At 36.8% G+C, this 276,174-nt stretch overlaps 2 protein-coding genes across 4 annotated transcripts; one reads left to right on the forward strand and one right to left on the reverse strand.

Moving 5' to 3' along the window:
- Window positions 1–15,561: 15,561 nt before the first annotated feature.
- Psf2 (DNA replication complex GINS protein PSF2-like protein) lies at window positions 15,562–27,912 on the forward strand. Its single transcript, XM_090410456.1, has 3 exons — window positions 15,562–15,692; window positions 22,291–22,828; window positions 27,603–27,912. Coding segments are annotated over exons 1-3 (576 nt in total). The 5' UTR covers window positions 15,562–15,690; the 3' UTR covers window positions 27,639–27,912.
- A 12,134-nt stretch (window positions 27,913–40,046) lies between these two features.
- On the reverse strand, window positions 40,047–243,082 carry Traf4 (TNF receptor associated factor 4). 3 transcript variants are annotated; one of them, XM_090409826.1, is made up of 7 exons: window positions 242,928–243,082; window positions 104,773–104,824; window positions 83,852–83,956; window positions 78,771–78,932; window positions 58,049–58,210; window positions 49,699–49,854; window positions 40,047–48,153 (listed from the first exon to the last, which is right to left on the reverse strand). In XM_090409826.1, the coding sequence occupies exons 1-7, from the start codon at window positions 243,068–243,070 to the stop codon at window positions 47,539–47,541; spliced, it is 1,395 nt and encodes a 464-aa protein (XP_090265952.1). In that variant the 5' UTR covers window positions 243,071–243,082; the 3' UTR covers window positions 40,047–47,538. The 3 variants fall into 3 exon arrangements, with proteins under 3 accessions (XP_090265952.1, XP_090265954.1, XP_090265953.1); XM_090409828.1 differs by lacking the exon at window positions 58,049–58,210; XM_090409827.1 differs by lacking the exons at window positions 104,773–104,824; window positions 242,928–243,082 and adding an exon at window positions 90,341–90,460.
- Window positions 243,083–276,174: the final 33,092 nt, after the last annotated feature.

A 276,174-nucleotide genomic window follows, 5' to 3' on the forward strand; every position in this document is an offset into this window, starting at 1 on the left:
AAAAAATTGATCTAGGAGTTCTACATCAGCAGATATAGGAAGTGACCATAAGTTCTTTGAAAAATAAAACTAACAAAAAACATATCTGAGAAGAACAAAATACAGAATAGAATTAATCCAGAATGAAATAAGATATCTATACAAAAAAAGTTATTAGAATTAAAAAAACAAGAAAAATGGACAGCATTTAAAGATATTGTGCATGAAGTAGCAAAAAAGAAACATTAAGAGAAAAAACTTTTCTCTCTTAAAAACTGGCATTAACCGAACTAACGTGAAATTTCATGCTGTACCATGTTTCTGGCTAATAACACAAGATATATATAATTTGGTCAGCTAAGTCTCAAGTTTGCAGCATATCTTGTACATTCAGTATCCTGTAGATACCTACTAGCAAGGCTGGCAGAAGCAGGCGCCGCCACCGGGGCACCGTTCATGAGTTCATTTTTAAGAGAAAAAAAATTTTATCATAAAAATAAACAATTCTTAGAATGATCGATATTAAAATAAATAAGGCCGGATACACCGAATAAAAAAGAAAAATTGTATATTGCTGCCTCTTTGATCAGCCAGCTGTTTACAATTTTGCAGTGAGAGCAGGCTAAATGCTTGCCTAGAGAATGTTGTCTACTGCAGTCTATCTAAAGTGAAATGGTGAACGGTTTTTATGTGCAGAAACGAATTTTCGTACAAAACATTTGTTGGTAGTTAACCAGTCATATGGTACGCATCTCCGTAGGCTACTGACCATAGCGTGCGGACTATTATTTCGTCTCTGTGCCGTGTTTAATAATTTCTTGTGGGTATAAAATAGAAATGGAATCAAAAATTAAAAAAAGTTATCCGGTGCACAAAGGCATAAGCGACATGCTGCGAAAGAAGCAGATGTTAAGAAACAAACTGGGGCTCTTAATAAATTTGTTAAAATATCAAATATTCTGATGCAGATTGTATCCAACTCGATACATTAGAAATCAGAATTGAAGAACCGTGCACATCATCCAGTTTGCATGAAAGTACTATTGCAACTATGAACAAGATAAGACGCATGATTTAAGTGAAAAACGGTTATGAGAAGATTTAGTTGTAGTTAACCACGAAATAAACACATTGTTAGTCTCTGTAAATTTAGAAGATCCAGGTGAATGGTGAAATATTGATGAAAAATTGCGAGTTGTTTTAATTGAAATGGGGCCTGTTCAAAAGAAAAATATAATATATCCCAGAGATACACATGGTCGTAAATTTGGCGATACGTATTATAAATGGAAAACGGGGAGCTCGTGCCAAGAACGTGGCTTATTTATTCCGAAACTTTAAATTCTGTTTTTTTGCTTTTCTTACAAACTTTTCGAACCTACTGAATCAAGTATTGTAGAAGGTTGTAACGATTGGAGAAATGTAAGTACAACTTTGCATAGACATGAGACTAGTTTAACTCACATGAAAAATTTATTAAAATGGAAGGAACTTGATAAAAATTTAAAAAACAAAACTACTATTGATTGCCAGACTCAAAGCATGTATGAAATGGAAAAGAAACGTTGGACGAGTGTTTTAGAACGCTTGATTGAAATTATAAAATTCGTTGGTACCCAATTTAGCTTTTCACGAATTATCTGATAAATAACATGAAAGTAATAACGGCAATTTTTTAAAAAAATTAGATTAGTCGAACTGTTTGCGAAGTTTGATCTAGTTATGGAAAAATCATGTTGAAAGGCCCTACATCGAAAGAATAGAGTACACTATTTGAGTAAAGACAGACAAAATGAAATATTGGAAACTTTAAGAAACGCAATCAGGGATACAATTTTATTATCAATTCGAAAATCTAAATATTCCATAATTTTTGAAGTGCACACCTGATGCAAGTAAAACAGAACAAATGAACATTATTCGCTTTGTTTCCTGTGACAATGGTATTGTCAAGATCAGCAAAAACTTTTTAGGTTTTGCAGATATATCAGATTCCACAGGACGTTTATGTGCAACAATAATGGAACAACTGGAAAAATGGAACATCCCCATTGAAGACATGCGAGGTCAAGGGTATGAAAATAGGGCAAATACGAAAGGGAAAAAACATGGTCTCCAAAATTTGTTTTTGAACAAAAATCCTCGAGCTTTTTACGTGCCATGTGCTGCTCATACTCTAAATTTAATCATTAATGATGCAGATGCAATTAGTTTCTTTGCAATTATTCAAGAAATATACAATTTCTTTTCATTCTCTTACAAACGTTGGGCAATTTTTTAAAAGTTCGTAGAAATTTTAACATTGAAACAGCCATCAAAAACGCGATTGGAAAGTAAAATTAATGCAGTCCGCCATCTACGATATCAGTTAGGAAAAATTTACGATGCACTTTTTGAAATTTTAAATAATGAAAATTTTAATAAAGAAACTCAGCATGAAGCACAAACATTATGTGCTAAAATAAAGGACTACAAATTTATTTTGCTCTCTTATAACTTGGCATGATTTACCTAACAGAATAAACCCAATGAGTAAAATGCTTCAAGATAAAAATATGAACATTACACTTGCTTTAGAATCTATCGAAAACTTAAAAATATTCTTACAAGAGTATCGATCAGATACAAATTTTAAAGAAGTTCTAAAACGGCAAAAGAACTGAATGAAGAGGTGGGTGCAGAACAAGAATTTAAAACTGGTACGGAAGTTCGACGACGAAAGAAGACACGACAATTTGACTACTATCATCATGATGAAACGCCACAATTTCCAGATCAATTTAGAGTGAATGCGTTTTATACACTTCTAGACGTTGCAATTTGTTCGTTAATAGAACGTTTTGAACAACTAAAAATATATGATGATTTCAATTTATTGTACAGATTACTACAAATTAATAACGAAGATTTACGAAAAAATTGTGACGATTTAGAGATTCTCTTGAAGGACGGCGACAATAAAGACGTAAATGCAATAGAACTACATGACGAGTTATGTGCTTTGCTGGATATTTTTCGGAAGGATAATTTCAAAAAAAATCAGCTAATGCCTTTTATTCCCTTATACTTGAACTTGAACTTAATTGGTTGATGGACTGAGTCCTTGACTCTTTATCCCTTCATCTGGATTTTAGATTGTGGGTGATGAGATTATTGTGGGTAATTTACCCGCTCATTGTGAGCATTGAGGCTGTCAGCTTTCTCTTGCGATGGAGGATTTCGGTTTTTTATGTTTGAAACGATCTGAGGGCTTGTAGTCCGCTGCCTGTCGAACTAACTGATTTGGGTGATTATCCGTGATTGTGAAGAATTTCTCTGCAATGCTTGTCATGTAGGTCTTAATATCTGGAAGATTGGCTTCTTGATGTAATTGTTATTCCCTTATAGGGAGTAGGCGAGGCCTTTATACCCTATCTAGCTTTTGGAGACTGAGTGGGCAGTTCATTCTCCATCGGTAGCCAATCAGAAATAGCTGGCCCATGTCTATCACTAATTATAGCAGCCACCGATGAAAAGGCTGACAAACAAGTGCTGCCATCTCTTGGTACCTAACCCTAACAAGATATGTTTACTGTCTGAAATAATGTGGCTACTCCGGTCGATTTTCTTGAGTTTTCGGGAGGAAAAAGCCGCTTACCCATGCCAGAGATCGACTAACTAGGGAATCGGTCGAAGAAAGGCTTAGAAAAAGTTCCTTCAGTCAGCGACTAGATTTGAACTTAAGTCTGACTTCAAGCGCAGAGGACGCAAGCGCCACTTCCACTGAGCTACACAGGCCTTGAAGGATAATTTAAATATTCAAAACCCTTTCGATATTAATTTTATTGTGTCGAATAATTTATCTTTCCCTAACTTTTCAATTGCTTTAAGAACACTATTAACCTTACCTGCTAGTGTAGCGAGTGGTGAACGTTGCTTTTCCAAGTTGAAATTGATTAAAACCTACTTAAGAACAAGTATGTCACAAAAAAGGCTTGTTAGTTTGGCGTTAATTGCCATCGAAAATTATATATGTGCGGAAGTAGATGTTAAGACCATTATTTCTAATTTTATGAATATGAAATCAAAAACACAAAAATTTTAATTAAAAACAAATTTCAAGTATATATTAATAATTTAATTTATTTTCTGTTATTCTGTAAAGATGTTATTTTTTGAATATTATATTAAATGATCTAATTATTTCTGAATTCTTTTCTTATTTTCTCATCTATCTTGAGTTTCTTTTATTTTCCTAAAAGATAATCCGCTAAAAAAAAAAAAAAAAAATCCGCTAACGCCTTTTTATTCCCGTATATACGGGAGTAGGCGAGGCCATTTAGCTCTATCTAACTTTTGGAGACTGAGTGGGCAGTTCAATCTCCACTGGTACCCAATCAGAGACAGATGGCCCAAGGCTATCACTAATTAAGCAGTACGCAGTGAAGAGAGACGGCTCAAATGTGCCGCCATAATAATTCCACTTATAAAAATTATTAAAAAATTTTTACAAGTTGCTAAGAATTTAGTAACTTGTAAAATGCAAGAATTTTTTAAACTTTAATTCAAATAAATTTTAACTTTAATTAAAATTCATTTTAATTTTGTTAGCGATTCGGGTCGGTGAGAAGGCTATAATCCCTGTATCATTATATTCAACCATTAAAGTGAAGTGGCTTTGTCAAAATTTGCTTTAACTGTTGAGAATTTTTTGAATATACGGGTTTTTAACGATTATCCGGCCTAGTCAACACCCCCGGTTCGTTACATTTAGCGAACCAACGTGTGGCTATTCTGTCAAAATTTATTTAAGAAATTTCAAATAATTAAAACTTTTATTATCGTAAAAGAACCACACACGCCCGGATCGTTACAGGTGCGCTTAGATAGACATTGGATGCGGTGCGGGCGACAAAGACCGTAGCGCCGGCTCTGTCTACTAGGGGGGGGGCACCATTTGAAAGTGAAGATTGGACATTAAATCAAAAGTTATACTTGGTTATCTGCATTCCTTAGACTTTGATCTCCTCTCAATTTCTTTGCTTTGATAGTTCATTAGTTCAAAGTAATTATCATGGGCACCAGAATATCGTATTTTTGGTTTTAACATCACTTTATCATTTCTGATTCCTTTTACAGTACTCTTTCCTCTATTTCTAATCTTTTTCACACCCAGAACGCCACCTTCCTGATAATTCTTCTCATGACTTTTGTTTAGCTATTCTTATATTCTCTGCATTTTCTCAGAACACATGACTTACTTGCTAGGATCTTTCAATATGCTTCTTTTCCATGAGTTGCTCTTGGAGTCCACCAGTGAATTCTGATTTTTCTATCCTTGCAGACAACTTCACCATGTGCCTCCTTAACTGAATTGATATTTTCTTCAGTATGTCAGTGAGACTTCATTTGGTTCTTGTTTCTAAACTTTCATATTTAGCAAAGAATATCTATTTTACTCTACACCCATGGGATTTCAGCCCAAGTGTTAAAAGAAAGTGTAAGAGAAATAGCATGTCCTTAATCACTGTTTATTTTAGCACCCATGCACAGCGTCCCAAGATGAAATTTATATAAAAATAAACAGCAACTATAGGAAGATGAATTAATTAATTTCAATGTATTCTCCCATTAATTCTATACATTTACATCATGCAAATTTTAAAAACACCTGGTAGGCTTTTAAAAAGTAGAGGATTCATTTGACAAGCATCTAACTGATCACTACTGAGTTAAATCAACATCATTTGAATTTCAGTTTTGAAAACTCAAGTCCAGCAAAAAATATGGTCAGTATATTTGAGTACAGTGGTGTATTTGGAAGCAAGAATCTTTCACATTTAATGTGCAGGTACATTGTCAAACAGCAGCAGCTTGCTGTTTGTTCTCTTTTCTCATATGCTGATTCAGATGTTGCATGACACTGAGATGGTATTGACTGTCAACTGTTGGTCCTATCTAGCTTTTGGGGTCTGAGTGGTCAGTTCATTCTCTGCTAGTAACCAATCAGGGATAGCTGTCCCAAGACTAATGCATTATATGTGGTGTCCAGTGAAGAGGTGATTGACATTCGACATCTTAAGTCCCTAATCCTAACACTCATTGTCTGAAATAGAGTGAGTTCTGTTGTCAATTTTTTTCAGTTTTACAGGACGAAAAACCTGCTTGCCGATGCTAGAGAATGACTAACTCGGGAAACAGTCGAAGAAAAGCTTAGAAAAAGTTCCTCTAGTCAGTTACCGGACTACAACTTAGTCCATCTTTGGGTGAGATAGTGCAGAGGATGTAAACACTTCCAGTGAGCTACATAATCTAAATTCTCCAAGTAATGAATAGTAATTTTTCTTTGCATGTCATTTAATTATTAATATTTAGTACGAAGAACATCATTAATGCTGCTATGCTATGGATGCACTGAAGTGGCGTGTGTGTATCTGGAAGGTGGTTTGAGAAAAGCCAGCTTATAAAGCCTGAAAGGAGATGAGCGACATTATTGATAGATCCCAATTAAATTTGTAGAGATTAGTGAAGAATGCATTTTTTCACAGAACAGAAAGAGGCTCGGAAAAAGGTTGCCCATAGAAGTATCAAAAAAGGGGATCATCAAACTTGAATTTAGGCTGATGTTTATCTCGTACCTAAATGGTTCCATGGCACCAAAACTGTCAAGTTTAGTATATTCTGGCACAAACAGCTTTAGATTTGGATTCCACAAGTGCTCACTTGAAAGAATCCCTATTGCACAACCCTTTTCTTTCAGTTAGTGGTTTCACCATCCAGTTTTCAGTTTTAATCTGGTTAGTCAGATCTTGGAGTCTAGTGGTTAATAATATTTGATATTTCAAAGCCTTAATTTTAATACAGGGTATATCCCATTTCCAGTGCATTTTCCCACAGTCCCGTTGTTGGCGGGATAGCAGTGCTAATTTTAACTAGCATTGTAGGGAATCATAGAACAAGGCGATTTCCAGTTGCCTTGTCCAATAATATGCCACTTGAACACTGGTAGATGTGTGTTCAAGGGGAACGTATGCTTATTTTGATGGAAGAAAAACTTAACTATGGGACCAGCTAGCTCATCTTTTGATTGAAACTCCCAGATAAAGGTTCCACGCTTCATAGACGGGATTCAAACCTAAGTATTTTCAACCAAAGAGCTCCGTCGAAGCCAGTTGAGCTATGAAGGCTTCCTATGTTGGTATTTACAAATAAATTCCCTTAATTGTTAGAGGTATTTTTTTTTATTTTAGAAAAGATGTATCGAAGAAAGAGCCTGTGTAGCTCAGTGGATGTGGCGTTTGCACACCACCGCGCTTGGCCGCACGAAGGATGGGTTGGTTTCGAGTCTAGTCGGCGACTAGAGGAAATTTTTCTAAGCCTTTTTTCGACCGGTTCCCGAGTTAGTCGATCTCTGGCACGGGCAAGCAGGTTTTTCCTCCCGGAAACTCGGGTTTTTCGTCCTGTAAACTCAAGAAAATCGACCGTATAACCCACATTATTTCAGACATTAAATATATTGTGTTGGGGTCAGGGACCACGAGATGGCGGCACATTTGAGCCGTCTCTCTTCACTGCGTACCGCTTAATTAGTGATAGCCTTGGGCTATCTGTCTCTGATTGGGTACCAGTGGAGATTGAACTGCCCACTCAGTCTCCAAAAGTTAGATAGGGCTAAATGGCCTCGCCTACTCCCGTTTACGGGAATAAAAAGGCGTTAGCTGATTTTTTTTTTTTTGTATCGAAGAAGAACGTAAGAAATTTTTAAATTGGATAAAAGTTGAACAGCTGTTAGATGTGACGTATACACTAAAATACACAAACATTGAAGAAAAAATGAAAGTTTAAGAAGATGAACCAAACCTTGGAAACTTGGGAGCAAATCCTGAATAAAAGATTGATTCAGAAAGAAAGGCATGTGGTGAGGTTGTCTGCAAGGATAGAAAAAATCAGAACTTCATGGTGGGCACAGGAAGTCAAAGAGGCAGTGAAGGAAAGAAGAAAGCATATCAAACGATCCTGGCAAATAAGTCGGTTTATGCTCTTAGAAAATACAGAGACAAATGTAAGAAAACTAAGCACTGTGTAAAACTAGCTAAACGAAAGGGAAGACTTTGGTAAGAGAAAATAAATATCGAGAAGGTGGCAAGGTATTCTGGAGGTTGTTGAAAAAGCTCAGAAATTAAGGAAAGAGCGCTGTAAAAGTAGTTAGAGATGATAAAGATGACATGAAAACTGGAGAAAATATGTCCTTGATGTATGGAGTAATTACTTCGAAAAATTGCTAAATAAAACGATTAGTGATAGCACAGTGGTAAAAAAACACTCAAAAGGCATGCAGTCAGGAAGACATATCCATACCTGAAGTAGAAAGCGATTGAAATGTGAAAAGGCACCTGGAGTAGATGATATTCCACGAGAAATGCTCAAATATGGAAGTATAACTCTTACAGTGCCTGCACTGTACAAGTCAGAAGGCCTGGAAAGAGGGACAAATTCCAGATGATTGGAGTAGAGCTCTCATAGTACCCATGTATAAAAAGGGATATAAAATAATGTGAGAATTACAGAGGTATTTCTCTACGGACTGTTTCTGGTGAGATTTATGCAAGTATGTTGAGAAGTGTAGAAGGGAAGCATGGTGAAGAACAAGCTGAATTCAGGCCAAATAGAGGCTGATAGGATCAGGTTGTCACTTTACGACAAATTGATGAGAAATCATGGGAATATAAAGATCTGTATTTCAGTTTGGTAGATCTGGAAAAGCCATGACAAGGTGTCAAGAGAAAATATATTCAAAACGCATGGTGTCAATAGGCAATACTTAGTCTATTTGAGTTGTAAGTTGGCATTTAGAATTGAAGGAAGTAGAGTGAAGATGGTTAAAGTCAGACAAAGATGTACATTATCCCCTCTGGTATGCATTATCTACACCCTCTGTCCAAAAAGAAACCGAACTTTTTGAAAATAGCAGAATCTAGTGGCTCCACTTGTATCTTTTTGTTGTCAAAAGCGGCAGCCTTCATTGGTGTTGTGTCAACTTCTTGTGACATTTGTTTCATTAGAAGCCGAGTTATTATGCCAAGAGTGACAGTGTGTTTTGACGAACGGTCGGTCGTCACGATATTTATGCCGTTGGTGACGAATTCTCGCTATCAATCGCTTCAAAACTTCGAGATAAAACTCGCCATTGACTGTTTGGCCAGGCGGAATGAATTCTTTGTGGATAATGCCCTTGGAATCGTAGAAATAAATCAGCATTGTCTTTCCTTTTGACTTCTCCAAGCGACTTTTTTTCGAATGCCCCTCTTCTGGTAGTCTCCACTCTGTTTCGGGCTCATACTCAAAACACCACGTTTCGTCACCAGTAACGATCGTTTCAGGAAGTTGAAACGGTTTTAAAGGTTTAATGTTTTAATTCAAGGACCTCATTAAAGGTTTTAATGAGATCCTTGCAGTATTCAATTCAATATATTTTTTGGTCGTCGGTCATCTTGTGGGGAACAAATCGCGAATTCAATTTGATTCTCGGTCAAAATGTTGTGCACAGTTGATTTTGGAATTCCCAATTCATCTTCAATCAATCTCACCGACGATTTCGGATTTTCTTTGATGAAATCACGCACTTTTTGGATGTTAACTTCGCTCAATCCAGTTTTTGGACGACCCGGCTTTTCGTCGTCCTCAAGCATCTCACGACCACTCGTAAACTTGAGTACGCGGTAAGTATTGATCACCGTATGGTTTTTGAAGCATTTGATGGGTTTCTGTTAAGCTTTTACCATGTTTAACCCAAATGTCAATCGCATCTCTCTGTTTGAAACTCATTTTCCGACCGTTCGTCAAAACACGCTGTCACTCTTGGCACTATAACTCGGCTTCTAATGAAACAAAAGTCATAAACTTCTAATGAAACAAATGTCATAAACTACCAGTAAGCATTCATTCTCCACATTTAATTGTTACTGGTAGTTGAGTTCAATTTTACCAACAATTTTTAGGTTCATTTTGTTTTCTCCTCTAAAGATCAACAACGCAGAATTCAGATGAAAAGGATCTTAGAAAATGCTACTCTTGTTGGTAACCAGACTAAATCCTATAATGGCCTTCTGCTAATCTAGCTTGATGGCAGTTACCTAGACTGAACAAGCACCTAGTATTGATACTAGGTTTAATGGACCACTTTATTTAAAAAAATAAAATCAAAATCAGCTAACGCCTTTTTAATCCTGTATAGAGAGTAGGCGAGGCCGTTTAACCCTATCTAACTTTTGATGACTGAATAGGCAGTTCAATCTCCACTAGTAGCCAATCAGAGACAGCTGGCCCAAGGCTATCACTAATCAAGCGGCACGCAGTGAAGAGAGAGGACTCAACAAGTGCCGCCATCTCGTGGACCCTAACACAATATATTTAACGACTGAAATAATGTGGTTTATACTGTCGATTTTCTTTGGTTTATGGGACGAAAAACCTGAATTTCCGGGAGAAAAAACCCGCTTGCCCATACCAGAGATCGGCTAACTCGGGAACCGGTCGAAAAAAAAAGCTTAGAAAAATTTCCTCTAGTTGACGACTAGATTCGAAACAAAGGCTTCCTTCATGCAGTCAAGCGCCGTGGTGTACAAACTCCACAACCACTGAGCTAAACAGGCTTTTACTTGGTTTTTTAAAGCGGTTTCAGTTCTGGGTATATTTATGACAGTTGAACAATCTCACATTTTCATACATCTGAGTCTTGCTCTTGTTACTCATAGGAATCTAAGGAATATTTTATTATTATGGATAGTTTGCTGTAGTGAATTTCATTTAGTGTGATATTGTTGCTTGGGTTTTGATTGGAACTTTTTTGGTACTTGGTTATAGCAGGTGGATTCACTATAAGAGTATTTGTTTGTTGCAGCAAGAGTTGACTGTAATGACCCATTCTAGCATTTATTAATGCTTCATTAAATGCTAGAATGATAGTTTAGAAAGGAGAAATTTTTGCTTGTTTGAAGACACACAGTAATTACATTCTAGAACATCTCACTCATGCATGCAAACATTTGCTATTCTATCCCAATGGCTTTAACAGGCCTTTAAGGCCCACAACCTTCCAAGCATGCTTGGATTTCGTAACCGAAATACGAGGATAGAACGGTCACTCCTATGCCTCAAGGTATTCTTGGCTGTATCCCTGTGTGTTCAAGGGGCCGGTTTGCCTGCTTGCAGGATGAAAAACACCAGATAAACTGGCGGAAAAAACCCTACTGCCCGCGCCCAAGACCGGCTAACTTGGCTATGGCTGAGGAAGATCCTTCAGCTCCTCACGTCTCCGACGGGAATCGAACCTAGGACACTCCTTCCCCAGGCATATGGTTGCGAAGCGCAAAGCCACTAGGCTAACCGCGCGGACTAATCTCATTTGCTATTTCCTTATGATAAATTTAAGTGCTACTTCCCGAGTTAGTCGATCTTGGGCACGGGCAAGGGGGGGTTTTTCCTCCTGGAAACTCAAGAAAATCGACCATAGTACCCACATTATTTCAGACAGTAACATATCTTGTTAGGGTTAGGTACCAAGAGATGGCAGCACTTGTTTGCCAGCCTCTTCATCGGTGGCTGCTATAATTAGTGATAGACATGGGCCAGCTATCTTTGATTGACTAGCCACTCAGTCTTCAAAAGCTAGATAGGATATAAAGGCCTCGCCTACTCCCTATATGGGAATAAAAGGCGTTAGCTGATTTATTTTTTAAATTATTTTATTTTATATTTCAGTTTACATTTCATAAAACGTCTTAATTGCGAAGGAGAAGAACAGAAATTTGAATACAGAGGGATATTCAGTTGTTTGCTGATGATGCAAAATTGGCAAGAGCAATAGTTGATAAAGGTGATGTAGATATCCTGCAGGATGATTTAAATAAATTGGTATTGTGGGCAAAGGAAATGATTGTCAACTTAATGTTGCAAAATATAAGGTTATGCACTTCGGGTTGAAAACGTTGCATATGGTATATCATTCTGGACTCCATGGAGATGTGGTAAATAATAATAAGAATAATATCACTTGCTTTAATGTAATTTTTCTAGGTATTTATCAAAACTTTCCAGACACTCTCGTATACAGATGGCCTTGGCTTCATATCGAAATGCCTGACGTTCATGTAAAATATCCCAGAATGATGCACTGATTTAGCCCTCGATGTCTTTACGGGTTTATATCCTGCTGAGACCTTTTGAAGGTTTAGCTTTTGAAGGTTTGAAGGTTAGGCTGTCATTAAAATTACACTTCTGCAAGGAAGCATGTTATAACTTATGACATAGTGAGGCAAAATGATGTGCTATAAACAGCTTCGATATAAAAGTAGCCTACACATGTAGATAGTTCACACACGCTCTTATGTTTGTTCTCGCTTGGGTAATGGATTAAAACCAGAATATAATTCATTGCCAAGTATAAATTTCAATATCCTCATTATTTTAAAGCCGGATACGAAACTAGGAGATCGAAATCGTATCCGGCTATAAAATAATGAGGGATTTATTATCCCCTTTAACTTAATGTACGCCGCCGGGGAAAAGAAATAGCCTCTTGGCTCTTTATCGTAAGTACAAATTTCTTTCAAGACAACAAAGAAAACTTCTTGCAGTAATAGGTTGTCTGTTGTATATTCAGTCCAAGGACCTTATTACATCCCTACTGGAACAATGATCCAAAATTCCCATTGATCGCTATTGTACGCTTTTGGAAAGTATACCCCATAGGTTTGCTGTTATCATAGCGAAAGGAGGTCCTATATCTTATTAAGATGCGCGCCTTTGCTATTTGTTCCTCAGCACATTATGGTGTGTTCTAACTTCTTTCCAAGCAGTGCATGTGATCCCATAAAACGGATTTCTTGGCAGATAACATTAATTTAAGGATAATTGTCGATATGAAATTATTTTTGTAGGCTACACCATAAGGTCATTATACTTATCGAATGAGGCCCTAAGTCCTATCCAGCATTCGCACAGTATATATCATACTTTGCTTTAACTCATTTATAGTCATGGTACTCACAACAGACTCTAGCAACCTATTACACTCATTTGCCACTCTCCAAGCAAAAAATGTAGTCCTGAGATCCCTGTTAACTACGCACTTGCTTAGTTTCCAAGGATGACCCTAGTTTTCTCACCACCAGACCTGTTTAAAAAATTTCTTCTGTATTAATCTTACAGAAAAATCAGCAATTTGTATCTCAATCATATCAACCATTTTTTGTCTGTCAAGCAATTTCTTTAAGCCACAAATCTTCAACCCGTCTTCATATATTTCATTCCATAGACCTGATACCATCTTTGTAATTCATCTTTGGATCCTCTCCTCCTCCCCAAGAAAACCCAGGTGACTAGATCTGCACACACCAGTGCAGATAGGGTCTTACCAAGGCTCTACAAAGAGGCATAACAACCTGCTTTCTTTGTTCGTCAAGGTATTTTTCAATGACCAAGTAATCCAATGAGCTGCATTAGACACTTTTGCAATATGTCCTCTAAACTTTAATTCCCTATCCACTAATACCCCCAAATCCCTAGTTTCATCAATTTACTGGAGTATAGTTTCATCAATGTGGTACATTGGTGGTAATTTTTTTCATCCAAAATCAGAATCTTGAACTTTGTTGCATTAAACTGACATTCTTGCTCCTTTGCCCAAACTGCCAGTCTATCCAAATCATACTGCAAAATTTTAATGCTATTTGTGTTAACAATTGCTCTACCTAATTTTGCATCATTGACAACCAAATGAATAGTTTTCTCAGATCCTTTCCTATATCGTTTAATGAATAAATTAAATAGCAGGGGCCCAAAAAACAGACTCCTGTGGCATGTAGAATGTAGAAGTCCTGTTAAACTAGTCTCTGATATCGCTCCATGAACTATTCTCTTTACCACTTCATCAATTTATATCCGTGCCTGTATGCTGCTATTTACTGATTAGAATTCCATGTGGTATCCTGTCAAACTCAAATGAATATCCTGTCCATATAAATAAAGTTAGTAATGATGTTGCTTCTTGGAATACTATCATAATCAGGGCCGACGGAAGCAGGCCCGCATCGCAGGCAGGGTGCCGTTTTGAAGTGTTAGTATGAAGTTTCATTCTTTCTTTAAATTTTTGTAAACGAATTAAGCAATAATTAGGTAAATCAATATAATTGCTGCAGATTTACATATTCTGCATAAAAATAGATCCGATTTTCTCCTACTAAGATTGTCATGAACGCGCCTTCTTAGGCAGCAAGTGCAATGCTTCGCTCAGCTCAGAGCAGCCCTGTGCGACGACCCTATCCCGTAATGTATTTTCTACGGAACCTTAGAGTCTCATTCCGCTGAAGCGCTAGTAGTCGTTTGGCCCGGTTCAACCGGTGCAGAGCGTACAGTACTCTGTGAAATCGTCATGTCGCCAATGTAAGTAATACTAACGATTCTAACCAGGTATAATGTGATATAGGATTTTAAGATTGACAACTATAACGGCCCGTTTCACGAGGATGGTTTCTATTTTAAAATGAAAACAATAAAATTCAGTTACATTTGATATGATTACTGTTGATAAATAGTAGTAGATATCATTTACTACAGCGCTGATTTCTCGGCTGGAAGTCCTATTCGGCCCTTGACAGGAAATACGATTTTAAGATTGACAACTATAAAACGGTCCGTTTCATCCCCCGTGGCTCAGAGTATGATTCACTTACTCTCGTTAATCGAACAGTATTCATAAGAAAGTGGTAAAATAAAGACGAATTATTCGGAGTGTTTGTTCTTACATTTGGCGTTTAAAATCTACATATTTGAACTTGTAAACAGTTCCTCTTGGTAAGTAAAAAAAAAAAAAAAAAAAAGCTAACGCCTTTTTATTCCCGTATACGGGAAGTAGGCGAGGCCATTTAGCCCTATCTAACTTTTGGAGGCTGAGTGGGAAGTTCAATCTCCACTGGTACCAATCAGAGATAGATGGCCCAAGGCTATCACTAATTAAGCGGTACTCAGTGAAGAGAGACGGCTCAAATGTGCCGCCATCTCGTGGTCCCTAACACAATATATTTAATGTCTGAAATAATGTGGGTTCTACGGTCGATTTTCTTGAGTTTACAGGACGAAAAACCCGAGTTTCCGGGAGGAAAAACCTGCTTTCATCGATTACCTGTTGCAATTATAAAGTTTTTATAAAGGTTTTATTTTTATTTTTCTTCTAATAACTTCAAATATAGAGCTGACCGTTATTATTATTATTATTTTTGTTTGTTTGGGGCGCCCATTTCAGCTTTGCAGGTGGATGCTGTCTAGCCTAGCGCCAGCTCTGATCACAATATTTTATATACCCCTTGAAGGTACATATTATGAATCCGTAGTCAAGAGACATAAGGAATAATTCTTCCAGTCATTTACAATTTCATATAAGTTTTTCACATTTTAAAATTATTTTCGTAATATAGGTATTATTTCTGGGAAAATCCCATGTTACATTTTCGTAATGTTTTGCTATCTTTCGCTTCTTGTCCTTGAAACCAGTAGTTTTCACAACTGTTAATCTCGTACACAAAATAAACTCAGAGAAAGTGATGACAGCTATTAGCGAGAATTGAGTTGGCTGTTCTGTAAATTAATATATAATGATGTTGCAGTAATTATTAATTAAATTTGTTAAGGGGTTATACGTTAGGTATATTTCTCTGTCTCAAAGGATTTTCCTAAATGTAAGCCTCATTTATTTTTACTAATATTTTACGTATTAGTTTGTTCTGGATTCCTGCGTAACTACTTAGCGAAACCAAGCAATGTTGCCATAATGGAAGTTTTAGCGGTATTTATGAAAATCTTTTTTAGACTCTACCAAATTCCTCATGAGAATGCTTGATAGTTTCTTGCGGAGTATTGTCGAATAATCGTGGTTATATCACTTGAATTCCATTCGAAACATTAATTACAAATAATTTGCGATCATTTATAAATAAATAACTGCGAAATAAGAATGAATTAACAAGCTTGGATGTAAATTTTTCATGTAGTACTATCATATCCTGTACACCCCTTCAGGGTACATGGCAGGAATTTGATGATGATGCATTATAAATCCAACTTCGGTTTGTTATCATCTTCATATTCCTACGAAGTTATTTGTAGGAAAGAAGATGATGATGCAAGTGTAAGGTTATACAATTTGGGTTAAAAAATTACCAGCTATGTACCAAATTGATGAAATTACTCTAGAAAATTGATGAAGCCAGGGATTTGGTGGGTAAAAAGTTATTAAAGTTTAGAGGGCATATTGCTAAAGCAGGTCATCAGATTACTTGGTTATTGATGAAATAGTACTCGATGACTTACTAGAAATGTAAAATTGCATATTGTGAAACAAAATTATAATCGTAAAAGTCATTGAGATATGTAATCTTGCACCTCGAACATGGGACGCTTTGCCTTAAAATTTTATTAGAATTTGAAGAGATTTATAAACTTTCACTAGATATGGCTGAAAAATTAGCAATAAAAATAGAAATACCTAGACGATATTCCATATAGAAATATAGAAGCAGTTATCCTGGATATTTATCCCATACTTAGATTCTTTAATTTCATTCTTAAAATCAAGATTTTCCTCGGATAACGAAATGGCATTTTCAGTATTTCAGTTTCATCCCAAGAATATTCTAAAAATAGATAAAATAAAGTTCCAAAACAACATCAAAAGATAAGCGAAAAATACAATTTACAATATTTAAAAATAGAAGCAACAATTCGGTATGAAAAATGGACAAATTTTCCTTCGACTGATATTCCCCAAACTTTTTCAGAAGTTTTGGAGCATTGCGACTATTTCCCTTCTATTAATAAATATGACATTGCCTGTTACGACCTGTACCATTGAAACGCGTTTATCCGGTTTATGTATGATTAGTGTGCACAGGAAAAAACGAGAAGAGGAAACAGTAAAGAAGAAATTTATTGAAAATGACATCAATAGATTTCCAAGTGATAGACGGAGAATTCAATTCTTATACAATACATGACTATTGAAATTATTATTATCTGTCTATATATATATATATATATATATATATGTATGTATTAATTCTTGTTTTCTTTATATTGTAAATTTATATACATTATATGTGTATTTTTGTATTGATGCAATACTGTATTCTATAATCTACTTGTAAAAAAAAAAAAATAAATAAATAATTAAATAAAAATTTATTGATGTAATTATTTGTCCAAGCTTTGCCCCCTCCTGGAAAATTTTCTGTGAATGGCCATGCTTGCACACCTGGTTAGCTTTCGTCAGTGATTTTTTGAGACAGTATGCAACGTCACAGCATACATCACCTTTATTAACTAACGTATGACACACGAATGCGGTACTGTAGAAATTTTTGATATTCAGTAATTTTTTACACATTTACCTTGTATTAAGCGTATTTATTTAATGAAATTTGCATTTTTCACTTCGTCTGTTATTAAAGTATTTGTTATATTAAACAGTTTTATAATTGCTATAAAAATCAGTTTTATATTATTATTATATGGGTGTCTCCATGGATTCAGAAGACAACTGCAGGAGACCCTGTGTTGACACTAACTATTATTCATGTAATATCTATCATGCCTGTACTTAAATTCATTCACAGACGAAGTGCTCACAGCTGCCCTTGTATCATACTGTGTCAGTCCTATAAAACCACTTTAATAACTTTCATGCTTCTATCATGTTTGCTCTTTTTCACCTATCAGTTATTTTTGAAGGTTAGACTGTCAATCTATTCTCATAGGAAACATTCCATAGACCTGCCACAATCTTTGTCACTCGCCTCTGGATCCTCTCCACCCACCACACATTCCCCCATAAAATTCAGGTGACTAGATTTGTGTAGTAGTCCAGATGTGGCTTGTTAGTGTCTTATAAAGAGGAACAATAACTTCTCTGTCTCTGCTTGTCAGTGTGTTCAGCAGTCATGTCTGCTATATAAAATTTTTATTAAAACTGTTATATAAATTTTACTTATTTTTTATATACTTTTATTGTGCATTTTTATTCCAAAATCATTCTTACACTATGAAGTAAAAATATCAGTAAATAATTTTTAACTTTCAGTTTTCCCTGCTGGCAAAGAATGAGTACTAGCATCTATCGTTTTACAAAAAAAAAAAAAAGTGCTGGCTTTCATGTGCCATAAGATAGTAAATTATGTTCATTTGAAAAAATAAATGTTAAAATTGCTAATTAATAAGTTGCGACCCTAAATATGCTAGCCTGGTTGGCCAAGTGGTTAGCATATCTGCTCTCCAGCCAAAAGGCTGTGATGGCATTGGTGTAGATATGAAGACAGTTGCGGTTGGTGGAGACGGAAACTTCTGGAGTAGATGCTCTTCTTCCTCGATGAGTCTTTGGACTTCCTGGAGGTGTTACATAATAATAATAATAATTTAAATGAAGGGCTTATGCTGAAACTTTTGGGCTCCCAAAATTAGCTTGACATTAATTACAAAAATATTATTTAAGGAATTATTAGTAAAACTGCTGGTCATTTTAATTAATGGTAACTGGTGAAATTGGTGTGGTCAGAGTTTAAACCTTGGCTGATAGCTTAAATTATCTTCATCCAGAAACTCATAAATTTATCTTTGATTATTATTTTTGATTAAGGGTTTCACTAGCATAGCTGTTTTGGAACTATTAACCATGTAAAAACTTTAGTAATACTATCAAAGCTCATGTTTTTTTTTTTTTCCATCAGTCAACCCAATCATTGATTCGATCAAACCATTTAAAAAGTTTTTTTTTTTTTCATTTCATGGAGTTATCATCTGCACTGAAATAGTACAAAGCAGGATACTTGAAAGCAAGTAACCACTAAAAAACATTTTTAGAATGTTTTTTTTTTTCCTTCCAACTCTGCCGAGGGCATACTCATTCACGGGCATCTTCAAATCTTATACTGTATAGCTTTTTATGTTTCTTGTCATTTACCATAATCCAAACTGAGGGTTAGTGTATTCTCTACTTTTTTTTGGCTTCCAGTGATCTGTGTGTTTCAGACACAACAGATTAGATGATTCTGAAACTATGACTTAAAGGATATGGAAAGGAGTAAACAGTTCATGAACACCTGTTTTGCTGACATCATAAGAGCTATGAAGGGAAAACTTCATAAATGCATTCCTGTTGATAGTCGTCTTGTTCAACATGCACCTCATTTTAACTTATTGTGCATTACTTGTAAAGTTATTTTACCTTAATAAATGTTATGCTTAATATAACATAAATGTTATACCTTAATAAATGTTAGAACTCGCCAAAATAACTTGCATAAAGGTCCTCTGTCAGTTAATGCAGTTAGATCGATGATTTGAAGTTTGAAGAAACAGGATCTTTGGAAGTTCAACCTGGCAGCAGACGGAAACTGGTGTCACCACGGGAGTTGAAGTTGCCACCATGATTGTCAACAGATCACACAAAAATGTTGTTGGTAGTAGCAGTGCCTGTGAAGTAGTGTGACAATTGGATATGTATTATTCCATGGTATGGAAAGTTGTGCAAAATGATATTTTATCTATACAAGATCAGCTGCTACATGATGATTATAATAAATGATAGACGTTTGCTCTAGAGTTTCTGGTCAGATTTAAAGTCGGTCTTGGAGAATTCTGTTTGGGAAATGAAGTGCATTTTTATCTGAATTGGACCATAAACACCCAAAATTGTCAAATTTAGGCTTCCAAACTCCATGTGCTCAAGGATGTTTTATTACATTCACCAAAAATTACCATTTGGTGTGGCTTCACGGCAGATTTTATAATAGGACTATTCTTTTTTGAAAACATCACTCCAACAGGACTCCTAACTTGTTTCATTACCACATAGAAATATCACAATATGTTGAGCAGTTTCATCATTCTGCACCTTCAGCAATAAGTTGTCTGGAGGAGACCATTTTTATGCAAGATGGAGCACTTCTCCACATTGCACAACCAGTACAGCATTACTTACTGAAAAATGAATAATCAGTTGTTTCTTTCTAGTTACATAGCCACTTTGCTCTCCTGATATCACTCCATGCAATTTTTGGAGTTATTAGGGTTATCTGAAGCCAAATGTCTGTCATGGTGGTGTCTTGAACTTGGCAGTCTTAAAGGACAGCATATCATGGACTATGACAAAAATTCCTTCAGACATGTTACATTCTGCTGTTTAGAATGCTGTGTATACGGGATGCAATTTCTGGTCCACAAGAACAGTAGCCACATTGAAGAAGGTGCTCTTTTGGATGGGTGAACTCAGTGTGCTCAAGTTGCACGACAGGTTTGTGACAACACTTATGCTCCAGTAACTGTAATATCGTAATTACTGTGCGAAATGAAATTAAATTGATATTAAATGTTTTATTGCTCTGTTATTATAAGTGCAACACATAAAAGTAATCTTTCATTTCAGTTTAGTCTTTGTTATTGACTTGTCTGTCCATTTTTTTGCAATTGCAAAGGTGGTGGAGGTAACACAGAGGATTGCTGCAATAATGAGAAGGACACTGACCTGCAGAGATAAAACAGTTATCATTCCGTTGTATAAGACACTGATCAGACCACACTTGGACTGTTGTTCTCAGATTTGGTCCCAAGGATTTGAAGGGGACAAATTAACTGTGGAAAGGGTACAAAGGCGGATAACAAAGATGGTTTCAGGACTGTACAATGATAGTTATGAGGATCGGCTGAAAGAATGTGGACTGCAGAGTTTGGTGGATAGAAGGAGAGGTGATATGATTGAGACTTTTAAACTGTTGGGAGGTGGTTACAAGGTTGATACTGGGGAGTTCTTTCGCTTGGTTGAACAGCAGGAAGGAGTGATGACAAGAGGCCATCCCTGGAAGTTACGAATGGAAACTGTGAGCAAGAGGGTGAGGAGTGGTTTCTTTGCATGGAGGGTGGTTGAACCATGGAATGCATTGCTTGATAGAGTGGTGAGAGCGAGAACGGTCAAGGAGTGGTATGATAGACTTTGTGTTTCTTAGGAAGGACCTCCCACGATGAGTCTTTTGACTCCATGGAGGCCTGAATAATAATAATAATAATTTTATCGTGTTTTTTTTTTTTTTACATTGTGCAGCACCATATTCTCCCTATTTGAAAAGAGTAAAGTGGGAGGAAAGGAATCTTGGGGTGATGATCGATAGAAATTTGTAGTTTAGGAGATATATTATGGAGGTGGTGAAGGTAACCAATAGGGTTGCTACAATACCGACCAGATATAAGTGGTGATTCCATTGTAATAAAGCTCTAATGAGACCATACCTGTATATTGTGCTCATATCTAATCAGAATTTGAAGGGAATGAAATAACCTCAGAGATAGAGTACAGGATAATAAAGATATCAGGACTGTACTGTTTCAGTTATGAATTTAGGCTAAGGACATGCAAATTCTAGTTTGGTGGATAGAAGACAAAGAGATGATATGATTGAGACATTTAAAGTGTTGAAAGGTATTTAGAGGATTGACAGTGGAAAGATTTTTTATGTGGTAGAACATTGCCAAAAGGCCATCCCTGGAAGTTGCAAAAGGAAGTGGTTGCTTTTTTTCTTTTCTTTTTTTTTTTTTTTTTTTTTTTTTTTTGTATGACAGGATGATTGATCCATAGTGCACTACTTGATAGGGTAGTGAGAGTACAAACAGTGAATGAGTTTAAGGAATGATATGATACTTTGTGACATTGTAAGAGGACATCTTAGTGTCTACCTACAGGGTTTGCAATTGTTCAGAAAATGAAATATTTTTGTTCCGCATAATATTAATGAAGTGGTTATAGATGATGTACAGATGTAAGTAAAATTGAAAATTCTAACATGTTTTTTTTTTTTTTTCATTTGTCAGTTAGATAAAATATTCTTATAATTTGTGTATTTGTTTGTTGTGTTGTTTCATGATTTAAATGGTAGAAATGGCTTAGGGGTGTGTGTGGCTTCTTGTAATGATTGACATTGCCTGAGGTATTTATCCCACCAACTTCCAGAAATTCACTTTAAAAAAAATCCCATAAACCTGTTTGTTTAGTCTGTATTATCATAATTAAAATCTCTTGTAATGATACTCTTTTTCATACTTGTCAAACAAATTTTTTTAAATAAGCTTCTTTTGCCTATCTCTACCTTTTTTCATCCTTATCTCTGCCTTTTGCCTATCTATACTTATTTCAAAGATATTGCCATTGATGAATTTCCATATTGAATGAAATCTGTAGAAGCTGTGATATTCAGTATCGTTTAAAAATTAATGTGTTACTTTGGCTTTGATATTTAGGAATGGAAGAACTGTAGATGTGATGGAACCATCAGAAATCGAATTCTTAGCAGAGCAAGAAATAGTAACTATTATTCCAAATTTTTCACATGGAAAACTCTATCTCATTTCTGGAGACTTTGGTCCTTTTACACCTAGCATTCCTACAGAAGTGCCACTGTGGTTAGCAATTAATCTTAGACAAAGGCAAAAATGCCGCATTTTGCCTCCCGAGTGGATGGATATACAAAAGTTAGAGGAGAAGAAGCAAGAAGAAATTGAGTCCCCACTGTTTACAGAAATGCCAAGCAGACACTATCGAGAAATTGCACAGATATTGTTGGACATTGCATTACCTGATATTCCTCATGCCGATGAAATAAAAACACTGATTAAAGACATCTGGGATACCAGAATGTCTAAATTGCGAAGTTCATCAGATGCAATTTTTAAATCTGAGGCTTTTTATGCAAAGTTAAATAATCTAACTTCATTGGAATTAAACAGTTCAAAGTGCCTTCTTACTGAATCTCTCAATGAAATGTTCAGGTTACATCAGGTATGTGTTTTAATTCAAAAATCAAAAACTAATAAGAATTAATATAATTATATATATGCAAGATAAAATTAATACTTGATTAATCAACATGTGATAACACAAATATGATGTTGCACATATTGTAAGGATTATTCAAAGTCATTTATTTTTAGGCCTCCATGTAGTCACCTGAGTCATTGTAGGAGGTTCTCTATGCTACAATACCTATATCTTTTTGCTGTTACCCACTGCTCTGTGCAGTATCTTCTCTACTTCTAACTGATAATTTTATCTTGTCAACATAATGCCTTTTCTCAGACTGTGTACCAAGTTCTCTGCACTACACAAATCACACTTCCTCAATTGATCTTAATACTTAAGATCATAATCTTAATAACTTACCTTCTCAGTATTTTTTAGTATTCAGGAAACTAGATCTTCATTTTTTAAAGAATTCTGAAATACCTGGAAAATGCACCTTAAGTGTCTTTTTAATATGCCTGTATAGCTAAATTCAATAAACCGTTGAGGAATAAACCAAATGCAGAGTCGTAATGCATTTGGAGAAAATAGAAAGATCCATATGTGGTGGTCTGATCAGTGTGCAGTTATATTCTTATTCCCAACTTATTAGTGCCTCTGTAGTGTTCACAAGGCCCAGCTTGCCCTTCATTTGTAATATTTCAAATGAGGAGGAACTTGTCCTTTTTATGAGATATATAGATTAAAATTGGAAACTGAAAGAAGCATTTGTTTCTGTAATTCCTCCCCAAAACTGAAGCTGCAACATATCTTGATTCATTAGAGAGTGAAAAGAACTAGTTATTATTTCCATGGAAGACTGGTAAGTGGAGTAAATGGTTGGTAGGCATTGGAATAGATGGAGCAGGTAACATGCTAGGAAAAACAATGGGCAAGTGGAAAGATATATGCCAAATCTATTGTTAGATTATTGCTAAAATTGAAGTGGTTAAAATAAAAAATTACACCTTGTACCACAATTCACCAAAACTTGAAAGAAGTGGAAAAAAGTAGCAGCCATCTTACAAAAAAAAATCCTCATTGTCTGCGTTCAGTAAAGTGGGCATCTAATAGATTGGGAGCACTGACTACATTTTTTAAGGAATTCTGAAATACCTGGAAAATGCACCTTAAGTGTCTTTTTAATATGCCTGTATAGCTAAATTCAATAAACCAAATGCAGAGTTGTAATGCATTTGGAGGAAATAAGCAATAGAAAAGGGGATGCTGCTTCAACATCTCCTTTTCTCCAAAGGAAGTGAAGGAATACTCTACTTGTTTGAATAAGAATCAATTTTCTCTTAGATTTTTTGAACTTATTCAAGCAATTGGCATGATTTTTCAAAAGGAGAATCTACTAAGTCACAAAATACACTTGGACAGTACCTTCAAAGCCTTAAAGAAATGAGAGAAGCTCCACAGCATTTAAGGAATAATCTATTTAATAAAAACAGTTTGGTGAAAATGTATCAGTGTTAAAGCTCTGCCTGAAGATCTGGAAGAATTTGTGGTAAACATTTCAGCAAGTATTTTCATATTCACCATTATGCAATTTCAATGAATTTGAAAGTGTGGTATAAGTTCAGAGTTGTCGGGGAACTATTTAATCTTTGGAAAGAACAGGTTTCCATTTCTCTCATAACTGCTTCAAATTGTAGCCATTATACCAGCAATTATCTGAATGAGGTTTCAATCAAATGAATAATAAAAGGGAAGTTGCATTCATCATGAATCCTTCACTGAATGATTTATGGATGGGCCATTCATATACACCCTCTGTCCAAAAAGAAACTGAACTTTTTGAAAATAGAAGAAACTAGTGGCGCCACCTGTTGTATCTTTTTGTTGTCAAAAGCGGCACCCTTCATTAATGTTGTGTCAACTGTTTATGACATTTGTTTTATTAGAAGCTAGGTTATAGTGACAGTGTGTTTTGACAAACATCGGAAAATGAGTTTCAAACAGAGAGCTGTGATTGACTTTTGTGTTAAACTTGGTAAATGTTTTACCGAAACGATCAAATGCTTCAAAAAGCATATGGTGCTGAATGCTTATCCCGCACTCATGTTTATGATTGGGTTAAGTGATTTCAAAATGGTCGGAGATGCTTGAGGATGACGAAAAGCCGGGCCGTCCAAAAACTGACTGAGCAAAGTTAACATCCAAAAAGTGCATGATTTCATCGAAGAAAACCCGAAATCGTCCATGAGATTGATTGAAGATGAATTGGTCAAAATGTTGTGCACAATTGATTTTGGGGATCCCAAAATCAATTGTGCACAACATTTTGACCAAGAGTTTGGGCCTTCGTAAATTGAATTCGCAATTTGTTCCCCACAAGTTGACCAAAAAAATGTATCGAATTGAACACTGCAAGGGCCTCATTAAAACTGCTCGTAAGGACTCAAAACTTCCTTGAAATGATCGTTACTGGTGATGAAATGTGGTGTTTTGAGTATGAGCCCGAAACAAAGCACCAGAGTGGAAACCACCAAAAGAGGGACATCTGAAAAAAAAAAGTCACTTGGAGCAATCAAAAGTAAAGAGAGTGCTAATTTGTTTCTACGATTCCAAGGGCATTATTTACAAAGAATTCGTTCTGGATGGTCAATGGTGGGTTTTATCTCAAAATTTTGAAGCGATTGATAGTGTGAATTCATCGCGTACAGCATGAATATCGTGATGCAAGCAGCTGGTCTCTTTTGCACCATCTCATTGTGAGACAGTTTTTGAGCAAAAACCAAGTTTGTGTGTTGGATAACTTACCGTATTCACCTGATTTAGCACCCTGTGACTTCTTTCCTTCCCCCTACTTTATTTGCTGATGAAAGGAAAGCGATGACACCATTGAAAATGCTCAAGTGGCAGTAACCACGACCCTCAACAGTATCCCAAAAACCGATATAAAAAACTCATTTAACGAATTAATTGACCATGCCAAACGCTGTATCGAAGCTGAGGGAGAGTATATTGATTGAAATAAATGATATGAATAATTATAATTGGCCTGTGTCTTATTTTTTATCAAAAGTTCGGTTTCTTTTTGGACAGAGGGTGTATATCACATGAATGACTCTTCTCTGCAAGTCTTTATTCCAGATAAATCATTTGATAAGTGGTATTTTGCAACCAAGAGACACTGGAGGACATAAGAAGTCCTTATAAATTACTGCCACTGTATGCGAGTCATTTTTTTTGTGGCTAGCATATTTAAGTTGTATTTCTGGAGCTCTGCTTATAAATATTAATATTCCCTCCTCTCTCTCTCGACAATGTTGTCTGATTCTTTGCAAGAACTCTCCAGTAAGTTGGATTTCACTACCTCCCGTTATATGCAGTTAATCTTAAACTGCTAATTTAAACCAGAATCAGAATTGTTGTTCTAAGTTAATTTGTTAACTACACGCTTGTGTGTTTCCACGTTTCCTCTAAAATTAGCAATGGTTAATAGTTATAGAATGGTAAGTCTTAATAATTTACAATTAGAAGTGATGATTAATGCTCCACTTGCCTTATATGCACATACTAATCTTAATCATTTTGAGATCAAAATTGTAAATAATACAAGAGTAATTTTCTTAAACAAAACAATTAACAATTCTTGCCATGAAGTGATGAGATGTATTAGCATTTGTTGCCACCAATACTTAATCATGAAGCGGTTATTACTGCACTCTGGCATACAAATTGCCATATACTACAACACAAGTCAAGTTTCAGTTAACTTTGATTTTGGAATTAAAGTAAATTATTATTATTGCACAGGCATCTCTATGGAGTCCTAAGACTCATCATGGGAGACCATTAACTATCATACCTCTCCTTGAAACCATTAACAGACAAAGCACTCAGAATTGACTCAGGCAACCCATTCCATTCATTCATTTACTACTCTCCAAGCAAAAAATCTAGTCCTCATGCTCTTGCTAACCACACTCTTACCCAACTTCCTGGGATGAATTCTTGTTCTGCTCCCTTTAGCCAAGTGCTGAAACATTTCCTCTGCATCAGTCCTATAAAATCCTTTTTAAGTAACGTAAATGTTTCTATCATATCCTCCCCCCCCTTTTTTTTTTCTCCTATCAACCAACTTTTACAATCCATTAACCCTCAACCATCCTCATAGGGAGCATTTCACAGACCACTCACCTCTGGATCCTCTCCACCACTTCCTCATCTCCAAGAAATCCAGGTGACCAGACATGAGCACACTAATCCAGATATGGTCATATCAAGGCTTTATAAAGTGGAATGATAACTTCCTTATATCTGCTTGTTAGTGTATTTTTCATTAACCAAGTAATCCTGTGAGCCACCTTGGCTTCTTCAACACTATGCCCTTTAAACTTCAGCTTTCTATCTACTACCCTCAAATCTCTGGCTTCATCAATTTCCTGGAGTACAGTTCCCTCAATGTGATACATGGCTTGTAATCTTTGTATTCCAAAATGCATAACTTGACACTTTTCCACATTAAATTGACATCCATTTTGTTTTGCCCATACTATCAGCCTATTCAAATCATCTTGCAAGCTCTTGATTAACTGTTATCCTACCCAACTTTGCATCATCATCAGCAAACAACTGAATATCTTCCTTCAAACCATGTCTTCTAAAACCTGGAAAAAATTCAGAAACATAAATGATGTGAGGTCACTGACAATTGAGGTCAACAATTATGTTGTAATATTTCTGATCCATGCATAATTCTTATTTAAGTATTTATAAATTTGATTAAACTATTTATTATTTCTTCTTTTTTTTTTTTTCATAGGCCCTTTCAAATGAATATACTGAAAGCCAAAACTGAAAGAAGTTTGTCCACAAAGGTGCAAAATCTTTGTATTGTGAATATTGCAGATTCTTTTACCAAGAAAGTGTGTGTTTTTTTATGTGGTGGTTGGAAATGTGCAACTTTCCATAATATTTAGTGTATTTTTCATATGAAGATTTGTATTTTTTACAGACTATTGCCTGTATTATTTGCAAACACATTGATCCTAAGTGCCAAAAGAAAATTTTGAAGAAAAAAATTTAGATAAACATTATTAAAAAATTTAACCGAATAAACAAATGTACATTTTTGTAATAGACATTTCTTTTTTCAGAATTTTATTTTCAAGAAAATGATATGTCTTTCCATTTTCTATATATGTTCAAGTGTTTTACCAGATTATATGTTTTTGCACACACAGTAAAACCGATAATTCATATCAGAAGAGACATCAGTAATACTTTGAATAATTATATCAAGGTGAATATCTAATGCAGTGCACTTTTTTTTTTTTTAACTAAATGGGAGTGTGTAAGTGAATTAAATAACTGCAGTAATTCTAAAACACAGTTGATGATATATCATAACAATAAATTATTATGTATTTCTAAATCACTTAGGGAATTGAAACAACGTAGATCTGAATATAAATTAAATTATACTTTAATAAATATTTCCGATATTTCGGCAATGTCACATTGCCATTTTCAAAAGGAACTTACAAAAAGGCAGTTGCACACAGGCACTAACAATACAGTAACTGAGAATGAAGATATGAAGCTATCGTTCTCCTAGAAGTCCTGATGGTGCCCTCTGGCGGGCTAAGTTGGCGTTCTTGGCCGTTGGGCTGAAGGTCTGCTGATGTATGCCTCCCAAATTTGGGGCAGTCGCATACAGCCAAATTTGTTGAGGTTTGGAGAGTTTCTTAGGGCAGAGGCTGATTCCATAAATAATCTTTCAAATTTATATTTGCTCCGGTGTATTACTGTAGCTTTCTTCCGGAGCAAATATAAATTCGAAAGATTATTTATGGAATCAGCCTCTGCCCTAAGAAACTCTCCAAACCTCAACAAATTTGGTTGTATGCGACTGCCCCAAATTTGGGAGGCATACATCAGCAGACCTTCAGCCCAACGGCCAAGAACGCCTACTTAGCCTGCCAGAGGGCACCATCAGGACTTCTAGGAGAACGATAGCTTCATATCTTCATTCTCAGTTACTGTATTGTTAGTGCCTGTGTGCAACTGCCTTTTTGTAAGTTCCTTTTGAAAATGGCAATGTGACATTGCCGAAATATCGGAAATATTTATTAAAGTATAATTTAATTTATATTCGGATCTACGTTGTTTCAATTCCCTAAGTGATTTAGAAATGCATAACCAACGTATAAGCCTGTCTATGAGAAATTATTATGTAGATAGTTCAGCAAAGTTCTTTTAAAACAAAGTGAGCCATTATTTGTTATATAAATATATACATGTTGCGGGCAATAATGCATTCTCAACTGTTAACAAAGCAGTAGACAAGTAAGCTAGGAAAAAGTTACACAGGACTGCATAAAGGGATAAGATTAACATTGCCAATTTTGATATAAGATTTAATACCACTTTCTTCATAATGTGATCCATATAGATAATGAATAACAGTAAAGATAATGTCCACCCTTGTTGTACACTTGATTTAACATCAAACCATCTTCCTGTACCTCTTTAAATTCTAACTGCTGACTTATAGCTAGCATTTTGAAGAGCTTTCCTCTTGACATACGCTTTTATATTCCCACGATTTCTGAACTATAAGAAGATAAATAATGCTATTTGGCCTGAATCCAGTTTCTTCACCAAGTGTCCCTTTCACAATTTTTCTTAGCCAGTTCTAAAATATACTTGCATAAATCTTATCAGGAACGCTCAGTAGGAAAATATCTCTGTAATTCTCATATTCAGTTTTATTCCCCTTTTTATAGATGGGTTTTACAAGAGCTCTACTCCAATCATCAGGAATTCAACCCTCTGTGTCTTCTGAATGATGCATTGCAGCCACTATATTTGAACATTTCTGGTCGAATTTCATCTACTCCCACTACCTTACCACATTTCAGATTTTTGATGCCCGTGTGGGGACACCTGTAACCCCCATCGGGCGCATCCCCTGGTGGTGGATCAGGGAATGCTCATCATAGTTTACTATGAAGGGAAGGAGGGAAATAAAATACCTCCCACGGACCAACAGGATAGCACTTCTCTCATAGGCCAGTCTGGGAGCCTTAAAGGTGACAGCCCCACCACCAGACTCGGGTGCTGTAGGCTAATCCCCTACACACCTTAAAATTTCTCCATTAAAAGAAATAACAAAGAGATAGCCGAACTGCCTAAATGGTTAATGACAAAGCGAGGGAAAAGGTACATGATATACGGGACATGGAATGTTAAAAGTCTACATGGAAAAGAAAACGAATTAATAGATGAATTTAAAAAATCAAGATTGGATCTGCTAGCAGTCACAAAAGCAAAAAAACAAAAAGGTCAAAGTTGCCAGAAAATGAAAGATGGACATATACTTTTCTATTCAGGGGTAAAACCAAGAGAATGGGGAAAACAAGGGGTAGCTTGCATAATTAAACTAGATCTCAAAGAATATATTACTAAATGGCAACTAATAAATGAAAGATTGTTGACAATCACTATAGATTTTAAATCAGATAACCAAGTATTCAATGTGATTGTTGCATATGGCCCAAATGATAATGCTAATAAAGAAATTAAAGATGAATTCTTCGAAGTCTTACAAAAAACAATTGAAGAAGTTCAAGGGCATATTATACTACTAGGAGACCTTAATGTCTGGGTAGGGAATCAAGTAGATGAAGAAACGAAACAAGTGTTGAGATCACAAGGAGAAATAACCCAGAATAATAACGGAGAAAGAATAATAAATCTTTGCCTTACAAATAATTTAGTAATAGCGAATACTATGTTCAAGCATAAAGAAATCCATAAGTTTACCAGGGAAGAGCCCAGTAGAAATGAAAAATCTATAATTGACTATGCCATCATAAGCAGATCGTACTGGAAGTATACAAAAAATGCGTCTATAGAGGTCCCGAAATAGGCAGTGACCACTACTTATTAGTATTGGAAACAATCCATAAAATAAAAGTTGATAAATGTAGAAAAAGTAGCAAGGAAATAAATGTTAAGATAAAGAACTACAAACTAAAGAAAGAAGAAACAGCCATTGAGTATAAAAGTAAAATAGAAGAGAAGATGAAAGAAATAGAAAAGGAGATGTATGAAGACCAAGATGTAGAAAGCCTATGGTACAGGTTCAAAACACTTATTCTAGAAACAAGCAAACAAATTTGTGGTGTATCCTTAAATAATAAACAGAAGAAACATAAAACACCTTGGTGGACTGAAGAACTAAAAGAAGAAATTAAAAAGAAAAAGCAATTGCGGAAGAGTTATATAACAATAAAGCTACGGGTTGATAGAGAAGCATACAACAACCAATGAAATAAAGTTAAAACCTTAGTGAAAAAAGAGAAAAGAAAATGCTGGGAAGACTTCAGACACACTTTAGAACAAAATTTTAAAGGAAACCAAAAACTCTTTTGTAATGTTTCAAGAAGAATGAGGTCAGAGAAAGAATGCCCCATAAAGTTTATCAAAAATAAGGATGGAAACAGTACTTCCAAGAATTATTGGAAGATGCAGGACATGGAAAAAATAGAACCCTAAGAGCAAGGCATGCAAGCAAAACAGAAGATCAAAGTGAGGAAATTCATGCAAATGAACTGTTAGCAGCAATAAATAAAATAAAACTGAACAAATCAGCAGGTCATGACCAAATAACACCAGAAATGGTAAAGAATTTAGGAATGAAAGCCATAAAATTTCTTTTACACCTATTCAATATCGCATGGAAAAAGAAAATTATTCCCAAAGACTGGAAATAGCAATAATAATCCCTATATTTAAGAAAGGAGACAACTGTAAATGTGAAAAACCATAGAGGAATTTCACTTTTAAGCGTTCCAGCAAAATTGTAAGCCCGTATTTTAGAACAGAGGCTCAGGAATCAAATAACACTGGACGAAATGCAATATGGCTTTCAAAAAAATTGAAGCACATAGGATCATATCTTCAGTCTTAGACAAATATCAGAGAAAACATTGGAATATGGAAAAGAACTGCATGCATGTTTTATAGATTTTGAAAAGGCCTTTGACTGAGTTCCCAGACACTTAATATGGCAAACATTAAAAAAAAAAACAAGATAACTTAATAGCAGCCATACAAAGCCTCTACAAAAGTAACAGAAATTATGTGAGAACCTGTAATAATAGATCAAAAGAATTTGAAATAAATGTAGGAGTGAGACAAGGCTCTATCCTCAGCCCTCTTCTCTTCATCACAGTAATGGGTGAAATTTTAAAGGCATGCCAAATAAAAACAAAAATTTCCATCTAGGATATAGGAAACTGAAAGAAACCAGGATTTCACACATGGCTTTTGCAGATGATGTAGTGATTCTAGCAAATACAGCTGAAAATCTGCAGTACAACATCAACATTTGGTATGAAGAAACAAAGAAAAGGAATATGACCATAAATATAAATAAAACTAAAACAATGATCATATCTAGAAACCAACCAAAACACATAATAAAAATAGAGAACAATCAACTGGAACAAGTCCACTCCTTTAAATACTTGGGATCATATATAGATGATCCCAAGAAGATGGTAGACTAGACACAGAAATTAACAGCAGGATAACCAGGGGGAAAAGCTATTCTATGCAATGAAAGGCCTACTCCTAGATAAGAAAGAAGTCACCCAGAATACCAAAATGGCAGTATACCATTCAGTGTTTCTACTAATATTAACATACAGTTGCGAGTCTTGGTGTTAATAACAGGAAACACAAATGAACTACAAACAATTGAAATGAAATATCTTAGGAAAGTGGCACAAAAACAAGACTAGACCGAATAAGAAATCAAACTATAAGAGACAGCCTTCAAGTTGCACCTCTGAACCAATTCATAGCACAAGCCCAAATGAGGTGGTTTGGGCATCTTAACCGAATGGAAGAAGAAAGAATAGCAAAAACTGTATACGAAAGCCAGAAAATAGGAAAAAGAAACATAGGCAGACCCAGGAAAGGTTGGCAAAAGGAAATTAAAGAAAAATTGGAAAAGAAGGGAATTAACTAGAAAGAAGCAAAACAACAAGCCTTGGACAGAATGGCATGGAAATCTCTTTGGCAAAATCTCAACGCTTAAAAGCACAAGAGATCATAGATGAAGAAGAGGTTTTTGATGGCTTTTTCTATTTGAAGTATAGATATATATTCTTGACTGCATTCCTATTGGGAGTTTTCTACCCCATTCTGACAACTGCTTGTTTCATTTAGCAATCTTTCAAAGTAATTACTCCAGCCATCTAGAATATCTTTATCTTCAATTTTCATGTCACCTTTATCATCTCTGATTCCTTTTACAATACTCTTTCCTCTATTTCTAACCTTTTTTCAATATCATCCAGAATTGCCATCTTCCTGATACTTATTTTCTATTTTTTTTTTTACCAAAGTCTTCCCATGTTTTTTGTTTAGCTGGTTTTACACAGTGCTTTCTTACATTGTTCTCTGTATTCTCTAAGAACACAAGCTGACTTACTTGCCAGGAACTTTCAATATGCTTTTTTCTTTTCCTTGACTGTCTCTTTAACTTCCTGAGTCCACCATGGAGTTCTCTCCTTATAGACAACTTCACCACATGCCTCTCTGGCTGAATCAATCAATGTTTTCTTCAGGGTTTGCCACTGGATCTCCAAGATTTGGTTCTTGTTTTCAAACTCTCATTTTTTTCTTGAATGATGTTTGTGTATTTGAATCTATAGTTCACCATGCTCTTCTTTTCATTATGAAATTCAATTTATCCTGCTCCAAACTAAATAGTGATCACTTCCTATTTCAGATCCACTGTATACTCTTGTCCCTAAATAAAGGGAAAACATTGCTATCAACTATAACATAGTCAGTATGACGTTGCATCTTATCTCCAAGTGAATTTGTGCACATTTTTATGTTGGAAAAAAGGTGTTAGTAATAACTAGTTTGGTTTAATCCTTTATCCAAGTGTAAGCAAACAAAGTTTGCACCTGAAGTATCCTCAGAACAGGGCAACTTGTATATAGAGGTTAATGACTTCACATCACTTGCCTTAGTATCCAATAATGCAAAGCACATATACTTTCAGACATGTATAATATAATGCTATGCATTATGGGAAGGTCACTACCCAGACCGGTTTCGAATTTTATTGAGTTCACATCAGCAAGAGCTCCTTGTATATGGAAATATAACTGCTGCATTACTTCAACCTTGGTATTACTTCTGGGTCTGACTCCCACTGATGTGATATCAATAAAGGTCAAAACTGGTCTGGATGGTGACCCTTCCCATAATGCATAGCATTATACATGTCTGAAAGGATATATGCTTTGCATTATGGGATACTAAGGAAGTGATGTGAAGTCATTAGCCTTCTATATACGAGTTGCGCCATCCTGACGATACTTCAGGCGCAAACTTTGTTTACTTACACTTGGATAAAGGATTAAACCAAGAATATAATTTCTTGGCACCTTTAATTTCTAGTATAGCCAAGTGAAAAAAACTTTCAACAGACATATAGAAATGCTTTGGAAACATTTGGAGAAAACAGCTAATAATAAGTACCTACTGGATTTCTGTTTAGGACAAACTAGTTATTACTAACACCATGTTCCAACATAAAAATGTGTACAAATTCACATGGAGAGAAGATGCAAAGTCATACCGACTATGTTATAGTTGATAGCAATGTTTTCCCTGTGTTTAAGGACACAAGAGTATACAGTGGATTTGAAATAGGAAGTGATCATTATTTAGTTTTGACTACTAATAAGGAATGAAAGTTATATATTTATCACTCCCAGAGATGTTGATCTTAAAAAACTAATTTTTACAGCTGGAAAAAAGCTTGCGTTATTATTATTATACGGACACCTCCGTGGAGTCCGAAGACTCATTGCGGGAGACCCAATCTATCATACCTCTCCTTGAACCCATTAAAGGCCTCATAACTGACTCTAGCAACCCATTCCACTCATTTACAACTCTCCAAGCAAAAAATCTAATCCTCATACCCCTACCAACCACACCTTTATTAAACTTCCAGGGATGACCCCTTGCTCTGATCCCTCTAGCCAAGTGCTGAAACATTTCCTCTGCATCTATCCTATAAAAACCCTTTAAGTAACTTAAATGTTTCACCATATCCTCTCTTTTTCTCCTATCAATCAACTTGTGCAATCCACACACACCTCCAATTCTTATAGGGAACATTCCACAGGCCACTCACCATTTTGGTCATTTGCCTCTGAATCCTCTCCACTGCTTCCTCATCCCCAAGAAACCCAAGGGACAAGACTTGAGCACAATAATCCAGATGTGGGTGTATCAAGGCCTTATAAAGAGGAATACCAACTTCCTTATCTCTACTTATTAATGTGTGTTCTTCAATAGCCAAGTAATCTTATGGGCTACGTGAGCAACCTTAGCAATATGTCCTCTAAACTTTAACTGTCTGTCTACCACCACACCTAAATCTCTAACTTCATCTATTTCTCAGAGTACAGTGCCAAAAATGTGATACACAGGCTTGTAATCTATTTATCCCAAATTGCTTAACTTTACATTTCTCGACATTAAACTGACACCCATTAACTTTTGCCAATACTGACAACCTATTTAAATCATCCTGCAAGTTCTCCATTACTTTGGTTAACTATTATTCTACCTAATTTCGCATCATCAGCAAATTGAATATTTCCTTGCAGGTTATTTCCTATATATCATTTATGTACAATTAAACAGCAATGATCCCAGCACTGAACCTTGTGGCACACCACTTAATTTCAGGAAGTATACTTTTTGGGTCTTTTCATTTACCGTACATTTGTAGAGAACAGTTCTCTTTTAACCTGTTTTCACCTCAATTCTGCCCTCCATATACCAATTTTTGATATTCTATTATAAAACATTAGTAGATTACTAAGGCATGACCAACCCTTCACAAAACCATGTTGACCCTGTACAGTATCATATTTTTATCTACCCATTCTTGAATTCTCTTTTTTACCAATTTTTCTAGTACTTTTACCACTACACCTGAGATACTGATTGGTCTATAATTTGCTACTATAGTCTTAGCACCTCCCTTATAAAAAAAAAAAATAAATTTGCTCTCCTTCCACTCCCTGGGAACTCTACCAGAGTTGAGACTTAAACAGTTTAGTCAAAGGCATTGCCAGTTCCCTTGCATATTTTTACAAAACCCTAGCTGATATCCCATCTAATCCTACAGCTGTATTTGTATTGAGATCGTTCAATATCCTAAGAACCTACAATTCATCCACCTCTGTTCCCACATTAGTGTCTGTCACGTAGGCTAAAGAAGTAACCTCATTAGGAGTATATATATGCTTGCAAAGTGGTCACTCAGTAACTCAACTATTTTTTTTATCTGCTTCTATCTCCTCATGACCATTATCACTGATTTTGCCTTTCTTGCCTGAGCCTTATACTGTTCATGAGTTTGGTCACCTTTCTCTTTATATACCCTCCACAGCATTTTCTTCTTCTACAGCTTTTGCTTAATTACTCATTCATCTAACTCCTACCCGATTAACCTTCCTTACCGTATTTATACAATTTAATACCTGCTTCCTCTAGATCAGCGCTTCCCAAACTGTGGGCCACAGCCCCCTTGGGGGCCGTAGGTTTTGTTGAGGGGGGGCCGTGAAATAATGAAAACAAATTTAAAATGTTTTAAGACTAAGTAGATTTTTTTTTATTTTAAAAGAAACGTATTTAACTTTTATTATTTATTATTTCTTTTTTGTTATTTTTTATATTTTAATGGAAAAATTCACACATTGGCGTTGGTTCACAAACTTTGCTTCCTGCGTATTTCGGGCTTAATGAATATTAGTAAATATTGCTTACTCATATGTTTCATTTCAAAGCAGTAGTTAATTGTATTTACTTTGAATGCTCTCCAGGGAAGCTCCAAATCTTCCTGTCCCTTTCATCACGTGTTCATAATCAGGGACTGTTGATATTGACAAATTCGTTTATATTATCACTGTCATCCGAGCTAGTTTTCTGTTACCAATAAAAGTTTCGCATATACTTCACACATGAAAAAAAGCTTAAACAAGTTCGTGTGTGGCGATAGTAACTCGCTTGCAGTGGTAAACAACCCCTCCCTAACAGCCACTATACTGCAGAGGCAATAAAAACAAGTACTTTTATTATGCCAGTGAATAAGGTATGAGGAGTCTGTGTAATATATTTCTCAACAAATAGTGCCATTAGAGACAACTGGGATAAAAACACTAATTAATGAATCACATGTCCCCTCATACTGAAACAAAACCATATGTTGCATCGGCAAACACAGTATCTAACTAAAAACTATTGTTATTAATGAGATGTGTGTGAGTTCGATTTCCCAAGGCAGCAATAAAATTCAACCGAATGTGTTAAAATTCGTAAAAGTGTTAAAACTAAGTAATATATATATAATGAATGTTATGGCAGTTTCACATATGGAATTCGGTTGAAGAGAGTTAGCATTTCAACTCAATTGTCAGCTATGCTTTTGTCTTTCGGTTGCGTGATCTTTTGTTAATACCGCACCAATCATATGCACGTTTTAATAACATGCCTTTGCTGTCTGTTTCGTGTTAGGCTTAATTACCGTAAAGGGAGAAAAGTCACAAAAGAGAAAAATGTTCCTGTCCGGGGATTCCCTTATTCAGGTAATATTCACTAATTTCATGTTATCAGTCTGTGGTGTGCCAGTATTGGTAAGTGGTGATATTATTTGATCTATCCTAGGTTAAAAAATTTAACCCTGACATGGATAAGTGGCTGATAAAAAATAAAAAAAAAAATTCCTGCGAACAATCAGAAACAGACTCAAAAAAAGAACAGTATTTCATATTTTACCAGAACAGCCCTCGTCTTCAATAACCAAATGCTAAGAGGCAAACAATGTAAATATGCATTTGATTTTTGCAATATTCACTGTGTATGTTTTGTATTGAATATAAATACAATAAATATATCTCTCTATTACGATTTTTTTTTTGAGGAGGGCCGTGAAATATTTTAATTTTTGCAAAGGGGGCCCTGACATCCAGAAGTTTGGGAAACACTGCTCTAGATGACCCTTGACTATATCCCATGCACTACTACCACCCTTGCCCTGCAGTGTTTTATGCCATGGTACATAAAACACTGCAGGGCAAGTTTTAAGCTTCTTCCTATGTCATAATAACCTGGCTTGTAGTTCCACAAATACCCCATAGAATATTCCTCATGTTTTACAATCTCCCAAGTCAAGACTGCATAGTCACTTTCACCAGGGTCACCTTGGTTATGGATAGCTCTTCTGATCCTATGACTAGGTCCAATACTCTCACATCTATAGTTGCCTTCATCACTTGCTGCCTTAAGTAATTATCTCTTAACAGGTGTATAAATTCTATTTCCTTCCTGCCATGTGATCTTTCTTCCTTTCAGTCTATATCTCCATAGTTGAAGTTGCCCATAATAATAATTACTCGACCTGTACTCATTCTACTAATTTGGTGATACATGTTTTCCAGATCATCTGTGGAATTCCATAGACTATAGCAACAACTAACTATATTTTGTCTTACTGGTCTTAATCTCACACGAGATTGCTTCAAATGAACAGCCATCCTCTGTCTCCTATTCTTTTTGGTTGCAATTCATCTGCTGTCATCCACAGAATTACTCCTTCCCCCATCTTATCTTCTCTGTCTTCCCTGAAAATACTAAACCCTCTACATTCAATCCCTATAACTACATCATCTACTGTTAGCCAAGTCTGACTAATGCCTATAACTCTTGGCGATCCATGGCATGGTAGCATACTGCACGTTGTTCAGTCTTAAAAGATTATTTGCATTTGCTCTGATTTTCTGTTCAAGTTGAGAGTTTCCAAGGCAATAAAGAATATGAATTATTTTGATGAAAAATCTGTTGAGTATACAATCTTCCTTCTTTAATTCTCTGAGTTGGAAATCCATTTACTTCAGACTGATGACATTAGATGCATCATGTTTTCGTACATGTTATTTACATATATATGAATCCATATGATGAGAACTATATTTAAAACTTAGCTACATGGGCCTAAACTGTATAAAAGCACTCATTACAATTTATATATAATGAATATTTTCACTTTTAGAAGTTCAAAGCCTGTAGTCATGAGACTGAAGTGTTAGTAGATAGCAAGTTGAAGTTCAGCTGTCATGTAGCAAAGATTGCAAACACAACTCAAAAGATAATTGCAATGCTGAAACTAACTTTCACATGTAAAGATAACTATGTCATTTTGCCTCTTTACAAGGCCTTGATAAGACCTCACTTGGACTATTGTGCACAGGTCTGGTTTCTATTGTGATTCTGTTACAGTGGAGAGTTGCAGTGCAAAGGAGTGTGTTGAAAATGATATCAGGATTGTGGAATACTGATTATGAAGACAGATTGAGAATTTGTAGACTGCAGTCTACAACAGGAGAAAGAGGGGTGATATGATTGTGAAGTACAAACTTCTGAAAAGGTCATACAGGATTTCAGTAGATGAAAATTTTCATTTTATGGAGGGTGGAGAAAGGACTAAAAAGGGGATGAAAGCTAGATTTTTCTCTCAGAGTGGTGCATGATTGGAATGGATTGCCATTGAATGTTGTGAGTGCAAGCAGTATGAATAAATTAAAGAATAAGTATAATAGCTCGTGCACGTAGCCTCCCTCAATCAGTCCCCGACTCTTAATAAAAATACAGTTTGCAATATTACCAGGGGACTTGAGGTCGTCTAGGGTGACAGTAATGTGAACTCAGCAAATTATCCAAATCTCATTTTATACCTTTATTGTACATGTATCTACTATCAAATTATGCTCATGTGATCAGCAGAGAAACCTTTTACTCATGTTTGAACCTCAGTTGTTTATGAATATAGAACAAGGACCATACTCCCATATTGTGTTGGTATTCTGCTCCTAACCACATGGCTCTTAGAAACCTCTCCCCAAAGTTGCTACTTTCACCTATGAACCAATTTCTTATTTGATGCACGTTATTAAAATGCTTTTGTACTAAAGTAGTTTCAGGAAGTGTATTTTGTGAGTCTTTTCATTTGCCATGCATTTGTTACTTCATTTGCAGAGAACAGTTTGTTGTAGCATTGTTTTGGCTGGTGTGAGATGGTTCTGTTTCAAACAACAGCCATGTATGTACATGCATATGATAGTGTTGAAAAAAGAAAAAAAAAAAATTGACATTCAAATCATAACAGATATGGAAGACATTTTATTTCACACTTCTACAATCTTGCGTGTTAATGACTAGCATGTAATATAAACATCCGGTTTAATAAGAAATTCGTTCTATGCAACATCCAAGGAACAGACACGTTTGTGTACAGAAATACAAATATCAGTAGAAGTAAAAACAAAATTCATACTTGCACAAAATTATGTTTCTTTTGGTAATACCACATTTATTACACTTTTTACAAGCCTTTTGATACTCTGGAGTGTCAGACTGAGGTATGTAATATACCCTCTAAACAGTGTTCATTTTAATAGTTCAGCATCATATAGGATGGCATGAAAAACAACATAAAATTGGCCCCAGATATTATGCGACAGACATACATGAGTTAGATGTAGAAGGAATTTCAAATGAAGTGAAGGGCTGCGAGAAGTAGGTCGTGTATGAGTAACCTCTAATACTCACAGAATTTTTAACCCCCTCCCAGATTCTGCATTAGTGCTTATGCTAAGAAACATGCTATCAGAATGAAAGCATTCACTCTTCACTAACAGATAACTTGATCTTTATTTTAAAGAAGTTAACTTTCTCATTACACAAAAGAATAACTCATGCCACTAATGTTGGCCTAACTAATACAAGCGACTATTCTCTGATATCTATGGATACTGCACAGTTTTGCAATAATTTCCAAGTTATGTGCAGCAAATGCAAACTAAATGTATGAATTACAAATAGAAAAGAAAAAAAAAAAAGTAATCCAACACACTGGTGAAAGCCCTGTAACTCCCAGTTATTTGCATGTTGCATCACAGATGTGTAATAAAGTCACTCATTCTGTAAATCATAATGGGAATTTTGGTTTGAAAAAAAAAAAAAAGCAATGTTTTGGGTAGTTGAGCTTGATATATTATTCCTTTGTGTATCAAGCTGTTTCTTCTAAATATGCATATCAAATTTGCTAATATGATTACCATGATAGATAATTTAGAGGTTTACAGTATGTTTTACACAAGATACAGTTTTTGCAATTAGATTTTTTAGGTTTATATGGACTCTTTGGTAGTAAGAGATACAGCAACGAAAGAGGGTCCATATAAATCTAATTACAAAAACCCTAAACCATTGTGTAATGAAAGACTATGAATGGCCTATAGCAGTGGTTCCCAACCTTTTTCCACTTGTGTACCCCTTTTAAATCCATTTCTATAAATTGTACCTCTTGTTTTTAAATACTGACACTTTTGTTCAGTGCCTATCTTAATGTAAAATAGTGGAAAGGAGGTTTTTCTATCATTACCGATTATTTTCCGTGTACCCCTTGGGTACGTATACCATCGGTTGGGAACTGATGGCCTGTAGTTTATGAAAAGTAAAAATTTTATTAGGTACTATTGGGTTAACCGGAACATGAAATTGTGCAGAGATTTGTCTGTGAGAGAGTGACTGCTAGATAAAATCCTTTTTTTTAAATGACGATGCCTTATCAAAACAAACCAAAGAAGTAATTTGCAGAAAAAGAAAATCAAATTTTTTTTTTTTTATAAAGATATGATCAACAAAGCCTAGTTACAAGCAAGGTAAAACATATTTCACAATCTGATAAGAACTATGAAGACAGCAGGGAAATGATTATGTGCAGTAGAAATAAATACACTAATGTGATTAAAGAAACTGAATTACATTTGAACATATATGAAACAATAACAAGTAACATCACTTTCAGAACAATTTCACTTATATGAACATTAAATGTGAGCATAAATACTAGTTTAGTATTTTTTTTTTTTTTAACTTAAAAGTGGCATTTAATAGAACAAATATCTATACTTGCTGTGTTGAGCATTAGACATACAAATTAGGCAAACATTTCAAACAACTACATACCCTAGCTACACAAAGGAATCATCTGTAGCTCGCTTTAAATTTTTAATAAGAATGAATATAATATACGGTATCAATGCATTTCTTTTCACTAAAAAATGACAATTCATAACATTTTACTTGACAACACATTTAGCCAACATTATTTTATGGACTGCTTCAATAATGCTTTAAAACAATTGTTTCACACTTTTAACAAACATTATACCACATATGTTTGAAACGTGCCCTTATTCTTTTAAGGACTGGTGAAAAATGTAGAGCATCAAAAATTGATAATCATGGTGATTTTTACATTTCGTCTACCTTTATTTAATAGGCCTAATGGCTTGTTATTTAGCTCCTTATAAACCTATTCTTGATATAATGCAGCAATTCCTGTTTCTGTCATTGAATGCGTTTGGCTCTCAGGTTTATCTGTTTTGCTGAAACAGGGGACCAGATAACGTGTGTTCACAATATGCTCTGAACCCAGGTCTTCCCAGTCGGTATTGCTACCACCTACTTTACGGAGTATTTGATTTTTACATTAATTTCTTTCAAGTTCGGATTATTTTCAAGGTAAAGAAAAATAGTGGAAAAACAGGCGAATTGTTTATTTATGAGGAAAATATGAATTTAGATGTTAAAATTCACTTTATCTTGTATAAGGCTTTATATATGTGAAAATTAAAATTGGCAACAGTCACTCTTGCCCTAGGAGCAAATTATCCAGTTACTTCTAATTAAATAATACAGTAATACTGGGGCCAGACAAAAAATGCTGCATTTAAAAATTTTTGTCTAACCTTTTACTGTGTGCTACTGCAATGAAGATGAAGTATCTCTGCATGTACATTCAGTTTATAACTAAGCACAAAAATTCCAACAAAAGCACTAAACTAAATCACCTGCATTTAAGTTCTGTGGTGTGGTAAAGTGGTATGGTTATACAAGTGCCTCATGCCTTCATAGAACACCTTGATTTTTTTAGAAATAAGTTTAATAAAGCAGACTAGTTTCAGAATTTTTAATAATATTAATAAGAACATTCACGTAACATGAGCGAATACGTTACGTGTTAAAACATATCCAGTTATCGAAATATTGTTAAAAATATCACTGCAGTGATGACCTCTAATGAGAAGCCTCAAAGTAAAAGCATCACTTTGGTTCTAATATAGTCAGTGTGCTCTAAAATATTTATTTTTTGCATGTATAGTGCAATCAGTTCTAAACTTAGACCTATTATTAAAAAAAAAAAGTTATAAAGTTCAGGGTTTTTTTTCCCTCTTACTATTAACCCTGCAGAGGTCGCAGCTGATCTGACAGATACAAATTGTTTAATATAAATATTCTTACACACATCCAGTGTATAGCTTGGAGGTCATGACTAGCTGCGCATGCAGCTATTACGAATGATGTTCCATACTGTTTATGCGGTCAGTTTTGGTTTAACATGTTATATAAAGGTTTGCGATATTTGATAGTAAATTGTATCTGAGAGATATCACGAACTCTGTCAGTATAGTATTGGTTTAGTTTTTTTTTATTATTATTTATTTATCGTTGAAAATGGCTGGAAAAATATATCGATTGGATAATCTGTCAGATGTTTAAGAGATTTAGCGAATATTACTAGTCCGATGATGAAAATGATAGAGTTGAATGTGAAAGTGATATTTGATAGTAAATTGTATCTGAGAGATATCACGAACTCTGTCAGTATAGTATTGGTTTAGTTTTTTTTTATTATTATTTATTTATCGTTGAAAATGGCTGGAAAAATATATCGATTGGATAATCTGTCAGATGTTTAAGAGATTTAGCGAATATTACTAGTCTGATGATGAAAATGATAGAGTTGAATGTGAAAGTGATATTTGATAGTAAATTGTATTTGAGAGATACTGCAAACTTCTATGGCAGTATAGTATTGGTTTAGTTTTTTTTTTTGCTTTGTCCAACATTTTCTAGATTGTAACTGAAAATAAATAAACCATCGTGTATTATATTTGCAGTATTTTTTTAAAAATACTATTGCATTTCAGCACATACTCGTAATGAATGTATCTCTCAGATACATGCGATCAAAGCTGTAATTTTTACGACCGCAACCTCCGCATGGTTAAAGAATCAATTGTTCGAGTGTCCAATGTATGCAGTTTTACTGAATATTTGACTTCTTCCCCATTCATCAGAACCAAAGGGGGCTTAGAGTTATATGCAAATAGGTCTGTGTTTATATCTTAAAGAAAAAAAAAAAAGGGGGGAACATTTCATTTTCTAATTTAGGGAAAAAAAAACAAAGTACACTGCTTAACAAACTTAACAGAGCAAAATGTTTTCATGAATATTTTTTAATAGTGTCTCTGAAGTGAATAGTGATATAATAAGCATTCTGGCATGCAAATTACACATGCCTATAAAAGCACCAGGCTGCAATCACATCACTTCATCCACTTTTTTGGTTTGATTTTTTCAGTGGGTTAGTCACATCTCCAGTACCTTCAAAATTGTAAGTCATCATCATTTAAACCAATCTGGCAGGTCATCGGATGGAGCTGGGCAGTTGCCGTAACATGTCATGAAGTGTTGGCTGTCTCAGCACACTGGACGCAGTTTCAAGAGACGTGAACCATTCATTATAAGAAGATATGGCCAAGGACTGCAGACTGTTAAAGAAGACTCATTTCAGGTGGACTATGCAAGGAACCCATTGTTTGTATTCCATTAACCACAAATCATCACTCATCAAAATTGGTGCCATGAACATGTGACCCTAACAAATCAAGTACAGTTCTGTTTCCTGATTCCCATTTTAGTCTACAAATGGATTCCAGATATGTGAGATCTGGGGAAAACAACAAATGCAGCAGCACCTTCTTTCTAGTATCACAGAATTCTGGTGTGGGGAAGAATAATGATTTAGTTGCCACACTCCCCTTTGTGTTTTTGACAGGGATACCATAACTGCACAAAAGTACGAAGAACAGATCTTCAAACCTTATGTGCAAGTTAGTAGGGGTGCAGTTGACCTAGACTTTTTTTTTTCATGCATAACAATGCCACTGCCCAGATAGCTCAAGTGATAGAGGAGTATTTTGAAATTGAAGATATCCAATGACTACCATGACCAGCACAATCATCAGACATATCTGATGGGATGTTGATATCCTTGGGTGTCATGTTGCATGCCAACAACAATGGAATTTGTTTCCACAGAATCTTATAGGCATCCTTATATCGAGCGTGATCCATTGCTGTCAGACCTGTTTAGCCATTGGAAGGAGATTATATTCTTACTGATGTTATATGGCCATATTTTCAAAACATACTGTGTTGACTCTGTTTTTTGGCAATTTTTATACCTGTACATCACCTCTCACTGTCTTCCTTTTTGTTGTTCTACTGTACCCCATCATGCCAAATTTTGTTATGCTTCATTGCAACCACACAAGATAAACCATATTTTCAAAGTATTTCATTAATTTTGTCAAGCAGTATATAATGTTTTGTTACAATGTGTACTCCAAACTTGGAAATTTGAAGTAAAAACACATGATGAAACAGCAATATATTTGTTTAATGCACTATATCTATTAAACTAATCAATATACTCCTTGATATTAATAAAAAAAATAACATGAAACTAATTCAAGATAATTTTTATCTAAATTTTTCCTCTTCTACCATGATCTGTCATTAAATTTGTGAAGACTGCATGTTTTAAACAGTTGTGTTTAAAGTTTTACATCAACTTACATGTTACATAAAACTGAGTTCTAGAATAGCAGATTACAAAACCAATAATAACATTCTCTCCTCTGAGTTATTCCATAAAGAAGATTTGTGAATTTTAATATTTTCTTTGACATCTAGCCAACCTCTTTATGAAAAAGCTACTAAAGAGAATTGCTAAAATGTTCCAATGAAAAATAAATGTTAGACTGTTTACACAGCCAAAACATGTCTTGGCATTATTGTTCCCCTGGTTTTATACTGGTGTCCAAAACCTAAGGAAGAACACTATTTCTGAAGGTTACAGCCACAAATTCAAACGAATCAGCTTGCGATGATTTCAAGTAGAAAACAGGTACACATTCACATTTTCGAATCTCGCAAAGATTTCACGTGATTACTGTGCTAAATGAATTTTGTTTGAAGGAAGCTTTTTTTCCATGAAAGAATAAAGTTGCAAACTTGGATTGCTCTGTAATGTCTCAAAGAAATCATCTAGACAATTTCACATGGGGAAGAATTATTGAAAGTTTGAAGAAGGGTGCAGAATTACTGATGTTGCCAGGGAGTTTGGAATCTCACATAGTGTTATATCCAGGCTCTGGGCAGCATCTCAAACAAATGGAATGGGTTCCAGATGTTTGCTAAGGGTTGCCCTTGCTCTACCATGCAGCACGAAGACAGATTTTTTGGTTATAACACCAAAACGTAATTGACGCACCAAGCAGTGGTATGCTAATATCTCGACAAACCGTGGAAAGTGCGACACATAGGCCTGTAGTCTGCATCCCTATATCAACAGCTCATTGTAGAGCATGTTTTCAGTGGTGGTGTATCCATAAAAATTGGACAAGACACCAGTGGGCTAATATACTCTTTACAGAGAGTTATTTTAGTCTTTCAGATTTTATGCCACACAACATTGGAAACTGCGGATATTAAGTGAACAGCACACTCCCAGATCTCAACCCCATAGAACACATTTGGGATGCAATAGGGAGACTTATTGCTGCTCGAAATTCCCCCCTCCACAAAACAAATAAGGCCTTATCCTTGCTTGAGGAGTGGGCCAGTTTGCCTGAAGAACAGCTGAGGTGCTAAGCATGGTACAACATTGTGAGGGCTGGATGCATTCCATACTGAAATGTCTCTCTGCATAGTTTTCTTAAACTGTACATTAATTCTTTAACTACGTCCTTAGGAAATTTGTAACTTTTGCCAAAAATATATTTCAATTTAATTTGTATAAAATTTATAATCCATTTTTCATGTAATATAATTTATTAGTATGCTGGCAATAAATTTATGTCCACATTTGGCTGTAGTCATGAAATTTTTATATACACACACACACACACACACACACACACACACACACAGATAAAAATGTAGTTCATCCTTAGCTTTTGGACACCACTGTATAATCACAGTGCTTATTGTGATTGTTTCTGGCATTACATACATTTATAATGCCAGTACATAAACAAAAATGCAGCCTTACCTAAAGCATGCATGCTGATATTTTAATTGACCGTTTATCCATACCTGGCCGTTCTAAGAATTGAAAATGTATTTGATATATTAAAATATATCAAACGCAAACAAGAATTGAGGGCAATCCAAAAAAGTAACAACATTATACAAAACAGTCAACTTTTCTCTGGTGATAATAAGACATGTAAGAAAAGTTATTCCTATTCTAACAAGCAACAGTCACTGCACTCAGATGTGATGTCCAAAATTTCTCTTTCACTTCCCGAAACTTTCAGTATGAGAAAACTATAAGTATCTAAATCATGGTGCACACCAATTAACATTCACTAGGTAATGACTAATTAACCGAGCCTTTAGCTCAAGGCCCTCCGAATGACTTATAAAACTAGAATCTACAAAATTCAACTTCAGACTGCAATAATCTTACTGGCATCTACCTTGACTTTGACGAACAGTATATCATCTTTAACATAGTTCCTCTTCTTGAGGGTTTCATGTGACACAAAACGTGGAAATCCAAATCCAAGAGCATCTGGTTCCTTGCTTGGTCTCTGAAAATTCTTCCACGTGGGATCAGGGACAAAGCTTTCTACTATGTTGCAAGCTTTATCGGATGTTAGGGCTTGGTCATACAGAATGAAAGACACAGTGTGGGAGAAGGGCCATGGCAAAAGAGAGTCGTATTCACCTGGTAAAATTTTAATGTACACTGAAATATGGGTGCCCTCCCCTGCACCATTACCATTGAGAAAAAGAGTAGCCATTAGTTTGTAGCCATGTTGGCTGGTATAAAATGGTATACTGCATAGTTCATAGCTTTCTTTTGCTTTAGCTTCTGCCATCTTTTGAGCATAGTCAGTGATCTTCCAGAGTAAGACACCTGAAGTATTGAGGGTAAGACTTGCTAAAGTGGAACGAAGTGTAGAAATCTGATGCTGCTGACGTGACACCAAGCCACACATAAGCATGAGATGGGACTTGGCATTATCCTCCATATGCTGGTCTAGAGCAAATCTGCTTCCCTGTAATGACAGAAAGAAGGTATTCAATTTAAAAAAAGGCATTGAATGAATTCAGTAGCCACTAAGTAAATAATTGATCATACAAGAAGGTAGTCGTGTTTTTTTTTTTTTTTTTATTCTAGTAGTTTTAAACAATTAACTTAAATGATCTAATATTCTCTAAATTGTAAGAAGCACATTTTTACTTACTAATCACAACATTAATCTACTAACAAAAACAAAGTGGCTGGCATTACAAACTTGTCTTCCACACTAACCAGTAGTTAGTTGTCTTTTACTAAAATAAAAGAGTTAAAAGTCCTCATTTTGGCAATGCAAAATGATATAAATCATGATTTATATCATTTTGCATTGCCAAAATGAGGCCTTTTGACTCTTTATTTTAGTAAATACTTTACACACCAACCGAGAGTTCGCTTATGAAAAATACACCTCTCCGACACTTTGAGTTCCTTAGTACTGAACGAGAGTTTTTGCTCTCTTAAGGTTTCTGCTTGGTCTCCGAGGAGAACCGAAGTTCGAAACAGCTGTCAGGCCAGTGAAACCTTATCAAAATGGACCCATAGGAGGCAAATATATCGATGCTTAGGCAAAGCAATCATGTCTCCTATAAGGTCCAGCTAGGGCAACTTGTAAATGCTGGCGAGCGTATTCCCGTAAGCTCTCTGGTCAAATTTTATACGAAACTTTTAGTTTCTGTATTCGGCTTTGAAATAATGCTGGATTTAATATCCACTTGATTTATATAGTTAATTGCCTGTCCACACAACCTCCAAATCTGCTTGGAGGACTACAACATCATTTTTCTCAATTCTAACTTTGCACAGTTTGCAAACAACTTCGTATCTCAGCTTGAATCATTCATGGTAGCCTTATTAGAACAAAATTGTCACTGCCTATTTTGAAATACAGCTTATCAAGCACAAATTGTTGAATCCAATCAATACCATAGTGAGGTGAACAGCAAACTGGCTAATCTGTTTCCCAAACCTATCTCTCTTAGTTTAAATACACCTAACATGCAACAATCTGTCAAAGACCTCACAAAGTCTAGCTATAATCACTGAATATATAACCTCTTGTTTTGGGATGCATGTTGCAGTCGCTCTCATTAAACAAGCCCGAGATATAAAACATGCATGGCGTGTTATCTAGTTCTATCACTTAACATCAAGTATAATTTATACATATTCACTCATTTAAGTCCTCCCTCTATCCCATCACTACTCAAGATTGAAAGCAGTTATGTTCACCAACACAATACACACCAATGAAATACTCACTGAATAACTATTGTCTGCAGCAGTTACTGTTTACATCAACCGAAGTATTAAAATCGTTCTTCCTCCTACTGTGAACAACTGGCTGTCACAAATGGGAATTAATGCGCTACATTGTGTACTTATAAAGTTACACTTAAAATTCACAAAGTAATATTAATGCAACGGTTCTTTTATCTTTGTGTTTTAACTACATACATACCAATAAATTGCAATTTTTGTATGCATTTCCATAATCAAAACTAAGGAATTATTTTTGGCATACCTTAAATTTGCAGCCCATGTCTTTGAATGCACAATGAAGGGTGAGTGCAGAGCATTGATCTGTCATGTGGCTTTCCATTTCCTCACGAGGAATTTTAACTAATTCACAACGGTTGGGGCATGGCAATGGATATCGAGGACACTTTCCAGTGTGGTTCTGAAATAAACAACATATTTAGATATTCAAGCTCTGCTGATTATTTAAAGACTGTATTTCACTTACTTATTCACCCATCAACAATCACATGTACTGTGAACAGATTGCAACCATCAAAATTCAGTAGTATTACTGACTGCAGTTTAAGGATTTCAAGAGATTCGATAAGTCAATTACCATTTAAAAAGAACTAGATATCAGTATCGATGGTTGAAGAAAATTAAAAGTATTCTAGACTGTTTAATAATGTTTTGAACCGTTAAAGTGCAAATTATGATGTATGCTCTAGAAAACATTAAAGTTGGGATCATGGGGAACAACATGTAATAACCTGAAGTTCATGGAACGCTTTTCAATTATGACTAATGCTTATTTATATGCCATATTTGCTCATACAGTGGTTTTAGCAATAAGATGCTGCTGTGAATCAACTTATCCCCCGCCCAGTCTTTGTGTAAATCAGTTTATGATGGCATTGCTCACTACATCTGTGTTTTGGTGTTTAATGTGAATTATAAACAGTTTGACTTATTTTATTATTGTTAATAATGGCACATAAAATTTAGAATAAAATGCTGTTACTTGAGCGAAAAGAAGAAAATGTGTAAACCTATTACATTACATGCAGAGTAACATTATTAAATTTAGTGCCGATGGCATGCTGAACACAGAGAAGCTGCAGGCTAAACCTACCTTGCATTAATGTTGATGCATTGTTAATACTACAGTTATCAGTACAATTGACTATCTTATTGCTGAAATGGAAACAACTTTAACGGTGTAGAATTATAACGAAACACACCGGCTGGCATGTTTCCTTAAACCAAAGCTGTTCAGAATAACTTTTTCATTTGTACATCTGACAAATTCTTTGTTTACAACATCATTTTCATGTTTAGATTTCAGACTACAATCATAGTTTCCACATGCACGCTTAAATGAATGTAATGGTTTATTAATGTTTTAAACAGTCATAAGTGGGGGGTGAGAAATATATGATGGTAGTCAAACCTAGCATGTCATGTAACTGGGGTCAGTTTGTACATGTTCCTATAACACCACATAAATCAAAAGCTAATTTTTTAAGAAATGAAGGAAAGATGCATATAAAGATCAGGCCAACATAAAAACTATGAATATTTATGTAAAAATGTTTTGCTTAGTTTTTGTAATTTTATTTCAGGTTTTATAGTTTGGTTAACTAAGGAAAAAGAGTTATGTATTTAGTTAAACTAACATTTTTCTGCATTATCCAAAATCACTTAAGATGAAGCATCTTGCTAGCCTTAATGATATCATATGTTACCGATTGAGTGGGAACTCCTGCAATGAGTCAGCAGACTCATTGCAGGATTAATTACACCAAGATCTCAATTATTTAACCACATTGGAAAATCAGTTTTGTGTAGGTAGATGGTGCCATTGCAGGAGTCATCTAATATTGCACATTTTAGAACTATGGGCAAGATAACACTTAGCTCATTCAGAAACCAAACATGGTACTCTTTTTTTTTTTTTTCCATGCCACTTAAGCTTTCACCAAGCCAGATAGTCCTGTCACTTGGGACATTTAAAATTGTCCAAGAAACTTTTCTGATATATTGTATACCTACTTACAACTCAAAAACCTCAAAGTAAATCATTTACAGCTTTCAGCACATACAAACTGCATGTATAATATACATATAGCAACACTCAAAGTTCAAAATGTCCCCCTTTTGCCTTCACGTATGTCCGAAGTCTGCAAGTCCACATACTGATGGCAGTATGCATCCAACAGAAACATTTAGAAACGTAACTGCTGCTCACTCTAAATCCACCTTCTGGCTGGCAATGCTGGGGTGTCTGTTTTTGCAGTCTGCTCTTTCAAGCTTCAACCACGATTTGAATTCCAATGGATTCAGATCAGGACTTCCAGATGACGAAGTGTGGTCAGGCACATTTGCCTCCTACCACTGTTGTATGGTCGTTGCTTTGTGTGCAGGGGTTGGAAGATCCACTGCTTACCGTGAAATAAACGTGTTCAGGAGCTGTACCACAGGTTCCAGCATGGTGTCTTGATACACTATGACATAGGTTTTGACCCCTTTCTTGCAGAAATGCAACTTGGATACTCCCGATATGTCACCCCCCACAGGATGATGACCTCTCTGAATCCTGGGTGCTGTGCAACTATCCAGTGCATATATCCAATCATTTTGGCAGTTATATGATTCTTCAATGGTTAAAATCTTCTCATCTGTGAAGAGGATATCTGTCTGTTGTTTGCATACCATCAGAGAAGTGCCTTTGATTTTATCACCCTCTGCCACATAAGTTATGTTCCTTGCTAGTGTTTCTGTTGAGAATTTTACAGGGTATTTCACTGTTGCTTCCCCCCCCCACACACACACACATCATTTTATCTGGGCTTGGGACTGGCCTATAGCTGGGTCATAAGTATTCATGGCTCTAAATCCATGTGTTCACAGGGGCCGGCTTCCTGTTCTGAGGGACGAAAAACCCTCTACCTCCGTATGAGACAGGCTAACTCCCCTTTAGTCAAAAGAGACCGAATAAAGGTTCCTCGCATTATGGACAGGAATCAAGCCCAGGTCTTTCCAACCAAAGGGCTTTGTCTATACCAACTGAGCTACAGAGGCTCTGAGATAGTTCAAAAATCCAGATGTTAATGTTTTACATTCAAATATACTGAAACACCAATTATAATATTCCATAAAAATTTGTTTAAAAATATATGTTTTGAGGAACTCTCTAAAAGAGATCCTCTTTTAGATTTTTCTATTGCTGAGATTTAGATGCTACAGATATTGAATTTAAGAACAGTTATTAACAAAACTGCAATATTTGATCTTGGAATTAAATAAATTAAGGAGGATAAACCAAATGCTACATAATTAGATGCATAAGGCATTACAAACTAGGCTGTGAAAGTGCTCTCATCCTTTAAAGAAAAAGAATTGCTGCAATCAAAGCATTGGTAACCAGAGTTTTTCTGTGGGAAAGAGAAATTCATCTAAACTGAAAAAGCTTTTGTATGCAGGTGAGAAGCAGCAGTTTAGAAATATGAAACTTTAGTTGCAATTAAAGAATACATTCAAATTAAAATAATTTTAACACTTCAATGAAATCATACAGGTGTTTTCATAGCTTGGATGTTTTCAAAATTCATATTTCATTTATTCCATTTTGCTAACTATGAGTTACAATTTTTATGCACAAGATGGCGCCACAAATACTAACCACCAAGCTATATAAGAATATAAATGGATGGGATACTGAGAAAACAAACAGGATATAGAGAAGATAATAGTAGTAGGCAGTAATCAGACTTGGGTTGCAACTCAGTTTTATATGGAAGTTAGGTTATTGCCTCCCAGAAAAAACTCAGACTTTTGTCTCCTAAAAACAAGCCATGTGGAGAATACACAACCATAGCAAATAAGATTATGAAGAGATTAAGAAATTCACTTAGCTTTAAAATGATGCATTAACAGATGAGATGGATTAGATCTCAGGAAAGCATGTTGTACCAACTTACTGAAGTCTAGAAAATGCAATTGTAAAGATAATATTTGGAAAATTCAGAATTGTTATTTTCTATTTCAGCCACTTTTAACTAAAAACTATTAAAATAATTATGAAACTGCTATTTCAACCCCCCCTTCTTAAAATAAGAAGCTTGACCTGATGTTTGATATTAAATAAATACAGCCACCATTCAGTTTCAAATTTTCAGTTGGATTATGAACAAACCTAAAGCCTAGTGCCAGAACTACATTAACAATTAAGAGACCCAAAAATTAGAAATTTATCATTCTGACTATTACTATTAGACTATTGATTTCCAAATGTTATTACTTCAATGTAACTCGCCCACATTATAAAACCTCCACACTAAGTAATTGTTTTACAAATAAGGTGCTAAACATTTCTCTTTTGCTCAAGACGTTACTTCACCCCTGAACAGCTGTTAACATTATACAAGTCACAAATCCGCCCAACTATTGAATACTGCTCTCACATATGGGGAGAGGCCCCTAAAAGCTCTCGAAATGTTCAACTCAATACAGAGGAGAGCAATTAGACTTATCAATGATCCATCCCTTACCAACTGTCCCCCCCACTTTCACACAGATGTTTGGTCTCTGCAGTATGTTTATTCTACAAATATTTCCATGGGAAATGCTCATCGGAAATATCATCAATAATTCCCCCGCTCAGTACTAAGCTCATTGGAACACGTGCAGCTGCTGCACAACATCCCTTCACAGTACACCTAGAAACAAACAAAACAAGTTTCTTTTCCTCTTCCTTCATCCCTGCACTGTGGAACAGTCTCCCACCTGCTGTGTTTCCTAACGAATGCAATTTAAAGTCATTCAAATCGAATGTAAACAAATTCCTCCTTTCCCAACCCAGCACCCATACATGGTACTAATGTACTATAGGTTGACCAACTAACCTCCTGTGTATGGGCTCAACAAAAATAAATAAAAATAAAAAGTTTTAGGAATGTTATACAGGATGGCTCATAAATAACGTAGGGTGCAACTAACTCTTAACTAATAATCTCCAGGTTTTTTGTCCTGATTAATTAGTTACGAGTCAGGAAATCATGACAAAAAATTAATAAAAAAAGATATTAAATGTTTAAACCCCATTATGACATATAGGGCCACCCTATATATGCCCACAAACATCAAATGCAAGTTCAACTTCCAAGCCTGAAGCTAACTGCAGAACAAACTAGTAAATTTATTCAGAATTAATTTTTCTCATGTTTTTTTTATCATTTTTTTTTTGTTCATTATCTAGTTATGATAAAACTAAACAGGCATTTTAAAAATGAATTTCATGAAACTAAGATTTCCTTATACATAAGATTCCCTCCTTCATGAAGCCAAGAAACTAATCCTCTCGATGTTGAGAAAATGTTTACTGATATTTGCAAAACCAAAATCTTTGAAAATATTTGTGTCAATCCTAAATGCGAAGATATTCATAATAGAGAAAAGTCTAAAAGACACTGGAAACAGTAACATGAAACATCTTAGGCCTTACAGAAATAAGGAAAAACTCAGATAACCGATTTGAAGAGGGGAGACTTGTTCTTTCCTATTAAGAAAACCAGGAACCAATATGCAATGGGATTCTTTCTTGTACAGAAACCAAACATAATAGATCCGAAGTGACACTTAATGCTTATGTCTATCCCCAAACAAGCTTTTGTGTGATATTTGAGGACTTCTATAACATAGATGTTGCATTAAATTAATACAGTCATAGCCAGTAATTATGGGGAACTTGGATGCACCAAGGGACAGCAATATGGTGTCAGATTTCAAAACCCCAGAGAAGAAAAGTTCAGTTTGTGCCAAGTGAATCCTGGGAGTGACAAATTCCTTTTGCACAAAAAAGAATGCTGACGTGATGTTACCAAAATAATCTGACACCTGAAATAGATCACATATTAGTTTTTGAACTAGTAATCTACTTCAGGTGTCAAATTATTATCGAGAAGGCAGATGAGTCATTTTAACTATAATACAGATCATAGATTAGTTTGAAGGACCATTCAGACCAACCCTAAGAAAAAGAAATAAATGGCTTAAAATAAAGATGCCAAAGTAATTCAGAAGAATAGATACAAAACGAAATCTCAGACACCTAGCTACTCGACTAAATGGAGACAGCAATTAAAGCCATGGTTAATATTCAAGGGAAAAAAAATGTTCTCACCAAAAAAAAAAAAACCAAGGACTTATGAAAAAAAAATTAAAAAAATAAAAATAAATAATCAATCAAAAATTCCATTTGCAGATTTCCAGGCAGTTCGTTGCATTTACTTTGCTAAGTAAGAAAAAAAAAAGATAAAAACATCCATGGTAAATAATAAGAGAAGATTATGATCACAGTTTGATCCTATTATGTAATGGATTAAATTATGTAACTTAAATAATTGATGTCCTCTTGTTGTTTCTAGATACATATGCTCCCATGCAAAGGTTCAAAGTCAAAATTATAAGAATAAATTGTAAAATAATTATGTACATGCACATTGAAACCATTCGGCCATGTACGTTTAACACTAATGGTTTCACTGTGCCTGGGAAAGCAATCTTGGTTCAAATACTGACTTAAAAACTATATTAGTTTTATCTTGGCTTTTTTTTTTTTTTTTTTTTTTACCTCTCCAGAATAAGCTAAATGAGTTCATCTTAGATGGAAATGGTAGGATTTTTTCTCCACACACGCACTTGGACAAAAGACACTTCAAAATGCTATTTTTGCACAGCTTAGAGAACTCCTTTGTCTGAGAATGTAATTTTGCAATATGTATTCTTAAAGAGAATAAAAATGGCTGATCTTATCCCAGTAAGATGATGTTAAATGATAAAAAATTTCTCAACCTGAACAAAAAGGACAGAGAAGATTGTGCAAATCCACATAAGTGTGTAGATTATTACACCCATTTTTTTTTTTTTTTAAACAAAAGGCAGATCCATAGAAAAAAAAAAATACAAATTTTATGAGGACAGATTGAGAGAATGTAGCCTTCAAAGTTTAAAGAATAGACAGAGGAGAGGAGATATGACAGAAGTTGTATCCACATGGTCTGAGTGAATTATTGGTTAACATATTATTCAGAAAGAAATGTGAAAGTTTGAGTGGCTGAAAACTGTCGTCCCTTAAGTCCCTGGTCTCACATCCTGTGTGCATGTTATCTGAATCAAGCTTAAAAAGTGAGAGTTATTGCTTTGGACATAAACTGATTGCTAGAATCCTCAATCCCACTAGATAAACTTACTAGTGGTGAGACAGAAGAAGGAAATGCAAGCGGGTGACATTTTTTCATGCCTGTTCAATGAGCATTGACATTCCACTGATTTGGGCCTTTAATAAAGAAACGTGCATGTAATATTTCTAAGCATGATCTTCTCTTGACAGTTTCAAAGTGCTATTTTTGCACAGCTTAGAGAACTTCTTTGTCTCAGAATGTAATTTTGTGATATGTATTCCTGAAGAGAGAAAAAAAAAAAAAAATTAAACACACAGATACAGAATTAATCCAGCCCATAGTAATGGAAACAAGGCGGCTCATGCATAGGTACTGAGGAACTGTAGCACCCCCAGTTTTTCTCCTCGATATATAAATATATTTATTAATTTATTTATATTTGCTTATAATATTTAATTTTATCATCAACAATCTTATACAATTCTCTTATTTTGTATAAAAAATAATAAAAATCCATCTTGTAGCACTTAGGAGGGCGCTAGCAGCACTGTGTTTACCACAGTGTCATATTGCTACACGCGCAAGCATATGCACGTCATAGTGAAATGCGAGCTATTAGCGTAATGCGGCACTGTCCGTCATGCAGTTCCACTGTTGTTTATATGCAGTTTGTGCCAGTAGTAGTAGTGTCCATAGTGCTCATCGTGTTTACTCCGTCTGTTTAAATATTTGGACATTACAATTAAAGACATAACATTTGTTATAGTTTTTATTTTACAACATTATTGGGGTTATGATAATGATTTTATTTTTAAGTAATTTTGAATTATACTAAACTGTATAATTTTATTGATAATAAACAATATTTTTTCATGTTTGTTTTTTTTTTAATTTTTACCATAATTTTGATATTTTATCCAAACTCGTATACACTGTACTTACAGTGTGTATGTTATATTTCGAAAGTTGCAGCACTTCCCCACTATTTCAAGCTACGAGCTGCCATTGAATGAAAACCACCCTTTAAAAGTATCAAAGGGTGGGAAGAGCATATCCAACAGAAATATTTGAATAATAACAAGTCTCACTTAATTTATCTCCTCCACCAACAAGCTCTCTATGAATGATTCATTATTACCAGCCAGACAATCAGAAAATCTCAAATGACTGCAATTAACCTTGTTTCACATTTAAGGACAGACAAGAAGAAAGAATTTAAAATTTTAAGTTAAAGCAATGAACGGTATTATATTTCGGAGCTCCTGCAATATTACTGATACAAGTTCAACAACTGCTTTTCTTCATGTGGATTGGATAATTTGGAAACCATAAGGGGAATTGATATGATTAGTAAAGCTTGCATACAAAGATGAAAATCATAAAACTGAAAAATGTGAATAAATGGAATTAAGCACATATTTTACTTGTTTGAAAGGTGAAGGCAAAGCTCACCTGTAGCGTGTCAAAGACAAATTCTTTTTGACAGTAGCGACATGGAATGAGACGTTTAGAGCATTCGTTCATCCTGTGATTATTCATAAACCTCCTCTGGATCTTGACACCACACTTATTTTCACAGTAGATTGGCTCAAACTGGCAACTACCCGTGTGACCCTATGAAGAAGGAGGAAACAGTTCAGGATGTTAGAATTAAAAATTAGGATTAAAAGTTTTTTTTTTTTTGTTGTTTTTTTTTGCGAATTGTTTCGAACCAAGGAATTTTATCATCTTCAGACCTAAATATGTTAACTGATCTTTACTTTCCCAGTTCTACACAATGAGCTTTTACATTTATTATCTGTTCAGAGTAAATAAAAACAGAAATCTCTGGCTCTTTCTAATAAGTACCTTGGAAAAGATGCAATCTTAAAAATGTGCATTTTTGAATAGCTATGAAATGTTAAGAAAAAATTTAACACAAACAGTAAATGAGTATTTACTTTGTCTTCAAGGAAATCATATATCAAAGGGGGGAAAAACTATTTTACATAATGAATTTGTTCTTTGGCTAAATTTTAACAAATCAAGAGTCACTTGCATTTCTTATATTTATATTCTGTGAAATTATTCAGTGATACTTTTGAGAGTAGAAACTGGGTGTGAAAATGTAAGTTTTTAATATGATTTATAAGAGAAATTCGTGGTTCAGGGTAGGATAGAATCTGTTGTAATACGTGCACTACATCAGTACTGCACGTATTACAACATACATTCAAGACTACCAATTATATACGTGGTTTAATTAATCCTTTATCCAAGTGTAAGCAAACAAAGTTTGCCCCTGAAATATTTTCAGGACTGGGGCAACTCATGGTGAAGGTGGTATAACTTCTCATCACTTACCACGCCCCAGTGCTGAAAATATTTCAGGTGCAAGCTTTGTTTGCTTACACTTGGATAAAGGATTAAACCAAATATGTAATTGGTAGCATAGCCAAGTGAAAAAACTTCCATCACACATTCAGACATCAAAATGACAGATACAAGATTTTAATTGCTAAATTTAATTACTGATTTGGTGCATTTTGGGGTCAGCGAGAAAGGCAACCACATTTATAATCTTGAATATGTTAAACGACATGTTTAACATAACCTTACAATATTGTGTTATTCCAAAGCACAAAAAATGCTTCCATTAACTTAATAAGCAAAGTAAAAAAAAACTGCAAATAAAGACTTCAAATTCTGTGTAGACAAAAAAAAAAAAAAAAAAAAAATCAAAATTGAGTGAAGAGTGGTTTTAAATAATTTCCATCTTACATCATTTAAATGTATGCCAGAATCTGTATGTTTTCTAAAAGTACTCTTTCTTATTACCAAAACGTGTAATATAAACTACTTAGCCCATGAATTATTATTATTATCCAGGCCATCATGGGGTCAAGAGACTATCGTGGGAGGACAATCCTAGGAAACATAAAATCTATCATACCACTCCTTGAAACTCATTGACTGTTCTTGCTCTCACCACATTATAAGGCAATGCATTCCATGGTTCAACTACCCTCTATGCAAAGAAACCACTCCTCGCCCTCTTGCTCACAGCTGCCTTTTGTTCTTTCCAGGGATGGTCCCTTGTCATTGCTCCTTCCTGCTGTTCTGCCAAGCAAAAGAACTCCCCAACCTTGTAACTACCTCTCAACAGTTTAAACATCTTGGTCATATCATTTAACAAACTCTTCAGTCCACATTCCCTCAGCCGATCGTCATAACTAACATTGTAAAGTCCTGAAACCATCTTTGTTATCTGCCTCTGTACCCTTTCCATTATTATTTATAGATACTTTGATGATCTTGAAAAGCCCAACAGCAGATACAAAACAAAATTAATCAAGGACAAATAGCTTGGAGATTGATATTCAAAAGATTAAGGAAAGGAATCCTAGGATCTACACCCTCTGTCCAAAAAGAACCTATTTTTCGAAAATAGAAACTGGTGGCGCCACCTGTTTATTTTTTTGTTGTCGAAAGCGGCAACCTTCATTAGTGTTGTGTCGACTGTTTATGACATTTGTTTCATCAGAAGCCGAGTTATAGTGCCAAGAGTGACAGTGTGTTTTGACGAACGGCCGGAAAATGAGTTTCAAACAGAGAGCTGCGATTGACTTGTGTTAAACTTGGTAAGTGTGGTTTATACACCAAAATATTTTACTGAAACGCAAATGCTTCAAAGAGCATACGGTGATGAATGCTTATCCCCATACTCAAGTTTATGAGTGGTTTAAGCGACTTCAAAGTGATCGTGAGACGCTTGAGGACGACGAAAAGCCGGGCTGTCCAAAGACTGGACTGAGCGAAGTCAACATCCAAAAAGGTGCGCGATTTCATCAAAGAAAACCCGAAATCGTTGCTGAGATTGATTGAAGATGAATTGGGGATTCCAAATTCAATTGTGCACAACATTTTGACCGAGAGTTCGGGCCTTCGTAAATTCAATTCGCAATTTGTTCCCCAGCAGTTGACCGACGACCAAAAAAATGTATCGAATTGAACACTGCAAGGACCTCATTAAAACCTTTAATGAGGTCCTTGAATTAAAACATTAAACCTTTAAAACCGTTTCAATTTCCTTGAAACGATCGTTACTGGTGACGAAACGTGGTTGAGTATGAGCCCGAAACAGAGCGCTGAGTGGAGACCACCAGAAGAGGGGCATCCGAAAAAAAGTCGCTTGGAGAAGTCAAAAGTAATGAAAATGCCGATTTGTTTCTACGATTCCAAGAGCATTATCCACAAAAAATTCGTTCCGCCTGGCCAAACGATCAATGGCGAGTTTTATCTCGAAGTTTTGAAGCGATTAATAGCGAGAATTAGTCGCGTAAGGCATGAATATCGTGACGACCGACCGTTCGTCAAAACACAGTCACTCTTGGCACTATAAGTCGGCTTCTAATGAAACAAATGTCATAAACAGTTGACACAACACTAATGAAGGTTGCCGCTTTCGACAACAAAAAGATACAACAGGTGGCGCCACTAGTTTCTTCTATTTTCGAAAAGTTCGGTTTCGTTTTGGACAGGGGGTGTATACTATCAATTATGGAGGACTCATGAAGTATATATTTCTAGGAATGTGACTGTACGTGCCTTAATTGATGGCACAGTGAACTTGCCAAAAAATGTAACACAGGACTACCATATTTGTAAAGCACCCTCCCACACACAGAGATCTTCTGGGAAAAGAATCCATAATTACGTAGGTCCGCGTGTACACTAAATTACATGTGGTGATCATCTCAATATACAGAGTTCTGATGATTGTTTTTCGTTGTCGAGTTTTCTAGCGGCTATATTAGCATTACCACACCCACACTTTATTATTTATAAACCCTTCCATAGTTTCTTATCCATCTCGCTCTTTGGAAGTCAAGTTAGAGGATCGAGTTAGAGGGAGGAAGGAATTGGATTTTATGCAGTTATTAAGGGACAACTATCTACGGCAACATGTATTGGAAAATACCAGGGGGCAGAGAGTGCTGGACCTAGTAATTGCAACTGAGAATGTGGCTGTAACGAACATGACCTTGTTGCCACCAATTGGTGAGAGTGACCATAAGGTCATGACTTGGGAGGTGGCTAAAGGAGTCGAATTTACAATTAAGACAGGGTATATGTGGAATTATCGGGCTGGTAAGTATGACAAGCTTAGGTGTGTGCTTGGCTCAATGCCATGGCATGTAAAACTGCAAGGGCTGGATGTTGATGGTGCATGGGAGGTGGTCAAGAACTGTTTGCAGGAGGCAATGGTTGACTGTATACCAAGAGTCCGAATAATAAATCAGGTAGGGGTTAAATGGATAAATAACACTATTAAGCTTGAGCTGCAAAAAAAGAAACAATTGTGGAGGGAATTTAAGGAGAAGGGTGACCATCAGGTGCATGAACAGTATAAAGCTCAGGCCAGGATGGTAACAAGGGTGGTAAGAAAAGCAAAAGCAGATTACGAAAGGAAATTGGCCATGCAGGCTAAAGAGAATCCCAAACAGTTTTTTCAATATGTTGCAAGTAAAAGGAAAAATGCTCATGGTAGAATGATCTTAAAAAATGCTGAGGGTAGGGAGGTAACTGAATCAGTCGATGTTGTGGAATTACTGAGCGAGCACTTTGCAAGAGTATATCATCCAGGTGGTGGCCTTGCGGAAATGGAGGAACAATCAGCTTATACTGGAATTGTGATGAATGAGGTAGAGGTAACTAGTCTGTTACAGAACCTCAATGTCAATACATCTGTAGGATTGGATGGTATACCAGCTCGTGTCGTACGTGAAGCGGCAAAAGAATTGTCAGTGCCCTTGACCATTATGTTTAATTTGAGCCTCAGGACTGGGTCAGTCCCAAGGGGGTGGAAAGAGGGGAAAATAGTTCCACTGCACAAAGGTGGTTCCAAGGCTGCTGTTGAAAATTACCGGCCAATCAGCATAACAGGAATCATTATCAAGGTCTTAGAGAAAATAGTCAAGAGGAAAATACAAGATTGGATAGAAGAAAATGGGATACTGTATCGGGGACAGCATGGTTTTGTGAAGGGTAGGTCATGCCTCAGTAACTTGCTCACGTATTATAACACAGTGATGGCTGAACTGGATAAGGGTAATGGGTTTACAGTGATTCTGCTGGACCTTGCTAAGGCCTTTGACAGGATACCACATGGAATTCTAATCAGTAAATTGCAGCATATGGGAATGGACATAGGGTTGGTGAGATGGATAGGAGGGTGGTTGATGGAGAGATATCAGAGAGTGGTTTACTCAGGAGTAGAGTCCACAAGACGGCCTGTGACTAGTGGTGTACCACAAGGATCTGTTCTTGGACCACTGCTGTTTAATTTGTTCATAAATGATATAGGAAAGGATCTGAGAGGAACAGTTCATTTGTTTGCGGATGATGCAAAGTTGGGTAGGGCAATAGTGAATGCAGATGACGTCAAAATTTTGCAGGATGATTTGGATAGATTGGAGGTCTGGGCTAGGGAGAATGGATGTCAATTTAATGTGGCAAAATGTAAGGTTATGCATTTTGGGGTGAAAAGATGGGAGGCAGTTTACTGCATTGGTGGAACCGTGCTCCAGGAAATTGATGAGGCACGAGATTTAGGAGTGTTGGTGGATAAGGAATTGAAATTTAGGGGACACATTGCAAAAGTGGCCAAATCAGCTCATCAAATCACTTGGTTGCTGAAGAATACGTTGACAAGCAGAGACAAGCAGGTTATTGTTCCTCTGTATCGAGCCTTGATAAGACCTCATCTCGACTACTGTGCTCAGATTTGGTCACCTAGGTTTCTTCTTGATGGGGAGGAGGTGGAGAGGATCCAGAGGCGAGTGACCAAGATGATAGCAGGTCTGTGGAATGAACCGTATGAGAAGAGGTTGAGGATTTGTGGGTTGCAAAAATTGGTTGATAGGCGGAGGAGGGGAGATATGATTGAGACATTCAAATTACTGAAGGGTTTCTATAAAATTAATTCAGAAGATATTTTTGAGAACAGGGCTGGTTGTGGGAGGACTAGGGGACATCCATGGAAACTGGGCAAAAGTGTGGTTAGTAAAGGTGTTAGAGCTGGGTTCTTTACTTTTAGAGTAGTGAATGAGTGGAATGCGCTCCCTGAGTCTGTGGTGGATGCTGTGACAGTGAATGAGTTTAAGGCGAGGTATGATAGATACTGTATGAATGTCGAATAGTTGTGATGAAAATGATTTGGGGGCTCCCTCGATGAGTCTAATGACTCCCTGGAGTTGCCCGTAATAATAATAATAATAATAATAATAAACACAATCAAATGATACCAACCTGTCGAAATCTGTCCATATGTCCTGTAATAAAATATTGTTGCTGTTTGAGAATTATGGCCAAAGCAAATAAGAAGGCTACGCGAGCCAGTGTATGACGTGTTTCCCATACATGAAAGGCTTCTATAAACCTATAGCATGTTCGTAGCGTGGGTGGCTTAAGGATTTTTTCTTTCTATTTTTATTGATTATATACGATAAAATGTTAAAAAAAAAAAAAAAAAAAAAAAAAAAAAAAAAAAAAAAAAAAAAAAAACTTTTTAAATAGCGCGGTGCGGCTACTGAGCGCACCTAGCGGCAGGTTTTGACAACAAACTGTCATTTGCCCCGTTCTACTGAGCATTAGAAGTCGAGTTACATTCGCTGATGCGAGTACGTGCACAAGCTGTTCATCGGATTAATGGCAATGAAAGAGCTTGAACAGCCTGTGCATAATTTTGCTGCAAACTTGGTAAAAATTTTACAGAGAATTTCAATTGCTTAACGAAGCATGCGGGGAGGACTGTATGAGCCGAAACCAGTGCTACTGAGTGGTTTAAGCGTTTTAAAGAGGGCAGAACATCGGCCAGTGAAGATCTCAGGACTGGACGACCTTCCACATAAACAGACGACGAAGAGCAGTGGCGCACTCAGGATTTAATCTTGGGAGGGCGAGTTGAGTAGACGATTTGAGAATACACACCACGCATTGCATACGGCCTAAGACTGAGCATCTGCGGTGATCGCTAATTCATAAGCTGCATAGAAATAAAAGACAACAAATTAAAAAAAAAAAAAAAAAAAAAACAATTTTAATTAGGAAAAGATTTTTGGAAAATTTTCTAGTGTTCATCCCCCCTTTTTTCTTTGGGGGTGCAGGCCCCTTAACCCCCCCCTGGTGTGCCACTGCTTAGGAACATTTCTTAGTATAAACCAGTGGTTCTTAACCTTTTCGAAGTCACGGAACACTTTTGATTATAATAAAAATTTGGGGAACACCAAACGCAATTAGAGTCATAAAACTAACAATAAAAATATGCACGGATTTGACTCTTATAAAAATGGAACTTATTTTAATGCGATTCTTGAGCTTGTAGGCTTTTGCAGATTTCAGCAATATCAGGTCTAATGTGTGATATCGCTCCCCTCATCTTTTTTGTCTATATTAGTAAGTCTTTCACTCTTTTTAGTTTTTATGTTGGTTAATATTGACAAACCGAGTTCACGCAAATATGATGTTGAAAACTAACACAATTTCAGTGCCCTTGTGGAGAGAGCGGGTATCCGGCTTGGACAAAACTCCAAAATTCCTCAAGAGTTATTTCAGAGAATTTCTTTTTTCGAGTACGATCCGTTCACAAGGTAAATTCACAATATCGAAAATTCCCAACTCGATGTATGAACTGTGCCAAATGGATTTCGTATCCACTCATAATTGTGTGTATTTAAGGAAGGAAAGTAACTTGAAATCTTTCCTTCCAATATTGTTAAATGTTCTGTTATAACGGAAATAATTCCTTCGACATTTTTATTATGGAGCGAAGGAAACACATCTACTGTATTTTTTCGGATATGCGATACTTTTTTCTGAAAAGCTAACAATTTGTCAGTGGATGGCAAAACATTTTCATTTTTCTCTTGGATACTTGTATTAACGCTTTTAAAGTAATTAAAAATATCGGCTAAACATGCCATTTTAGCAACACCGAATATCATTTGGAAGACATTTTACAAAAGCATCTTCCTTTTGAAAAAAGGCCAATAATTCATTCTAAAGTCCTAAAATTCGGAATAGCACTTTGCCCCTGGATAACCATCTTATTTCAGTGTGCAAAAGCAAAGATTCGTACTTGGCTTCCATAGATATGCAAAGTTTTTTAAAAAGGCGTGCTTTTAAAGGTCTTGACTTGATGATATTTACCATATTTATAACTTGGTCTAGTACAGGCTTTAATATTGCCATAACGTTTTTGAAACTATGGATTCTCTGTGCAAAAAACAGTGCGTAGATATATTTGGGTTCATTTTCTTTGCAAGGGTAACAAATCCTTTAATAGAGTCTACGATTGACCTATAAACGATATTCCATTGGTTTAGAAGTCAATGCGCATAGCAGTCTTCAGTTGTTAGAATCAGAGTAGCCAATTACACTCAACTGTGTCATGTGACATCTTTCACCGGCAGCACACTTGTTAAGAACCATCGGAAACCATTGATTTTTCTGCATCTTTCTGAAGAATGGTTCAAGCAGGTAGCATGATAGTGTTGGCATTATTTAGGGAATAATGCCAACAATATATTATAGTAAAAAATAGAAACACTAACAGATCAGCTACGCCTCAAGGTTAAATACAACCTTCTTCCTCACATGAGCTAGAGGTAATATAAGGCCAAATGAAAGTCAAAATACAGATGTTGCTTTATTCTGGCATTACAAAAAAAAAAAAAAAAAATTGCGAATTTAACTAAAATCATTTGTAAAAACTTGGGTTTCATTTATAGGCTTAAAACCAGTAAGGATTTTTGAAAGCATGCCAAGTTTCAAACCCAGCTTTGACGTCATTCATAATGACTTTATTGCATTATTAGGCGTGGGGGCATAAGAATAAATACTGAAATTATGTGGGAGCGAGAAAGGTTTGTATCAAATCATTATGATACACTCCAATTAGTAAAGGGGTAAAAAACAAACAGTGGAACTTCTTACTGAAATGTTTTTTTTTTCTTTATAGAAAGACGCTAATTTATACACCCTCTGTCCAAAAAGAAATCGAACTTTTCGAAAATAGAAGAAACTAGTGGCGCCACCTGTTGTATCTTTTTGTTGTCGAAAACGGCAACTTTCCTTAGTGTTGTGTCAACTGTTTATGACATTTGTTTCATTAGAAGCCGAGTTATAATGCCAAGAGTGACGGTGTGTTTGACGAGCGGTCGGAAAATGAGTTTCAAACAGAGAGCTGCGATTGACTTTTGTGTTAAACTTGGTAAAGGTTTTGCCGAAACGCATCAAATGCTTCAAAAAGCACACAGCGATGAATGCTTATCCCGCACTCAAGTTTATGAGTGGTTTAAGCGATTTCAAAGTGGCCATGAGACGCTTGAGGACGATGAAAAAAAGCCGGGCCGTCCAAAAACTGGACTGAGCGAAGTTAACATCAAAAAAGTGCGTAATTTCATCAAAGAAAACCCGAACTCGCTCGTGAGATTGATTGAAGATGAATTTTAGGATTCCAAAATCAACTGTGCACAACATTTTGGCCCTTCGTAAATTGAATTCGCGATTTGTTCCCCACAAGTTGACCGACGACCAAAAAATGTATCGAATTGAACACTGCAAGGACCTCATTAAAACCGCTCGTAAGGACTCAAACTTCCTTGAAACGATCGTTACTGGTGACGAAACGTGGTGTTTTGAGTATGAGCCAGAAGAGGGGCATCCGAAAAAAAAAAGTCGCTTGGAAGAGTCAAAAGTAAAGACAATGCTGATTTGTTTCTACGATTCCAAGGACATTATCCACAAAGAATTCATTCCACCTGGCCAAACGGTCAATGGTGAGTTTTATCTCGAAGTTTTGAAGCGATTGATAGCGAGAATTCGTCGCGTACGGCATGAATATCGTGACGACCGACCGTTCGTCAAAACACACCGTCACTCTTGGCACTATAAGTCGGCTTCTAATGAAACAAATGTCATAAACAGTTGACACAACACTAATGAAGGTTGCCGCTTTCGACAACAAAAAGATACAACAGGTGGCGCCACTAGTTTCTTCTATTTTCGAAAAGTTCGGTTTCTTTTTGGACAGAGGGTGTATAGCAAAATAAAGTTAACTGTACATGAATTTCTGTTTATACACGAAGTATACTTCATCCCCCGTATCTTCCTTAGGGGAAAACCGAAAATTTGGAAGAACCGTTGGGTTTTACTTATTTCTCAAATAAAAATTAATTTGTTGTGTGAATTAAATTCAAATGCACATTTATCCGTTAACTGTTACTCCTTAAATATTTAACATTAAAGATGCGACAATGGTGTGCCTTATCTTCCTTAAAAATATTTATTTTTAGCTACCCTTGCTTGAGTTAACGGATTTCGAGTGGGGGGGGGGGGGATGCATCGATAAAAGAAATATTAATGTGTTTACTTATGGCGACTTGGGGCTAACTCATAGCTCACGTCATTAAAATAATGAAAGACCAGTACTGTATAAAACCAACATTAACAAGCCACGCACAATCGTTTGAAATTTATCATTTGTTCGGCAGCTTCCATAGCGCCATCTGCTCGATACAGCCCTGAAAAGTGGCCTGTCATCTCCAGCGAGGGCGCAATGGGCAATTTGGTGCAGGATACATAATCGCACAAAGATTCAAACAGCACATAAATTCAACTTTTGTTTTTAGTTGCTTGCCACTTTTAGGGGGAACCTACCGAGCATTAAAACTTATAATGCTCGGTATTTTCCCACCTCTAGAATTAAATTCAAATCTACAAGCAAAGATTTGCATAAAATATGCCAGCAGGAAACGACAGGGGGGGAAACAGCCAATTAAATGGAAGTGCTGCTGGCATTTTCACTCCATGCATCATGCGCCTATCTGCATAAGGTAATCTCCATATATTTAGAAGTAAAGATATATTTATTAGCTCTTCGCTGCTTCAAAGAAAACCGAACACTAAGTGGGTAATACTGATATCGATGCGGTTATGATCATTTAGATCACCAAGTTTTGAAGTACTGATGAGCTTTTGTTGGGGAAGTGATTTGGTAATAAGTAAATGGGTCGTAAACTTAAAAATGACTTCCTTTTAAAGACGCGATTAGTTCTTTGATTTTTATTATTATAACTACCATTTGGTGCGACCTTGAATTTTTGAATAAACTAAAGTTTTGAAGACCGACGGGCAGCCCAATCTCCCGTCTTAGTTGGTTCAATGATTTTATAGGAATCAGGGGAGCGAGTATAGCAGACAGCTGCCATCTCATTCTTTGTAATATGGGGTAAAATAGATTGAGAGGAGATTGATGACTTCAAAGTATCGCTTTCTCTGTTTGAACTGAGGAAATTAAAGTCAACGAAGGCTATACATTTAAAATCTAGTTGCGTTGACATTACTTTGCTTAAATTAAAAAAAAAATATATGGTATTGCATTACCATATCGGTTATGAAAGTTGACGTCTTCAAAACTTGAAAACTTAAATTATCCGTAAAGATAACATTGCACAAGAGTACTAGATAAATATTGCCAAACTACTGAGTAGAAGTGGACACTCGCTATGAGCCAGTATAAAACGCTACGCAGTACACATCCAAACTATTCTGATGATAAATAAATCCACTAACGCCTTTTATTCCCCGAAAAGGAGTAAGCGAGGCGTTTAGCCTATCTTTCGAAAGCTAGAAGTAATTTCCACACTCAGCTAATCACAGATAGCGAGCCCAAGATTATCGATGATTTTAACGGGCTTCTGGGAAAGACAATAGCAGACAACTGCCACCATCTTGCGATTTCTAATCCTAACACTAATAGTTGTTGCCTGAAATAGTGCGAGTTCGAAGGTTGATTTTCTTGAGTTAAAACTCCACTTGTCTATACCAAAAATCAACTAACTCGGGAACCGGTCGAAGAAAGACTTAGAACGGTGTTTCTTCGGGCGGTCTAGCGCTATGGATGGATGTGTATGCCATTGTCATAGGACTGCATTTTGTCCCCTGTAATACCCACTTTCATTGTTATTTAATAAAAGATCGTTTGTAAGTTATTTTGAGCAACACGTGCGGATAACGCGATTGATACACTGTTCGGGTTTAGTCGAAAACTTGCAGATCTAAATGCTGCGATGAGGCTTTTCATAGTAATATAAAACATAACGTGTTACTTAACATAATTTAATGTCATTGATATTTGCATATTTTCTCATGATTCGGCCCATTTGGAAAAAAAAGTACAGAAGCCGAAATCTTTCTCTAAACTTATAAATTAAGCAGGGAACGAGTACAATGAACGATGGCAAACATAATTTATGCAAATTCAAATCGCTCCTAGAAATTCCCTTTCGATGCTATTCTTCAAGAGGAAAAACATCTTAGGATCATACCCATTTTCTATGATTGAATAAAATCGCGAGTCGACGGCGTGCTTGCTTATAGGGACGACGCTACAGCATTTATTGTGTCTCGGTTGTATTCTTCCAACCGAGTCAAGTCAGCAAACTCGGCTACGGTGCTGGGTTAATAAAAGACGGCATCGGTTCACTGGAAGGAGGAGGAGGCCCATCTGTCGTCAGTGAAGTACAATCTTTAAAACGAAAAGGAGCAAGTGAAAAACAAATCATTTAAATCATCCACACTTTAATAAAGCGCGTTTGAGTTGCAGGGAAAAATAGTAAACGCCCGCTAGAAGAGGGGAAAAGAAAAAAGAGTCTAGAAACTTAAGTGGAATGAAGAAAACAAGAATGAGTTTATGAAGATAGAAACAGGGATAAGTCCGGATTGGTTTACGCGCATCATGAGATCCCATGCAGCTACAAATAAAAAATAAAAGGAGTGGGGAAAGACCACATGTGTATGACGCACGACGTAGATGTCGTGGGAGTGTGGGAACGCTATAATGAGCGCCACTCAGGATAGCTTCCGTCCACCCATGAAGTTAATGCAGGGGTGGAATAGCCGGTGATAAGATACAATCTAAGACCATCTGTGCAAGCACCGACAGAATGTTTTTATAAGTAGAGCTTGCATTACAATTCCACGTATAATCTTTTCCCTCTAAACTGGCCATAAAAATTATTGATTTTTGGATATCGATGGCGAGATTTTTGATCAACTCATCACTAACAGTTCTGTCAATTAGATATCTCGTGATGGGTTATAAATGCTACCGAAATAAACAGAGGAAAGGATGTAACACGTCAAGGTTTAGTTGATCTTTAAAAGTATCGGAGATGTGAAGAAAAAAAAAAAAACATTCGTTTGTTTGAGAGAAAAAAAAAAAAAAACTGCAAGAAACTTGATTCATCATAGAGTCTGGTAATACGAAACGAGAAGAATAAGTCCATTATTTTAAAAGATCTGATAGAAAGAGCAAGGAAGGCTGTAACTCGATATCGTACTGGAAGACGACTAAACAGAAATAAAAAAAAAAAAAAATTAAACCGGACGTTGAATGAGAGAATCCCTTGACAAGCAATGACACAGCGGAGTCATCTTACTTCTTCGCTTTTTCTGCGCGTTTTCTGAGGGAGGCCATTTTCAAGCAGCTATGAGAATTCGGCTATTGAGCTGTAAGATCAACAACCACGAACACAAGAAATTAAGGATAAAACGAGTGCAAATCACTGAAATGGTTGATCCTGAACACTGCAGTGATTAGCCGACACGGATTACACTTCTCTGAAATTATGAGATCCCAAACAGGGGGACCCATGCTGCCATATAGTCCATCCTGAAGAGTTTAAGCCAATTATAAATCAATTCTCTGCATAGAAATTTCGCAAAGGTTTGTGTTGTTTAAACACTGATTTTGTTAGAAGGACCAATAAATCTGTAGGGTTAATTTTATTGACCGTTTGCATTTTTATTCCCGTAGGTGGGAGAGTAAGGACCCCGGTGCATTACTTTGCCCACGAGCCTACAATACTGTTACTGTCTGGTCAACTATCCAAATTACAGAACTTTGCTACAATCTCGGAGCAGACGAATTTAGTTAAAAGTTTCAGAGCGTGTTTAAAAATGTGTCAACAACAAATATCTATTTGTCAAATGACGATAAGAGTGTACAATTCATTTGACTACATGATGTCTCATTTCAGTTGTTCTTTGGTGACATTTACGAGAAACAGAAGTAAGTGATCAAGCAAAACAGTTTTCCCCTGCAATTTGCCTCCGAGATTATAAACATTTCGATTTTGGTATTCTACGACAAATCAGGTGAAGGGAAATTTCTTCAATGATGACTCGGGTACCAGAGGCCATTTAGGAGGGAAGGGTCTTGTGATCCTTTCCGCATTTCTCTCCCCCTTTATTATACCAAACAGGTTGATCTCCGTATGCACTCAACAATAAAATTAACGTCCGAATCATTTATGACGACTGCACCGTCTCAGTTATTCTCATCATCCCATTTCACGAGCCTCTGGACTCCGTCGGTATAGACGAAGCCCTTTGGTCGGAAACACCTGGATTCGATTCCCGTGAGGAACCTTTATCTGGTCTCCTTCGACTAAAGGTGAGTTAGTCGGTCTCATACGGAGGTAGGGGAGGTTGCTCCCCCCAGAACAGGCAAACCGGCCACGTGAACACACATGGATTGCAGTCGTGAATACATCCCAGCCATATGGGGCCGGAATTGAGGGTAGATTAATGTACTTTCATCCCCCCCCCACCCATCAGCGAAAGTAATCAATGACACCTACAATATTCTTTCAATGACACGCGTTTTTTTTTTTTTTTTTTTAATCGATGACTGTAATCTGCATTTCTCTTCGTCTAATGAACAGTCGAATATCGAGCCGGATTAGACCATGCACGTCTCGCTTCAGACACTTCGGATTCTATGCTCACTTAACCCCTTAATGACTTCAGATAATATTAGCATTCCTAAAAATAATAATAAAATAAAAAAACCTTTAAAGTGTATGCAAACACTTTGGCAGAGTCGTGTCGCAACTACAACCCCCCCCCAAAAAAGTAGGCCCCTTCCTTTATAAAAATATTTCTCATCTGAACAATTATTCATTACAAATGTCAGATCTCCAAGACGTTCTTGAGCATTCTTAACTGAGTTGAACATCGTTAATCAAACTGATGAATGATTTCAGCCACTCAGCTTCCGTCGTCTTCCACACACACACACACACACACACAGTTCAGATGAACTCTCCTCATAAAACACAATCCTATCGGTTCATATGTAGTCCAGTTTCGAATCCTCATACCGTTTTGCTTTCATGGTTCCACAATCCAGTTTAAAGGTCGTTTATTTAATTCTTGGTTCGTCGACAACATTAATTCACTTTTACAATGGAAAATAAAAATAATCAACGCCCAGGAACCTTTCTAACTTCCATATTTTATTCAGCGCTCGTGATGGCAGCTGCTTGTTCTCCAGTAGGATCGCATCATGGCGGAAGTAGCAATGGTTATTACAGATTTTGTTCCCAACTTTCGAGAAATATATTGGGGGATAGAAGTCGAACTTCCATTAGTGATAATCGTTTACAACTTCGCCTTGATGAAGTTTTCGTTTTGGGGGGGGGGGGGGGTCATATAAAAAATGACAGCAAAGGGGATCACTAATGACTCCATCGGCTTTTCAATGTTTTTAGCTTTTTAGTATCGTCATGAGCAAACAACGTGGTAGACAAGACTCATCAATTTTAATAAAAAAATCAGCACACGATTCGTGTAAAATGATTGCATTCGACTGGCGTTGAATAAAGTCGTCTGCTATCGGGATGGCAGACGACTTTAGCGGATGGATTTGAAGCATTTCGTTTGTTTTGGAGCAACTGTTTTCGCTCCTATTTTAAATCAAAAGAAGAAAAAAAAAAAGGGAAATTAGAATGAAGTACAAAATGAAACTAGTAAGATTCGATGGTCTCGTGCTGGATAAAAACGTAATTTCGCTGCCTGGGCGTCAATCAATATATCGATCGGACTTGGGAGTCCCAGCAGTAGAATCGGATAAAAAGGAAAAATTCACTTTAAGTAAAAGAAATTATTCAGCAGTTGAACCTTTGGGAATAAATATAAATCAGAGAAATGTGTTAGCAACACGCGCTTCTGGGAATATAAAAAAGAAAAAAAAAAAAAAAAAAGCTTTGAGACTGAATGTTAAAGCTGAAGGCTTTTACTACGTTGTTTTAGGGGTAAAAAATGGACACGCGAGAATACGATTTTTTTAAACTAATTTTTAAACGAATATGCTCGAGATAAAAAAGTGTTGTTGGAAAGGGTAAACAAACATGTGCGCTTATAATAGAGTGATGAATAGTGTAAGGAAAAACGCATGTTTGTTATTACATTGAAACTAATAATTCCAAATCAAAACATCACCTCTTTATTGTTTTCATAGTTGCAAAAAAAAAAAAAAATTAGACTCTTTGGGTGTACTACGCACCCTTCATAGTTGGCGGGATGGGGACCTCCGCAGTTTGTGCACTTAGCCAGTGTCGATCTTGGCTTGGTGCATGTGATGGTCTGGGGGGCCTTCGCCGCATTTTAAACACCTGAAGTTGGCTCGGCATAGTTTTGGGGCATGCCCGAACCGCTGACATCTGTGGCACTGTCCTGCTGACGCACTCTTAGAAGTTCCATTTAGTTGGTTCGGTGGGACCTGCCACAACAGCATAGCTTGATCCTATGTAGTTGGAAAGGATGCAGTCATTCTTGTTGGTGGTTCTACCATTCCAGGCAGGGTGCTTGAAGTTTAAATCCTCAGCAATAATGATGAGTACTCTAACTCCAAAAATGGCATTTAGATCAGAGTGCAGTAGAATTTTTAAGGGTGGATTGTAAGCTGAGTAGATTTTCAATCTGCCGGCAGAGCTGGTGAAAACTTCCACGCCTGTAATTTCAAGGTTAGTGGTTGGTTCACAGAATGGTGCTTAATATAATTTTTAATGAAGATGGCAGTGCCACCACCCAGGGGCGCGCCGACCATATGTGCAACGCACACAGGCGCCAGGATAGTAAACGCACCAAAGAGGAGGAAATAAAAAAAACAACGTTTTCTTTTAAAGTAAGTGATTTTTTATTTGGGGGGGGGGGGAGGTAGGAGCGCCAACTAAAGTTTTGGCACACAGGCGCCGGACACTACTGGCGCGCCCCTCCACCTCTGTAATTTGATCTATCGTTTCTGTACATGAATAACTCCGTATTTTGGGGCTGTCTGAAGGTCTAAGATGTGTTTCACTGATCAGTACAATATCTGGTTGGTATCTGTAGGTGAAATCTTGTAGCTCCAGAATTTTGTTCCTTAGGCCGTTTGCATTCCATGCAATGATCTGAAGGGAGGCTGGAATGAGTTTGTTTTTATTCATTAATGATTGCTGTGTTTCACGTAGGAATCTTTTAGTGGAAGTTGGTGAAGGGTTAGACAGGCTGAAATCTTGTAGCATGTTAGCTAGAGAGGTCGTAATAACAACTATCAGGTTAGTAGGTGCTGTTGTCTGATTATATTCTGATGATGGTTTGTTTGTGCAGGCCACATCAGCATAACTTCTTGTTTGCCTTTGGCTTCCACGGTCTTTGAAGGTCACCGACTTGCTGCCGAGTCTCAGGTTGTGGAGCGGGGCCCTCAGGTGTTTATTACTAGAGGAAGAGGGTGGTTTAGCTGCCTCCATTCCTCTGGTTTCTTTTGGGGGTGCTGAGTACATCCCATGTAGTTTTCTGGATGAGGGCCACCACAGTTGGCACATTTAGCCGAGGTGGGTTTTGGCTTGGTGCAGGTGTTAGTGGGGTGGTTCTTAGCACATTTTAGGCATTTGCACTCTTCCTTGCAGAGTCAGAGCATGGCCAAATTTCTGGCATCTATGGCATTGACCAGTAAATGCCCTTTTACGGAGTCCACAGACTGATGTTAAATCATACATGTTCTTGTGGGCATGAGCGTATTCTAACTTCTATGGCTGGATGGACATCAACCCCTTGGATTTTTATCCCGTAATCGGTGTTTTTTTAATTGTTTAAAGAAAGAAAGGTTCTTTAAACAATGAGCGTATAGTTCTTATAAGGACTGGCTTAAAGGGGCGAAGCAAGAATGCTTTTCATCTTCCCCATTATCTGTAGAGGACAGTGTAGGGATAAAGTGTTATTGAGCTATTAAATTAAAGCTCTGATCATGGCAAGAGGGAAACAGCAACAGCCGAGCCTCAGTTAGAACTTCATTGGCTACAGCATTGCCATCCATTACCCTCCAAGGGTATTAATCACCGCATCTCACGGTCGACTTGATGTTCTACCACAATGAGCGTATATATGAGCATTTTAGGAGTAGTGGTCAAAGTATTGGAGAAGTTAAAGACAAAATTCAGGAATGCGATATTGTATAGGGGGCACAGCATGGTTTTGTGAAGGGTAGGTCATGCTTCGGTAACTTACCGTCTATAATAAAAGGTGACAGCTGAGTTGGATAAAGGCTACACGGTCATAGACTAGACCACTGACCCCTTCATCGACCCCTATCATGTTAATTAAATAAATATTATCAATAATAAATTTCTCAATTTTAAAATAATAATTCCTTCACCCTTTTATTTCATTGCTGCTTCTTGATAAGAAATATTTAAAGAACATTAAAAGCACATTTTAATAATTTAATTACATTTTATTGATTTACTTGGAATGGTTAACAAGAAGGGTGTGTTTTGATGAATAGTTGCATGTTTACTAGGCATTACTCAAATTCGTTTTAGGTGTTTATTGACACCCTTTTGACCCCCTAGACATTTATCGACCCCCACCCCTTGGATAGCCACATCGAACACCCGGGGGGGGGTCAATATCGACCACTTTGCGGACTCCTGATTTAAATAAACTGGAGGTATGGGCAAATGAGAACGGATTCCAGTTTAATATGTGGCAAAGTGTAAAAGGTATGCATTTTTGAGTGAAAAGATTACCAGCAGTGTACCATATGGATGGGACTGTATCCCAACAATTTCATGAAGCCAGGGATTTGGGGATGTTAGTTAGATTGGAAGTTGAAGTTCTGGGGTCATACTTTATATCTTTACATCATGTAAAGATAAGGATGTCGTTTTGCCTCTTTACAAGGCCTTGATGAGACCTCACTTGGACTATTGTGCGCAGGTCTGTTCTCCTGGTTTCCGTTGTGATTCTGATATTTTGGAGAGAGTAGAAAGGAGAGTGTTTAAAATGATATCAGGACTGTGGAATACTGATTATGAAGACAGGTTGAGAATTCGTAGACTGCAGACGCTAGCGAACAGGAGAAAGAGGGGTGTTATGATTGCGACTTACAAACTTCTGAAAGGAAAGTACGAGAGGGCATCCTTGGAAGCTGAGAATGAAGGCCCCTAAGAAGGGGGTGAGGGCTAGATTTTTCTCCCACAGGGTAGTGCGTGATTGGAATGGATTACCATTGGATGTAGTGAGTGCAAGCAGTGTGAATGAATTCAAGAATAAGTGTGATAGCTGGTGCCATCCTCGATGAGTCTGACTCTCTGGAGGTCTCTCTTAGTAAGAATTAGAGGTCATCCATGGAAATGACATGGATGACCTCTAATAAACAGACATACCAGCCTGTGAACATAGTTTGCAAACTACGTTCACAGGCTTTTAATATTTAAATATTTCTCATTAAGAACTAAAATCCTTAAAGAGCACCATATGACACGATCATTGTATTCTTTTTTCTTCAAGAATAGCAGTTTTTGACGCCACAAACTCTTTCTCCTTAAAATGGATAAACTGGCATTAGTCGGTGATCGTACCGAGTTACGATGACCTCATCGGGAAATGAGGCATTATTTTTACTCGCCGAAAGTAAAACTGCATTTAATTATACGGAACGAGAAGGGCACGTCTGATTCTACACCCCTCCGGGTAGATCAGCATCAAGAACGAGTACAGCCTTACAACGAATTAGGCCACGCTCGTTTTCGATGTATTTCTCAGAGATCGTTCCTTAATTTTTCTTGTTGTGTCCTGGATGGCGAGTCACATAACAGGTTGGCTAGAATAATCTCAAGCCGTCAAAGCGAGCATTGTCTGCTAGGTGTCGGCTTAGATGCAAACAAACACGCCCTGACTTTGTAAATTCCCATTGTGAATAGTGCTTCTATTATTTTGTTACCAAGGCTTCAGAATACGTAAAAAATGAATTTTAAAAAAAAAAAAAATTTATCATATTGCACTGATGGCTGAAATACGCTCACTGGCATGTCAGAACCTACTGCCCAAGATACGGCGACAAACGAACAAAAAAACATTATTTCTCAAACAAATCGACAGTGCTTCGGAGTTTAAGCTTAGTGATAGCATCCGGGTACTGAAAACAAAACAGCATAAATCAAAAGAATGAAAATTTATGGGCCGCTTCTGTTCTGTCTCAAACAGTCTACTGTCGGAAGAAAAGTTAGAATCAAGACGTAAAAATCAAATAAAGATATTCAATTTCTAGTAAACAGTTTTCAGGGATTTAATGGCTTTTGTTGTGACCATAAAAAAGATATGTTATTATGGCGGCGTGTGTTCACTTGCGATATTTTTCAGTCTTTACGTGGCGTATTTAGGAAAGATAAGCATGAAAGCTTCAACGCAGTATTGGGGGGGGCAATCAAATTACTTTTTCGAGAGATCGATACCCACAACCTATGATGTTTTAAACTGTCATCGAAAGCCCCAACGAGCAACGATCTAATTAAAGCCACTTCAGCTGTGGCAGTTAGTTTAAAGCAACCATTCATAGCCGGATAACGCAAGCATTATGTTTGTAAGGAACCGAAGATCCACACGGACCACTCCGGATATAAGTACCACTGAAGTCAATTTATCCTCCCGTCAGTCACGCTTCCAGGGATGTTTTCATAAGGTAACCTTTGACCTTACAGAAAGGGAGACGAAGGAAATTTATAATCACTATCTGGGAAGTGCCATTCAGAATTCTGCTTAATATCCTCCCCCACACCCCCCTTTCGGAGACCCACACTTTCTAAATCATCCTTCCGCATTTTTTTTCTCTCTCCACGAAAAGACATTAAACGGGTGTTTTTATGTGGCTCGCCTGCCCCTGGCTTTAAACAGATAATGGTATCAAATATTCCTGGAACCGTTTTTTTTTTTTTTTTTACTGTTTTCATGATGCTATACTTAACATTAGCAAAAAAAAAAAAAAAAAAAATCAGTTAATGTAATTTTATATTTTATTTTCACTCACCTCTAACATCTCCCCAGAGAAATCTCGGCCACAATACTCACACCGCGTTCTTCTCTTAGGACACGTGTATAGCAAGTGGTCCTCCATGAGCAGGCGAGGTATCATGGCAGCGCAGTGGTTGGTACACGGAATGGCATCGTATTTGCACGTATTCAGGTGACCCTACAATTCAAAAACATGTATAAAGATAAACCGAAACACAGCCAAGGAGAAATTACGAATGTATTAGTTCACATCACTGCTTAAAGCATGAAGCGCTATTTTGTTTCAGCGATCATGAAACATTAAAAATTAAAGGAACCGGAATATCGCAGTCACATGACCACAGTATATGTGATTAAGGTATTTGAACCCCGAGGTTCAACTACTTGAACCTCGGGGTTCAAATATCCCACTATTTTTCGCCCCTTTAGTAAACAAACATAACTGAATCAAATAAGATTTCAAAAAAGATCCATCTGGAGTTGTCTTTAGCTGGTTTTCTAAGGAAATGTAGTAAACTCTTCTCCCAACACGCCCCAATGATTCTTATTCCCCCCCCCCCACATATATGATCGATGTTTTCTCTCTCTGAAGTTCTTCCGGAAAACAGGCGGAGATAAACGTCATGGCTCCGAGAATTTGTTGCTAAGCTACGAAGTCAATGCTTTTGCAACGTTCTTGAACTTTGACCAAAAGCGATGTTTATTGGAAGATTTATTTATAACTACGAGAGATATACATTTTGAAATATTTCTTCGTCTGCGTTTTCATAAACTGGAGTTGAACAACTTTGGTAAATCTTACAAGTCCCCCCCCCCACACACACACACTTCATCATTACTTGTGACGTCAAACCAGCCTCATCTCTGGATAGTCGTCATATCTGAAATTCGTATATTACACACACATAATTATATAAACAATAGCAAATGTCGTCTACTAAACGCCACTGCGTGCATTTTATGGCGAGAACGTAGGCCAAGTTGTATGCTAGGTGACGATAGCAAAGCAGAAGCTTCAGGATGTATGACAACCTAGAGCATCCCCTAGTTTAAAGCACTTCCATAGCCGAGTCGCTAGGACAACGTGACATATGCCCATTCAAGTTATAATTTGGAAAAAAAAAAAAAAAAAAAAAAAAAAAAAAATTTGTTGAGCTATCAAAACCGGGATTCTCGTAGTTTTTTTTTTTTTTTTTTTTTGAAACCTCGGATTATTCGAGTCATCCAGTGTGTGTGTGTGCGCGCACGTATGTCTTCTTTTCAACGATTCCTGCCAAAGAACAGTTGGAAAATGTGACCACCCTTATTGTAGACATTGACCAATCATGCCGTACAAATCAAATCACTTTTGAATATTTCAGTTAGCAAAGAATGAAAGTAAAAGTGGTGGATATCCTTGTTACAAAAGCGAGGTGCCTCACCCATCAAGCAAGACTCGCTTTCAAGTTATTTTTAATCTCTGACAAGAATATTAACGCAGTGATTTGAATAATAAGCCATAGAAAAAAGGAAAACAATCGCCCATTCTTTTTTACTGCAAATGCATGCACGAAAACCCTCAAATCAAGTCGCCAGTTTCATGACAAGAATAAAGATGGCTCTCAACAATGGCGCTATAAATATTTATAACTGGCCCCGAGCCTTTTTTATGCTATTATTCATGAATACATCCTCGCATTTGCGCCGATCGCAAGTAGAAACTCAGCTTATAAATCTGCTTAATAAAGATGGTTACGTTTAATACACAATGATCTGTTTAATGATGACTACAAAAGCACTGAAAAACATCACCGAAAAGGAGCATTTGAATTTGCTTACAGTTGTTCATTCACCTTGTTTAAATTCGCAATGATTTGTAAACAAAAGCTTTTTCCATATGGAAATAACTTCAATTCGTTCGCTTTTCCAATCTGCTGCAATCTATTAACACGTATTTTTTTTTATAAATAAAAATGCGTTAGTTTATTAATACACTTCATTTAATAATATTAATAACCGTTTTTGTTAATATTCAAGTAATGTGTTTTAAATGGTCAATGACGTAATCACCTTCTGAAATCAAGTACGCCTGCTCCATTTTCTGATTGTTGATTGGAAGCATATGAGACGTCAGCTAAATTTGGGCTTAAAATATAATCCCACATTTAAAATCCTTTCAAATTTATTCTATATTTCAATAAATAATACATTAATCAATCATAATTTAAGTGGAAACCTTGTTAGCTTATTAATATTTTATTAATAACATTAATTGTAAATATTCAAGTACTGCTTTTTTTTTTTTTTCACGGACAATGACGTAATCACTTTCTGAGATCAAGTACCTCTGCTCCATTTTCTGATTGTTAATTGGATGCATATAACAACGTCGGCTAAACTTGGGCTTAAAATATAATTCCACATTTAAAACACTTTCAAATTTATTCCATATTACAGTAAATAATAAAATAATCATAATTTAAGCGGAAAGCTTATTAGCAACAGGATACATCCTTAAAATAAGATTATTTCATTTTAAAAATGAAAGATTACAGGTCACGTGGAATTTTAGCGAGAGTAATTTACAGAAAATAATTCTGTTCTCAGTTAGCAGCCTAAATTAATTAAATGAGGAAGTTCTCAGAGTAATTCTTGACAATTAAGGAACTCGCAATACGAGACCAAAGCCTTCTTTAATTACAAATTTTTTTTTTTGGTTCGATATTCTATGACGCATGCGCAACACACGAAATAACCTTTCTCACTGCTTTCTCCTTTACTTATTAATTCGAAGGAGCATGTCAACAGCAATCTCGTGTAATAATCGATCCGTGTTCAATCACAATGAACTATTCAAGCCCATCTGATGCGAATACGGAAGGAATGAATAAGTCAAGGGATTTGTGCGAAGGCTTAGCCAAGCCGGATGATCAATACAATAACTTCTATAAAACTCCATCTCGTTCATCAGAATAGATTACGGCGGAAACAATGTGGGATGACAAGTCGACTTCCGGTTCCTTCTGGACTTCGTGCGGATCACAACTGCTCGGACAAGAAGAGCCACATTTTAGAGAATAAAGATGGCGAGATAATCAGAGCACCATCAATAGGATGGTGCAGTAATTAACATTAATTTAATGCAATTAATATCGATTGGTTTATATTTTAGGCTTAATGTTTCAAGGAGAAGAGTCTCAGGCTTTCTTTAGGCTGTAATTGCTCAAAAAAACATTTGGCGATCCAGGACGGAGCAGGTTGAAGAAGAAGAAGAAGAGATATATCCTCCTCCATCCGACGAAATAGCCCTCACTGCTATTAGATCCACTCCGCTCGCATTTTGACAGTAAGAGGCAGACGACCGCTATCAAAGAAGAATTAAGTCTCGCTGTCTCCCGTCGGCATTTTAATATAATCTCCTCAAGAGCCCTCGTCCTGATTCAATTCAGGTTCCTCGCTCCGGTGAATTTCTATTATCCGCTATGCACGCTGATGGCGAGGGTAGGCAATCTATTAAATACAAAAGGAATGCCCACTAAGGACAGACATTCTTCGTGTGACAAGCACTTGCGAAAGCCAGATTAGATGCATTTAATTGAAAGAAGGCCTTTGTTTGGCTAAAATGGCTAATTAATAAATCACCGAGGGCAAGTTGGAAACAGTAGCTTGTCTGTTTTTAATGCGCCGTTTGATTAACATACTGGTTTTTATTAGCGTTGTTTTAAAAAAATGTTGCACTCTTTCTTTTATGTTATCGTTTGCGCAATAATACGACTGAAGCCAATTCAGCAGCTTCCACAACAATTAGTTTTCTAAATGCCATAATTTTTCACCAAACACGCACACAAAAAAACATGCAACCAGCACGTTTTGCTACACACAAAAGAAATGCAAGTTTATAAGCAGAAATAAAAATTTGTTTTTCGCCGCTAGAGGGACACGACAACAATGATTTTCGGTAATGATATTAGGTAGACGCGGGAGAAAAGCAGGTATAATGTTGCGTGCGTGTGATGACATCGCTTACAGTGAGCGTTAAAAAAAAAAAAAAAAAACTTAATTAAAACGTTGAAATATTTTCTTGTCTTTCTTTTTGTTATGCGAGAAGTCCAGATAAAAAAAAGCAAAACTTAATTATTAAAAAACGTCCACAAAACTCATTAGCAATGAAGAGAAAGTTACAAACGATAAATTCTTTTGTCAAATCCTTCAAAACACGTGAAATTTTATTCTCTAGTATAATAAAATGGTTTCTGTGTCATCCGGGTGAATATGACGTACGTTTCCATGACAACAGGTTATACGTTTAGCACCTGAGGAGAAAAATGCGCAATAATAAAATTTTTCAGATTTTTCCCCGAGTTTGATTTCGAATTCAATGCGTTCCCGACTATCTCTTATAGTTCTTGTCAAGAATGAGAACAACTTTAATAATAAATATTATCATTAAAATAACTCCATCATGTAAATATGAATTACAAAATTACAATTACAAAAAAAAAAAAATGCAAAATTATAACCGTAGTTTAATTACCATAATTAATACTATATCTAACTTGTTTCTTTTTCGTTCTCTCTCTCGTAATAAAAAGCAGTATTGCCCAGAGAAACAAAGTTTGGCGCTCCACACTGATCGATTGATTTCCCCCCCCCCCTTCAATGCTGTTAAATGAGCGCTTGTGTCTTACTGATAAAGGGAATTACAGGTGGGATATAAAAAAAGAGATTCTTACTATTCAGTAGTATTAATTACATTTCCAATCCTCAGCTAAGTCAAAATAATTATATTCTAAATCCTCCATCGGTGACGAACTCCTCGGTATGACTTTTTTTTTTTTTTTTTTTAATTAGTTAAATTAACTTTGATTTTCTCCGAAAGCACCAGCGATCAGTTCGGTCTACCCTCAATGACTGGCTGGTGCTTTACAGAAAGGAATATAAAAGTCTCCTTTATGTCAAGATAAGGAAGAGTCCAAGACATTCATTATGTAGCCAATCTTATAGCGAACGAATACTTTTAATGATTTCGGCAGATTGTGAAGGACTGGATTTATACTTGGGCAAGTTTTTGACGATTCTATAAGTGATATTTTTAACTGCGTAGAAAGACAAGCATACCTGCAGTTTTTTGAGTTCGTCCATCCACTTGCATCCTTCTTTGTAATGAATACAGTAGACCATGGCACTCATGATGGCAGTATCCGTTTCGGAATGAGGGTAAATCTAGAAGAAAATAAACAGAAAAGAAAAAAAAAACATCAGTATATTTGAACCGTTCTTCGAACATGACATACTAAATAAATCTATCATCGTAAGCTGTTAATCTACAAAACACGAATTAAAGAATTTATGTTTGTACGCTGTGTTGACAAACGTATTCCAGCAACTCGAAAAACAGGCAAAAATCAAAATACGAATGCTTTATATTGTTTATTTATACTTTGCATCACGTGATACATTACAGTGGGACAATTCAGTTATTAATTGCACTATTGACTGTGTTGTTTGTATCAGTTTGTTTTCGGGGATGAAAAATCTCCTCGCCTCCGCATGAGACTGGCCAACTCATACCGAAAATTATTTACAAAAGGTAGGATTCTAACCCTGGTCTTTTAATCCAAATTTATTCGTGGTGTTCGCCAGAGCCAAGTTTTCACATCAGATGAACACTTGTCTACATACATCGTACCAAGTATCTCTCTTCCACAGTCCACTTATTGTGATGGAATCAACCACATGTTAGAAATAATTAAATTGTCGTAGTTAATTGAACGCCAACGACATCAGTCTCTATTTGCAAGTTCTTTATATGATGTATGGTTTCGCTGAATCGGAATTTGATGTTCCGATACCTTTGGCAGCTTAGTGTATCGCAGAACAAGTCTGAAATGAAATGCTACACTTTCAACGAATATAAAATTGATGAGTGCAATAATAGGAAAACAGTTTGATTTCGGAGTGTCGGCGAAGTTTCCAAAAACAACTAAATGCAACGAAAGATAAAGTTTCTAAGTAACGACAAAAACATCTCCAATAAATAAAATACGGAGTCTCTTGGCAGCCTCAGGGACATGTCCCTCGTCCTGTCTCAATTTTTTTTCCTAACCTTTCTTCCACTTATTCTACTGGGAACTGGAAGCAACTTATGAGCCCTCAAATCTTGTAAAAAAAAAAAAACACGAACAAAGTACGAAATTGCGCGTGCCATCTTTGACGTTTGCCATTCTGTTAAAAAAAAAAAAAAATAGCAAAAGTACTTTTTTCCATTATTAAAAACTTTAAAGTAGCTACTACTCTGACGGCATTCACAATAGATCGCTGCGAATTCGCGACAAATAGCATCACGTGCTTCTATTACCTCTTAATCTTCGCGGCGCGTGATAAAAGATAATGGCAACCCGATCGCCCATGCATTTTTGAACATCGGACAGAAAAGTTAATGGAACGAGCCACCAATGCAAGTCTGCTCATGCATATAAATGAACAATCCATTTTACAAGCACTTCTTGTGTCTCCGCAAAGAGAATGATGAACCAATCTGTGTGAACAGACATCCAAATTTACTAGATCAAGACGGATTTGTAATCTAAAACTTCATTGGTTGAATGTCTGAAGTCATAACGATCTGTATTACTATTGGGAGAAAACGTATATCAACAATATGAAATGACCAATGTTTAAATACGTTTTTCAACTGCGTTCCCATGACAACAATACTTAGCAAGCGATCTACTGTTGTATAGCGCCATCTATTAATACGCATTCTCAGATAAAAATGCTAAAATGGCTACTTGACTGTTTACTGTTTAACCCAGGAGTTAATTCTTTGCCGTTTAATTGAAATTCAATTGCTCTTTTGATCAAGCAGATCATCGCGCTGAATCCACGGCACTTTTCGAAGAAAAACGATAACATTACCGCATTCGGAAAACTTCCAGAAAATTACTGCCGTCAGGGCACCAAATAACTACTTCCTGTTATTTGAGCAGGTTTTTGTCAGCAACATGAAAAGTCACAGCGCGTAAGATTAAACGGCTAAATCAATACAGATTTGTTTGTTCAGTCACTTCGGTACGGGGGATATTTATCTTAGTTCCGTGTCTCTGTTGCCTTTTGGTCGGTGCAGACGAAAAGAGTAGATCGTAAAAGATGAATTGTGCATAGAGATAGCGGTTGCTATAGAAAGGAGAGGTGCCAATATAGTAGAAAGCAACAAAATATAAGCTTTAGCTTTTCGGCTGCAAAATCGATGAGTTTTGAATACATTTTGCCCATTTCATTTAAATTATTTTGCGGATTTATTCTTAAAGAATGATTTCAGTATTTAAAATATTTACAGCAATTTAAATTTTGGTTTAAAGTGGACCACCTTAGTACATAAGCCTCTAAAAACGTACTCGGTTATATTGAGAAAAACCATATTACAATCTTTATGAACAGGAAGAGAAATTTCCTTTAGTTCCGATGTTCTGAACCTTTTTAGTTTTTGTAACCATGGATACAGGTTTCCACGGCAACACCAACGGTTACCAAGGAAACTGTACAAGAATGATACCCATGCATATTATTAACTTTCGAAAGGTAGCATTGCTGTGGATTTCGTAATTAAATTTAATACTTCCTGCCATTTTTATTTTATTTTTTTAACGATAAAAATGTTAACTTAGAAATTATACATATTACAAAACAATGTTGGCAAAAAATTTTATTTTTTCGTTTTTATTCCCGATACTTTTTTTTTATTATTAATTATAACTTGAGTATTTTCTTCCTGGCTTTAGGTGATATTTCAGAGCAAATATTAAATCAGTTTATATTAATAAATTTTAAGAATTAACACTAACAAACTTCACGTTCGTATTATTTTTCTGAAAGGAGACGGGGATTCTCGTATTTAAATACCAGTTTTGAACTGACACCTACAAATCACTTGTTGCGATAGTGCAAACATCACTGGTTACTTTATATTTGGACAATTTCTATTTTTTTTTTTTTAATTGAAGAAAAAATTTTTAAATTTTATACCAAGGTAAATATGAGCAGATTATCGCAAGCGAGAATAACCCAATGTTGTCATGGAAACTTAACGTCACAGTCTTAGATGAACGACAAACTAAAGTACGAGGGTGGTCTGAAACGTTCTAGGCCTCGACCGTAGATGGCACACTATCGGCAAGATTTTTTTCCCCCCTAAGTTGGTACATCTGTCGTAAGCATCCATGTGAAATTGCAAGTCATTCTATCCAGTAGTTTATTTTATACAGCTGTCTGAAGCAAAAGTGTCGTCTGTATCCCTTGAAATGGATAAAATTGAGTATTAAGATTATAAAATTCTTTGTAAAAGAAGGATTAACGCCAAAAGAAATTCATTCGAAGTTCATAAAAGTTTATGGACACTCTTCTCCTTCTTTTTCGATGTTTAAGAAATAGGCTGCCGAGTTTAAAAACGTGGCCGTACCACCCTTGAAGATGATCCGCGTGAAGGACGTCCAAAAAAGTGTAACAACACCAGAAATCATTGATCAAGTGCACGACATAGTATTGGATGACCGGTGAGTCAAAGTGCGTGAAATTGCTGAGACTATACGCATTTCAAAAGAATGTGTAGGATATATTTTGCATGAAGAATTGCAAATGAAAAAGCTTTGCGCAAGATGGGTGCGTGCTAGCATACAGCAGAGATTATGTTAAAAAATAAAGATAATTTTGAAATTATAAATTCGTTTTTATCATTGTTAGGCCGAGAACTTTCCAGAACACCCTCGTAGTTTATAATATAAATAATAATAAAAACTAAATACAAAATCTTAGTCGACTGTACAGTCCTGAGAATACCTTTCACAAAATGAGAGTCATCAATCACTTTAATTAAAGCAAATGTTTCACCTGTGACATTATTAAGAGAATCAGTAACAAGATTTTTAACTCTGAAAACATTACGGTCAACTCCAATTATTTTCGGGGGGGGGGGGGGGGTAACTCGAAAGATATGTACAGTCGTCTACGTAGGGTCACTTAACTTTTCGCCGCTGTACCAGTTAGTGAAGATAAAATTAGGCTTAATACCACCACCACACGGAGAAGGCGTGGAGGTGTTGGGGGGGGGGGGGGGGGGCAGACATTTAATGACCTACGTTCCACACATCGCCAGGAACGATTACTCGCACATATTTGAATAACATTAGCGTGACGCAGCATTGCTAACAGAAACCGTGAAAAATACCGAGTCGATGTCATCGCGAATATTTAAATGAACTTTTACTAATGGTATTTAGCAAGATAAATCGCGCCTAATTATAACTAGGTAGTCGTTAATCGAGAAACTGGAGGAAAGAGCATTTTCTTAAAGATCCGAGTTTAATGAGAAATGTCTTAAAATTATCTTTCGTGTTAATATAAGCTGCACTTGCTGTTCGATGGTATGTGGGTGATGGGAGGGAGGCGGAGATGCGAAAATTCCAAAACAGGAAAACAAAAAAACTATTTCTTTCAAAGATGCAAATATTGTAAGGAAATTATAGAAAGATTGTTAGCGAAATAGGCGACTAAATATTGATATTGGGGCTGAACTGAGCTCGGTCCAGAAATGCAGTGGTGGAAATACCCAACCTATTAGGCAGAATATTTAAAGAATTCGCGATGTTGCAGCTGGCTGTTAGCGCACAAACAGACACGCGAAGTTCGTGTCTGAAAAAAGGCAAGCTGCGTGTAATAAATAGGCAGTGAATAAACCTTTACAACAGAAGGTACTTTTTTTGTTGCGTGTCACTTCTTTTAGAGGAAATTCCCGCTTCCAATTTGCAGCTTATTTTGGATTGGTTTACGTGCATGTTGAAAAGCGTTGAATCAGTGACCAGCTGTTTCGACCTCCAGTTCCCAACAACTGCTCATTTAAATTTATTCATTCTGTTTGCTTACAAGCAGAAGCCATGTCAGTTGATCCAAAAACTGTTTAGATACACGACATTTTGATAAACGTGTGAATACTGTCATAATTTGTATTCATAAGCAGGTAAAGGACATAAATGAAGTGGTCCTTCATACAAATTAATTTTTTTTTTTAGATTAAAAGCATGTCAACATAAAATACGGATTAGAACAGCTTCTAACGAATACATTTAAAAAAAAAAAAAAAATAGTACCAAACCAAAGAACAAATTAACAGTACGTATGAGAATCCCCATGTTGTGTTTTTAACGGTGCATATATTCCAACAAGCGACGATGACCCTAAGGTTATTATGTGGATTTTTTTTTTTTTTTTTTTTTTTTTTTTTTTTGCCCTAATCGATTTGCAGGATGAAATCCAAGCTAGGGAAATATGGAATTTGCTACTAACTCATTGGGTAAATAAAACCCCGTAAAAAAAAAATAAATAAAATAAAGGTGCAAAAGTTTTCGATGCAATGTGAATCGGATCTTTCCAGTTATATAAAGGGTCCTACCGATTAAAACAAAAGATCGACTAAAAACGCGCAAAATACCTTATAACCCCCCCCCCCAAAAAAAAAAATCCTCCACACAACTATTAACGCGGGGGTTTAATATGCTGATTTCAGCCAAATCCATTCACCGCGTGGAAATGCTAAAATTAGTCTCCGCATGTGGGTCTGAAGAACTAGGCTGGTTGGAGTGAATTATACGGACAGGATGTTCCAGTAAATAAGTCTTATAGCCGCCTCCCCTCCCCCTTAACGCAGCATTTTAAGTCTGCAACTAATCATCAGTTTTCTCATTTTTCGAGGAAGAAAGGAAGTCGGATAAAACGAAAAATCTTTGTTGTTGTTGTTCATAAAAAAAAAAAAAAACGCACAGAAGATATATGAAGCGAGTCGCCCTAGCAGAAACAATGAAGTCTTAGACCAATCCCTGGGAAAGCTCTTCGCAATACTTTCAGTGTCAGCCACTTCTTTGGAAGAGTTTAAAGGAGGCAAAAAGGGAACCCTCCGATCAATTAAGAGAAAACAAAAGAACTTCGTCCAGCCATGAAGTTGTCACATGACAGTGGGTTCAAGTGAGATAATGTTCGTATAGCGTGTTGGCACGCATACTAGAAGGACCCCGCTTCCGCTATAACAATTCATTTTGGGAATTTTGTTTTTCTGTGTCGCAAAGAAATCTGTGAGAGTCGCAAATGGCGTTTTCGCGGACTATGGGATTTTTTTTTTTTTTTCTTCTCGAAGCCGCTATTAAGTCGGAATTGAAGGATAATCATAGTCTTTAAGACTAATTTAAGATGGGAAGCCAATCCTGGACTACTCATAATAAAAATTGGACAGTAAATTATCAGTTTTACTAAACTTATTTCAAGTAATTTAATATCTTTTTAAATATTATTTAAAACACGAAAACTTCGACTTGGTAACCTTGAGGTATTTAGAGAATAAAAAAAGGTTTCGTATTTGCCTTTACGGAGACATCTTCAACCCCCTACATGCATTGCCATTTGAGAAGATCCGAATTTGATTCCAAAGCGCTATTTAATTTTAATTCATTAATTTCACGCCTACATCAAACCATAGCTGTTAAGTAACTGATAGCAAAGTACGCATTCAACTCTAAAACCCGACTCATTACAAGCAGATACAAAATCGAGAGAGGTCATTACCTTGTCCAATCTTCTACTAGATCCGCAGTCTTCCCGACAACCAGAATGTCGTCTCCAATGAAATTCTGCACCCGCTTCCATTTCGAACACACACTTTTCTGGTGCCTTCGAGAAGAGCACAACCAAAGGTCACTTTATCGCTAAAGTTTGTTCCTTTATCTTTCGCAGTCCAAAGGCCAATTCAGAACGTCAAAAGAACTAATTACAACGTTCACTCACTATTGGCAGATATTGCTAGCGTTATGTGCTCATCATTATTACTCGACTAGAAGCTTATTCGGCTTCTACGAGGACTCGAGGGAGTGAAAAAACCACATCGGAAGGGGTCAACCAAAGAGATGTTTTAGGAAGTAAACGGGACGTTTAAGGACTGCATCATTGATATCGGAACCGCTCCCAAGAGCGCTCTGAACTTTTCCAGTAAACGGTGATGCTCCCCCATATGCTGCTGCAAACATCCCACGCGTGTGGCGACCCTCCTCGTCACGTGCAAGCAGTTCTGTGTTGAAACGAAAGCGAAGCGTCTCTACTTGGTTATCCTTCCCCCGCGCGCACATTTTTTTTTTTTTGCTCCGTCTCACTTGGTGTGTGGGGAGGGGATGACAGTGAGTTCGAAGGGGGGGTGGGGGAATTTATAAGAATAAAGTCGGTAACAGTCCCAAAATGACCCCGTAATCCCAGTGGCAAGGTCAGAGGGCTTGGGAACTAACCGAAAACCCGCGAGTTGGCTGTTTCCGGTTTGTCAGCCCCCTTAAAACAAGGGTCACTATTAAACAGCCATGGTCAACACCAGGGGGTCGTCGTTACCCTTGTTACGAAGATAGGTGCACGTGCTGCGGGCAATTTTTCACGTCTTGCTCGGATAAGAGCAAAAAAAAAGCGAGCGAGGGCCCGCGATCAGAAAACTCAGATGACGACGGAGGAGCTTAATCAACAAGAAGAGGTTATCGTACGGAACAGAAGGTCATGTCAAAATAGCGATGGACCACAGTTTATAAGAGAAATGGAGCCACAGTCTCGGAAGGAAGGTCGTAACTTAATATTGTGGCTTCCTTTAGTGTAACTGGATAATCTGCATCACATCTTGAAGGGGGGGACTGAAATCTCGACCCACCCATCCTCGATCCTGAGTGGTACAGCCGCCTTTTACACACACACACACTGCTTGGTGGATATTTAATAACTGCATCGTTTTTTCACACAGAACTAATTATAGCTTTTATACGAAACTAATTATAGCATTTAAAAACGCACTTTGCGGTCACTGACTAATTTTCTCTTTCTCGTGGGAGAATTAAAAAAAAAAATAAAATAAAACATGAGTTCAAGCTCAGAAACTAAACGGGCTTTATCGACTTGGCTGGCCAATTGGACGGTGTTCCCATCCTCCACGCACTAAGTTGTGGACTCGAATCTCGTTTTGGACATGGATGTTTGTGAATGTCTCTGATGGTAGATGAATTCCATTGCCCAGCAATTGGAGACTACTGTATATAATCCACTGGATTAACGTAAGACTGATCTACAAAGAGTTTTGGTTCATTCGCATTAATACTTGTATAAGAACAGTTAAATCATGGAGGGAAGCCCTCCTCAGACTAGGATTTTGTGTTAGCTGGTGCAGTCACTCGCCTATAGAAAAAGCGCAACAAATTACACATTGCAGTGATTGTAGGATTAGTCGAGATCGCTTAAAGGACCAAACACGTTTCTATTAGTTGCACAATGTTTATGCGAGTACCAGCTTTCCCATTAAACCACACGATCTCAGCGTGGGTTGACATATGGGCTATCTTCGGGCCAAGATATATATTAAGTGTTCTGTCGTCTTAAGTAGCCTTGTATCTGAAAGTAAGGAAGTGCACTTACTATACGAGTGCTGCTGCCCCCTACCCCCCAAAAAACAGTTTTTTTTTCCGTCCTCCTGGTTAAGGCAGTCAGCATTAATATGGCAATGAGAGTAACCGGCATTGCACAATGATATAAATATTGGCTTTCATTATTTCCATTAAAAAAAAAAAAAAGAAGAAAAGAAAGGGTGTCCTGTTAGCAATCCGTCTCCAATGTCTTCCTTCCGTTGATTTTAGATTTTATTAAAGTGCTATTTTATCCGCTTTTAATGTGGCGAGACTCGATTTTTATTCCGAGCAGGCCTTTCCTTAAAAAAAAAAAAAAAAAAAAAATTAGAATTAAAGCCAAACAACTTGTGTGTGTGTGAACTGCTATTATAGATGGAGTAATTAGCACGTAATCTGAGCCAATTTGCATTAAAAAAAAGTGCCTTTTAAAGGCCGTCGCATGCCCTTCATATGCACAGAATGTTTATTCATAATATAGGGATGAAACTCAATATTACGAAATTTATGCTCGACGCAAAGCCATCGGCGACAACGTCGATACAAAAAAAAACTCCAAGTTTATTCATAATTGTTTCATTGATGTTAGTTGCGGTAACCACGCGAATTATGCTTCGAGAATAGCGTTTACAATATGCCACTAGATAATAGTAAAAAATATCGCGAAACTGCTAACACTTAAACTGGCGAATACCTCAATGTCTCTACTATTGTCGCTTCAAATTAATCACTTAGTATGGCTGAATACTGCAATTATTAAATTGGCTGTAATGGGGGCTAAAGTCCAAGGTTGATTATCACGGAGTTCATGTAATAGCCATGACAACAGCATGCAACATTCCAAGACAACAATATCATAATTAGCATTCATTATTCCTGTTGAGAATTAATTAAAGGTTTCTTCCAACAAAATCAAGTTGGAAACTTAAGTTATTTGGAAGTTAAAATTAATTAAAATTAATGTCTACCGCGACACCTGGTATTGACAAACGTGATCAACAGTTGCTATGGAAACTCAGAAGCACGAGGTCAATCACCAATGTACCAAACGAAAGTTGGTTATTATATAAAGAGATTTTGTGTTTTCATATGGGAAGGGCTTCATTTAAATTTTTCAGATAAATTTATTTTTTTTTATTTGTGTAGTTATAATAAAGATAAATGGATCTACTGGTGATTTTGTGTGTGTGCTTGGAAATTTATTTTTCTAAAGTGAATCAAATCACAGAGTTTTTACAGTCGTAAGGAAATTTAATCAGACATTAATGAATGAACAAAAAAAAAAAAAAATTAAATTAACTCATTAAGAACCTTACCAATTTAAACATATTGCGTCTGTCTTGAATGTAATTTTTATATACCGTATTTTAACCCTAATGTTCCTTAGGGAGCCATTTACGTTGGTTCCTGCATTAAAAAAAAAAAAAAAAAAGAAAGAAAGCTAGTATCTCCAAAGAAGATTCCACATTGCGCCTCTGAAGAAACATATAAGAAAGAAAGAAAGACGGGGGGGGGAGTCAGAAATACCTCTTTGGAATGATGCTAAGAAAGACCATAAGGAATGTGTGTGCCAAATCCATTGGAGTTGCACACCTTCATATTTCCCTCGCGTGCACTTTGAACTGTTTTTCAAACGGAGATCACACGCTGTAAAGGCCCTAAGACTCTCTTCTTTCATGACAAGTCCCTTCATTCATGCTACCCCTACTAAACTTCCTGTGTTACTCCGGGTTTTTTTTTTTTTTTTTTTTTGGAGTTTTTTTTTTTTTTGGAGTTTTTTTTAAACTCGACCATTTTTTTATTCGTAGTGAGTAAAGTAGTCTCCGCAGGGGATATGCTACGTGCGGGCTCGCTCAATACATAATCTTCAATGAACCGATTAACTCAGCAAGAGATTTTTTCGCGTCACACAAAACCGCTCACGTGCGTGTTTATGTAGGTGACAGTAATGTGCGAGGTGTAAAAGCTTTCATTACAGGGGCTTCAATTACTAATCAGGAAAAAAAAAAAAAAAAAATGTAAATCTTTACTTAGAGATATCTAGTTTTTTTTTTCTTTTTTTAAATTGAGACTTTGAATTGGATAAACTGAGTTTTTAACACTCGTTATCTCCAAAGATAAATATTTGTCAGAAACCAAATAAATTACAGCGGAGGTCGATTTTTAAAATCGTTCGTTTTTTATTAAAAGAATATACCGGCTGTCTGATAGCGAGTCAGATAACAGACTGAAACACGCTATTAAGATAACAAAAATATAGGTTTAATTAAACACAGGAATGGCACAGTTCAGTGGAAGATGCAACGTCTCAAATACAGCTGTGATCTTTCGTCATTTTGTAAGTTGTGGCAGCTGCATCTTCCATTTCCCAGTCCGCTCACTTAACTCGCCACATCCGTCACATTGCAGCTGTGCTCCACCCCTCATTTCTAGAAAACTAATCCCTATTTGTATTTTCGCAGGCAAATTACTAAGAACGCTTTATATACACTGCTCAAAACAATTAAGAGAATATTTTAGTTTCTGTCGGATAATTATACATTTCTGCAAATAATTCTAACTATTGGGTACTTTATACACGAATAAATATTTCTTACTTGTGGATAGGGTGTAATTGATGAGATATTGCTTAAATAATCGATATTTATTACAAATTTAACAAATTATACATTTTAGAGTGAAATAATTTTAACGAGAATAACCAAAAACGCTTTTATTAATTTTTAAGAGGGCGTATGGTTCGTCTCCATTAATAGCCAGAACAGCCGTACATCTTGATTGCATGGACTGGATAAGATGATCAAACAGTTCTTGTGGGATATTTCCCCACTCTTCTGTGAGAGCAATTTCGAGCTCTTTGAAGCGATCGTGGTGGCACCAGTCGAGCAGAAATGCTCCTACCTAAAGCATCCCAGGCATGTTCGATTGGATTACAATCCAGTGAACAGGCAAGCCAGTCCATTCGTTCAATACCTTCTTTCTCAAACCACTCTTGTACCAAATTTGCACGGTGTAAACGAGCATTGTCATGAAAATGAATTCTTGGCCAATTGCAGCAACATGTGGACGAACTACAGGTTCCAAAATCTCACCTTTGGGCTGTTAAGAACCGTTTCTGATAAAATACAGATCAGCATCGCCACCTATACTTATTCCAGCCCATACCATCTCCCGAAACTCCCACCTTGATGTTGGAGTCTTTCATGTACAAACTGTGGATTATTTCTTGTTCCACTTTCACGCCATATCAAGATAGGTCGGCTATCTGGTTGCAGACTGAACCTGGGCTCGTCACTAAAAAGTACACGAGCCCAATCCTCATTTGTCCAATCGCGATGTTTCCTGTGCCCAAATTCTTCGGACTCTTTTGTGATTTGAAGTAAGTGGAATGCAAACCATTCGTCTTCGAGCATATACACCTATGGCATGAAGACGATTTCGTACGGTCTGTGTCGATACCAGCCTCCCCGATGCTGCGGCAAGTTCGCTTCGAAGTTGTGTTGCGTTAAGTGTTTGTTCGATTTCATCTGGCTAGTAATGACAAATACTGACCGTCTCTTGGAGTTGTTGATGATGATGGGCGACCTTGACCTTGTCTTCGGCAAACATTTCTCGTCTCCAGAAAGCGATTCCAAAGTCGGGAAATTACGCTTTGAGATACACGACCCGCTTGAGCGATAACTTGCTGAGTTTGTCCAGCTTCTAATCTACCAATGGCTCTCCAAGCCATGGATATTCCGGGATATCATGTTGCTCTACCATTTTTAACAAAATAATGGGTGGTAGGTGACAAAAGTTTACAATTGAAGTGATAATTATGCACTGTGGAAGTGAGCGCAACAAACCACGCTTTTATACCCCCCCCCCACATGCTAATACGGCTAAGACACGTTTCGACAAGTCTTAATATGATTTTGTACGCAGTCGCGTGTTCTACACTATTGTACATTAAAAACATTTTAAAATAAATGTGTTGCATTTGTCAATTATTTTTAAAACTTTATAATTTACAAAAAAAAACAAAATATCCGCTAATTATTTTGATATATTATTATATTATAATTATTTTGATATATGAAACATTTTGGACAGTGGGTGGCCTACAATCTAATGTTGTACGTCTGTAAATTCGAGGGGAATCGATTAGTTAGCTATCTTGCGTTTATAGAGGTTCACATGAAATGGGGATAACACTCATATATTGGTAATTGACTAAGTGATCGTTGCGCCCCCACACAACAGTATAAGAACCCATCAACACCAGTATCTGTGCAAAGCGTAGTCATTCTACAAATGAGGTATCATGTCGTAAACTCCAGAATGGGAGTCGTCGCGTCTCTAAGGGTAAACCGGTATTGCACTCGTAAATAAATAAAGGTCTTATACATTATTTCCAACTTGTTCATTTTTCATTTGAACAACCATAAAGTCCGCGGAGTAGAATGTGGATCAATAATTCGTTTTAGATAGCAGTGCAGCTGTTTACAGAATACTGGGGACACACGAGAAAGTAAAGAAACAAGGCCGTAAAAATAAATGGTTTTTTGTCGAATAACAAGCACATAGGTACAAAACCCCAAACAATTCCCTCGCTACTCAGGGGGATTTCTTTGTTTGTATGACTTGAGGGTTTAAAAAAAGTAATTTAAAAATACAACCAAACCTGTGGACTCTTCAAAGACAGAAAAATGGAAATTGGTATCAAAAAGTATTAGTTTCAAGTACAGGTAACCCTCGTATAACGCGGTTTCGATATAAGACGGTCTACAAACTGTAGTAACCCTTTATATTTTCATATATTTTTTTCAACGTGCGACTTAAAAATCAAATTTTATCTTCGTTAATTTTGTCTCTGCCCGTATCTCGGATGTGGTTATAAATAGAGAATTTATTTTAGGGGAAATACCCTTTATAGTTGAAAACGAAATTAGTAAATTAATTGATGGGGAAATGGATTTAAATGAGGAGGAACTGGTACAATTAATAGATGGCGTGGAAAGGTCTGCCGAAGATTCTGATGAATCCGTTAAAGAATTCAGTTTAAAGAAATTAGCAGAAGGGTTGGCAAGAAATATGTTTTATGGATAATGATCTCTCAATGGAGCGCTCCGGAAAATTAACGAGGCAATTGGATATTTGTTTAGCTCCGTATTATGAACTTAACAAAAAATTGCAGCATAGTGGTAATCAAGGTCTTATTATTGACTTCTTGATAACTAAACCAGCCGAAGTATGCAATGAGAATTATAGAAATGATGTGCAAGAGATTTCAAGTGATGACGAACGACGTCCGGCCACTCGTAAATAAAGAACATCTACGAAATGTTAGTTTTTAAGAGAGTGATGACGATTAAAAATACACTTTGTTTTATTCTGCCTAAAACATTTATGCATTATATGCAATGAAGGTTTACGTACAATTTATAATTTTTTTGATAATTTTAATACTATGTATTTGTGTTATAGTTTATGTTTTCTTAACTTACATGAATTACCAAAATTAAATAAAAATATTTTTTTGTTGGATATGTCATTGTTGTTTATATAATTTTTTTTTTAAAAAAAAAAAACCGATTTCGGAACATAACCCTACTTTTTCTATGTGATGTGAGTCTCGCATAACGCGATTTATATAACGCGGCATTTCTATGGAACCTAATTTTGAATATACAGGTAACCCTCGTATAACGCATCCGCGTTATACGAGGGTTATCTGTATATTCAACTTTAGATAGAAAACCTGGAAACAAAACTTGTTCGAATGTAAAATAAATAACTTTTCCTTCGATGTATATTTAAAATATTACAACTGTGTACTGATCTACGAGGAAAAGATACCTTCGTCCATCGCGTCTCATAACTTGAATAAATTCAGTCGAACTGCTGTGATATTTCAAGAACAATTAGGTACGTTTGGTGCTATTATTGGCACGTGTGTGCCAAAACAGTATTCGCTATATATATTAACAAAAGCAAAAATTAATTCAACTTTGTACAAATCATTTTTGATATCCCGCTCGTGTAACAAGATTAATGCATTTTTTTTTGGCCATTCTTATTTTCACTATCTGCTTTTGCCATTTATTTAATATAATTGAATGCCAACTACCTTGTTATATGCAGATTATCCAAAATCAGGAGGGCCCCCTACAGCAATCAGACTCGAGAGAACTCTTCCGAGTTTCCTTGCTTGTCAAAGAGAATCCCCCCATTCCCCCTCCACTAATAATCAGTGCGGATATTTGTTCCGTGAGAATTATCTCAAGCAAAAGGTGGTTCGTTATTAGCGAGCCAGATCTTTTAACTCAAGGCCAGTAAGGACAGAGCGAATTCTTCCCATTGCAAAGAGTATTTCGTTTAAATAGTCCATCTAACACCATCCAGGAAAGAGAATACTTGACGTGCAAATATTTGTGCTAGCATAAAACTAATACGCAACCGAGATCGATTTGATGCAGGTAGAAATCGGAAATGTCGTGCTTTCAAAACTTCTCTTTCTTTTTTTCACCAGCCTGCTTACAGTCATTTATTCTCCGCCCCACGCTCTCCTCAAAAAAAATTAGTAACAGAAAGAAGGCAAGTCCTTCAGTGATGGTCATATGATAATCATTTTGACACCAAACCTAACCTAATTAACAATCATCAATACGAAATTTCCTACCTATCGATTCAAAATAAATCGTCCAACTTACGTTAGACACGTTTCCAAAATCTCCATAGTTGTTTTTGACATCCTAAAGGGGTCTGATCTAGTTAGATCTTTGATATCGTAATCAACTTTCCTCCCTCTTCTCAAACAGGAGGAGGACTGTGATCACAAAACAGATGAATCTTTAAACATCGAAATAGATGGACTGTCTCAGTGTCCTGCTCTTTCATCCATTCGCTTCCGTACGCATACATTCCCTGCTCGGCTGTAAACTTCAAAGATGCATTCAGACACTGGACCGCACTCTCTCTCTGTTGACAAACTTTGCGCAACCCAAATAAACAAACTTTCATGGCTATCTACCCCTATCCCCATAAATAACGGTTTCCAGGCGAGTGAACACTACAGTATTTACTCCGCAACCAGTCTTTTACCACTCCATTGTCTAGCGAGGACAATGGCTTGATAAAAGACGTACCCCACCAGGGTAAAGGCGTGGAAGAGAAGAAATGTCTTGATAAAGTCAATGTTTTCATATAAAACGAGAAGTAATATAATGCAATAGTATAAATCAAGCAATCGTTATGTCATTTGAGTCAGTTTATTGAGGCAGATAACAGCTAGTATAACTCATATATGTGATAAAGATAGCCTAAAATAACAGGGTAGAAGTTCTTATGTAGTCAGTTAAGCTCTGTTGTAACTGTCTTATTAGCCCAATTATGTACTTATTTATACTGATTACGTATTGTTTTAATTTATGCCTAATTTTCTATATTATATACGATACAAAATTGTTCTAAACACAATCAGTATCATTCCTCACCGAATAGATCAACAGGACCGAAAGAGAATTAGACATTATTAACAGTTATCACTATCAACAGTGCTGGCCATTGTACAACGTAAACTTTGATCTATCAGGTTCCCAATATCGGCTCAATGTGAGCAATAGCACTGTGAGAGGCTTCTCTGATCCCTGGATAAATCTTTTGGGAACATTTATAGTTTTCCGTAAATCCACACCACCACTTCAACTTTCATTTACAGCAAAAACAAAGAAAAGCGACCCCTAGTGGAACTCTGGGAATAAATCGGTTAACTTTTCGAAAATTGGCTCCGTTGGGGAAAAAATACATTATGGATTTTGGGAGTTTTCTATGACTTGCGATAAAGTTATCAAAACACATTAAGTGTGTGGATTTCTGCAAGAGGGCGCCATGAGCAACACTGGTTGCTAGGTGATAAAGTGGTCTGTGAAGCTCAATTATAATTTCTAGTTCATAATGCATTACGTTGTTTTGATGTTACATGTTTTTTAATAACAAAAAAAATTAATCTACATCGAAAGTAATAAGGATTTTCGGTACTCTGTAAAATAGGGTTTTTATGAGAAAGAAAATCGACCCCTAGTGGAACTCTGGGAATAAATCGGTTAACTTTTCGAAAATTGACTCCGAGAGGGAAAAAATACATTATATGGATTTTGTGAGTTTTCTATAACTTGCGATAAAGTTATCAAAACACATTAAATGTGTGGATTTCTGCAAGAGGGCGCCATGAGCAACACTAGTTGCTAGGTGATAGTGGTTCTGTACAAGCTCAACTATAATTTCTAGTTCACAATGTGATATTTCTTAATAACTTAAAAAAAAATTAATCTACATCAAAAGTAATAAGGATTTTTTATATTCGGTAAAATAGGGTTTTTATGAAGGCTTATACATTAATAAAAAGAAAGTAATAAATAATAGTTTTAAAATAGTCATACACTATTACGCAAAATCCCAACTTCGTTGTTAATCTGTAAAAATTAATTGAGCACATTCTGGGAGTGTTTTTTTTTTTTTTTTTTTTTCTTACTAGGTAATTTTACACCGTAAATTAGTTTGCGGTAATATAATCGATCAAATTTAGATTTAAAAGAGCTTATTTTACTTCAAGCGATGAAATTCTCATATAAAAGCAAAAGAAGCTTCTTCCCAACTCACATTACCAGCTTCGGTTGTTATCGCAAGACAAAGGTGAGTTGGATATTTGCCTCGCTCGCGTTCTAGCTAGCTGTGAGCAAAGAACGGAACCTGATACAGAAGCAGAAGAGAATGGAGAGTGCCAAATGACAGACATTATCGTGCTAGTAGAGGGAACTGATGTTACACGTGCTGCCATAAATCACAGATAGTCTCGTGGGGGCCACATCAGTGACATCTCTGGACACTCAATAAGAACATTTGCTATCTAAGATTTCTGGGTATTCCAGAATGCGAAGCAGAGGGCGCCGTGCTAAGCAATCATATCTCAGCTGACCATTATATGAAAACAAAGAGAGTGCGGAGAAGATTTTTTTTTTCTGTTTTTATTTAAAGAAAATTTACTTATGGTGCAATAAAGGAAAGATAATTAATTTAGTGGTCCAAATCGCTTCAGTTAGCTTGCTCGACCGACTTTTAATGTGCTCTCTAGTTTGTAGCGTGGTCGATGCGTCTTTCGCGATCCCAAAGCGACCAATTTGCTTCGCATTAATGTCACGAAGCCCATAAAGGATTTTTTTTTTTTTTTACTTGAGTCGTTTCGCGAATGTCTTGTATGCCATTACGTAACGCAATGATCATTTGGGACAACGAGGCTTTCAGACTCCACCACTCCACAGTCTTTCAGGAGAATTTGCTGACACTCTTCACCATTGACATAAATTTCTATCCATGCCCGTGCAGGGGGGGCTTTCGTTTCATGTAAAATCAGCTTTAAAAAAACCAGTTAACAATCCAGTTGGAATTAATTCTCTTCAGCATGGTACACAATCTCACCATCGGCTATATTCGGGTCCATAATTTTAACCCCCCACCCCCACCCCACCCGGCGGCATAAACTTGCAACCATCTCCTGTAGTGATTGCTTCTCAGACCGTCATCTCTGTTGAATTTAAAGTGGATCATCCTTTTAGAAGAGTCTCGTCTATGATGATCATGAGGTGCAAGCTATTTACACTCAAATTATGAACTCTGCGGTTACAACTCACTTTGGTGAACCTCCCAGCTTACACTATTTTAACTCCTAACAGAATAAGTGATATTCAAGCCACATGGACATCGCTTATTGTGTATGGCTTATATGCCTTATATGGTTTTTAATAATGGCTTCTATTTTTACATATTGTTATGAAACCATTTTATTAATATCGTGTTTTGAGTACCGCAATTCAAAAAAAAAAAAAAAAATGATCGTATAACTCATACGATTGCAGACAATAATATTAGGGACCACGAGATAACGGCCGTTGTCCACCGTATTTATTCCCTTCCCCAAACGCCAATTAAAATCACTGATGTCTTGGACCAGCTATCTGTGATTAACTAAAGGTGGAGTCTGGCTGCTCCCAATTTCCAAAAGTTAGATATGGCTAAAACGCCTTGGAGAATAAAAGGAGTGAGCTAATTCATTTTATTTATTAAAAAAACTAAATTAAAACTCATAAAAAATGAATTAACTTGGCATTTCAGGACTAAAAAAAATTAGCAATTGAAAAAGTTTCTGTTCAACAGTAGAAATATAAAAATAGCGTCTTGAATTGGAGCGCTTCTAAGGCTCTCTTGGACCATAATGTAATAAAAAGGTATTGCTCCATTGAATATAAATTTGCTGTCATCCTAATTTCCTTCGTTTCCCTAAATGTAACATTTAGGGGAACGAACGGGTTAAAAAGTGAGTTTAAATTTTGTCCTAGCAAGTCACAAATAATTTCTAAACTATCTTTGCAAAAAAAAAAAAAAAAAAACTAGCTGTAACTAATGGCTTGCGTACGATGAAGTTAAGCCTGGTCCTCTTAAATGGCCCATTAAGCAATTCGACATTACACAAACCGGATTATGAAGGGAGTGAGTTGAGGGCCTTCCCACGAGGGAAACAATGCTCGTGGGGAACCACATTTAATTGCAAGCGCGAATAACAAATTGTTATCTGTGAGGTGGAAGGTTTTCTCGTATCAGATATGCCAAACCTGATCCTTCCATCCACTGATAAAAATCATCACTTTTTGTTTCCGAAGCGAGCAAATATCAGAATAGGAACTTTCCCACGATTTGCTTCTAGGAGGTTAAGTACTTGAAAAATCCTTAAAAAAAAAAAAAAAAGTCTAGTTTATCAGAGGCCGATCCGAAGTAATTATTGTTGCCTGGATTCCCACGTGCTTCCTTGCAAGGATGCGATTAATTACGGAGCCAATGAAACCTACAGGCTCGAGTCGCTGAATTGCCACTAACAAACAGGAAGTCATCATTTTGTTCTAAATATAATGCTGATTACGAGCGTTCGTCGTGCACCCCCTTGTCTGCCATCTCATTAACTGATATCCAGAATAAAAACACTGGAATGTTACGGCCTTTATTTGACGGAAACAGTGGTGAAAGAACCACCCAAGGTTAGGCTCAGGGGGAGCAGTCAGGACAAAAGCGGAACCTGCAATTAGATATCATTTGCATAACAAGTGGAAAATCCAAACCACCCCCACACTATCCATCAGCACATATTGAGTCACAAGACGGAGAATATAGACTGAAAGAAATAATAATAATAATAAGACAAGATACATTGGCGGACCTGGTCTGCTTTCGCTATGCATGCTGGGATTCACTGATAGTTTTCAAGCCATCCATTGCATGAGTTCGAACAAGATCTGAAAAATGATAAAGGTGCGTGCCTCATTTGCATTCTTGTGTGACGTCACAATAAATTGGTGGGATAAGTGGCCATTTATAATTATCCCACCAATTTATTAGTTTCCTTTTAATTAGTTCGAGATTTTCTGAAATTTATTTACTTATTTATTACTTTTTGCATCAAATACGATCATTGCCTTTATGTGCTACGATTTTTCTTTTCTTTTCTTTTAATATCTTAAGATTATGAAATTATGAAAATATTTTATTAATAAATAAGAACTCTAAACTTCTTTAATATTTTGCAGACAGATTTCATTAATAAATCTATCTGAAGAATCTCGCTTTTCTTTATTATAATGTTGACAATATTCAACTTCTGTTTTTGAAGATTTTTTTTTTTCGATGTCTTTCTTTTATATATTTTTTTTTTTTTTTTTTTGCATCTTCATTCCAACTTATTCGTTTTCAAAATTCAGAAGCTGCACTATACTTGAGTTAATTTATATCTATTGTTTGTTAATCACAACAGATATAACATTTTAACACTTTCAACCCTTGATCTGTTCCATTATTTTTGTTATTAATTTTGTTTTCCTCATTTTTAGTAGTCCTATTTTCCAGACTACAAATTCCTAGATCTAATTTTCAGACTGTAACCGATTTTAGATACCAAAATTAAAAAAAAAACAGCCTTACAAATTTTAATACAGACTGTAAACGCTAAATTTCTAGCAAAATTAGTCCATCCATAGAACAGCTGTAATGAGCACGTGCAGCAGAGAAGTCGAATCGAATCTTGGAGGTGCATTTCGCGAAACGCATCTAAAAGGAACTCAACTCAACAGGCCTGCAATCAGCAGTGCAAGCTGATCACGCACGGATCGTCATTCCGCCCGCCAGTAGCCAACCCAAATACGATAACATCTGTCTAACCCTTAACTCGGCCACGATACTAATCTTTCGTGGGTGGAATTTGCATTAAAAGAAGAAGAAAAAAAAAAAAAAAAAAAGGGAAAATATGGCGACAAAGGTCATTTCATCTCATAGCATTTAGAAAAGAATAAAAAAAAAAAAAAGTTCATTAAAGCGAAGTCAGGAAATCCAATCCCAGAAAATATACCACGAAAAGCAACATCAATAAATGAACCAATAATCTCTCTGGTGATGTCACTCATTGAAGCAGATCATTGATTCCAGGGTGTACATCCTTTACAAGACTGATTAATAAATAAAAATAAATTTTGGGAGGATAAAAAAAAATATACTCACTTTGGCGTAGTCGAGAGGCATGTTATCCTCAGGACACGTAAACACCCCTTCACTGAAAGAAAAAAAAAATAAAATAAATTGCAGGAGATATAAAAACGGAAAATTGCAAATAAACATTAAAGAATTCGAGCTTTAATAATTATTGTAACAAAGGGGGGGGGGGGCTTTCGATATTCCAAAGCTGTTTTGCAATACTTGTTATTGAAATATTTAAATGAGTTACTTCTACAGTAAAATAATGAAAAAAAAAAATCAATTCCTTTATTGTATGACTTAGTGATTAAAAGTGCCAAAATTACTGGCGTAGACATTAAACAAAAAAACCCGGTCTTAATACATTTTTTATTCATCTTGAGTAATTGCATCTTAATGAATTCTGTGCTTTACTTATCCAGAGTCAGAGCCGCCATAAAAATAAAATAAACAGTGACTTGTTCCAATTTTGTGGCACTTCAAAAACACCTTTAAAAACCATTAAAAAATATAACAAAAATTGATCTGAGGCATGGCTGGATCAGAGTAACTTCTTCCCCCCCCCGGCAATATGACAGTTTTCTTACGTGAAAATTTTATATGAAATTCGTTTCAATAAATTGCGTAATATTTTTTTAAATGTCTTTTGTTGTTTTAATGACTAAATCCCGTGTTATTAAAATAGCAATAATCTATTGGTTGAAATTTAAACAATGAAAAACGTGCTTCTGCGCGCGCGCACACATACACACGCACAAGCGATACTTTGAATCTTCATTTTCAATTAAAAGTAGATATTATATAACGACTATTTACTTATTTTATCAAATGATTAAACAAGTGCATTACGTTTATTTATTTAGCTGTATTAGATCATAACAGTAAGTGTGGTTAAATAATAATAACAAACGGAATATATTATTAAACATAAAGTACGTTACTACTTGGAATTTATATAATTACGGTTATTAATCATAATAATCAAATGGGTTTTGCACACTGTTCAAGACTGCTTCTATCTACCCTTGTGAAGATGCCCGTTTGTTCGGTCAAAGCCACCATTTAATTACCAAATAATTGTTTAGTACGCGAGTGAGCGGTTAAGTGGCCATCCCCTACTAACCTTTTTCTACTGGTGATTATCCCATTGTGAGAAGGAACTTCTTACTACAAACAGCCATCAGTTACGTCATCAAATCACACGTGTATTTCACGATCAACAAATAAAAAAACAAAGCTATTAAGATCGCTGACACCCTAATGGAGTCCATAATTAAGTTTCGTAATTAAAACGCTATCAGCTTTTGCCCATTTAATGTGTTAAACCAAAGAAAACCTTTCGATTGTTTAATTATTTATATTTATTTGAAACATTGAGACTACTAGCGACAATAACGTCTAGTGGTAAGCGATAGAAATATTGTTTACTATTTCAATTGTTTCATTTATTTATATTTATTTAAAACACTGAGACTACTGGCGACAATAACGTCTAGTGGTAAGCGATAGAAATATTGCTCACTATTTCAATTGTTTCATTTATTTATATTTATTTGAAACACTGAGACTACTGGCGACAATAACGTCTAGTGGTAAGCGGTAGAAATATTGTTCACTATATTAGCGGCTTTAACTAGCCAACAAGCGTGTAAGGACACGTTACCTTGGAAATGAGCAGCACATTACTTTCCGCCTTTCCAGTTGCGAATTCTGTGGATGAAGATAATCCATAAAACACCCCTTCAACAATTCTTCTTCTTGTAGTCGTCCAACCGCACTCACATTATCTACAATTGCAGTCGCAGAATAAACACAAGACAAAAATAAAACCCAGACGATCAAACCACAAGACAAAACTCGCAAATGGTCGATGCCGACCTTCCTCGTCTCCTTTCGACGGTGTTCTGGAAGCACTCGCTTGCCGTAAAGGCTACCGCACGGTAAAAATCGCGTTTGGACAGGTTGTTGCAGACGACAATGGAGCAGCGGCGTCTACCTGACGTCACAGCAAAAGCGCGCAAGTGCTACAAAGAGAAAGTTTCTCTTCTACTAACCTCGCTATTTAGTTCCGGTAACGAACTATCACTAGATGGCGTAGTAATTCTGTGTTGTTTGTAAACAGCTTGGAATCAAATAAAGGAAATGCTTGTATGGAATAGTAAATGTCCACGAAAAGGTGAATAAACATTGTCACAGATGTCTAAGTGGTATTATTATGTATTTTTTTTAGCAATTAATCAGCTGTGCGATATCAATTAAGAGATAGAAAACTCCGAAAATAATATTGTATGTATTTGTCATTTTAACTGTAATATTAATTCATTTTTATTTATTAAATGTATGTAACAGAAAATGAACATTATGAGAAAAGGTATACATACTGTTTCTTTATTACCTCGCGTGTATTTATTTATATATTACTAAATAAAACGTTGCATTATTAGCTAAAAATCCGGTTGGATGTTAGAAGGACGTAATTATTGTCTTGGTCTAACAACTATCATAGAAGTAACGTTACGTTAGGCTTAGCAAACATCGGATGATTAAAAAGGAAAAACGAAGGTTAAAAAAATAAACTTTGTGTTCATATTAACAATAATTTAATGAATAAGAGAACAAACCTTTCATCGGAGTTCTGAGAGTAATACATTGTCAGCTTAAAGATGAATGATTTGAGGGAACTCCACAACTAACCACAGTCTCTCACTTTGAAAAATTAAGCCTTGTTTAGCGGGCATGATTCGACATGTTTTCAAGGTAACTTTTGTCGGAGTACAGTACCATGCACCTGGTTTCCTACCGTGGGTGACTCACACATGACCTCCGGCACGAAGGAACTTGCAGAAGCAGGGTTGCGACACATCTTCAATGGAATGTGTTTACGGCAAGTGGGATTCCCACTCATGAAAAGGAGAGTAAATAAAAACGGGGTCTTATTTACCCCTCACATAAGACATAAAGCAAAAAGCAAACAAGATAAAGAATAAAAACAAATGAAATGAGATTTGTGAGAAAAACTGCAAAATACACATTATTAGACCAAAAAAGAAACAAAAGATATTTTAAAAGAACTAAAAACAAAATCAATAGAAGAAAAACTAAACAATTATAAACAAAAATGGATAGAACATGTAAATCGAATGGCCAACATCCGACATCCAAAACAAATACTAAAATATAAGCCAACTGGAAAGAGAAGGCAGGGTACACCTCAAAACAAGGATATTGGGTGGATAATGAGACCGGAAAAGACCAATATGGTCTAAACCCGTATTTAGTGTTATGATGATGATGATAATACGCAGAACGTCACTGATTTGATGGGTGAAACACTAATGCTTTTGATAATCCCCTTTGTCTGTGAGGGAGGTTCTTTGAGTGGAGAGTTATTGAGCTTTAAGCACGCTCTGGAAAGGCAGTGAGATTAGCCGTGTTCAGCTGAGCATAGGATTGACTTGGGTCTTTTGCATTTGTAGAATTCTGCTTCGTTGTAATCTGAAGCTTGCTTGATCTAGCAGAAAAGTGGGGAACTTTTCTGCTAGATCATGAAAGAGGGATGTGATGTAGGGAGTGTTGACTTCTCGGTGAATCTGGGAGTTTCTAATGAACCATGGGGGCGTCCAGAATCATTCTCAGACACTTATTCTGTATCCTCTGCAGCTTTTGAATATTTATATGCAAGGTATGGCTCCAAGCAGGTGATGCGTGATGACCGAGCGTATTACCATCCTGTATATGAGTAGTTTGTTCCGAGTATCCAGCTTGCTTCTGTTAATTATGGGGTCGAGTTGCGTGATTACTTTGGATGTGTTTTATGTGAGTGGTGAATCGCAGTTTTTTGTCAAGCATCACGCCTTAGTCCTTATATAAGGACTGGCTTAAAGGGGCGAAGCAAGAATGCTTTTCATCTTCCCCGTTATCTGTAGAGGGCAGTGTAGAGATATAAGGTGTTATTGAGCTATTAAAGCTCTGATCATGGCAGGAGGGTAACAGCAATAGCCGAGCCTCAGTTAGAACTTCATTGGCTACAGCATTGCCATCCATTACCCTCCAAGGGTATTGGATTCGCTATCCGGAACCTAAGCATCACGTCTTAAGTTCTTAAAAGAACTGGGCGATGGACTGAGTCCTTGACTCTTTATCCCGTCATCTGAATGAAGTAAATCTGTGCGGATGGAGTGTTATTGAGCTAAAAAGCTCTAGTCATGGCTGGGTAACGGCAATAGCCGAGCCTCAGTTTAAAACTTCATTGGCTACAGCATTGCCATCTGTTACCTTGGAAGTCCTAAAAAGGACTTAATCTACTACACCCTGTCTCAAGCATCACGTCGAGATATTTGACCTCAGTATATATATCTCATATTCAAGTAGACAAAAAGTGCTTAACCTTCTTAATAAAAATGTCTGGATGAGAGAACGACGTAGAAAGTTTTTTACCTTGGGTGTAATATACGTTAAAGATACCAAAACATTTTATACTTGGTTTTAATCCTTTTCCCAAGCAAGCAAAACAAAGTTTTGCGCGTGATATATATATATTCACGTCTGAGCTTCTTGTATATAGAGGCTAATGACTTCATATCATTTGCCTTGGTATGTATCCAAGGCAAGTGATATGACGTCATTAAAAGACAAACCGGTCTGGGCCACTACCCAGACCGGTTTCGACCTTTATTGAGGTCTCTTCAGTAGGAGCCAGACCCGGGAGAGATACCAAGGTTGAAGCAATGCAGAAGTTATATATATCTCATATACAAGTGGACAAAAGGTGCTTGACCTTCTTAATAAAAATCTCTTGATCAGAGAAAGATGTAGAAAGGTTTTTACCTTGGGTGTAATATACGTTAAAGATACTGACTTCTGCATTACTTCAACCTTGGTATCTCACCCGGGTCCGGCTCCTACTGAAGAGACCTGAATAAAGGTCGAAACCGGTTTGGGTACTGGCCAGTACCCAGACCGGTTTCGTAGTTTTCAGGTCACGAATATTACCAACTCTGACAATCCTACAATCCCATTTTTAGGAAAAATGAACTTTAAAAATGAAAATTAAAGGTGGACAGAGACAATCATATTTTTTTTTAATCTTTAATACGATAATTAACACAACGCAAATCAGTTTATCGGAATAAAGTTTTGAAGAAAATGATCAACAGACTAACAATAATCTTCTGAAATTAATCTTCTCAAACAGCGGGGTGGTGTCGACAGACAACCCGAAATTGCGTCACTTTTATGCATTCCGATAACGGCGCTACGTGGCAAAAAGGAGAAACGCCTGAAGGGTAGCAGCCTACACAGGACATTGCGACTGTCTCCTAATGGCTGACCTCGAGACGATATTCGCCGTTATGACGTGCTGGGCTGTGTTTATCGCGTATTACTTTGTCAACTTCTTGCATATATTAGCAATGCTGGGAGAACCCTTATTTCTAACAGTGACATTTGTTCCAGCTAATGCCTAGTTGATCAACGGATAAAGAACATTAAAAAGCAAGTCATCAAAAAAAAAAAAAAAAAAAAAAAAAAAAAAAAAAACGAAAACTGTACAAGAAAAATGTCAGTGGGTTTCTTTTTTCCAAATCTTTACCCCCCCCCCACACACACACACATACACGTATAAATCACATGATTTAATACAGGCGGGCTGTGAAGTCACTTGTTAAGTTGGATTAATGATGCAAACGTGTACACTGTACATATTTACTAATACGTGTTAATGTACATGTTTGCGAGGGTCGGCATCCCGCTGTTTTTGAGTAAGACTAAAAGGCAACCTGCAAGGTTGTACAGTCATAAAATTCTTCGCTGTAACTGGTTTTAATACCGTAAATGAAAAGGACATTCCACTTTTCTTTGCTTTCCTCCTCCGACACAAACAAGTTATCCTTCATCCCTCCCCTCAGGGACAAAGTTGTTTATAACAAGATTTCTAGATTCCTTGCAATAAGATTGTTTCCAGTTTTTTTAGAAGGATTAGCACCGTTAGAATACGGAGAATTACTATTATTGGTCATTCTTTATCTGGGATTTATATTTATGATATCATTAATTCAAGGTTTAAATTATGATAAAGTATGAGAATGAACAATATTAAATCTCAGTTTTTAAAAAAAATCAATCTCTTTTCACCATATCTAAAATCCGAGGTAGAGTTATTCCCAAATGCTACTTATATCCCTAAACACAACGCTTCAAATGCTATACAGCCCCTAAATCTTAATACAGTGTTGACAGGAGGAGCCTTGGGGAATGCAAACAATCAACACGGCTTCTCACATTACAGAATATTTGAATGGCTATCTCTGTCCACTCGTTCAGTCATCGAAGCTCCTAAGCGCGATGTATTTGTTCAGTAGGTCAGCCATCTGCAGTACTAGTAACCAATTTTCCTCGTTCTGGTCAATGAACAGAAATACGTCTCCAAGGTCATAATTATGTTGACAGCATTGAGTCTTCCCTGGTAGCGTCTTAGTTGGAACGGACCTCTCTGATTACATCGATATGAACATATAAAATTACTCTGAGCGCCCTCTGTCATCACTCAACTAATTTTTACGTAAAAAAAAAACAACAAAAAGTCATCAATAGCTTACATTGCGTGCCTGATTTATGATCCAGTGAAGTTCCGAGATCCCTGCAAATAGAACTGTTACTCCACTGTGTTTTTATCCGTATTAACAAAGCGAATTTGTATCTTTAGACGAAGGAAATATCGAATTTCTTTCTTAGATCATGGAGACAAACTATACGTTTTTTTTTTGTCAAGAAATCCGATCACTATTTCATTAATAACATTGTAATAGTAAACATTGAACCATGAACGATTAAGTCATTTAAAATAATTAAGATAGTGTTGATAGTCTTCAATCTCTTTGCAGTAGAATACATTATTTCAGACCAAATATCCAAATAAATTAATTATAATAGTGGATTCTGTTTTTTTTTTTTTTTTCTTAGCAGTACGAAAAAAAAAAAAAAAACAGCATTACAGTAAAATAATTTTCGACTTTGCCTGTTCCCTTTGGGGAATAAAAAGAAGTTAGCGGGCATTATATTGATTATTTTTATGATTTGTGACAAATACACAAACTTTCACATTCAGAGAATGATTGTGAAATAGCCTATTATAGGTACAAAAGAAAGCTAACGATAATTAATTCTCTTTAAAATAATTAAAATAATCGCTCAGATTCTTTCATTACAATTCCATACGCAAAACATTATTTTTAAAATACAGTTTTCAATAAAACAAGCATTTCTGTTCTTAACACAATTCAACTTTTCATAATTAATATCAGTCAACAGTGACAAAGAGAAAACCGCCTGCCAAAAGCAGACGACATATCACGAGCATGTGACGCTGAAAGAGAAAGTTTATCTCTGTGCTTGAGTGCGCATGCTTGGCCAAAAAGTTACGACATAGAAACGAAGAATGAAAGTAAAACTAATTAGCAAATTAAAAAATAACAAAAAAAAAAATGTTTACCTGCGCCTGGAGTAACGAAATAAATTACCTCGAACATACCAACGACTACACAAAATGAGAGATCTCGAGGATTATTAGTTTAAAAAAAAAAATCTGTTAAAAAAGTATGTAGCAAAACGCTTATTTAATGGTGGTTCCTTTGTCAGTCATGCGTTTAATTTTAGTCGTCAGGGAAGCTTGAAAAACTTCAAAGTAACGTATCAAGTGCGGGACATTTTAATTAAAAAACTGAGAATAAGAACTAAATCCTGTTTTGTAATAATGCGCGATAGAAGTCGCTGTGCTAGAATTAGCAGCGGCGCATAAAAATGGCGGTCTTGTTCATATAAACTGTCCGCTTTCGTTCAAAAGAACTGTTTAAAAATAATAATAAAAATAAAATAAAGATGGCTTCATATAACCAGTGACAATCTCGCATCTCAGTTTCTTTAATGCGAACTTCTCCCCCCCCTCCCTCTTTTTTTTTTTTTTTTTAAGTCATAAAAGATGCGCTAACATAGAAGTGGCCGGTTTGTGCGTGACACTCCCTGGTACCGTTTCGTCAAGGAGAAAAAGAAAAAAGATACGTGTATTAAGATGGTTAACTTTAAATGATGGGGATATCATTGTCTGGATATTAAAAGATGAATCAGTGACCTTGTACGAATAGAATGGCGGCGCTCGTTAGCGCTATGAAGGGATCTGAACTTTAAAGTCGTATATAACTAGACCATTTATATTTCGTTGAATATATTTTTATATTTCCAGTTAACAAAAATGTGGGCATATAATTAAAACAAAAATATTGATAAATATATTCTCATTGCATTTTTAATATGACGAATAAAAACACATGAAGAGGAAGATTAGCATTGTCTTCGTGTTCACAAGATTTAGGCTTATAAATTAATTAATTCTGATTGAACGATTCGTAAATAAATATTTAGTCACATTTTTTAAACTTTAATTTAACGCTTTTAACTTCTAGTACATAAAACAATTCATGATGTTGTCTGTGTATTACAACTTATTAAAAAAAGTTTTTTAAATAATTAAAAACATGTTTATTAATATTAATTAATATTAATTAACAGGACATTAGACTTCCATGTTCCCATAACAACAGTTGATTCTGATGTATACCAAGTAGCAGACGACCAAGTAGATGTGACGTTGTGTTTCCATGGTAACAGTAGGTTGTACTTACGCCAGGTGGCAGTGCATTACGTATATTTAATTAAATAATTTTTATGAAGTTGAAGAAGCTGTAGTTAGCTTATGCGATAACAGAAAGGTTACAATAAATGGCCTTCATTGCACGATTAGGGTGGAAAATCAATAAATAAATGTCAAAACTTTTATTAAAACAAAATGTGTCAAGTTAATATTGACAAATAATTCATAATATAAAGTTAAAGTAAAAAAACTACAGCAGTATTATATATTATTGAAAACTGCATCACTTACATATGGATAAACAGAATGATTAAAATAGTCTGCGAAATAACTGAAAATGAACTGCAACCAGCTTATCGAGGGGGAAAGGGAGGGAGATATCCAGTTTGCGGAGGTCACTCACCGAAATTTCATCCAATTGCATTGTGCAAATAATTTTGTAATAATAGGTGAGGCCGACCAAACAAACAAATTTGTGTGTGTGTGTGTGTGTGTGTGTGTGTGTGTGTGTGTGAGAGAGAGAGAGAGAGAGAGAGAGAGCACAAAAATAGAATTTCTTTCTTAAAAAAAGTAAGAGAAAAGAAAGAAAAAAATATGCAAGGGAATGAAAGATTTTATTTTTCTTTCTGTTTGTCTCTTTGGCTATTCTTATTTTCTTTCTAGTAGAGGGACTAACAATTGGAACGTAAGAGGTCGCGTCTGGCGATGCTTGAACACACACACCGACGCACAGCGAGAATTTTCTTTGGTGTAGCGACGAAGGAGTTCTCCTTCAGCCCTAGACAATTACCGGGTTCACTTGCGCAGCCCCAGAGCTTGAGTTGCTGAAATAAATGGCCTAATGAAGACAAGACGCTGAAGGCGATGTTGGAACTGATGTTGGCTACATTGTTCTCGCGGTGATTGTCGGGAAGAATGCTCGATGGGTTGAAACGCTGGCGTCGCGTTGCATAACTACGGAAGAAGACAAACGAAGTGAGAGAGAAAGAGTATTATGTATAGACTTATTAGAATTCATCTTAATCGAAGCAGTCTATAGACAGGCTTCTAGTTAATTTATTAAATTAACAATTTAATTATATTAACAATGGACAAACAAACTAACACACGGTCCGAGCGATTACAGGAAGTGGAATTTCTTTAAACTGCTTTTCTCACACTTCACTGTACTGGACAAGAACACTGGACGAGTCCAGACTGTTGGTGTGTCTTGAAGTAAATGTCCACGTGAAGTTACCGGAGAGTGAAGATAATTACGTCGTTGTCCGAGGCAAACAGGTTTCGTACGGAGAGCAGAAAAAAAAAAAAATAAATAAAAGAAAGAAAAACTTGGAAAGTGGGTTAAGGCTCTGATGAGTACGGGCAGGATGTTGACGGCAGCATTTCCGTTTGTCATTTGTGCACGCGGTGTGAAAGGGAAAAAAGAGTGGAGGAATGTTTGGGACAACAAAAGTTATTAAGGGACAATTAGACAACTCGGGTTCGCACTGTCACAAAACAGAGAAGTGGATCTTCATTACTTGAACGTTTCTACCCCCCCTCTCTCTCTCTCTCTCTCTCACACACACACACACACACACACACACACACACACACACACACACACACAGAGAGTTTTATCCGACGCATAATTAAAAGAAGAAAGTGGATACCGATACTCCAAATGAAATAAAACCCGGAGGACCCGGAGAAGAATGGAGACGCTTGCACACGAAGTACTAGTTTGCAAATAGGATATTTTAAAAGTGACTCTCGCCACAAAAGGTTCTAAACCTATAGCATATTAATACCAAGGGATAGATAAGGTTTCTTAGTTTCATTTCTTATAATTATAAATTAAAAAAATCAATGAACGCCTTTATTTCCCAAAGGCCATGTCGTTTTAGCATAACTTTTTGAAGACTGAGTAGAAGTTAATCTCCACTTGTAGCCAATCAGAGCTTGCTGACCGAAGGCTCTCACCAATTTTAAACGGCATCAACTACCGCTACCCCATAGTCCTTAAACGTAAATATACGCTATATAGTTTTTTAATATTCTTATTTAATTTTGTTTAAATAATTATTATGTTTTATTTTCTTCTCTCTCCTCTACTTATTAGGCCTACTGGCCTGTTACAGAGCTATCTTAAGCCCTTCTAAGCAGTACCCGTCCCTTGGATAAGGTGGCGGAACAGGAGGCTAGCCCTGTGCCTCCTGGTGTGTCCTATGTCTGTAGTTCAGTGTGTTCACGGGCCAGTTTGCCTGCTTGCGGCAGGAAAACCCCCAGGATAAACTAGAGAGAAAAATCCTGCTGTCTACGCCCAAGACCGGCTAACTTGGCTATGACTGAGAAAGATCCTCACATTGGCGACGGGAATCGAACCCAGGATACTCCTTTCCTAGGCGTATGGTTGCGAAGCACATAACCACTAGGCTAACCGCGCGGACTATATGTTTTATTTGTTTTTTTACTTTTTATTTTTACACGATCCACAAACTCCGCTCTAGAAAACCAAACGTGGAACTTTTAGAAGCCACTTCGGTCTCCAATAATCAGGATGTTGGTCTCCCAGCTAAAGATGATGACAAACACCAAGCCCACGGCGGGATTCGAACCTGGAGTCTGCTTAGGCCATCGGTTGAGCTAGAGTGTCAGTCAACCATGTGAGTCACTGCTTTTATTTATTTTTTTTTTTTTTCGTGGAGACTCTTCTGATGCTTGAAAAAGTTTGTAGTAACGTGTTGGTATTAAATTTGTTTTTTTAATTATAAAACGTTTCATGCAGTATTTGATTTCCATCATGATCATAGTTTTTGCACGATTTAAGGGGTCTGTTATTCTTTCTACCATCCGAATACCTTTTCAACAGACTTCGTCTAATACTCGTCTATTTCACGAAAGCTGACATGAAAACCAATCGGTGTACGACGTCGTCGTGCTACGGAGGAGTCCACACAGACGCCGTCATTCCCTTAACAAACGTTCTTTTGTTCGTCCGCCTCTCTCCGTATACGGACAAGTGCGGAACAGCTCTCGTACAAGTCCTGCGAGTGATGGCAGAGTAATGAGAGCAATCTTTCTTCTCGATGGAGGAGCGGTGCTATTTGGTAAACCCCCCCCCCACACCGAGGAAGAGGGGGGAGGAAGCAAATGTCGGAGTGGACAGCGAACAACCGTTGCCATGGAAACCATTCTTCTCAGATCTCTCAGCATCCGACGGGTCACGGACAACACATAACGATGCGGTACGCGATAGGACATGTGGGAGGTAATCCTGGGTTCATCCTCGTAACATCTGTTTCTCATTATAATGACCTATGACCTTCCCCGCGTTCGAAAACAGTCTCATCGTTGTCGGCCGAACTGCGAGTTTATGTTGGTTGTTTAATACCGTCTGTAGGTGATGTACACACACATACCTGCTGGAGTATCTTTCCAAATATCAGCTGCACTGGCAATAAATCTTCGCGCAGAAGAACTGTGATGACACGCAGGACAGTAAGAGGATAACATACAACTACGCAGATGGCAAATGCCATATGGACGTGGTAGTATATCACACAGAGATGTTCACTTTCATTCCTCCCCCACCTCCATCCTATCTGCTAAGCAGAGAGAGGGGATAAATGGGATGGAGAGAAGGAAGGATAAAGAAATGGAGAGAAGAAGCAGGATGAGAGAGAAAGAGTGATAAAAAAAACTGCGTACAATTCGTTCTGAATCCAATGAAGTTGCGCAATCAGGGGGGGACAAGGGGCCTTGCTCCCCTCCAAAAAGAAAAAAGGAAAAAACACTAGAAAAATTTTCCAAAAATCTTTTCCTAATTAAAATTCATTTTTTTAATTTATGTTTTGTCGTGTCTTTTATTTCTATACTACTTATGAATTAGCCTAGTCACATAAGGTAGGAATACCCTATAGCTTTTGGGAATCACAGCAGCTGTGAACGAGGTAGTGCTCGGGCGGACCGAGCGCTACTTCGTTTGTCCCAGCCGGGCCAGAGGAGATCACGGGTATCATGTATTGACGATCACTGCAGATGCTCAGTCATAGGTCGTATGTAATGCGCAGTGTGTATTCTCAAATCGTCTACTCAACTCGGCCCTCCCCAAGATTAAATCCTGAGTGCGCCACTGATCCCATGTATAATAGAATGATAGCAGCTTCTAAAACAAGATAAGTGTGATCATCGCGTAGAAAAAATAAAAGAACTACAAAAGAATAAAAAGCATGATTTCAAGATGGCATCAAGAAGCATTCCGACACGAATACTTGGCTGTTGAATATGAGTACCCAAAGCACGTCAGTCAATCGATAGAACTCATCTTTAGGAATCTCTTCACCATTCCTTTGTGCCTCTTATTCTTTCTTTCTTTCTTTCCACATACCCCACTCTCTTCTCATTACTGCTTCAAGTCTATTTATTGTGACCTTGAAGTTCAGAATGCGATCCGCCCTAATTTCACCCCCCTTCCTAATCTCCCAATCTCCAAGTGACCATAATTACCCCGCGAATGGTTTCTTTTTTGTTTGAGGATAACAAACACAAAAGAGCCCAAAAAATAAGAGCCCTGCTGGGAATAAAAGCAAACAAAACTCACAGTTATGTGGTTGTCATAGGAATGACAGCTAGAAGGGGGGGGGGGGAAGAAGCCTCGGATACTCAAAGATGAAAGTTTGCACAATAATGACCACAGGGAGGGGAAGCATTCTTTCTTGTACGGCCTATTACTTTTTAGTGGTTCTAACAAGGTGGCAATGGACGAATCTTAACGAGAGACCTTGGTGTAATGGTTGCTATGCATGACTGAACCCAGGTCGTGCGTAACTACTACTATCAAACATTCAAAAGTTTAAATCTATAGCCCTCCCCCAGGTAACAAAACATACATGCGTTTCAGAATATTATTAATTAAAAAAAAAAAAAAAAAAACTTTTCCATGAAGAACAATAACAAAGATTTCAAGAATTGCAATATCACCAGAGGGCGCTTCTTCATTGTTCCAAAACTTCGTAAAGGAACGTGCCATTTTAGTGAAAATTTTCTGAAAATATCATCCACCAATTCGTCTTTTTCGCAAACTACTTTGATCTTTGGTTTACGCAAACACAAAATCCATGTTCGCCCATCAGAATACGCGAATTTCTTTAAGGATTCAGTAACTACATTTCACCACAAGAGGCAGATGAAGTTAAGGCGTTGTAAGGGATGAGTCTGTCAAATCATTTGCTGTTTACTTATTCTAAAAATAGAAGTAAGCTGTCATTCGCCTGCATTGGTTACTATGCACGTGGCTAGCAATATCCCTTACTCAAAGCACTTCGTTATGATGGGACGTGCTTGCACTTTTAGCAATCGATCGAAAGACATAATATTTACACAAGATATTTACACTTGCCAATTAAGGTGAAAGCTCTTAAAACGCAGCAAAATGTCAGCTCGAATCTCACGTCAACTTTGACAATAATTAACTTGTACAAGAAGGAAGGGAAAATGGGACAAATGATTGATCCGCAGATCTGTCTTGCTGGCTTCGCTATTCCATCCACAGTATAGTCCACTTTATTGATAAAGGAGGCAAAGAAAGCCTGTAAGAATATCACTGGCTGTCACCAACATCCGAGGTCAGCAGGCGGTCTCCGAAATTGGTATCCAGAACGTAGCACTGCTGTCTACCACAATGACAAGTGAGCAGACACCCACACGACAACGTCCACTATCGGTTATCCCTTAGGGTGAAGCGTTAATGGTTACAGACAATGACAATCTCGAATAGACGAAGCAACTGGAGTGCCCTGATAGCAAAGGAAAACGAGAAAGAAATAGACGTCATCATTGGCGTGGTCGTGATCTAAAATTAAATGGACGCAGCAGGGAATTCGATCATTACAGATTTTTATTTATTTATTTTATTATTATTATTTTTTTAATATCGTGTGATCTTAAGGTAAGGATATGTGCTAGAGGTACACTTGGGTATCATAGGGAATCCGTCTACATCATCCCCCACCTTTAAGACGGATTTATAAACTACCCGTATGGCAGAATGCACTGATTTATATTTTCTACAAGTTGCCTACACTTATTTAACTCTAACGTCACATAAACCTGTTTAAAAGCAATTCGATAGGAATTGCAATATTATTTTTATTTTTATTATTATTTCAGTTTTATTAGCAGTTGATAATATATATCTGTCATATTAGATTATTTTAATCAACAAATATGGTTTTATTGAATAAAGTTTAAAAAAAAAACATGTAAAAGTGAATATTAAATCATTGACATAAAAGACAGAACCGAAATAGATTTAAAGAATATATTTAATTTTGCGTGCATTTCTAGATTTGAAATAGAGGGCGCTTCTTCATTCTTAAATTTTAATTGTCAAAATATAAACATTTAATATATCGGATATATTTATGTTTATGAAAATATTATTTTTATAATAAAAACTTAAAGCTACTTAAGTTGTTTTTCTATTGAGTAGTTCATTGCGCATGCGCATTTCTCTTCATTAAGCATTCGGCTCCAGAAATATGCATGAAAATATAAATTTGCAAACAAATAGATTTCATCTCGTGCCACGTGAGTAGTGAAAGCAAACTGATACGTCGCATCAGTCACGTGATGTGCTGGTTTGTATTATAATAAAATTATTCTACCAGAGATGAATTATATTAGACTAAAATGAGCTGATTAAAATACTTTCAAAAATAGGATATTTAATCTATCACCGGTTTTCACTCAAGAGGAATACGGCTAGCTTAAGATGAACATTTGTGGACAAAAACTCTATTCGCTTTTGCTATAGACAGAAGCTTATCTTGTATTATTGACAACAAACGTGCAGCGCCATCTAGTGTTTATGTCTCGTAAAATATTTTATGGTCTCTTTCTAAAACATTTTGGGCCACACATCACTTTCTAGCTTTAACTGTCTTCTCGGTAAACGGCCTCTGGGAGGTTGTTGTCTTTTCTGAAACTACTCCATCAGTAGCCGTTGCTGATATCAGAGTCATCGTGTGTCGGAAAGAGTAAACAGATATGATGTAAGAGGAAATACTAAGGGGTGGTCGTATTAAAGCTTTATTTTGTTACAAGAACGGAGGAATGGGGGGGGGAAGAAGGTTGATCACGTGATGGGAGTTATGGTAAAGATGTTTACCAATATGCAGCTCAACAGACTGTCTTAATGTTTATAACTTTCGTTACCATGGGATCCGTTGTTGCTGTTGTCATGGTTACCATGGCATCCTTTCTCCTCTACTGGCTACAAAAAATCATTTGTATCAGTTTTCTCTTACGTTTAGGATTAATGTTGTTCATCTTTTGTTTTCAGTAAGCAAATATCTTATTTGGATCCAAATAATAATTTACAAATAATAAATCCGTCTTACTTTAAAATATTGTTCTCGTATATGGGATGGTGCATCAAAAAAGCTCTCTCTAGGGATGCCATGTATTCTGCTGAACTTGCTGATACCATTCCATCTTTCATACTAACAGTTTTAGAAGGAATAATTCTGGTAAAAGGATCAAGTGACAAAAAAAAATAAAACGAAGGACATGGCTTGAAGATATAAGATCATGGATAGGATCTCACGGCTATATAGAAACAAAAGAGATAGCCAACAACAGAGAAAACTGGAAGGACATGGTGCTACACCCTCTCACTGAGGAAGCTACATGAAGAAGAACTTATAAGACGTTCAATGGAGTCAAGAAGGGAGGGCAACAGTAAGAAGAACCTCTCCTGCGTGTGGGGGTTGGTATTATTATTATTATTATTATTATTATTATTATTATTATTATTATTATTATTATTATCTGAGACCTCCAGGGAGTCAAGGACTCATCGAGGAAGGTTGTAAATTACCCAACCCAGCTATCATACCTTCGTTTAAATTCATTTACACTAGATGCACTCACTACCCCTAAGGGCAAATTATTCCACTCACTCACTGCTCTCTGAGAGAAAAACCTAGCTGTTACCCCTTTCTTGGCTGAGAACAACCTTAACTTCCATGGATGTCCACGTGCTCTCTCTCTCCGCCTTCCATATAACGAAACATTTCATCATTTGAAATGCTATAACACCCATTCAAAAGCTTATAGACCTCTATCATATCACCCCTCTTTCTCCTGTTAACCTCTGTAATCCACATACTCGCAATGTGTCCTCATAATCTAAATCCCATAATCCGGATATTATCTTTGTAACTCTTCTTTGCACTTTTTCCACAGCTTCTTTATCCCCTTGGAACTCTGGAGACCAAATCTGCGCACAGTAATCCAAATGTGGTCTTATCAAAGCCTTATAAAATATATATACAAATATATAAAATTTTAAAAAAAAACTCTGCTAGCTCATATGAGTGACTAACTCACTTTGATTTCAAATAAGGGTTTTGATTTAAAACCCTTATAAAGGTTCCGTTTGGGGTAGACAGCATTCAAATCCACATCTTCCCACAGAATGAGGGGTTATTAAGTGTGACCCCGAAGTTCATTGTTCCCCTTTTTTGATAGAATTATATCTAAGTGAATAACTGTATGAAAAATGCGTCACACACACACACACACAAACGAACAAATTATTTCAAATGCTACAAATCACACCCAAATTGTTTCCCCTTGTTCGCTGACCTACCACAGCACACCCTTATTGTGAACTTAGACATTTTTAGGACATCTCCGCCTACGTTTAATTCCCAGATACTTACCAGGCCACTGTGACCTGTTCTTCCGACCAGGTCGGCATCATCCGTCCACTTATCGCAGTTCACAGTTGCGGGGCAGTTATGCAAACACCTTCGCCAATCGAGGCGATCCTCTACGACATCCGCTACGGCAAGCGTGGAGCACTCACCCTTCGCGAAGCATTCTTCGGTCACCTGTTTCGGAAACGCACTCGACCTCCTGATTCGCCGACAAGTCCGCGTCAAGTGGTGGCACAGCGTTCAGTTCACGGGTCGACTACTGTGGCAGGAAGTCAGGTAGGGAGGGAGAGAAACAGGCGGGGGGAGAAGGGAGGAAGCCAAGATAGCTGCAGGAAACAATAGCAGGTTCAAGGCTGCATCATAAGACGCTCAATGGAGTCCAGAAGGGAAGGCGACCGTAATAGCGGATTATTAAAGACCCACGTGGTCCTTAACGTGTGTGTGTGTTTGCACCTGAAGGAGTATTTTCCTTAGCCGGGATCGTCAGGGAGAGTGAAATCAAATTGCAGACTAGGTGAGAGTGTTTGGTGTATTACTACGCACTTGCTCTTCGGGTTAAGATCGGTTTCAAGTCAAAAGAGATGATTTTTGCTTTTTAAATTACTCCAACTTCAGTTAACTACAATTTGGTTGACATGGTGCACAAATGGAGACGTTTTTGGAGCATGTGGTTCATCAGTTATTGTTGTTCGTTGAAACAGCGAACGCTATGAGATTTGTGTATGGTGTTTGTTGTGTGTGTGTGTGTGTGTGTGCTTATGGCTGGTTTTCTTGCTTTTATGATACGAAAAACTCAGTTTTCAGGGAGTAAACTATTGTATAAGAGACTGGATAACTCACCTTCAACTGGAAGATCTCGATAATGGTTCGTGTTTGACGGAGTTGAACCCGGGTCTTTTCCAACCAGAGGGCATTTGTCCATATCGACTATCTGTTATTATCCATATCATCCATATCGACGTTTCCGACCCTAGGTGATGATTTGTAGGCATTGCTCACAAAGTATTCCTGGTGAGATGTTTACAGGGTAGTTCACCAATGCTTTCCACAACCCTCCAATTTTATCCGGCTCGGGACCGACATATGGCTGGGACGTATTCATGACTGTAACCCTGTGTTGACAGGGCCGGTTTGCTTGTTCTGGGGAACGAAAAACCCAAGTTTCCGGGTAAAAACACCTCCCTACCTCCATATGAGACCTTCTACCTCATCTTTAGGCGAAAGAGACCAGATAAAGGTTCCTCACCTCATGGACGGGAATCGAACCCAGGCCTTTCCGACCAAAAGGCTTCGTCTATACCGACTGAGCTACGGAGGCTCGTATCGACTAAACTACGTCAAATATATCCAAGATAGACTATTTTGGTCCTATTAGAGGACTATTAATGGTCCTATAAAAAATGGTAAACATGTGACACTAGACTACATTTCCTACCGGAAAAGATGATAGCTTGACTTGGTTGTAAACGAATTGATCGCATTGTGAAATGTGTTGAAGGAAATTGCAAGAGAGCTACAGAAACTTAAGAAATTTTACAGCAAACAATGTTGAGTCAGTTTAAGATATTTAAATAGTGATCCCGTTAACAAAATGCCAAGGCAAAGTTGTCTGTTTACTCTGACCTAGAGAAGGGTACATCAGGGATCACTTCTCGCTAGGTCAGACTCTCAAGAAAACCCACCTTGAAGGAGAAACAAATCCAAACAGCAACAACTTGAGGGCCATTTGCCTCCTAAAGAATGCATCGATCACCTTTGAAGAAGATAATTCAAAGTTACTGCATCATTATTATCCTATTGAAAGGTTCTTTATTGGTTCAATCAAAAAGCAGAAAAGTTAATTTTAGAATCAAACTAATGACATTTCCTTTACAAGAGAAAAAAGAATGTGTTTAAGAAAATAGGCAAGTTGTTGGACATGATTAAAATCTTCTCCGACTTTAGTGAGGAACCACTTGCAAAGTATCACATTTCTGACATGTGATTTTAAAGTTTTTTTTTTTGGTTATATTTTTTTACAACCTAAAGGAGTATTTTAATGCGGGTCATGTCGCAGATCATGCCGTGCAAAAGAGCGATGCAACCAGATGGCCGATGGTAACTAAATCCCAGAGTGAGGTCAATGTACGGCTAAGAAGATAATCAGTTATACGAGAGGCAAATAGATTATGTTTCTCCCAGCATGTGTAATAAATGCGTGAAAAGACCAACACACGAATGTCGTTTTTTTTTTTGTTTTTTTTTATTGTAAAGAGTTTATCTGGTTAATAGCAATGCGGGGAAATGATCTATTGACACAAATATATCATATTTTCAGTTATAACATAATCGTGAATTTATAAGAGAGAAAAACTGAAATGTTTCTAATGAAGGGGTTAGAAGGGGAAAAAAGTAAAAAATTAGTTTTTACTTTTTCCCACTTTTTTTTTTTTTTTGTATTATCGGGCATATTCTGTATCTTCGTTTTCTCCACACATGGGTTCAATTTATTGCGACGCTATTACGTAATGTCTTGTGCAAGTGGCTTCCTTCTAGGCTCTTTGCATTCGCCTCTGTTGCATGTGCTATCATCCGAGCGTGAAGGGTGCGGGGGTGGCTTCCCTTTGCTGACCCTTCGAAAATTCGGCCATGCATGGATTTCAAGACTCATTTCCTCTCGGAGAGAAAGTACGCATTTCGAGTCGGTAGATGCGAAGATAGATAGAAAATAGCGGAGGAGATCCACTACAGCAAACGCAGATGGAGAGGTCAAGGAAAGAGATTACACATTTGCCTAATAGCAAGAGAAAATTAAGGACAAATGAGTCTTGTACGAAAATCCTGTTTTTAAATATTAAAATTGGCATTAAAACGTCTTCACCACATTCACCATTAATTTTAAAACTCGGGTTACATTGAAATAAAAGAGCTTTTTCGATCGAAGGCGAGTTAACCCCTCTCACACGGAGGTGACAGAGTTTTCCATCCAGACAAACTGGCCTAAGAACACACGCAAACTTCGAAGGCAGTTGTGGAACGCAAAACTGGGTCTTCAACAATTTGCACTGAGTGCAGTGGACTAGGGGGGTTCCCTAGTCCACTAGTCCCTAGACCCCAGATGGGATCTGGATTTAAATAGAACGTAATAGATATTTTAAACAACCCGTTTGTATACGGAAAAAGCTGTAGAATTTTTAGCTTCGTCAGTAGAAAGTCTGAAGACACACACGAATTCTGGTAGTGTTTTGAGATCCCTTTCATTACTGAAATTTTAGTCTCTGAATGAATGGCAACGTCAATTCAGTTTCGTTGGTTTAAAGTACTGTTTATTAAGGCTAGAATCATCTTTTTCTTATTATCTTTCTAAATTTCATTTAGAAAAATAATAAGAGCTGATTGGTTTCTCAAGAGGTGAGATATCTCGGGTGTTTATTCAGTGGAAAAATAACTCACTTTTCTTGTCTAAGAGGCGTAACTGTAGTCCTAAGAGACAGTTTGTCAACGCGAGATCGCCCTCATCTAAGAGGTCTTCTACGGACAAAAAGAGCTTCCTGCGTGTAGCAATTGATGAAGGCTGTTCCCGCTCCATATCTACCGAACTATGCGCAGGGAATTGAACTGGATAGGTATTGGCAGTCGGATGCCTATACGGAAACCACTGGTTTCTGCGAAGAACGGAAAGTTCATCTACAGTGGTGTCAGGAACATCGTAACTGGATACTGGAAAAAAGTCATTTGATCCGACGAGTCATTGTACACCTTGTTCTGCACCAACGGTCCAGATCAAGGTCCTGGAGGTGGTGTGATGGTGTGGGGCACATTCTGTTGGTATGGAACGGGTCCCCTGATATTGCTGGAAGGTCGGGTGTTCTCCAAGAAATATCTGAACATTGTTACCGATCAAGTCCATCACCCTGCAAGGTTCACTTTATATCCAGCAGGTGGCGGTTGTTTCACGGACAACAATGCTACTGTCCATCGTGCAAGAATTGTTCAGCAGTTATTCGAAATTATTACTTGGAATTATTTTTTTAATGTAGAGTGGCAGTTAGAACGATCCTTTGGATGTATAAAAATTATAATTTGCAATTTTATCACAGAAAAAAAGCTATGAGATTGAATAATAAAGAAAGGATTGAATTAAGATTCAGAAAATGACTAAAATGGGTAGGTCTGTCACTTCTGAAAATAATGCGTTTGGAGCCATCGGTAGACTAAAAATGAACTGCTCCGTTTGGTTGCTGTGTTGGTTGTCGTACGTGGGCCGTTTCCTCATCAACTCCTTTCTACAAACACCCACAAATAACGTTAGCAGTCAACCCACATGAAAATGAAGCGAACTCAATTCAAACAAGACTTTGAACGAAAAAAAATTACGAGTAAAATGATTTCGATATTTTCACTTAATGTTTGGTATCAACAGATTCATGCGACCACAGTTACAAATACAAATATTGACGGTAAAACATGCGGTGAAAGTTGAAGAACTTTTTATTTGATCTTTTGAAATTCTTAAAATGAAAAAGAAAAGCCAAATACTTTGAAATTTAAGATATGCATAAGCTGTTAACACACTACGCAAGACGTTGCTGACTATAAGGGTGAAGCAAAATGCTTTTTTATTCCCTGCTATCTGATAAGGATTACTGTGTAGGGAAAAGTTTATGAGCTAAGTGCTCTGCCTGAGTGAGTGCGATTTAAAGATCTTCATTTGGAAGTAGGATGGCCTTGGGTCTCCTATATTTGGAGAAGTCTCTTTCATCATAATTTGCTGCTTGTTGCGCTAATTCATTTGGATGTGAAGAGGATGCTGAGAAGAACTTTACTGCTGAAGACTGCAGGAAAGAGTAGATGTAGGGGATATTTGTATCCCGGTGGAGTTGGACATTTTTGATATAATGATGCGTTTAAGATCATGCGGAAACATTTGTTTTGCACTCTCTGTAGTTTGAGGATATTTGTATTTGAGGTGTGGCTCCAGGCTGGGGATGCATAAGTAATAATGGGTCGCATCATCAACTGATAAAGGAGCAGTTTTATTTTGGTATCCAGCTTGCTATTCCTATTGACAAGAGGGTAAAGCTGTGCAATGATTTTTGATGCTTTTGTACATGAGGCTTTTATATGTGAACTGAAGGTTAGTTTTCTGTCCAGCAGTACACCCAGATATTTGGCTTCTGCTTTCCAGGGAATCTTGATATTAAATAGGAAGATGATGTCATCTTTGGGGAGTATTGAGTTTTTAGTGAAGAGCATGGCGATACTCTTCTGAGGGTTTACTTGCAATCTCCATTCCGAGAACCAGTGCTCTAATCTCAGCAGATTTTTTGGCAGTTTCTTGATGACAAGGTGCGGTTTAATAGATCTGGTTAGTATAGCTGTGTCGTCTGCGAATAGGGCAATGATAGATTCTGAATAAATTTTTTAAATTTTCAGATTTTATAAAGCTATTTAAAAATATATTTATTTATCTCATCAACGAATTATGTTAATATTAAACACACCATGTTTAACAAATTGCAACCACATAGCAAATGCAAGTTCTTAAAAGAACTGGGCGATGGACTGAGTCCTTGACTCTTTATCCCGTCATCTGAATGAAGAGAATCTGCATCTGCATGGATGAATTGTTATCGAGCTAAAACCTCTAGTCATGGCTAGAATAATAAAACTTATTGGCTATAGCATTTAGCATTGCCATTCGTTAACCTGGAAGTCCTAAAAAGAACTTACATAGCAAAACGCATCGCTCAGAAGGATAATCATAACTATTATAGAAATTATTAGGTGTATAAAGAAAACTCAATTCTAATAAAAGGATTTCAAATTTTAAGAGTATTAGACTAAAAAGTTTATTATATTTTAAAAGAACCATAAATTAATATATAGTATTTTAAAATAGTTTTAATGCAATATATAATAGTCAAATGATTTCAAATAAATAATAAATAAACTTAAAATACAAAATATTTTGTTGGTAAAGAAATTTATATTTCACGTTTTCCCACATTTTATTAAATGCTAATAATATAATCGCAAACACCTTTATTGAAAGTTTGAATTTAATATTTATAACACATGCCATCCGATAGGCTTACAACAGTGCCTATTCCAATTTACACACTGGAATCTTCCAGAGGAACATTCACGCACGCGTAAACCAAGAATAGTTCTCATTTTTTAAGTGAGAATTCAGATGCTACTAATAATAGGCTATTGTAGAAATATTAGGTGTATTAAAGAAAATTTATTAATTAATTGAATTATTTATTAAATGCTAATAATTTAATCGCAGAAATCACGCATGCGTAAACCAAGAATAGTTCTCATTTTTTGTGAGAATTCTGATATTACTACTACTACTAATAATAATAATAATAGACGATTGTAGAAATAGGTGTAATCAAGAAAATTTATTAATTAAATTAATTAATTAAATTATTTATTAAATGCTAATAATTTAATCGCAAAAACCTTTATTCAATGCTAGAATGTTAAATTCATGACACATGCTATCCGCTAGGCTTACAACAGTGCCTGTTCCAATTTACAGATTGCAATCTTTCAGGGGAACATTCACGCATGCGCAAACCAAGAATAGTTCTATTTTTTTTTTATGAGAATTCAAATACTAATAACAAACGATTGTAGAAAATATTAGGTGTATTAAAGAAAAAATAACTTTTCAAACAAATTTTATTTTGAAAGTTCTGAGCTAAGAAAAAAAGGGAAATATTTTAAAATAATATTGGAAGAAATAAAAGGGAATAAAAATAAAAGCAAATTGAACTTAAAATTCAAAATACCGTATTTCGTTTGGTAGATGAATGTTTATATTTCTTGTTCTGGCTTACAAACATACTTTTCATCCACAGTCAACAGGACATGCAAATAGATGCGCGATGGACAGAATAGAGGGATTCAGTTTTGAATATTTAAACAATTTTTTCGTAATAATTATCAAAAGCTCAAAATCTTTAATTCCACTAAAAATGGTATTTAATGGTGTATTATGTTTGATAATATGATATTTCCGTGATATTCTATAACCTTTTTGCATAACTGCTGGGATCCAACATAAAGTATAATAGTCACTTAACATTTTTTTAAATTTTAAGAATTTTGACAGTGATCCTTAGCTTGTTGATTATTTTATTTTATGTATTTATACTGTAAATAACTAATTCGAAGTTCAACTGAGATGACTAGTTCCTTGTAGGCATAGAATACCAAGGAGTTTCCTCAGATCATCAACCTCCTTGTGATGTCGCTGTTCTTCCCGATGTTGCCCACAGTTCAATTCAACCTTTGGCGTGACGTAACCAGACTTACCTTCAAAGGCTATCTCCCTTTACTGAAGGCCGATCCTTGTTGAATACCGCCCTCTAAAACGAAACGCGTTTAGCCCTTTTCAAGAAGTGGGGCAGCATGAATGAATTGAGTTCTACGACAGCATCCCCGTGTGGGTGACGAACTACCTTATGAAGAGGTGCTTCGCGTTAAGAGATTGTTGACTTGGATAGCGGAGACTACAACGGTGGCACACCCGTACACAAGAGGGATTGGCAACCCTTCATTTGGGGCTTCTCAACATGTATTCAAGAAAGCCGCAGTAGCTAATTGTTTTTAAACTTCTGAAAAAAGAAACTTTTATGGCTTATACACCCTCTGTCCAAAAAGAAACCGAACTTTTCGAAAATACAAGAAACTAGTGGCGCCACCTGTTGTATCTTTTTGTTGTCGAAAGCGGCAACCTTCATTAGTGTTGTATCAACTGTTTATGACATTCGTTTCATTAAAAGTTGAGTTATAGTGTCAAGAGTGACAGTATGTTTTGACGAACGGTCTGTCGTCACGATATTCATGCCGTATGCGACGAATTCTCGCTATCAATCGCTTCAAAACTTCGAGATAAAACTCACCAAGAGTTTGGCCAGGCAAAACGAATTCTTTGTGGAAAATGCCCTTGGAATCGTAGAAACAAATCGGCATTATCTTTACTTTTGACTTCTCCAACTGATTTTTTTTTCTGATGCCCCTCTTCTGGTGGTCTCCACTCAGCAATCTGGCGCGTTGTTTCGGCTAATATTCAAAACACATTTCGTAACCAGTAACGATCGCTTCAAGTCTTTACGAGCGGTTTTAATGAGGTCCTTGCAGTGTTCAATTCGATACATTTTTGTTTGTCGGTCAACTTGTGGGGAACAAATCGCGAATTCAATTTACGAAGACCCAAACTCCGCTAAAATGTTGTGCACAGTTGATTTTGGAATCCCCAATTCATCTTCAAGCAATCTCACGGATGATTTCGGGTTTTCTTTGATGAAATCACGCACTTTTTGATATTAACTTCCCTTCGTTCACTTTTTGGATGGCCCGGCTTTTCGTCGTCCTCAAGCGTCTCACGACCACTTTGAAATCACTTAAACCACTCGTCAGCTTGAGTACGGGATAAGCATTCATCACCGTATGTCTTTTGAAGCATTTGATGCGTTTTCGGTAAAACGTTTACCAAGTTGAACACAAAAGTCAATCGCAGCTCTCATTTTGAAACTCATTTTCCGACTCTTGGCACTATAACTCGGCTTCTAATGAAGCAAATGTCATAAAAGTTGACACAACACTAATGAAGGTCGCCGCTTTCGACAACAAAAAAAAAAGATACAACAGGTGGCGCCACTAGTTTCTTCTATTTTCGAAAAGTTCGGTTTCTCTTTTGGACAGAGGGCGTAGAACGATAAAAGACGGTTGCAGTGATCTTTATCCACTGTAGATATGGAAGCCATAATAGGCCCAAATCATTTCAGACATATCGGTCCAGGCCATTTCTGAATAAAGACATTCCAAATACCTTGTAAGCCATACAAAACATCTCCCATTTCCCGTCTCCCCAGCGAACCTCAAAAAAATCCGGCGATGCAGACATTAATGACGTCACACCCCCCTCTAATATTCCATCTAACAGGAAAATGGACAATCACTCAGATATCACGCATCGTAGGTTGATAGCGCACCCTGTTCGAGGCACTGCTGCATCTTTGCCGATGTCATTTACACCGTCTCGCTTCCTTCTATGCCATTAGACCATTTTGTCTGGAAGAATGCATTAGGCACGCACGTGCTAAATTGAGTGCCCTTTGTCAAGCTTTTTTTTTTTTTTTTTTGATAGCGAGGATATCTGACGTGCAAGGGACTGCTCTCGGCTTTTGTACAAATTGGCATTCGGTTTGTAAAGTGCTTTCAGTGGAGAGTAAACCTGATATTTCTTGACGAAGTCTTAAGGTGTAAGATGATTATGTTTGGCGGGCGTGCTAGGAATGGTGTTGTGTGTGTTAATGTGCTGCAGTTCAGAGTTTTATGCCCTTCTACTAGACGAGTTTATTGCCATAATTTTCTGATTTCAACGTCTCAGAAAATAGAATCGACACCCTCGCTATTATAAGGATATAAAACGTGCATGAAATGGAGGGAAGACTGCCTTCTTAACACACAGAGATAAAAATGTGTCAAAAATAATTATATAGCAAATTATAAAGATGTTATATAATATATTCAAAAGGTGACAAAAAAGAAAAGAAATTACTGATGATCCTACACAAATTGTTCACATATTAAAATATCAGATAACCCTAACCACTCTCCAATGTCAATCACTAGAACATTTCGCAATCACGGCCTTTGTTTCCTGCACTGACATTGTCTCCTCACATGCGTCCATTCGTACTGCTATAATTCAGAGCCCTCTAGTGGCAGAATTGTGAACACACGCGAAACTCGCAAATCCCGGAATGCGTGAGGATAACTGACATCAGTCTGTTTTGAGAAAGAAAAGAAAAAAAAAAAAGACTGGTCTTTTTCAAATTATAGGATAATGTATAAAAACGATTTTATACATTACTAAATACTACTGGCTGTTTTTGCGTTTACCGGAGGTGGGGGGAAGTACAGGCAACCCTCGTATAACGCGGTACTTATACAACACGGTCTACAAATTGTAGTAACCCTTTATCTTTTTCATATGTTTTTCACCGCGCGACTTAAAAATCAAAATTTATCTTCGTTAAATTTGTGTCTGCCCGTATCCCGCATGTAATTATAAGTAGCGAATTTATATTAGGGAAAATACCCTTTAGCACGCATGTACCTCAATTGTTTACAGTATAAAACGTTTATTGTTGAAAATTGTCCTCGTTTTTGCCAGGAAAGTGCATTAAAAATAGTACTGTAAGTGTTCATCTCAAGCTGAGCACTTTATTTTCTGGTGAGTTACATACAATATGTAATTTTTTTTTATATATAAAAAATTTATTTTTCTAGAAATGGCCACAAACTGCAACGAAAGGGAAAAACCAACATTGAAAACAAAATTAATCTCTCTCGAAGAAAAATATTCAAAATCTTGGATCGGTTGAAAAATGGAGAAAAAAACCAGGTGTTTTTGCAGGGACTTTGAATTTAAATGAATCAACGATTCGAACAATCAAACAAAATGAACGTAAAATCCCAGAAAGGTATACGAGTGTATAACTATATAATTTCGTATAACTATATAATTTGCACTGTTTAAACTGACATGTGGTCGCTACTTTAAACTAGAAAGTAGACGGCATTTTATATTCAAATTAAAACATTTATTTTATAAAACTATTTTATTTTTATTTTATTTATTTATTATTTATTTATTTATTTGCTATTTATTTATATTTATTTATTTTTTATTTACACACTTATTTACATATTTATTATATTTTTTAATTCGTGTATTATTAATCTGCACGGTATTTTTAAATATACAATTTTTATACAATATTTTAATTATCGTGGACTTTTTTAAATCGGTATACGAAGGTGGCGCTGCAATCTAAAAAGCTACTAGTTGCAGTTTTTACATGTTTCGTTTGCGTAGACATCTAACGTTATCCTAAAAAAAGATGGATTATAATAATTAACACATTTATTATCCGGCATGCTTTTTTATATGATGCATTTTTATATTTATAAGAACGATCAAGCCAGTGCAACAACAATAAACTTTGATTCACTTGATATTATACATTGGAATGTAATACATAATCTTTTAACAAAATATCTTCTGGTATAAAGACATCACTCAACATTAAAAGAATTCTAATTGCGCCGCTATTGACCGTCTACACTTTATGTGCTTAGAACCGGAGTGTCAGGTTTTTAACAAACAGTACACATCTTGTTCCTTCTGATGTACCTTCGCATTGAAACAAACACTTACACAGTAATGTAAATTCAAGTATATTAGCTGAACTCGATCGCCATGTCTCATTAATTACAGCAGGTGTCACAAAAGGGGAACTGATGGAATACCGCAGGTCGCTGTCCAACCGTATTTCTGGATCCAGACAACAGGAAGTGGGAGGGCCATTTATAGATGGCTGGTCTTTGTCGTCGTATAATTCCGAATTCTCCTTTGATGTTCTTCCAACGAATAATTATGGAAACCCCTGAAGCCATGTTCTAATGAAACACCCTTATTTGAATCAGAAGGTTACGTTGAGTTGAACTTTATGGGGTATTGTAATTCCGTCTTATTGTGTATCTACAATGAAAGCTTTGTTTATTTATCACCATTTTATTCGGAGAAAACGACAGAGAAAAGAGGGAAGGAATAAACCAGTAAAGGCCACAAATGCGGTGATCAGTGTGTGCATCCCAACAAACAATCTAATGAGCTCCTATAATGTTTCGTTCAACATCAATCGGGGAAAAAAAGGTGGGAAGACACTTCCACCTATGGGTTCATTATTGTTCCCCAACCATCATTAATTATCTTCGGTCTGTCATTAATGAAAAGGACTTTTATGTTCTTCTTATCTGCCAATTATCAGCCTGACATTCTCGGTAGACTACAGGATAGATTAACGAGTCTCGAACAGCCTTCCGATGGTCTGTTTATGCCAAGTGCTTCTAATACTTCTTTCTCTTTCTTGGTTGTAACTGTTTTCAATGCTCTTGTCCGATTTGTCTTATTATCATTGATTCAAAGAATTTTCGGGCCCAGCAGCATTAACAACGTCTTGTGAGTTTTGGAATTCAGATTTATTATATGGCGACTTAAATACTTGATATCCAAATCTGAATATGAAATATCGGTTTAGTTTTGTGGTTACAAGACTAATTCTGAAACCCACTCGGTAGAATCTATCGCGCGTGTACAGCAGATGATATTTTTCTCTGGGACATTTTCCTAAAGAAACTTATTATATTTGTCCTACTATAAACAACAAATTTTCTTATTAATGGCATCTCTATTAAGAAATGGGGTCATGCCCTACAGAGGAAATATGATAAGAAATTATTTATTATTATTATTATTATTCATGACACCTCCAAGGAGTCCGAAGACTCATCGCGGGAGGACACCTACAACTGTCTCAACCACTACACCGAACCTCTACTACGAATCATCTCCATCAACGCCATCTACCGCCCACATCCACTACAACTAGTATTTTTTGTCTGTAAATTGCGTGTGTTCTGAAGGGCCGATTTGTCTGTATGCGGGCTGAAAAACCCTAGTTTCCGGGAGAAAAACCCTGCTTCCGTATGAGATCGGCTAACTCACCTTCGACATCTACAACAATGGCATCCAATCTTTTTGGAAAATGACAGAGACGATCTCATCCATGTTTAAAACAGTGATCACAAACCGAAAAACCTACAGAACTTTTAACACGTCATAATAGAAGAGATATGAATCAATCGAAGTGAATCAAACTGGACAAATCCACACCGCTGTTCCTAAGAGAACAAATTGCACCCCATCAACAGAAGAGATGATCTATATTTCATCTGAAACACTGTAAAATACTGATAGATGCATTTATATTTAAATATCCTCCATACACTGTCCCGCTTTCAACTAAAAACCTTTTGAGTGCGCCTTCGCTTTTCAATGTGTCAATAAAAGCAAAGCTTGATTGATTTTCCCTAAGTTTTTGCACCATTAAAACTCTGTCGCGTTTTTTTATTAGTTCGCGCACTTTTTCAGTCCACTTAAATACCGTTTCAATCCTTTTATCCTGTCACCTGATCGCTACTAACAATGCCAGTGCTTTTCGCATTGTATATTTATGTCAGCTCCCCACTTATGGGATGAAAACCCAATGGGGGGGGGCATGGGTACAACTATAGATATGTATCCGCATATAATGGATAATAAGTGGATATCCCGCACTAGCCCAAAGTTAAACAAGCTAAGAACCTTTCTCCAGAGGCCAAACATGTTTTATATCATTACAGCCTTAAGTTCTCCCCTTCAACGTGTTTTTAGGAAAGGTGGAAGTGTCATCCCTTCTGCTATAGAGAGATATACACACACTCACATTTCCAATAGCAGAAATACAGCACACCTCTTCTGGATAGGTTAAAATACATTCCGTTTATGAGCGACTTCCGAACAAGAATCAAATCACTCATTTTTTACGACAGTTTTGTGAAATATGTTGAGAGCCAACATTGATAGGAAAGTGCAATGCTCTGCGAAGATATGTGGATTGTACGAAGGAACAAGTCGACATCCGTAAGGACTACAACTCAAGGTGTCTAGTTTCACAACAGGCTAACTGAAATCACGAACCACGTGTATGATACGTTTGTTAACTGCATGTGTTGTCCGCTGGTTTGGTGAATTTGCAATTTGAACCAGTCTTTCTAAACAAAGGGTATGTCTGATTATGCTTGCAGAGGAACACGCTGTGAGATGGAGCGGAAAAGGACTGTGAGATGGATTTCCTAGTCATGATTTTCGATTAGTCACCTTAGATGGGTTGAGAAGGCTTGTGAAGGAAAAAAAAAATACGTTCGTACCCACAGAAGTTTTTTTTTTTTTACACATAAACAAAAACTCGTGTTGTTTCGATAACAGCTTAAATTTCGATAATATAATAAATTGAGGCCTGACGTGGCTTCAAAAAAGGCCTCTGCCTGGTCCGAACTGACTAACAAGCAGTGGTGGCTCGTGGCTTCAAATCGTGGGGGGTGCTGCAACTTTCGAACTATACATACACACTGTAAGTACAAGTGTATACGTGTTTGGATAAAATATCAAAATTATGATAAAAATTAAACATGAAAAAATATTGTTTATTATCGATAAAAGTATACAGTTTGGTATAATTAAAAATTACTTAAAAATAAAATCCATTATCATAACTCTAATAATGTTTTTAAATAAAAAACTATAACAAATGTTATGTCTTTAACTGTAATGTCCAAATATTTAAAGAGACGGAGTAAACACGATAAACACTGCGAACACTCTACTACTGGCGCAAACTGCATATAAACAACAGTGGAACTGCGCGACGGACAGTGTCGCATTACCCTAATATCTAATAGCTGGCATCAAACTATGACGTGCATATGCTTGCGCGCATAGCAAAATGACACTGTGGTAAACGCATTGCTGCTAGCGCCCTCGTAAGTGCTACAAGATGGATTTTTATTATTTTTTATACAAAATAAGAGAATTGTATAGGATTGTCGATGATAAAATTAAATATTACAAGCAAATATAAATAAATTAATAAATATATTTATATATCGAGAAAAATTGGGGGTGCTGCAGTTCCACAGTGCCTATGCACGAGCTGCCCCCTGTTAAGGAATCAAAATAATCTTTGCATAACACACACACACACACACACACACACACACACATTCGAGTTGGGGGTGGCGACCGGACCGTTCATCTGTAGGAGGTAAAACCAGAGTTTGAGGGAAAAAAAAAAAAAAAAAAAAAAACTATCTAAAATGATCAGCCTTGTCCGGAGAAGGCCTGAAAAGTTCATCTGTGCACCTGAACACACAAAGAAAAAGAAAGAAAGTTGTTTGTAGACGAGTTAGCTTGCACTTAGGGAATACGTAGCAAGCCGAACTAAATAATAAAAATCCTTCTGATTAACAGAGTCCGTCATCAGCGGAACTGGGTAATGGGTGCATGCATGATCAAATATCATTCCCAGAGCCCAGCACATAATTAAGAGAGTGCGCACATCCTGGCTGCCCGCTAATAACACGCCATGCGTTCCTTGTTTCTTCACCACACACGGTCTCGTTGTGCGCACATTACAATAGCCTTTGTGCTAAACCGGCCACACCCATCACCTTTATTAGGTGTGGGCAGCATCATCGAAAGCGCATCGAAGTGGTAGCTAACGTGAAAGTTGGTCATTAACTGCCGTAAGATAAATGATGCACGAGACAATTTACCTTGACATCCACGTCATCATAACTTGAAATATTCATTTCAAAGCCGTCCGTGCAGCTGGACTTGTAGTCGCCCAATGTTTTTAATGAGTGTTAACGAGATATCATCATCATCAGCTAACCTCCCTCAAATACTTCATGTTTACCCTTCTGCTTTGGTCAGTGTCACTCAAATTTCGTGTCGTATTACGGAAGTAGAATCCCTACCAGCCCACCCAAGTTATCCTTTCATGGGCAGAACTACAAAAAAGTGCACGCGAATGTGGGGGGGGGGGGGGAGTAGCAACATGAAATCGTATCCATTCAGGGCCAACGCATCGACTGGTACACTAACAAAACCAGCAGAGGGCGTGGATGTAGTTTTAATTATTAATTGCGCTCTTGTAACCTAATCTACTACATTAGCCAACAGTGTAAATATGCATGCAAACACAGAGCTATGGAAGTAGATAGGCGATATTTTAATTTTAATGAAAGCCTAAGCAGTGGCTTTGCGATCTTAATTAGGCGACAGACTGCACTGCTGACGTTATATGTGTGTGTGTGTGTGTGTGTGTGTGTCTTTTGTGTGTAATATTTTTTATTCTGCTATTTCTCCGTACGTCATAACTTGTTGTCCATTGCTCGTAAACAGGCAAAAGACAAACGGAAATATATCTGTAAAAATTCTTCAATAGGTGCAATTACGAATGTGTATTTATCGATTATAAGCACAATTTTGAGAAATAAACAAACTTTAACTGCTAAAAGCTTAAAAATATTAAAATTACGCACTTATCAGAATTTTTTTTTTAAAACGAAATCGTATTGAGCGCTAGATGGCAGCACGGCAGCTACAGAAGACACATTAAACACAACAGAAAACGAAATCAACAATTAAGTTTAAGATAAACAAATTCCACAGACTTTTGTCGTTCATGATTTTCGCTATTTATGTTATGTACAAAAACTGTGTTGTTCGCGCTGAGAGCATTAATAATCGCAATGCATGTTGTCTGCTGTGGTACGGTTTTCATGTCATCAATCACATACCTTCTACAAGGAGGGGGGGGGGGGACGAGTTCGAACTAGAGCTCACATACTACCGCATAATTGCGCGTGGCTGAAGCACACAACTGTCAGCAATTCCAGGAATGTGCCGGCACCCCCATACTCTGTCCTATTAATGGGCACATAGCCTGACTCGGTTTCTGCAGTCACCTGAAACTCAGACATATCGCAGCAGTTCTAGCAATCCAATACGGGAAGAGGCAGCTGATGACATGGGTTGAACGATCTGTAAGGTATGCGATGGGCAGGTGATGGAGGTCTCCCCCCAAATACTAGGGGAATTATTAGATGATCGGGCGACTGGTTTGCGACACAATCCACAATAGTTCTCAACTTCACAAAATACCCTTCCATCTTCCGCTAGAGGTTTAAAACTTATAACGAATCATCCTGATGGACAGATAATAATAATAATAATAATAATAATAATAATAATAATAATTTTGTTATATATTAGCGTCCTGAAAAATTAAACACATATAAAGCAAGAAATCAAAGGAGAACCTTCTGAAAACAGTAAATACAGACACGCAAAATTAAAGAAACAAATGGAAAATAGAAAAATGCTATAAAATTTTTAACATTTTGAAAGAGACAGATATTTATAACGTTCCTGGTGTATATATATATATATATATATCTGTTAAGGTTTAGGACTACGAGATGGCAGCACTTATCTGCCATAATCTCTTCCCGAAAGCCTTCATTCATCAAGAGTTTGAGCACACTATCAGCGATGGCTGAAGAAGGGAGCCTGGCTGTCAACCCATCTTCAAAAGTTACTAAAACCAACTCAATCCTTTCAGTAATCCTATGTTAAAGTTTACTTTCTTTTAATTAATAAATGTTATAAATGCTTGTTAAGGCTGTTCTTTTTTTTTTCCTTCCCCCCCCCACTTCCTGCTAATTTCATGAATCGGATCGACATTTTTCAAGCGGGAGCTCACAAGTCTGATGGATGGCTCAGCCTTAAAATGCACAGTTTTCAGAGTATATTCGATACGTTCGTACGACGCGAACTAAATAAGTCTCATAGCATTTAATACACATCATTTGTCATCTATGATGGAATAGTTAAAGATTGTAAATTCTTGCTTTCTCTGCTCTTGAAAATCAAATATAGAATAAATCAAATGGTGACGAAATATCACTAGTAGCCAAAATGCCATACTAGCGTCTGTTTGTTAACCGACGAACTATATTTAGTCATTTTTTTTCTTTTAATGCATTTTAGCTACTCTATTCTAATATCAAATATATTAGTAAATCTTATTAATTAAAAAAAAAATCTTTAGCTCAAATATTGTACGGCCACAGTTCATAGAACCGGGGATGGCAATGTGCCAAGAAGTCAATTCATGCTGAAGGGGAGAAATAAATAAATGATGTACGAATTGGTCACCAACACACGAAATCACGCGCTTTATACGTAACTGTTATACAAGCAAAATAGTTACCACTTTAAAAACTACAATGGTCATAAAAGAAAAAGTTAATTTTCCGACGCGTAATAATAAACACTCATCCCACGATACGCATTGATTACCCTAATATCGGAATGGATTCTCCTTCTTTTGACATGCGCAGAAGTGTCGAAGGGTCTTGAAGTTGTGGGCGTAGAGTATCTCAAAAATCTCAAATATTTTACGATATTTTTCAGTATATTATTTCAATGCGAAAACACAATCGAGAATGGCCTTGATTGAAAAGAGAAATAAATGTAAATTAAATTATATATAAATTCGACATAAATTATAATTTTAAATGAATAATAAAAAAGTGGATGGATTGGATCAGGTTAAGATTGGATTGCTTGAAATGCAGCTATGAAGGCGGTCTATGTGTATCTGTTAATTGTGTGTGTGTGTGTGTGTGTGTGTGTGTGTGTGTGTGTGTGTGTGTGTGTGTGTGTGTGTGTGTGTGTGTGTGTGTGTGTGTGTGTGTGTGTGTGTGTGTGTGTGTGTGTGTCAGCTCACTTCATCTTTTTTTTTTTTTTTTTTTTGCTGGCATGCCTCATAAACTGAAACATTATCCCTCCAGGAAACTGAGGTTTTTCTTTCCCTCATACAGGCAAAGTGGTCAGGAGAACACACGCAATTTACAAATAACGCATGCTTATAGGCACAGGACTAACTACTTTATCCTGGAATCACGGGTATGAAATTACACGATATCTCGGATGATTATGGGCGCTTATAGGCCCGTTAAAAACCAAAGAAGAAACTAGTCTGTAGCCCAATGATAGTCTTCAGGAAGCTCTACAAAACGAACCCCGTAGAAGCTGAGGGTGATCTGATCATAAAAGATGTTAATCAAAGCTAAGCAAAAGAGAAAGCGCCCAACAGAAAGGATAGTCTAAGAAGCAGAAGCAAAATACAATGATCATAATGCTACTTATCATTATTTCTCACAAAAAAAAAAAATCTTCTTGGGATTACTCAACTCCCAGCCTTTCTTGACATAAACCTATTACAAACATCGCTGCCTCAGCATCCAAGAAATTAATTCAAGCCATAGTTTACCTCTGAACATCTGTCAACTCCATAGAAATCACAAATGCGTCCAATAAATGAATACTGTTCTTACCATTTGTACCGGTCATCCTAAGAACTCCCTAAAAATACTTTAATCCCATCCTTATTAACAAGATTTTTCTTTTTTCGTAAGTGTTCTGTCTATTTGCAGTACTGTAAGTTGCGATAATACAATTTGTTCGTTTGTAGCAATTTCTGGATAACTTTGAATTGTCGAAACTGGCGGCATTGGGTCATCTTGCATTCCTGTCGCATACAAGAGAAATAATGTAGATGTGAAAACCATAAAAATAAAGTCGAACAAACAGAACCAATAAAAAAATTCCCCAAAATATTTGTCAACTTTTCCTTATTTAAATCTTTCAAGTCCTTGACGCGTTTTTCCTATTTTGCTTTACATAAATTCAATCACTATTTGAAAATGAATAAAATGCCAATAAAAAGTCAAAATAACCTCGTTCGCAGTCTTCTTCACTACGTTTGCACGTCTGAGTGATTATAATTTGAAGACCTAATTTAGGAGCTAATGCGTAGCACCTTAAATCGAGTTTAGGTGATTAAAAAAACTACTAAAAACAATGTCTACAAGGTATACAAAATCATGTTAAAAACTACTAAAAACAATGTCTACAAAATTATGTTCTTTTAAACTAGATAGTAAATTTCCTTTCCGTAACTTACTATGCTTTGTAATGGAAGTCGCCTGAGCATGCGCGGAAGCTCTAAAATCGTATTTTGTATTAGCTTTGATATGGTTGGCTAGTTTGTGAATACGACTGTAATAGGCCATCAGCAGTCACGTGGGTGGACGACAGTTACAATGATTTGCGTCTATTACACCTTGCAAGAACGAAAACGCTAATTTAACGATTCACGCATGAAATCTGTAATCGGATTGCAGTCATTTTCGTCTACTTTTAGCACGTGTAAGCATCTGAATTCGATGTCATTTTGCATTTCCACCGGAAAAGCGTTAAAGACGTTCTAACTTCCGGAATTATCGAACTGTGAGGATAACGTCTGTCTCTAACGATGGCATTTAGATTAAGTATTTTAATCATTAGGATGTGATGAGTCTCTTTGCTATCACCTTTAATGGTCTGAACACAAATCAATCGGTGTGATTACTGGTGCATATCGAACCCAGAAAATTACCATTACTGGAATGGCCAATTCTCTCAAGAATACTCACACACACACACACACACACACAGAGAGAGAGTATTCTTGAACACTGGCGTGTACAATAGGCCTTTAAACGGCAGGGTAGGGATTAAAGATAGTCTAAAGAATCGAAGCCCTAGATCTTCGAGTTAATATTGAGAACCTAGATCGAGGGACAAGCATATTGGAATCCTGAAATAGGAAAGTATCTCTGGCGAATAATCATGGAATTGGATCTGACGGCTGTGTTCATAAGGACCACTATCTTCCAGTATAATAAATAACCAACTTTACCCTACTGATCTGGGGTGTGTGGACTTTTTATTATTCCAAGCGAGTCGCCAACTGGAGGAACTTCATTGTCTTTTTTTTTTTTTTTCCAGAAAGATTCTAGAGGTAGTCAATCTTCAGAAGTCGCAAATAGGGTTTTTCTTGACTCTTAGGTTTTTAATCCTGCATCTGAAACAAATCGACCGTCGAATTCACACTAACACTATATACCATACCCTCGTTAGGGTTTAGGATCACAAGATGGCGAGCTTGTCTGTTGTATACTTTCTGTTTTGATTCATTGGGAGATTCGAGCTCACTATCAGAGATGGCTGTTATATCATATACTCTTACACTATATACCATACCCTCGTTAGGGTTTAGGATCACAAGATGGCGAGCTTGTCTGTTGTATACTTTCTGTTTTGATTCATTGGTAGATTCGAGCTCACTATCAGAGATGGCTGTTATGCCATATACTCTTACACTATATACCATATCCTCGTTAGGGTTTAGGATCACAAGATGGCGAGCTTGTTTGTTGTATACTTTCTGTTTTGATTCATTGGTAGATTCGAGCTCACTATCAGAGATGGCTGTTATACCATATACTCTTACACTATTTACCATATCCTCGTTAGGGTTTAGGATCACAAGATGGCGAGCTTGTCTGTTGTATACTTTCTGTTTTGATTCATTGGTAGATTCGAGCTCACTATCAGAGATGCTGTTATACCATATACTCTTACGCTATATACCATACCCTCGTTAGGGTTTAGGATCGCAAGATGGCGGCGGTTGTCTGTTGTATACTTTCTGTTTTGATTCATTGGTAGATTCGAGCTCACTATCAGAGATAGCTGTTATACCATATACTCTTACACTATATACTATACCCTCGTTAGGGTTGAAAGGATTTATTTATTTTAAACGAGGAGATCCAAAGGTCGTTTCACTAACGATATAAAATTAAATGGAACTTAAGTCTTGTATTATTTTTACCACCACTTCTTAGGAGAAGAATTGGTTTAAAAATATTCCCATTCAACTAGTAATATGGACGTAATTTATACCCTTATAGAGGGTATAAATACTGCAGTGAAAAGCGGACACCCACTGCAGTATTTATATTAAAACTGCAATACTTATATTCAAACATAAGTGATCTAGACACTCAAACACAGTGTCTAGATCACTGTGAAAACGCAGGGATCTAGACACTTGTGCGAACACATTGGTCCAGCAGTAGTGGAACATGTGCAAGCACTGGACATTCCGAAGGTGAAATGATATTGCATAATCATGTTCCAAAACACGTTATTACCAACAATAGTCTTCTTTGAATGGCTTGCCAATTATCCGGAGAGCTGCAGTTGTTTTAAAAGACAGAATTCTGAAATCGAAAGAAGGAAGTGCTAGTCTTCAACCTGTCACGTTCGTACAATTCTTTCCATTCTAGTTCACTCTGACAATAGTTTTTATCTTGTCTCATCGTCTTCCGGAAAAAGTGGGTTGAGGACGCTTTATGACTAGTGCTACTGTCCCAAGGACAGGTTTAGCGTGGGAAAAATTACATCAAGAAATTCCTTTGTAGGAAATCCTTGTCATAAATACACATCGCTTTTCGTGATGGTTCCAAATGCGAGATCCGTTTTGTCTTCAATGTATGACGTCACAGCCTCCAGTAATGAGATGTCATCGGAGATGCTGTTTCATTATATAAATGCAATATTGGTGTCCTAAATATGAACTAGGACAACATCGTCTATCTGTTGTAACATGACTCTCGCCAGGGTCACAAAGGAATTAGAAAACAAGGTTGCTTCACCGATGACCTGACAACTTTCTTCTACACTTGTGACACAAAAATATCATGACAACATCGAAGATGTTGTCATGTTTTGTTCGAACCTCCTTTACTGACGTGATTTGTAATTTACTGAAAATAGAAGTTTTTTCCTCTGTCAATAACTTTCTCTTTTTTAGTGGGTGGTATCCCTTAAAGAAAAAAAAAAAAAAAGATATTTAAGTCTGCAGGATATCATTCACTTTGTTCCTCTTTGAGTGTGCTCTCCACGAATGACCTCCTGATTCAAACACCTTCCATCGAAGGACATCTGGGGGTACACGTGATAGGTAGCAGCAGCTGTAGGGATCATCGCCCAACTGGCGGTGTGTTTGTCAACACGAGGCACGCGCCAAATGCTGAAGCGTTTGGCTTGGTCAACAAGGCAAAACGACAGAAACACAGGTTCCATCGAAAACTTCGTTTCCTGGACAAAGATGGCTGCTAATGAAAATCGGCTTGTAAAGTTGGCTGCAGAGTACCCCCTAATGTATGCTAAATATAAATAATTATTAATAGCAAGCTTCTGGATTATTTCAGGTTTGTATTAAGTAATCAAATGTATTCATTTCGTTACATCAACATTCCTTTGCACAAATCACCCGAATTACTACGGAAGAAAGACACACTTGAGACAATAGATAGACCGTCTTAAAAGGGTGAATAAGAGTCAAAAGCCTGGTAGTTTACCGCTCCTTAAACAAGCCTACTAACGACTTTACTACTTAATTGAAAAGAGTTGTGTTAAACACTTAATTATCCACAACACGGTAAATGGCTACCTTTACAATGGAAACCATAGCAACTGCTATGGCGTCGTTCATAATAGGTAAATACCGGGCGTCGTTAACATTAGCTATTTGCAATGTCCTTCATAATTCTGAATTACTGTATCGATGTTAGCACTGGAAATAGCTGAAGGGTGAATGTAGTAGCTACATTTGCAGATGAGTCTCTTAGGATTTGAATTGCTGTAATTTAGACAATAAACGGCTCATTTATTTAAGGAAGCTGTTTTGATAGAATGGAATACTGACTGAAAATGACGTAAAAGAATTCTTTTGTTGCACGTCGTCTGCACTTATATGCAGGCTTCGACTAACAAAAGAGAATTCTTTTTTGCTGTCATGCACGAATGCCTTGTTCAAGTTACTTCTGACTTGTAAATATTCCCATATGGTTTTGCCAAGAGAAGAATTCTTTCTTATTCATCACAAGCCCTTTCCAATATTTTTTATACATCCCCCCCCCCGTAGTATGAAAACTTATTTCTTGAAAACGCCCACGGAGAGGCAATCACATACAATGGCGACTGAATCTGAATATATTTAAGAATTTCCGCGAAGTACATCGAGGTCTCAGGCTACGTAGTGACACAGCATCGAAAAACATCAGCAACTGTTTAGAATAAGAATCGATTCTGAATAACTTTTCAGATTTTATTTTATATTTCATAAAGCTAATTAAAAATCTGTTCGTATTTATATTTTATATTTCAAAAAGCTAATTAAAAATCTGTTCATATTTATATTTTATATTTCAGAAAGCTAATTAAAAATCTGTTCATATTTATATATCTATCTCTATCAACGAATTATGTTAAACATAATTTGCTAGTAACTAGTAACATTACTGGCTTAACGGGTGAAGCAAAAGCTTTTCATATTCCCGGCTATCTTAACAGAGACTGTGAGTAGAAAGAGTTTATGAGCTATATTGCTCGCCCTGATTGGGCTAGGAGATTAATCCTCAGTGAGGGGGTTTAGGATGGCTTTAGGTCTTTTGTGCTTAGAATAGTCCGTTGCATCATAGTCAGCGGCCAGTTGGATCAGTCTGTTAGGATGCACAGTTGCCTTTGAAAAGAATTTGGTTGCTATAGTCCTCATGAAGGTGTAAATATAGGGGACCTCCGTGTCGCGGTGCAGTTGGACAGTTCGGATGAACCATGGAGCGCCCAGGATCATTCTAAGACACTTGTTCTGAATGCGTTGTAATTTAATGATATTTGAGTTTGAAGTATGGCTCCAGGCCGGTGAGGCATAAGTGAGTATTGGACGAATCATCAGTTTGTATATGAGAAGTTTGATTCTGGTGCTCAGTTTACTGTTTCTGTTTATTAGCAGATAGAGCTGGGCTATGGTTTTGGATGTGTTTGCACAGAGAGTCTTGATATGGGAGTTGAAAGTCAGTTTACTGTCCATTACTACACCAAGGTACTTGATCTCTGTTTTCCACTGAATTTTTGTGTTAAAGAGGAGAATATCTTCTTTGGGAATCTTCTTTGGGAAGCACTGATCTTCTAGAGAATAAGACGGCTCGCTCTTCTGAGAAGAATCTTCTAAAGATTAAGACGGCTACGCTCTTCTGAGGAGAACATAATTTGCGTTCTTCCTTACCAGTAATACAAAACTTATATTAATAATTAAAAGGCTTAGCTATAAATTTGTTATTTAAATCAAAATTTAAAAAATATTTATTTTTTAGAAATTGATTATTCTTTAATATATGAATTACATTATTATTTTATACAAAATATATAATTTTATGGCACGTAATTTTCTGAAATATTCTTTATCTCAATTAATCATTTTACGTTTGGATCTTAATGAAGCCAGCTATGTTATATAATAATACTTCATCATCATCGTCATCACCATGCATATCAAGAATTTAGGCCTAGCGTGGCCCCTGTTCCAGCCTCAGAAGTCATCGTTGAATCGTTTAAGAGGACGTCCTGGTTTTCTTTTTCCTAATGGTTTATAATTTAAAACTTGTTTTGGTAATCTTTCTGTTTTCATTCTTTGAACGTGTTCCATCCATTTATGTTTATATTTTTTAATTTTTTCAATTACTGGTTCTTGGTTTAGTTCTTTCATAATATCTTCGTTTCTTTTGTGATCAAATAGGGTATACTTTTCAGTTTTTCTCATAAACTTCATTTCTGCTGTTGTTAATCTTTGTCTTTTTGTTTTATTGTCCAGATTTCGCTTCCATACATTAAGACTGGTGGGGCTAATGTATTGTATACTTTTAGCCTGGTTTGTTTTTGAACTAGGTTAGGTTTAAATATAGTTAATTACACCTGTTATTTATTAAATATTTTGCAATTTTTACGTTTATATTTTTTTCATTTTCATATGTGATTGTACATCCTAGGTAGTTAAATGAATTCACCTGTTCTAAGTTATCTTGTTACTATTTTAGTTCTTGCTGGATCTTGTCCTTTAAAGGCCATAGCTTTTGATTTTTCTGTTGAGATTATCATACCATAATCTTTGGCTATCATATTTAGATCTAAAATAGCTTTCTGTAAGTTATCTTCAGAATTTGTAATTATTATTTGGTCGTCGGCAAAGAGGAGAGTGTTTAAGTTCACAGTAGGAGAAAGTTTAATACCTTGATGGGAATTTTTATTCCAATCTATTATTATTTCATTTAGGTAAATATTAAAAAGAGTTGCTGAGAGGGGACATCCCTGTCGGACCCCTTGGTTTATCTCTCTTTCGTATATGATAGCTCATGATTTAATCTTATTTGTATTTGATTATTTTCATATATACTTGTGATAGCTTTTAGGATATTATTTGGTATTTGTCTTTCTTTTAATATGTTAAATAAAATGCTTCTTTTAACTTTGTCAAATGCTTTTTCAAAGTCAATAAATGCAATATGTGTTTCTAAATTATATTCTCTTCTTTTCTCTATTATTAATTTTAGGCAAAAGGCTGAGTCTATACATGATCGTCCTTTTCTAAATCCATTCTGTACCTCTAGAATAAAGTTTTCGGAATATTTCATTAGTTTGTTATTTAAGATTGTGCTATATATTTTGTAACAGGAATTTAGTATACTGATACTTCTATAGTTTTTAGGGTCATCTCTATTACCTTTTTTTTAAATATAGGAATCACAATTTTTTTTTTCATTCTATTGGGGGGGGGTTACCAGTTGTATAAATTTTATTTAAACATAATAAGAGTCTTTCTTTTAATCTTGTTCCTGCATATTTATATAGTTCTGAACGTAGTTTATCTTCTCCAGGTGATTTTCCGTTTCTTGTTTCTTTCAGGCTGATTTCTAATTTTCTTTAGTTATTTCCTTTTCATTTTCGTTAATTGTTTGCCAGTTGTCTTTTTTAAAATATTTGTCTGTCCACAGTTCTGTGTAGTAATTTAGAAATTCTTCTAATTTCAATTCGGTGTTTAATTTTATGTTTTCTTTAGTATCTGCATTTAAGTGTTTCAAAATTTTATATACATCGGATTTTATTTTATATAAATCATGTTCTAAATTAGAAACAAATTTGTTCCATGATTCTCTGTCTTTTTCTGACCTCTCTTCAGCTATGGTTCTTATTCTTTTATATTCTATTTCATCTTCTAATCTTTTACTGCTTAGCCATTTGTGATAGGCTTCTTTTTGATTATTTCTTTGATTCCCAGATCTTCAGTTTTTTCCTTTTATTGAATTTTTTGGTCTTTCCTAAGCTTTCATTTGCTGCTGCATTTACTATCGTTTTTATATTAAGCCATTCTATTTCTATTTCTTCGTTTTGTTTTATTTTATCTAGATATTGGTTAATTCTTTGTTCATATAGCCATTGTACATTTGTGTCATATAATAATCTAGTTTTATATAATAATACTTGATAATTATTATTTTGGTATTTATAAACGGATCTCGTTAGCATCAATCACCTCTAAACCCAAACTCTCTCAATGTAATTAAGATAAAAAAAATACACTTGTAATAATTATAGGAAGAAAACTGCACTCCATAAACGTAATCTGTAAATACAGATATTTCTAGCGATCATGCGCAGTAGTGAGCCCAACTGTTTGTGTTGAGCTACTCCAAACGTACCAATTGTAGGTTCAGACCGCCCCTACTTCCATACTATCCGTAATTTCCCTTATGCCTTTGAAGGGGGGGGGGGTTAGTCTTTCACGCGAAGTGGATATTAAACTCTTAATAAAGACAATATTTTAACCTTGAATATACGTTTATTATTATTATATGAAAATACAGCCAGCAAATAACATGTACAAGTAGAAAGTGGAAATTAATTTGGATAAGTGTTTAGGCAACTAAGGACTTTATCCAGGAGTGATTTTCAATCCATGTGACTAAAGTGTTGCTCTTTTTTTAAGTAAAGCGACTCTAAAAATTAGGACGATCTCCGGACCACTCCATAGTGGTCGAAAGACCGTCCAACTCAGCGTTGGCTCCACTCGGTGATGCCCCCCCCCCCCCACCACCGAGCAGAACCGCTCATATTCCAGGGAAAAGCATCCACCGACAAAGCCCCTCAGCGGGCCGTGCCGGAGACTCAAAATATGCACTTCCACGCAAAACCTCTCGAAATCTAAGCTCTCCCCCTTCACCGGGAGCGGAATTCCGGAAGAAACCTGAGAGAGCAAAACTCTCGAAACTCTGCGTCCATTTAGTCGCCTCTTACGACACGCATGGATTTACGTCGGCGTTATTCTTATCCCGGCAACCACACGGGTAGATCAATGTGACTAAAGTGTTGCTTATGGCTGCAGTAAACAGTAATACGTCAATAAATTAACGTGTATTTATTGATGGAACGATGCTGAAAATATTGAGATTAGAATAAATAATTATTGAATAAATAATTATTATGATATTAAAAAGGAGGATATTATAGATCCATCTATATTTTATAGTCAAATATATATATAAAGAAGAATTTATTTAAGCACTAATAAAAGGCAAATATACGGGTAACTCAGATGGCGAAGGTCACAAGCTCCCTGATAAATGTCGAGACTTATTTTTATAGTTGGTTATAAAATATGGATGGATCCATAATATACTCTGTTTTAATATAAATTTTTGCCAAACCGAAGCATTTTGGTTCTATATTTTAGTAACTATTAAAAATCATTATAGACATTTCATTTTCTATCCTGACGCCCCCCCCCCTCTGGAATAGTTTTTTGAGGAAAAACAAAGAAATGTAAATCACGTGCACGACATACGCAACAAGGGAACTCAAAATATCGCTTACCTTGCTGAAAAGCTGACGCTATCACTTCTACCGTAAAACTTTGCTATCACGGATTGTACGGCCCAGCGACTGTGCGGACGCTTCGTATGTTGTGTGTGTGTATGCATGTCGCCTAAGCACACTAGATTCTCCCGCCACGTTCAAGCCAGCTGCAAAATGTCACGTGACTCGCTAAATGCTTGATTTCCTTTAGATGACTGGCGCGTGGCACGCGTCTTTGGAAAAGTACAATACTGTGAACAGCATAGCGTCTGCCATCTGCGAGGCTTCAAAGACTTTCTTTTTTTTTTTTATCTCTCTCTCTCGCTCTGCACCCTCCTGGCGCGTGCGACACATGGTTCGTTTTGCATGCAGGTGGTCTACCAAACGAGGTGGTTGCCGCTTCAAAAGAAGGATGGAGAGCAGCGGGCAAGGAAGTGGATTTATTGTGACTAAAATGATAACTCAAAGCTGCCAAGTACTTCGCCAACTGGACCTCATCTTATAAACCACTTTATTTTATTTTTATTTATTTTTTTGATTTGGGTTTTAAGATTCTTCTTATTTTCGGAGAACAGCATGCACTGCTTGTTATGATTGAAGCCCGGCTGGATATTTCCGACAATAGCAGACGATAGACACGTGGCGCCACCTGTAAACTACAATAGGATATCTTCTACAACTGGTGCAATTTTAAACTAAAAATGTGTAGTAACATTCTTACGAATAGGATTCGAAACAGAATAACGTCGAATTTATTATAATTTTTAATTTTAGTATCATAAGTATAGTGTCATACAGATTATAGACGGTTAAAATTTTATTAAGAATTAAAAATAATTATGATTACAATGAATACGAGGTTATTTATTATTTTATGCATCTATTTGTCGTCGTCTGAACAAATTTAGGTATAGGCTTTTTTCTATGATCTGCTGATCGTGAAAGAGTCATCTGTTCATCCTCTCCCTCTTCTAAAACCACACTGTTCTTCTTCTAAATAATTTCCTATGTATTTAATTAGTCTATTCTTCAAGATGTTTGCATATAATTTAGATGCAGTTATTAAAAGAGTAATGCCTCTGTAATTTCCACATTTGTCTTTGGGACCTTTTTTCTTGTGAATATTTATTACTGCTCTAGTTTTACATTCTTTTGGTATTTCCAAATATTGTTGAAGAGTTCAAGTAGGTTTCCTTTTAAGCTATTGTTTGCATATTTAAGGAGCTCAACACATATTCCTTCCACGCCAGGATTTTATCTATTTCTTGATTTTTTAAATTATTTTTCTAATTCATCCATTATTATTTCTTCTGTACTTTCCTGTATTATCGTATAATATTTAATAAGAAATACATCTGTTTGTATTTCTTTTAAATATAATACAATAATAATCATATAAATATGACTATGAATCAAGTGCAAAAAAAAAAAAAAAGCCATAAAAAGGGGTTTCATGCTGTTGCTGAAGTTATTCTTCATTTTTATCTGAATTTTTAAATTTAGATCACATTTGATAACTTGATGAGATAAAAATATTTATAATTTTAATTTTTATTAATTTTATAATTTTAATATTTTTAAAATTGGCCACCGAAGATGGAATTTCAATTTTAACAACTGTCAATAGTTCATCGAAATTACCCCTTTGACTTGAAATCCTGCCGATAGTTTGGCTGACGATATTGCAATTTATTCTTCCTCATTGGCCAACCATGCATTGCATAATAAACAACCAATTCATAATCTCTCTTTTCACGACCATCGAAATGTATAAAAACATCAGCAGCAATGCGCCAATATCCATATAGCTAATTGCAATAACACTAGTCCTTGGCGCACGCGTATTGCGTTAAAATATCGCATCTCACATATACAAACATATATTTGTTAAAACAGAACATTTTGAAATTGTAGAGGGCGCACGGCACTAAAAGCGAAATCTACTGTTGCTATGGAAACATTATATTGGATTACATTGCATTATATTTAATGATCTAAACGAGACAGTATTCTTTCATTTATTGGAGAACTTAATAAAAGTTTACACAAAACTATCGAAGAATCAATACAGGAAAAATAATAAGTGACTCAAATGAATGCTCAAAACGATTACTTTTGCCATAGTTTAAATGTTAGAGCAGAAGTATCGTATTTTATTTTCTGAAACAATTCAGACATCTAGAAATGATAGTTTATTTGATCTAATTGAATTAATGGCAAAACGAGATGTCGCACTACCTGAACATCAAAATTTAAAAGAAAAATAATAAAAGAACTGATCACTATCGTTTCGTATAAAAAAGTAGCGATAAATTAAAATTGAAAGTGGACCATTTAAACGAGCGAGATGCGTCAAGTATGACAGGTGAGTTTAAAAAATATAATTGTACACAAGTAATCGATTTTTTTTTCTAAAAAAATAAAGAATAATTGAATAAATTTATTATTCTCTAAACGTATGTGCAGGTTCCAATTCTATTTATCTCCTGAGCAATAAATACTTTTTATTTTCTTTTATTTGCACTTTTCTTCTTTAATTTTCTTTGTTATTCTACCAGAGTAACCTCCTTCAGCTTTTGCCGATGTCATCGTTTCTTTATTTCGAAGAACGTTGTTTTGATCACAGTCCGATGTCAGACGCCCGTAATGCGATTGTGTTTTTCCTCCACGATTCCGACATGTTTTCTTTTCGGCCGCTGCTTTCTTTCTTACACTGCAAGACTGTCTAAGCACGTGACCAATTCTTTTCCAAATACGAACACTCATAATTGGCCGTTCGTTGCAGAGCGAATTTCTCTCTTCGTGGCCTTTTTTTTTTTTATTCTTTGTATTAAAATACTGTTGACCATATAAAGGTGTTTGCAACACAACATTCAACTAAATGCGCAAAGATTTTTTACTTCTTTGCCTGATTCTATTGCACTTTCATTGAACAATTGATTACATTATATTCCCTTTTATTATATTTTAGTTTATAACATAACGTAACACAGCAATTTATAATTATTTATCATTTTTAAAATTCTATTATAACACACAACTTTATAAAATTGCTGTGTTGCATTTTGTAATGACATAACAAAGAAATAATAAAGGTTATATAATAAAAATTAAAATAATATAATTAAGTGCCATATTGCAGTATTATGTTATTTTATATTTTATTATTTTATTTATAACATTTACTTTTATTATATTTTATAATTATTATAATAATAACGGAACCTTGCAATTTCTGTTATTATTGAAAATACATTTGGGCTACCAATTAAAACCGGAGTGCCACAGGCCGGCCAACAGTTAAGGCACGGGCTCGAACCTGTCAGTGAGGAGGCTACCCGGTGCATAATCCCGCTGCCACATACTCTGCCAGGTTGTGCCTCGAGAGGTAGTCCAATTAGTGGTATGGCGGCGGGGGGGAAGTGCTTTCTCTCTGTATGAAAGTCATGTCCAAGAGTCTTTCTTCCCTCGCTGTACGTCCCCACTATCTTCTTCCATTTAATCAAACCTATGAAGACTCTCGCAAACAATAACAGTGACAAAGCGACAAAAGCGAATCTCCCTCATAAACTAATCCTCAAAAAAGTCATTCACAACCAGCCACAACATACAAACCATTCCAGAACTAAAACTCACTTTCACATCCACTTTATCAACATCCGTGGCATTAACACAAACATTAATGACGTCCACCATCACTTGTAGTCTTCCAAACCAGACATCTTATTTCTGACAGAAACCCAGACTGCAGCTACATCTACTACCGTCCACTTCCAGTGCCCAAACTACGCACTTCATGATTCTTTTCACCACAAGGGTGGCACCTGTACTTTTGTGAAATCTGACATAGCCTTCCAAAGAATGGCTAATTTAGAATCCCCTACTTTTGACCTTCTCTGCCTCAAGATTTCCTTGCCCCCATTGAGTAACGTTTATTTGTTTTATTTACTGGTCTCCAAACACTAATAACAACTCAAATCTTTTACATTCCTTTCCATGAAACTTGACCACCTGAAATTCATCTATCCAAATAGTTAGGTCATCTGCCTGGGCGATGTCAACATCCACAATTCCAACTGGCTCTCTACTTCAACACCCCTAAGTAGTGACCTACCACAAATGGAACACCTACCACGCAAATCCCTGATAACCACCCTCTTCACTCTGCAAATATTCTGGATCTCTTTGTAACCAGTTCTCCTTCCAGAAATACCATAGAGGTCACCACTCCTCTTGGCAACTCTATCCATAATCTCATGTAAGTCTTCTCTCTCACAGAACACCCCAACTCCAACCATTCCCAGCCTCATATCCTCTGGCACTACAATGGAGCCTATTGGGATAATCTCCAGAATTTCTACTTCTCCTTCACTTGGTCTCATTATTGCTAACACCCAACTGACCCTAACACCTGCTGTTACTCTGAACATGTCACAGAAGTTATTCTCACTGGTATGAAGGCTTTCATCCCTCATTAAACCCATAATCCACACCCACTTTCCAAGCCTTGGCTCAACCAAAAATGTGTCAAAGCAGTCAAAGAAAAAATTCAGTTTACCCGTATGTGACTCACATCAAGAAATCCATCTTCATGCTCTGCCTATACCAAAACATGCAACATAAGAGTATGCAAATCAGTCATCAGTAGATCCAAATCCGATGTCAATTCCAAGGCCACCAGCAGAAAATTCGCCTCCTATCCAAATGGAACTCGTGACTTCTGGTCGCTTGCTAAGGCCACTGGACACAACTTCGATAAAGCTGATCTCTTGTCATCACTCTTTTCTTCAAATTCCCGCATAGATGACTAAAGGAAATCACCTCCTACCATACTGGAATCCAAGTACGTATGGCTCCTTTACTTTTTTCAACAAAAAAGTCATCAGAAAACTATAACATGATACTAAAAAGTGTTCTGGTCCTGATGACACCTCGGATGTTGTGCTCCAGAGCTAACGCCCGTCCTGCATTGTCTCTATAATTTATCCCATTGTCTCGTACTCATCCCAATGCATGGAAACAATTTCAAATCCATCCTATTCCAAAAAAAAGGGTACTAGAAATCTATCGTGAAACTACCCACCAACTGCCATCACCTCTATCCTCTCCAAAATAATGAAGAAAAGTCATCAATAGCCAACTCCTCCACTACTTAGAGGCCCACGAATTAATTCGCCAGTACGGATTCTGCCATTCAAGATCCACAGCTGACCTTGTAGCTTACATCATCCACCACTTAACACGTACCAAGGAAAGGTTCGGAGAAACTTGTGCTGTCGCCCTTGACATTTTTGCGTGGCATCGAGGTTTACTAAACAAATTGCCATTCTTTGGTCTCCCTGCCACATTCAGTAATTGGACAGCCAGCTTTCTCTCTGGTCGTCATGGTAGATGGCTTCCTTCCTTCGAGTTTCGTCACCAATGCTGGAGTACCGCAAGGTTCTGTCCCATCGCTTACACTTTCTCCGGTACATAAATGACTAACTCACAATAACCATTAATCCTATCCACAATAACCATTAATCTCCCTCGTCGACACTACTTAATCCTTAATCCCATCCTTTGACAAGCCATGCAGTACTCTGTCCTCCCAGGCCGCAAGATTATCTACAAATAGTGCCTTAAGCATTGATCTACAAACCATCCTCCAATGGGGCGATGATTGTCTTGTTATGTTCAATGACACCAAAACACAGTCTTGCCTTTTCTCACGCAAAAGAGATCCAAGCTCACCTACCCTTACCTCAGTAATACATAAATCACCAGACAAGATCGAATCTCCTTTCTTGGACTAATCTTTACTTCTGGTCTTTCCTACCATTAACATATCACATCAATAGCCTCCACAGCATCCAAGAAACTTGCCATTCTTATTCGTTCAAGAGTCTATTTTACACCCAAACAACTCTTAACTATACGCAAATCCCAAATCTGCCCATGTTTAGAATACGCCCAAATGTTTGGGGTGGTGCACCTAAAACTTCCTTTAAAATCCTTGACTCAGTCCAGATGCGTGCAGTTAGGCTTATAGATGACAAGAGCTCATCGCAGAGCACTTCTCACTACCCCCCCCCCCCGTTGACACTACTTAATCCTTGATCAGCACACTGCTCCCTAACTGTCCATCGTGTGTCGTTCATTAAATAGAACTTTTTGCGTGTGTTCGACCAATTTACCTGTATGCTAGAAGGATGAATTCTGCTACTTCATTTACCATGAACTTTTATTTTAGGTGGACAACATCCATCCTCAAGAATATAAATGTACTGACATGACTTAAAATAGTGAAAGGGGCATTCATAATTTTTAATATTTTCAAAATGTTTATTCTTATAGCCCTTAAATATATAAGGACTGGCTTAAAGGGGAGAAGCAAGAATGCTTTTCATTTTCCCCGTTATCTGTAGAGGACAGTGTAGGGATAAGGTGTTATTGAGCTATTAAAGCTCTGATCATAGCAGGAGGGTAATAGCAATAGCCGAGCCTCAGTGAGAACTTCATTGGCTACAGCATTGCCATCCATTACTCTCCAAGAGTATTATTATTAATCACCGCATCTCACGGTGGATTCCTTCCAACCGCTCAGACTAAAAACAGACTAAAAATGTTTATTAAAAAATTTATTAAAAAATAATAATATTGATATAAATATAAGATATAAGTTACGTTATGGTTTCTAATAAAAGTAAGATAAACTCCTTCGATAATATATATTATAAAATATATTAAATATTTATTATTAATATATATAATAAATATAAATATTATATACATATATATATTTTTTTATTTTATTAAAAGATATGTGGAAGAAATAATGAGTAATTACACAAACCTAATTAACCTTATTTCTTTATATATTATAAAATATATTACATATTTATTATTAATATGTATAATGAATATATATATATATATATATATATATATATATATTAAAAGATATGTGGAAGAAATAATGAGTAATTACACAAACCTAATTAACCTTATTTCTTTATATATTATACAATATATTACATATTTATTATTAATATGTATAATAAATATAAATATTATTTTTTTATTAAAAGATTATTTTTTTTATTAAAAGATATGTGGAAGAAATAATGAGTAATTACACAAATCTAATTAACCTTATTTCTTTATATATGCACATTTATTAGGAAAGTCGATTATTTGCAATTTCAGGAAATATTTGCAATTTCAGGAAATTTTTTGATTGGCTGTCAAAATCTTAACACGTTCGAGGACATTCTTTTAAATGCGCCATCCCCATTTTAATACTACGCCATCACTTAAAACAACCATACGCGCTTATTGTATTCAAAGCTTGTATTAAAAGAAAAAGTGTTCGAATGTTGTTGATGTTATTTCAGGTTTTAAAAGAGAAAAAACATTTCATTATATAATTTTTATTCTATGTATTTATTTTTTATTATTATATAAAAACGAATGAACAGTTCTTTGCGCAAAAAAAAATGTTTAAGGTTAAACTGTAATATCCAAATTAGAACTTCACTAACATCGAGTATTTTGCCTTTCTTTTCTTGGTTAAAGAGAATTAAAAATATATACAAAATGAAGGATATGAAAACGTTTCAAGAAACTAAAAAAATCGAGGGAATAATCTATAAAGAAACCAAATAGCAAATACGATAATAATAATAATAATAATAATAATAATAATAATAATAATAATAATAATAATAAATGTAAATAAAAACAATCTCACGTAAATTTCTTTCTCTGTCTTTTTCAAGGTGCTGGTAAACTGACTGATGTCAGAAAAGACAGACATTGCGTCCGTCTCAAAATATAAAACACGAAAGCACTTTACTTATTGCACCACCACAAGAAAAGTGGCGTAACTCACAAATTTCCAATTTTAAAATTAAGTGCTGATCGCTTGCTAAATATAACTTTAATCGGGACCAATATCATAAGTGTAGTTTCAAATCTGGCCACATAACGGCGCTAGTGTCACCATGGTCAACAAACATTGCTGCACGATGCATTTATTTTTTCTCTCAAATATGGAATTTTTACTTTATCACTTTTTTTACGAGGTGTAGTTGAATATAAAGAGAATGAAATTGAAATACTACAACTTTTTTATTCTTTTAATGAACTATAATATAGAAAGAATAAAAATTAAAAATTAATTTCTTTTTCAAATAAACCAATAATTCGTTCTCATAAGAATTAAATAAAAATAAATAAACTAAATCGTTTTAAAGGGATTGATTACATTTTCTATCCGATTCCTGGGTTTTCCATCGCTTTTCCTCTCCTACTATCTGCTGAATCTCAGCCTATCTTACTCCACAGGCCAATGATGAGATACGTTGAACTCACAAAATTATTATTTCCATCGCTTCTCGGCCTTTTGGCTTAGATCAAGTGTGTAGTTTTCGTGAAACAAACAAACTGAGCATCTGTTCATAACCGTTGATATCGGTACGAGTCCCATCGAGCCTCACGATATATTTAACGGAGATTTACAGATCTTCCTAAACCCCGGACCGGGGCAATAATAAACACTTGGGGGTGGGAATAGCTAGGCCCCCCTCGCCAGCTATGGCCAATGTTTTGCCGCGCACGCGGACTCTCGGCATCGAGACTGACGCTGATCTGAGACCCTGACTTTTGGCTAAAGCCCTGATTGACTGCGTCGGTGCGGACCAGATATATATTTGGATTTTTGGATTCACTCCTTTCGGTAATGGCAGGTACCAAGTTGTAGTTAGGAGCGCCGAGACTAGGGACAAGTTGCTCAAAGGCTTTCAATGTAACGGAAAGGAAATTTTTCCGTTCATGGTGGGGAGCATTATCAAACTGCTCAAAATCTCCAGATTCCCCTTGGAATATATACAATGTGATGAAAAAATAATCCACGAAGTGTTTGGGAAATGGGGTGTTGTTCGAAACATACAAATCTTAAACGATGCAGACAACCCCCAATGGAAGTCGGGGGAAGTAAATATCTCGCTCGAGATGAAAACAGCGGTTCCAAACTTCATCAACATCGGATCTGCTAGGGTAATGGTAAACTACCCTGGCGTTAAGAAGCAATGCTTCCGATGTGGATCCTTCGACCATCTAGGAGCGAACTGCCCAAAACTGACATGCAAAAACTGCCTAACGACAAGTCATTCACTGGACAAATGTCTCATGGCTTGCCTCAAATGCGGGTCCAAAGACCACAAAGTTAACACCTGCCCATCAAGAACGCATGCAGAAAGGATGGGAGGTGCTATCTCCTCAGTAGAGAAGCCTACAGAACAAGAGTCGGAAAACACGGATTTTCCAACTATAAACGAGGCATACGGCAAAATAACGGCTATAGAAGAAAAGGCAGCCGCCACAGAAACCATAGCCTGCACACCCAAGAAAGAGAAGAAGCAAGAAACAGCCAATAAACAAGCTGTGTCACATGATGAAATCACTGCAGAAGGAAAAGTAAATAAAACAGAAAACATGGAGGCAAGCAGCGCCCCCTTCAAAAGACCTCTGAGTCCAGAGGAAAAAGAGATGAAAAAAATAAAACCAGCAGAAACAGAAGAATTGGAGACTCCTCATGCAAAAACAGGGGAGACTCTAAAGCATCTAGTTAAAGGTATCCCTGGGGTGGCAGGAAAATTTCAAGACGCAATAGTGAGAATAGGGGAACCTGAGCTCCTCCTCACTGGGAAATATGGTCCAAACGTAGTTAGTGCAAAATGGGGTGACTTATTTGTTGAAGACATCAGCAAAATCACCCCTGAGCAAGTACAGCTAGCCATGGACATAGACGAGGAGGCGGCATCGGCGTTCTTCATAGCTCTCTCCAAATTAGACATGGCCAAGGGAAGTGAGGTGGCTAAAAGAATAATGACTGCCCACAAAAAGCGACAGTCACAATAACCATCCCATGGTTTCCTGTCCACAGCAATAGCTCTCTAGTTCCAACAGGTGGGGGAGGGCCTGAGAACCTGAGCGGCGAAGGTCTACAGCGAGGCGGTGCAGCTTCTTGAGAACTGCATCACTTAGGCCAGACCCTTTTCCCCCCACCTTTCTTTTTTTTTGGTTTCCAGTTCTTTCTGTAGTTTTATTTTCTCTGTACTTCATGTTTTTGTTCCATGTTTCCTTTTTAGGATTTTTCCTTTTTCTTCTAAAGTGAAAAATCAACGACCGTTTTAGAATCGCCCCTGGGGGGCAAACAGCTAAAACAGGTGAACTGAGGCCTCTTTCACCTACTCTACCACTATGCACTCTATCTTTATTTCCTCTCCTACTATCTGCTGACTCTCAGTCTATCTTACTCTACAGGCCGATGATGAAGTTTTGTTGAACTCACAAATTATTTATTTTATAATGGTGTAAAAAGAAACCCTCTACATATAAAAGAAAAAGATAAAAGAAAAACAATGTTGAGATTAATATCAAAATTACGACAAGATTCCCAAAAAGACGAGAATTGCTTTTGATAACAGGATTGTATAATAATCAGCCTACAAAAAAAAAAAAAATAAAAAAAATAATAATAAAATAAATAAATAAAATCCGCACAATGGACTTAAAAACTAATCTGTAATACTGAAAGATAAATATTTCAAAACAATTTCAGCGATACATTTGAAGAGATGACTGCTCGGTGTGTGTGTGTGTGTGTGTGTGTGACTACAGTGAGGGTTCATATCGTAGTCCTGGCTAATAGCTAATCAAAACGGTTTACTCCCATCCATGTCAAAGTGAGTTGATTACTGGATCTAATAACAAGAGTGCAACATTTCACAAGTGATTGTGTCAATTGCCAATGGCAGTTTCTTCCAGGCTATTCCGCACATGCCGGAGGCTTCAGTGCGATGACAACAATCAATACTCAAGTCTCCTTCGGTACCAAAAAAGAAACAAACAAAAAAAAAAAAAAAAATTCAAAATCCTTTCTGATTCAATTTACAAGCAGGAGACTCAATCAATACCGTACTTCCAGTGGTGCACCGTACAGGCGCGCGCTCCCACTTCAAACATAAATAAATTACACACGAAGGAAACAATTGTATTAACTGCTTTTTCCTTGCGTCTGTTTTGCCTTACGTCCGACAATATGGCTTATTTCCACTTTCCATTACAAGACGTCTTTTCAACTCGGATATTTCTCTTCAACTCTTCCTCGGTACTTGTCAAGAATGTGGGGAAGTTCTTTGAATAGTAAGCCAGACAATTCTCGATATAATAGAACAAGAAGTTTCGGAATAACTTTGTGAGATTGTCTGCTGCAATGAAGCATTTCTCGCCCAATATTTTAAACCCGGTCAGTATTGAATCTCACCTTCATTGGGACTATTTGGGATTATGTAAGAATCAGCTGGGGCTATTGAGGCCAGTGTATTACGTCTGTTATTTGCGTGCTCTTGTAGGCGGGTAAAATACCTTCAGTGGGCACAAAACAGAGAAGGGAGTGAAGATCCCTGAAGTTAAAGGGATCTTCACTCCTTGTCCGTTAAAGAAGGTGCGTATTGATGTACACCAAAATGTGTAGTGACTTTCCCTTACCTTAGGGATAATAGTACGAAAGTTAAATATACAAAAAAAAAAAAAAAAAAAAAAAGATTGAGCCCTCCTTAGTAATATAAAGCTTTGCGAATTCTCCATCTTAAGAAATTCTAGGGTAACAAACATGCCATTTAAAATGCTTCAACAGTTCTTTTGAATTACCTCTGTGAGGTAATGAAGGGCCTTCTAAATTATTATAATACCTTACGAGAAATAAGTTAGAATTTATTTATTTATCTATATTTATCTTGGAAAAATAATAATCAAATAAAATCTAATTAAAAGTAAACATAAAAATGTGATTCATTAAGATAATAATCACTTTTATCACAACACCATTTAAAATCGCAATTGTCATACCTTAAAATTATTTGGACGTTATTCAATCCAATATCCAGACACAGATGAGAGGCTGAATTTCTACCCTTGGAGGGTAACGGATGGCAATGCTGTAGCCAATGAAGTTCTAACTGAGGCTCCGCTATTGCTGTTACCCTCCTGCCATGATCAGAGCTTTAATAGCTCAATAACACCTTATCCCTACACTGTCCTCTACAGATAACGGGGAAGATGAAAAGCATTCTTGCTTCGCCCCTTTAAGCCAGTCCTTATAAGGACTATAATCCAATATCCAATATTGCTTCGCCCCTTTAAGCCAGTCCTTATAAGGATAAGGACAATCCAATATCCTTGGAGGATAATGGATGGCAATGCTGTAGCTAATGAAGTTCTGGCTGAGCTATTGCTGTTACCCTCCTGCCATGATCAGAGCTTTAATAGCTCAATAACACCTTATCCCTACACTGATGAAAAGCATTCTTGCTTCGCCCCTTTAAGCCAGTCCTATTAATTAAGGACTATAAAGGCTTTTGGCATTACTCGATAAAAGCGAAAATATGATGAATTGAATTGTGGAATTGTGAGCAGGGTGACCACCACTAGTACTTTCGTACTAGATCTAGAACTTTTTATAAATGTTTAGTGTTCTAGTATGTTGACCAACAGATCTAGTACTTTCTTCCTTCCGAATAATAATAATAAGAAGAACAATATGAGAGTTAGACATATGAGTTTGATATTTTTTGTTTCTCCCACTTCCTCATATGTCACATTCATGATTTCTCTTCCCCCCCACTATTCGTTAACCTTCTCTTCCCCCCCCTCCCCCGATCCCATATTCACACAATCCGACTGGCATTAGCTAATGAAAATATATTCTTCGCTATTCACCTCTCGCGCGTTATAAGATCCTTACAACAATGAAAACAAGTGGCAAAATTAAATATTTTAATATGAGTATTTATGCATAGAGTAAAGATAAATCTGCTCGACAGTGGTCAGTTTGTAGACATAGAAAATGTAGATCTAGGGGCATGAAGAGCTTGATAGAGAATGGCAACTATTGAAGACTATAGAAGCATAGATAAAAGGTCAAGAATTCATGTTTTTTGGAATAAAGTTTTTGAAATGGAAAAATGCTGTAGGAGGACAAATGTTTCCTAATTTAACAACATTAGTTAAAGCTGTGCCTTCCTCGTTCATCAGCAGCAACTGAAAGAATATTTTCAGCAGTGACAATAAATAAGAATAAAATAAGAAATCAACTACGAACTCCCTTGTCATTTTTTGTCAAAACGGACTCCTTTTGACAAAAGAAAAATGGAAACATTCATCAGCTACAGATGTTACTATTTCTGCAGAGTTAATTTAGCAAAATCTGCTAAAAATAATGAATAAATACTTCCAGTGTTTTTCTTGTGAATGGAACAACCCCTGCATATGTAAATAGCATATTAAATAACTGAAAATTTAATGTTACATTATTTTAAACTCTAAAAAATATGTGCAACATTAATACACACGTTAAGTGCTAGAGTTACAACTGGGACTTCTGTTATGATGATTGAGAACTGCAGCTCTTGGACTCATAGATGACTACAGTGAGGTGAGTTTAACTTTTTTTTTCTTTTCATTTTTTGTCGTGCATGTGTTAATTTAGAGGTTTTACATTGAGTTCATCTATGATATCACTACCTTAATATCATAGATGAACTCAATGTAAAACCTCTAAATTAACACATGCACGACAAAAATGAAAAAAAGGAGGAATAGTTGGAATCGATGACCTCTACTCCCTCAGATTTTGAGGAGGTCCACGCACGCAAGAAGCAAAACAACCGTAAAACCATCCAAAGATAAAGAAATGGAACAAGATGGTCCAGTTTCGCACTCCACTGCTTCTCCCAAAGAAAAGGTACCTCCGATCATACGAAGAGAAAAACAGCGATGGTGAGCTTTAAGCTCTACAATGTCCTGTTTACAAATTGATTACAAAAAGGCCAAACACGTGGATTAGGATATCAAGGTATAAACCGCCACGGTGACAGATTACAGAAAATTAACAAAGGACATGGACGTCAGAGGTATTCAGTATCACACCTTCTCACTCAATTCAGAAAAAAATTTAAAAGTGGTCCTCCGTGGCGTCTATGAAGGCATTAATCCAGAAGAGATAGCTGCTGATCTTAATATACAGGATCTGCCTCCTATTAAGGTGAGCAGTATGTATAGATCTGACAAGACTCCCATGCCGTTAGTCCTTGTAGAGATCCATAATATATACAAAAATATTTACAAGCTAAAGTCAATCTGCGGGCTCATCATCACAAGCCACTCCGGAAAAGGGCATCTTCTGAGCAATGCCACAGGTGCAAAAGTTTGTCTACGCCCAGAAACTGTGTAAAGCTGAGTTTAAATGTCTGAAATGTGGGCATAGCCACCCAACCAATATCTGAACAAAGCTAAAAACCACTTCGACTAAATGTGCCAACTGAGGGTGGTCCTCATCCAGCCAACTATAAAGGATGTATTCAACACCCGAAGAACAGACGGTTGGAGACGGCTAACTAAACAGTCCTCCTCCTCTAGTACAAGAATATCAGAGGCCCCTGCACCACAGTCGGAGGCCATCAAAGACAAACAAGGAGTCATGCAGATGTGGCCCGTAAAAACAAGTCGACACCAGAACAGAATCAGTCAACAGCACCTACAAATCTGACAGCTGTTATTACAGCCTCTCTAGCAAATATGCTACAAGACTTCAGCCTGTCAAACCCTTCAGCAACCTCCACTAAAAGATTCCTACGCAAAACATGGGCCATCCTCACAGCACTTATAGATGAATAGAAACAAACTAATTCCAGCCTCTCTTCAGATCGTTGCATGGAATGCAAATGGCTTCAGAAACAAAATTTTAGAGCTCCAAGATTTTACCCATAGATATCAAACAGATGTTATTCTAATAAGCGAGACACATCTAATACCCTCGGACAACCCTAAAATAAGGAGTTATCTCCTATACAGAACCGACAGGCTAAATTATAGAGGCGGCGGAACCGCCATTTTCATTAAAAATTATATCAAACACCATCCTGTAAACAACCCTCCAACCTTGAGGTCACAGGCGTGGACGTATTCACTAGCTCGGCTAGCAGACTAAAAATCTACTCAGCTTACAATCCACCCTTAAAACCTCTACTGCATTCTGATCTAAATGCCATCTTAGGCGTTAGAGAGTCCATCATTAGTGCCGGAGACTTAAACTCCAAGCACCCTACCTGGAATTGTAGAACCACCAACAAGAATGGCTGCATCCTTTCCAACTACATAGGATCAAACTATGCTATTGTGGCAGGCCCCACCGAACCAACTAATCTCGGTACGTTTGGCACTGCTGACATCCTGGATATAGCTATCCTGCAAGACATTAAACTTCAGTACAGCCTAAAATCATTTAAAGAGTTGTCATCTGATCATAACCCAATTCTACTGCAGCTGGGAAAACAAGAATGCTCTCTCCTTCCTCTCACTCATTTATATCGTGGGAAAGATTATCAAAAGTACTCCAGATTACATTGGACCTGTTCCTCATATAAGTGCAAAAGAAGATGTTGAAACCGCAGTCACAAGCCTCACCTAACGAATTAACTCCGCTTAAATGGCGGCCACCTCCTACTAATCTGTCCCCAAGCCTGGTCGTCTGCCCGAAGACATTATGAACTTGATCAGAGAAAAAAACAGAGCAAGGAAAAGATTTCTCAACACCCGCGCGCCACAAGACAAAACAGTTTTTAACAAACTAAATGGAGCAGTGAGAGATGCACTCAAAGATTACAGAGATCAATTATGGGAAGAAAAGTTAGCTTCTATCTCACCTACTGATCACTCTATCTGGGGACAACTGAGGAATATCAGAAGCAAAGGCAGACCCCTCCCCCCTATACTTTCTGACCAGGACCTTGTTCACACAGACGTAGAAAAGGCAAAAGCCATAGCAAAAAATTTAGAAGAGCAGTGCAAACATTCATATGAAAACTTAGACTTCGATCACTTGTATAAAATTCACAGACAGGTCAGACACTCATTAAAACTCCCTGATATCGGTGCTGACCATATTTCACCCACATCACCTGCTGAAATATATGATATTATAAAATATTTAAAGAACAAAAAAAGCTCCTGGTCCAGGTGGCATCACAAATAAAGTGATCAAGGTGCCTCGAAAAGCTGTAGTGCACCTGACCATAATCATAAATGCAATCTTGAGGTTTCACTATTTTCCCATCACTTGGACTCTGACTGATGTAATCCCTATACATAAGCCAGGCAAGGACCCACACTTGCCTCAAAATTATCGTCCAATCAGTCTTATCTTCAACCTGGGTAAGGTTGCAGAGAAGGTCATCCTTTCACGACTTCAAGCCTCAGTAAATGAACTAAACATCCTTCCTAAAGAGCAGTTCGGTTTTCGGCAACACCATAGTACTACCCAGCAAATCCACAGAATTCTGGAATATATTACCACTAGCTACAACTGGCGTCAATATATGGGAGCTATTTTTCTTGATCTATCAAAGCATTTGACAAAATATGGCACTTCGCATTGCTACATAAACTTATCTCAGTCAGTATCTCACTGAAAATGGTACGTCTAGTTAGATCATATCTACAAAATAGAAGCATGCAAGTCAAGATCAATGGTACTACCTCATCCCAGCGTCATATCTTGGCCGGAGTATCGCAGGGATTCCTACTGGCTCCATTGCTATTCTCTATATACATGTCAGACATTCCGCACAACCCAATGTCATCCATCATGGTCCTATATGCGGATGATACGGCATTATTAGCCAGATCTCTTCGGCCATACCTCAAAAAAAGCTTCAAGAAAACCTTCTGAAGTTAGAGAAATAGTTCTCCAAATGGAGACTACAAGTAAATCCCAAAAAAGCTCAGCCATTCTCTTCACGAAAAGATCGATATCTCCTGCAGGAGACGTCTTACTATTCAATACTAAAATTTCCTGGCAGATGGAAACAAAATAACTTAGTGTCGTGCTCTACAAAAAATTAACTTTTAACCAGCACATCAAGACTACGTGTGCAACGGCATCTAAAGTCATCGCCCAGATCTACCCCTATTGCTTTTATACCAGCTGACGATTCGTCCCATAGTCACTTATGCTTCTCCATCCTAGAGCCATACCTCCAATATTAACATTCTCAAACTGCAACGTGTACAAAACGAGTGCCTGCGAATGATTCTAAACGCCCCATGGTTCATTAGAAACAATCAACTTCATCAAGATACAAATATTCCTTATCTTTTCTCTTTCCTACAATCTTTTGCAACAAAGTTTTCCATAAAAACGTCCATACACCCCGACGATCTAGTTCAGCAAGCTGTAGCCTACGAGGCAACGGATATATTCAAACATAAAAGACCAAAAGACATTTTAACTTCCTGTAGCGATGCAGGAATCTGCATAATCTCCATGCCCATTCAGGGCGAGCAAACTGCTCATAAAATTTTTCCCTCACTGCAGATAGCTGGGAATATGAAAAGCATCTCGTTTCACCCCTAAAGCCATCAATGTCAATTGTCAGTCAATAAAGGCTTTAGCGATATTTTAATTTTGATCGCTTAGTACAATAAGCAAAATTGGTTTAGTTTAAGTTCATAGCTGAAACAGTCTACCTCAGTGATAATAATAATAATAATAATAAAGGTAAGCCTATTTATGCAAACAGTATTAGCCGAAAACTAATTTGTAGAAAAAAAGCTAAAACTTAGTAATTATTTTTATCGATGTTATTATTTTGCGCACATCTTTTGCACATACTTGTTTGATCCTGAGGCGCTTTTTGTATTCATGGGAATTATAAGGGCTCTCAGGCAGTGTTTCTAAGAGCCAGAGGTGTGCGGCCAATTTTGTTCGTAAAAAATATTTTGTTCAATTTACCCCGCACTTTTGATTATTTACAGGATCTCTTTATGGGATGACGAGAATCTCCTCCTCAATATAATAACCTAAAATTTAGGGACCAGACGGAGTTTCTTTAAATGTATAGCTTACAGCCATCACCGTCTAATAAAATAATAAAAAAATGAATTCAGAAGCGAAACGAAGTCCACCCATCCAAGCAGTCTGATCTTTGCAATATGTTCATTGAGATTTACAAACTTAGCTTCTAAGAGCAATTCAACTGTACATCCACAATATCGATGTACATTTATTAACTTACAAAAGAATCCACGAAATAAGTAGTCACCACTTCCTCGTTAAAATAAAATTAAGATTACCACCTAAATGGCTACAAATAACAAGAACAGAAAGAAATTTCAAAACATTTGTTTATAAAACTAGACTATTGAATGACACAAATATACAATGGCTATATGAACAAAGAATTAACCAATATCTAGATAAAATAAAACGAAATGAAGAAAGAGAAAGGCTTAATATACAAATGATACTAAATACAGTTTCGTTTTTATAAGCTTTTCTAAGGTCTTTCCTTAATGAAAAAAAGAAGCCTATCACAAATGGTTAAGCAGTGAAAGATTAGAAGATGAAATAGAATATAAAAGAATAAAAGCCATAGCTAAAAGAGAAGTCAGAAAAAGACATAGACAATCATGGAATAAATTTGTTTCTAATTTAGAACATGATTTATATAAAATAAGACCCAATGTATATAAGATTTTGAAACACCTAAATGCAGATACCAAAGAAAACATAAAATTAAACACCGAACTGAAATTAGAAGAATTTCTAAATTACTACAGAATTGTGGACAGACAAATATTTTAAAAAAGATAACTGGCAAACAATTAACGAAAATGAAAAGGAAATAACTGAAGAAGAATTAGAAATCAGCCTGAAAGAAACAAGAAACGGAAAATCACCTGGAGAAGATAAGTTAGGTTCAGAATTGCATGAATATGCAGGAACAAGATTCAAAGAAAGACTCCTATTATTTTAAAATAAAATTTATTCAACTGGTATCCCCCCAATAGAAGGGAAAAAAGCAATTGTGATTCCTATCTTTAAAAAAGGTAATAGAGATGACCATAAAAACTACAGAGGTATCAGTATACTAAATTCCTGTTACAAAATATATAGCAGAATTCTAAATAGCAAATTAATGAAATATTCCGAAAACTTTATTTTTGAAGTACAGAATGGATTTAGGAAAGGACGATCATGTATAGACCAGGCCTTTTGCCTAAAATTAATAATAGAGAAAAGAAGAGAATACAATTTAGAAACACATACTGCATTTATTGACTTTGAAAAAGCATTTGACAAAGTTAAAAGAAACATATTATTTAACATATTAAAAGAAAGACAAATTCCAAATAATATCCTAAAAGCTATCACAAGTATATATGAAAATAATCAAATACAAATAAGATTAAATCATGCGCTATCATATACGAAAGAGAGATAAACCAAGGGGTCCGACAGGGATGTCCCCTCTCAGCAACTCTTTAATATTTATCTAAATGAAATAATAGTAAAATGGAATAAAAATTCCCATCAAGGAATTAAACTTTCACCTACAGTTAACTTAAACACTTTCCTCTTTGCCGACGATCAAATAATAATTACAAATTCTGAAGATAGTTTACAGAAAGCTATTTTAAATCTAAATGAGATATCCAAAGATCATGGTATGATAATATCAACAGAAAAATCAAAACCTATGGCTTTTAAAGGACAAAATCCAGCAAGACCTTAAATAGTAATAGATAACAAGATCTTGGAACAGGCGAATTCATTTAAGTACATAGGATGTATGATTATTTAAACCAAACCTAGTTCAAAAACAAACCAGGCTAAAAGTATACAATACATTAGCCCTACCGGTCTTAATGTATGGAAGCGAAATCTGGACAATAAAACAAAAAGACAAACAAAGATTAACAACAGCAGAAATGAAGTTTATGAGAAAAACTGCAAAGTATACCCTATTTGATCACAAAAGAAACGAAGATATTATGAAAGAACTAAACCAAGAACCAGTAATTGAAAAAATTAAAAAATATAAACATAAATGGATGGAACACGTTCAAAGAATGAAAACAGAAAGATTACCAAAACAAGCCTTAAAGTATAAGCCATTAGGAAAAAGAAAACCAGGACGTCCTCTTAAACGATTCAATGATGACTTCTAAGGCCGGAACAGGCCATTCTAGGCCTAAATCCTTAAGAGGAGGATGAAGAATCCACAATAAAGTGAAAGGGTGTTTCTCTCAGACACACACACGAAAGAAATCTGTAGGTGTTTTTTATTTGAGGGAATTCTTTTTGACAGATTCAGAAAAATGGCGTTTATGTGCATACGATTTTTTACGTTTCGAAATAATGATGACTACCAACAATGGATTTTACTTTTCACAACAATACCATGTTTAAACGGTTAGCCTAAGAATGAAGAGTTCTAAAGACACAGAGAGAGTTGACAGCATCTAAATAATAAACTTGGATTTGTGCTCTCCTATAATTATTCTTGAGAGGAGTATACCAGCAGTATAATTAATGTTATAGTCATTTTAAGTCGAAGAGACGTCATGTCTAAAGACAGAAGGGTCGTTCTTTGCACAGCTCTGTCAATTTTAAAAATTAGGTATGAATTTCGATATATAGAACATCTGGGGAGAGGAACTTATGGGGATGTGCTAAAAATGTGGGATCCTATGAGACGCAAAGAAGTAGCGGTGAAAGTTGTCGAAGAAACCAATTTGACCGAGTCGGAATTACGGCAATGGCCTTATTTGAGGCATCCGAACATCATTCCCGCTTTGGAGGTCATCGCCATCAAAAACAGCGTGACATTTTTCATTATGCCTCTTCAGCAGAAAACTCTGGGCGATTTTTTGTGTGAACCGGACTTTATGAACGACGCCACAGCATTTCACACCATCAAGAGATGGTTGCAGCAAACCCTTTGTGGACTGGAATACCTCCACTCCGTTCGCCTGTGCCATCTTGACGTAAAAGAGGACAATGTTCTAATATCGTTCGATTCGACGGCATTACTAGGGGACTTCTCCTTTCTTGCACCCAGCGATCGGGACTTGCGTCTGTGCGAGGTGGGATTGCCTTATTGCTACCGCCCACCGGAAGCATGTGGAACTCATCTAAAGGAACCGATTAACGGCAAATGCTTTGATGTTTGGGGATTTGGGATCATGGTCATGGAGATGTTTACACAAGGGACTTTATTAGACGAAGTCCCGGAATGTACTTGTTGGAACAAAGACGTTCGTCCAGTTCTTCTGGGATTGCTGGCTAGAAGAAAGTTTTCCACTTTTCTAGAGACATCGTTTCCATTGTGTGAAATCAGCGAAGAGGAGGTGAACACCTGTTTGGATTTCATCGGGAAATGTTTGCAAGAACAGCCAGAAAGACGAAGTACTGTTCGTGAAGCGTTGAGGCACACTTTCCTAAACTCCGATGAAAGTCGAGGGTCAAGACAAGAGAAAGGCATTCAAGGTACGAAATATTTATTGAATTATATACATTTCTTAGAGTTTTATTCTTCACATCGAGACGCCCATTTCGTTAAGTGCTTTCATACTAATTACTTTTATGCCAATAACGTGTGTGTTTGAATTTTTGGATTTCTTGTACCTGAAATAATTTTTGTCCATTTATTTATTTTTATTTTATTTGACTTATTTATAAATCGTCTAACGCCGTTTAATTTCTTATAGGGAGTAGGCGAAAACAATAGGTTTACGACCATTACTGAGCGGAAGTCATCTAAACATAAATAAATAAATAAAACTGTGTAGCTCAGTGTTTGTGGCGTTTGCACACCACGCGCTTGGCCGCACGAAGGAAGACTTGGTTTCGAGTCTAGTCGGCGACTAGAGGAAATTTTTCTAAGCCTTTTTTCGACCGGTTCCCGAGTTAGTCGATCTCTGACACGGGCAAGCTGGTTTTTAGTCCCGTAAACTCAAGAAAATCGACCGTAGAACCCACATTATTTCAGACATTAAATATATTGTGTTAGGGAACACGAGATGGCGGCACTTGTTGAGCCGTCTCTCGTCACTGCGTGCTGCTTAATTAGTGATAGCCTTGGGGCCAGCTATCTCTGATTGGCTACCAGTGGAGATTGAACTCACCACTTAGTCCCCAAAAGTTAGACTGGGCTAAAACGGCCTCGCCTACTCCCGATACGGGAATAAAATGGCAGTAGCTGATTTTTTTTTTTTTTTTAAAGAGATCTTTGGATTAATGCATTTCTGCCACTTATTTATTCCTGTTGAGTTCCCCCACCCTTAGGACTGGTTGCGTCCTCTTAATGAGTGATTAATTATGTATTTATGACTAAATCCGTGTGTGTGTTCACGGAAACGGTTCGCTTGTTCTGGGGAACGAAAAACCCCAGTTTCCGGGTGAAAAATACTCCCCTACCTCCGTATGAGACCGGTTAACTCACCTTTAGTCAGAAGAGACCAGATAAAGGTTACTGACGTCACCGATGGGAACCGAAGGCGGGTCTTTCCGACCAAAACACTTCGTCTATACCGACTGAGCTATGTAGACTCATTTTTGACACTAAATAATAATAATAATAATTTAAATTTTTAAAATGATTATCATATTTGTATAAATACAATATATACATAATATATCTTACTAAAACAATAAATCAAAAGTTTAAGTATTTTGATGTTCTATTATTAATGGGTCAAAAATACTTTTCTGTCACATGATCCTTCAGATGTGCAAATACTCATATTTCATTGAAGCACTCATTTTTAATTTTTATTATTTATGGCTATGTTTTTGAAAAATGTGAAGCATTTCATGCAGTCTGTTTGAATCCAACTTGATTTGGAATTAACACTACTTTTTTTTTTTTTTCCCAAAAAAAAGTTGGAGAATGTCACTGTCGATGTCTGATGCCACCATCTCCTGGTCCTACCCGTCCTTCAGTTGCTTGTCAAAGCAAGGCAAATTGGAAACAAGAATTCCAGACACCAAACGAAGTTTCTTTTGACCAAGAGGCAGCACAACATTGTTCTTCAGAGGACGATTGCTTCAACCAAAATTCACCCAAGGATGAACTTACCAAAGAAACTATTTCTTTCTCAATCTGTAAAAAAGTGAGTTATCAACAGACCAGCAATGTGATTTCTTCAGATGAGTTGCTTTTTACAAACAGTTCTTCAAAAACTTGTGCTCAAGGTGAATCGGTCAATGATAATAAGACGGAAGTTTTGTCGGATCCTCCGGACCACAACAATCCATCTGCAGACACCAAAGAAGAGGACAATTCCACAGAGGGCCTTCAGGGTGATGATGGGTTAACAGAAAACGCAATGAGTTTTGGAATATTTGATAATCTCACGCTCACCACAAACAAATCTTCGTTTTTGTCATCACCTCCGCCATCTTTTAATTTTCCTTCCTTTTCTTCCAACTCACTCGCTAGAAGGCGATTCAAGGCGCAGATCCTTGGTGATGTCCAACCATTCGATAAAGCTGAAGCAAAAACAGTCGTAAACGCAGAATTAGCTAAATCCATTAAATCGCCAAAGAGTTTACAGCAGTTGTTGAAGACGGATCCCGCTCAGGTCGACATTGCCAAGATTTCGGGTTCTCAAGAGCCGTCTATCATAAGTAACTCGTTGCCTTCCTCTACCCACCACTTATCCATTGGCCAAGGCGAACTCGTAGACTCTTCTGTCGAGAGTAAATCACTGCAGAAAATCTCCAAACTCGGATTGCATTCTGAGCCGATTTCTTCGTTTCCTGCCGAAGGTCAAGTGGCCGTATCCACTTTTACCTCTCTTCTCTTTGCAAACGCCTCTCGCGCCAACATCGAGAAAATACTGGGAAAGAATTTTGCTTGCTTGCTTTTCTCCCGCAGTCCCAAAGGGGAAACTCAAGAAAAATGTATTAACAAAAAGGAGTCTGTTGAAGAAGATGCAGGAAGTGGAACTTCAAGCGTAAAGGATGAACAACCTACTGGTTGTCAAGAAAATGAAAATGGGAAGGCTAAAGAGCAAGCGATTATAAATTCTCCGAGTCCCAGCTGTACAGTAGATTCAGGTATTCAAAATTCTTTCTTAGTGCTACGTTTAAGTTTTACTAAGTTTAATATTAATATAAGTTTAATAATAATAATAATAATTATACATTTAGTTTTAATATTATACATTTTTTTCCCCTGGAACCCTGAGTTTTAATCGGAGATGGGAAAATAATGCAATTAATGCGATAAATAATTTAAATAATATGTTTAAATAAATTACTAATTGCTAAACTTGAATTACAACTGTGATTTGCCACAAGGAACATCCGGAAATTAAAAAAAAAATGTGTACGTTACTTAAAAATTATTTTATATATTAATTAATTAATTAAATGGTATGGCATAAATAACAAAATATAGTACAATACACGGCCATTTTAAAAACATATCAAATTAAAAGTCATTTTAAAACCAATAAAATTAAAAGGTTATATTAATTAATAAATGCGTAGATTAAATATTTTGTAAAAGTTTTGTGTCTTGTTATCTATTGGTTGTAATCGTTCAGTGTGTGAGGAGCGCGTGACTATGACGTCATGCTCACTCAAAACGTCATGGCCGAGATGTTTTTAGGCAACAGTTGAGGTCTCGCTCCATCTATCGGATTTGTAGTTATTCTGGATTATTAAAAAAAAAAAAAATCCAAAATTATTCGTTTACCTGTTTGGCGAAGCTATTATTATTATTAAAAATATTTAAATATCATTTAAATAATATTTGAGTAAAAATTATTCTTATTATTAGATTTAATTTAAATATTATTTTGGTAAATAATAGTTTGCACAAGTATGCAATATTAATGAAATGTTCGCACGTGCATCTCGAGATATTTCATCGTAACTTGTTTTGAGTGCATATTCAAAACTGCTATTTATTGTTCATCACGTGACCAGGCGCATGCGTGATATCGTTTTAGTCAGTCGCATGCCAAGTTACAAAATACTGAAATATATTTACTAAAATAAAGCGCAAAAAGGCTTCAGTTCGGCGATGCAAAAATTATAAAAATTAAGTGGATATTAAATCCAGCATTATTTCAAAGCAGAATACAGAAACTATAATATAGTTTCTGTATTCTGCTTTGAAATAATGCTGGCTTGATTTTTATAATCATACTTTCTGTATTCGGTTTTGAAATAATGCCGGATTTAATATCCACTTGATTTTTATAATTACTGAAAGATATTTTATTTATTCATTTATCTTCGTTTAATATTAATTCTCGTAACTGTTCGGTTGAAATGAGTGGAACTTTTTTTTAAATTTTTGTTTATTAATCACTGAAATAAAAGCAGAACTCTGTAGTGTTTGGTATGGTTTCTAATGGAGATTATCTCTCTGGTTTTCAGAAATTCTCGACGTTGTAGAAGAAACTCAAGTACCTCCTTCCGTTTGTAAAGCGAAGAATATGTTTCTAGCATGTTGTAGCTGGTTTAGACGGGATAAGAAAAATTGCTGACTCGAGTGGATGTTTTTGGAAGAATTCAGATAGTTATGATGCCGCGGATAAAATTGCACGCTTTATTAAAATTTTTAAATTGGAGAACAACGCTGATTATTTAATTTGACTACATGAATATTCAATGGCTTAACCTTTTTCGTTCGCACTGTCAACCATTTGGGAATTAGCGAGGATTATATCAAATCACGATTAAACATGTTATTTTTTATAATACGAAAGCCTTTAGTTTCTGGGAGATAATTGGCAAAGTATATTACTGCGATGAATCGCTGCAATTTAACTTAAAATTAAAATGCAGATGGCGTCAAAGTCGGGATGCAGTTGCGACCATTCTTGTTATTAATTCAGTGAGAATGACGTCCTTGATCGTCAAAGAAGAAAGAAAGATAATGTCCCACTGATTGTAACGATGTCTTCCAGTGCTTCCATTCCACGATCAGACCGCAAGCGCTGAATCCAGAACACCGTTGGGTTTTTCAATCTCGAAAAACAAAGAGAGGATTCCCAATAGGAATTCTACTCATGGAAAAGACACTTTTCTGCAGCTCGTCTCAGCGGTAAGGAAAAAGTGCTTTTAGCTTTTCAAATAATTGAAAAGAAATTAAAAGGAAAAAAAAAAAACGAAACACACACCCACACACAGGTTGAACAGATGCCTTTTGCTCCCCCACCTAAGGGAGGCGAAAATAAATCTCTTCCTTGTTCTTACTTTCCACAATCTCTTGCTCTGTTTCTATGAACTTGGACAATAACTTACAGCCCGATTGGCCGAGTTCGACAAAGGGAATGGACACACTAGGTTACCGTTAGACTTTGTTAAAGCATCTGATAGCATACTGCACACGAAAGGCTGTTGCAGAAAGTGGTATATGGGGGGGGGGATGAATCTGCCCGATTTAAGGTGACCAGTGGTGTACCTGAAGGTTCAATCCTTGGGCCATTATTGTTCAATCTATACCTTAATGATATCAGGCAGGATCTAACATCAAATGTGCAATTGTTTGCCGATGATGTGAAGATAGGCAGGGCAATCAGGGATGCTGCTGTTATTCAGAACTTACAAATTGATTTGAATAGGCTGGAAATCTGGGCAAACGAAAGCGGCTGTCAGTTTAATGTTAGTAAGTATAAAGTTATGCACTTTGGAGTGATTAGAGTTCCAGCGGCATATTATATTAGCGGGATTATGCCATAAGAAACTGAAGAGGCAAGGGATCTTGGTGTATTGGTTAATAAGAATTTAAAGTTCAAAGGTCACATAACAAAAGTTCCAAATACAACTCAGAGGATAATTGCTATGTTGAAGCAAACCTTGACATGTAAGGATAAGGAAGTGATTTTGGCTCTTTATAAGGCTTTGATAAGACCACACCTGGATTACTGTGCGCAGATTTGGTCTCCCGGGTTCCAAATGGATAAAGAAGCTGTGGAAAGGGTGCAAAGAAGAGTTACAAAGATTATATCCGGATTATGGGATTTAGATTAAGAGGTCTGATTGTGAGCATGTGGATTACAGTCTCTGGTTAACAGGAGAAAGAGGGGTGATATGATAGAGGTCTATGAACTTTTGAATGGGTGTTATAGCATTTCAACTGATGAACTTTTTCGTTATATGGAAGATGGAGAGAGAACACTGGGGCATCTATGGAAGTTTAGTTTGTTCGCAGGTAAGAAAGGGTAAGAGGAAGGTTTTTCTCCCAGAGAGCAGTGGGTGAGTGGACCGATTTATGCGTTGAAGTGGTGAAGTGAATGCATTCGGCGTGAAAGAGTTTAATCGAAGGTATGACAGCTGGTGTGGGTGGTGTCGATGGTTCGTTGAACTCTTGGAGGTCTCTGATGATGGTTATGATAATAAGAATAATATATTCATTCGGTTTCCCCACCACGTATCTTCTGATCCGAACAACTTATTCAACGCTGGAATCGACTTCCAGTGTTTATGAAAAGAAAAGAGTGGTATCGAAGTGTCTTCCACATTTGATCGAGTGTCAGTTGTTTACGAAGCCATGAACCGCATAACCGAGTCACGTGAACTTAATGGCTTGTTATGAAATGAAGTTTTCATAGCATCTGGCCGTATACGGAATATACTGAGAGAGCCTTCGTAGTTTAGTTGGCATAGGCGAGCCCTTGGGTTGGAAAAACTTGGGTTCGAGTCCAGTCTGTAACGAGAAGAACTTTTATCGGATGTTTTCAACCAAGTGGTGAGTTAGTCGGTCTCGCACAGCTAAGTCGTCTGAGTCCTAGTCAGGGTTCGAAGTCAGTTATCTTTCTAACAATATTCGATATTTTCATTGACAAAGGAGGTAAAATAGTAACGATATTAGTAAGAAAATCATGAACAGAGAACTTGGCTTAGAGTTCGATTCGTTGCCGCTCATTTGTGAGACCGATGCTAATCGTATTGAGTGGGCGAGGTTGGGGGTGAAAGACTGCGTCGCTCTAAGAACTAAACTGGATCGCATAAGCATAATCTCGAGCAATTTCCACGTCAACTGCTGCATCGCCAGCACAATATCTTGCACTCATCAGCAACGTCGAAGCCGAACCTGTCGCTAGCCGTTGTCTTATGACGGTGAAATATCGACAAGGTCCCCAGCTTCGCATGTCCTGACGATATGGGATATTATTGGAAATCTTTGCCGCCATCTGTGACAAGCAATTTGATCGGGATATTTGTGAATATATTAAGTTACCGTTAGCGTCGTGTCAAGACGTTTTGGCAGCCGTCAACTGGACTACTTTCTTTGTATGTTACTGCTCCACACTATCACAAGTGTATCGAGATGAAACACACGTGCTGTGACATCCCCAATCCCCCCCCCCTCTACACGGAACTCATCGACAGATATCATTTCGTTTATGGCAACAGTCAATGACCTGTCTGTTCTACAGACACATTTTCAATATATATCATTACTGATTCTAGCGGCTACTCTGCATTGAAGAAATAAATAAATAAAATAAATTCAAAGGACAGCAAATTATGCGAGATAGCATGAATAGAAAGAATTTATTTCTCTACAAATAAAAATTATCAATATTACTAGTAAATGAATAATAAAGTTTATTTATTAATAATTTATTATTACCATTATTATTAATAATAATTTTGCATTATTAATGATAATAATGCAAAATAATAAAGTTACATGAATTAAAAAATGATTACTTTTTTATTAACTAGACTTCATTTGTCTACTCGAAAGACAATCCACAAGCTGAAAAGACCCGGATTTATACCCTGACACTTCTGATCGATATCATCCATCAACGCCAACAACGTAATTAATTTATTTACCATTAGCAAATTTATAAGAGCGAGTTGGGAAAGTGAATTTTTCTATTTCCTATATTTGATTTAAATTCAATACTTCACCCTATATACATCATAAAAACCAATATTTAAATCAAACAGTGCGTTATAAAGAATAGCAATAAAAGGGTCTCCTCAAAGTTCTATGATATGGTATAATTTTTCTCAGTTTCGATTGATATTTTAATTATACGAATTTAATCTACGAAATTGAAAGTTAATTTTAAAAAGTATAAAATTTGATATAAATTAAAATTTATACTTAAATATTATGCATAAATAACATTAAAAGTTTAAAAACTCAATAGAATGTTTCAATTATTTATAAAAATTATTTATACACCATTTATGAATTTATGCGTTAATAGTTAACTATAAAAGCAATTTTGAAGAATAACTGCACAGATTTAGATGTATGATGACATCAAAAAAACTGAAAGCCTTGTATTTGCCAAATATAATATGAATACAATATTTATTCCACCAAATGTTTGGTAATTTGATAAATAAGATCATAATTATTAATTAATATTAACAATATTTAAGTGTAATGACATTCAATGATAATACTAAAACAAGTATGAAAATTTGAGTATTTTCTAAGTATTGCGTCGTAATCAAACCAATTCTACGTACACTATCTTGAAATAAGTATTAGGTCATTCAACCCATTTCAGGATGAAACGCAACGAAATATGTATGTGCTATCTGTTGACTGCGTAACTCGTCAGGTTATTTTTTCTTTCTTTTTCTATTTTCAGAGGATGTTCTACATACACTTTTAAGGACATTAGGAAATGTCGTAAGCATCTTTAAATCAGTTCACTTCTTGTTTGAAAAGAGATGCGTCTAACGGTTAAAAAATAAAATAATAAAATAAAAACAGCCCTTCTTGGTGTTCCAACATGCATCGAATTTCTTCGTATACATACAACCCCCTCTCGCTGCCATCTCGAACATGTGTGGAAGTGACGAGGGTGTCAGTTACCGCGATCAAGAACATCGCAGTGGAAGTGCTTAGCTATTATAATTAAGCAGCGGGCGTGCATTTAGTTCGAGGGTAATTTACAAGTCAACGACGTAATCTCTTCAAGTAAGAAAAGTGGGATAATTATTATATCATTAACGACAAGATTTACCTCACCGCAGCTCAATAAGACAAATCGCAAGCAAGCGAAAGAAGATGAACAGAAAGAACAAGAGAAGATCGATACACATTAAATAAATTTTCTTTCAGTGCTGCTTGTACACGCCGGGGAGTTTGCTAGTGAAGAAAACCGAAAAGATGTGCAACGAAGCCTTCTAAATAAACATTTGATTTCAAAGGAAGAGTGAGTAGGGTTCTACATCGAGATAAATAAAATCCCTTGTCCATAAAAGTATCAGTTCTTTCATGGTTTAGGAAAGCTGAAGATTTGAGAATGCATCGTTGACTGCTGTCTCATTTTCAATTATTTTTCCATTTTGTTCCGTTCTTGATAGAATAACAATATGGTTGTATTTTTAATTCAATGTCAATTTTTTGCATAGACCGCACCTGCGGGAATCATGGTCATCATCTTGTGGACACGTACCATATACAGACAAGTGTCGTCTTGACACACAAACCCGCACGATTGAAGTTTACACTTCATATAAATCGATTTATATCCATCATAATTTTTAAACCAAAATTTATATCTGTTATAATACGAATTCTGTTCTGAGCTTTCTCTTTCAAGGTTGTGTCCTGTCTCCATTGAGCATGTCATCTAACATTGCTTTCCTTACTCTTCCTCTGGGTCTTTTTCCGTCTATTTTTCCTTCGATGGCATCTCTGATGATTCCATTCCCTCTCAGAACATGTCCGATCCAGTTTTCCTTTCTTCTTTTTATCCTCATTAACAGACTTATTTCTTCTACTCTTCTGTCCATTTGATTTTTTCCATCCTTCTCCAAATCCACATCTCCAAGCTTTCCAGAATCTTAATTTCTTTTTTCTTCAATGTCCAAGTTTCAACTGCATAGAGCAACACTCAACACATGCCATTTTATTAGTCTTTTCTTTAGGTTTCTATCCATTTTACTTCTGATAAATTCCATTTTCTATTAAAGGCATCTCTTTCCATCGTTATTCTTGCTTTTATGTCACTTTTACATCTTCCATCACTGCTAATCACACTTCCTAGATATTTAAATGTCTTTACTTGATTCAATTTTTCCCCATTTATTCTGATATCCATATTTGCCTCTTTCCTTGCTATTTTCATCACCTTTGTTTTTCTCATGTTAATTTTCATTCCCTAATTGATACAAGATTGCAGTAATCTGTTCAACAGATGTTGTAGTCCTGTTTCAGTGTTTGATAGTAATGCCTTGTCATCTGCATATCATATTGCAAATATCTGTCTACCTCCAATCTTTATTCCTTCTTCCGAATTCTCCAGTGCTTCTTTTAGCATTGCTTCAGAATCCATGTTAAACAAAATTAATGACAGAGAACAGCCTTGTCTTACTCCTCATCCAATGATACCTAGTTCTGTTGTACCATATATGTCTCTCACCATGGCAGTTTGTCCCATATATAGTGAAATAATTAGCCTTCTGTCCTTCTAAACTATACCAATCTTTTCCATTACTTCCACCGTCTTATCCCATTTTACAAAGTCAAAAGCTTTTTCAAAATCTATATAACAGATATTAACTTCTTTATTCACTTCCAGACTTCTTTCACTTACTATTCTTTACAATCCAATCGCATCTCTAAATTTGTGCTACACTACCTAATATCGATGAGATTCACAAAAATACGTTTATTGAGTTTAGTTCAACTTGTTTGGATCTTGGTGGTTAGCGATCATAATCATCACGGTTTTATAAAAGAAAAAACAAAAAAAAAATATCAACTGAGCTCAGATAATGTGAGTTCGCTGAGAGAGAGATAGTTGCTATGTTATTTGGAGACAGATAAGGTGAAAGAATACATATATCGTAAAAGACAGTGCGGACGGGGAGAAGAAGTGCTATTTACGTTTCTGATAACAACGTTTATGTGCGAAGGAGTCGCGGGATAAAAAGCACATAAAACACACTGACACACTCTTTATCTGTTTGTCTCCGAGTCGAATGGGTTTGGGAGATGGAGGTCTGCATTATAGCGAAGTTGAAGAAGATTGCCGCCAGGAAGCGACGGGAGACTTTCACACACAGAGGACAAAGTGAAGAAAGAAGGAAAGTGATCGCCCCCCCCCCCCCCCCATCGCGAGTAACAGATGAGCGAACCCAGATTAAGTTTGTTTGTTGCAGAATTTGAGAACATGAAGGAGACCTTGTTGGATCCTTGGCACGATTAGCGTAGTTGAGATAAGGGATGAGTTACGAGGGATTGGGAATTGAATTATGGATGGCTTTGGCGCATATTTTAACTGGTTTTCAGGGAAATTAAAAAATGCCAATTTATTAGAAATGATCATAGACGTCTTTGAAGAAAGAACGGTGCGATAGAGAAAGTGGAAAGTCATTCATAAAAAGGTCATTAAAGATCCAATTGTCAGCTTTCTTTTTCTCGAAGAAGCTAGAAATTTTAAATAGAAAAAACATTTCAAATATTAGAATAATGAAGTAGCGGTAGATGAGGACCATTTTGCAAAATTCCGCTTTTTCGAAATAATGAGCACGTGACTATAAAATGGCCATGGATGGTCGAGAAATATCTACAGCTTAGCATTTGCTGTATATTATTGGAAATTGAGGGTTAGCCATGTCAAACTATAGGACGCCATCAGTGGCGGCTCGTGGCTTGAAATAGTGGGGGTGCTGCAACTTTCGAAATATACATACACACTGTAAGTACAGTGTATACGTGTTCGGATAAAATATCAAAATGATGGTAAAAATTAAAATATAATTCAAAATTACTTAAAAATAAAATCCATTATCATAACCCCAATAATGTTCTAAAATAAAAACTATAACAAATGTTATGTCTTTAATTGTAATGTCCAAATATTTAAATAGATAAGCACGATAAGCAATACGAACACTCTACTGGCACAAACTGCATATAAACAACAGTGGAACAGTGCGACGGACAGTGCCACATGACGCTAATATCTCGCATCTCACTATGACGTACAATACTTGCGCGCGTAGCAATATGACACTGTGGAAAACATAGTGCTGTTAGTGTCCTTCGCCCTCCTAAGTGCTACAAGATGGATTTTTATTATATTTTATACAAAATAAGAGAATTGTATAGGATTGTTGAATAAAATTAAATATTACAAGCAAATATAAATAAATTAATAAATATATTTATATATCGTGAAAAATTGGGGGTGCTGCAGTTCCGCAGTGTCTATGCACGAGCCGCCCGCCTGGACGCCATATTAGGAAACGTGCATGCAACTGGGACAAATTGAGCTCATCAGAAATCAGATGTGACTGCGGTCTGCAAACTACCAATCCAAACATTGCTAGTTCGACATACTTGGTGCAAAGATCGCCGTAATTGGACAGAAGATCGTTGAACAGGTGTGGTATAGAGTAATGAATCCAAATACGCAATCTTCAATTGAAATTAATGTTTTTTGGTGTATGCCATTCTGTCTGTTAAGAAGGATGGTTGTCGTGATGTGGTTATGGTGCAAAGGAAGCTCTTCTTTCCTGTTAATGAGATTCCTTGCCGGAGATTCGCAACTAAAAGCGGGTCAGCAATAAACTGAGGTTTGTGAAAGAATATATTTGTAAGACACTCAGGTGTCCGCATTATTTTTGCAGTATAGTGTGTGTGTATATATATATATATATATATCCGCAGGGAGTACAAGGAAAACGAACACAAAACAAGGAAACAAAACTGGCCCTGTTCCGATCTTTAACGAAGAATACATCTGTTAGACTTTCAATATTTAAAAAAGAAAATTAAAATGAGTATTTTTTCAAAACAAATAAGAATCTTCTGTTAGAATGCGAATTTTAAGCCAATTAGGTGCCAGCAAAAAGTTGAATGATTTTTGACTACGGACAGCTGGGTAGTTGTCAATGATACGGCACATTAACTGCTGTAATAATATTGTCGAAAACACGGATATAAATCACCCTATCTTAATTAAGCAATCGCGGTCTCTGATTGGACTCAAAACGTCCAGATAATTCAACGTTTTCAGAGAGCAGATGTTGGGATTTCGCTATCGCGAGCTACTTCCTTTTCTTAAATTCTTAAGACTGAAAAAAAAAAAAAAAAAAAAAAAAAAAAAACTGTCTTTTGCATTGAGCAACTACCAGGTGGCAATTAAAGTATGTAAATACCTTTCACTTCTGCCTACGGTTGCCATGGAAACGACCTTCAGCAAGCCCGAGGACAGAGTAGAAAACGACGCTAAAAGAGGTTGTACGATCGGGTCATTATATCAATATCCATTCATGTGGCTGGGAAGTGGAGTGGTGAGGAAACCACGTGATCTGAACTCGTGGCAGCAGGTCGCGTGGTGAGGGTTCACGACCTCTTTGGACCGCGGTTATCTAGATAGCGAAGCACACAAAGAATTAATATTTGTTTACTTTACACAGTTGTTGACAGCACAGAGTAAAAGTGGTGAAATGCATCGATTTTAATTTAAATTAAATATATTTCAGTATGATAGCGTTTATTTTTATAACCTCGAGTTTTATCACGTGATTTAAATGGCGACTTTTCCTATTTAAACAAAAACTGAAATAGATCAACAGTTCGAAAATATCGCATACCAAATTTCACCAAAATTCGTCCAAGCGAAGAAGAAAAACTGCACAACAGCATGGAATAATATTTTCAAGGAATACTTTTCCCAAAGACTCATAATGATAATGAATTTACAATTATTTATTCACTCAAATTCGGAAGTATTCTATTTCTTTAGCGTGCTATAATAAATGGAGAATAAATAACAAAAAAGTGAACAAAACGAAAATTTTTTGGTGTTTTGTTTCTCTTCTAAAAGCAGCAATGAGAAGCAACCCTTCTGTAAGTAATCTAAGCAGTCACAGAACTAGCGAGAACTGTGAGTCACCAGTAAGCGATTTCCGATACATATACAACACAATATTTCGCACTCGCATAGCCTTGCCATTCCATAGCAAAAATTAATGCCCACAAAGCAGCAGCAAGACAAACGACCAACAACCTGTTTACTGCTAATGTTCTGACCAGTTTGTTTCTACCGACTTGCCGTAATCTAAGTACAACACAAACAGTAAACGAACCAGTTGGGAGATTTAATATAATAAAAGTAGGTTAACTGAAGAAATAAGGAAATTTTACTTTCTTTCCTCATTCCAAGGTATACGCGTAATGAGCTCTCGAATAATGTATTGCATATTTAGTTGCAAGATAATACAACTTTATTTATTTTCATTTTATTATTCACTAGGGGGCTTCGCCCCCTGACGCCTACGGCGCCGAACCCTCCGTGTTCCGGACTGGTAGGCCGGTTCTCCTTGAATTCCGATGACTCGACACTCAGGGTAGCCCCTGAGTTTCAAACGTTTCAAATAACTTGACAAAAATGTTACATAAAAACGTTACAGCCTACATCCGTTTCAAGCCGACGTCACATCCGTTTCCAATTTCAGCTTATCATTTTATAGTATAGAGTAGATTATGTTATATTATTTATTTATTTATTTGCCGAGTAGCTTCAGTTTGTTCCTGCAATCTTATTCCACATGCACACTGAACGTATTTTGAATAATAACATGATCAGTTATTCTCATGACATCTGCGATGTAAGTCAATAAATTTACATTTTTAGCATAATTGCAAATGCGAAAGTTGTCAGATAATTTAATGTGGGAAAAAAAATGAATAGTGAAGGGGATTTAATACGTTAATAAAATTCTTTAAGCTACTCTGCTTAATATGTGAGTTAACTTTTGATATTTTAAGTTTCTAAAATTCATGAGCTCATTTCGGTTTAGATTCGTATCATAGAGCTTCCGTTCTCCAATTAATCGTCTGCTTCTTTTCCCTTAATGCTGTTGATTGGTAGTTCATTTGGAATACGCGGGAAAAGAAATCAGAAGTGCAAATGAATTAAAAGTAAACTACCAATCATTAAAAATTAAAAATCAAAATAATTTAAATAAAACCAATTATTACATTTGGATAAAAATATCCTAATGAAAAAAATTCAATTTCTGTTGTATGTATTGCACAGTCTGTTGCAGGCAAATAATAACCATAGATAATATAAATATAATTGATGCTGCTTTAAAATAACAAGCAAAAAATAATCTGGATGCAAGATTACCTTCACTAGGCACGATTAAAATAGCTTCGGGCAATATTTTAAATCTCGCCCAAATATCCCGTCATGATACTTTCACTGTCTGTATCATTACCGAATGACGTCATAGCGCTACCATTTATTACCGTAAATACTAAAATGCTTTGAATTTCTTCTAGAGATACCAACTACTGTAGAATGGTGAAACATTTTTTTAGGTTAAATGACAAAGACGAGGATGAATACAGTGGCTAGAAAAAATTTTTCCAGTCAGGTTCATGCTGAGGAGTTACAATCTTTATCATTTATTAGGATAATTGTGCAGGGGAGATTCAGCAATTTAAAGAAATCCTTCCCCCTTTAATTTGGGGTGTTATGAATGCTGAGGTTGGTTTGTCTATTTTGAAGAAGGAAACAAAGCTGGTAGACCACAGGAATCACTACATTGGATGGTCTTAATAAAACGTTTTCTTGTATCTTTTTTTTTTGTTTGTTTAAAGCTATAGGGATCCATAGGATGTGTAATTCCATTATGCAATTAAAAGCTCTGATTGTCAATTTCCAAACCGGCTTAAAAAGAAAAACGTATGCTGCCAAAATGAGGTCCAAGAAGAGTTAAACCTGTTGGGACTATGATCCATCCATCCATAATAGTTGGACTCACGATTCTGTTGATCTTGTATCTCAGGAGAATAACTTCCTTTTTTCCAGGATGATGTTGAAATGAAGATGTTGAACTAATTCCCTTTTTAAGTCTTTTTCTGTTTTCCGATTTATTTTCGCTTTGACAGCTCTCACCATGTTAGGTCCCTTTTAATGGCTCTTTCTATAAATATTGAGTTCAACGTTTGATTGTTTTTGAATTGGCCAGCAAGCGCAAAACTTGATTTTTTTGGTGTGTTAAGATGAGCAGCTTTTCTATCATTTCTGTCCCTCTCTCCTATCGTATCATTTAAAAGAAATATTTTAGACATTCAGTGTTAACTGTTCCTTTCCTCATCTTCCAAGTCCTGTCCATCAAACTGAAGCAGGTTAACAATCAACGTCAATTTTCAGTCCAGTTCAAGACTTACCAATCTTCTTCCTTCTACACTATCCTGCAGAACATGTTTCTTCCGGTAGCATTTCCCAAAACCACAATCCCAAAGCGATTCCAGTGTGGCGGATAGGATGAGAAAGAAGACCTTCCTTACTTTAAGTCAACAAAAGGCTAAGAGGGGATTCTCACCTTCCTGGATTACTACAGGGGTAATCCACACCATCATCTCATAAGATAGCTGGTGGTTTCCGAAGTACGTATGTTTCTCTAGTTAAAACTGTATTTTGATATATTTATCAAAATAATGCCATTTATATAACAAATAAAACCAGATATTTATCTGATAAAGCCATTAAAAGAGATAATGCGTCCAATTGTTCGATATTTATGTAGGGTTCGCTCTTATTTGTTCAACTAAGTGCGAGTCCGTTAATGCCATCTGATAAAGCTACTTACAATTCCGAAACTTCCGAATTCTTAGCTATCGAGTTTGTTTGTAAATGCCAGACAGGATGGAGCACAAAAGCTCGTGCATAAATTGCATCATGAAAAGTGATGCTATTTGTTTTATTATCGTCCGTAGAATCTAGGGGGAGCAGCTGAGACATCGGAAAAAAAAAAAAAAAAAAGAAGTAGTGTGCGCCACACTTTGTAAAAGTTAAAAATGGGTCCCGTTTGCACCAGTCATGGGGGAGGCGGTATTGTTTTGGCGCCTCGATCGCTGTCTGGGTTATTTGTCACCTTGTCTGGAGTTCCATTCTAGGCAATACTAAAGCCGGGCATCTGCTACGACATAAAAATACAGCAAGGTCGCATTGCTATGGCACTTTTTGAAAGCGTTGTTTTCGGCGCGATAACATCTGTATATAATTAGTTGTAACGGGGACTTTCAGTTTCCTGTAATTAACCCCCCACCTGCCACGGATCATCTCGCCGTGGCACCACTGGACCGGATCTGTTCCACAACACAGGTGCGGAAGACAGGGAGGGAAGAAGGGTTGCTGATGTGGCACCAGTCGGGCCACGCAGAAAGGCACCGATGTGGGATGGTCTGGAGCTTGCATGTGGGCCCCCTTCGCATTGGGGAGAGGGGTAGGTAACTTCGTTTGATCTGAATTTAATTTGGGTTTGAGACAGTAATGCCATCTGCTGACAAATTTGGATGCTATCCACCTCCTAATTCAAAATAACAAATATTTATTACATTATAAAAAGATCTTTATTTATTTTACAGATTACTGGTTTATCAATTGCTCAGTTTTATTTACATGCACACAACTTTGCATACAAAAAGAAATCATCGGAATATTTATTCATAAAACATTATTTTATGAAATATTACTTCATAAAATATCAATATTTTATGAAGTATCATATTAGCATTTCAGGAGTGGTGGTGGTCAAAGTATTGAAGAAGTTGGCTAAAGACAGTTCAGGAATGGGATACTGTATGGGGAGCAGCATGGTTTTATGAAGGGTAGGTCATGCTTACTTTTTATAATAGGGTGCAGCCGAGTTGGATACGTCTACACGGTCCTACTGTTGGACTTCGCAAAGGTGTTCGATAGAGAGTATGATAGGGATATAAGTTGCTTGTGGGGAGTTATAAGATTGATGTGGAGGAAATATTTCAGTGCATGAATAATGTGAAGGGAAACTAGGAGTCATCCATGGAAATTGAGTAAGGGTGTGGTTAGCAAGGGCGTAAGGTATAGATATTTCACTTGAGAGTGGTGAATGAGTGGAAAGGATTGCCAGAGTCAATTGTGTGTGCTTCGTCAGCGAATGATTTCAAGGCAAATTTTGACATATTCTATGGGTAATGACAATTGTTGATTTATGTTTTTAAAATGGACTTCCCACGATGAATCTACAGGCTCAATGGAGGCGCCCATATATAATAATAATAATAATATAATTTTTATTTTTGTTCTTATTTCAAATATTTTAAACGATTTTTGAAATTTTTATTGAGATTCTTTTAAAAATTATTTTAATATATATATATATATATATATATATATATATATATATATATATATATAAAAGATTAAAACCAAATTTATAAAATTGCTTGGTATCTTTAATATATACAAGGTGGTTCAAAACTCCGCGTACAAACTTTGAAGGGAGGTAGAGAACATCAAAATCAACCATATTCACATAGGAAAGCGACCGGAAACGCCACCCGAAAGTGATAGGTGGTGCTGTTCGCCAGCACTCCAGGTGAGCAATTGGGGCTTCCTCGTTCAAGTTTTCGAAGAACATGCGTCGTTTTACGAACGCTGAGATGGCAGACATGCACTTCGTTTACCATATTATGTATCCAACTATTATTGAACTGTTCAGTTACGCCTAATAAAGTTTTTTACACTACTTACTGCCTTGTGTTATTTCTGTATCTTTGTGTCCCTGTTAGTACCTTCCGGTGGCGTTTCCGGTCATGCTTTCCTATGTGAATATGGTTGATTTTGATGTTCTCTACTCCCCTCAAAGTTTGTACGTGGAATTTTGAACCACTCTCTCTCTCTCTCTCTCTCTCTCTCTCTCTCTCTCTCTCTCTCTCTCTAATATATGTCAATCATATTCCACTCTCCTATCTCCTAGTCTCTGCAATTTGCATTTCCTCAATCTGTCTTCACAGTCAACATTCCATAAAACCCTCAATCTTGTCTGGGCCTTTTCCGATTTCTCTTCATCATTTTGAAAACTAGTGACCGAATCTGTGCACAACAGTCCATATGTGGCATAGTCAAAGTCTTATGTAGTGGAAACGCATCCCTACATTGTCTTAACAGTATCCCAGTGTTTCAGTTTCTGAAAATCAGTCTTTGTTAATTTAAATTTTTAATACAATGACGACAGGAAATTTGCGCAATTATGTGCAGAAATATTGCTAAAAATGGACGTACGTTCAATTATTGCGGTAGGTGTCGCTATACAAGAACGCTATTACGTAAACAGACATTTATATGTTAATTTTTCCTAATAATTCTTCATTAGGAAAAATTAATTTGTTGCTTAATCGCTCTTTTATGTTGATTGTTCTTTCTTGATATGAAGTAGAGAAGTGTAAGTATTATGATTTCAATGTTTATATTTAAAACTTACAACTTACTCTAATTTACAAATTCACCGATGTTTTTTAAGCTACTATTCCACACTTGTACTGGTGTTATTTTTCTGTCTAATTTATATCACTAGAGGACGCTGCCTAACTTCCTAGCGATTGCCAACTCGCGGTTATTATGTGATTTTAGAAAACATTTTAGCTTAATTATATTCATTATATTAATTGAATATACTGTATTAATTCAATATATTAATCACATTAGCTCAATTATAATTATAAAGCAAGAAGTGCACGATGTTTCAGTGGCTGATTCATAGATGACAATTTACATTTTTATAAATCATATACAAGTAAATATTATTAAGACAGTCACGCCCACTGTCACGTTATTTAATTTTAATTTTATTTTATATAAAATAATTATAATTTTAAAATATTTCCAAAAACTGAACACTTTTTGTGCTTATAGACCACCAGGACTTCCATCCGAGGCCACTTACAATAAATTGGTTTATCCAAGCCTAGTACTTCATCTAGAAAGACTCTGTTCCGTATTAATATGTGGATTATCGTCTTCCACACCGCGACGGCTAAACAAGATCTCCTCACTAACCTACTTCGTAACGGCGAACAGATGGCAGCGAGAGCCACATGCTGTTCCCGTACGTCCTTTATCAGTCTTCGGAATAGGCGATTCATTCCTGTTATCCCCCTCCTTTTATAACATCTACACCTCTCTACCAGGCCTGCTACACCTCATTTTTCTTAAGGGATATTCCCTAAATCTCGGTTCTCACTCATCCTTCTTGCAGCCTCGATCAAATCCCCGACACTTAGCTGCCATGGAAACGAGACCATCGGCATGGCTGCCACTTATGACAACCCAATTGCTTTAACGCTAGAATCAACATCGCCCGCTTCTTCAGACCTTCAGTAATCTGTTCGTTCCGTTCTTCTTGATTGAAAATGGGAGAACACACACACACACACACACACACACACGAGAACGAGTTGCGTGACCTGACATGCGCTTGAATTTGACCCAGTGTAAACCTGTCGCAAAAGACTTCACGCTTCAGTGTTTGTACGGGTGATTTTTAAGATGCGAATTGTTGTCCTTTCTAGAGAATTTCAATTTTTTTTTTTTTTTTTTTTTCAAACTAGTAAGTTAAGACAGCGTCCGGAAATGACATCTCGCTAGCCAGTTCATTTCATGCATGATAAATTCTGATGGAAGTAATCAAAGTGATCTCTGAAGAATCTAACGGGAATACCAGTGTTTAGTAGAGTGATCCCCCCCCCCCCGAAGTTTTTCTAACGGCCACAATCTAAATTTGCGAAACTCCTATTTCACAATAGCCTTAACAACGTTATTTTTGATTGGGAATGGGACGAGGGGGGAGGGTTCTCTAACAGTAAGTATCTTTTCAGGCGAAGGCTACTTAGCTAATCTCGTACGAGATTGGCAGGGCTTTTACTTCAGGAAATTGGGTGTTACTCGTCATAAAACATGCAATCTGTCAAGAACAAAAAATAAATGAATACCACCTGGGTGGTGATTTTCACCACTCGATGCGACGATGAAAAACCTATATGAGAAACCTCAAGCAATGTAAATTATCGAATCCGGATTCCGCTCAAGGTTCCCGATTCCAAATGCTACGTTGGCGACTTTTCGTGAATGGGTGGAGTTGGCTTTAAAATCAAGCCGTGTCACATAATTAGGCTTAGTGCCCTCAACAATCTGTTAAGTAATTCTTAGCAAGCATCCACCCGTCAGTTGAAAACGTGTATTTATGACTTAGTCCAGTCCCCCCCCCACAAAAAGTGCCAACACTCATTACTTGCACGTTACGCGAGGCCAGAGACATCTCCTGAAAACAGAAGCCCATTACCACACTGTTCCACTTCGCTTTTTTTCCCCCCTTCCTAGTTTAGTGAAAGCATGTCGAGCATCATTCGCCAGCCACGAGTCCGTAGTGGTTTTTTCATCGCACCACTACGGCGTAGAATGCGAACACACCAATCAAATACGCGTTTTACCAGCCGAGAATTTCATTTTTCCTCAAACAGGAGGAGACTGCCTCTCGAAACGACCCTTCGGAGAATAACTGTCTTTCAGTGCACGCGCGGTTTTTGGACTCTTTTGCTGCGACACGTCGAAAGGGGTGAAAGTCCTTAAGGGTATCATTTGACTTAGCGGTTTTTCCCCACTCCTTTTGGAGGTTCCCTTACGACAAATTCCGTCAAGATTTCTGGCAATACGTTACGTGTTTTCTCGCACGATCATATCAATAATGGAGGCGATAAAACCTCATTCGCCAAGGGATCCAATCACCGAGAACAGAATGTCTCGTTTTCTGACGTATTCTCATGTGTTGCGCCACTTCATGTTGATTCATTAGCATATTGTTATATATTTTTCAGCATTGCTTTTCGCGTATGTGTTTATCCTTGTATTAACGAAAAATGATGCTAGAAGATAATACATTACCATAATAAACGACAGGATACTAAGGCTAAGCGAAATAATGTAAGGATACAAGTGGAAAAGCGTTAGGCATATGTGATTGTAATGGATTTATTTGCTATAATCGCATGTTTCACACAGGGGCTGCTCGTGCATAAACACTGCGGAACTACAGCACCCCCAGTTTTTCTCGATATATAAATATATTTATTAATTTATTTATATTTACTTGTAATATTAAATTTTATCATCAACAATCCTATACAATTCTCTTATTTTGTATAAAAAATAATAAAATTATTATTTTATTATTTTTATTATTATCTTATTTTGTATAAAAAATAATAAAAATCCATCTTGTAGCACTTAGGAGAGCGAAGGACACTAGTAGCACTATGTTTACCACAGTGTATTGCTACGCGCTCAAGCATATGCACGTCATAGTGAGATGTGAGCTATTAGCGTAATGCGGCACTGTCCGTCGCGCAGTTCCACTGTTGTGTATATACAGTGTGCTCGAGTATAGTTCGCCCACCGATTAGAGGTCCCCTCGACACTTCTGCGCATGTCAGAAAAAGGAGAATCCATTCCGGTAATAGGGTAATCAGTCTGTCTTCTGGGATGAGTTTGTTTATTGTTATAGGTCGGAAAATTTAGCTTTTCTTTTACGAACATTGTAGTTTTTAAAGTGTAACTATTTTGCTTGTATAACAGTTGGAAAAATGTACGTAGAGTATTAACAAAATTAAAAAAGGTATAGCATAAAACGAAAATTTAACTAAGTTTATTTTTAAGAAAGTTTTCTATAAAATAAAAACAATTATACAGAAAAACAGAAATTTTTTCAAATGAACTTAGATATTCTAAACTTACAGTTGAGAGAACTGAGACACTTTAATGTCCTAAACCGATTCATTATTTATGACTTGTTGTGACTCTTTTAACAAACTCATGCAAAAAAAGGTTGGAAAAAAATACCATTGTCAAATCCTTTTAATCTTCAGAGTCATCTGAATCGGTGTCTGAATCGCCATCACTTTCACTTAAACTGATCAACGAAGAATTTGCATAATTCTTCGAATAATTCCGTCTCTGTCCCAATACATATTTTCCAATGAGGTGACATGAGAGCAATATTTTCCCCAGTTTTGAAGTGTAATACTTTCAATCGCTTGTTCTGAAAGCTTAAAAAGTTTCGACATGTCAATATCCCCAGTTACGTTGCGATGGCGAATGTAACTTTTCACTTCTGCCCAAACATACTCAATAGCATTCATATCACAATGATATGGTGGTAGTCTTAAAGATAGAAATCCATGCTCTTTGAACATCGTGTCGAATTTAAATAGTTTAGTTGTGGGCGAGTTTCTTTTGACCAAATTAAGCAATTCAATTTTTCGCATATCTGGGGAATGAGAAATGTTATTTGCAGAGAGCCAAGCCATAAGAACTTGCTTCTTATTAGACCAATTTGATACTTTGTTTAATCGATGATACGAAGCGTTATCAATTATAACAACAGCATTTTTAGGAAGGTTTGGAATCAGTTTTTCTTCTGCCCACTTTTCGAAGATCGTAGAATTCATTTAAAAGCCCATGGTAATTGGCTTTGTATAGTAAGTTTGAATTCGGTAAAAAAACCCATTTCTCCACCCGCACACAAAAATTATTATGCGCCGCGAGGCATTTCCGGTTTGTAGCACTCCACATTCTTCTTTAGACTGCCAACATTTTCCATAAGTTAAATTATTATCAATCCAAGTTTCATCTCGATACACAATCGGTCTTTTCTCTTCCCTGAAACGTCTTATTGCTCTCAAATACTGCGTTCTAGATAAAACAATGTCACTTCGCTCCTTGATAAGTTTCCTTTTATTCTGGGACGTTTTAAAACAAAATCCGATTTCATGAAGTATTTTCCTTAAAGTTTCTCTTTCCCAAGGAAAATTAATTTTTTCTTTAAGCACAGGAATCAATTTCGGAACAGTTGGCACTCTTTTCTCGACCACGTAAAATTCGTGAATAGTTCTTCTTATAACGTCTACATCAAAATCATTCAAAGCTACGGTTTCGATGGTTTTCTTTCTCTGGCGCTTTTTTTTAAGAGATTTAAATTTTGGCTTACCTTCACCTTTTGATTCCCTACGAATTCTTTTAACAGTCGACCCCGATACGCCCGCAATTGCACTTGCACGTTTTATGACTTGAGAAAGGGGAACAAGAAGACGGCCTTCTGACGATTCTTTTTCGCAGAATGTCAGCACATTATTCAATATTCTTTTGCAAGAACTACTGAAACTACAGTCAACAAGTTCTGTTGTTAAACAACAACAGAACTTGTTGACTGTACTGGATCCATCATACAAATTAATAATAAAAAATAATGCAAAAAAGCGACAACAAAAATCAAGCTAGTACTATCTAGTACAGCGACAGAGAAGAAAGCACGTGATTTCGCATGTTGGCGACCAATTCGTATACCCATCATTTCTTTCTCCCCTTCAGCATGAATCGACTATTCTTGGCAAAATGCCAACCAGGGATCTACGTACGCCCACCGTTTGTAGATCCCTGGTTGGCATTTTGTTCGTATTGCTTATCGTGTCCGCGCGGTTAGCCTAGTGGTTGTGCGCTTCGCAACCATACGCCTGAGGAAGGAGTGTTCTAGGTTCGATTCCCGTCGCCGACGTGAGGAGCTTAAGGATCTTCCTCAGCCATAGCCAAGTTAGCCGGTCTTGGGCGTGGACAGCAGGTTTTTTCTCCCCAGTCTATCTGGCGTTTTTCATCCAGCAAGCAGGCAAACCGGCCCCCTCAACACACACGGATCTACAGTCATAAATACTTAACTCCCCATGAAGGGTTCAACTCGCCCCAGTAGGGACGGGGGAGAAAACTCCATACGAATAAAGAAATAAGTGCTTATCGTGTTTACTCCGTCTCTTTAAATATTTGGACATTGCAATTAAAGACAACATTTGTTATAGTTTTTATTTTAGAACATTATTGGATTTATATTTTTTATTTTTAATAACAGAATATATTTTATTATTTAAATTAAGGGGATATTAAATCCCACATAGTTTCAAAACCGAATAAGAAACTCAAAGATTGGAATCAAAGAGTTTCATGCCGAACATAGTAAACTATAAAAGTATCAGCGACTACTAGCGTAAGCTAAAGCACGTAGTTCAAGTACGTAGTACAAACTAGGGCAACTCGTAGCAAATGTGGAGAAAATTCTGAGCGCTATTTTTAGTATTTTCCATAATTGAAACCCATCTCCTAGGAGATGTATAATGTTATAGATTATGGTGGGAGGTCACTACCCAGACCGGTTTCGATCTTTGTAAAAGTGAAACGGGTTGTTCCACTCAATGACAGGCTCACCCCACCACTGAGAAGCTCGATCTTCAAAGACAGGCAAAAACCTATCCCCAAGCAGAGCCTCTCAGAGCCAGCCCCTCCATCGGTTTCAACCCTCATTGGGGTCTCATCAGCGAGTAGCTAGACCAAAATAAGATCTCATCGGTGAGTAGCTAAACTAAGGGTATAGCGAAAAGAACTTATATACTCTGCTATACGAGTTGTCAAAAAAAGTGCACCCATAAATTATTTAAAAGAAAGAGCCAATAGGCTTCATTTCAGCGATGTAAACATTATTTAAATTAAGGGGATATTCGGTTTCGTTTCAAAACCGAATAAGAAACTCAAAGATCGGAATCAAAGAATTTCATGCCGAATATAGTAAACTATAAAAGTATCAGCGACTACTAGCGTAAAAAAAAAAAAAAAAAAGAAGCAGAACTTAATACAAACTAGGGCAACTATTATGAACATTATTTAAATTAAGGGGATATTAAATCCCACATTGTGTCCCATAGATTTTAAATGATGTTGACATTCAAGACAAGCAAGTTAAACCATGTCGTTCGAGAAGATGGTACAGCTAACAAAGCAGCCAACAACAAAGAAAGATTTTGTGCTCTCATATCAGATTAATATAACAGATCTTATATTAATAATCAAAAGGTTTAGTTTCAAATTTTTTACTTAATTGAAATTTTAGAAGAAATATATATTTTTAAAATTAATTCTTCTTTCTTATATAAATTGCACTACTATTTTATACAAAATGAATAATTTTCGGAAATCTTCTTTATCTGAATTAATAATTTTTCATTTGCATCTTAACGAAGTCAGCTACTTTATGTAATACTTCATCATGATTATTCTTAATTGTTAATATGTTAATATTCTTAATATGAGTACGAAACTGTATACTTTTATCGATAATTAACAATATTTTTTCATGTTTATTATTATTATTTTTTATATTTTTACCATAATTTTGATATTTTATCCACACACGTGGACAAAATATCAAAATTATGATATTTTATATAAAAAAAACAATACATACACACTGTAAGTATACACTGTACTTACAGTGTGTATGTATATTTCGAAAGTTGCATCACCCCCACGATTTCAAGCCACGAGCCGCCACTGCCTGCTCGTTCAGTAAAACGACCTGTTGGTTGGAGAGCTGGCTAGTGAATACAGAAATGTGTACGGAAGTGCGGGTGAACACTTTCCGAATATAAATAAACAATTCTCGATTAAATTATCTAATGACATAATTTTTTTTTCTCCACCATAAGTCTCTATCTGGCGTGCTCCTCCCCAACGTCACAGGACGCAAGATTTTCCCGCTAAACCACTCCTTCAAGATCCAATCTTATTTCAACTGGACCAAAAACGTGTCTACCCTTGCCGAGTTGGTTTAGAAAGATGGCGGATATGTATCGAGTGGCTTCTCCGGGAAAAAAAAAAAAAAAAAAAAAAAAAAAAAATTTCTTATTGTCTGCCTTAGCTGATTCTAGATAATGTGCTAATTATAGTTTTTACTACAGAGCGAGTCTACCTTTGAATCTTTCTTCAAATTATCGAAAAAAATCTTCTAACGCTTTTTATTCCCAAAGGGAGTAGGCTAGGCAGTTTTAGCACTAACTAACTTTGGGAAGATCGATAGGCATCCACTTTCCATCCTTAGTCGTCACTGATAGTTGAGTCCAAGGACGTCAATGATTTCAGGTGGTTTTCAATAACTGTTTCCGAAAGGAAAGATGTTTTTAATAAATTCCATTTAGTTGTTACTAACCAGTAAATTGAAAATCGTTGTTCACTTAAAAAGTTTAGAGAACGTTTGTTGGTTCTTGCATTGACTTCTTTCATTTTGTTTGGATCCTGAAAAACAAAGTTCCATGGGCAATCTTAAACACCTTGTTAATTAGGCTGGCCATATTTCCTTGAGACCAAAACGGGACGGGGGTTATGTAATATTCTGTATTCATGAAAAAATAAGACGACAAAAAAAAAAAAGGTTTATTACATAAACATATTGAGCTTACCGTTATTCTTCAGTGACGGAACCCATACAAAAATTGAGGTAGACGTAGAGGGGGACTGTATTTCTCCATGATCGTGAAATGAATATTTCTCCGATGAAGTGATTTTATGCAGCAAATTTCGGTCTTTCAACATCTTACAAAACTTCTCACGCTCCAAGATACAATTTTGTCTTACAACTAACATAGCCCTCATTGGCTCAACACTTCATCTAGATTTCTCCTTTGACCACATCCTGTTCACAACAGAAAACATTCCCTCAACAGGTGCTGCACTTCCTGGAAGACTAAGAATAAACTACAATATTACAAATGTCTTGAAACCCTAGACGTTTTTCGCTCATTTCAGAAAAAAATTGTACCCATCTATCAGATACAGGAATGTTTTCTTTATTCCACGTATCCAACTGCCTCACAATTATAGATCTTATGAGGATCCACTGATCGAATACACGAGTTTCTTCCATTTCTGTGCGTGTGATGAGTTCCTCGTTCAGGCTACTAACATTTTCGGTTGTTTTCTGACTTCAGTAGTTACAACACTTCACTTTTTCTGAACTCTAACTTGTTTACAACATGTTCAACGTTCATGGCTACTTCTGTAGCTGAAATATTCTGATTTGGTACGTACTGAAGAAAATTTAGGCTTATAAATTTTATTTATCAATGTCGACAAGCAGTCATTTGCGCGAAAACCCATCTTTTCAACATCCTTATGTTTGTGGCTACATAGATGTTGGTTGATATGTCACTTCTGTCTCCATGAGCAACGGAAAAATGGACATTACAGTGTTGGCCTACCACTTTTGTTCCATCCCTACACAGTTTGTCCAGTTTAATAAATTTGAATTCTTTCTGGAGATCATCATTAAAAGTGCAGTTACGCCTCTTTGAAATTGCAAGGATAGACTCAAAGCTTTAAAAAATAAGACTTAAAACTTTAAAAAAATATGAAATTTAAACCACCGGCATTGAATAACAAAGCCACCGGTTAACATGTGAACAAAACAAAAACTAACGCTACAGCAGAACAGACGCCGCGTCTGAGACGCGCAATTGTTGCCAACATGCATTTTTTTTTTATTTTCTCTGAATAAATCACTGCAGATATCAATATTTAGTATCGAATAATGCGACTCCATAGTTATGCAAATTACTGGTATCCATGATATTTGATATACGTTTAGAGGTTATGAATAATGATTTATGATTGACCAAACATAAATCTGTGTTGTCAATGGCCTTTCACCGGAGCCATTTTCCTCGAATTCTTGAGTCATCAAGTGTGAACAGCATTCAATCGTAATGTGGGCAATCTATCAAGAATAAGTAAGTATTTAAACAAAAAAGACAAACAACAAAGAAGAGGGGAAGGTCTTGGACATCCAACCGAGTTTCACTCTTTTCTTAGCTGTCTCGGAAGGGTTTAAATTCGCGTCCGCTGCTTTGACGTATTCTCCGGAACTGGGCATCATCACGCTGCACGAGACCCGTCTAAGTGAGCAAAGAAAAGTGATAAAGGCCATGTTTTGTGGCTTCATTTCAGCTTCGTCACCACTGCTTCCATCCTTTTGCGTCTTCTGCACCATTTGTAGACGTCATATTTGTCTTCCTGCTTGTCGACTTCTGTCCCGCACACAATTCATTGCAGACTCTTTCTCGCGCCAGAGAACTTTAAACTAGGAAGCAGTTTTCGTCCTTTTGACCTTAGCGGCAAAGATACATTTCAAGTTTCTTTGGAACAGACAGTTGTTTTGCGTTCTTGAATTTGCCATTCATTTTAAAAGTCGCCGGTGGTAAATTCTAGCTAAAATAATCGCCGATGATGCATTTTAAGTCTACGATGATCTTGCGTCACAATTCTGCACTTAAAAAAAATCCAAGTAAATGATATCCCCTCAACCGAATACATTTTCCTTCTAATTTTTGCTCTTTCTCTCTGTAGAACTATCGCTACTTTATTTGTGGATATAAAAAGACGCGCGATTTTGAAAACAAGTCGTTAGAAAAATCTTTTAGGTATTCTTAAAAAATACTTAGCATTTCCTCTTATTAAAACCAAGCTTAAAACAAAACAAAAAAAAATTAATATGTCTGCGAATGTATCATACGGTGGTGGTTGCGCCAAAGCAATAGTATTGTTTATAAACTGCTTGCATCGATCACGTGATGCAATATCACGTTCTATCAATACCGTAGTGGCCAGAAATTACATTTTGAACCCCTGCTTTCGAATCTCCAACATAGTTTTCTACAATAGAATTCCAGTAAAGAAGTAACGGATCATATCAGCTGGTGAAAATCATCCATCACCTAAAAGAGTGGCGCCACTAGCACATAAAGGATGCAGGGGCCCAAAGACCTCACTTGCTTATCAAAAATTAAATTGGCTAACGAACTGTTGAAAGTGGTTTTAATGCAGTATTTCAACAAATTCATCATCATCATCAAATTCCTGACATGTACCCTCAAGGGGTGTACAGGATATGACAGTACTACATGAAAAAAATTACGTCATTATTAATTTCCTATCTACAATTTTCCTCCAAATCAGTCTGTTACTTGTCAAGACTCCAACATTATCAGATCTTATATTTCTATCGTCTAAGGCACTTTGTACCGTATCAATCCACCTATATCTTGGTCTTCCCCTGGGTCGTTTTCCTGCCAACCTGGCAGAGAACACTCGTTTTGCTAATCTTTCCTCGCCCATTCTGTTTAAGTGACCATACCACCTGAGATTAGCTCTGTTAACGCATTCATGGATGCTGACAATGTCAAATTCTTTCTTAATATCCTCGTTTTTAATATGATATTGCCACTGATGCCATCTGTTCACGCCTATAATCTTTCTCAGGACTCGCATATCTGCGGTCTCTAGTCTTTGGTCAAGCGTTTTACTTCTGACCCAGCTCTCAACAACAACAAATTCAAAAAATTTCAACAAAATCGGAAAAGAAACAAAAAACGTCGGCCTGGTTGGCCAAGTGTCAGCTCCCCAACCGACAGGCTGTGGATTCGAATTCCATCGCGTGCGTTTGTTTGCGATTCTTTAGCGGTAGATGAAAGTCATCACCGATGAGAGGTCACCAGTATGCTTTTTGGAGGACTGAAGTGGCTTCAAAAAATTCATGTTCAGACCAGGAAAGTGGGATGATCTGCCCTTTAGAAACAGCAAATCAGAAAGAATCATTTCAATACCTAAAGCGAAACGGTTTCGTAGCTTGAGTTTGAAAACTTGAGCTTGTCACATGGAAGGTGATTGTTACAACACTTGAATTCGAAAGACAGAAAAGCTAATAACTCTAATGACGCATTTCAAACAGTGATTCGCTAATAAAATACACCCCCCCCCCCCGATAGCCGTGACAAATAATAAATGACTCAATAAGTGCAAAAGATGACAGACCCCTCCTCTTCAGTTCACACTTGTTTTCGGGTCTGACTTCAAATAAAAAAAAAAAAAAAAGTAAGATGCTGATCTTGTCGGTGATGTGACTAATGAATATTGTGAGCTTTTAACAGAAAAAAAAAGTATTTTTTTATTCCTTTTCCCTCTGGGCATTATGAATTTTCGTAATCTGCTTGCAGAGTATTCGAAACGATAAATCACCACAGAACTGGAAATGACTACGGGATGGAAGGAAAGACATTAATTTTTTTTTTTTTTTCTTTGATCAGGTTCTCTCAAGTCTTTCTCACAATTAATGGCAGATTAGACGCATTTTTTTTATTTCCGCATCGAGTCCCGGAGAGTTAATCCACCCTGGTGGATTAGTTTTTGTCTTCCCATTCAATCATTTTTTTACCCTCAAAGCGCCTATAAACGGAAGGCTGATTTCTTTTTCTTTCTTTTTTTTTTCTTAAAAAAAGAAAAAAGCCATCGGACTTATTACTTACGTCTCTTACCTCAAAGCTAAGTGCATCATTCCCAACTTGCATCGCCATTATCTTTCTATAATAAAATTCTTTGATATTTCAAGATTAACATTATCGTACTCCTTTTATACTAATATAAATAAATTATTTTTTATCAATAATAATGTAAATTATATTATGTTATGAGTAAAATATTTAAAAGTTTAGAATTTTTAAACTATTCATTAAACTTTTAAACTTGCACTAGACACCATTAAATATTTCACATAATTATATTACAATTTCTTTATCATTAAGATGTCGTTAGTCCATTTCATTAAGTGGGTGTGACGTTACGATTGTTTATACAATATAGCGATTTGATTATTGAAAGCATTTCAAACTTGGTGCTCTTTTGTGTAAAAGAATATTGGCAGGTTTTCGCCAAGAGAGGTGGCGTCGCGTATTTAAATATTATTCACGTATATAGTATCGAAGGAAGAATTTCACGCTTAATACTCCGAAGCACGAGATTGCTTTACAAGCTGTTTGAAACCGTGTTTTACAATTTGAAAGGAGTTTTATCTCTTCGCTCGTAACGTATGAAGATGAAATGTTATTGGTTTCTTAATATTTTTGGACGGTGGAGTTTCTTAAGGAGTACCACTTGATGGATTGGTCTTTTGCTTGTTCGCTAACTTTAACGGACCACATCAATCTCCAGTGTTTTTTTTTTTTTTTTTTTGAAAGAAACAGAAAATGTTGTTGGAGCACTTTCTGTTCCTCAAATGAACGCATCTATTTCAATGAAAACACAAAATTGAAATTTCTAGGCGTTTTTCAATTGAGGCTCAGTTATCAGGTCTCAGGAACAGATGTAAAGATATTTTCCATCAGAAACGCGTTTTTTTCCTTCTTTCAAAAGCATACCTTCTCCGATAACTCATTTTATTAGTTGTTTATGTGGAATTGTGAGCATATCAGCCCGATAAGGTTTTATTAGACGAGTAAAATTGAAGATAGAATATTACGATCCACTAAAAGAGAAAATTTCCTTTTTTTTTCTCTATAAAAATAAAAAGCGCTGATAAGCTAACATCACGAAATCGAAATTTTCCAAGCAATAGATGTTTCCATTACTTTCTGATCTGTATTTAAAACTTACTTCATTCTCTTTATCAATTCTCCTTCAATCGGAGTACAAACTTCAGTATGTTTGTTCAAATCGGCCTGTGCATAAAAAGAACTCAACATAAAAGACACGTTGGTTGATGTTCAAGATGTCTTCAGTGTGTATAAGTACAGAACGCACGCTGAGACTGGTCATAAAAAAAAAAAAAAAATCACTTTTCGAGTTCCCACTTTATTCTTGGACTGCCATAATTCGAGTAATGTACGCGGGGATATAAAATTCACAAACTTTCTTTTATCGTCTCGGTTGCCATAGCAACGGTCCGATGTTTTCTCAAACGTAGCATTCGCGAAGCTCTTAATCGAAGTTTTCTTTATACATTCTTTTAAATTTCATCTCCATTTTTTTTTTTTTTTATTATTTATAGCGACGCCAGAAAATGAAAGTGAATTCTTTACGTAAAGAAAATCTCAAGTTGCTCGAGAAGAATATCCAGGTAAGACTGTAAGAAAGTTATTAAATACGTTTCTTATTGTGCTTTGGAGATTGTCCAAGGGATTAAAAAATAGGAAATGAGATTGTGGCTTTGCAAACACATTCGGGCGATGAGACTGGCACACACACACACACACACACACACACACACACACACACACACACACACACACACACACACACACACACACACACACACACTGATTTCTGTCCGTTTCTGGCTAACCAGACTGCACGGTTTGCAACAGGCTCGTGGCGGCGATATCTTAGTATGAGAATTGTCTTCGCAGACATCACTGGGATCTACCATCCCCCACTGAACACACCTCGACCGATAATTCTTAACGGGGAATTGTTTGAGACCAGGTATTGCCCTGCATGTTGACAATGTGACTTGACACATATCTGGATTCTTCCACCAAGACAACGCTCAGTCTCACAAGGTTCGCGTTGTGCGAATATGATTCGAAGAGCAGATCCAACTTCCGTGTGCCCTCTTAGCAGCCTGATTTGAATCCTATCAAACATTTGTCGGATCATATCCGCTCTCCAGCCAAAAGGCTGCGGGTTCGAATCACGCCGTGGGCATGGATGTTTGTGATTGTCCTTGGAAATACTAGTGGTGGTGGGCGGCGGTAGATGGCGTTGGTGCAGTTGTGGTCAGTTAGTGGATTGAGTAGTGGAGACAGAGCTGTAGTACAGGTGCCCTCCCTTGATGAGTCTTTGGACTCCCTGGAGGTGGCTAATAATAATAATATTAATAATAATAATAATATATAGGGCAGAATCTGCCAATCGATTAACTCGGTTTGCTGATTTACGAACGTTATTCTGTGTAGTTGGTCCAGAGTACCCCAGAAAACTTTCGGTCGTCAAGTAGAGTTAATATCTATGAGTGTCTATCCATCTCTATACACTATGCACGTACGCACGCGCACACACTCTAGAAATATACGAGGGTGGTCTGAAAGGTTCTCAGTCTAACAATGAAAAAACGAATTTATAATTTCAAAATAATTTTTATTTTTCAACATGATCTCCCTTAAGACTAATACATTTATTCCAGCGATGATCCACCAACATTATCCCGTCCCTGTAGTGGTTCTCAGTAAGATCTGCAAAATACCCCTGTACAGCTGCAATCACCTCTTGATTCGAAGAAGAAAGCTGACCAGCGAGGAAGAGTTTTAATTTTTGGAAGAGATAGAAGCCAGAGGGAGCCAAATCTGGGGAATAGGGGATGTTCCAACAATTCACAGTGCTGATCCCTTAATTTTCCCATCGCCAAAACACCTTTGTGGGCAGGTGCATTGTCCTGATGAAAGATGATTTTTTTTCTTCTGCAAACCAGGTCTTTTCTCACGAATTTTTTCGTCTAGTCTGGTTAAAAGATCCGAATAATATTCCCAGTTATTGTTTTACCCTTTTTAAGATAATTGATAAACAAAATGTCTTTAGCATCCCAAAACACCGATGCCATGACCTTACCTGCTGATGGAACCGACTTTGTCTTCTTTGGTGCTGAACAACTGGCTTCTATCCACTGTTTTGATTGCGGTTTGGATTCTGGTGTGTAATGGTGAATCTAAGTCTCATCCATAGTAATAAATCGACGCAAAAAATCAGTTTTATTCTTATTAAAACATTCCAAGCACTGTTCAGAGATTTTCATGCGAGTGCGTTTTTGATCTGCTGTGAGCACGCGGCACCCATCTTGCGCAAAGTTTTTTCATTTGCAATTCTTCATGCAAAATATATCCTACACGTTCTTTTGAAATGCCAAAGTCTCAGCAATTTCACGCACTTTAACTCGCCGGCAATCCAATATCATATCGTGCACTTGATCAATGATTTCTGGTGTTGTTACACTTTTTGGACGTCCTTCACGTGGATCATCTTCAAGGCTGGTACGGCCAAGTTTAAACTCGTGAACCCATTTCTTAATTGTCGAAAACGAAGTAGAAGAGTGCCCATAAGCTTCTATGACTTTGAATGAATTTCTTTTGGCGATAAACCTTCTTTTACAAAGAATTTTATAACCGCACGATACTCAATTTTATCCATTTCAAGGGATACAGACAACACTTTTGCTCCAGACAGCTTTATAAAACAAACTACTTGATAGAATGACTTGAAATTTCACATGGATGCTTATGACAAATATACCAACTTAGAAAGAAAAAAAAAATCTTTCCGATAGGGTTGCCATAATATGGTCGAGGCCGAAAACATTTTAGACCACCCTCGTACAAATCCGCCAATGAACACAAATTAACAGGAAAATAAAATTACGGTATTAACGCCTAACAACTGTTAATGTTTGGATATTTATTATAATCAGGTGAGAGACTTCAATGAGTCTTTAAAAGAACAATAAAAAAATTTAGTAGGTGAAAGCGCCATTTATTCGATGTGTTACGAAATGGGAATCTTTACGTGAAAAATCAACCCCACTTCCCCAGCTCAGTAAAATAAACAACTCCCTGGTATCCGCTAGGGAGACATTACGCAGTATAAGAAGTCAGAGAGAATTACAGCACCTTGCAGATGGAAGAAAAAAGTTACTGATGGGCCGCGAAAACAAAATGAAATATGGTTTACCACCTGCCACAAGAATGTAATCAGAGGAGATGTACGTAAACATCTGCCCCTTTTTTGAAATTGAAATGATCTCAACCAAGCCTCCGTGAAATTGAGATGATCCCCCTACGTCCACTCAAATGAGACAACCAAATGGAAATTCAAACATGTTTTTTTATTTTTTTAAAATAAGGAATGGATCAACAAGAAAGTACTGTAGATTACCTGGACAAAAATTCCCTTTGTGTGAAGTCGAAATGAATTTGCAGCTAATCTTTCTACATACCGTTCAAGTTATCTTTTTTTTACAGCGAGTCAATTAATTGGTACACTTAATTAATTATAGTTTAATTATAAACATTATTGGGAAAATGGATATTGGCCATAAAGCATGTCGATTTATTTGCTTCCAAATATTTCCTCTTACATCGACAGGGAAATTAAAAGAGATTGATTTGAAAAAAGTCGAATTGAACATTTGTCACTTAGCATGCGTTTACTACTCAAATCTGTCACGCTAAGTGAAAGAGACCTCGCCATTAGAGTTCACAGAAAACAATCGTTAGTTATGCTAATTAGGTACTTATATATTACTTAGATATTTCCCAAAACTGTGAGATACGCACGCAATCAGAATGGTTGTGACTCGGACGATGTTGCGAAGTTTCACACGTTTTCAAGGAACATCTGATTGGATTTCAATTTGAGTGCAGAATCTTGATTCAGTTCCAAAGCCCTCATCTGGTTCTCAGTGGCTTGGCAGGCAAAGACAGACTTAAGCATCCAAGAATTTGATGGTCTTGAACTCCAGTCTTAGCAGTAAAACCAAATTAGCAAAGACAATAGGAACAAGGAACTTGATAGATGCAAGATAAGGAGAGAAAGAGATGGTGATTCGTCTTTGGCGTGTTGTAGAAAAGAAGACATTTACCGAGGAGGTGTTTGGATTATACTTGAAGAACGCACGCTATTAGGTGCGATGTTCCTTTGAGGAAGGACGGGGAAATTTTACTTTTTTAACATCAGATTGTAGTCTTGCTCAGGGATGATGTCTCGATAATTTACTGGATGGTGATTCGTCATTAGTAAGTAGTCAAGGTGACTTATTTTAATTCTTCGAACAGAAAGAAATGTGAAGAAGAAGTTGTGTGTACAAGAGATTGATAATACTGGTCTTCTGTGGTAGATGATGGTATGAAGAGAGATGGATGTTGCCAGTAAAGGAAGGTTTCCTATGAATATAAAATTCAATACTGCATGTAGGAGTGCGGATTATCGAAATATCCAAGAACTGGCGTTGGATTCACATTGAACAGCGAGTGTGATACGGAAGCACCTGGAGTTTGTTTCATCCAGAAATTATAGTAATTCTGTTTTTGTGGGACTAAATGGTGAAGTTATCAACAAACGAAACGAAGCCAGATACGAGGTTGATGGAATATCACACTGAAGGATTCATATTTGAAGTTTTCTATAAAATAGTTCCAAGGCTGGTGAAAAAGGACTGCCCACGGTTGTTCTTTCAATTTGTTTTGTCAGGTGAAATACACGTCATCGATGGTGAACTTGAATGCTGAATTTCCCTATTCACCAAAACACCACTTCAAGAAACTCTCCAGTACTCACAACAGTGGCGACCGGTGAAAATTTTAAGGGGGGTGCTGCACATACAAAATAATAATAAAAAAAAAATAATTTTTTTCCCCTAATCAGTAACCAATTTATTAATAAATAAATTTAGATGTTAAAAAATTGCTTTATTAAAAATATTTCACTCTCACCACGAACACAAACCAATAATAAAAGTTTCGTATCTCACAGAAATAACGCGCGCAAGCATACGAGTTATCTGTAAGCGAGCGACACTGCCCAAACAAGCAGTGTCGGAATCGCTTGTAACGTGTAGCTGCAATTGGCCGAACGTGATAATCCCAACACTGCGTTAAATCGCAGTGCATTTGTTTCGTAATCTAAACCGTTAATCGAACAATTCCAATTATTAACTATTCAATCAATGTCAAAACATAAGCTGCAACCTTTAACATGTTGTACTGCACTTATATAATGTTGTAAGCATTGTTATTATTTATAAACACAAACAAAATTTAAGTTTTTCATTTTTTCCTTGGGGTGTCGCAGTGCTTATGTACAGGCCGCCACTGACTTACGAGATATTTTGCCTGAGGATATTGCAAACCGAATTAAGTTTTCTCTCACTTCAAGGTATTTCACTCGACAAAAGAAGTTATGCAAGCCATAACCCCCTCACCTTCCTGTTTGATTTTGACCGTAGATGACACCCGCAGTCTGCTCGTACAGACAGTGTATCCGCTCTCCACCCAAAAGGCTGAGGGTTCGAATCCTTCATTTGTGATTGTCTGTGGAAGTACTAGTGGTTGGAACGGGTGGTAGATGGCGTTGATGTAGTTGCGGTGAGTTGTAGTTGGTGGATTGAGTGGCAAAAACAGATGTAGAGTAGGTGCCCTCCCTCAATGAGTCTTTGGACTCCCTGGAGGTGTCATGTAAAAATAAATTCCCTTTTGTTGGAAGAATTAAATAAAGTAAAAATCACTATGATTACTAATGGATACGATTAAGTTGTTATACAAAATCATGTAAAAAAAAATTCCATTTTCCATAGAGGAACCTTAAAGGAATATGCGACCAAATAGCACGCACGCACGCACGCACACAAATTCCAAATTTCTCCCAACTTTTTTTTTTTTTTTTCTTCTGACCGTCCACCAAAGATGAATGATCACCTCTGTTCTTGCCTGGTGGCTATCGTAGTTATTATGTCATTACTATTAATTATTATTATTATATATTAATAATGTTAACAAGAAGAAAACAAAAGAATTAAGAAGGGCTATGATGGCAAACGATTTGATGCGTAGGCTGAGTAGAAGGAACGGATGCGAGTTTTTGGTTGTGTGGAGTGAGTTTGGGGAAGACTGGATTTGTATAAGAGGGACGGCCTACACTTGAATCGGTCTACGTTTGGGATCAGGAGTGTTGAAAAATTATTAATTGATATGACACCTAACGGAGAGTCAGGGAAACTGAATTCTGATGGGAGGAATGGTGAGAATGTGTAAGAGCAACAGTGATAAGTGTGATAATGATGGGAATGGTTATTATTATGGAAATGCTTACGAAGATAGAACAATTCTGTGATATCGGATGACTTGAATCCAGTTAGAGTTGAGACCTATGATTTTAATAATACTACTAACAATATTTCATGTGGCAGTGAGCTTGAAGCCATCTGGTGTGAGGTGGAATCTAATAAGATCAATTACATACTGGGGAGTTGTTACAGACCTGGTGGTTCGGTTGCTGGTGATGAAGAAATACATCTCCAAATAGACAAGATGGGCGTGAAAAGAGTGATCATAACGGGAGACTTTAATTATCCAAATATTGATTGGGTAGCAGTAGAATGTCATGAGAAGAATGAAAATGCATTTATTGAGCTTTTATTGTTGCGGGACAACTTCCTCTGTGACACAAGGAACTCGAGGTCAAACAGTGCTAGATTTGATTATAGTGTCAGAGGACATTTCAGTTAAAGACGTAACTATTATGCCTCCAGTTGGCATTCTGCCTCCAGATAGACTCGGTTCTTCAGCTTACTCCGTAAGCTGAAGAACCTCCGCCCGAGTCCTGGGAAGATACTGACTCCGCAGGCCGTCAACAAGTCTATCGCTGGCATAAGCAGGGAGAGAAAACCTGACACAGAAGAAAAAGGAACAGAACTCCAATGTGAAGGCAAATCCATAGAGGGTAGTCACCACCCAATATTTTTGAGTTTTTAAGGGAACATTTATTAGTGGACTGTAAAGAAGAGGCTGATCTAAATAGGCATACTTAACAGTTGAATATTAGAAGGTAATTAATTGTCAGGAATTTGTATGTGAAAAAAGTCAGAGTGTAACTGTTTGCCAAATTGGTGAAACTTGCCTACAGAATATTCCCAGCATAGAAAGGAAAGAGCAATTGTGGGTAAACGATATGGTCTATGTGCTCGAGGATTAACAGTTAACAGTTAAGTAATATCTACCAATGCTCAGCGTGAACGATCTGCGTTATATCAAGAAAACTAGTTAAATATGTGAGGTGATTTGTGTGAGTAAAATGCAAGAATTTAACTAATTGATTTGTAGAGATCTGAATTGAATGCTTTATTCTATTACTGCAAGCTTAGTGTTTTATGTGAATTAAATTTTGTTGTTTAAATATTAATAGAGGTCGCTTGATATTTTAATTCTTTGAAGCACTGTTCTCAAAAACAACCGAGCTTGTGAGCGGGGAAGATAATTAATACGAGATTAAGGTAAACGGGTAGCTACGACTGTATATAAGGAAGGATATCTACCGAAAGTAGCAATATTTAAAAGGATTTCTGAGGCGCAGTCACAAATTCAAAAAAATATCTAGAGATCCTTGGCATAATAAAAGTAGGAATACTGGAGGTAAAAATAAGGAACAGGAGGATATAAGTTTAAAGTTAATAGAGGTGTATAAGGGAACAAGCAAGATTAAAGATTTAGGAATTGACATAAAGAGATAAGATAAAGTAGATATAAAAACAAAAGACAAATTACGGAAACAATAAAAATAATAAATAAGAAAACCCCCGTTTTTACAATGGCGCAGTTCCGACAGGATTAGCCACCCCGTAATTACACTACTGCCTTACCAGTCCGCAACTTTCGGGGGGGGGGGGGGGGAAACAGGGCGGTGGAACCCCCTTTCGAGTTTTCAAAATTCGAGCCATCAGAATTCAAGGTGAACCGGCCTATCATTCCGGAACTCGGGGGGTTGGGCGCCGTAGTCGTGAGGGGGAGGAGCCCCTAGTATAAATATATAAATATCCAGCATATTTCAGTCTTACAGGAATGCTAATATCAATGCATACGCTTTTTATATTCTTAATAATATATTCATAATATATTCAAAATAATATTCATAATGATATATATATATATATATATATATATATATATATATAGGTAGGAAAAAAACACTCTGCTATCTGCAAATCACTAATAAATTATATATTAATGTAAATTAGCGATAATAATAATTGTCCTTATAAGGACTGGCTTAAAGGGGCGAAGCAAGAATGCTTTTCATCTTCCCCGTTATCTGTAGAGGACAGTGTAGGGATAAGGTGTTATTGAGCTATGAAAGCTCAGATCATGGCCGGAGGGTAACAGCAATAGCCGAGCCTCAGTTAGAACTTCATTGGCTACAGCATTGCCATCCATTACCCTCCAAGGGTATTGGATTTCCTCTTCATAATAATAATTATTACACTTGTGGTAGCTTTATTAAATCTAGATGATATTGAAAACAAAAAGGTGCATTACAATTATTATTAAAAAATAATCAAAATTTTAAGATAATGATGAAATTTGAAAAAGTTAAAATTAATCTATAAGTTGCTTTAAGATTTTATATGTTAAAAACCCATATTTTTTATTACTAAATTTAAAAACCATATTTGTAATAGGAGTAATGAAATTGTAAGGAGCTTGCACCTTTGCCGAGAGGTGCCTTTTTAAGAACCACTTCGCTATCACTAAAAAAAAAACAAAAACGAAGGGTAACTTTTGGCAAAGGTGGTGAGTCAGGCCATCTTATTAGACGCCTCTACCTTCTGCTCGGTTTCAATTTATATTTATTTCAATAAATATATATTTATTCTTTACTGATTATAAAATTATAATATAGAGTGATCAGAATCATTACTATCAGTTCCAGTCTTTATGCCAGCCAAAATGTTTTAATAAAATTTGTCAAAGTGTGATTGAAAGAAATTGTAAATGCTATTTAGAGGGGTTTAACGTTCCCCTCACGTTCTGTGACAGAAAATGCAACATATATATCCTAAAAGCATTTGCTCCAAAATTAGATGGTTAAACATCGGTCTAGTCAAAGAACTTCCCACATTTATCGAGGAAAACTCCGCCAATTGTCGCAGGTGTGCAGTAAAATGTCCATTGGATTAATTCTCTCGAAGGCTGAGGTTACTATTTCGACCTGACTCTTGTCACGCGACCCACTCAACTATTTATACCACAACTAAGTGCAGACATTATTTCCGAATGCCAGATAAAGAATCAAAGCAACAAAAGTTGAAGGTTAATTAATATTTTCCCACCAGCGGATAGTAACAGATAATTTAAAAATGATTAAAATGCAATGAATTTTTCTGCAGAAATCATGGGATTTTAATAGTAAATGTGCGTTTTCAACTGTAGTAGAGAACACCCATGCAAATAAATTCTGATGAGGAACACCACATCTCATCTAGCACGCCGTAGGAATGCAGTCGGCTTCGACAATGGGGAAGTTGGATATCAACTGTCTGTAAATCCCTTAAAAGGTTTACAAGGAAGGAAGTTTACAAGGAAGCGATTTATAAAGAAATAAATAAATTTTATTTCTTTATAAATAAATAAATTTTATATTATTATATATAAATATATTTCTTTAAAAATTATTTATATATTATATCATATGGTATATAACTTATACATTTACATTATAGCATATTATGATATTATAGGAGTCAGCGAACACACATCATTTAATATTTTAGAATTGTTGATATACAGTACTTCGATCTGTTGCGATAATTAACTCTGTTGGCAAAGCAAAGTTTGGAATTGCGTGTCAAGACAAATTAGTTGATTCTCGGATTCAGTGCGAATCCCTCATTTTTGCAATGCTACGTCTACAATCAGGGCGAGCCACTCTTAACGCGAAAGCTACAGAGCAAGAACGAGAATGTGTAAATTAAATTTGCTACTCGAGTTAAATGAAACATAAGCAGCGTTTATTGTTTGCAAACATAATTAGCGATCCATTATAACGCTAACTTATGCGGCGAATTGTAGCTTCCATCAAGTCTGTTCACTTGGCTAACTTTCGCTGCATTAATTAACATAAACTAGTTCTCCTTGCATCAACCACTTTTGTGCAAGATCTATAGTGTTTCCTCGAGCACGTCTCGGCCCCGGTGTTATTTAAGCGTGTTCCGCGAACCACAACATTATCTAGCAGAAGATAGCAGCATCAACGCGAGTCATCGAGGACAGAAAGGCAATAACAACCTGCGGGTCACGTGATTCTGATCCAGTTGTAACAGATCGCGCTATTGCATAATTTTCGAGCAGGTGATTACACTTAGCGACATCTACATGTGTTGATTCGGAACATTAATCATAAACCTGCAAAGAGAACACGGATGTGATTCTGTTTCGCAGCAGCGCCACCTGATAATTTCAATACAACCTGATAATAATAATAATAATAATAATAATAATAATATTATTATTATTATTATTATTATTATTATTATTATTATTATTATTATTATCCGAACAATAAGTGGCAAACTCTACAGGTTAAAAGACATAGTTCCCACACGCCTAAAAACACTAATATACAAAGCACTATGCCAAAATATACTAAGATACGCTATAACAACGTATGCTTTCTGTGCACCCTACAAATTAAATAGATTAATGTCGCTACAGTACAAAATGACAAAACTGATCTTTTGGGAACAAAGAGAAAATCACGACCTTATAAACATTGCAATGGCAGAACACAAAATACTGACAGAAAAACATTTATGTCACTATGCAGCCTTGCTAAAACATTATTTCGATGCCAACTACAGGACAGTCAGAAATACTTACCGTATAACAAGACCACAGACAACTAATTATATCACATATAAATACAATAATCACTACGGAAAGGCCACTCGAAACTTCTACATCCCAGACATGATAAACAAATTACCTTTTGAATACAGAAACCTTACAAACTACAATAGCCTGAAAAGAGCTCTAAGGACATACTGTGAACAAGAAACACGTACCCAAAATGCCATACAAATTTAATGAAACACAGTATATTCGTTCAGGCTTCCAGTTCAGCGATGCATCAATGCATTCCAAGTTATTGTGCGTGCGTGCGTGTGTGTCTGTGTGAGTGCGCGCGCGCGAATTTCTCAATCACAGATTTCGCAGCTTCCCAACACAGCAAAAAAAAAAAAAAAATTCATAATAACCAACTGGTGTCATCCTCTGATAAGCTTACATATAAGCTTCGAGGATGAAAGCAAAGAAATTAGTTCTCATCCAAGATGTATCATATGTAACCAAATGCATGTAATGTACGTATCACATGAAAACCAATGTATGTAACGTATGTATTGTATGTAAACCAATGTACGTAATGTAAGTAACACATGTAAACAAATGTAAGTAATGTATCGTATGTAATCAAATGTATGTAATGTATATAATAACTGTAACAAATGTATGCAATGTAATAATTGATCATATCAACATACGGGCTCCCATCTATACATATACATCATCAGTAATTAATGTCAAAATTGCCGATCACTACTTTGTTTCAACTTCGTTTTATTACGTTACATACCCACCCTCCCTCCCACCACCACAAAAGTCGACAAAACTCGATCATACTAAAGAGCATTGTCGATAACCAAGTAAAAAATACAGACTGGAATTGCCTACTTAAAATAAACGATCCTGTAACATTATACGAGAATTTTCAACTAAAGTTCACAGAAATATACAAAATAGCAACAAAGTCTACACAAACGAGGCGACAAACAGACAACAATCCATGGATAAATGGGGACATACTAAATAGTATTACTGTAAAAGAAAATCTATGGAAAAAACTCAAAACGTCACCTAGTAACACACATTTACAAACCTTATACAAAACACAAGAAATCAACTAACAAGAAAAATTCGCAGGGCAAAAAGACACTACTACTTACAAAAATTCATGGAATATAACGACAAAATGAACCAAACATGGACTACACTCAACGAATTAGTAACTCGAAAAAAGAAAACTTCAGCACACAAGATTTTATTGCAAAAATCTTCGGTTAGGACACAAACCAAGAGGAACTAGCAAACTCCATTAACCATGCCTTCACAAACAATATCACACAACCTCAAAAAAGACAAACTACCAACGAAATCAACAAAAAACTACCGACACAAAGTCAAAAACGGACTATGTATTTTCCACCCGTAACAAAACAGGAACTGAAAGAAGCACTCTTACAGCCAAACCAAAGACCACTCCAGGAATAGACAAAATAAGACTCACAAACCTTTTAACACACTTTGAACAAATAAATCCAATACTTTTGAGACTTGTGAATATAATATTCGACACAGGCATTATTCCACAACAACTAAAAACTGCAGTAATTACGCCAATATACAAACACGGTAAAAGAAATGATACTCAGAACTACAGACCAATAGCTACCATACCGGTCATCTCAAATATTCTAAAAAAAAAAATAACACACACCAGACTACAGAACTATTTACAGATGTACAACATCATCTCACAAAACCAATACGGCTTTCAAAAAACAAAAAACACCATCACTTTATTAGAATACATCGCCGACGCAATAAACAAAGCTCTCGACAAAAACAAGTACGCCGTCCTTATACTGCTTGACTTAATGAAAGCATTTGACACACTTGAACATGAAATACTACTCACCAAACTATACTCGATAGGTATAAGAGGAACACTGCATACATGGTTCAAGAACTACCTCTCAAACAGAACACAAGTAACAAAAATAGGTACTTGTCAGTCGGAGTATACAAATAAAACACTGTGTAACTCAAGGTGCCATATTACCACCCACTCTATTCAACATGTACATTAACGATGTTCATAACATATCCATAAGAAGTCAAATATTTCAATACGCAGATGACACTGCACAACTAGCAATCCACACAGACATTAACACAGATCTCTGCAAAGCACAACAAGACCTAAACGAAATCACAACATACTTCCACCAAAACGCAATTCTAATCAACGGCACCAAAACACAGATGTTGATAATACACAACCCAAGAATCATACGCCCTGCATCATTATCGATACAGTGTCACACAGACCACTGCATTAACAACAAAAATACCTGTAAATGTCCTGATATCAAACCTGTAACACATGTAAAATACCTTGGTCTCTATATAGATTGTTACCTTAAATGGACAAAACATATAGAATACCTACACACCAAACTCCGGATCATCGCAGCAAAATTCTTCCAAGTAAAATACATTATTCCATCCAACATAAAAAAAAAAACTCCTATATCAGGGCATTTGTGAATCCCTATTCAGATACGAAATAACAGTTTATGCAAGTACATCAAACAGCCACCTAACAAAATTAGAAACATTACACAGGAAAATCGTGTCAACAGTGATCTGGACACTTTACACGCAACAACCCAATATCCGACAAGCACATGGCGACACATAGAATCCTGAGCATTAAAAACCTGAAACACTACATGACATTAACAAGGAATTACTTCAACATCACCTATCGAAACAACAGAGACACATATCGTATAACACGACCTACAACAACTCTCTACATCCCCACACCCTTCAATAACTCATACGGTTCTTTTGTGAGATCACATCTGATACCCACGCAACTCAACAACCTACCAAGAAAGTTAAAACACGTAGATAACTACAGAACATTAAAACACGAACTCTGGAAAATATACCAACAAAGTTAAGAAACCATTAAAACTAATATACACATCGGAAATCACCAGCATCCAATGCCTAAACTGAAACAACAACATAAATAGTGAAGATCAATAAAAAACATATTTGTTTTATATTTATTTGTTATATATTTATATTATTACATTATATATCTTTATTATTATGTATATTATTTTATATTATATTGTATTACTTGTATTATTGTAATTGTATAAAAGTATTTTTTTTTAAATTTTATTTTAAACCTATTGTGAGAAATAAATCAAAATCAAATAAAATTTTAGCATTTCTTTAATATCTTACGAGGACAGTGAAAATCACCATCAGAAGGATCAATTTATCGAAAGCACTAAGAGTCTCTCTCTTGGCGTTGATAACAAAGAGCCCACATACTATTTGACCTAGTTTGATGGATCGGAAAAGAAATTTTCTCAAAGGCATTAAAGACAAAGCAGATGGAGAAATAGGTCACACATGATCTTTCTACTTATTCCTTATTTTGTCTTTGACTTTTATTTCTTGTTTCTGTATTCCTTTACCGATATTTGCTTGTAATAGGGCCACTATAGATGACAGATGTGCATGAAATTTAGTATTTAGGATCTTTACTTTTTTTTCGTTTGTCTGAAAAATTTGACACAATGTTGGCACTTAAATTATAAATTAAACCAGTGGTTCTCAAACTTTTTACCTCTGCGCCCCACCTGACAAGAGAAAATACAGCGCCTCCCCCGCCGGTCTTATTTATCAAAATAGAAGTCATACTAAGTTTGACGTTTCATTCAGTTTATTTTGTGTTTTCTACTTAACAGTTTTTGACCAAAATGTTTGCAATTAACCAAAATATGTATTGAAATGAAACAATATTTAACTAACAAGTATTTAATTTTTCTCTGTAAAAATAATCAAATATTTAAAGTCAAAGTCCAAAGTGACGGTTTGGCCTGCGTTTGAGAACAAAGTTTATCAACACGCGGTGTAATATCAGAAATGGCTACTCTAAGTTCAATATCGTTCAATAATTTATCGTTGCACTGAAACAAGCACCAATGAGATGTCATTAAGTCGTTGCTTTCAGCTGCGAGTGTATAGTGCTGCCTGGAAGAGGATGCGGCCGCTGTCCGAACTATCAACACTGTCTCTTGCACACGCGTTTTATAAGTGCGAGTGAAGAAAATAATTATTAGTTATTTTGAAATTCATGATAATTAAAACCTGTGTCATCAAAAGTTTTTCTTTCTGTATTTTTATTTGTTATTTTTAAAACTGATTTAGGGCAGTTTCAATTTTTTATCTTTAGGGAAGTATGCCGCGCTCCCTTTTCAAGCTATTCACTCCCCCTTGGGGGTCGCGCCCCACTGTTTGAGAACAGTTGGATTAAACCTAGCTTACAGCATTACAAGAGACATCATTATGAGTGTTTGCATGCTTTAAAATACCGATTGCCATAACGGTCGGTGTGGTTAATGTTAAAGAAAGCTGACAAGGATTGGTGTAGTGGAACCTACGGTAACTATATCCAAAGGGAAAAGCAAATACTTTACAGGCAAATATGTTTAAAAACTCTTTTAAAAACGCTGTTTTTACGACTTAAAAATGTAAATTTTTAAGTCATAAAAATTTAAAAAAAATTTTTTTTTTTAAAAAAAGAAAGGTTAAGAAACTAAAAAAATAAAAACTAAGAATATAAAAGTCACCGAAAAAAAAAAGAGTGGAGTTGTTTCTTTTTGAAAGAAGAGATATTTATCCATTGAGATATGTATCCAGTAGACATTGCTAAGTAAACGTCTTTCTTTATTCCAGAGCTCAGAAATTAAAACTGGTTTCATCCAGCCATTGTCAACAATACCCTTACATCTCTATAAGTGAAATTATAAGAAGCTTGGCCCACCTTTGCCGAGAGTTGCATTTTTAAGAAGTACTTCGCTATCAGCTGTCAATTAAAAAAAAAAAAAATGCATGTTCCTGTTTTAAGGTGTCTTTCTTTCTTGTTTTAGGTGCGTTGCACAAAATACCTAATTATTACATTTTTTATATACATCTACTCATAAACCAATCAGTCCTGAACCAACTCTGACCGTACAGATTTTAATGAAATTTGGAATCCTTGCAAAATCAAGATTAGAATTAACACTACCATATACCCACTGTAGTTCGGATATTTTTTTGTTGTTATTTAGAATATCTATTAAAACTCGTTGACTAATTTCGCCATGGCAATTGGTGAAATGCACCGTCTGTCCAAAAAGAAACCGAACTTTTCGAAACTAGTGGCGCCACCTGTTGTATCTTTTTGTTGTCGAAAGCGGCAACCTTCATTAGTGTTGTGTCGTCAACTGTTTATGACATTTGTTTCAAAAGAAGCCGGGTTATAGTGGCAAGAGTGATGACAGTGTGTTTTGACGAACGGTCGGCCGTCATGATATTCATGCCGTACACGACGAATTCTCGCTATCAATCGCTTCAAATAGTCGATGGCGATAAGACTCGCCACCGACTATTTGGCAAGGCGTGGATAATACCCTTGGAATCGTAGAAACAGATCAGCATTGTCTTTACTTTTGACTTCTCCAAGCGACTTTTTCTCGGATGCCCCTCTTCTGGTGGTCTCCACTCAGCACTCTGTTTTGGGCTCATACTCAAAGCACCACGTTTCGTCAACAGTAGCGATCGTTTCAAGGAAGTTTGAGCCCTTACGAGCGGTTTTAATGAGGTCCCTGCAGTGTCCAATTCGATATATTTTTTTTTTTTTTGGTCGCGGTCAACTCGTGGAGAACAAATCGCGAATTCAATTTACGAAGGCCCCAAACGTTCGGTCAAAATGTTGTAGACACAACACTAATGAAGGTTGCCGCTTTCGATAACAGAAAGACACAACAGGTGGCGCCACTAGCTTCTTCTATTTTCGAGAAGTTCGATTTCTTTTTGGACAGAGGGTGTATGTATGGTGTGGAGACTGAAATGCACACGAAAGTAGTTCAGGTTATAAATGAATAAATTGTTCAACACAGTCGCAGTGTGGTCAATAAACCGAACTTTAATATTAACAAGAAGCTTTGCTGTTTATACGTCGTTTACTAGCAATGGTTTCCTGTGTTCTTTAGCACGAGATTATGCTGTTGTACACCAAGTGCTTTGCTGGTCCGTGCAAACGTATTACAATATTATCGTATTGATATAAGCTCTGCTATTCTTTGCCAAGAGTCGTTAGGTATTATTCTCTGCTTATGTTCGCTTTTTTTTCTGTAAATAATAACCGTGGATGAGGATCTTTCGCTAATCACAAAAGATCTCAATTCTGTTTCGAGGAAACTATTCTAGAGACGCTTTATTTATACCTTCTCTCTTTCTGATATATATAAAGCGATTCCTAATATCGATTGTAACTAGAAATATGTTGAAAATGTGCTGCGGCTTCATGGTGTAATAATGAAACTAATTTATTAAAACGACCAGCAAAATTACTTATCCTTTAAGCAGAAAATTGCTGTTGTTAGTGGGAAACACACTCCACTTCATACACAGTGCATGTTTGAAATACCGAGCTAATAGATGTCCATAAATACCAAGCTAACACGGATCTATGAATTCATGTTTAGGTTCGCAAATAACGCACGCATCGGACAGAATGCAACGCTGAACGAGGAAGACTATTACGTGCATTAAGAGACTGGGGGGGGGGGGGGTGATGAGAATGCTATTAGCGTCATTTATTGTGTGCACCAAATCGTTTAAAGTAAAGTGAGACGGATAATGCTAGTAGACTTCGACCAAATATTTCACAAATTCGAAAAGAGGTGATTTGTGACAAAATAGAAGCAACGGATGCGCATGTACGGCGTAAGTACCATAGACGGCTCTTTATAACAAAAGGTCATCAGAAAAAAAAAAAAAAAGATCGATAAACAAATTATACTCCCCAAAAAAGCAATCAATACAGTCAGTTTTTTCATATTATTTATTTAGGCTGCAATTATTTTAATACATTTAATGTACTTATCGAATTCACATTTCAAAAACATTGGGGGGGGAGAGGAATAGAAGAAAAATGGCGTCTATATTTGTACGATGTACACAAAAAGTGCAAAAATACCATGCACAACCCACGACATTCGGGTGAGTTTTATAACGCAGATACTTTGAACAATAAACATTAAAAAGTCGTTTCGCAAAGCAAAAAGAATTGAATATCGATAGTGCAGGATGAACAAATTCAAAGAGTAAAACTAAAAGAAGGCGTATAAATATTGCATTTTTAAGTGACTGGTCGCACATGTAATTAACACACGTTCCCTGATAAGTACTTTATAAGCTTAATTATCAATTAAATAAATAAAAATCTGTTGTAATTCACGACAAACGAATAACCACACATTAGGATTTCATGGCAAGAGCAGCACATACATTTGAAGCTACTTCGTATGGCTTTGTTTTGATTACGCATGCATTATATCTAGCTTTTATGAGCGTTTGTAAAATGATTGGCTAAACTAACGTAGTGCCATTGAGTATTAGTCTTAAAAAGCATCTAAATAATAATAATAATTTGCGAGTTCAAGTCTCTCATCATCGGCCTTTGGAGTAAAAAAAAAAAAAGATGCCGAGATTCAGCAGATAGTAGGAGAGGAAAATAAAAGATAGAGATATATAGAGTTAGAGGAGAGAAAGAGGCCTCGGTTGACCAGTTTTATCCCCCCCCCCGGGGGTGCTTCTAAAACGGTCGTACTTTTCGCTTTTAAAAAGGCAAAATCCCAAAAGGAAAAATATTATTTACTCATGTTAAGTTTATAAAGGTAGACATCTCTAGAACACGATAAGATTATAGAGAAACAAAAGGAGCAATAAGACCGGTGAACAGAAGGGAGAGGACCAGGGGCGAATGCTGGTCTTGACACGCTTGCTCTTGTTATCATTCAGGGAGTGAGAGGTGTGATTGAAGTCTGATTAGCGGAATAATGAATTACTGACCATTTAAAACTATATATTTAGAAATTTATGTACATTTAATCATACAAATACAACATTTATTTTACAAATGATATTCTATCTTTTTCAATTTAGCTACTTGAATACAAATTCTACCCTACGGTTCTTCTTTATGAACTGATCAATAACATCGTCATAAAAAGTTGGTTGTAACTTAATATTCCCAAGCAACACGCACACTTGTAAAGGCTGGCTGAAGTTCACTGGCTAGAGCTACGTTGACTGCGTATGGCCTGTGTTTAAGCAACAGAGTGAGATGACGTGAAATGGCTATGCGCGCGCATGAAATCACAGTGCTGCAGAGAGGACCTGGAAGCTCCTACAACCGAGCAAGCCAAAGTAGCTTTGACTAGACGAGCAAGCATCGGCCTTCGAAACACAACGCAAAGCTCAATTATTGCCGCGCAAGCTTAATACGTCTTCTGTCTACAAAAATAAAAGCCTAAATGGAATACTTATAAATGCATGCATTTATTAACAAATAAATATTACTTCTTTCTCAATGAATGATAAATTCTTTGCCCTTGGAGAGGACCTTGCCCGGAAAATCCCGTCCTGAAAAGGACTTGGGACATTTCCATACACCTGTTCTTACCAGATAAATAAATAAATAAATACTGGAATAGCCATAGCGTTGAACTGTGAGAACTGTCAAGAATTGGAACAAAGTAAAGTAAAAAGAAAAAGAAAAAACAAAACTAAAGTGGAATACGGTCGTAGACTTTCTCCATCGCTCAGGTTTAAGAAACCCTTTAAAGGGTCGGTGTTGGCTGTATTTATGTCTTCGATAATGAGGTCCCCCATTTAAAACCTGTTTTACCAGAATCGTCCCCATTATAAACATGGAATGGCGGTTCTCCTGGTTTGTCTATTGCCGCCAGGAGTTTCTCTGTGGTCGCTGAGGATCCCCTAAAGTTCCTCATCATTATTGCTCCAGCTTTTATGCTGAACTCGGCAGAGTCTGACTTTGATTTTTTCGTTTCTTCTTCCTGGTCGCCAGGCCGTTTTGCTACTCCTCTACAAATGCCCATTCCTTCTTCAGTGCTTTCACTTGTTGAGGCTTCTGTATTTGGGTTCCTCTTCTTTTTTTTTTAAATTTTACCTCGGGAGGTCTTGGTGAAGGCGGCTTTTGTTTCTTCTGTCGTTGCCTTGCTAGCCGGTGGTGGGAGAACTGGAAACTCCCGTTGTTTTTCCGTTTCGGGATTTTTTGGTGCAACTGGTTGTACTGACATCAGTTCTGCACGGGTCCTTTGTGGTCAGTGTTACCACACTTGAGGCAGGGTGATTGACACTGATCCAGTCCAGTGCGTGTCCTGCGGACAGGCAGTTCTTACATTTGTTTTTGGAGCATACTTCCGAGGTGATCGCAAGAACCGCACCCGAAGCACTGTCTTTTAACGCCAAGGTAATTAACCATTACCCTGGCGGGCCCATAAAGACGAAGTTGGGAACAGGAGTTTTCATCTGCATGGTGAAAGTGATCTCTCCCGATTTCCACTCTGGATTGTCATTGTCTGTGCCCCTTTTGATATCTCTAACAGTTCCCCATTTGGAGAAAACCTTGTGGATAACGTCGTCGCTGTTCTCCGCGTATTCCAAGGGGAAACCTGTCAATTTGTATTGTTCTAAGCAACCTTCCTACCATGAATGAGGTAATTTGAGTTCCTGCGCACTTAAAACCTTGCAAGAGCTTATCCCTGGTTTTTTCGAAGTTTTTCACTACTGTCTGAAATCTTACCGACCCTTAAAGGGTAAAATCCATAGATTTTTTTGAGATAATAGATCTATTGCCTCGCATAACGCTTGGCAGATAACACACCCTAAGCTTCTCAAGCTTAGGGTGTGTTTCGAACCACAGCGTTCTGATCCTAGGAAGGAGCGAGACCATAACTAGAGGCTTAGAAACACAGAGGGGAAAAAGTACACAGATAAAAAGATCGTGGTGGTAAAAACCAACAGAGTAAATCCCGTAGGGAAACAAGTCCTACCCGCAAAAATCCTGTAGACTTCAAAGTCTACTAGCAAAGAAGGGAGGCAAATAGAATCGCCAAGGGTTCCCTGTTTGCAGAAATCTCCTACTGGAGACGGAAGCCCGACAAACAGGCACAAGGCATAAAATGAGACACAAATAGACTAAAAATATCTCACCATACCACGATCTAGACATTCGCAGGGGACTGGAGATTACAATATGACTTGATCTTAGCCAAAAGGATAAAGTTAAAAGAAGTATTTTATTATTTAACATATTAAAAGAATGACAAATACTATCATAAGTATATATATGAAAATAATCAAATACAAATAAGATTAAATTATGAACTATCATATCCAAAAGATTATCTCTCTTGAATATGACAGGAATAATTATTTATTCAATTTTTATGATCCTTATCCTTATAAGGACTGGCTTAAAGGGGCGAAGCAAGAATGCTTTTCATCTTCCCCGTTATCTGTAGAGGACAGTGTAGGGATAAGGTGTTATTGAGCTATTAAAGCTCTGATCATGGCAGGAGGGTAACAGCAATTGCCGAGCCTCAGTTAAAACTTCATTAGCTACAGCATTGCCATCCATTACCCTCCAAGGGTACTGGATTGAATGAATCAATCACCGACTATGTAAGTAAAGGTGATATCTCAAAAATACGGACGATCTCTAGGCCACTAGTGGGCGAAAGACCGTCCTGATTAGTAAGTAAAGGGTAAAATCTCAAAAAATCGGACGATCTCTAGGCCACTCCATAGTGGGCGAAAGACCGTCCTAATCTCAGCATTGGTTCCACTCAGTGACGGGGTCCCCGACCAAATAATTTTGTTTTTATATATTTATTTTATTTTTATTGGAAATAATTTTAGGTGTGAATGATCAAAATTGAAAACTTTCGTTATTTTTTATTTAATTATTTATTTTTTCGATTTATTTATTAAATTTTTAATGATTCATTTTGTTTTTATATATTTATTTTATTTTTATTGGAAATAAACAAATTTTCAAAGATTTATTTATATCCAAGGAAAATGTTAAGGTGGATCGATGCAACCCCGGGAGTGTTGGCAAGCTTAGTTTTAGGGCACACAAACACAAGATTGCTTTATTGTCTGAGGGGACTGGCACGCATATAAATTTCTTTGAAGCATTTGCTATAAATCAAGGTAAACTTGTCATGTGGAAAAGCCTGTCTTTAACCTTGGAAAATTTTGCTGATATTTGTAATTTACTAGTCGCCATGGCGCCTGTTTGGCGTCACTTCCTGTCTGTGACAATTTGTCCGATGGTCATTGTAGCCGCATCATCGTTCATCACGTGGGTGGGGAAAAAGGCTACTCAGATAGCTACCCGCTTTCTTATTCGGGGATCGATTGTTCCGATGCTGTGACAGGATGAATAGCGAGATGCTGGTTCCAATCAGGGCTTGAACGTGAGTACCTATCAAGCAAACAGCGACACACACAATCGCTAACAGGCTACTATTTTGATCTATTACAAAACGAAGCGTAATCTAGGATTTGACAAGCTTCGAATCGAGGCACATCACATGAAAAATAGTACGAAACGAATAAAGCTATTTATTGGTTAATGCGAACCTCGCGCGTGTTTCAAGTTGATAGATGGCGCTCACTTCCTAATTGTTCTAATACACATGCAGACGATGTTCGACTGACCAGCGCCATTTGTAATATTTTCGCGATCATAAATAGAATTAATATTAAAACTTGAACAACGCATGTAAAGACAGAGTTTGATTCTTTATCGAGAAGAAATGTCAAGTTCATTTCAGTGAAAGTAAGTAATTAAAGAGGATTGCATAAAAAAAAAACTTAAAAAAAGTTTAAAACAAGATCATCGCTAATTGGTGGCGCTGATTGTATATCACGTATCATTGAAATATGATGAAATATCCGGCTTCTTCAAAAACAAGAAAATTGATATTTTATTATATATTGTTAGCTAAAAAAAATCTGTATTCACACAACAGAAATCCTACCATTCTACAATATTTGGAAAAAAAATAATAAAAATGAATAAATAAATAAAAATAAAAATACATTTTAAATAATAAAAAGACAGTTAATCACATGATATTTATCATGCAATAACGAGGTCAGGAAATGAAAAAAAAAAAAAAAACCTGGATTACCAAAGGCTCGCATGCAGTTTATAAAGAATAAAAACATAACTCTCTCTCTCTCTCTCTCTCTCTCTCTCTCTCTCTGTGTGTGTGTGTGTGTGTGCGTGCGTGCTCAGTTATTTCTTACAGAAGTTGCCATTTTCCTGGGTATCGTTCGGTTTTCTTTTCTGTGTAATCGGCTGTGTGCAGTTTTAAAGAATATTCTGTTTGCATTTGACATGGAATGCATGCATTTTCCGGTGTTTAGTTCTGTATGAGTCGAAACTTGCACTGCTCTGAGGTACATTTGGCTGCAAGACATACTTTGTTTACCTTGTCGGCACTCAAACAAGGAAAATTATTCTAACTTGCGCTATCTTTATTTCAGATGGAATGAACAAATTTCTGCTTTTTCTATGAATAAATACATGGAATTCGAAATGGAATTTACTTATTTATGAAAAACCAAAAACTAAACCGAGGCTTCAACTGCAGTTCACAATAAAATGTATCCTTCCTGCTGGATATAAATAATTCCCGAATTTCTTAAAACAAATCTTTTATTCATGAACCAGACTTCAGATCGAAATGTTCTGTTTAAAAAAAAATGTGGAGTTAGTAGGAAAAATTATCACAGTCTTCAATTTAGGAATCTTTTTATTTTTATTTATTTATTTGTATTTATTTTCGCAAATTAAAAAAGTTTTTTTAATGCATATTTTTCAACTTGAAAAACATGCATTTTCAAAACAAACACACTCGAAATGCAATTTATATAAGTACAGCTTTGATCTACGTTGAAAAATTTGAAAGATTAATTTTTGATTAACTATCGCTAACTGTACAAAATTTAATTCCCGTATTCTGATAAAATGCTGAATAAAAATAAGTTGTCCAGAAGAATGATATCCAACCTGGCAGGCTGCAAAACATATTAAAAGTGCTCACTAGCAACTCGCAAGCTGGTAAATCCCTTGATGTACGCAATTCTCCTAAGCCATTATTAATTTACTTTTTCCATGATTAAGATATAGCGCCTAAAGACTGTAGTTTGTCATAGTAAGATATTAAAATAGGGAATATTATGGATCAATGCATAGTTCCGAAATTTACTAGACAGCTCATAAGAATTAACCTTGGGTATAGTTGTCTTGGTATGTACTACTTAAAAGACACGAGCTTTGATAGGAGCCCGTATGTTTGCCTTTTACTTCCTCCATTTAAATATTACTTTTTCCATCTTCATACTGTATCTCTGTAAGAATATATTTACGCAAAGCTGACGGCAGTGCATTATATAAGATCACTCTATATAGAACCTTGTGTTTTGATATTTCGGTCTTTTTGCATTTTGATGAAATACATTTGTATAAATCTCATAAATATATTTAAAATATTTTTACTCCACTTGTACTAGACTTCATTTTAAAAATGCAGCTGCTTAATGCGGACATACCGTAGGTAAATATACTGGAATCATTACCGCAGACTTGTGTTATGTACTCTTCCTTGTAGAGCCATCTTGATGATGTTGCCGGGAATCGCAATTCGTTCAAGCTCGTTCCGAAGTATCTATATTCTCGAAGATTTGGCACAGTACTTGAGTGGATGATGGCAGTCTCATGAATATGGGACAGCGAATGGGAACTCGCTTAAAAACATAAAAAGTAAATTCTATCTGTAAAGAGAGGGCGTGGAGATAGCGAACTCAAATCTATTAAAGGCTTTCAAAGGAAACACCCCCTAGCAGAAAAATCAGGGGATACTTATTTACAAAAATTGCCGTAAAAAATAATAAAGTACTTATTTTCATATTTTAAGTATTAATTTATTATTTTCAGATTAAAGTCTTAAAATAGATTTTTTTTTTTAAAAGTACCCTTCCATTGAAGGGGGTGCACATTAGCATTTTTCCAGGGGTGTCCATGTAAAGTTAATATAATAATACATACGTTTATATGAAGATAGCATTCAAGTACGATTTACAAATATTAATAACCATCCAAACGCCACAAAGATAAAATATAAGCTTCGTATCCATATTGTTTCTATAGTATCCCAAAGGTTGTATTAACCTCAATGGATACTTCGCGTCCATGTAATTACTGACGTGTAAACATGGCAAGGCCAGTTCGCTAGTTAAGAAATACATTTTCTAGTGAACATATGCAACAGTATATTACAGCGCCACCATTCTGTACTGTATATTGAACGCATGCAGTACAGTAGGATTTGTGCTAAGATGTGACCTCGCAATTGACACTGAATGCACCTAAAAATGTTTATGTGAGATTTTCAGTCCTCAGACATTGTTGTTAGTTAAAATTCTCCAACCCCATGAGTCTGTGGAGCGATCCACACACCTTTATACATTCGTATAACGCTGTACATTAGGTGTGGTCTTTGGTTGGTTTGTCTATTTTGTGGGATGAAATCCGAGTTACTGGGACCTGAGACCGGTGAACATACCTTGATCTCAAAAAGCCTATTACACCTTGCAAATGAGTCAGAATTCAAATATGGTTGTTTCCAACCAAAGCGCTTCATGCAATAACGACTGTAAGACTGAATAGGCTTGGGAAATAGTCGGCACAGGCTGCGGAAAAAATAAAATAAGGACGAAGTTTCGATCAAGTGAAATGCGGATGGAATCTCGCCAAGAAAAAAACATCGACTTCGAAAGTAGTTTTTGTTTTTGGACCAGAAATCCCAGTTTTAAGCTCTTTGATGAGAAAGGAGTGAAGATGAACAACACTCAGCCTTCACACCTTGTACCGCATAAGGCAAATGCAAAAATACAGTTTAAGCACTTTACTCCCCCCCCCCCAAGTTAATGAGAACTGTAGAAACTTATTAAGAGTTTAAAGATGAATTACTTGAAGGCTACATTGTTCAGAGAGGAAATTCAGGTTAACTTAAAGGAACTTCGTTAAAATTGAAATATCTCAAGATTTAAACAGAACAGCGACATCTTGTTCTAATAACCAGATGTTATATTTCAAAAAACCCTTCATTGTAATGTAATCTAAATTGCGTAATGTAGTCGGTAGCAACGATGCTCTCTTCTGGTTGGAAACACCAGAATTCGAATCAGGAATATTTATTAATAAGGCTTAAAAAAAACTGAAAGAGTTAGTTGGTCTCATATTTTTCTTTTATAAGCGCAGATTTTTAACTACTCCCCCTCCCCCAGCAAATCAGACAAATTAGCCAAAGAGAAAACTCACCGATCATAGACCAGACAGGAGAAAGGTCGTAAGATGTCTTTAAGTCTAACAGAGGAAGAGAGAATGGGATTTGCTAGGAGAATTTAGCGCTGATATCGACTGGCGACTATCACCTGCTGTTCAGGAATTGTAGCCAAAGCAGCTCAGGCTAGGAGACAAATGGATAGTTTGTTAATTCCGTATGTTCTTGGGACCAGTTGGACTGTTTCTGGAATAAAAAACTCCGAAGTGTTTTATCGTTTATTTTTTTCTAAATTGGGCTATGTTTACCAATTATTTTTTGTTTATTGGGAAACATTATTTTTATTGGATTAAAAAAATAAAGAGGATATAAATAGTAGAGCTACATGACTATTAAACACAGTGGAAACAAAGTTAATGTCATTTGAAAACACCATCTGCCGCATCATTTGGAAGACCACTGAGGCTCGACAGAATCACAAGCGTAAAACACTTAGCGATGGTTTCAAGTTGGACGGAGAAAACAGGATAAAAGCATACCATAAACGGGAAGACCTATCCACACGACTGTCAAAAAGAAATAACAGATCTCGCTGTTGGTCCCAATAAAAACAAGAAACGCATTAACAGCATTTGCTTGTGGCTTAAGGGACAAGACATTTGATTCTGTCAACCGTGACACTGTAGTCATGTGATTGGATTAGCAGGGTGCCGCTGTCAGCAACCTTCAACTCCCAAAACAGGAACTAACAAGGACGGCACTTGGAACAGTTGACATTGTAAAAGAATAATACCGTTGTGTGTGTGTGTGCGTGCGTGTAGAGAACAGGGAATTGCGAATGGTTGGCAAATACCTTTTTAATGGTGCAATCCTTAACACACACACACACACACATTTATTTTTTTTCAAATCCTATTTTGACTTATTCACCGCCTAGGTGCCCGAGTAATGGATGTCATCTATGATTTCTTACTAACCTCTGATCTGTTGGTGAAAACGAATGATCTTTATCACCAGGTGTGACACCATAACCCTGGTGTCAAAACTGTTTCTGGGTTGATCCTTAGCATGCTAACGTGTCATAAGTTTGCAACCTTTCAGAAATGGGAGAATATTGTTAAAAAATGAACAGTAAAGAATGGATAGGACCAGTAATGTCCTGTCTGATGTCAACACAATTAGATTTCGTTTCTCTATAGGTTACGTGAAGGATAAGATGTACATAATCCTTTGACCAATATACACTGAACTTGGTTACGCTCCCCAATAAAAAAATAATAATAATAAAAAAAAAATTGACACAACAAATCATCCTTTTCAATATTTATTACTACTCTATTTTGTTATTTCCCTCCCAATAAACGTCTGTATTTTAAAGATGAGCATCTTTAAAATACAGCTCAGTCTTGACCTTGTAGCAGCGAATAAAGAATTCAAGAGTTGTGCCATCTGATTTTCCCTTTCAGTCGTTTCCGACCGTAGGTGACTTTGTAGGCATTGCCCACAAAGTATTCCTGGTGAGATTTTTACAGGGTAGTTCACCATTGCTTTCCCCAACCCCCCAATTTTTTTCCGGGCTCAGGACCGGCATATGGCTGGGACGTATTCATGACTGTAATCCATGCGTGTGTTTACGGGGCCGGTTTGCCTGTTCTGGGGATTGGAAAAAAATAACCTATCTTGGTATGAGACTGGCTAACTCACCTTTAGTCAAAAGAGACCAGATAAAGGTTCCTCGCTATCACAAGAATATATGTAAATAATCAAATACAAATAAGATTAAATCATGAGCTATCATATACGAAAGAGAGATAAACCAAGGGGTCCGACAGGGATGTCCCCTCTCAGCACCTCTTTTTAATATCTACTTAAATGAAATAATAATAAAATGGAATAAAAATTTCTGTCAAGGAATTAAACTTTCACCTACAGTTAACTTAAACACTCTCCTCTTTGCCGACGACCAAATAATAATTACAAATTCTGAAGATAACTTACAGAAAGCTATTTTAAATCTAAATGAGATATCCAAAGATTATGGTATGATAATATCAACGGAAAAATCAAAAACTATGGCCTTTAAAGGACAAGATCCAGCAAGAACTAAAATAGTAATAGATAACAAGATCTTAGAACAGGTGAATTCATTTAACTACCTAGGTTGCATGATCACATATGGAAATGAAAAAGATATAAACGTAAAAATTATAAATATTTAAAAATAACAGGTGTAATTAACTATATTTAAACCTAACCTAGTTCAAAAACAAACAAGGCTAAAAGTATACAATACATTAGCCTTACCAGTTTTAATGTATGGAAGCGAAATCTGGACAATAAAACAAAAAGACAAACAAAGATTAACAACAGCAGAAATGAAGTTTATGAGAAAAACTGCAAAGTATACCCTATTTGATCACAAAAGAAACGAAGAAATTATGAAAGAATTAAACCAAGAACCAGTAATTGAAAAAATTAAAAAATATAAACATAAATGGTTGGAACACGTTCAAAGAATGAAAACAGAAAGATTACCAAAACAAGCCTTAATGTACAAGCCATTAGGAAAAAGAAAACCAGGACGTCCTCTTAAACGATGACTTCTAAGGCCGGAACAGGCCATACTATCAAGGCCTAAATCCTTGATATGCATGATGATGATGATGAGTTTTGATGATGTAATCTAAATTTAATGTTTGAGAAGTTCACTACGAAAACAAAAGAAAGTTAGGCTTAACTATTTGGACTGTGGAGATTTAGGGAGAGCGAAAAACTGACTTCTAAAGGCATTCGTTCTTTTCAGTGTATTTGAAAGCGGATAAAAAAATGCATTATTCCAAGTTTGTGTCACAAATAAGCACTTCATCTGACATGAATTATTCTGTCAAAATATTTACGATTTTTGTAAGTCGTCGCGATCTCCTGAAACCATTTGAAGACGTGACTACAAGAAGACGTGTCACGCTTGATGAACCCTGACGAAAAACGTAAGAAAAGGAAAGAGTTGCCCCAGATCGACACCAAGAAAGCTGCTGTCAGAGTGCAAAGTCGTCCAAGTGTTAAAATGAAAACATCTGAACTCTGGTAGGAAGATGACTGTCAGACTGTCTAATTCTATTAAAGTGCAGGCCAAAGAAGTTTATTTTTTTTTTTTTTAATATCATCACACAAATAAGACTTGTTCATTTCATTAGAAAAAAGGCGTCATATAGATCGGGGGTGCTTTCTTCAACCATTTCTATCCATTGCCTCTCAAACACCCTTTTTTTACAGTGTAAAATTAGCTCACAATTTTAATGTTACTAATTAAAAGCATAGTTTAAATTAAACTACATAAAAAAAGGAAATTGAATCGACAACAGATTTATTTTCCTGCAAATACGCTAAACAGAAATAAAATACAAGAACGGAGACACAAAATTAGCTCAAATACTGATTTTGTTTCCATACATAAAATGCAGACCATTCTTTAAATCTTGGAACATTTTTCTATTAAGATTTGTTCTTTCCTAGAGTTAAGAAGAGGATGTCCGTTTACTTCCGGTTCTTTAACCGGAAGTCGCTGTACACGAGGGGAAAAAAAGTTAAAAGAAATTCTCGATGAAAGAATTCGAAAAGAAAAACCCAAAGAAAGAAAAAAAAAAAGAAAATAAAAATGAAAATGGAAGTGGTGATAAAAAAAAGAGAGAAAATATTTCAACAGGAACGCTTAGCTAATGAGTTTCAAACACGAAATAAAGCAGCGAAAGATTAATGCATGGAATCTCTTCCAGCAAAGAGAGCGGGAGAGCACCCCTGGGAAAACAACTCCACGAGTTGGTCCTTTTTTTTTTTTTTTTGTTGTTGTTGTTTAAAGATCGCTTCTTTTTCTTGAGTGCAGCTATAGCACATGACAAGAAGTTCTGCCGACCCTGCCAATATTTTGAACCCACGGCATCGGCGACAACGTCAATGCAAAAAATTAACTGACGTGTTTCTGCAATAGCGGACAATTTCTCTTATTCTTTCATTCACATGTTTATTTTGTTTCAGAAATTGGTTTGCAGACGAAGCCATTGGGCCACTCAGGATTTAATCTTGGGGGGGGGGGGGAAGTTGAGTAGGCGACTTGAGATTACACACTACGCATTGCATACGACCTATGACCGAGCATCTGCAGTGATTGCCAGTCCATGATACCCGTAATCTCCTCTGGCCTGGCTCGGACAAACGAAGTAGCGCCCGAGCACCACTTCGTTCGCCTAGCGTTCACAGGGCCTTGATTTCCGAGAGCCAAAGGGTATACGTGATCGCTAATTCATAAGTAGTATAGAAATAGAAGACACATCATAAATAAAAAAATTAATTTTAATTAGGAAAAGATTTTTGGAAAATTTTCTGGTGTTTTTCTCCTTTTTCTTTTTTTTGGGGGGCCGGGGATCCTTTACTCCCCTGGGTGCGGCTACTGGACGAAGCACTGCATCTTCTTTCATACTGTGAATTTTGCTTTTTTATTTCTTTCGTACACCCTCTGTCCAAAAAGAAACCGAACTTTTGATGGAAAATAAAACGCAAGCCGATTATAATTATTCAAATCATTTATTTCAATCAGTATACTCTCCCTCTCAGCTTCGATACAGCGTTTGGCAAGGTCAGTTAACGCTTTCCTTCCATCGGCAAATGAAGACGGGGGAAGAGAAAGAAGTCACAGGGTGCTAAATCAGGTGAATGCGGCGAGTGATCCAACACACAAACTTGGTTTTTGCTCAAAAACTGTCTCACAATGTTCGAACGATGAGATGGTGCATTATCGTGCAAAAGTGACGATATTCATGCCGTACGCCATGAATTCTCGCTATCAATCGCTTTAAAACTTCGAGATAAAACTCACCATTGACCGTCTGGCCAGGCAGAACGAATTCATTGTGGATGATGCCCTTGGAATCTTAGAAACAATCAGCATTGTCTTCACTTTTGACGTCTCTAAGTGACTTTTCTTCGAATGCCCATTTTTTGGTGGTCCCCTCAGCACTCTGGCGCTTTGTTTTGGCGCATACTCAAAACAACACGTTTCGTCACCAGTAACTATCGTTTCAAGGAAGTTTGAGCCCTTACGAGCGGTTTTAATGAGGTCCCTGCAGTGTCCAATTCGATATTTTTTTTTTTTGATCGTCGGTCAACTGGTGGAGAACAAAACGCGAATTCAATTTACGAAGGCCCAAACGTTCGGTCAAAATGTCCACAATTCCTCTTCAATTAATCTCACGGACGATTTCGGGTTTTCTTTGGTGAAATCGCGCACTTTTTGGATGTTAACTTCGCTCAGTCCAATTTTTGGATGGCCTGGCTTTTCGCCGTCCTCAAGCGTCTCACGATCACTTTGAAATCGTTTAAACCACTCGTAAACTTCAGTATGGGATAAGCATTCATCATTGTATGCTTTTTGAGGCATCTGACGTGTTTCGGTAAAATGTTCACAAAAGTCAATCGCAGTTCTCTGTTTGAAACTCATTTTCCGACCGTTCGTCAAAACACATTGTCACTCTTTGCACAATAACTCGGCTTCTAATGAAACAAATGTCATAAACAGTTGACACGAGACTAATGAAGGCTGCCACTTTCGACAACTAAAAGGTACAACAGGTGGCGCCACTAGTATCTTCTATTTTCGAAACGTTCGGTTTCTTTTTGGACAGAGGGTGTATCGTGATAAAATGTAAATTTTCGTTGGCTTGAGTTGAACGGGGTATTTTGGACCCAAAAAAGGTTCCAAAAAATACGAAAATACTGCTTTAACATGAACTGGAATTTTAAAAATATGACTGCGATCTTAAATTAAAAAAAAAAAGGGGGTGGGTGGCTGAAAGAATGAAAGCAATCACCACTCCATCTTATCTTTGGTTCTGTCGACAAAGAAAGGAATTAAACCAACTAAATACACATCTCTTTGCCTCGAACAACACAAAACTTTATTCTTCACAAAGAAATGAATAAAAAGTAAAATAAAAAACCTTTCTGTTTTCTTTCTATTACGAACTGCAGACGGGAGATAATCATCTCCACCCTGCAGCTATTTTTCTGGGAAACCAGCGGATATCAAAAGTATTTATTGGGTTTATGGTTTTGTGTTCTTGCACTGTAATGAACCTTCTGATGTCTATCAATTACAGCCGGTGCCTAGCAAGCAGAAAACAGGAAAAAAAAAGCTCCTTATCAAGAACTCTACACTGCCGCCAAACATCACTAATAAAAGTGGAACGCACGATGAGCATTCCGCTCGAGGCATGCTCCAAGGATAGCCAAAAAAGGGAACCATTAACGGATCTCTTTCTTGTCTGAAATGCTAGCATTTTTCGGAATCTTGAACTGAGATCTTATCTCATCGATGTAATCACCGCAACATTCAGTTTTAGAGCACGTTCTTATTAAAACATGGTCTTCTACAAATTCGGTAGCTGAACAATATTGTGCCAATCGGCATTGTGAAAAGGACCACAGAACGAACAAATATTCGGTCATGAATAGAGATGAGCTGTTGACAAATGAATCATGGAGGACACACTGTGTTGACAAAGACTTTCATGTTATCTCCAATACTAGTGACGAACTAGGCTGAGAGATACACTAGACCAGGGATGACTCGAACATAGGCACTACGGAACTGTAGCACCTCCAATTTTTTCGATATATAAACGTATTTATTAATTTATTTATATTTGCTTGTAATATTCAATTTTATCGTCAACAATCCTATACAATTCTCTTATTTTGTATAAAAAATAATAATAAATCCGTCTTGTAGCACTTAAGAGGGCGCTAGCAGCACTGTGTTTACCACAGTCTCATATTGCTACGCGCGCAAGCATATGCACGTCACAGTGAGATGCGAGCTATTAGCGTAATGCGGCACTGTCCGTCGCGCAGTTCCACTGTTGTTTGTATGCAGTTTGCGTCAGTAGTAGAGTGTTCGTAGTGCTTATCGTGTTTACTCCGTCTCTTTAAATATTTGGACATTACAATTAAAGACATAACATTTGTTGTTGTTTTTATTTTAGAACATTATCGGGTTATGATCATGGATTTTATTTTTAAGTAATTTTGAATTATACCAAACTGTATAATTTTATCGATAATAAACAATATTTTTTCATGTTTAAGTTTTTTTTTTTTTATTTTTACCATAATTTTGATATTTTATCCAAACACGTATACACTGTACTTACAGTGTGTATGTGTATTTCGAAAGTTGCAGTACCCCCACGATTTCAAGCCACGAGCCGCCACTGCACTCTACTGACAAAATTAGTTGGCCATCTTCATTTAAATAAAGGCAAGGGAGTTTACGCTAACGGACTGTAGTTGTAGACTATCATATGAGCCATCAGCTCGTGTGATGGAAGCCAACTTAGAGAAACTCCCATCACTAAAAGATGGAAAAGAGTCAAGAAAAGGGTTAACATTTTGCGCCCAACATTACATACTGAACTCTGTAGTACTGGAAGGACTACTGCGCACATCTTGGCATGCCTGGACAGTAGACTCCAGTTGGTTCCGTTTATTTAGATTTACGGCCGAAGCAAGTGAGGCTCTGAGGCCAGTGGAGACTGTTTGGAAAAACTGGCGAATCATGATACACACTCCTCGTGAAAGATAGACCTGTTCAGATGTAGTAATTACCAAGAACCTGGAGATTGATCACCCAGTTGGGTACCAATGCACTCCAGCCCTAAATGCAATTTCTTGTTTCTTTTTTTGTTTTAAACTGGGAAATACCAAAAAAAAAAAAAAAAAAGAAAGAAAAAGATAAATTAAGTGGATATTAAATCCAACGTCATGTGAGCGTCCGCATATTCGTCTGGTATTAGTTCATTTCGATAAGGTTTCGCTTCCACAAAATGGACCAATAGGAAGCGAATATACGGACGCTTTGAGCGTTCGTCGCTCCTATAAGGTTCGGCTAGGGCGACTCGTAGTATGGAGGTGCTCGTATTATTCCCGCAAGCTCTCTGGTCAATTTTCGCAAAACTTTTATAGTTTCTGTAGTCTTGAAACTAACTTTTGTAGTTTCTTTTATTGTGAAATGATGTTGGATTTAATATCCTCTTCATTTATATCATTTTGCATCGCCGAAGTGAAGCCTTTTGGCTGTTTATTTTAGAAAAATATAAATATTTAGTATTTATAATTCAGGACAATCTTACAATACCAGACAGCATAGCTGAACGAACAGCAGGTCAATGACGAGGGTCGACAGTGTCCGTGCAGCCACAACTAAATGATGGTTACGAGTTAATCACTTAGTTGCGTCTGGTGACATTGCACTAAACTGTCACTTATCTGACAGTTGGATCACCCTCTCGACCCACTACTCCACGACACACTGCTTAAGACGTTTAGGAGACGATGTGCTACCTGGCAGTAGGTATTTCCCATGACCTTGCTCAAGGACACCATCATCAGAATGATGCAAAAGAAAAGTACAACGAACCTCTTCCTAGAAGCCCCATCGCGTGCAGCTGCTCCACTTTGTGGCCATGTTAATGCCAGGGAATACAACGGTTGTCAACACAAATCCCTACACTAACGTATTCTCTGGTAGTCGCGTCCATTTGCCAACACTCCCACCCATAAGAGTCCTTCCAAGTGTCAACATTGCTGTTGAGTCTCCTCAGGTTACATAAAACTAGAATGCTTGTGCTATATACGTTGAAAGCTTGACCATTGGATATATTCATATAAAAACGTAGAATTTTCATTGTAATAATTTAATTGAAAAAAATCTAGAAAATTTATTACTACTTAAAAATCTTCCATGTTTCCCATACACCACCTCCTTTTAATTTTGAATAAAAACTCGTAAATTAATTGTAATTGCTTAAAAATAAAAATTAAAATTAAAACAATAAATGAAAAGTTAGTTTATTTTAATCAAAAGTAAAACTAAAATTACTTATTTAATAAAAAATAAATTAAAATGAACTTAAGCATCTTGCTTTTTATAGCATTTTTGTATATAAAATTAAAACAGAAATTTTAGAGAAAACAAAAAAGAAACCAAAATGGGTTCAAAAACTTTGATTTCCGTTTTATGCGAGAGAAAACCAAACGACACTTCTCTCACTGTGACAACTTTTAAAGAAAAAATGAGACTGCAGTAGCAGACGACAACACAAACGCATTGTTAAACTTCGTTAAGGCGTATGCCAAGTAGACAAAGACTTATCGATGTCAATAAACCAGGCCATACATCGCGATTACTTAATGATTTGGGAGGTATAGAATGAGCGGAAGATAGATATTGTAAATCGGAGCCAATAACGTCCCATTTGGACGAAATCAATAGCGAAACAGTGGCGTGGAAAATCTACGATTGCAGTGATTGATAAAGGAAAAACTGATGGCGTTTGGCAAACGAAAAATTCTTGTATTCCTTCTTATCTGCTGCCAATCTTCGTCTGCTGTCTTGTCTTCGTTTTTACGGATGTTAAATGGAACTTGGAGGGAGCTGCAAATGAGCGTGCCTATCGGTAGAAATTAAGTGGCGTGATAAATTTGGTGGCGGCTTAGCAGGCGCTGTTATCCATCACGTTAACGGCACTTCTTCTCCGCTATTAATTAGCGGGCTATTATTAATTGCGTCAATTATCTGTCCCTAATTATTTTTAAGCCTAGTTTCGCTAATTTTGCACCTTTTTTCCGAAACTTCTTTAGTCAAAAAGTTTCTGCTCTTCATTTTTATCATTTTCGTAGCAAAAAAGACACTTTTTTTAATAAAATATTCGGAGATGTATTTAATTAAATGGAATTACAGGGTTTAAAAATGGATTTTTTCCCCGGAGGGTAGAATGCGACACTTCTAAATATCTACAAACCATTCCCATTTATTCATTCTGTTTTTCGAGCCCAACTTGTTCCCATCGCAAACAGGAGGATGGGAGGAAATTATCATCACAATACACTCGCTAGAAAAACAAATTCAAACATATCTCCCCAGTTGCCACTGCTTATTAAGTCTCGTGCATTGTTTTACATCGCGACAATGTTGGAACTTCATTCAACCAATGCAAAGAAACTTTTTGGTCTAAAAAATAAAAAATAAAAAAATCTTTCGACATGCTTCAACAAAATAATACATACTTGACTATAAAAGAACAACCTAAAGTGTTAGTTTCGCATCTATAGTCACACTGGTGTCGACCCACGTTGGCTATAAGGACGTGGGTTCGAACCCTATCTAATACGCAACGAACCACCAAAACGACTTTTCAACTGAAGGTGAGTTAGCTTGTTTCATAAGGAGATGGAGGGTTTCCTCCAGTAAAACGGACAAACCAGCCACAGAACACACTAATTTAACTGACCATAGTATTACTGGACTAATAGCCTTAGTTGTCTCGACCGTAAACCAAAATAAGTCGGGCAACTGCTGCGTCCTGACAGCCCTTTAAGAAAGTGGGTCGATTTAACAAATGTATGGGAAAGTCAGACATCTGCGTGGAGTGAAAAAATAACATTTTCTTTTTCCGTTTTTAATGAAATTTATCTTTTAATTTTTTTGATTAAATGTAGCACATTGTTGTGTATGGGTACAGCAGTGACAGCTGCGTTCAAAGGTGGTATTATAGGACAAACCACCTGTTCTGGCCTATAAACCTATTATGGAAAACAACCAAACAGTAGTGGGTCAGAAAAGGAAAGAATCCATCAAGAATTTTAATATTAGCGAAGGTGTGTACAGGTGATCCTATGCCGGTAAAGGTCCAAACAAAAGAAAGAAAGAAAGAGCAAATAACATCCTGGAGGGCGTTGCCATCGCTGCAGTTTGGCACTGAGCCAACAACCAACTCGATGGACACAAAATGTCACCTGTAACGAAGTGTACCTGCAGGCTACTTCGACGCACTTCTCTCGCATCTTGCAGGGGCACGAGACAGCTCCGCGTAGTCATAGTAACCGAGAGAAACAAGTCAATGCTAGCTGCTGACGAGTTCGGGAGCGGAAGGTATGAAAGGCGAGTCTTATTCCTAAAGCAACTGGCTTGTAAGACGCGAAATATTCTTGGCAGACCCGCAAAGGTTTTTGTGATGAGCAGACGGAATTACGAAGGCGTCTCATTCATGGTTGGATGAGTGTAACCCGAGTCCCACGAAGGCACCCACACTAGGGTGTCGTACAGACCTTGCCGACACGATGACCTGTGTGGGCATCTGACCTTAAGCTCAATCCTTTGTTGCCTAAATGTGACTGGGTGGATATCCAGCGCTGAATAATAGTTTCACCCCCCCCCCCCTTAACTGGGCTGGAAGACTTCACCAAATTTGGCGGGTTCAGCCGATCAACGAACGTGGCGCTTTTTCTCCCCCACTTTAGAAAAAAGTTTAAATTTTTTTCTTCCAAGTCCCTGTCAGCGTACTTAGTTTGCCGTAAGTGCCAAAGGTCATGAATGAAACGGTGCCATTCAGTTCTAAGGCACGCGCGCACAGATCGTTTGCTGAAACGCCTTAATCCTGTTTAAGTGATTTTGTACGTGGTGGCGAAATGAGGTCGTCAGTTATCGCGCTTCCTGATCCATCCCGACAACCATTTCAGTGGAGCTCCCCCACGTCTGAAGGTGTGAGCTTCTACAAACAACATCCACGCATCCGGTCAGTGACTGAGCGCTTCGTCCCGGGACTCGCCTCTTTCTCAACTTGCACATCACGATCTCGCACAAGACAATGCAAACCGGTATAGCTCAAAGTCGCGTATTCACATGAATGCCTTTTATTCATTATTTTTTTTTTTTTTACTCTTTTCATATATTCCGGACCTTGAGGGCATAACGATAATCCTTATGGAGATTTTTTATTTAACCATCAGGACTTCCTAAACAGAGCGGCTCTGATTCCTGTAAGTCTGTGTTTCAAGTGGTCGGTTGTTTTGCCTTAAAATTCAATTTACGTACTAATATTAATACAATATGCGCTGTTTCTATAGAGACAAGTTATGGCTATTACTAACGACTAACTATTTTAATCAGAGTCTCGAAAATATATCAAGAAATTGGTTTCGAAACATCTGGTCATATTAATTCGACCCATAAACAACAAGAGAACGCAAGTATGTATTCAAACATCCCCCCCCCCCCATCGGAAATTGCATCTAATTATTTTTTCAATCTTAAACGGAGGTGGAAGGCCTTCTATTACCGCAAACACAGACAAACCAGCCCAATTCCTCTCAAACCTCGATTCCTCTCAAGACTTATTCCTCAAATTTTGAATTAAAGAAGTTTTGGGGCAATATGAAAGTGTTTGAACTCGGCAGGAAGTTTTCGAAGGCACACACACACAAGAAAAGAAGAGATAGAATCAGGAATTGTGAAGAAAACCGAATACAGAGGATATTGCGAGAAATAATAAAGTGGAGAATAGATGGAAGGTTGCCAGACTCAAGTCCCCAGACAATTGATTGCGTAAAACCGTCAAGCGTAAGATTGTATGGAGAATCTCGAAAGATACGGCAAAACAATAGATGAAAAGGATATCCCTACGCATAAAGGCTTAAAAATTGTAAAAATGGTGATTAAATAGTACAGTTTTTGCATTGAGAACTGTTCAGCATTTTTAGGGATCCGCGGGAAGAATTGCTCGATATTTTGTGAGCAACAACTGCAGTTGTTCTTCCTCGTCACGCAAATACCAGAAAATTATTTCTACAAAAAAGATATTACTCGTAGAAACACGAAAAATGATTCGAACCCTAAAAGGACAAGGCTGTACAACGCTGACACTCGCATGCGTATCATCCAATAGCACAAACAACGTAATTATACACTTAATTACTTGAAATTAACAAATTAGCCACAGCAAACAACTAAATGAAAAACGCAATGTTTATTAATATTTTTAAGACTAAAATGATGCACTCATAACTTGTGCGCATGCTCAACTTAATGTTGTCATAGTACCATGACATCACATCCTGCTCTATCAACAACAAAGAAGCAAAACTAGTGTACAAAAACAAGTCTACCAATAACAGTAATATCAGATGACGTCACACTTCCAAGCGATTGTACCAATGTAAGGAAATAAATGTTTACAATCGAAATATTGGTTTTGTTTACTGACAACAGACGTAGATGTTATGTTAGTATAACTTAGTATTATAAACTTAATCCAAATTCACACGATAACAACAGGCCTATTTAGAATAACAATAAAAAGCACAAGTTATCCTAAACCGCTTTAACTTATTCAATGCTATTAATGGAGTTTCCTTGGCATTGAATGCTTTAAGACTCTCTTGTAGAGTCTAGGGGGAGGGGCGGAACATCTGCGTCTTTTGCCTTCTTTTGTAGAGAGTTCCCCTCCTTTCACCTGGTCCAATACATCTTTTTATTCAAAAGATAATAAAGGCTTTGTCAATAGAAACACCAAGAAAAAAAAGTAAGCAATTAAAAAGACGCAATTAAAATTAGTTGATAGTCTAGAAATAGCAAAAAGACAGGAAGTTAATCTCGAACCATCTTGCTAAAAACCTTTTATGACGATTTTTCCATTCAGGTCATTAGCGAGGTTGGTAAAGATGGTTAACGCTAGAAAATTGGAGTATTCTTGTTAAACAATAAATAAATACAAACACAATTAGGTTTGTAGCCAATAAGGATGGCTCTATAAACACGACCCACGTCAAAGTGGCTGTAAAAAAATAAAATAAAAATAAATAAAATCAGCAATTAAAAGCATTTCGTTCTATAAACAGGAATTACAGATTACGTGTCTTCAAAACAATACAAAAAATTAACTTCCTCAATGTACTTGGCTACTACTTGCCCACCTGAGGTAGTCCTGCAAACAGGTGTCACAAAATCGGTGACCACACGTGGTTATTTGGACGGTATCTCTCATAGGTAGTCGGCACAGGGGACAGGTATAACGTCTCCTCACCGTGTTGCGGAACTTGCATCCATAGCCCGGCATCCCAGTCCTGGTAGCCGTAGCCTTTCACTGTGTGTCACCGAGCCAGTGGGCTCCAGCTGATCACGCTTACAGCGCTGGTAAACAGGAGTCTGCTGGCGTGCCTGACACTCGACAGGGAGAAGTCGGAAACGAGAACTTGGTTCTGCCATTAGCGTTGAACTAAGAGCGTCCAATATTATTTAACAAAAAAAAAAAATGGCGAGTAAACGGTGGCATCGTTTGTAACCCAACAATTAAGCTAGACTAGCGACCTCTAGAGTCCATTTTATGCTACGTAAAGAAATATCTGTCTTAATATTAATTAAACTATTTATAGCATTCCCGCGAGGAATATAGAATGCATTTTTCACATTTCGATTATTTACTTCAAACAAAACATTTGACAATACAACACGCACGCAAAAAGGCATTCAATTTTTTTAAAAATAAAATAAAGATGAAAAAAAAAAAGAGCTAATATTCAGACGACTTCATCTTGAAAACGTTGGTTGCTATGAAAACATGACGTCACATCCTTCTCTATCATCAGACGAACTAAAAAGAAATGTACACATAATGTTCCGACTTTACCTCGAGTTGTCATGGCAACCAAAGATATTAGTGGTTGAATGGCACATAGTTACTTTCTAGATTTTTGTATTCGAGTTCAAATATTCTTTTAAAATAATAAAAAAATAGATTAAATATTTTAGCGACTGCGCTGGCAAAGGATTAGTGAAATAATTAAATACAACAAGGATTTTTTTAAATCCTTGATGATGTAAATATGCATTTACGTTGTGGAGAGGAGGGGGTATTAGCTTAATATTTGATAGCCTTTATAAGACACTGATTAACGATATAACTTCATATTTTCCTGAATTTTCATTAACTATTACTCTTAATGTCGATAATTGGTTGAAATATTAATTCCTCAGCCAAGTAATGAGACCACTTCAGAATTCCTACCCCAACTCTGTTGCTCACATAATGTTTCCAAATGTAATTTGTGAACAGCGCCAATGTTAAGAGTCGTCTGAATGTGTGTACATGGTTGACATTCAGGAGTGAGTGCCCGCCGTGCATTTGTACCTCGGAATGTGACTGTATTAGCGATGCTGCTAAAATAAACCATTCTTATTGACTTCCACCAAACTTGCCACTTAAGAAAATTGAAGAGAACTTTCTTAGCGTAGGAAGTTCCCCCGTTTCTTGATGTGCTCGGGATAACCGGGTTTAATGGCGCGTTTGCAGATGCACCGGGAGTGGAACTGTTATGGACATCACGTGATGCAAACCCATCGTATCCACTTGACGTAACAGATGGTGGAGACATGGGCGAGATGAGACCTCCAAGCAGCCCTCCTGGCATTTAATGACCACTTAAGGGGTTTATTCTTGAACTAAGCAGAGGGTCTGAACTAAGTTTTCTTAAAGCTTTGGATTTTCTAGGTTTTGAAAAATTTCCGTAGCCTCTACGAACCTTAGTGATTTTATTTATTTATTTATTATTATTTTTTAAATTCATTATTATTATTTTATTATTTATTTATTTGCGATATATGTCGCCTAGCTGGTCATTTGTAGCAATATTTGATTTCTGTTGTTTTTGCTGTTGAAATGCAAAAGAAGTCAATCTATGTTGCAAAGCGTGAGTGTGGACCAATGTCCATCTTACATCATGCTAACAGACGCATCTTTCTTTTGACAAGAAACTGAAAATTATTATTCACTGCTAGTTTTTGCGGAATATCTCCTATCAAACAGACAGGTTGATTACTTAGCCTCTGGCTTCAAAGCAAAGTTGAGCTACTGACACAGAATAAAGAAAATAGAAGTTACAATTCTTTAAGTTCCGATTCTCCCCCCTCCTCTCCAGGATAAGATGTCTTTATCTCAAAACTTTTAAGTCCGAATAGGAAACATAAAAGTGTATTATAAATATCCTCATCTAATAACTGTTGTACACCCTCTGTCCAAAAAAGAAACCGAACTTTTCGATAATAAAAGAAACTAGTGGCGCCACCTGTTGTATCTTTTTGTTGTCGAAAGCGGCAACCTTCATTAGTGTTGTGTCAACTGTTTATGACATTTGTTTCATTAGAAGCCGAGTTATAGTGCCAAGAGTGACAGTGGGTTTTGACGAACGGTCGGAAAATGAGTTTCAAACAGAGAACTGCGATTGACTTTTGTGTTAAACTTGGTTCAAGTTTCAGCGAAACGCATCAAATGCTTCAAAAAGCAAACGGTGATGAATGCTTATCCCGTACCCAAGTTCATGAGTGGTTTAAGCGATTTCAAAGTGGTCGAAGATGCTTGAGGACGACGAAAAGCCGGGCCGTCCAAAAACGGGACTAAGCGAAGTTAACATCCAAAAAGTGCGTGATTTCTTCAAAGAAAACCCGAAATCGTCCGTGCGATTGATTGGAGATTCCAAAATCAACTGTGCATAACATAAATTGAATTCACTATTTGTTCCCCACAAGTTGACCGACGACCAAAAAATGTATCGAATTGAACACTGCAAGGACCTCATTAAAACTACTCGTAAGGACTCAAACTTCCTTGAAACGATCATTACTGGTGACGAAACGTGGTGTTTTGAGTATGAGCCCGAAACAGAGTGTTGAGTGGAGACCACCAGAAGAGGGACATCCGAAGAAAAGTCGCTCGGAGAAGTCAAAAGTAAAGACAGTACTGATTCGTTTCTTCGATTCCAAGGGCAGTATCCACAAAGAATTCGTTCAGCCTGGCCAAGCGGTCAGTGGTGAGTTTGATTTTGAAGCGATTGATAGCGAGAATTTGTCGAGTACGGATTGAATATCGTGACAACCGACCGTTCCTCAAAACACGCTGTCACTCTTGGCACTATAACTCGGCTTCTAATGAAACAAATGTCATAAACAGTTGACACAATCCTGATAAAGCTTGCCGCTTTCGACAACAAAAAGATGCAACAGGTGGCGCGGCTAGTTTCTTCTATTTTCGAAAAGTTCGGTTTCTTTTTGGACAGAGGGTGTATTTATGTATTTAACTTCTATTTTTTTTATTTCTCTGCTGACTTTTTTTTTTAATCTGATTGGTTATTCAAAAGTTTACCGTATTGCAGTTTGAGGAAAAGGTGGGGGTCATCTAAAAATCTAGAAAACAAATTATGTAAATTTATGGACGGTCCCTAATACTCGAGACAAAATGAAAGCGAGTTCTTGTTCATCTCGCCATGATGGAAGCCCAGGAAATAATAATGAAGCAATATAATAAAAGATTTAGAAGCTTTAATTTTTAAGGATTTAAAAATTTTTTAAATTAATATTTAATTTAAAAGATTCAATTAAAAAGATTTAAAAGATTTAATTTAAGTTTTAAGATTTTGGAGATTAAGATACAATTTAAAAGATTTACACATGTCGTTTGTATTTAATCCATTTCGCCCGCTATCATCTACCTAAAACCCTTTGGAAACCATGAGATTAAATATCCCTGTCGATCCCCTAATTGTTTCTCGTTGCTGCTCCTGGATGGCGCTACCGGCATCCTGTTGAGGAGCGACACAGCTTCCTACTGCTAGAAAGAGTTGTCTGGAGGTCTTCTTAGCATGAAGAAGGCAGTAATGGGAAAAGACGAGCCGGTTTCGCAGCGGGGGAGACTCGCGGAAAGGCAGGGTAATTATTACGTAGCGATGTCAAGGAGGATGTTCTCAATGCCCGGTGCAATTAGTGAAGACTTTATAAGCCGTTTATAAAAATGAAAAGAAAAAAAGTTAACTAAGAGCGAATGTAAGCCGAAATAACTGAGACGGGCATGCACTTGATGCAGTGCGTATATGAAGAACGATGGGGAGGGGGTTGCATTAAAGACTACGGTAAACAGCCATTATTTATCTCCACAAAGGAGCTTTGTTTCCAGTTACAGAGCAAACTGAGTTTAAATATACGTTTATGGGAAACACAGTCCGCTTGCGCAGAATCATTAAAGTGTGTGTAATACGACGTCCATTTTTGCCTAAATAAAGGCCAAAAAGTAAAGATTTTTGGTGTTATTTTGATTATTAAACTTAAAAGATGGCTTGAGTAAATTATAACTAACATTTGGGATGTGTCATATTTCATATTCGTACTGAAATCGGGGCAACTACCATTTCACCAAACGTAGCATCGGCCCTGGTTGTCAATAGCATCTAATTCTAGTCAAAAACACTGTCCAATAAAAAGAAATATCATACGTCATCGAGGAAATGTACGAGCCTCCAAACGTCAGCTGTTAGTTGTCATAGCAATAAGGGGGAAGATAACAAAATAAAAACAGTGTTTGGTTGAGAAATGCGATAGCCATTTGCGATCCTACATGCTGCAGTACGTGCTCGCAGAATAACAAACAGGCTTGCGGGGTTGACGGGGTAAAAAAAAACAACGATGTGGCAACTAACAATAACTGAAATTAATTAGGTCAGACAGAAAACAGGAGCATTATTCCAGTCGGATCTCGCCTGTAGCTAATGTGAAAATCCCAAGGGCCCCCCCCTCCCCATTTATAGCTAATCCCTTTCAATTCACTTCGCCATTCGCATCAGGTTTTCTCATTCGCAAGGTCTCGTGGATGTCACAGCACACATTTGCTGAAAATTGGTTGAATTTCACCAGCTTTTGTAACCCATCCGTCATCGCCAATTTTTTGCGATCAGCTACGTGTTGTGAATAACAAAACGAAAAGAATCAGGTCACGTGATAGCTGTGAGTGATTTTTCGGTATAAGAATAAAGACGGAGTAGATAAGTTAGGGGAATGTTGCAGATCTATGCCGAGCTATGTGGAGCTCATATCGAACTTGTTCCCCCCACAATTCAAACTTACCACTGCACACAGGACATCGGTGTTCGGTAACCATAACAACGAATCCAACTCCTCATGCAAAAAATCACAGCTTAATCTATTTTTTGCTTCCCTCGACTGACCTTGGGGACAAGTTTCACATTTTAATACGAACACATTTTCGAAACCTTTGTGGAGTTAGGACATCGGCAATAATAAACAAAGCCAGGTATGCAAATGAGAACCCTTAGCTAGCGCAAACAGTGTTAAAACCACCCTCAGAGACTTCAGTTTAATACAGCGTCTCCTACCCGCTTTCATGCTAGTACGTGCTCATCTAACTTGATGCGACTACTGGCTGCAACCAGAATAATAAATGACAAAAAAAAAAAAATAATAATAATAAAATAAAATAAATAAATAAAAATATACACAAAATGGCTTCTCAAAAAAATTCACGACTTGTGCGTGCGTGTGTGGTGTTGCAGCACACGATGACTGTACTCGATCTGTTGGAATATTTTTAAGCTGAAAATACTGAAATATTTAAGCTAACATATACTGAATAATAACAAAATTGATTGAATATCTTCTGTCCAACAATGGAAACACACGTTGATTACTGTGCCACCTGGTGGACGCAAGCAAAATCTAGCTAATAAAAGTATTTATTATAGAAAGTCCGCATGAGAATGACAAATTTTTTGCGTGATTGTAAGAGTATGTTTATATTGAGGGTAGACAATTACACCAATTAAAGAAAATACAATTACACAGTGTAACTACGATGTACTTCTCCCGCTACAAGAACAGAATTCTTAGCGTAATAAACAGTTGCTGTAGCATTTGTTTCTAATGTATGATTTAACATAAATATCGTATACATTTATTATTATTATTAATTCGATTTATTATTATTATTATTATTATTATTATTATTATTATTATTAAATCCGATTTTTATTAAACGCGATGCAAGCATAATAAACGAGTCTCTTGAAATTCCTTTTGCGAAGGACCTTTTTTCTATTAATATTGAACCAGCTTCGAAAATAACATTATCTAACTCGTAACACCTTTGTTTCTTGAAGTTTTTATTGTACTGAGGTAGTAATCCATATTCTCTCCCTCAATTTCGGATTTCTCTGTGCGTTGGTAGCGTAGTGGGTAGCGGCGATGCCCTCTGAGGATTCGATTTCTGTTGTAGTACTACAAGAACTTTTTCACAGGATTTTGAACTAAAGATGAATTAGCTGAACTCATACGGCTTTTGTTTACATTTATCTTCGACCTAATTTAATCAACCACACTACAAGCTTCACAAAACGAAAAAAAAAATGCAACACTACAGCGATAAATATTTATATACTGTGCTATATTATGTTATCTGGTATTGACTTTTTATTCGAATACATCGCCCCTTTGTGGTGAAAAATATTGACACAGAGAGAGAGAGAGAGAGAGAGAAAGAGACAGAGAACTACAAAGTTTACCCAGTGACGCTCGATGAGTTTGTATCACCCGGTCGACTGGAAAGGGAACAAACATGAAGTCAACTTTTGCTTTCTCCAAAAATTCATGACGTTCATCGTACCGTGATTTCTGTGTTTGTTCTCCCCCCCCCGCGACTATTTTCTTTGTCCAACTAATCAGCGTTTAAACTTCAATGCAACAGCCGCAAAGAAGGACATCAAGGCACATCGTTAAAAGATAGATGGACTAAAACATTCAGCACTTAAAACGAACAAATTGAAAACTTTTAAGTCGCATAATTCGAAGTATTCAGGGAAAAGCAGCTAATGCCATGCAGTATTCCAAAAAGGAATCAGCGAGTGACCAGTTGTCAGTTGTGTGTTCAGTGGCAGGTTTGTTTTTTATGATCGCATCACGAATGCATGACAGCTGATATTTAAGCTATTTTACAGTCATCCAGATACGTACACCCTGTGTCCAAAAAGAAACCGAACTTTTTGAAAATAAAATAAACTAGTGGCGCCACCTGTTGTATCGTTTTGTTGTCGAAAGCAGCAACCTTCATTAGTGTTGTGTCAACTGTTTATGACATTTGTTTCATTAGAAGCCGAGTTATAGTGCCAAGAGTGACAGTGTGTTTTCACGAAATAGTCCGTCACGATATTCATGTCGTATGCGACGAATTCTCGCTATCAATCGCTTCAAAACTTCGAGATAAAACTCCCCATTGAACGTAAGGCGAACGAATTCTTTGTGGATAATGCCCTTGGAATCGTAGAGACAAATCAACATTGTCTTTACTTTGACTTCTCCAAGCGACTTTTTTTCAGATGCCCCTCTTCTGGTGGTCTCCACTCAGCACTCTGTTTCTCGCTCATACTCAAAAAACTACGTTTCGTCACCAGTAACGATCGTTTCAAGGAAGTTTAAATCCTTGCGAGCGGTTTGAATGAGGTCCTTGCAGTGTTCAATTCGATACATTTATTGGTCATCGGTCAACTGCTGGGGAACAAATCGCGGATTCAATTTACGAAGACCCAAACTCTCGGTCAGAATGTTGTGCACAGTTGATTTTGGAATCCTAAAATTCATCTTCAGTCAATCTCACGGGCGAGTTCGGATTTTCCTTGATGAAATCACGCACTTTTTGGATGTTAACTTCGCTCAGTCTAGTTTTTGGAGGGCCCGGCTTTTCGTCGTCCTCAAGCGTCTCACGACCACTTTGAAATCGCTTAAACCACTCGTAAACGTGAGTACGAGATAAGCATTCATCACACGTATGCTTTTGGACGCATTTGATGCGTTTCGCTGAAACTTGAACCAAGTTTAACACAAAAGTCAATCGCAGCTCTCTTTTTGAAACTCATTTTCCGACCGTTCGTCAAACACATTGTCCCTCTTGGCACTATAACTCGGCTTCTAATGAAACAAATGTCATAAACAGTTGACACAACACTAATGAAGGTTGCCGCTTTCGACAACAAAAAGATACAACAGGTGGCGCCACTAGTTTCTTCTGTTTTCGAAACGTTCGGTTTCTTTTTGGACAGAGGGTGCACCATACATATTTACAGTATGCCTAGGATATCGTAAAAAAACATAATTTTAAAGTTAAAAGTGAAATAATGAAAATTAAAAATGCTACAGCAAAGCTGGTAATACAGCCAATAAAAAATTAACAAAAACAAACAAATAAAATAAAATAACGCAGAATAATAAAAAGTAAAAATAAAAAATGTGTTAAAATAACGGAGATAAATAAATAAAAATAAAATAAGGAATAAAAATAAAGAATAAAAAATCAAAACAAAAATAATTAGCATAAAATAAATAAAATTAAATATATAAAAATAAAGAATAAAAATAAATAAAAATAAAACAACAAAATAAAAATTAAAAGAAAAAATTGAAATATACGAGAACAACAAAAAATAAACTGTAAAAATTAAAAAATAAAAATAAAATAAGAAATGAAAATAAAGAATAAAAATAAAGGAAAAATAATTAAATAAAAAATAAATAAATGTGTTTGGATTTCAATTTGTAACTTGATTCAGTAATAGTTTAAAAGTTAAGTGGAATGAGGGGAAAAATGCTTATTTAAGAACTAAAATAGCAAAAATCAATTCTTCGATCTATTTGTCAATATTTGAAAGCATCAAAATTAATAAAAGCCTAAACTGACTTCATAAGTAGAGCCTCGCTTTGATTGCATTCACTTCTTTGTCACGAATTAAATCCGTGTTACGCGCAAAATCCCTAAACGGCTGTTGGGAAATTAAGAACGTCAGCTTGCACTAAACTGGTCATTTTAGAGACGGCTATAATTTTAATGAAGAGGTGTAATAGCTCGGCCTCTATTTCGCGAATGAAGACTGAAGTGCAGAAGACAAAGCTGTGACGTAATTGTTGGCGTTAAACAGTTGCAGTGCAAAAGATAATGCGTGCAATTAGGAAGTCAAAGCTGGAGTAAAAGCAGACGATCTACGCACAAAGTGCTTCGTCTTGTCTTTTGGTTTAGCTTCGGCAGTTTATTTTTATTTTTAATTTTAAACAGTCGGCTGCGAAGTAGTTCGTTCGTTATTAAAAAGTGGTTAAGTTGAAAATTGATGTTTAAATGCTATTTAAAAATGTGTTTCCGGAAGAGCATCCACAAAAGGAGTGTTGGGGCTGTTTAGTACTCTGCATAACTTTTTTTATTTCTTCTTTAACAGAAAAATATTCAACACCAGTTATCATACTTGCGTAACCGGAAAAAAGAATAAATAGGCCCCTTTATTTGGCTCAACAGATGCCAAACAGATTCACTTACGTACACAGTCCAGATTTTAAACATTTCTTCCCCATGTGGTGCTACGTTCACAGAAAAAGCCGGAAAAGTATTGCTTCTTTACTAAAATGTTATACCTGCGATACGTGCGCCATCTAGTACTGAATGTTTTTACTAGATAAATTCTCGTCTGATAACAAGCTAGTAACTTCTTTTTGGAATAAAACGCGAGGATTTACTGGAAACAATAAAATATTACCAGAAAATAGCCAGATGCATGTTTAGACGATTTTCTAGTTATTATTATTATTATTTATTCACATAACTGAAACACGGTCAGAACAAGATTTAAACAACAATTTGACTGGTGATTCAAGAGACAATTCCGATTCTACCCAAGAATCTAAGAATAGTCAGTAAAATATGGACTGTTACAAGTAATGCTGTTTTTGTAGGTCATTTGGGGGTCACTTCGTTGATGTTTAATTGCTATAAATAGTTGGAGATCTTCTTTGAAGTTGCACCAAGTGCACCGATAACTATTGGGATCACTTTGGTGTGTTTAAGCCACATTCGATTGCCAGATCTCGATATTTAGTAATTTTTTCCAGTTCTTTGTTGATAATGTTGTTATCACTGGGTCCTGCGATACCAATAATCCAAACCTGTCGATGTTCGATAATTGTGATGTCAGGTCTTTTGCGTTCCAAATGGCGATCAGTTTGTATTCGAAAGTCCCAGAGAAGTTTTCCAGCAAGTATCTCGAAGAAATTGGCCACGCAAAGTATATTTTTCCAGCGCACATATCGGTTATTTTGTTGTTCCTTTTTGAAATCGGATTTGTTTCCTGTTTATTTTAGAAGGCCCTCTTCTGTAATTGCTTGAAGCATTGGTTCAGAGCTATTGTCGATGTAACTTCTTAAACTGATTTCTTCTTCTTCCACAGTCTGTCTCACTTGCAGCACACCCCGTCCACCTATTCTCCTCAGTAGGTCCAACCGTTCAACATCCCTTCGTGGATGTAATGCATGATGCATAGTCATTAATTTTCTCGTTTGGCGGTCCAGTTTGTCCAGGTCTTCTTTTGTCCAATCTATTATGTGTATCGGATCACTAGTATAGTCCAAGAATTTATTGCTCTACTTGTGTTTAATCCATTATTATTATTATTATTATTATTATTATTATTATTATTATTATTATTATTATTATTATTATTATTATTATTATTATTATTACTACTAACAGATTCTAACGGGTAAGCATGATTATTTTAAAATACAGAATTGTTTTTATGGTAAATAATTAGTAAAAATAAAAGTGTTATTAACACAAGTGTACCCAGTCAGTCGCTACATGAACTACACTCCGCAATTTGGTTGTTGTGAGTGTTAAAAAATTCTTCAAATTTTGGACAAAAGAAAAGAGCCCGGATTAGGTCCATTAATAGCGATGTTTGTGGTGCTGACAGGTCGTTCAAGAAAGTTGTTCCAAATAAAATAGACCGCAGTTATTGTGTCACAGCAACACAGTTGGAATCAGCAAGTTGACTTTTTTTACCGGGATGATAAATGGCTCGATTTGTTACTGTTCAAGATGCACTCCATCAATCACAGTCACGTGCAAGTCGTTCAAGAAAATAATTCTGGTTGGGGAAACAGGAATTTTTCACTGTCTTTATTGTAATGAGCGAATCACCGCTTCTAATTAGCGGTCAATTACAAGGTTTCCGGTTACTTGATCATAAGCATTTTTAAATTTTTGTTTTTGATTTCAAAATAGTAGAGGATTACAAGTTTTGACATTCCATTGGAAGTCTTATGCGGTCGTGTTTGGTTTGTAAACGGGGATACGGAGTTAATGGCACGATTCGTCAAACAAGCACGGATCCCCACGATGAATATAAAATGTTTACGGTTAAAACCCAAACCACAGACTCGGTAATAAACGCCAAATGCCAACACCCTCAGCGGTGATTCAGCTCCGTCTACACATAAAGTGTGAGCATCAATCGGAACAAAGGATAATAAGAGGATGCCACTTCTAGACTGTAATTGGATCAGGGTGAATTTCCATCTATCACTAGGTCCTTTATTTCTTCTAGCATCCACAATACAGCGTGCAGTATGGTGCTGTTGATGGCCAGCATCAGATATCACTCTCGCAAAATCTACACATTCGTTCTTGTGGTTGAGAATAGAAGCCCTATCAGAAACATTATTAGTTTGGATGCGAGCTGTTAATGGAACTGAAAGTACACCTTCACTAGGATCCATTCGGAGGTTTTATGTTCAGATTGCTGAAGAAGTTCATTTTTTTTCCATCCCAGATTGCAGTTTGTTGGACTGACGAACATTAGCCCGTTCTGGTGACGAATTGTACGGAACATGGTCCCTTCGACCGTTGAGTTTCACTAACAATTGAACAGTAAACATGGATTGACGACATCACTTAGCATCTCGGAATCAATTAGGAGTGACCATCCAAACATGGTTGGTCTTCGCCAATGATCTCATCGGCATTGAAGGTTTATTTTGAACTGGAATGTGTCGTTCTTCTTATCACCATTTTGACCTTTCACCTTTGAAAATGTTTTCGATCATATCGGATGCAACACGTCCAAGTTTGGACTGGTGAAGTAAAAAACCATGGAATTTGACGATTTATGGCCAATCCTCGTAAACAATAAAAAATTACTTAAGAATAAAGCATAAATAAAAGTACAGTTAAGTATAATTACGTGTGACACACGCACACACACATTTCCTTAAAAAAAAAACAAAAAAAATACATAAAGGCCCAGGCTAAAAAAGTAAACTTTGAACAGTAAATACCCTAAAAGCTGACAAGGGGGATATTCTGATTAGTTGCAAAATTACAAAGAAATTCTTTATATCTAGAAATCTAAAGAAAAAACTTTGTGTATTTACGGGAATCGTTCTTTAAATATTAGATATTTGTGACATGACGGAGGATGTCCTTCAGGGTCTTTGAATAGGGACTTTAATGAAGACAGCTTGTCCCTCGCAACTTATGCCATTCAATATTGCGGTTTAGTTGTTTACAAAAACACAGGAAAGGGATGTGTCAGTCTAATAACGGACCAGTGATTAAAACGAACTTCTCACTGTAGTGTGCTACAAGTTCCGTTGTAGGCTGCGAGTGTTTTTGCATTCGCATCTTATCTGTATTTCAAACACAGTGTAATGAGATTGGGTCAAGCCCGCATTCCTTTTGTGGGGAAACTTGGGTTTAACTCATGAAAACAAAGGAAGGTTCGGAGCTGCTGTAGCAACAGGAAATCCCAAGAAGAAAATACCACAAATGTTTTCTGCAATTTAAGATTTTTATCTTAAGTATGTGCATGTTTCAACCTTTTTTGTCTTTCTGTTCCTCTGAGAAAACAAGATTTCACCTTGAAACAAGGACGAACGGTACCAGTCGGAATGTTAATTACGAGAAATAAATGAAGGGGAAAATATATGTCTGTGTAACCCACAGGCGTATTTCAGTCATTAAGAAATAATTACAAAAATTTGGTATTTTGTTAGATCAATTGAAGATGGGCCATGTTTGTTCTATAGCAGTGGCGGCTCGTGGCTTGAAATCGTGGGGGTGCTGCTACTTTCGAAATATAATGTACATACACAGTGTAAGTACAGTGTATACGTGTTTGGATAAAATATCAAAATTATGGTAAAAAAAAAAAATTAAACATAAAAAATATTGTTTATTATCGATAAAATTATACAGTTTGGTATAATTCAAAATTACTTAAAAATAAAATGAATTGCTTTAATTGTAATTAAAGGAATGGATTCACAATTTTTGGACATTACAATTAAATCCTTTAATTGTAATGTCCAAATATTTAAAGAGACGGAGTAAACAAGATAAGTACTACGAACACTCTACTACTGACGCAAACTGCATATAAACAACAGTGGAACTGCGCGACGGACAGTGCCACATTACACTAATAGCTCGCATTTCACTGTAACGTGCGTATGCTTGCGCGCGTAGCAAAATGACAATGTGGAAGTGCTGCTAGCGCCCTCTAGTGCTACAAGATGGATTTTTATTATTTTTTTATACAAAATAAGAGAATGGTATAGGATTGTTGATGATAAAGTTAAATATTAAAAGCAACTATAAAGAAATTAATAAATACATTTATATATCGAGAAAAATTGGGGGTGCTGCAGTTCCCCAGTGCATATGCACGAGTGCCCCTGGTCTCTAGAGCAAAGATTTTATACCTATGCAGTGTTTGACCAACCCACGATACTGTTCACAACCTTTTGAACTCCATGGAGTGCAAGGACACATAGGACAGCGTACGTCCCATCCTTGTGCACATTTTCAGTTAAAAATGACATAAAGAGCTCATAGATGACGTCCCATTTTTATGGCAATTTACCGCCATGTTTTATGTCCCGTCTATTTTTTTGATAGAACAGAAATATCGAAAAAGCGAAAAGGAAATTTGGTTTACAAGTTACAATTTACAGTTCAGTTATGAATCGATCGTTTAAAGCGTAATAACCTTTTACGTGTCTCTAAATAATCTTTTATAAGCGTTCAGAATTGAAGACGAACTTTTTTTTTTAATAATAAAAATAATAATAATTACCTTCTTTTTAATCATTAGTAGCATGAATGAATTTTTTTTTCACTTACGTGTGCAGTTTTTGCTACAGTTTTAAACTTCGCTATTATTATTGATCTAAACCTTAATTATCTGAAGAATAGCGCTAATGAGATTTTTTAAATGGCCGCCATTAATTTTTCCCAATTCATTTGATTCAGTGTCTAAATCTTACGCGCTGTAATCAATTTAATGGCGTTCGAAATTCGCAAATGCAAACTGCTTTTTTGATGCGAAAAGGCTGATATGACAAACGATTAAAATTCCGATATTCTACAATTTTATTCAATTATTATAATTTTTTATAAAATTTATATTGCGCTCATGCTAAATCTTCGAAAATAACCGATAAACAATATAACTATTCAAAACTACGAAACATTTTGTAGAACAAAACTTGTTTAAAAACCCAAAGAAGTTTGATAGTATTTTGAGCCATTTATGGTGTTTATATTTTCTTATTCACGAGGTTTAGCAAATTACTACGGTAACATAACATGCATTTACTGATAATTGTCGAGAGCTAGCGCCATCTGGTATCAGAAAGAAATATATCGAAGCCAAAATTGTTGATCGCATTGTGTAATAATATTAAAATTGTAATTTTTTTTCACAATCATTCATAAATGATACACTTTTTTTTTCAGGAACTTTGGAGAGCCATCCTATCTTCTGTTATAAAGGGATATAGTGTTTAGATGCCTCTAAATCACAACGCAAATTAACGAAAAAAATAATAATGCGTCAATATAAGTCCCCACTACGGTTCTTTGTTTAAAATATTTTAAAATAAATTTTAATTTATAATTACACGCATTATTAAGCATTTTAAATAACACTAAATATAGACACTACAATGAACGCTAAATATCCCCTATTAAACATGTTCTCATTCAGACAATTATATGATTACAAGACGCAACTCTTTCTAAGGTCTGATCATCGGAACGTAACCAATAATAAAGACACACTTCTGCAGAAAAGCGGACTTGAAATGTTCAATTCCTAAAGCACAAAAAGAAATGATGCAGAAACACTGGATATAATTAGCTCAAAAAATCTTTAGCGGGTAATCTTTCTTACAATCGGAACAAATCATCGGAACAAATCTGAAAACAAACCCCAACTCAACATCACCAGAGTTAAAGATCGGTACTATCAACGTAAGAAGCCTGAATGGCAAAGAAATGGAGCTAGCTGAGGAATTCGATAAGTACCAGATCGACATAATAGGGGTGACTGAAACAAAAAAGACCAAAACTGGTGAGATCTTTCTGAGCAATAAATACAAAATGTTATATTCAGGCAATGACAATCAAGGAAAAAAAGGAGTAGCCATAGTATTCAACACAAAATACGAGGCTAATCTTCTTGAATGGCAGTCAGTCTCAAGTAGAGTAATGTGGGCAAATATGAGAATGGGGAACTGGACAATGAGACTTATTTGTGCCTATGGTCCCACAGAAGGTTCTACTAAGGTAGAAGTGGAGGAATTTTTTGAGGCTTTAGAAAAAGCAACTGACACAATGAAAAATGAAAAGTTGGTCCTTGTTGGGGATCTAAATAGTAGAGTAGGAAATGATTGTGAGACATGCAAAAATATTTTGGGAAAATTTGGAGAAAAGAGCAAAGCTAATAATAATGGCAAATACTTGTTGGATTTCTGCTCAGGACATGGACTGGTTATTACTAACACCATGTTCCAACATAAAAATGTGCACAAATTCACATGGAGAGAAGAGGCAAGGAATAAGAAAAGTCTCATTGACTATGTTATTGTTGATAATGATGTTTTCTCCCTGGTGCAGGACACCAGAGTGTACAGAGGATTTGAAATTGGAAGTGATCACTATTTGGTCTTGAGCAGGATAAAATTGAATTTCATATTAAAAAGAATAACATGTAAGAAAGTTTTAAAGCGAATCAAATTTGAGCAGCTCTCAGATGTGAACTGTAGAAAAAATACACAAAGATTATTGAAGAAAAAATGAAAGAGTTTGAGAACAGGAACCAAACCTTGGAGATTAAGTAGCAAGATTTGAAGAAAACCCTGATTGATTCAGCCAGAGAGGCATGTGGTGAGGTTGTGTGCAAGGATAGAAAAATCAGAACACCATGGTGGACACAGGAAGTTAAAGAGGCAGTGAAGGAAAAGAAGAAAGCATATCAAAAGTTCCTGGCAAATAAGTCAGCTTTTACTCTTACAGAATACAGAGACAAATGCAAGAAAGCTAAACAGTGTGTAAAACTAGCTAAACAAAAGTCATGGGAGGACTTTGGCAAGAATATAGAAAATAAATATCAAGAAGGTGGCAAAATATTATGGAGGTTGTTGAAGAAGCTTAGGAATGCAGGAAAGAGTGCTGTAAAAGGAATTAGAGATGATAAAGGTGACATGAAAACAGGAGAAAAAGATATCCTTGAAGTATGGAGTAATTACTTTGAAAAACTGCTAAATGAAACAAACAGTGATGACAGCACAGTGGTAAAAAACACTGACCAGGCATGCAGTCAGGAATGCATATCCATACTAGAAGTAGGAAAAGCCATCAAAGGCTTGAAATGTGGAAAGGCAGCAGGAGTAAATGATATTCGACCAGAAATGCTGAAGTATGGTGGTATAAGAGTCTTACAGTGGCTGCACTGCATAGTTCAGAATGCCTGGACAGAGGGACGAATTCCTGATGATTGGAGTAGAGCTCTCATAGTACCCATATATAAAAAGGGAAATAAAACTGAATGTAAAAATTACAGAGGTATTTCCCTACTGAATGTTCCTGGCAAGATCTATGCAAGTATACTTGAGAAACGGTTGAGAAGAATTGTGGAAGAAAAGCTTGGTGAAGAACAAGCTGGATTCAGGCCAAACAGAGGCTGTCAGGATCAGATCTTCACTTTACGACAAATAGTCGAGAAAGCATGGGAATATAACAAAGATCTGTATTTAAGTTTTGTCGATTTGGAAAAGACATATGACAAGGTGCCAAGAGAGAAGCTATTCAATGCGCTGCAGTTATATGGTGTGAATGGGGCATTATATCAAGCAATGCTTAGTCTTTATTTCAGTTCTAAGTCAGCAGTTAGAATTAAAGGAAGTACAGGAAGATAGTTTAATGTTAAATCAGGTGTGAGATAAGGATGTACATTATCCCCTCTGTTATTTATTATCTATATGCATTTATTATCTGTTATTTATTATCTATAGGAAAGTGGTATTAAACATGATATCAAAATTGGAGATGTTAATGTCAGCTCTTTGCTTTATGCGGATGATGTTATACTTCTAAATAAATCCGCTACAAGTCTGCAAGATTCTCTGACTAAATTGAATAGCTGATGTAATAGATATGGTATGAAAGTCAGCAATAAAAAGACAAAGACAATGAAAATAGGCAGAATCATTGAAAATATCAACTGTGTTGTGAATGGAGAACCTGTGGAACAAGTAAAACATTTCAGCTACTTAGGCACGATTTTTACTGAAGATGGTAAACTAAATATAGAAATAGACAACAGAATCAGCAAAGCTGGTTTGGTGGGAAGTCAATTGAATAAATTCATATGGAATAAGAGAGAAATTAGTCAAAACACTAAATTAGCTGTATACAAGACAGTGTTCAAACCAGTTTTAACTTGTGGATCTGAGAGCTGGGTCAGAAGTAAAACACTTGACCAAAGACTAGAGACCGCAAATATCAGAGTCCTGAGAAAGATTAGAGGCGTGAACAGATGGCGTCAATGGCAATATCATGTTAAAAACGAGGATATCAGGAAAGAACTTGACATTGTCAGCATCCAGGAATGCATTAGCAGAGCTAATCTCAGGTGGTATGGTCACTTAAACAGAATGGGAGAGGAAAGATTAGCAAAACAAGTGTTCTCTGCTAGGTTGGCAGCAAAACGACCCAGAGGAAGACCAAGAGTATGGGTGGATTGATACGATACAAAGCGCCTTAGATGATAGAAATATAAGATCTGATAATGTTGGAGTCTTGACAAGTAACAGACTGATTTGGAGGAAAATTGTAGATAGGAAGTTAGTAATGATCTAATTTTTTTCATGTAGTTTTCATGATCTAATTTTTTTCAAATTCCTGATATATACCCTTGAGGGTATATATCAGGAATTTGTTGATGATGATGATACTCTTTCTAAGGTCTGATCATCGGAACGTATCCAACAGTAAAGACACTTCTGCAGAAAAGCGGACTTGAAATGTTTAATTCCAAAAGCACAAAAAGAAACTCTACATACAAAAAGACACTGGATATATTTGGCTCAAAAAATCTTTACCGGGTAACCTTTCTTACACGCACGCGCACGCGTTAACATGACGAGAAAGCAGTAAGGTCATTTCTGCATCTTTAAAGAACGTTCTTCAAGCAAATGCTGTTATTCGGTAATTTCGGTTTCATGATGTGTTTATTACTTTGTTTCTTGCCGAAACTCTGGAGCTCCATGTACGTCTGTCACCAATCACCCTCAATTGTTGGAGCGTTTGAAGGTCGAATGACAACGGATCCCACCGGAATCATCAGCAACTTGTAATAGCCTTCCACGATGTTTCTGCGGTTATTGCTGCAAAGGGTGGCCCAACATGTTATGGACCATCCACCGTGTGTTTCCTGCAGACAAGGGGTGTCCGATACTTTTGGCAAGGCAGTGTCTATTCGAGTACGACCTGTCGGTGAAAACAAAATGTCACGTGAGAATTCTGTATAGGAAGCGTGATTATTTGTATAACATTATTATTATTATTGCACCAGCACCTCAATGGAGTCTGAAGACTCATCCTGGTAGACCCAAACGTTCCACACGATATCTGATGGACCACTCCTTGAACCTGTTGACAGAAGCATTCAGAACTGAATTGCCCTTCCAAATCGTCCACAGCACTACGTCGCCCGAAGAAAGAGGCTCGTAAGTTCAATTCTAGTCGCCAACTTCTAGTCGATTCCCGAGTTAGTCGATGTCTGCAAAGGGCAGGCGGTTTTCTTCGTCCCGTAAACTCAAGAAAATCGACCGTTGAATCCAACTATTTTCAGATAGTAAACATAGCGTTAGGATTACGCACCTCGAGATGGCTGTCTTTTCCTTACACCGCGGTATTCGTTAACTTCTTTCCAAGCAGTGTACATAGGCAGTAGTATAGAGGTGCCAGTGCGTTTCATATCTGTGTCCATGGGACATTCCTGAGCACTCAACATGCATTTCGTATAGAGTTAAATGACACTTCACCTCGAGAATTTATGATTACTAATATTTATTAAATGAGCATTTTTCATATGGGCACTTCTTTTTTTAATCCTATTTTCAATAATGATGCCATTTCAGTAATCCTGATCTGTACGATATTTGGGAAACTCGGACATAATGTCTAATACTGCGGGCTACAAATTATAGACAGTCCTCTTTGTAAAAAGAGAGCACTCTCTTTAAGAAATGTGTTTTACTCTCTTAAGATGTTAATTTAGATTTAGAGTAAGCAATATTCGTACAGGTTGAATGCAAAGGTCGCTCATCTCAGAAATAACACACCTGTTTCGAGGATAATTACAAGTATATGAAAAATGAAACAGCACCAAATAAAGGTTGCCATCGGACCATTATAACAAAGCTATAGGAACGTCATTATATATCGAAAGTGGCCCCCCTTCTTTTTTACAAGGTTTGATGCCACTTTGTGAAGCACCTGCACCCTGTTTTCAATCCCTATTGAAATGTTCATTTTTAGTTCATCCAGAGTGTGTGTGTGTGAGAGAGAGAGTATTAATCCTCCCCGAAGGAAAACAATTGTTAATCGTCGAGGTTACAGTTCTATCTCGAGATGGGAAGGTCACCGAAAAATTCTTGCAAAAAATGTACGGTACGATTCGACGTGTAGCTGTTTTGCTGGAACCAACCATGGCGTTCGCTGACATCAAGGAATGCCACGGAATGTGTGATGATGTCTTGGTAGACGAAACTGTTCACAATCGCCTTCAAAGAAAATTGGTTCCAATCTACGACGGTGTGATGTTGCGCACCAAATTCCATAGCTCGATAGCTTTCAGGCAGGTGTGGATCTTTACCTGGTTTATGCACTGGGACTATGCACTGCACTGCACTACATCTGCTACTTTCCTTTAGCATGGGAAATAGTTAAATCAGATCAGAGCAGAATGGGAGTTCATGCCTTTCATCACTCGCCTCTTTAGGTTTAAAAAAAAAGTTGTGCTGAGAGTCAGCTTGATAGTGAGAGAGGAGGAGAAAAGATAGAGTGGATAGTAGTAGATAGTTAAAAGAGGCCTCAGTCGATCTACTTGGCCTGACTTAAATGTCAGCACCAAGCAGATCTCCGACATTATCTCCCTCCATCCGTTCTTTTCAGCTTTCCCCGGTCAGTCACCTCTTCAGGTGTCTGCCCGAGGAAAGTGGGGAAAAACAAATGAAAGAAGCGCCACATGAAAAAGAGGAACTAGTAAATAACATTAAAAATTACATATAACAATTTGTAAGAAACTAGGTAAATTCTGAAATTTCAACCTGAATGACCAGTTTAATACTGAGAAGAACGGGGGCAGAGCCTGGCCTGGGTGATGCAGCCCACAAGGAGCTGCACCGCCTCGGTGTAAGCCTTCGCAGCCCAGGTTCTCAGGATACCCCCTCCTGTGTGGAATATACATAGACCTTTTTTACAACAAAATTCTAATCTGAAAGAGGACAAAAAGAAGAAAAACAAACCATAATTTTTTTTTTTTTTTTTTTTTTTCCCCTTCTGGCAGATCGATACTAGGAGTCGACTGACTTGTTAGGCGAGGTTTAAATCCTCCTGCTGTCTATTGTTATGGGTTTTAATGATGAGATCTGCTAATTTGTCTCCACGGATGTGGTTTAGCATGTAGAGGCCTCTGTGCAGTGCTAGTCCCACGTCGTCCTCTGCATCGATAAGACCAATGATCTTTTCAGGAGTGATTTCATTTATATTATCGACAAACACGTCGTTCCATTTTGCACTGACGACTCTTGGCCCGTTTTGTCCTGTGAGTATCAGTTGAATGTCTCCGAATGTTTCTATTGCTTTTCGTAGTCTCGCCGCCTCCTCGGGGAAATCTTTTAAGAGATGCAATATAGGTGCATTGGCCTTTGCGTAAGGAACTTTGTGGGTTCTGAAGTTGACTTTATATTTCCAACTTGTGCCGAACTTCCTTGTTTCGATTTTTTAATATTTACTTCTTCAGGGCTGGCTGGCCTCTTTTGTGGTTTCTGCATTGTTGATTTCCATATCTGCTGCCTCCGTGTCCTCGTCTATTGTGACAGCAGTGATAGTTCCGTTTTGTTGGTGCTGCTGGTTATTTTCGGTTGCTACGTCTGTAGTGGCGGTTTGATCGGTGGCCAGTTCCTCCTGCCCTTCATCTCTCCTGGTTGCAGGCTTCTCCACTGGTGTACTTGGCAGTGTTTCGGAGGTGGCGGCATGATTCTTTGTTGTTCCCTCATGCGCGGCCTTCAGGGCGGGGAAATCATTCGGTTCTGCGCCGATAACATTTTGGGCTATTGTTTCCTTGTTGGACGTAATAGTGCCTCCCAATTTTTCGGCCAGATTTCTGTCCGGACAGGTGTCTATTTTATGGCCGTTAATGCCGCATTTTAGGCATGCCGATTGGCACTGTGCTAGTGTATGACCCGCTGTTAGGCAGTTCTTACACTTTAACTTCGGGCATTGGGCCCCGAGATGAGTCAGGGCTCCACATTTAAAACATTGCCTCTTTACTCCCGGGTAACTCACCATTACCCTGGCCGATCCGATCATTACAAAATTCGGAACTTCTGTTTTCATCGTTAACGAGAACGTGACTTCCCCCGACATCCATTCAGGGTAGTCAGCGTCTTTGCCTACTTGGACATCTCGTACGATTCCCCATTTCGAAAAGACTTGATTAATGATGTCGTTTCCTCCTTCTAGGTATTCCAGAGGGAATCGCTCTATTCTCATCTTTTTAGAGATGCTACCAACGACAAAAGGATGGCAAAGTTTCCCTTGACACTCAACCCCTTTGAGTAGTTTCTCCCTTGTTGTTGTATTTGTGCAAACTACTTGATATCTGCCACCCCCATAGGGAGTAAAGCCAGAAATATTATCTGCCCCTACGCAGTCAATTAGCGCTTTCGCAAACGTCCTCTTGTGTACACTTGCGTCGATTTCGAACCCGAGGGTTCTTACTCTCGGTAGAGCCGAAGACATACTTCAAAAAAAAAAAGGGAAGAGTAGACCCTTGTACGATCCAAGTCCACAAAAGGACAGACCTGTAGAAAAGGCCAAACTTTCCCTGTTTGCAGATAAGAAAAACCTGTTAAACTTAGGTACAGGGGGAACACAAAGAACCAAAGAAGAAGAAAAAGACAAAGGGTTCTTACCAAGGCAGCAGGACTGTAATATGAGCTCTCTCTAGGGGTCTGGAAACTGGAATCCAAGGCTGGGATACTTTCACTGCAGAGCTGGAACATGGAGCTTTCTCTCGGGGTCTCATCAGTGGTAGCTAGAAGTGAGCAGCTAGACCTAATCAGATCAAGGCGATAAGATAACAAATGATAACCTGATAACCTGATTTGGCTAGATGGATTACAGTCCCGTGGACTTCGATCCCTTAATCTGTATGAGTAGTCATGAATTAAGTGTTAGCGAGCACCTGGCTCACCCTATTTAGGGTTGTATGGAGGTACCAGAATCGATAAGCAAAGCAGCTTTCGGGCGCTTGTGTTTCCACCTATCGTGTTCGTCATAATTTGATGACTCTTGAATGAGTTGATTTGGATGAACAGCTGCTTTGGCGAAATAAGCAGTAGCACTGTTATGGAGGAAAGTTGGAATATCTAGAATATCGGCATCTCGATGTAAGAGAGTATTTCGGACAAACCACGGAGCGTTGAAGATCATACGGAGGCACTTGTTTTGTATAACTTGTAGCTTGTTGATGTTTGTGGGGGAGGTGTGCCCCCAGGCTGGTGATCCGTAAGTTAACGATGGTCTGATAATTGTTTTGTAGATCCGTAGTTTGTTATCAGTGCTGACTTGACTTCTTCTATTGAGGAGAGAATAGAGTTGTGCAATTGCAGAGTTTGCTTTTTTGCATGCATAAACTATGTGGAAGTTAAAGTTTAAACGGTTATCTAGTTGAATGCCCAGATATTTGGTGCTAGATCTCCATGGGATGGCTGTGTTAAAAAGTTTAACTTCTCCAACATGACATGCTTGTCTTCTTGTGAAAAGAATGGCAGTGCTTTTATCGGCATTTACAGATATTCTCCATTTTTTGAACCAGTCTTCTAAATTTGTTGCTGCAGTTTGTAATCGCTGAGTAGCTATATTAGGCCTGAGAGATCTGCTAAGAATAGCCATATCATCCGCATAACTAGCTATAGTGGTTAGTGATGTGCTAGGAACATCAGAAACAAAGATGTTAAAAAGCAGCGGTGAGAGCAGCGAGCCTTGAGGGACACCAGCAGTGATTTTTTTCAGTGAGGATCTGATTCCACGCAACTTAACCTGAATTTTACGGTCCTGTAGAAAGGAGTTAATGATTTTGGTAAGATAAAGAGGGATGTTGGCTGCAATTAATTTGTAGATGAGACCTTTGTGCCAGACTGTATCGAAAGCTTTTGCAACATCTAAAAAGATAGCTCCTGTGTGCTGTTTCCAGTTAAAGCCTGTAGTGATGAACTCAGTCAGTCTGTGAATTTGATGTGTAGTGCTATGTCCAGTACGGAAACCAAATTGTTCTTTCGGAATGATGTTATTTTTAATCACCTCCTCATTAAGTCGGTTGAGAATGACTCTTTCTGCTATTTTTCCTAGGCATGATAGAAGACTGATGGGTCTATAGCTCTGTGGCATCTGAGGCGCTTTACCAGGCTTGAGAATAAGGAAAATATCGGCTTGTTTCCATCTTGAGGGGAAATAATTAATTCTCAGAATTGCATTGATAATCGCTACTAAATGCATGACAGCTTTGTGTGGGAGGGCCTTGATTGTTTTGTTGGTAATTTCGTCTGGACCAGGGGCTTTTTTGTTTTTGAGCTTCTTGATCATTGAATAGACTTCTTTAGGTGAGGTGGGGCAGATATTTTCATAGCTACAAGGTCTCCGAAGCACAGAGCGTACCTTACGGTGTATTTTTTCTATGAAGACTAGATCCGCTTGTGCATAATTAGGACGGCACTGAAGTTGCAGGGCTTGAACGAGCGCTTCCGCTTTTTCGTTATCTCTGTAAACAAGACCACTTTCTCCGTGAATGGGCTGGATGTTAGAGCGATCTGTACGGAGAGCTTTAGTCAACTTCCACAGAGAATTATCTTCGGTTTTGAGAGAACAGAGTTTTCTTTCCCATTGCTGGTTTCTGTGATCTTTTAGAGCGTAACGGACGAGGTTGGACGCTCTGTTTAGTTCTTGACGGTCTTGCGGAGATAGCGTGTTGTGATAGCGGCGTCTGAGCCTATTTTTGTTCCTTATCAGAGCAAGGATTTCTGCAGGAAGTAAGTTTACTTGAGCTGGGGTAGAAGTAGAGCAAGCTGCGGATAAGCCAGCCTGTATTTTACATTCAAGATTGTTGACTGCCGCGTCGATTTCTTCACGGGTGGAAATAGTCGGTACTGAGTCTATAATAGTGTTCATTTTAGTCTTGAATTTTGCAAAGTTTGTGTGGGATTGGCTGGGAATGAGCTCAGGTTCCTCCCCTAGACTTAAGAGTACTGGATTGTGATCTGAGCTTAGCTCGTCAACTACTTGAAGTCTGAATTGATGAGAAATATTGTTAAAAATAGCAATATCCAAAACATCAGGTCTGCCGGTCGCTCCGTAATGTGTTGGCTCAATCGGGCCTGCAATAACGATATTTCTCTGCAAGGCAAAGTTGTAGAGGATCATTCCGTTGTTGTTACAGCTTTTGCTGTTCCATAAAGGATGCTTGGAATTGAGGTCTCCTGCTACTATTACAGCTTCATTTGTATCCAGTAGCTGAGAGAGATCAGAGGGGAGTAGAGGTTTGCCGGGGGGGTTGTATACAGAATACATCTTTAAGCTGCCTGCATGGTTGGTAAGAATTTCTATGTCTGTCACCTCGAGGTTAGATGTAGTAATCTTCTTAGTCTCATTATAGCGAATGTTTCTTCTGACAAAGATGGCAGTGCTTCCACCTCTTGCATTAAGTCTGTCATTTCTAAGTAACGAGTAGTTTCTGAGTTTGGGATTATCGCAGGGACGTAGGTGTGTCTCGTTAATGAGGAGAATATCAATTTGCAAATGATCTGTAAGCTCCTGTAATTCCAAAATTTTGCTGTTTAGACCGTTTGCATTCCAGAATATTATCTGCATAGAATTTGATGTTAAAGCCGGGTTAGTCATTAATCATGGAGAAGATGGCTTGAGTATTCCTAAGGAATTTGCTGGTGTCGGCCTGGCTTGGATTTGTTTTGCTGAAGGCCATTAGCATCTCCCCAAGTGAGGCAGCGAGTATTGCTGAGGAATTTTGACAGCTAGTTGCAGGGAGTACCTTAATGTTACTCGAGGAAACCACAGAAGCATATGATTTATCTGGTGTGACTTTTTGCACTTGGATTTCAGGCACAGATCTCACAATATTTTTCTGAGTGGGCTGGGTTAATTTCTGTCTAGGCTTTTGAAGGTTTGATGGGTGGAGAGAGCAACCCTTGTAGTTTGCAGGATGTGGGCCACTGCAGTTCGCACATTTAGCAGGTGTGGTCTTTGGCTTGACGCAAGTGTGCGAGGGATGTTTGCCACCGCACTTCACACACTTGTAGTCTGCTCTGCATAACATTTGCGCATGCCCAAATTTTTGGCAGCGATGGCATTGACCAGCCGATGCCTTTCTTCGTAGTGGCTCGGTCTTGATGACCAAGTTGCAGACTATTTTAAGATCATAAATTTCCCTCTGGTCTTTACTGATCTCTACTAAGACCAGAGGCATGGGGCGCTTGTCTGCGCGATACATTCGCGAAATCTTGACTGGCTCCAAGCCTTGTAATCTGAGGTCAGTAGCTATTTCTTCTGTTGTTATATTTTCTACTAATCCTCTGATCACTACCTTGAGGTTCTTTTCACTTTTAAGTTGGTAAGTATGGTAGGGAATTTTATGATCGTCCATAAGTCTGGTGAGCTGGCGGTAGTCCGTTGTTCCTTCGGGCTGTATGCGTACTCCGTCATCTGTGTTTTTGGCTGACGAGAACTTTATGTTGCTTTTCTTCATCGTCTCTGCGAGTAACGACCATTTTTCCTTCGATCGCAGGACTACTGGTGGGATCCGCTCTTTGGACTGTGTCGGTATATTTGTCTCCGTGCTTGCACTAGATTGTGCTGATGTGTCCATTTCAGGTGCAGATTCAGGTTCTGCAGCAAGAGACCCTTTCTTTCTCTTCTTTCTGCTGACTTCTTGGTAATCCTTAGAATCTGTGACAGTTTCTGCAGCGGAGGAATTGACGCTGTCATGAGTGAGGCTAGGAGAAATTTCGGAGGTTTGAGGGTCTTCTGTCTCGACCTCCATAATCTGATGAACTTCTATCTTTCCTGGCCATTTGGTGTGTAGGATGTTACCAATTTGCCGAAAGATAGCTAGAAGTTCTTTGAAGGAGAGATCTTCATATGGTGAATCCATAATCTAGACTTGATGTGGGGGAAGGACCTGCCTTGTCCCTTCAACACCGAGTGCTGCACAGGGCTGGGAACAGTAGAGGGTCTGGAAAATGTTTTTGAAGATAAAATAAAATAAAAGTCTTACCTGCTCTGATGATCGAGCACGCTGTTGATGCATCAAATAATCACAAAACAAAACTTAACTTCACTCTTAAAAACAAAACTTAGCTTCACTGCTGTAATACTACAAGGAGCGCTGATAAACACGTCTGTACTCACTGATCGCCGCCTCGATTTTTTAATCGGCCTCCTTTTCATCATTACCATAACAAATGAATCTCAACAAACTTGAATATAATAGAACTTATATGAATAAATAAAAGGTTTAGTATTAAATTGGTTATTGAAATTAAAATTTAGAAAAAAAAATAATTTTTAGAAATAAATTTTATTTAGTATATCAGTTGCATTATTATTTTATACATAATAAATAATTTTACGCATGTAATTTTCTGAAATCTTTATCTCAATTAATCATTTCATGTTCGCATATTAACGAAGTCAGCGACGTGGTATGACAAAACTTGATAATTATGAATATTTTGACGCCTATAAACGGATCTGGTTAGCATTAATTAATCACCTCCAAGCCAAATTCTCTCAATGTAATTAAGATAAACAATACCGTTGCAATAATTATAGAAACAAAATGCACTCCATAAACGTAGTCTGTAAAGACAGGTATTTCTAGAGATCATGCGCAGTAGTGACCAAATGTTTTGTGCTGAGCTACTCCAAACGTACCGATTGTATGTTCGCAACTCCCTACTTCCATACTATCCTTAATTTCCTCCTGTTCCTTTGAATGGGGGGATTAAGTCTTTCACGCGAAGTGAATGATAAACTCGTAATAAAATATAAAGCTATATTTTAACCGTGAATATTCGTTTATTTTATGAAAATAAAGCCAGCAAATAGTATATATGGGTAGAAAGTGGAAATTTATTTGGATTAGTGTTTAGGCAACTAAGGATGGTATCCAACGATGATCTTCAATCCATGTAGATGGCTGCCGCAAACAATAGTATGTAATAAACTGTAATAATTACTTCCTGGAATTATTTTTCAGTGTATTTACTGATGACAATGCAAACATTTACTGGAACAATAAGAAAATAACGATATTAAAATAGATAATTATTATAATATTAGCAATGAAGGATATTATGGATCCATCCCCATTCATTTTATAGTCAAATATAAAAATAAACGAAATACGGTAAGTGAGATGACAAAGTTATATTTTAAAAGCTCCCTGGTAAATTTCAGAATAATTTTAATAGTTGGCTATAAAATATGGATGGATCCGTAATAGCATCTCTTTTAATACCAAACTTGTGCAAAATTGAGGCATTTTGGCTTTATATTTCAGTAACTATTAAAAATCATCCTCTGAGAGAAATTTCCCACCGCCCCACCATGCGAGAGAAATTTAGCGAGTCACGTGACATTTTGAATAAATGTCACGTGACTCGCTAAACGCTTGATTTCCTTTAGGTGACTGGCGTTCGCTGACATCAAGGAATGCCACGGAATGTGTGATGATGTCTTGGTAGACGAAACTGTTCACAATCGCCTTCAAAGAAAATTGGTTCCACTCTACGACGGTGTGATGTTGCGCACCAAATTCCAATTTCGTTGAAAATGCAAAAGTTTTAATGAAAAGCATGTGGATTTTCACATGAGCAGATCCTGTTGCTTTGACTATTCAAATATCCACTTAAACCAGGCCTTCGAAGAAAACTGCGTCAAGCATCTCGATGCCATGTTCTTCAACGAATGAACGTAACCATCTGATGATCATTCGTTAGCCTTTCTCTAGCTCCTTCAGCTCATGGAGTGAGTGCACTCGATATGGATGAAGGTGTGACCAACTCGCAGCTTTCTGAGCACAACCGTATGACATTGCTGAGTTCATGTCAAGGTTCCTGAGGGTTTTTTCTTGGGGAATGCTGCATTTCCCTCTTTACTTCATCCATTTTACCAATCACTTACCAAATTGAAAACTCGTTGCGACTGGGAAAAAGACATTTCACTTCCACAATGAACAAAGCTACGCTGAGACCACCCTGCACACGTCACGGCAAACTTCGCCTCTCCGATAGTTGGTAATAATATGGTGGTGACATCTAGTGGCGTAAAGAATGACTAGAACGATTTGGAAACATTTGGTACGAATTCAATCTTTTGGTTGTGTAAATTTTCGATCACCCTGTACAGACGGACTTCATTAGATCGAGTTGCGAAGGAGTCGTTACGGAGTAGAGAAAGTAGTCGGTCATTAGATTATTTAACTGTTATAATTATGCTTTAATTCCATCAGAACTCTGGAAAGAAGGAAAGCAAACCACTTTAAAATTCCTTCACACACTTTTCAACAAAATCATTAAAACAGGAGAAATACCAGAAGATCAGAGAAAGGAATGATGATTCCAATTCACAAGAAAGGTGATGAGAAAAATTGTAAAACCTACAGACCAATCACATTACTCAGCCATGCTCACAAAATATTTACAAGAGTATTGGAGAACAGAATAAGGAGCACAAATGAGATCGTTCTTAGTGAAGAATGATCGCTCCACATTGGATCAGAACCAAAATATCTCAAACAGGCATTCGACTCAATAAACAGAGTAAACGTATTAAGAATATAAAAACAGAAAGAAGTCGATGAAGATACCCTGAACTTCTTAGAAAAATATTAAAGTCTAAAAGAAGCAATAATTAAATTCCATAGTATAACAACAGATAAAATAAAGGCCAGTAAAAGAGTAGCCGAAGGATGTCCCATCTCCCCATACCCTTTTAACATCTACCTAGAGGATCTGGTTAAGCAAGCCTTGGAAGGAGAAAAAGGGGTCAACTTTATTGGTTATAAACCTTACTAACATAAAACATGTGGATGGCATTGCAATGATAGCAGACACAAAAGAAAAAAGGGCGAACCTAATAACCAAACTAAACAATACGGATAAAGAATACAGCATGACCATAAATACAGACAAAAAGAAATCTTGATAATTGGAAAAAACGAAGAAAAACTAAACGTCTCGTTAAATGGATCAACAATTGGACAGGTAAAACAATTCCACTATTTAGAAACAGGAATAACAGAACACTTGGATGCCATGACCACTATTAAACATGAATATCGACTGCATGGTCATCATGTAATAAGTTAGGTAAAATCTGAAAAAATAATAAAATCTCCAAACCTCTGAAAATAAAATTATATAATGCAATTATTCAGCGAATTTCGAAGAGAATGACCCGATTTCAAATAATTATATTTAATAATGAAAATGTGGTACAGTTACAAAATAAATTACCAAGTATGAAGTAAGGCCTACAGGTCCAACAAATTATAAAATAATTTTCAGAGGATCCGAAAGAAAGAGAACTGCATCACTCGTGGTCAACCCCGAAGTCGAGGCAATATTATTCACCGCAACGAGGACTCCGTACTTATTGAAATTATGTACAGAGGAATTAAATCAGAGGAAGCAGCAAGTATGTATCTAAACTATCACACTGATAATAAATACGACTTTACTAATTTAATAAGCCAAAAAGGCTATGAAGGGATTTACTATCCCCCTTTCTATTAATAAATACGACTTTCAAAAAATGGGCAACATCGTGGATTTTATCATCAACCACGGCTTAATCATTGGAATAAATAGAAACACTCATTCGGTATTATGGTTTAGATTCGCATTAACAACAAGTACTTTACCAATTACATCAATGTAGAGATATTTGTTAGAGTATTAAAAAGAGAATTTTCATGCTTAATCTCAGAACATCACTTGAATGAGATCACCGAACAACAACTCGGCTTACACAAGAACCTAGCCATGTAGGCGTCAGCAAAAGCCGATACAAACTTCCTTGCTTCTGCGCTTTCACTTGGTCTGAAAAAATCCAGCGTTCAAACACTCAGACCAAACAAGAAGCTAAACATCGATGGAAGAAAATCAGTACCTTGGTGGAACGGCGAATTAACAGACCTAAGAAAACGTGTCAACTCCCTCAGACGAATATCAAAGAACATGCAATAATTAAGATTTGAGAGAGAGCAGAACACAGAATTACTATAAAGACAAATCCAGCTATCAGTCCAAAATGACCAACCCGAAAACAGAATCATGAAACACATTCTGTTCTGTGTCAACTGTATCGAACCCTTGGAATTGCATACATGAATTAGCAGCAAGCAAGAATAAGACGACACCTATATTACCGACTATAAAGAAAAGAGACGTCACCTACAACAAAAACTTGGCAGAAAACGGCTAATATGATGAAAAATGTTATTCCCGATGACGATGAATCAACAGACGAAGAAATCCACAAAAACTTACGAAGAATTAAAACAGACACTCCTAACGACGACGACTTATTTTACAGCTAATGAAATCGAGTCAGTATTAAGATCATCCAAGTAAAACTCCTGGAGAGAACGGAATGACCAGCGAGATACTTCTAAGAGCGTGTGTCCAATACTCCGAATTCATAACAACAGCTGACAACGAGTGCCTAAAAAGAGGGGAATTTTCTTCAATGTGTTCCTGTATTAGGGAAACGCTCTCAAAATTATACCCACAATGAAAGCAGAAAAGAAACATCCCTCCAAATTAGCAAATGCAGGCCAATCAGTCTCATAAACGTTGCTGGTAAGGTACTACAAACACTTCTGATAAACCGAATAATGCACTTTATCTACTCAAGAAACCTATTAAGGAGTCCACGCGGTTAGCCTAGTAGCTTTGCGCTTCGCAGCTATACGCTTGGGGAAGGAGTGTCCTTGGTTCAATTCCCATCGGCGACGAAGGAGCTGAAGGATCTTCCTCAACCATAGCCAAGTTAGCCGGTCTTGGGCGTGGACAGCAGGGTTTTTCCACCAGTTCATCAGGGGTTTTTCATCCCACAAGCAGGCAAACCGGCCTCGTGAACTCACACGGATTACAATCAGAAATATTGACCCAGCAGTAGGTCTGATTCGTCAGCTATGCCGAATCAGTTTTATCCGACGGTTCCTAGTCGGATAAAATTTGGGGGGACTGAGATGGCTTCGTAACTCCCCGTAAAGGGGACTCACGGCCGTGTATCCTCATAAGATAATTATAATTATTTTCTATTAAGCAGCAATCAATATGCATTTCGACCTCAATCCAGCACAGTAGACGCAATTAAGGAGGTTAAAGAGTTCACAGGAGACAGTCTACAGCGAAATAAAAGACGTCTACACTGATCTCACTCGATGTACAAGGAGATTTCGATGCTGCATGGTGGCCAGCCATAATCAATCAGTTAATAGAATTAAAATGCCCCCAAAATTTAGTCTACCTTACAAAAAATTATTTTACAAACAGAAGAGCAACCATGACACTAAAAACCACAACCGTAATGAAAGAAGTCAAATGAGGATGTCCAAAAGGCTCCTGCTGTGGACCAGGATTTTGAAACATCCAATACGACTCGCTTTTAAGACTTCCTGTCACTACTGAAACAAAAGTCATAGCCTTCGCCGATGATAATGATTCGGGGACGCGACGGCTTACAGCTAGAAGTAACGGCCAACGAAGAACTTAGCACATCACTCAAAATTGCAAGTGGGCACGCGAGAAGAAAGTGAGCTTCAACACAACCAAGTCTAAAGTGATCGACATCTCACGTAAAAATCAAAACAACCTGTTATAGTCTGACTAAACGGAGACGTTCTCGAGGTAGCCAGCGAGCTAAAATACCTAGGAGTAACAATAGACGAAAAATTCACCTTCAACAAGCTCATCTCACATGTTGCTGAAAAAAGATTACAAATAGTAAACCTTCTAGCTAAGTCGGTTAGCATTAAGTGGGGATTAAGCCAACGAGCGCTGAAAACAATACATTCCAAATCTATGCTACCATTAATATCTTCTGCTGCACCTGCCTGGAAACATTCACCAAAATCAAAGATAAACCGACAAAAACTAAACAGAGTTCAACGCCTTATAGCCATGCGTATAATTAACAGTTGCAGGACAATATCTTTCGAGGCAGCTTGCGTTATTGCAGCTCTAACACAGATCTGCTAGACAACACAAGAATTATCTCTTATATAAGTCACTTCCGGAAGATATATCGAAAGTTGCAACATCGATCCAAATTGCTACGAACGTCCGCTTCACTACAGTAAGTGGCCTCACCCAGCAAAGAAAACAAATATTATGGAGAAGGAAAGCTCTGAAAGTGACGAATTCCAAATATACACTGACGGAAGCAAAACCGAAAGGAACGTCGGTTGTCCGTTCACTGCATACAACAGACAGCCCATAAAACAGGAATGCTGTTCTAGATTGCATCCTCTCTGTTCCAACAACCAAGCAGAACAACTTGCTACAGTTCAGTCACTTACGTGTCTCCGGGAATTAGAACTCAACACCTCTCATCAAAAGATAGCAACAATTTAAGGTGCCAGAAGAAGCACTATAGACTGCATAACAAACCAGAACCACCTTGTTGCATTAATAGACCAAACAAGAAATCTGGTTCGAAATCTCACTCTATCGGGATGGGAAATCCAGTTCTGCTGGGTGAACGCGCATACTGGGGTTGCAGGAAACAAGAAACGGATCAGTTGGTTAAAGAAGCGGCTAGAAACGAACAACTAGAAACAAGTGACCAAAAGTACTCGAAATCTGTAATAAAAACACTTGCAGAAAAGATAAGCCTAGACATGTGGGAAGAAGAAGAATGGA

This window comes from Typopeltis vanoorti, chromosome 20 (assembly GCF_054136105.1).
Source record: "Typopeltis vanoorti isolate ZY-2024b chromosome 20, IOZ_Tvanoo_1.0, whole genome shotgun sequence".
Taxonomy (NCBI): Eukaryota; Metazoa; Arthropoda; class Arachnida; order Uropygi; family Thelyphonidae; genus Typopeltis; species Typopeltis vanoorti.

Bases quoted from the DNA above. Each gene is read 5' to 3' on its own strand.
- Traf4 (XM_090409826.1), bottom strand. From the start codon at position 243,070: ATGCCGGGCTATGGATGCAAGTTCCGCAACACGGTGAGGAGACGTTAT. The intron at 83,957-104,772 runs GTGAGTATATTT...ATTTTCTTCTAG, and splicing joins TGCCTCTCGACTACGCCAAA to ATTTACCCTCATTCCGAAAC. The intron at 49,855-58,048 runs GTGAGCTTTGCC...TGTTTATTTCAG, and splicing joins TTGTCTTTGACACGCTACAG to AACCACACTGGAAAGTGTCC.
- Psf2 (XM_090410456.1), top strand. The intron at 22,829-27,602 runs GTATGTGTTTTA...TTTTTTTCATAG, and splicing joins AAATGTTCAGGTTACATCAG to GCCCTTTCAAATGAATATAC.